Source organism: Pipistrellus kuhlii, unplaced genomic scaffold (genome assembly GCF_014108245.1).
Source record: "Pipistrellus kuhlii isolate mPipKuh1 unplaced genomic scaffold, mPipKuh1.p scaffold_m20_p_1, whole genome shotgun sequence".
NCBI classification, from domain to species: Eukaryota; Metazoa; Chordata; class Mammalia; order Chiroptera; family Vespertilionidae; genus Pipistrellus; species Pipistrellus kuhlii.
In genome coordinates, this window is record NW_023425404.1 from 45,079,599 (window position 1) to 45,323,479 (window position 243,881).

General features: G+C 38.9%; 3 protein-coding genes, 2 long non-coding RNA genes and 1 pseudogene across 22 annotated transcripts; 3 read left to right on the plus strand and 3 right to left on the minus strand.

Annotated features, from left to right (window-relative positions):
* Positions 1 to 6,332: 6,332 nt before the first annotated feature.
* On the minus strand, positions 6,333 to 52,335 carry LOC123652466. The gene is made up of 4 exons (XR_006741820.1): positions 52,246 to 52,335; positions 46,861 to 46,970; positions 7,348 to 7,444; positions 6,333 to 6,858 (listed from the first exon to the last, which is right to left on the minus strand). It is a non-coding gene; the product is annotated as an uncharacterized LOC123652466 (long non-coding RNA).
* On the plus strand, positions 37,340 to 90,466 carry SPPL2A (signal peptide peptidase like 2A). 3 transcript variants are annotated; one of them, XR_004988721.2, is made up of 16 exons: positions 37,340 to 38,107; positions 51,820 to 51,939; positions 52,273 to 52,455; positions 53,441 to 53,530; positions 53,979 to 54,112; positions 57,095 to 57,246; positions 63,665 to 63,761; positions 64,963 to 65,064; positions 66,530 to 66,611; positions 67,356 to 67,430; positions 70,878 to 70,934; positions 71,607 to 71,709; positions 72,498 to 72,578; positions 75,593 to 75,753; positions 79,945 to 80,133; positions 80,371 to 81,458. XR_004988721.2 is itself a non-coding variant. In XM_036442285.2 (16 exons), the coding sequence occupies exons 1-16, from the start codon at positions 37,355 to 37,357 to the stop codon at positions 87,500 to 87,502; spliced, it is 2,319 nt and encodes a 772-aa protein (XP_036298178.2). In that variant the 5' UTR covers positions 37,340 to 37,354; the 3' UTR covers positions 87,503 to 90,466. The 3 variants fall into 3 exon arrangements, 2 of the variants coding, with proteins under 2 accessions (XP_036298178.2, XP_036298191.2); XM_036442285.2 differs by lacking the exons at positions 79,945 to 80,133; positions 80,371 to 81,458 and adding exons at positions 71,128 to 71,181; positions 87,428 to 90,466; XM_036442298.2 differs by lacking the exons at positions 79,945 to 80,133; positions 80,371 to 81,458 and adding an exon at positions 87,428 to 90,466.
* A 14,229-nt stretch (positions 90,467 to 104,695) lies between these two features.
* Positions 104,696 to 225,204, plus strand: TRPM7 (transient receptor potential cation channel subfamily M member 7). Of its 16 annotated transcripts, none has more exons than XM_036442167.2 (40): positions 104,706 to 104,995; positions 131,587 to 131,666; positions 133,781 to 133,819; positions 139,087 to 139,285; positions 141,741 to 141,954; positions 146,515 to 146,639; positions 147,478 to 147,649; positions 149,947 to 150,121; positions 152,670 to 152,793; positions 153,700 to 153,772; positions 155,697 to 155,797; positions 161,984 to 162,118; positions 166,199 to 166,252; positions 168,432 to 168,572; positions 169,289 to 169,423; positions 170,334 to 170,614; positions 172,752 to 172,980; positions 174,023 to 174,178; positions 174,258 to 174,401; positions 176,359 to 176,487; positions 179,314 to 179,592; positions 185,339 to 185,513; positions 188,349 to 188,475; positions 190,063 to 190,247; positions 192,276 to 192,408; positions 192,938 to 193,647; positions 197,861 to 197,922; positions 199,192 to 199,251; positions 205,205 to 205,301; positions 207,530 to 207,597; positions 209,711 to 209,745; positions 211,940 to 211,965; positions 215,193 to 215,243; positions 215,323 to 215,388; positions 215,882 to 216,165; positions 216,279 to 216,361; positions 216,522 to 216,727; positions 218,504 to 218,555; positions 218,660 to 218,765; positions 223,749 to 225,204. In XM_036442167.2, the coding sequence occupies exons 1-40, from the start codon at positions 104,993 to 104,995 to the stop codon at positions 223,908 to 223,910; spliced, it is 5,676 nt and encodes a 1,891-aa protein (XP_036298060.1). In that variant the 5' UTR covers positions 104,706 to 104,992; the 3' UTR covers positions 223,911 to 225,204. The 16 variants fall into 16 exon arrangements, with proteins under 16 accessions (XP_036298166.1, XP_036298133.1, XP_036298084.1 ...); XM_036442175.2 differs by having other exon boundaries at positions 104,709 to 104,995; positions 218,660 to 218,766; positions 223,703 to 225,204; XM_036442191.2 differs by lacking the exon at positions 215,193 to 215,243 and having other exon boundaries at positions 104,704 to 104,995.
* On the minus strand, positions 114,880 to 115,357 carry LOC118721383 (annotated as a pseudogene).
* LOC123652471 lies at positions 142,703 to 146,460 on the plus strand. Its single transcript, XR_006741829.1, has 3 exons — positions 142,703 to 143,111; positions 145,773 to 145,836; positions 146,445 to 146,460. It is a non-coding gene; the product is annotated as an uncharacterized LOC123652471 (long non-coding RNA).
* An 11,214-nt stretch (positions 225,205 to 236,418) lies between the features above and the next one.
* On the minus strand, positions 236,419 to 237,429 carry LOC118702047 (beclin-2-like). The gene is given in 3 exon segments (XM_036411515.1): positions 236,419 to 237,133; positions 237,135 to 237,324; positions 237,327 to 237,429. Coding segments are annotated over 3 exon segments (1,008 nt in total).
* Positions 237,430 to 243,881: the final 6,452 nt, after the last annotated feature.

Here is a 243,881-nt window from a genome sequence, read left to right on the forward strand (position 1 = left end):
CAAGCAGAACACAGAGACTTTTAAGGCTACCAACTCAGGGAAGCTGCGAAAATGCTGAGACAAGAAAATAGTTCGCCGAAACCGGTTTGGCTCAATGGATAGAGCGTCAGCTTGGGAACTGAGGGGACCTGGGTTCGATTCCAGTCAAGGGCATGTACCTTGGTTGCGGGCATATCCCCAGTGGGGGGTGTGCAAGAGGCAGCTGATCAATGACTCTCTCTCATTGATGTTTCTAACTCTGTATCTCTCTCCCTTCCTCTCTGTACAAAATCAATAAAATATATTAAAAAAAAGAGATCACAAACGAAAGAAATAGAGGACAAAAAGTGACTGGATATAGAGTTCAAATTTACAATTATAAGGTTTTTCAAGAATTTCCTAGAAAAGGTTGATAAGACCTATGAGGATATGAAAACGGATCAACTAGAATGAATAAGGAATCAACAAGAAATAATAAGGGATCAACAAGAAATAATAAGGGATCAACAAGAAATAAAGAATACTTGTCTGAAATAAAAAATATTATACAGAGTCCTAAAAACAGAAAGGAAGATCGCAAGAATCAAGTCAAAGATTTGGAACATAAAGAGCCAGAAGACACTCCTTCACAGAAGCAAGAAGGCAAGAGAATCCAGAAACTTGAAGATAATATAAGAAACCTCTGGGACAACTTCAAGCGAACCAACATCAGAATTATGGGGGTCCCAGAAGAAGAGAGAGAGCAAGATACCAAAAACATACTGAAAGAAATAGTGACAGAAAACTTACCCCACCTGGCGAAAGAATTAGACCTACAAGTCCAGGAAGCGCACAGAACCCCAAACAAAAGGAATCCAAAGAAGACCACATCAAGACAAATCATAATTAAAATTCCAAGAGCAAAAGACAAAGAGAGAATATTAAAAGCAGCAAGAGCAAAGCAGGTAGTTACCTATAAAGGAGCACCTATAAGATTGTCAGCTGATTTCTCAACAGAAACCATGCAGGCCAGACAGGAATGGCAAGAAATATTCAAGGTGATGAATAGCAAGAACCTACAGCCAAAAATACTCTACCCAGCAAAGCTATCACTCAGAATTGAAGGTCAGATAAAGAACTTCACTAATTAAAAAAAAAAAGCTAAAGGAGTTCATCACCACCAAACCAGAATTATATGAATTGCTGAAGGGGGTTCTTTCGGAAGAGAAAGTAAATAAAGATAAAAACTATGAACAACAAATACGTAACTATCAACAAGTGAATCTAAAAACCAAGGAAATTAAAAAAAAATCTGATGAACAATATTAACTGTTGAATATAATAGAATCAGAGGTATGGAAGGGGAGTGAACTGATGATTCTTGGGGAAAAGGGGAGAGGGGGATGTGGGAAGAGACTGAACATAAACTGTGCACCTATGGATGAGGACAATGGGGGGTAGGAAAAGGGCAGATGGTGGGGTGGAAACCTGGTGGAGGAGAGCAACAGAGGGAGGGGGAGAGAGAGGAACATTTGTAATATTATGAACAATAAAGATTTATTAAAAAAAAAAAAAAAAAGAATCAGGGACCTGTGTTATATACTCCCACACAGTAGCTAGCTCAGGGCCTCTGATGATGATGGCAGACTCATCACTGTGCTGCATCTTAGGGGCAAGAAGGGTAGCCACTAGACTTCAAGGTCTCTAGTCTACGTCCCTGGCCCAAGCTTTGGTCAGAAGTAGAGCAATCACCCATCCACAAGAACAGTACCACTTGTAGACATGAGCCAGACAAGCTCCCACCCTCGGTTTCATACTTTAGAGGGTCTTCTACCTATTAAAAACTTTAGTCCCACCTGCTGGTGCGGCTCACCGACTGAGTGTCAACCTATGAACCAAGAGGTCCCAGTTCTATTCTCGGTCAGGGCACTTGCCTAGGGTTGCCCAGGTTGCGGGCTCACGGGGGCGTGCAGCAGGCAAATGACCAATGATTCTCTCTCATCATCGATGTTTTTGTATCTTTCTCCCTCTCCTTTCCTCTCTGAAGTCAATAAAAATATATATTTTTTTAAATCCAATCTCTTGGGCTCTGTACCTGAGGACAAATCTGTTTCAGAGATCACAGCCTTGGAGGTGTAGGTCCTTCTCCATCTAATGTGACTTCCTGCTTTTCACAATAGTTTTGTTTGTTGGTTGCGCCCACATTTAACATCATGTCTGCCATCCTAGATGAAATCCCCGAGTTATAAATCCCTCTTACCAGCAGCACCAGGTGTCTGCACAGCAGACGCACCCTTTGATCTCTGGGAGAGAATGTGGTACTCCTCACTGTCACCCTCCAGAACACTTCACTCAGGAAAGAGCTATAGAAAGAACAAGTCCATCTGAAAGCAACCTCGCCGGGACAGGTTTGGCTCAGTGGATAGAGCATCGGCCTGCGGACTGAAAGATCCCAGGTTCGATTCCGGTCAAGGGCATGTACCTTGGTTGTGGGCACATCCCCAGTAGGGGGTGTGCAGGAGGCAGCTGATCGATGATGCTCTCTCATCAATGTTTCTAACTCTCTATCCCTATCTCTTCCTCTCTGTGAAAAATCAATAAAATATATTTTAAAAATAAAATAAAAGCAACCTCCTTTCTTGGCAGCTGAGGATTGAAGGGTACTGTGTTAAAGCCTTCAGGTCTCCATGTACCTCTGTGTTTCTCAGCTCCTGCATCTCTAGAGAATACACCTGTTCTCAGAGGACTAAAACCATATAGTCTCCACCCTGTTATGCTGTCATCACAATTATGGCTAGACTTTTATTAGTCTGAGTTTGACCTTCTTCTTTGTGTTCACCAGCTTGAAGATTTAGCTACATAAAACTCTACTACAGCAGGTCCGCAAGTCCATGTCATTTTGTTATAACATAGCTGAGATGCCCTAGGAATTTAACTCCGGTTTATATGAATTAGCCTATAATAAAATTGATTTCAATATATGTCGTTCTGCCACAGTTCCAAGATCTTTTGCCACTGATAGGTGAGGACTTTACTACCAAACTAGTAAGCTCCTAACCTGTACACTGGCAGTTCCTCGTAGGTAAGAGCTGTGCCCTTGGGCTCTATGTACATACCTGGTATTTGGTATTGTTCAGTGAAATCTCTCCTGGAGACAGGCTCTGTCAAGAATTGTAATGGGCCAAAACCAGTTTGGCTCAGTGGTAGAGCATCGGTCTGTGGACTGAAAGGTCCCGGGTTTGATTCCGGTCAAGGGCATGTACCTTGGTTGCAGGCACATCCCCGGTAGGCGGTGTGCAAGAGGCAGCTGGTCGATGTTTCTCTCTCATCGATGTTTCTAACTATCTATCTCTCTCCCTTCCTTTCTATAAAAAAATCAATAAAATATATTTAAAAAAATGAAAAAAGAAAAAAGAATTGTAATGGGTCTGAGTTTTACCCTACATGCAAGTTAACAAGTTAGCCTATTACATCAGCGTCAGAAACAAAAACAGTTTACTAATCACAGCAACAGAAGTAGCTGAGGTATCTGCATTTAAAAAAAAAAAAAAGATAGTTCCCCAAGACCTACTTTTCACAGGGCAATGTGAAAAGGCCAGTTAACTCCTGTACAAGAAGGACTCTGAGCTTAAGGAATCTTTTCTTTTCTTTGCAAAATGTTATAGTTTTATTTAATGCAAATAAACTTTCTCATGAGCTGTCTACTTATTTTCTTCACTGAGGATTGGTGACTTATGGGATCTGGGCTGCTCTTTCCACAGAGGCTTTGGAGTAGTTGGAGGAAAGGCTGTGAAGAATCTCAACACTGTGGAGGGCCCTTTGGGAATGCACATGGATGACCTCTAATTATCATCAGCTGAACTCGAGGTTTAGGCACAGCACACATGCCCTGAGAACATTTTCCCCCAAAATGTGGGAGACCGTTATCAGTACCGATTTCTTATCTTTATCCGTGTGCTTGGAATGAGGAACGAATAGGACCTTAATTTACCCAGGTCTTGATATGCTAAATCACAGGAATGAGAGAATGAATAGGACCTGGGCACACCCAAAACTTCTTAAGGTGACCAGATTTTAACTTTGGCAAAGCGGGATACCATTGACCCAGGCGGGATGGGGGGTTTGAGGGGTGGGGGAGTGTCCTTGATTAAAAATTTGGTCTATATGGAGCAACAAAAATGTTCATAGAACGCAAAAATAGTATTCTAATATATTTTTTTTAATTTCAACATAAGTACAATTTACAAATATAGTAAATAAAATAAAAATTATGTATAGTCGTGTCACTTTCAAGGCCGGCGCTAGACTTTTTGCTGCCACTATAAAATATAAATAATACAAGTATTGTCTGCTAAATTTAAGAAAATGTATGTATTTATGAAATAAATAAATAAATTACCTAAATTATCTGAATAGCTGATTTGTAATGACATCACTTGTTTAACTAGCTTACTAGCATGCAGTACTATGTGTATCATCTGAGAAACAGTTACAAAATGTTTTTGTCGTTGCCAATCCCAAAAAATGCCATTGTTCATTAAGTCCAAACAATGGTGGTCGAATTCTAACAACTGATCAACCATGCAAACTTTGATAAGCAGTTCTCGATAATCAGTTCTCAACAATTATTTGATATTATTAAAGTTTAACATTATAAAATAAACAAAAATAATATAAAACTCATATCCTGGCTAAATAGCCACATGGCCGCCGAAAACCGTATATTCCCTTCCTGTTCTCCCTCTGTTCCCTAGCTTGTCGTGCATTCTTTCCAAAAATCGGGACTATTTTAAAACGGCGCAGGACGACGCGGGACAAATTGTTTGAAATCGGGACTGTCCAGCCAGAAGCGGGACGTCTGGTCACCTTACTTTAAGGACAAGCAGATCTCGCAGTGTCACACGGCATATGGCTCCTTCCAGCACCTCCTTGTCTGGTGGTCCCATGCCCCCTACCTTGAAAGCCCTCTCCCTACTTTTCCTTCCGGATCAGATTCAAATGTCAACGCCCCCATAGAGCATTCCCTGACCATCCCAACACACAGGGACTTCTCGTCCACCAGCATTAGAGTGGTTATGATCGATATCAGTCATATTGGCACTTAGAAAGTAACAATAATAGCCACATCAACCACATCTGACATTTGTGTATCATTTTACCTTTTACAAAGTGTTTCTACATAAACCGTTTCCTCTGACTATCGATCATAGCAATCTGTGAAACACGCAAAGGAAAATATGAGACAAAGCAGACAGACATTCACAAACTTTCCCAAGGTCCCCTGGTTAATAAATAGGTCTTCGAGTGTAGAATTAGCTCCCAGGACACAATGGCTGCATTATGCCACTTCTTGTTACTGTTTAAACTCCCATATGGACTTACGTCATGCGGTGTTAAGTCAGAGAGACTTGACTACTACTTTTTGATCAAAGATTAGGGGACAAAAGAGTTGCAGCAGATTCTAGTGCTTACGAGTTTAGCGTCAGACAAACCTGTGATGGAGAGACTTCTTAGGTTCACAGACTTATAGACTGTCTCTTCTCCTGGAACGTAAAGCTAAACTACATGTCCTAGGTTTCCCTGCATGTAGGTGGGACCACGAGACTGAGTGCTAGCCAATGGAATGTGGGCATAAGCTGTGTCACTGCTTTCAGGTCTGGCCATGAAACATCCCATTCAGTCTTCCATGCTCTATTTCCATCACTCAAGGAGAGGGTTGATGATGGGGAGATTTTTTTTTTTTTTTAGGTTTTTTCCCCATCTTTTTATTAAGGTATTATATGTGTACATATCTTACCAATTCCCCCCTCCCATGCATGCCCTCCCTCCCCAGAGTTTTGCATACATTGGTTATGCATGCATACAAGTCCTTCCATTGATCTCTTATCGCCCCAATGATGGGAAGATCTTGAAGCTACAACTTGTTCAAGCTACAAGAGAGAAGGGGCCTGTGCTCTGTCAGTGCTTAGAGCTGAGCTGCCCAAGAGAGCCACCCGATGAGGACGAGCCACCCGTCATTTTGTTCCAGCAAAAAACAAATTTCATGGTGTCACGTCGCTGTGATTTGGAGATTGATAAACCAGTTACCCTACTCTCCAACACTCGATGTTAAATCCCAGCTCTGCTTTCTACCAGTTTGGTGTGACCTTTACTCATTTGTTAGGTGAAATCATAATCATCCCTATCTCACAGGATGCTGGTGAGAATTCAATGAGATAACATGTGCAAAGGCTTTTCACAGTGTCTGGCACATAGTACAAATGCTATGTGACTAGTAAATATTAACTATTCATGTTATTATGTCTAACACATTTTCTGCTGGTTTCAAACTGAATTTCAAGTTTCTATTTTCCAACTTGTGTTGGAAGAGAAAATCTCCTTCTGATGACCTTATGACAACGAGTATGGGTCAGGGTTCGTCAGGGTTAGAGTCCGTCTGCACACAGGCCTAGTTTTCTGGCAGCCCTGCCAATCCATCCTTTCCCGCCCCAGTGGATTTTTAATTTTCAATGATAAATCAGGGGTGAAACAATCGAAAAATTATAAAGCCATTTCAGGAAAAAAAATTTACCAAAATCTTCTGAAACTCTTTGAATATCCTGGGATTATGTATTTCTAAGTAAAGATTACATTTCAGAATGCTTAGTCTGAATGTCCACAATGAATTTACCACTTGCATGGTTGGGACATTTTGAATCAGACAATTAGATCTTTCAAGTGAAAAAAAAATCTATATTGGAGTCAATAATAATATGTCAAAGTAGGTTCATCAATTGCAACAAATGTACCTCTATGATGCAGGATGTTGATTATGGGGAAAGCTATATATATGTGGCAAGACAGGGTGCATATAGGAACTCTCTGTACTTTCCGCTTACTTTTGCTATGAACCTAAAACTGCTCCAAAAAAAAATAGTCTATTAAAAATTCTATTCACCACTACTGCATTGCACTTCCTGTTGTAAAACTTAGTCTAATGAGATCATTATGTTATTAAAAAGAGATTAAGATGGCTTTGTCTTTAAATGATGGACACAGTGTGTTCCCAATACATTTTTCCCTCCAGTTGGTGGCAACATGAACTGGAAGTACAAATGGAGCCACCCCTCTGGCTCCTGGGAAGCTGATGCAGGACACTAAAGGCCTGTCATGGCTGACTGCATGTTATGACTTGTTAATATGTCCAGCCCACCCACCCTTGCAGTGCTTCAGGGAATTAAAAAAGGAAGCACAAGGTATGCAAGAACATTTCTCACATGAGCAGATTAGGAAAATAAAGAGCATTTCTTTGGAAACCTTACTTGATAGCCCAGATTTAAATACAAACCATAAGGATAAAGAATATTTTTCACTTCCCCTCGTGTCAGTTACCCTGCTGCCTGCACTCACTTTGTCTACTGAACAAGTAAACCCGTCAGCCTGGATTCGAATTCCAGCTTGATGCCTTGGCCAGGTTACTTAGCTTCTCAGCTATTTGCTTTCTTACCTGGAAAACGGGATTAACTGATGGTAAGCACCTAAGAATTGTTTTGTCCTTTTGCTGTTCTTAAAATAAGATTAAAAACCAAATTTTGATACAAATTTGGAATAAAGAAAGCACACCACTTAAAAAAAAAAACAAAAAAAACTCCTGAAGGATTAATCACGAATCTGGTAAGAGGAGGTTTTTAATACAAATAATCCAGTTATTAATTCCTCCAATCTCTTGCTAGCTCCTTTATCCTTCTAACAAAAAAATTGCACACAGCTTTGGAATATGGAATATTTTATCAAAATATAGTAGTGTACCATAGGAAGTATAATTTTAGAATTGCTTGAGTTTTTCCTAATTATTTACTATTAAATAACCTAATAAGAGATTCATAATCACATGAATTAAAAAATCATTTCCATTTTCATTTTAAAACTGATTAATCACAGTCAGTTTTAAGAAAAGCTTTCAGGAGAATCCAAGATGGCGGCATAGGTAACACCTAACTGCACAACAATATCAATAAAATACAACTAAAATAAAAAATTGACATTACCCAGAACTACAGGAAAGTCGACTGACTGGAAATTCTACAACGAGAAGCAAGGAGAAAACCAGAAGGAAAAGCAAAGGAGCTATAAAAGCCTAAGGTACAGAGACACGGTGCGCACGTGGAGAGGACAGAGCCGGAGAGGAAGGAGAGGCCGAGTGCCTGGCTGGCATTCCCTAGCGAGAAGGAGGTAAAAGCTCTGAACTATGCTGAACCACAGATCCGACAGTGCTGAACCCCAGTTCTAGACCCTGGGGACCCAGGCTCCTAAAGAGGGAGCCTGGGCTGTTAGGCGGAAACCCAGGGGAGCGGTGAAAGGAAGTCCCGGAGGCGTGCACATTGCGCACAGAGAACAGACCTTTGACTCTGCTGCTAGATTGCCCTAGAAGGAAGGAAACAGAAGCTCCAGACTGCTCTGAACCCCACTTCCAACTGAACTGAACCCCAGTTCCGGGCTCGTTAGGGGAGAGCCTAGACTGTTTGGTAGCGGGCGAAACTCGGGGGCACCTTACTCTCAGAGGTGCTTGCAGCGAGTACCAAAGGACACTGAGGAACACTGAGACTCAGGAGCATCAGAGGGTGGGGCTGACGGAAGCCAAGGCTGTAGGCTCCACCCTGAAACTCAGCCCTATCCAAGCTGAACACAGAGACTTTTAAGGCTACCAACTCAGGGAAGCTGCGAAAATGCCGAGACAAGGAAACAGATCACAAACAAAAGAAATGGAGGACAAAAAGCGACTGGATATGGAGTTCAAAACCATGCTTATAAGGTTTTTCAAGAATTTCCTAGAAAAGGCCAATAAAATAAACGAGACCTATGAGGATATGAAAAGGGATCAACTAGAAATAGTAAGGGATCAATAAGAAATAATAAGGAATCAACAAGAAATAAAGAATACATTGTCTGAAATAAAAATATTATACAGAGTCCTAAAAACAGAAGGGAAGATTGCAAGAATCAAGTCAAAGATTTGAAACACAAAGAGCCAGAGGACACTCCTCTACAGAAGCAAGAAGATAAGAGAATCTAAAAAGTTGAAGATAGTGTAAGAAACCTCTGGACAACTTCAAATGAACCAACATCAGAATTATGGGGGCCCCAGAAGAAGAGAGAGAGCAAGATACCAAAAACATACTGAAAGAAATAGTGACAGAAAACTTCCCCCACCTGGTGAAAGAATTAGACTTACAAGTCCAGGAAGTGCACAGAACCCCAAACAAAAGGAATCCAAAGAGGACCACACAAAGACACATCATAATTAAAATTCCAAGAGCAAGAGAAAAGTAGGTAGTTACTTATAAAGGAGCACCCATACAATTGTCAGCTGATTTCTCAACAGAAACCATGCAGGCCAGACGGGAATGGCAAGAAATATTCAAGGTGATGAATAGTAAGAACCTACAGCCAAAAATATTCTACCCAGCAAAGCTATCACTCAGAATCGAAGGCCAGATAAAGAGCTTCACTAATAAAATAAAAAAAAGCTAAAGGAGTTCATCACTGCCAAACAAGAATTATATGAATTGCTGAAGGGGGTTCTTTCGGAAGAGAAAGAAAATAAAGATAAAAATTATGAACAACAAATACATAACTATCAACAAGTGAATCTAAAAACCAAGGGAATTTAAAAAAATCTGATGAACAATATTAACTGTTGAATATAATAAAATCAGAGGTATGGAAGGGGAGTGAACTGACGATTTTCAGGGAAAAGGGGAGTCGGGGGTGTGGGAAGAGACTGAACATAAACTGTGCACCTATGGATGAGGACAATGGGGGGTGGGAAAGGGCAGAGGGTGGGATGGGAACCTGGTGGAGAGGAGCAATGGAGGGAGGAAAAATAAGGAACATTTGTAATAATATGAACAATAAAGGTTTATTAATTTAAAAAAAGAGGGGGGAGAACACACAAAGACAAAGACACACACGTGGCAAGCTCTTTCTCCAGGGAGCACACCCTTACCTTTTCTCTGCCCCTCCCCTTCTCCTTCCCCTGACAGGTAATTCCAAACTCTAGGCTCAGCAACGGTTCTCAACCTGTTGGTCACAACCCACAGGTTGAAAACAGGTAGCAGGGTCGCCTAAGACCATCAGAAAACACAGATATTTACATTACAATTCATAACAGTAGCAAAATTAATTATGAAGTAGCAATGAAAATAATTTTATGGTTGGGGATCACCACAACATGAGGAACTGTATTAAAGGGTCACAGCATTAGAAAGATTGAGAATCACTGCTTTAGAGGGAGTATGGACTGCTAATGCCTTGACTTCAATGTTCAGAACTGAGAGAGAATAAATTTCTTAAGAAAAAAAAAAAAAAAAAAAGAAAGAAAGAAAAGCTTTCAGTGAAATTATATAAAATACCCTGAATGTATCCTATCTAATAAAGAGAATATGCTAATTGACCATCACACCCTCCCAAAGACAGCAGCACCCACAACCAATAAGGAGGCAATATGCTAATTGACTGCCACGCCCTCAAATATGACAGTGCCCATAGCCATAAGATGGCAGTGCCCAGTCCCCTCAGCCCCGTCGGGGAGTGAGGAGCAGGCACACGGCACAGCTGGGCCCACCCCCAGGCAGGTCTGGCCGCTCCATGTTGCCTACCTCCAAAGTCCCCTAGTCCCCTCAGCCCCCAGCCACCCAGGGCCGGCCTGAGGCACAGGCATGCCTCAGATGATGGCTGCCGAGCTGCCCAGGGCCACTGAAGCTCAGGTAACAGGGCCTGCTGAGGTTTCCGCTGCCAGCAGTGGCAGCAGCAGAGGGGTGATGGGGGCATCACCTTTCCCTGATCACCGGCTCACCTCCCGCCCCTGAGGGCTCCCAGACTGTGAGAGGAGGCAGGCTGGGCTGAAGTACCCATACTCCAATGCATGAATTTTCATGCACCATGCTTCTCATAAATTATATAAATGCCCAAGAGGTGTGGCCTGCTCCAGGTTAATCTGTGTTCCATGGAGCACAGTGGGTCAGTTCTGGACCTAAGGAAGGTTTGTTCTGAAAAGTTGTTCCTCTCTACCAGCTCTGAAAGGTTTGAAACCGTGGTTTGGCCTAACACTAATCTACCAGTCCCTCCAAAAATCCTTCAATGAGAATTTACCTGAGACAAGTTAAAATCATGCCAGTCACCAAGGGCAGGAACCAGAATTTTTTATTTTGATGCATTCTACCTTCACTTTTAAAAAACAATAACAACCAAAAAAAAAAAAAAAAACTTGAAAAAAATTTAAAGTCAATGCAATATGCAGCAGACAGTAACACTCACGCTATACTTCATTACCACCCATACTCTGCCCAGCTTATTGCCGGTCATTGAAGCCATGTGACAGCTGGTCAGTGGGCTTGGAAGGGAACTGGTGTGTGAAACTTCCAAGCTGAGGCAGGGGGAAAAAAGCCCGTTCATGATTCTCTAGATTTTTTTCTTTTTTTCCTGAGTGGCCTCATGGGTCTTTGAGTGACAATATGGAATAAAACCCACTGCCTATCTGCTTGGACCAGTGTGTAAGTGGGAAACTGATTTTTGTGTGTTAAGTCACTGAGATTTGGGGATTGTCTGTCACAACTTAATTTAATTTGTCCTTGTTCACAACCGTTCCCTAAATGCAACCTGTTTGTTCCCTCCTCATGCTTTTGTACACACTGTTTATAAACCTAAAAGGTGTTTGCACCTTACCCTTCAGCCCACTCCTACTTATAGTTCAAGATCCAACCCAACACCTTCTTCTGTGTAGTGGAAGGCAGCATGGCACACTGAGGAAAGAGTATGGGTTTCAGAATTTGCCAGGCTCAGGTTCAAAAGTGGCTCCACCTCTTACAAGCTAAGCAACTCTGAGAAAACTAACCTTTCTCTGCTCTAATTTCCTCAATACAAAGTGAGGAAAATAACTGCGTAGAGCGGCTGTGAGATTAAATATCATAGGCTTTGCAAATGCTGAGCACAGCGTTTGGCACATAGCAAAAATACAGGCTTTGTTATGATTCCCAGGTCACCATCACCTCAGCTAAATTCAGATGCATTTTCCTCTGGGTTCCCATAGCACCTCTATTTTAACACTTACTGTCTTCCATTATATTTTTTTGTTTCCATGTCTATTTCCCCCATTGATCTAGGAGTAACTATAGAAGTCCGTGGCATTGCCTGATTTTACTTTTCAGTTCTGGCCCCAGCACCTAGAGCACTGTTTGGCAATAGTAATTGCTCCACAAATGTTTGTTAAGTAAATTCATCTGGATGTGCCCAGCACAATCAGTCTTCCATAAACTTTTTATTGATCGGATGAATAGAGCAACGAATAAATCAATTCATGAAAATAAATGATTATCTCTTTTCTTTCCCCATAAGTAAATGAGCTTTATAAAAGGGAAAACATTTTAACCTCCTTCTTACAGATCCCACCTCATTCCTGCTTCTGCTTCTGCTTTCTTCTCCCATGGTGGACTGGCTACCTATTTATCCATATTTGTGTTCTCTTCCTTATCATACCTCTGGAAAACATTTATCAATCCCCTTGCAACTAGGAAGGACTCTGTGACTAGTTCTCACCAATCAGAAGTAAGCAGAAACGATGTACCTGCCTCCAAACATAACCCATAAAATAGCTGCTTTGAGGTCCTCCCTCACCCTTTGTCCCTTCGATTGAATACAGAGGAACCAGTGGAAGATTCTAGGCCTAAGAAGATACTGGAGCCATCAGATGGAAAATGCTTGGAACATGAGTCCCTGAATGACTGCATGGAGTACACTTTCACTCACCTTACCCCAACCAATCAAATTGGACTATGATATTAATGAGAAGTAATTAATCCCATTAGGATTTGGGGGTGTTGGTTGCATTCAAAACCTTGTATATACCCATCAGGGCTGGGATAAAAAGCACTTAGACAGCTTGGAACATCCCAGTCATCTATCACACAATCTATAAGGGCTTAGAAGGGCCAGGTCCTCTTGATAGAGACCACTGGTTCCTGTGTTGCCCACCCCTTCCTGACATAGATCTAACCGGGACTCCAGTGCTGCCCACAGGAGAAATAAGGAGTTGCAGTTCCTTATGTCCATGAAATGCTCTTTCTGGTCATAAGCATTGCTCTCTGAGCCTGAGTTCCAATATTGTTTGTAAAGCTCAATCTTGCTTCTGAAGGTTTTAGCTTAATATCCCAGGAGCTCCTAGCAATGAGACTGCTTTGCTTTTGCTGGATCCCGCACCAGAGCCATACCTCCCCCTCCAAAGGCCATTCCACATTCATTAACCATGGTAACCATGGTAAGCCAGCTTTCTGCCTGTGCAGAGTCTGAGTCTTGCCTGCCTGCTTCCTATCCTGCCTCCCCCTGTCATCTTGGGAGACCTAGCTCTACCGTAATGCCCCAGTTGGCAGACCAGGCATTTGCTTCAGTTATTCCCATTTCACCTGCAGTTCACTGAGGCCCCTTTGCCCTGCTGAGCTGCCAGAGCCTTTACTTCCAGCTGGGCCCATGCCCTACCTTCCACCAACTTGGGATGGGTGAGTCTGGAGTGAAGTATCCTGACCTTCCTCTCCAGCCTACAGTAAGCAGTGGGGTCTCACAGAAGAGTTCTGAGATCGCAAAGTTCAGAAGTTATCAGGGTGTTTTTTCATTGGCATATAATAATGTAGTGATTGCATTTTATTGTGATACCTGTGTTGTAGAGTTTCATAAATATTAATGATTTTAGGGCCTTATGTTTTTTTTTATAATATATTTTATTGATTTTGTACAGAGAGGAAGGGAGAGAGATAGAAACATTGATGAGAGAAAGTCATCAATCAGCTGCCTCTTGCACACCCCCTACTGGGGATATGCCCACAACGAAGGTACATGCCCTTGACGGGAATCGAACCCGGGACCCTTCAGTCCCCAAGCCAACACTCTATTCATTGAGCCAAACCGGTTTCGGCAGATTTTAGGGCCTTAGGTTTTTATGAGATATGGATATGCTATACTTAGTATATGCTTGCATGCATGCGTTATTTTATACTAAATCAAGGCCAGCTGGGCTCTCAGCTTAGCATTTGATGATTAAATGCAAGGTTACAAAGTTCCAGCCAGCTGTCCTATTGCTCAGTCACCACGTATGCAAGCGTCTCGCAGGCGTCTTCAAACTACGGCCCGCGGGCCACATGCGGCCTGCAGAGGAGTCTGATCCGGCCCGCCAGGTTTTTTGGGCAGTGAGCGCAGCCGAGGTGTTACAGTAGGAATTAGTAGTTCATATAGTCTGGTCCTCCAGCTCTCTGAGGGACCATGATCTGGCCCCCACTTTAAAAAGTTTGAGGACCCCTGGAAGGTGTCTTCCTTCTTTAATCTCACTTTTGCCCTACAGTCCTTCTTACTGTGCCTTGTTTTCATTAGCTGGCCTGTACCTTTCCTGTCCAGCTAAATAGACCTAGCCATATCTAAATAATGAGTTCTATTATTGAGCTTAAGGAAGTTAAGAAATAAAATCAAGGACAAGGTGTAAATTGTCCGTCCTCAGGAAAGCAGCTGCCAGAAGCGGTCTGTCCTATACTCCTGGCAGCAGCAATGTCAATAAAAGCCTCACCCCACAGATGTCCTGGAAACACCCAGTTTCCATCCTGGAAGGGCAGAGCAGTGCATTTGCTCTCCAACTTCACTCACTGCACTAGGATGTTTGCAGAAGCCTGTAAAGAAGGTTGACATGGAAGGTTGGTATGTGTTGGACGCTGTGCCGCACATAGTATGTACTCGTTCACTCACTGCAGCATTTCTACAAGGTAGTACTAGCACATCAGAATCACTGGAACCTTGTTAAACTGCAGATTTAATTGAGCAGGTTGGCTTTGGGGTGAGACTGCATTTTAAAATATATATATTTTTAATTAATTTCAGAGATGAGAGAGAGGGAGAGAGAGAGAGAGAGAGGGAGAGATCCACGATGAGAGACAATCATTGATTGGCTGCCTCTTGCTCCCTTTCCATCCCCACTGGTGAAGGTGCCTGTAACGCAGGTATGTGCCCTTGACTGGAATTGAACTTGGGACCCTTCAATCTGCAGAGCCAAACCGGTTAGGGCAAGACTCTGTATTTTTAATAAGCAACCAAATGATGCCAATGCTGGTCTGCAGACAGTACTTTGAGTAGCAAGTGTTTAAATCACTATAACACCTACTGTTTACTCTGAAAAGATTGGAGGTAGGCGGTCCCAGGATTGATTCAGCAGCTCTACAATGCCCTTCAGGACATAGACATTCCATTTTTCTAATGTGCCATCATCAATAAGCTGACTATATATATATATATATATATATATATATATATATATATACACATTTGATTTTTTACAGAGAGGAAGAGAGAGGGATAGAGAGTTAGAAACATCAATGAGAGAGAATCATCGATCAGCTGCCTCTTACACACCCCCTACTGGGGATGTGCCCGCAACCAAGGTACGTGCCCTTGACCGGAATCAAACCTGGGACCCTTAGCTCTATCCACTGAGCCAAACCGATTTCGGCAAGCTGACTTTTTGATCTTAGGTTACTTCCTCACTGCCACAAAATGGCCATTGCTACTCAGATTGTCACATCTGCATATGGCTAGAAACACAATTCATTCCCTGAGACTGGGCACATTGCCAGTTCAGAAAATGTTAGCGAAGAAGACATGGGTGGGGGTGGACATGAGGAAAGTGGAGGGTAAAAATTGATGGATAGGCATTAAACAATGTTTTTCCATAGCTAAGAAGTAGCATACATAGCCAGGATTCAAAACCACCTATGTCCAAATCTATACTACTTTTTACCTGTTGAATTAACTGATGTGACCTAGAGTCATCTCAGAAGGTAAACCTAGAATGTGATTGTTCTAAACATGCTCAAGCCTGATGACTTGCACCATGGCAGCCTGAAGAATGAACGTGCTATAAAAATAGGTGGAAAAATATGAAGCCTGGAGGTGAAGAGCTAAATAAGCACTGTGTGGTTCAAAAAATCTGCTCAGCAGAGAATTGTTCTTCCATGGGCCAGATCATACACATAAAAAAATCCCTTAAAATGAGTTATCTTGATTCTATGCTCACAAGGAAAATTTCCAATTCTTCATTTGGCCTGCCAAGTAATCAGACACCAGGAAGGGTGGAGAGCTTCCCCTAGAGAATCTATGCAAGTTTACTGTTTCTTTGAGAGTGCGTAGTTCCCACTGGAAATAAATATTTGAACAGAGAGAAGAGCTCAGAGACATACCCATGTCAAATTGAAACCTTTTGTGCAATAAGATTGGAATGACAAATCACTGTAAAAGGAACCAACTGTTTAAAAGATGTGGGGAAAACTGGTTCCCCATCTGGGAGAAAATTTTATTTTTTATTTATTTATTTTTTAAAAAATTAATTTATTTTTTAAATAAGTTTTTATTGTTCATATTATTACAAATGTTCCTTTCCCCCACCACCACCATTGCTCTCCTCCACCAGGTTCCCACCCCACCCTCTGCCCTTTTCCCACTCCCCATTGTCCTTATCCATAGGTGCACAGTTTATGTTCAGTCTCTTCCCACATCCCCCTCTGGGAGAAAATTTTAAGTAAAACTTCAAAAAGAGAATGAGATAGCTTACATTAATTAGCCTAGTATCTCAGGGAACACATAAGAGGGTGTTCACTAGAACATTGTTTATGGTGCTGGAAAGTTAGAAGTAAACTGGATGGCTATTACTGAAAGAGCAAATAGGTTGGATGTAATGGGTTTTATATATCACACTAGAGGTCCAGTGCAGGAATTCATGCACCTTGAAAAGGAACTGTGGGCCTCAAGGCTGTGGTGAACCCAGTGGGAGGGGGAGGGTTCTGCCCATCCTCCATGCCCCTGCCTGGCCCCTCCCACTACAGCCCCAAGCCCCCTTTAAGCCAGCAACCCTGCTCCCACCACCACCGTTCCCACACGCTGACAGTGCCAGCCCTGCTCCCACCACTGAATGTATGGAGCGATTGGGGCCAGCAGTACAAGCAGCGACTCTGGCTCTGGCACTGGCAGCAGGTTCAAGCAGCAGCTGCTGCACCAATTGCCCCTTGGAAACAGGGGAGGTGGATAAGCCCTGAGACAGGCAGCTGCACTCACACCTGCTGACGGTGCCAAGCGATCAGGGCCAGCGCCAGACACCAGCAGTGGGTGCGAGTACTAGGCAGGGTGCGAGTGGCTTATGGGAGCAAAGAATTTTCAGTAACCACCAGAAGCTCACCCTGATGACAATGACCAGAACCCACCTTTGGTCTGACATCCCTGCTCACCTACTCCACCATCTTGCTGTGGCTGACGCCAGCCATGGTCCGCACACGCCCCCTGGTGGTCAGCAAACGTCATAGCAACCAGTTGTTCGGTTGTTCCGCCATTCAGTCTATTTGCATATTAGCCTTTTATTATGTAGGATAATGAGAATAGATCTTCCAAACATAGTGCTAATGACAAAAGATATAGAATGCAATAATATTCCTGTAAACTAAAACTATAAACCCACAAAATAATATACCATTTGCATAATGCATTCAAATAACAAGATGCACATTAAATATGTTAAAGTAACTATGAAGATATGGAATAGGATTAGAATATAATGAGCAAAAGGGATGGATGGAGGGAGGGAGGGATCTTGGTGGGACCAATAATGGTAACATGCCAGTAACTAAAGAATGTCATTAACTCAACTTTCTGCACCTAAGATCCAAACAAATAAATTAGCACATTCAGGCAAGCATATCTACAGATATTTTTATCTATCTATCTATCTATCTATCTATCTATATACATAGGTATAATTTTTTTTAAAGTTAAAAATGAATACACGGGGTGGCCCTGAGCCTTCGACCGCTGAGCGTGGGCAATGGAGCCAAGGCCGGGGGCTGCTTCCTGGGCGGCGCCGACCCTGGCGACAGGCTGAAGCAGCGCAGGAGCCCGCGGAGAACAAAGGGGTGCCACAGACCAACCTGCTGAGCTCCCAGGACAAGGAGGAAGAAACCAAAGAAGTTCTCAATGTGAGGAAATCAAGTGAGAGCAAAAGATAGTAAAATTACTTAAGAAAGAATACAAAGAAGATCTTGAAAAATCAAAGACTAAGTCAGAACTCAACTCACCAGCCAACATTGCAACATAAATGCGTTTTGTTTTGTTTTGTTTTTTAAAAAAGGACAGAATGTTGGAACAGCGGTGGCTAGGCCTAGAGTGGCCAGGCACAAGGCAGTGGCAGCTGGGCCCAGAGCAGCAACGGCCAGGCCCCAGAGCAGCAACAGCCAGAACCAGAGCATCAACAGCCAGCACTGGAGCAGCCAGACCTGGGGCAGTGGCAGCCAGGCCTGAGGCGGAGGCGGCCAAGCCCAGGGTGGCCAGTCCAGGAACACCCAGACCCAGAGTGGCCGGACCTGGAGAAGCCGGGCTCAGAGCAGCCAGGCCCAGAAGAACAGTAGCCAAGCCCGGAACATCCAGGCCGGGAGCGGCCAGGTTTGGAGCCGCCGGGCCTGGGGCAGCTGGGTCTGGTGCGGCCAGGCCCGGAGCAGCGGCTAGCAGGCTGGGAGCAGTCCAGCCCGGAGCAGCCGGGTCTGGTGCAGCCAGGCCCGGAGCAGCAGCAGCCAAGTCCAGACCAACTAGGTCGGGAGCAGCAGTGACAAGACCCGGAGCAGCTGGTTGTGGAACAAACCAGAGCAACAGAGGCAAGGCCCGGAGCAGCCAGGCCCGGAACAGCTCGCTCCTCACCTGCCCCTGCCCCACGGCTGCCTCTCAGACATGGCTGGAAACTTTTGCGGGAACTTGAGGGTCTGCTGAATCAAGTGATGAAGGCTTAGAACTGGATGTGTTGAGTTAGTATAGCGCTGGGGTGTTGATCTGTGAGTGCCTTGGGTGGGGCCTGGATGAGGCTGGTTAACCTATTTGGAAATGTCTTTTGTGTGAAGTGTATCATTGGGCATGTGGAGGTATTATTGATATGAGAAAATGCTAAATAACTGATTTACTATCTGAAAAGGGATTTACTATCAGGGAAAGGGAGGGAGGAAGAGATTGAACATAAACTGTGCACCTATGGATGAGGACAATGGGGGATGGGGAGGGGGCTGAGGGTGAGGTGGGAACCTGGTGGAGGGGGGAAGAAATGAGGAACCTTTGTAATAATATGAACAATAAAGATTGATTTAAAAAAATGAATACACGAAGATTCTTACTTGTTCATTAGTTTTCCTGTGATTTCTAGTAGAAGTCCTAACAAAAGTGAGTCTCAGGGCCGACTAAGCCGAGTCAGAGATCAGGCCTGAAGCCTCACCGAAGCCAGCTACCCCCAATAATCCACCTTCCTAGCCCACAACCAGTGTCTCTAACTACCACCATACATCTGTGAGATTTTAATTAAAGTTGAATATCATCTTTTGTCTAGTTAGATTGCATCCTCCCTTTCCTTCAGACAGAAAGTTGTACATGTTCATTTTTATTTCTTATTCAGTTACTATTTCTTTGTCTAATTAAGTTCTTCAGTTAATGGAAAGAGTTAATATCTTCTCAGAGGCACTAATAGTTTTCTTATCATCACTGCTAATACTACTGTAATTTTCTTGGTCAATGTAGTTTTTTTTTTTGGTATGAAGATAGCTATCCTTTTATATATATATATATATATATATATATATATATATATATATATATATATATATATATATATTTCAGGAATAATTCCTGATATTTCAGGGATGACATTTAAGGTGAAGACACTATAAATAGAAAGCTAGCTCACTGAATTGTAAACTGGCCTGAAATGGAAAGGGAGGCGTGTGGAATGGGCTGTACCCTTAAGTGGAAGAGAATGTTTGCACAGGAGGCCAACTGTTGTTTTCAATTAACCTTGATGCTAGGATTTAACCCTTTGTGCCCAAGGACATTAAATAGGTTAATTTGTAACCAATTGGAATCAAAGGGTTACAAGGGGAGGGGGAATTATGAAAATTCTTAAGTCACACTTGAATTTATAAATGCCATAATGTGCTAAGTAACATGTCAAGACAAATTCTTTTTGGCTGGGCTATTTATAATGGTAATTTGTAAGGTATATAACCAATATATTAAGGAAAAACAGCTGCACAAGTGAAGAGAACTGTTAAAATACCTCCCTGATATAAAAATCCAAATGAATGTGCATATACTTTCATAATAACCAATAGAGACCTAGGACATCTATAAATGTAAATGCCTGCATGCTGTATTTTTCATAGCTCCAGTCCAGCTCTAAAGTCACACTATGACTTTGTGGCCTTATGCGTTCTTCTTAAAATGCCATTTATATGCGTGCAGGTGTAGCTCCCTGCTAAATGAATGACTGGTGTTCCAGTTTGCCTCGAGGCTAGTCTGTCTGGGAATGAGCTTTGCAGATGCCAGATACTCCAGGCTCTTATTTCAGATAAAATGTAGAACCCAAAGGCAAGACCATAATAAATTGCAACTGCATGCCCTCTGGACAAAAATCTGTGAACAATGGCACTGCATTTCTAGGAATAAGAAGTGGACTCAATCCAGTCAAGACACCAATATAAGAAAGTATTCACTAAAGGAGTTCAGGGAGGAAACACACTTTATCCTAAACACACAAAAAGGGAAATATTTGGAATCAGGGTCACTCAGTTGCTAAGGAGTAGCTGGAATTTTATTCAAGGACCGAGATTTACGTTATGTACATTATATTATTTCGTCAAATGCTGAAAAATACAATACTCCACACACTGTCACTTGTCTCCTGGGGCTTTCCAATTTGAGGATGAAGTTTGAAAAAGGAGGGAAAGGCATAGAGATCACTGAGGGAAGCCAACTCTAGGAAGTAATTTTGAGAAGATTCTGCCTTGCGCCTGCTCTCCAGACTTTAGGCAGGAAAGAGACTATACATAAGGTGATTATTTAATTTCTCATCCAGATATTTTGAGAATGAAAGGGAACACTTAATGAATATGCAAATGCGATAGGTGCAGACCTGTACTGTCTCAGGCAAACTGGACATGTAGTTCCCCTAACTGTTAATATTAAATTAATTTAGAGGGATTAGAGAGACTCTTAACTGATATCTGAAATGCCACAATTAGAGCTTTTTCCCTCTGTCTTAAACCAATAAGGGGATTGGTTCAGATATTTTGGGGAGAAGTAATTTATATTTTAACATGAATAAACTTTTTGGAGGGAGAGGAAAACCCAATCCTGTAGAATTCTGGACTGTGTTTGGCTGAGGGAAGAGGAGAAAAAACTTTGCATAAGGGACGTGGCGTGGTCTGAGGAGGACTCTGGCCATAAGACCCAGCCTCGACCCAGAGAGTATCCACAAGGAGCCACGGGTGCCAGCCAGGCCTCCTTGCTCACCTATGTTCCTGTCCCCCTGAAGGTTTCATCTCTATCTAACAAAGTATAAAGAATGAGCTCCCAGTTACTCGTGAATCATCCTGCTCAACCAAGCCAGCTTAGCAGCTCACAGGATAACTGCCATTTTTTATGACTTTCAGAGACTGCTTTCCCTTCACCACACAGAAGTTTAGAGAAAAGTTCCCAGTCAGACCACCAAATTTTGAAAGTCCCCCAGCCCACACAGAGTGGTAGCGCTGGGTAAGTAGGGGGTAAAAGCCTGGAATTAACCCTGCAAAGAAAAGATTAAGGGATTGTTTTGCATGTCTTGACTCTGGGCAATTTATATCTCAGATTTAATCACTATTTAAATGTGAACTCTTGAGTATTAAAAACAACCACAAAATAAATAAATGAATAAATTAAAGTCTCTGGGTTGTAATTCGGACCGCTGTGACCAGTAATTTGGATCAACCCCATCCTTTCTTTTCACAACAACAGGTTATATAAGCAATGTAATAGCCAGTGACCACTCACTTTTTATGAATATATAAATGAACTGGAGGATGTTTCTGGAGATTATAGGTTTTATGTGAAGCTCCTTTCAGAAATAAGGCTCTGAAATAGAAACTTACAATCTGAGCAAATGGCATCCTGGTGTCCTTGTCAAAAGGTCCACTACGGCAAATATACCATCCACAAAAAAGCTAAGAACCAAGGCCTAGTCTATAGTTAAACCCAGCAAGGTTTGCTGCCTAGAGCAGCCTTATTCAATAAAATCTTCTATATTTGTGCTGTCCAACATAGTAGCTATTAGCATAGTAGCTATTAGCCATGACTTTTAAACACTTCACATGTGGCCATGTAAGACTTTTAAACACTTCACATGTGGCCAGAATTCTTAATTTTATTTTAATTCATTTAAACTAATACATTAAGTTTAAATTAATTAAAAAATAAATAACCGCCTGTGGCTAGAGGCTACCAATGTAAGTCTAGAGGTTAAACCAGCCTAAATAAAGCAATACAGAAGTCATCTCTGAATTCAGCAGGGAATCTGAGAGATTAACATTTGACACCTTATATTTTAACTCTGTTAAAAAAAACACAAAAAACAATTGCCTCTATTAAGGTCTCTCAAGCCCTTCATGATCTGACTATTCACTTCACCCATTACCTAGCAGTGTTTCCCAAACTTTTGACATATGTGTACCCCTTCTATAATTTTCATAACGCTGAGTACCCCTCGTACTCATGAGAAAGTAGAATTAGGCGCAGCTAAGCACGGTGCAGTGCATATCCCCACCAAACACCGGTGCAACTCCTACCCCCACCAAACTCTTCCCATACCCCTGGGGGTACGCATATCACACTTTGGGAAACACTGACCTATAGGCCGCTGCTCCGGGCCTGGCCGCACAAGACCCGGGTGCTCCGGGCCTGGCCGCTCCCAGCCTGGCAGCCACTGCTCCGGGCCTGGCCGCAACAGACCCAGCTGCTCCGGGCCTGGCCGCTCCCAGCCTGGATGCTCCGGGCTTGGCTACTGCTGTTCTGGGCCTGGCTGCTCCCAACCCGGCTGCTCTGGGCCCGGCTTCTTCGGGCCCGGCCACTCCAGGTCTGGGTGTTCCTGGACTGGCCAACCTGGGCTTGGCTGCCTCCGCCTCAGGCCTGGCTGTCACTGCCCCAGGTCTGGCTGCTCCAGTGCTGGCCGTTGATGCTCTGGTTCTGGCTGCTGCTGCTCTGGGGCCTGGCCGTTGCTGCTCCGTGCCCGGTTGTCATTGCTTTGTGCCTGGGCACTCTAGGCCTGGCCACCGCTGTTCCAACATTCTGTCCTTTTTTTTTTTTAAACGCATTTATGTTGCAATGTTGGCTGGTGAGTTGAGTTTTGACTTAGTCTTTGTATTCTTTCTTAAGTAATTTTACTATCTTTTGCTCTCACTTGATTTCTTCACATTGAGAACTTTGGTTTCTTCCTCCTTGTCCTGGGAGCTCAGCAGGTTGGCCTGTGGCACCCCTTTGTTCTCCGCGGGCTCCCGCGCTGCTCCAGCCTGTTGCCGGGGTCGGCGCCACCCAGGAAGCAGCCCCCGGCCTTGGCTCCATTGCCCGCGCTCAGCAGTCGAAGGCTCAGGGGCACCCCCCCCCCCACGGGGGCCCCGTCACCCGGCTCCCTGCCAGCGCCCGGCTGGCTGGTGTCCGGCAGGGGCTCCTGCTCCTTGTCGCGTTCCTCCAGTCTGGAGCTTTTTTTTTTTTTCTCCTTCCCGCTAGGGGAGTCTAGGATCAGAGTCAACAGACTGTCCTCTGGGGGCTCCGTTTTTCGCCACTCCCCTGGGATTCCGCCTCACAGCCCCGTCTCCCCCTGCCCGAGCCTGGGTCCCCAGGGTCTGGTCCAGGACTGGGGTTCAGAGCAGTCCGGACTGAGGCTGAGCGCCACCGGAGGCTTTGTTTCTTCACGTTAGGGTAATCCAGAATCAGAGTCAACATTCAGTCCTCTGCGCACAATGTGCGCGTGACTCCGGGGGCCCCGCCTTTCGCTGCTCCCCCGGGATTCCGCCTCACAGCCCCGTCTCCCCCGCCGGAGCCTGGGTCCCCAGGGTCTGGCCCATAACTGGAGCTCAGCGCTGCCAGTTCGGGGGTTCAGCCCAGGCTGGGGGTTCTATTTCCTTCCTGCTAGGGAACGCCAGGCAGCACCCAGCCCTCTCCTCCTCTCTGCCTGCGACCTCTCTGCATGTGTGTACGTGTGAGCGCGCAGCATGTCTCCGTACCTTAGGCTTTTTTTCAGCTCCTCTGATTTTCCTGCTGGTTTTCTCTTTGCTTCTTGTAGAATTTTCAGTTAGTCGACTACCTGTAGCTCTGGGCGATGTCCACTCTACATTTTAGTTGTATTCCATTGAAATTGTTGTGTGCTGCTGCGGTTAGATGTCTACCCGAGCAGCCATCTTGGATCCTCCTCCCTTCTGGGGATATTTTAAGCAAATGCATAATGCAGAAGGATAACCAATATTAATAATTTAAGGAGAGGGGGTTGCTTTCTGGAGGGAGGTTGTCCAACCTGAGGCTCAAAGGTGGAATTACTATTATACAAGTTAAGACATAGTGGTAAGACACAGGTGTTCTAGGAAGAGATAACAGAATGTTCAAAAGCCAGGAAGAGTGTAAGAGACGAGTGGCTGGATTCTACAACAGAAAGTTCAGTATGACTGGAACATTCAGTGAAATGAGGAAATGACGAGACTAGAGGAACAAGTTTGGTCCAGGGCATCATGTTGTGGGGTTGAACCCTGGGTTCAAAATAAGACCACCAGAGGCTGATGATTGATTAAAAAAAGTAGGCAAAAATTTATTGAACTGGCTAGGACAGCTGCGAGAGCACCACACACAAGTGGAGTCTGCACCATTCCACATTTAAAGATCTAAACCACAAAAATTTCCTTTGTTCTGAATTCTAAATTCTAAATGCTGAGAACAGCCACATCCTGCTGTACGTTGGAATGTGGCCCTATCTTACGAAAGCAGATAGTATAGAAGCAGAACTCAGTGGTTAATCTCTAAAGGTTATCTACAGTTCCTACTCCTGAAGCTACTGAGTCAGTGGGAATCAATATCCTGTGGTCCTGGTCCACAGGCACAGGAAAATTGCCTTAGCCTCCAGGTCTCAATCTGGAAGCTGAGGCAACTACCCTATTGTTTATGTAAGTGCCGAAGCCAGAATAGCAGGGTTAAAATTCAAACAGCAGTTTTTACCTAAGTATGGTTACTACCATACTTCACATGAAGACCTTGTAAAATCAGGTTTTTTACTATTTCAAATATGTGCCCTTCCTTTTTGTATTAACCAAAAGTATAAAACTGCTCAAAATGCCCAGAAGCAAAGGATAGGCAATTGTAATACACTCACAATGTGGAATATTATACAGCAACGAAAATAACTGACCTACAACAGTATGCAACAATATGGCTGAATTACACAAGCATGATGTTGAGAGAAAAGCAAGACACAAAAGGATGAAAATTGTATGAATCCTATTGTTTGGAGTTTAAGAAGAGACAACACTAAATATGTGGTAATAGAAGTCAGAAAGCAGTTCCAGTCTTATATAATAAAAGCAAAGTATGCAAATTGTCCTCTTTACTGGGAGTTCTTCAGGGGCCAGGTGGGGAAAGGGAGGGAGTATCCAGCCAGCAGCTGGCAGCTGCTACGGACCCTACCAGTGCATGAATTTCATGCACTGTGCCTCTAATAGGTACACAAAAAGGGGTATAATATCACTTACCATTGGGGAAATGCAAATCAAAAACACAGTGAGATATCACTTCATACCTATTAGAATAACCATTACCAAAAAAAATCAAAATAGAACTTAACAAGTGCTGGTGAGGATGTGGAAAAAGAAAACCCTTGTACATTATTGGTGGGAATATAAATTGGTACAGCCATCGTGGAATATAGTATAAAAGTTCCTAAGAAAATAAAAAAAATAGAATTACAGCCGAAACCGGTTTGGCTCAGTGGATAGAGCGTGGGTCTGCGGACTCAAGGGTCCGAGGTTCAATTCCGGTCAAGGGCATGTACATTGGTTGCGGGCACATCTCCAGTGTGGGGGGTATAGGAGGCAGCTGGTCGATGTATCTCTCTCATCGATGTTTCTAGCTCTCTATCCCTCTCCTTTCTTCTCTGTAAAATATCAATAAAATATATTTTAAAAAAATAGAATTACATCTATCTAGCATCCCACTTCTTGGTATGTATCTGAAGGAAGTAAAATCAGGATCTTGAAGAAATACCTTCATGCCCATGTTCATTGCAGCATTATTTACAATAGCCAAGACATGGAAACAACCTATGTGTCCATGGACAGAGAAATAAATAAAGAAAATATGGGCTCTAGCTGGTTTGGTTCAGTGAATAGAGCATTGGCCTGCCAACTGAAGGGTCCTGGGTTCAATTCTGGTCAAGGGCTCTTGCCTGGGTTGCAGGCTCAATCCCCAGTAGAGGGTGTGCAGGAGGCAGCCAATCAATGATTCTCTCTCATCATCAATGTTTCTATCTCTCTCTCCCTTCCTCTCTGAAATCAATAAAAACTATTTTTTAAAAATAAATAAAATTTATTTATGTGTATATATACACAATGGAATATTATTCAACCATAAAAAATAAGAAATCCTACTATCTGTGACAGTAAGGATGAAATCTTGTGGGTATTATGGTAAGTAAAATAAGTCAGTCAGAAAAAGATAAATACTGGATGATATCACTTATATGCGGAATCTAAAAAAAAAATAATAATAATAGAAACAAAGAATAGACTAATGGTTGCCAGAGGCTAGAGGGTGGGGGGTGGAGAAAATGAGATGTCAATCAAAAGGTACAAATTTACAGTTATAAGATAAATAAGCTCTGGCAATCTAATATGCAGCATGGAGACCATAGTTTCTTAACCATCGTATTTCTACTCAAAACTTAATAACATCTTAAATGTTCTCACTACGAAAAACCCCAAAGGTAACTGAGGTAGCATATGTGTTAACCTAACCTTATTTGATACTCATATCAAAACTCATTTGATACTCATGTATATCAAGTCATCACATAGAATGCCTTAAACACACACAATGTTATATGCCAATTGTTTCTCACTAACACTGGAGGAAAAAAATCAGAAAGTAGTTACTAGCCAATACTAGCTAGAAGAAAACACAAGAGGGGCTTCCAAGGGGCTAGTGCTGCTCAGTTTCTTGATTAGGTGCTGAATACACAGATGTGTGGGATCGAGGTACATACTTACAATAGGTACACTTTTCTGTCTGTATATTACATTTCAGAAAAAGGTCAATTTAAAGATATATAGTGCTCTTTTACTCTCATAAACTGTCAAATATTTCTCTCATTTCTTGTGTTCACCCTTTCATTACTGAATTTTAAACTCATGGCCTTAAATCTGTATCTCGTGACAGTGGGTCACCACTCTAAATCCATGTTCCCTTAAATTGTCGTTTTCATCTCAACTGATCCAAGTGGCTGGAAATGACCAGCTACATTGGGTCATACATGAATGCCTAGACTTGGCTGGTGATACCATGTGGTTCTATCACCACGATCTCTGGTATGTTCACCTGACGCAGAATGCCCGGTGTAAGTTAATGAAAAACAAGGAGGGTGAGGGGAGCTAGGTCCTGTCAAGGCTCGTTAATGAGAAAAGGTTAATTATATGCTTTGTATTTTCAGCGAAGAACTCATGCTTGCGAATGTAACATTCCTGACAAATCAGACAGTTGATAAAATATTGACTATACATGTTAAATTCTTTTTGTGAATTGGTATCCTCGTTGATCTGGGGGGGAGAAAAGGTGATGATTATCATAAAAAAAAAAAAAATACCCCTTATTCATTGTGCACATAAGAGGGGCTCAATATAGTTTTTTGACTTGCATTCTTAGTCAAAAGTCCCGAGTCTGTTTTCCCCTAAGCAGTTCATAGTTCTTAGAATCAGAGAAACAGAGCCAGAAAGGTCACGTAGAATACACTCTGCTATATCACGAATGGCATCTCAACAACTTGAAACTGTCTTGTGCATTTAAAAGCATCTGATGGCATTTGCTTGCTGTGGGTGATAGTTTCTTAATCTGGAGGCTCCCATAAATAAGCAACTTCAGTGATCCAAAGCCCAGAGCGACCTTGAGAATATCATGCTAAAGTAAGTACGTCAGACAGAAAAAGTGAAGAGCCCACAGCATAGTCTCAACATGTCCGTACGTAATAGTACAGTGCTCAAGCAAGAAAACTGTCAGCTAATGAACTCATCTGGATCCAGAGGGGGATTTTAGGAAAATTCGAGTCAATCTGCTATGCTTGGGAAGCTTGGCGATGTGCTAGATGTTGCCTTTCCTAGCTACATCCAAATCAACCACTGCTCCTCACACTCACACTGACATACCACTGCTTGTTAGGCCTCAACAAGAACAGTATTACTCTAGCTTACAATAGGCTACGTCTTTTAGAAATGTTATTATAAAAATCATTCATTCATACAAAAGAGATGGATAGATAGATAGATAGATAGATATATAGATCGATCCTATCTGATTAGGTTTAAATTCCTGCTCCATATCTTGCTGGGAGATTTTAGAGGCATAATTGGACCTTTAAATTTTCTCATCTGCAAATGGGATTAGTAATTTATTTCATAAAATTGCTTCAAATGAATAGCATTAGCTAATGTATACAAAGTACTTACTACAGGCATAAATGTGAGCTTTACAATAATAATAATAATAACAATAATAGTTTATAAGACATTAGTATTAAAACTTGCATGGCTTTGTATTTAAGAAATTGTCTTGCTGAGAGCTGACAAAGAATTCCTAAGAGAAAGTGAGCAGAGCCTGAATCTTGGCTTATCACCTCTGGTCACATGTTACCCCACAACTCTGAGCTTCATGAACTTCTTTCTCCCAGTATTTCCATCTACTGAATAATTCATTTCTGCACACCGAGATCCAAGTTAATATTTAAGTTCTCCTCTCACGTAGGAATTATATTTATTATTATGTCTGCTGTGTTTCATTGATTTACAAAATTTCAAGGGGGAGGCAGGTCTGTCAAGCACAGTAATAAATGTGTATGTTAACAGGTACAAAGAAGATCCAGTGGAGAAATCATAGCTGACAGCTCACCTCTGTTCTAGTCACCTCTTGTGAAGCAGGAGGCATTCAAGTCACATGTTCTGCTCAAGGAGAAATGCCTCATAAACAGGTAGTAGAAGAGGAAAGCATTTAACCAAAGCCAGGTAGTCTCTACCGAAAAACAAAACTAGAAAATTCTAACCAGCTTTTATTTATTTTTATTTATTTTATTTTGTTAAATATATATATTTTATTGATTTTTTACAGAGAGGAAGGGAGAGGGATAGAGAGTTAGAAACATCAATGAGAGAGAGACATTGATCAGCTGCCTCCTGCATACCCCCCACTGGGGACATGCCCACAACCAAGGTACATGCCCTTGACAAGAATCGAACCTGGGACCTTTCAGTCTGCAGGCCGACGCTCTATCCACTGAGCCAAACCGGTTTCGGCTCTAACCAGCTTTTAAATCTGTGGATGAGATAGTTGCTTAGATAGAGGTACTCACATTGATTACTACCAGTACAAAATTGATAAGCTCAGTGCTCTCCCTCTGGGGAGCACCCTGCACCTCCCCCTCCCCCCTCTCCTTCCCTCAGGACCCTTACCTTGCCCCTCTGCTGAGCTTAAGGGCCCTCCTTCCCCTGTAACTGGTTTCCTGAGCCTACACAGCCAGGCTGGCTCACTTCTTCTACCTCTGTAACTTTCTAAACTTTCTCCTATATTTAAATTTTTATTTTTTTAAAATATATTTTATTGACTTTTTACAGAGAGGAAGAGAGAGAGATAGAGAGCTAGAAACTTCGATGAGAGAGAAACATCGACCAGCTGCCTCTTGCACACCCCCTACCGGGGATGTGCCCGCAACCAAGGTACATGCCCTTGACCGGAATCGAACCTGGGACCTTTCAGTCCGCAGGCCGAAGCTCTATCCACTGACCAAACCGGTTTTGGTCTATATTTAAATTTTTAAAAGTGATAAGCACAAAAATACTCAAAATGCATTAACTATAAAACTTTTAGAAGAAAACAAGGGACAAGCTTTATGACATTAACCTTGATAATGATTTCACAAAGAAGACTCCAAAAGCACAGGCAACAAAACAAACCAGGAGACTACATCAAACTACGTAACAAGCTTCTGCACAGCAAAGGAGACAGCTACCAAGGTGGAAAGCAGCCTATGGATGGAAGAGAATATTTGCAAACCATATATCTGATGAGTTAATTTCAAAAATATATAAGGAAATTCTACAACTCAGTAGTAAACTGTTGTGGGGTCGAACCCTGGGTTGAAAATAAGACCACCAGAAGCTGATGATTGATTTAAAAAAAGCAGGCAACGATTTATTGAACTGGCCAGGATGGCCACAAGAGCACCACACGCAGGTGGCTACACTCACAACCACACCCGACCACACCTTAGCAGGTGTAGTCAGTCCTTTTAAAGGTCTAAACCACAAGAATTTTCCTTTGTTCTAAATCCTAAATTCTAAAGGCTGGGAACAGCCCACAGGACCATTCCCAGTCACATCCTGCTGGACATTGGAATGTGGCCCTAGCTTGAGAAAGCAGATAGTTCAGAAGAAGAGCTGAGTGGTTAATCTCTAAAGGTTAGCTACAGTTTCTACTCCTGAAGCTACTGAGTCAGTGGGAATCAGTGTCCTGTGGTCCCGGTCCACAGGCACAGGAAAATTGCCTTAGCCTCCAGGTCTCAGTCTGGAAGCTGAGGCAACTACCCTATTGTTTGAGCAAGTAAGTGAGTGCCAAAGCCAGAATAGGAGAGTTAAAATTCAAACGGCAGTTTTTACCTAAGTATGGTTGCCACCATACTTCAAAACAAATAACAACCCAATTTTTAAAATAAGCAAAGAACTTGAACAAACATTTCCCTAAAGAAGACATATAAATGGCTAATGGGTATACAAAAAAGATACTCAATATCATTAATCATCATAGAAATAAATGCAAGTCAAAACCCCAATGAATTCTAACTATCTCTCTCCCTTTCTCTCTGTATAAAAATCAATAAAATATATTAAAAAAAAAAAAAATGCCGGGACCGGTTTGGCTCAATGGATAGAGCGTCGGCTTGGGGACTGAAGGGTCCCGGGTTCGATTCCGGTCAAGGGCACAAGGGCATGTACCTTGGTTGCGGGCATATCCCCAGTAGGGGGTGTGCAAGAGGCAGCTGATGGATGACTCTCTCTCATCGATGTTTCTAACTCTATCTCTCTCCCTTTCTCTCTGTATAAAAATCAATAAAATATATTTAAAAAAAAACCCAATGAAATATTACCTCACATCTGTTAGGATGACCATTATAAAAACAAAAAATGAGAGAAAGGAAAAAAAAGATAACAAGTGTTAGCAAGTGTGTAGAGAAACTGTTAGTAAAATGATGCAACCCCTATAGAAAACAGCATGGAATTTCCTTAAAAAATTAAAAATAGAACCACCGTATGATCTAGCAATCCCACTTCAAGATATATATCCAAAAGAATTGAAAATAAGCCCTAACTGGTTTGGCTCAGTGGATAGAGCATTGGCCTGCGGACTGAAAAGTCCCGGGTTCGATTTTGGTCAAGGGCATGTACCTTGGTTGCAGGCACTTCCCCAGTGGGGGGTGTGCAGGAGGCAGCTGATCAATGTTTCTAACTCTTTATCTCTCTCCCTTCCTCTCTGTAAAAAAAAAATATATTTATATATATTTTTATATATATTATTTTATATATATATATATATATATATATATGTATAAATTTTCTTTGTTCAAAGATAAAATTCCTGGTTTCACCCATTATTTTTTTTAAAGAGAATACATTAACAGCTGATAACTCTTAATTTTCACTCTTTTTCAGGTTTAACTGATTTGAATAATGGGTGAAACCAGGAATTTTATCTTTGAACAAAGAAAATTTATCCTAAGGTACCATTAGACTTTTTTTTTAAGAGGATAAAGTTTACGGTACAAAACTGGCAAGAATCGATGAACTGAAGGAGCACAAATATGAAAAAAATGATTCTTGATCTTTGCGATTCCATTGCTTTCCATTATCAGCATTGCCTGATAGTCATCAGTTTGAAAACAGGCATTGAGCCGAGACCAGTTTTGCTCAATGGATAGAGCGTCGGCTTGGGGACTGAAGGGAACCGGGTTCGATTCTGGTCGGGGGCATGTACCTTGGTTGCGGGCATATCCCCAGTAGGGGGTGTGCAGGAGGCAGCTGATCGATGACTCGATGTTTCTGGCTCTCTATCTCTCTCCCTTCCTCTCTGTACAATATCAATAAAATATATTTAAAAAAAAAAGAAAAGAAAACAGGCATTGACAAAAAATTATTCATTTCTGTAGATTCTTTGAAAATGAATTAATGTGTTAATAAACACTGAGTTTATAAACTTTCAAAGTGCGTATTCATTTTTGGACACCCTGTATATAGATATTTAGTGGACTATTATTTAATCTTAAAAAGGAAGAAAATCTTGCCACTTGCAAAAACATGGATGAACCTGGAGGACATTATGTGAAGTGAAAAAAATCAGACTCAGAAAGACAAATATTGCCTGATCTGAGCTTTCTGTAATTCCAAATAGTCAAACTCACAGAAGCAGAGTAAAGTGGTGATTGCCAAGGGCTGAAGGGACAGGGAGAAATGTGATGATGTTTGTACCCTAAAAGGGTACAAAATTTCACTTATGCAAAATGAATACGTTCTTGTATTTTCATGTATAGCTTGGGGACTATAGTTAACAGTACTGTACTGTACACTTGAAATGTGTTCAAATTAAGTCTTCTCACCACACATACACAAAAGAAAATGGTAGCTATGTGAAGATGATGAATATATTCATTAGTTTGATTATGGTGAGCACTTCAAAATGCATATGCATCAAAGTAGCAATTTGTACTTTAAACACATACAGTGCTTGCATGTCAATTTTATCCCAATAGAGCTGTTTAGAAAAAGAATAAGCACATTGCCCTCTAAATGTTGTGTTCAGAGATAGATACCAACACATGAACGCAACCCCAACAAACACAACCACTAAAACGAAACTGCTGAGATACTCCCCCCCCCCCACTTTTAAAGAGAAGAAAGAAGGAATAAGTTCTGGCCCACAGCATCCTTGACTGGAAATTCCTAGAAATTCTTTGCATTTAATAGTAATAAGGAGTTGATTTACTTACATTAGTAATTTCAACCCTAGCTACACAGTAGAATCACCAAGGGAACTTTCAAAATATACTGATGTTTGGGGCTACACCAGACCAAATAAATCAGAATTTCTTGGTGATGAGGTTGGGCATAAAATCCTGCTGTTATTTTTTTAAATATATTTTTATTTATTTCAGAAAGGAGGGAAAAAGAAGAGAGAGAGCAATATAAATATCAATGATGAGAGAGAATCACTGATTGGCTGCATCGAGCCCATAACCCGGGCATGTGCCCTGACCAGAAATTGAACCATGATCTCCTGGTTCATAGGTTGATGCTCAACCACTGAGCTACACTTACTGGGCATTTATCGTTATTTTAATGTCTTGAGGACCGTTAGTAATATTCCCTCTCTTTTTCCTGACATTGGTAATTTGTATTTTCTCTCATTTTCCTTTAATCAATTTTGTCTAGAGTTTCCAAAATCTATCAATCTTCTCAAAAAGCCAGGATTTAGACTTCACAAACTTTCTCTATTGCTTTTTTGTTTTCTTTCTTTTTTTAATTTTATTTCTACTCAGATATTTTCGTTTCCTTTCTTTTGCTGACTTTTGGGTTTAATTAGCTCTTTTCTGTTTTTTTAAGGTAGAGTTTTAGGTCATTGATTGTGTTTATACTTTTCTATAATAAATGCTACAGGTGCTCTGGCTGGTTTGGCTCAGTGGATAGAGCGTCAGCCTGTGGACTCGGAGGTCCCGGGTTCGATTCTGGTCAAGGGCATGTACCTTGGTTGCGGGCACATCCCCAGTGAAGGGTGTGCAGGAGGCAGCTGGTCGATGATTCCCTGTCATCGATGTTTCGAACTTTCTATCCCTCTCCCTTCCTCTCTGTGAAAAAAATCAATAAAATATATTTAAAATAAATGCTACAGGTATCTTTGTAAGCACTTTTTTTTTAAAGCCTTAGCTGCATCCCACATTTGATTTGTCACATTTGCATTTTCATTCAATTCAAAATATATTCTTAATTCCCTGTGACTCCTTCTTCAGTCCATGGGTTTTAGAAATGTGTTTATTTTCTAATTATTTGAGGCTCTTCATGCTACCTTTCAGTTATTGGTTTCTAATTTAATTCTGCTGTAGTCAAAGAACATACTGTGTATGATTTGAAAACTTAAAATTTAATGAGGCTTGTTTTATGCCAAATGGTTTGTTTTGGCAAAGCTCCTGCATACATGTGAAGATCCTGTGTGCTACACAATTGTTGGGTGAAGTGTCCTACGAATGCCAGTTAGGTGAAATTGGTTGATGGTGTGATCAAGTCTTCTATATCCTTACTAACTTTTTAACTACTTGTTTTTTCAATTATTGAGAGAGAAGTGCTGAAATCTTTAACTCAGATGATTTTAATATGCAACCACAGTTAAGCAATGTTGCTCTAAACCAGTAATTCTCAAACTTTAACATGCTTCAGAATTTCTTAGAAGGGCTATTAAAACCCAGATCAGTAGGCCCTGTTCCCAGAGTTTCTAATTTAGTAAGTCTGTTGGAATTTGCATTTCTCAGAGGTCCCAGGTACTATTGATACTGCTTGGTCCAGAAACCACACTCTAGGATCACCGACTAGAAAGACAAATACCATGTGATTTCACTTAATGTGGAATCTAAAAAACAAAATAAATGAACAAACAAAACAGAAACAAATGAATAGGTTCAGAGAATAAATTGGTGTTGCCAGATGGGATGAGGGTGGGAGGAAATGGATGAAAAGTTGGAAGCGATTAAGATGTACAAATTGCCAGTTATAAAAACAGCCATGAGCCAAAGCCGGTTTGGCTCAGTGGATAGAGCATCAGCCTGCGGACTGAAAGGTCCCAGGTTCGATTCCGGTCAGGGGCATGTACCTTGGTTGCGGGCACATCCCCAGTGGAGGGTGTGCAAGAGGCAGCTGATCGATGATTCTCTCTCATCGATGTTTCTAACTCTCTATCCCTCTCTCTTCCTCTCTATAAAAAATCAATAAAATATATATTTAAAAACAACAACAAACAGCCATGAGGATGTAACGTACAGCACAGGGAATACAGTCAATAATATTGTAATAACTATGCATGGTGTTACATGGGTACTAGACTTATTAGAGTTATCAGTTCATAAATTATATAAATATCTAATCACCTGTTACATACCTGAAAATAATTAATTGAAAAATAAAAAATAATTTATGAAGAATCACAGACTAAGCCAATATTTCTCAACCTTGCTTGCATATTAGAATTACCTGAGGGGCTTTTAAAAATATAATACACAAGCTACAATCAGACCAGTTAAATTTAGCATCTGCATGGGGAAAGGAGAACCCAGGTATTACTATAGCAATCATTATCCTTTTAAGCTCTTCTATATGAGTCTCATAAACAATCACAATTGAAAATTGCTACTCTATACGAAAATAATTCTCTGGAGTGTCCAAGGAAGTCTTTGGGGCTCATGACCAACATTTCATCAGTGTCCCCAGAGTAAAAAACACCGTGCCGTATGAATGATGTAGCGTGCCGGAGCAGGGGGTTGGGTTTTAGCTCCCCCTCTTCTACTGCCAACCTAGCAGTTTGCTCTTGTGTAAAATGGAGCCAATATTTCCTGACCTCTTCCTACAACATACATTGACTTAAATTATCCAGGTCTGCGGTGGGCGCTTCTCCTTCATCAGCGCCCCACACAGAAGGGGAGAAGGACAGATTCCTGAACGGAGGAGCTAGGGATTGAGAAAAAAGAAAGAAAGAGACAGAAATAGGTTCCAGCTGGGTGCTGGGTGGAGGATGTCACTCTGATGAAGGGACAGCCACCCCCACCAAAGCCAACACAGCACATTGATTTCCAGAGGGGGGCTTAAGGTCCAAAGAAGTTTTGGGTGTGCCCAGGTCCTATTCATTCATTCCCTCATTCCTGGGATTTAGCATATCAAGACCTGGGTAAGACAAGATCCTATTCATTCCTCATTCCAAGCACATGAATAAAGAAATCAGTCCTGATAACAGTCTCCCACATTTTGGGGAAACATGTTCCCAGGGCGTGGCTCTGCCAAAGCCTCGAGTTCAGCTGATGATAATTAAAGGTCATCCATCTGCATTCCCAAGGGGGCCCTTTACACAGGTCATCTTTATCCTACCTAATACTTGTAGACAGCCTCAGAGCCAACTTGGAGATTCACTAGGTTAAGGGCCACCATGGTTAGAAGGGAATATTTAGAAATAAAGTCATTCAGCCATTTTACAAAAGGAAAACATGGAAGCAAACAGAGACTAGGATTGACAGAGAGGAGAACTGAGTTCTGACCAGATCCCACAAGCATTTCAAACTCACATCCAAAAGCATTTCCCCTCCCTCACCCATTCCACTGCCACCCTCACCTCCTGTGGTGATCATCTCAATAAATGGCCTAGGGCAGGATCCTCCTCCATCTCTAAGTCCTCCCAGTTACAAAATTCTGCTACAAATCTTTTAGATCCATCTCTTCCTCCCCATTTCTTTTGCCACTGTTTCAGTTCAGGCCCTCACAATGCCTGGCCTGGGTTAGGTTACTACCGTGTTTCCCCGAAAATAAGACATCCTCCGAAAATAAGACCTGCTTACAGGTTTCCTTCTGAGTAAAACGTAAGGCATCCCACTGAAAATACCCCCCACCCCAGGCTAAACATGAGAGATTTGGTCCACTGATTCTGAAAGAAATGGAGTCACAAGAAATTCAGGAATTGGATTGTTATGATGATGTTCCAGAAGATGATGACATGATTGTCATTGAATAAATGAGTAAATTCTTGATACTGTAGGATTCACAGTTTGTCTGGTTTGTGTTGCCAACTACCGTACTACCGTACCGTATACAGGTAATAAATTTCCTTTATTTTCATTTAACAATAAATATGTACCGTATTCTTCTTCATGGAAAAATAAGACATCCCCTGAAAATAAGACCTAGCGCATCTTTGGGAGCAAAAATTAATGTAAGACATTGTCTTATTTTCGGGGAAACAGGGTATTACAATACTATTTTTGCGTTCTATGAAAATTTTTGTTGCTCCATATAGACCAAATTTTTAACCAAAAACCCCTCCATCCCTCTACCCGCGTCAATGGTGTCCCGCTTTACCAATGTTAAAATCTGGTCACCTTATGACCAAGGGTGATAGGGGTGTGACATGTGCTGACATACTTTTAAAGAGACCTCTTTAAAAGGGCTGCTCTTTAGATAACGGGCTCTGGGGGATGGAAACAGAGGCCAGTTTGGAGGGGACAGGGAGGTGTCCTGGAGAGGGTGGCCGCAGCGGTTCTGCAGTGTCCGGACCTAGGACCTGTGTGTGCGGCGGCCAGCACCCGCCGGGGAGTCCGGACTGGGCTAAGGGCACCAGGAAAGGGACTGCACGGCGGCGCTGGGCGGCTGCTGCGAGGAGGAGGGTCTGGGAAAGCCCTGCATTCAGGACGCCGCGGGGAGAATTCCGGCCCCGCATCTGTTCTCCCCCGGCATCTGGACCTTCCCAGCCCCGCGGGGAGCATTCAGTCCGGCATCTGGACCTTCCCAGCCCCGCGGGGGGCATTCAGTCCGGCATCTGGACCTTCCCAGCCCGCGGGGGGCATTCAGTCCGGCATCTGGACCTTCCCAGCCCGCGGGGAGCATTCAGTCCGGCATCTGGACAGAGAACGCCCGGCCCGCGGCGGAGGAGCGCCGGGCAGGCGGCGACGCAGACTCGGCTCCTCGTGCTCCGCGCGGGGGTTTCCGCGTCCTCCGGGCGTGGCCGGAAAAGGAAGTCGGCGCCGCAGTGGCCTCCCCAGCGACATCGGCGACCCGGGCCAAGCCCCGCCACCCTCCGGTCCGGCTCGGCTTCGGAGGCAGCGCCGGGACCCCGCGCCCGCCCCGCCGACCAGCGCCCGCCGCGCCTCCGGGCGCCCAGCTCAGCGATGGGGCCGCCGCGGCCGCTCCGCGCCGGGGCCGCCCTGCTCTGGGGCGTCCTCCTCCGGCTGGTAAGGGGGCGGCGGGCGGCGGGCGGCGGGCGGCGGGCGGGCTTCCCTCCCGGCCTCCCGGCCTCCCGGGGCCAGACTGGGCCCGGCTCCTTCCCTCCCTGCACCGGCCGACCTCTCCGCCCGCGGCCTGCCCTGGTTCTCCCCTGTCTCCCCCCTCCTTTCCCTCCTCTCCCCTCCTTCTCCCTCCTCTCCCCTCCTTTTCCCTCCTTCCCCTGCCTTCCCCCTTCTTTCCCTGCCTTCCCCCTCCTCTCCCTTCCCCTCCTCTCTCTCTCTTCTCCCTCCTCTCCCTGCCTTCTCCCTCCTCTCCCTGCCTTCCCCCTCCTCTCCCTCTCTTCCCCCTCCTCTCCCTGCCTTCTCCCTCCTCTCCCCTCCTTCTCCCTTCTCTCTCTTCCCCTCCTCTCCTTCCCTTCTCCCTCTCTCTCCCTCCCTTCCCCAGACCTCTCTGTCCTTCCAGCCACTTGCTCACCTTTTCCCCTCCACCCTCCCACCCCCACTCCTGTCCTCGGAAGCCCTCGAAGTATCAGTCCCCAAGGAAGCCCCTTAAGCCACAGTGACCTTGGTGCCTCTGTATAGTTTTCTGGGCGTTTTTAATCGGCCTCTGAGATTGATCCTCGCCTCTCTTTCTGCTGCCGCTTAGCCTTTTTCCTCCTCGGGAAGAAGGAAAAATAAAATGTACACGGTCCCAGGAAGGTCAGCCGCTGGTCAAGGACTGTGTTTCGGTTTCATTGCTCCCATAGGTGTTTTTGTTTTGTTTTTCCTTCCGCTGTAGTTCCTTCCTCGCCTTGGGGTTCCTTTGATTGCATTCTGGGAGGTTTGGGCAATAGCAATGATTTAAAGTAACTTTAAAAAGAGCATACGAACGTGGTTCCTAGTTCTCTGCCTACTTGAAAGGGGAGAGGAGTAACACATATGGGCTCACAAGTTTGTTTTCATAATTACAGGGAAGGGGTCATGTTTTAAAATTCAGTATCAAACAACGGGAGCTTCTGTGCGTGGTCAGGAGCCCGTGTTCAGTGGCTCCGTGTTTGTTTGCTTCTTGTAGATTTCACTTAGAGAGTTTCAGGTTGGAAACTTTTAGGAGCTTTATTTACACAGGATTTGTAGGATGTATGCCTGTCTAGTTCTTCCCATTTGAATGTGCAGCTTCTTTGGAAGAGTGTATTATGCATATTCTCCACTTTAAAGGATTACTGCTAGTGAATATATTCAATATGCAAGTGTCTTTAACATTTCTTTTTTAGTGTCTTTAACATTTATTAAGAAACCAAAAGCAAAACCTAACGTGAACACGCGCCTTTGGTTGGTGTATTCATAATTTGCTAGGCAACATTAGGAGCATGAAGAGGTAATGAATCCAAATATTGTTTGTGGGGGGTGTACAATGTAAGCAAAACAACAAAGTAACAGTGTTAGACTGAACCTTTCAGCTGTTATATAATCAGATATGTCCAAAAGATAACTGCACATAAAACCATAATCTAGATGTAAAGCTTGTCTGAATGGCTTTGTACTCACTGTCATTTGAACTTCTTAAGCTAATTGTAGGAATGTATCTTCTATATCACATTCTCACTAATCCTTTCTCAACACAAATTAATAACTAACCTAATAATACATCAGTTGCTCATAAAAACTCACATTGAAATTCTTTTTTTTATATTTATTTTATAGTATGATGTTCAGTAAATGAAATGCTTATAAAAGCTCTGAGCCCTGGCCTGTCATTTAGTGGTTCGAGCACCCGCCCACCCACTGAAAGGTCTTGGGTTCATTCCCTGTCAAGGCAGGTACCTGGGTTCAGGTTGGATCCTGGCCCTGTGTGGGTGTGTGTGGGAGGCAACCAATTCACGTGTCTCTTTCACATTGATGCCTCTCTCTCTCTCTCTCTCTCTCTTGTTCCCTTCCTCCCTCTTTCTTTTCTCAACCCCCCCCCCCCTTCCCTTCCACTCTCTAAAATCATTGGGAAAAATAACCTTGGTTGAGGAGGAGTCACACACAAAACAAAACAAAACAAAACAAAAGCTCAGAACCCTCTCAATAGAAAAATTCAATCAGACTTTTGATATAATTTTAAGGGCTTACCAAATTTAAAGGTTGTCCTTGCTCTAAATTGTAGCTAGCCTATCACTTCCACATCCTAGTTTTTATTCTTTTTATGTTGTGTGTTACATTTTGTTATAGCTTACCGTATTAATCTTGGGTTCCGTAGTCCTCGGTTCCAGGGTTGTGTGGACTGTGGGAGGAACGACCTTCCTTTTTTCTCCAAGGTTCTTTAGTTTAATAATCAAATATGCATGAGGCAGATTAGCAAGAAAAAAATAACCCAACTTTAATGCATACATTCGCATGGAAATTCCACGTGCACAGTTAAATTCAGAGACAGAAAAGGAAAATGTGTGACTCAGAGGTTAGAACGTGAACTGAAGAGTTTGCTTTCCTCTTGTCTCTTCCTTTAATCTCCTGAAATGATCTAAATTCTCATTTCTTTCCTTTCCTTTTTTTTAAAAAATATATTTTATTGATTTTTCACAGAGAGGAAGAGAGAAGGGATAGAGAGCTAGAAACATCAATGAGAGAGAATCATCGATCAGCTGCCTCTTGCACACCCCCCACTGGGGATGTGCCTGCAACCAAGGTACATGCCCTTGACCGGAATCGAACCAGGGACCTTTCAGTCCTCAGACTGACGCTCTATCCACTGAGCCAAACCGGTCCCGGCTCATTTCTTTCCTTTTCGAGAAACTCAAGTAAATCTAGTACCCTTCTTTTTAGCCGGAGCCCTCTCCCTTTGGCTTACTTACTGGATACCTAGTACCTTCTCTCAGCACTCTCTAGTACTGGTTGTTTGGTTTCTTATTATTTTCTCCCTAAAGCCCTTGCTTATCCATCTTCCCCCCAAATCCAGCCTTAGGTGGCTTCTCTGAGTTCTTTTGGATTAATGACACCAGCGTAATCATTTCATTTCTCCTTTCTGGGCTCTTGCTGCTGGCACTGCGGAGCATCTTTCCCCTTAGTCATGTAAGAGCATCCTTATCTGGAGGCAGCACTCCAGAAACTGCCGCCGCATTCCTGTAGAAGAGGCAGAGAGTAAGGGCTTACCAAATTTTCAGGTTGTCCTTTCTCTAAACTGCAGCTAGCCTATTACTTCCACATTCTAGTTTTTATTCTTTTTTTTTTTTTAATATATTTTATTGATTTTTTACAGAGAGGAAGGGAGAGAGCTAGAAACGTAGATGAGAGAGAAACATTGCCCAACTGCCTCTTGCACACCCCTAACCGGGGATGTGCACGCAACCAATGTACATGCCCTTGACCAGAATCAAACCTGGGACCTTTCAGTCCGCAGACCTACACTCTTACCACTGAGCCAAACCGGTTTTGGCCTAGTTTTTATTCTTTTTTATTGCACATGTATATTTTGTTATATCTGACTATATTAATCTTGGGTTCTGAACTCCTCAGTCCCAGGGTTGTGTAGACTGTGGGAGGAACAAAGTTCCCTTTATCTCCAAGGTTTCTTGGTCTAATAATCAAATAGGCATGAGGTTAATTAGCAGGAGAAAATAACCAACTTTAATGCATATACATGTAGGGGAATCCCACATACACAGTATGTTCAGAGACGGAAAAGGAAAATTCTATATAATAAAAGCCTAATATGCTAAGTGTCAGACCATTCGTTTGACTGTTCAACCAGTTGCTGCTATGACATGCATTGACCACGGGGGGGGGGTTTGAGGGGGGGAGAGAAGGGGGGGGTTGAACGACGCTTCAACCAGTAGATTAGCTTGCTACTGGGGTCCAGCCAATATGGACTGGGCTAGATGGGCCAGACACGCCCTAGAACCCTCCTGCGGTCTCTCCCTTACCCGATCATGTGATCATGTGCGGGGGGGAGGGGGAGGCCCCTCAGCCTGGCCTGCAGGGATCTGATGGAAACCAGAGGATAGTGGGTATGTAAAGCATTCTGCTTTGATTTGTAGAATTTAGTATTGGAAGGGCCCTTCACATCACGTAGCCTCCTCGTCTTGTCTTCTTCAAAACAGTGGCCTCACTGTGTATATTGAAATCAAGCTACTGCACGTCCGGCTATTTTAACGGATTCTAAGCCCATTAACCTTAAGGCTAGAGTTAAAAAGAGTGCCTTGTAGGTAGTTGATTCTCTCTTGGCCTTGTCATTTTCCATTTCACACTCATCTTTCTCCAGTGCAATCCAACTCCCAGCCCCAATGTTTTGACCTTTCATGGTGTTATTTGGACACAGTCACAAAATTCTGTTTCAGAGAGAAATCCTGAACCTTCTTCATAATTTTTTTTTTTTTTTTTTTTTGTACAGAGAGGAAGGGAGAGAGAGAGAGAGAGAGAGAGAGAGAGTTAGAAACATCAATGAGAGTCATCGATCGGCTGCCTCTTGCACACCCCCTACTGGGGATATGCCCGCAACCAAGGTACATGCCCTTGACCGGAATCGAACCCGGGGCCTTTGAGTCCCCAAGCCGACGCTCTATCCACTGAGCCAAACCGGTCCCGGCCATAATTTTTTTTTTTTTTTTTTTTTTACAAAAGTTCTATCATTTATTCATATCTTCAAAGATTTTAAAGTGTCATATAGTCACATCTTGAAATGAAGTGTGATAATCAGGATCCTGGTAGAAAAATCTCTTGTCAAAATTTGCATTTCTTTGGTATATTATACCAATTCAAAGAATCTTCTTTAATTCCTTCTCCTCTGCCCTCCTCTCTCAACCTTCTGGGGAAACTAGGTGTGTTCGCTACCCAGGCCATCTGAGCTGCTGTGCTGTGGTCTGAACTGTGCCCCCCTTCAGGTTAAAGCCCTAACCCCCAAGGTGATGTTATTTGGAGATCATAGATTTCTATGAGGTCAGAGGGTAGGTCCCTTGTGACCTTATTAAAAAAAAAAGACACCAGAGAGCTTGTTGTTCCTCCCCCCCTGTCCCTTCAACTCCTCTCCTCGCCACCACCACGTGAATGCACAGTGAGCAGATGGCAGTCTGTACAGGCCGGAAGGAAAGCTCTCAATGGAAGCCAACCATGCTGGCACCTTTATCTCGGTCTCTAGAACTGTGAGAAAATACCGTATTTTTCGGACCATAAGACGCTCCGGACCATAAGACGCACCAGTTTTTAGAGAAGGGAAATGAAGAAAAAAAGATTCTGAAACAAATAGTGTCCTAAAATATTTTATGTGCATTAAAACCCAACATCACAGTCATAAACACATGTAATCAACCCTGTAAAGTAAACAGCAGCATTTAGAACCATTTTAGAGCCGGGCAAGCACACAGAGACCACACAGAGCCGGGCAAGTAAAAAAACTTTTTTTTTAAAGTATATGTGTAGGCTATATTTGGACCATAAGACTCAGGGACTTTTTCCCCCCACTTCTGGGGGGGGAAAAAGTGCGTCTCATGGTCCGAAAAATACGGTAAATTGCTGTGTAAGCAACCCACTCTGATATTTTGTTATGGCAACCCAAGCTAAGACAGGTTTTAGCATCAGGACTGGGGTACTGTTGTAACAAATGCCTAACCATGTGGAAGCAGCTTTATATCTGGTAATGGGAGGATAGAAGAGACTTGGGGTGCATGATTGAAATGTAGACCTTCAGGGCGATTCTGGTGAGATGTGTGACAGACACGAGGAACAAAAGTGTCATTGGAAACTGGAGGAAAGGAAATCCTTGTTAAAATGGCAAAGAACTTGGCCGAATTGTGTTATAGGGTTTTGTGGACGGAAGAACTGTGAAGAGTGAGATTAGATATTAGCTGAGGAGATTTCTAAGCAAAGTGCTCACGGAGCAGCTTGGTTCCTCTCGACTGCAAAAGGAGAGAGAGGAATTGAAGGAATTGTTAAGAAAAAGGAACCAGTGTAAAACTTCAGACAGTAAAAAAAAAAATAAAAGGTAAATGATTCAGGAAAAAAAGAAAAAGGAACTGCCGAAAGCAGTCTGGCTCAGTAGATAGAGCTTCGGCCTGCAGATTAAAGGATCCCAGGTTCGAATCTGGTCAAGGGCGCATTCCCAGTTGGGGCTGTGCAGGGGGCAGCTGATTGACGTTTCTCTCTCATCAATGTTTCTAACTCTATCCCTCTCCCTCCCTCTCTGTAAAAAATCAATAAAATATATAAATAAATAAACAAGCATATCCTCAGGTGAGGATTTTTTTTAAAAATCAATAAAATAAAATATATTAAAAAAAAAAAAGAAAAGAAAAAGGAACCAGGATTTGAAGATTTGAAAATTCTCAGCCTATCAGCATTGCAAAAGATAAGAAAACTTCTCTGAGAAGAGCAAAGGGTGTAGCTGAACAACCATTTGATAACAAATGAATGGGGTTATATGAGCAGAAACACTGCCACTTTGACTTAAAGGAGCTAGCGATGGTGCCAGATGAAGAAAGGTGGTTGGACTTACTGGATTTGACAGGATGGGATGATGGAGCTATGTGGCTGTGAACTTGCATTATTCTTCAGGAAGGGGGAGAAATGGTCCCAAAGACGAGTCAGGGTCATCATGCTGATTGATACTGCCACCGCATTGCGCCTGAAAGATGGGGATGTTGAGCCAAAAGGGACTATTTTTGAGCCTTAACACGTTAAGCGCCATGTCAGTGACTGAAACGGAAAGGACAAAATAGGCTTGGCGCTTAACGTGTTAAGATCTAAAGGAATTTGTATTGCTAGGCTTTAGACTTCCTTGTGTCCCATCGCCCTATTCTTTCCAGTTTCTCCCTTTTGTAATGGGAATGTCTATCCAAACGCCTGTCCACCATTATATTTTGAAATCACAGGGATTTTGCCTCAGGATGAACTGTAGCTTGAGTCTTACCATATCTGGTGTAGATGATATTTAGATGAGACTTCAGACATTAGAATTGATACTGGATGGAATGAGTTAGGACTGTAGGGGCTGTTAGAGTAGAATGAAATGTATTTTGCATGTGAGAAGGTCATGACTTTTGGGGGCTAGAGGCAGATGCTGTGGACTGCTTTGTGTGCTCCCAAATTCTTGAGTTGAAGTCCTAACACCTAGTGTAGTGGTATTTGGAGATTGGGCCATTCAAATGAGATCATCTGGGCAGGGCTCTAATGATGATTGCTGCCTTGCTCTCCTCCCTCTCCTCCACCCACCTCAACACCAAGTGAGGACATAGTGATAAGGCAACCATCTACAAGCTAGAAAGAGAGCCCTTACCAAAGTCAACCACGCTAGTACCTTGCTCTTGGATTTTTAGGTTCTGGACTATGAGGAAATAAATTTGTGTTGATAAAGCTGCCCAGTTTATAGTATTTAGTTATGGCACCCTGAGCTTAGACATGCTGGTTTTGTCACATTCCTCCTTTAACTTTGAGATTTTCCGCAGTTTTCCTTTTACCTTCTCTATTCTGAGCTATCTCTGAATTCTGCATCTCATTCATTGTCTGCTTTCTAAGTCACTGATAACTGTGTACCTTCTTCCCAAAATGCAACTCTTCCATATACATCTCCTTTTAAACTCAAACCTTGAAGATTCAGGAAGGTTATGATGTCCTAGATTACATAGAAAGTTAAGAAAAAGACGACTAGATCCAAGGAATTGTAGGCATTTCTTGATATCTTTTTCACTAAATTCTGTAATAATTATTTTTTTGTGAATACAAAATAAATCAATTCAAATGAGATAAATTTGTGAAGTTATTCATAAATTTGTGAAGTTATTCATAAGAAAAGGTTTAAAGATATGAGGAGTCATGTTTATTATATATTTGATTTTTTTTTTTTTTACACTTCACACAAAAGACATTTCCAAATAGGTCAACCAGCCTGATTTTTCTTGTTATTAAAAATCACCTGAAATTGGTTCTTTTAAAAAAAAAAAAATCTAGACCATAAAGTCTCCTGGTTTAGGACTTTACCCCAAGATATTGTACTATATATTAAGGAGAAAAAAAATTTTTTTTTTTTTTTTTATTGTGTTAGGCCAGAATTTGCCAAACTTAACCATGCCTTATGGTCTTAAATCAACTCTGATTTGTGCATTTATATTGCCTGCTTAGCCTTTTAACCATTTGAGTTTGTGAATTCTGGTATAATTCATGAATTCTCTAACACCTGAGATTCATCATTAAGTAATAAGATTACTTAGGAAAAATCAGGAAGAAGTCTGGCTCTACATAGCAAGAGAATATAAGCCCCATGAAGGAGAAATCCTGACTCATTCATATACTGCAGAGTGTTGAATGAATGCATGGGCTCCTCTCCCAAACCTAGTACCTCTTAGCCTGTATATTACATGTCCCAGATTCTCCAAGTGCAAGGAATGAGTCTGGCTCTATTTTTTCCCTGGCCCATAGACTCCTTGGATTCCCTTCAGTCCCTATTTGATGCCCTCGCGTGGATACAGAGTCAGGAGTAGTATGTTAGGTCTGTGGTCGACAAACTGGCTCGTGAGCCACATACGGCTCTTTGGCCCCTTGAGTGTGGCTCTTCCACAAAATACCACGGCCTGGGATAGTCTGTTTTGAAGAAGTGGTGTTAGAAGAAGTTTAAGTTTAAAAATTTGGCTCTTAAAAGAAATTTCAATCGTTGTACTGTTGATATTTGGCTCTGTTGACTAATGAGTTTGCCGACCACTGTGTTAAGTAAACTTTTAGCTAGAGAATTGTTATTTTTGAAAGGAATATAGAAAATAGATCCAGTGCTGGAAGATACCTTTTAAAGAGAAAGAAGGGTAGAAGACAAAAAAAAATCAAACCTGTTAACCAAGGTCAAAGAAGACTCTTCGAACTGTGTTGTTATTGTGGACAGTAGAACAGGCCTGTTCCCAGTAAGTTAATATGGGACTGGTGAGTCAGCATCAAGAGTCTGTTGGAACAGAGGCCAGGAATTCAAATGCCTGTGGTTGGAACTACCAAGTGACAGGAGTGCAAAGCATGAACACAGCCCCAAGAGGCAGAGATTTGAAGGTTAGAGCAAAATTGACTCAGTGTAAGTACGCTTATAAAATAAAAGTCCTTAGACATGTCCCTCTTTAAGGTCTGATTGGTCCCGGAAAACGAGGAGATAGTACCCCTGCAAGCATGTGAACATGGCATCCACCACTACAGTCTTTTTTTAGATTTTGGTAAACGTTTGCCACTTGTCATACCAAAAGCTATTTGGAGAAAGATGGTCAAAGGAATAGGCAGCTATAATGTTAAGATAGACTTAAACATCAATACTCTTTGATTTGAAAAGAAGATGATGGAGTATGAAGTCAAGTCATCTGAATAAGTAAATTAGGAATTGTTCACAAATAACAGGCATCCCATGAAGTTTTATGAGGTGAATTTGAGTCAAAAAAGGAAGGACTACTTGATACTTATGGGCTAGTTTACTTCCCTTGCAAGTGAGGGCCAAGTAAAATGCAAAAATAAAGGCACTGTGTGAGGTTGATGGTTTGATGGCCCTAGAGAACATTTGATTCCATGACCAGTGGTTGTAGAAAATGGTGTGAGAGGGAGGATTTGGGGCCAGCAGTAAGGAGCAGATAAGCTGGGGAGAGACTTTATACCTTTCTGTTCTATTTGAATGCTTTTTTTCTTTCTTTCTTTTTTAAGTTTCTCTTTCCAGTCTTTACACCCTTAATTTTGCTTTTGTTTTCCTCTCACTCTGTTTTGTTTGTTTGTTTGTATTTCAAATAGTCTGGTGTGTCTCTCTCTCAACATCCTTCTTCAAGCTCACATCTATACATATAAAAAAGCCTAAGCGATCTTTTGACTGGTAGCTGTGACCACACTGACTGCCAGGGTCAGATGCTCAATGCTCAGGCATGGAAACATGGAACAGACTGATGAATTTCGAAGGGAAGGGGGGACGGGGAGCAGGAAGAGATTAATCAAAGATCTTTTTTTTAAAAAAGACCGTGGTTTCTTTTATTTTTCATTTTTTCAATATATTTTGTTGATTTCAGAGAGGAAGAGAGAAGAAAGAGAGAGAAACATCAATGATGAGAAAGAACCACTGATAGGCTGCCTCCTACACACACCCTATTGGAGGTTGAGCCCACAACCCCGGGCATGTGCCCTTGACTGGAATTGAACCTGGGACCTTTCAATCCACAGGCCGATGCTCTATCCACTGAGCCAAACCAGCTAGGGCTAACCAAAGATCTTACTGCATACTAGAGGCCCTGGCCTATAGAGATCAGGCCAAAACTAGTCTGGTGCATGGATTTGTGCACCAGTGGGGTCCCTCGGCCTGGCCTGTGGGGATAGGGCCAAAACTGGCTCTCCAAGATCCCCTGAGGGATCCCAGATTGCGAGAGGGTTTAGACCAGGCCGAGGGACTCCACTGGTGCATGAATGCAGGTACCGGGTCTCTAGTAAATATTTATAAGGAGCTTGGGAAGAGGGATGGGTCAATACTTTTATAAAAATAGGATTAGACTATAAGTATCTCCCTGGAATTTGCTTTTCTCACTATGGACATCTGTTTCTACAGATAGATCTAGTTGTTTCTTTTTAATAGCTGTGTACTATGATGGGCTCCTTATTGGTGGAAGTTGCTGATTTTTTTTTTTTCTATAACAAATAATACTGCAGTGAATATCCTTATACATTTATCTTTGTGCATTTGCATAACACACCTGTAGGATATGAATCAGAGGATTCTATGTATTAACATTTTTTATTGATACTACCAGTTGTCTATTATAAAGGCTATACCACTTTAACAGCCATGTGCACAGTAACTGAAGTCCTGATCTAAATATTGTCCCTCTCCTAAAGGAGCTTAGTAGAATAGCTGGTTACAGATTTGAGGCAGGTAAAGGATAAGCTCGTCTAGGATATCTTGTGCAAAAAAAAAATGGAAGTCCTCCAAGACTAATGAAATCCCGTCAAAAGGATACAAAGAACCAGCTGGAAGAGTTTCTGTTGGCCAAATTTGGGACAATTTGGTCAGCAAAATGCTTAATTGTAATTACACCACATTGGATTTTTTAAAAAATTAATGAGTCTTGCCTGACTGGCGTGGCTCAGTGGTTTAGTATTGACCTATGAACCAGGAGGCCATGGTTCCATTCCCCTTCCAGGCACATGCTAAGAGTAAGACTGTGGGCTTACTCTCCAGTGGGGGGGTGTGCACAAGGTAGCCAATCAGTGATCTCTCTCATCCTTGATGTTTCTCTCCTCTCTTCCTCTCTGAAATCAATTAAAAAAAATACTTTTTAAAAATAAATTGAGTATGATACTAAAAAAAAAAAAAAAAAAAAAAAAAAAAGGTAATAGAGGGAGAGAGTAAAACATTTTTAAAGAATAAATGTAGCTGAAACCGGTTTGGCTCAGTGGATAGAGTGTCGGTCTGCGGACTGAAAGGTTCCAGGTTCGATTCCAGTCAAGGGCATATACATTGGTTGCGAGCACATCCCCAGTAGGGGGTGTGTAGGAGGCAGCTGGTCGATGATTCTCTCTCATCGATGTTTCTAACTCTCTATCCCTTTCTCTTCCTCTCTGTGAAAAATCATATTTTAAATATATTTAAAAAAAATAAATGTAGAAGGAATGATAGTATTAAAAAACATTTACTGCCTGGCTAGTGTGGCTCAGTAGTTGAGAGATCATCTGTTTGATTTCTGGTCAGGGCACATGCCTGGGTTTTAGGCATCATTCCCAGAAAGGAGCATGCAGGAGGCAGCCGTTCAGGGTTGATATTTCTCTCTCATCAATGTTTCTATCTCTCTCCCTCCTTCCCCTCTCTCTAAAAATCAATATAAAACATTTTTTAAATATACTGTTCTGCAATACCCAACTTAATATGTAAAATAAATTTCAGGCATGGAAGTTCATGGGAGCTAAAACAGTAGGTGAAAGGTTATTGGACTGTTCACATGGTGCAACAAATTACTTACCAATCACAAAAGGGAAATATATAACTTTACCCTAGAGAAATCCTGCAGTTGCTAGTAATCAAATAATTAAACTTGGCAGCACTGGTGAGGGATATCCTGACATCATGTGCCATTCTACATATATATATGTTGATTTCAGAGAGGAAAATAGAGGGAGAGGGAGATTGTTGATCGGCTGCCTCCTGCACATCTCACACTGAGGATCCAGCCCGCAACACAGGCATGTATTCTGGGTGGGAATTGAACCATGATCTCCTGGTTCATGGTTCAAAGCTCAATCACTGAACCATGCCAGCTGGGCTCATGTGCCATTTTATTGGATGCCATAAGTACCCAGTTCACTTATGGAGTATTCTTTTTAAAAATGTGTAATCTAAACCTAATTCACTCTCATAATTATCAACAGGATTACCTTCTCTAGAATTGGGGATGATTCTACCGTATGACCTTAGGTAGACTATGTTAATAACTTCTCTGAGTCTCAAAGCCCTCATTTGTAAAACAGTGATACAGAATCAGACAGATGCATGAAAATAACCTAAATATACTTTGTTTCATTTGTACAGTTTGTAACAAAAATAATTTGGTGTATAGTAAGAGTCTAATATGTTGATTCATCTTCCGCTGTCAGAATCCACTCATGGCCACCATATATATAGCCAAATGAAAACTACATTTTCCCCCCCACAAATAATATCTTTAATTATTCTCTGTAATTTGATGACGTTTTAAAGGAATCCCCTATACTGGCTTAGATCCTTAAGCTAACAAAGTCCCTATGCCAGAAAGCTTTCTAATCCCAAATGTTCTGGGGGAAATTTTAGGTAGGAGAGCATGGGTTAGAGCATTTTGTACTCATTAAAAATTTAGATGGTCGTACACGAAATTGCCAATTTTATAGAACAAAATGTTCAATTATCAGCAATTTGATGTGGCTCAACCTAATGCATGCATCCCCTTGGGGAAGGTCTTTAGTAGAGGCTTCGTCTATCATCTTCATTTACCAACCAATCACCAATCTTTTTTCTCCCTTATGTTTTAGAGAAAGATTTGTTCAAAGGAGGAGAAAAGTGGGATTTGAGATTTGAATTGATTTAAGTGTGAAGGGAATCGTGATGTGGAGTGGTATTCTAATTATTGTGGGATGTTTCATCATTTCATACTCTCTACTTTCACACTCATGTATAATACTTACTCTTTTCAATCACTTCTTACCCCTCCCCCCCTTCCAGACAGAGGGAAATGAGGCAAAAGGAAAAAAACACTTTTCTAGCTCTTTGCCTTCACTTAAAGTGATTGCTCTTTTTTAATAGGCAGTTGGGGAATCTTGAAAACTTGAGAATTCTTTGGTTCTTTTCTAAAAATAGCACTTTGAAATGATAATATTCTTTTAAAAAAGATCTTAGTTATTCATACTATGGAAGGTACAAGTGGGTTATGGGATTTCACATGGATTTTCTGTTATAGAACATAAATAATGAAGAAACAAGTCCCAATGGGGTTTGGGAGGAAAGTTTCAGGCAGTTTCTGAAGGGAATTCCGAAATGATCACAGCACAGCAAGAATCCTCCCTGGGATATGGCTCTCACAGCAAGGGCCATAACAACACCCCATAAGAAAGTGGCTTCCTCAAAGAACGTGTTCTAGGCAAATGTATATATTGTAGTTTCAGTGTTTTCTCAAATAAGAAAAGGTAAATTCACTGGAAGACTTTCCCTCTTAAGGAAATGTGGTCCAACCTAGATATAAGTAGGTTTAATAAAATCCTTAGTTGTTGGCAAAGCCAAATCATTGCTAGTGTGACAATTATTGTTCATGTCCCAGACAGCTGCTCAGGAAGCAATCCTGCACGCATCTGGAATTGGCACACCTTCACCATCTAAGGACTACTGCATGGTCTACAACCCTCACTGGACAGCTCTGCCAACGACCCTAGAAAATGCAGTAAGTACATTGCAGTTACTATTTCTTTGTAAACAAAAATATTGAAAGGTGAAAATGAGTGATTGTTATTTTCAGTGTATGAACTATTTGTAATATGTGATTAATAAATAATAACTTATTTTTATTAATTTTTTGCTTTAGCTTAAATATTTTTCTCTCTGAGGGAAAACTAAGCTAGGGAATTTTAAAATACTTCAAAGCCTGATCATCATGAAATCTTTTTGATTTACCTAAAGGGACATTGTATTAAATCAATAGATACTTTGTCACTAAATGCATTTAGGGTGAAATACGGTACGTATTTACTATACTAAAGACATTTCTTCTTTTCAGACTTCCTTTAGTTTGAAGAATCTGACTTCCACACCACTGTGTGATATTTCTGATATTCCTCCTGATGGCATAAAGAACAAAGCAGTTGTGGTTCAGTGGGGAACCTGCCATTTTCTTGAAAAGGCCAGAATTGCAGAAACCGGAGGTGCTGAAGCATTGTTGGTTGCCAATAACAGTATTGTAGTAAGTTATAAAACTACTAGAGGCCAAGGGCGGGAGGGGGCTCAGCCCAGCCTGCACACAATTGAAATCTGGGATCTCTTGGGGGATTTTCGATTTCGAACCTAAACCACTGTTGGACATCCCTCTCAAAATCTGGGACCGCTGGCTCCTAACTGCTGGCCTGCCTGCCTGCCTGATTGCCCCTCACCACTCTGCCTGCCTGCTTCATCACCTCTAACCACTCGCCTGCCTGCCTGATTGCCCCTAACTGCCTCTGCCTCGGCCCCTGCCACCATGGCTTTGTCTGGAAGGACATCCAGAAGGATGTCTGGAAGGACATCCAGTTGTCCAATCTAATTAGTATATTACGCTTTTATTATTATAGATCACATGTGTCAAACACAAGGCCCACGGGCCAAATCCGTCCCGCCAGGCCTTGCAGTGTGGCCCGCACCGCGCTGTCATCACTGCACTCCGCTGCGTTTCCATCACAATGACAGTTTATGACTGTTCAGTAAACCATTCGGCCTGCGATTTAGGCTGGATTTTAGATTTTGGCCCCTTCTCTGATTGAGTTCGACACCCCTATTATAGATAATTATTTCTTTTGAGCTCGTGATATCAAATTTCACAGGTTGAACTACCTACCCTTCTGTGTGCAGAGTTTTGAATAACCTGATAGGATTATCTTAAAATAAACCTTCTGGTTATGATAGGCATTTAATTGGAATATTTTGTAGTTTCTTTTCTATTTCTAAAGTAGACAAGACTTTGTTAGGAACAAGTATGTATAGTTTTGTGTGTGAGAGTTACATATTGTATATATGATACAACTGTATATATCAGTTTGAGAACTCTTGCTGTAATATTAAAAACACTTGAAACTTTGTTTTATAACTTGATAAAGATGTTATAGTCTAATTAATGGAATAATTTGGATTTTATTCTGTATATGTATTAGTAGTTCATACATTTTCATGATATGTGTTGTTGTTTTTTCTTTTAGTTTGCTCCCTCAGGGAACAGATCTGCATTTGGTGATGTGAAAATACTGATTGCATTTATAAACAACAAAGACTTAAAAGATATGAAGCAGGTAAATTAGTAATTACATGCTAGACAATGTTCATACCTAGTACAACTCTTTACTTTTAACCATTGATATTTAACATAAATGATTATACAAGCTGCACTTGCTAACAAGAAGCTGTAAAGGCCTACCACGTCTTTACTTGGGAAGTATTCACCTCCCTTTTAGCACAACGTGTTTCCAAGCCCTCACTCCAGAAAGGATATTGATTTGTTTTGACTCCTTTAAAACCTCTGATTGTATGGAATACTGCAGTTTCAAGATTTAATAAACCAAAATATAGCCGCCTAATTTTGACAAGAGAATATATCATATTGTCAAAACTAGTTCTAGTATTCTTGACTGCCTGATGCAGTGTCCATCCCAGAGTCAAATTGGAGTGTTGCTGCCATGCTCTGTAGTGGGAAGAAAACCAATGCTGGTGTTTTAACTCATTTTTTTTTTTGCCTTTCAGGCTCTTGGAGATAACATTACTGTGAAAATGTATTCACCGTCAAGGTCTAACTTTGACTATACGATGGTGGTTATTTTTGTAATTTCTGTGTTCACTGTGGCATTAGGAGGATACTGGAGTGGACTACTTGAATTGTAAGTTTAATTAAACTTCAGTGTTTTTTGTGATAATTTTTCTTCATTAATATTAATCTTTAGAAAACATAGTATGTAACTAGATCTCCAATTATTTTCTAGATTATTTGTTGAAACTTTATAATTTCCCAAAAGCTACTATTTCATTAAAAATCTTTTTCCATTAATATAAATTCATCCTGCACTTCATTATTTGTACATTGTTTCTTTAGAGTAGTGCTTCTCAAACTGTAATGTGCATACAAATTGTCTTGAGATCTCATTAAAACAGAGGCTCAGGGTGGGGACTGAGATTCTGCACTGCTAACAAGCTCCCAGGTGATTTTGCTGGCCATGGACCACCCTTTGAGTCAGTAAGGCAGGCTTCACGTATATATCGGGGCAGTTTCCTCAAGAAAACTGGAGATGAGAGAGGAGTACATATAAGCTTTTATTTATTTATTTATTTATTTATTTATTTATTTATTTATATAATATCATGATAGGCAGAAGCAGAATTTGTTGTCTTCAATAGCCAGATTGGGAAGTGGATGTCCTTTACCTATAAGATTATGGATTTTAATATTGAGGTAGCTGAGTCAAGAGTAAGATAAAGATAGAAGTAAGTGTATGTATGTTTGAGGTAGGGAGGGTGACAACATATTCTAGCTAATAAAGAGAGAATATGCTAATTGACCATCTCACCCTCACAGAGATGGCGGCACTCACAGCCAATAAGGAGGGAATATGCTAATGGACAGCCTCACTCTCAAAGATGGTGGTGCCCAGTCTTCTTAGCCCTGCCGAGGCGGCAGGCGTGTGGCACGGCCGGGCCCTCCCCCAGATGGGTTCGAATGCTCCAAGTGCCTGCCTCCGGGGGCCCCCAGCAAGCCTCGGATAGTGACTGTCCAGGGCTGCCTGAGGCTCTGTGAAGCAGGGCCAGCCGAAGCTTGCGCTGCCAGCAATGGCAGCAGCAGAGGTGTGATAGGGGCATTGCCTTCACCTCGTTGCCAGGTCGCCTCCTGCCCCTGAGGGCTCCTGGAATGTGAGGGGGCAGGCCAGGCTGAGGGACCCCCTTCCAGTGCATGAATTTTCATGCACCAGTTCTCTAGTAAAAAAGGAATATGAATTGGTGATAAAAAGAAAGCATTTCCATGAAAAGTAGAATTATTAAGAACATAAGGATTATCATTTAGCAAATAAAGAGTAAGACTGAAAGAGAACGGAAAGAGAATAAGGCTTAGGGCAGGGAATAAGGCTTAGGGCCTCATAAGCCAGAATTACCTTGCCAAGTGCAAGGTACACCTTATGCAAACGGGAAGGATGTCTTGGTTCCATATAAAGACTTTTCAGTAGAAATTTGAAGTCTTACTATAACGAGATCACTGGTCCTCAAGCTTTCTAAACTCAGGATGGCATGGAGAAGAGCTTAGCATGTGGCTCTTGAGAAGTTTAAGAGAATATTTTTTTAAAAAGACGAATTCCATTATTTTCTGATATCAGTCTAGTATATGTTTTCCTTCAAGAAATTGCCTCATGCTTTCTATTACACCAAATACGAACATATAAATCTTCATTATTATAGTTTACATGTGTACTCTGATTAAAAAAATGTCCTTAAGCCCTGACCAGTTTGGCTCAGTGGATAGAGCATCGGCCTTTGTATTGAGAGGCCCTGGGTTCGATTCCTGTCAAGGGAATGCACCTTGGTTGCAGGCACTTGCCAGTAGGGGGTGTGCAGGAGGCAGCTGATCAATGTTTCTCCTTCATCAATGTTTCTAACTCTCTATTCCTCTCCCTTCCTCTCTATAAAAAAAATCAATAAAATATATTTTTTTAAATGTCTTAATTTGTTTATTTAGCTTTCCGAATTGGCAGTATCATAGCCAAAGAGGTTTATCTGAGGCACAATTACTGCTAATTGAAAAAAAATAAGTCAGTAAATATATTTGTTTATAATGATAGATACCGTAGATGGCACGTTTTCCGACTTGGGCATCACTTTTATTGAAACTTACGTTAATGACACTTTAGCTCTACAGTTTCAGGGAGGGGCTGTTGAGTCTGTCCTCAGACTCTCCCTTCTCTTATCCCAGGTAGCATGCCTAAAGTCACAGATGCTTAATGTGGTGGCCATCCCAGTTCACAAGGGTCTAATAAGATAGTGGCATGTTAGTAAATAAGCAGTTTGGCAAGTGTGCAATTTGATAGAAGTAAACTGTTTTTTAACTAACATTTGTACTGAGCCGAGATGATGAAAAGGTCTGGTAGTGCACACAGGTAGACCGGAGTTGATGGGATTGGAGCTGGAAAAGGATGCAGTGGCTTCCACACAGCTGGGAGGAGACAGTAGGTGACAGAACAGAGACTGTTCAACAAGGGGCACCTGACGCTCTTTTTCTTTTCAACTTCAATCTCTCCCTTTTATTAACTGTGTGACCTAGAAAGCAAGGGTTGTTGGAAGAATTAAAAATGTTTTGCTCTCTTAAATCAAGGTCGGACAAAGCTTTGTCTTGAACTCCTATCAGTCCTTCAGAATGTATTGATGAGCATATAGTAAATACTGAGTTGATAGAAGAACTACTACTGTTTCCATTTAAAAGAAGCTAATTTTAGAAATACTTGATTATGTGTAAATTGATAATATTAAGTGTATAAGAATTGGTTATCATCTGAAATTTATTTCATAAATATAGTTTCCAAATCAGATAATATGAACACCCACAAAATTTAAGTTGTTTATATATGTCATCTGTTTCATCAATTTTGCATCAGGAAAAAATGCTGTTTCAAAAGTCAAAACATTGGTTAAAAATATTATCTCTGGAGGTTAAAATAATAGAGAGTTTTTACTTTCTTGATTAAACATTTCTTGTTGGTATTTGGGTGGGGTTTTTTTAATGTATTATTTTGTAATAAAAATTTAAGTTGGTGTTAAAGATGGATTTTACAAATGATTTTACTTGGAAGAGATTGCTAAAGTTCTCGTGTATGTTTACTCAGGGAAAGCATGAAGGCAATGGCAGACACTGAAGACAGAGAAACAAGGAGAAAGAAGGACGAATATTTAACTTTCAGTCCTCTAACAGTTGTAATATTTGTGGCCATCTGCTGTGTTATGATGGTCTTACTTTATTTCTTCTACAAATGGTTGGGTAAGAAGTCATGTTTTATATTTCATATTTTCAGCAAACAATCTTCTCACTTATTTGGCAGATTTATCTTTCCCTTCTACATGAAAAACTTAAGTGAATAAATAAAAAGTGATATTAACTTTTTAAATTGTTAGAAATGTTAGGTGTTCATTACTGTGGGGTAAAAAAAATATTCAGATTAAAAATATACTGTCTTGAGGTAAGAACACTTCTTCATGGATGACTTGAAAGAATTGTTATGGTCCCAAATTTCCCTCCCTGTAGATAAAGCATGAAATCCTAATATCTAAAGAACAGATTAGCATGGCCAGTATTGCTCATAGGTTGAGAATTGACCTATGAATGAGGAGGTTACAATTCAATTCTTGGTCAGGGCTTATACCTGGGTTGTGGTCTCTATCTCCAGTAGTGGGGCAGGATGCAGGCGGCAGCAGATCAATGATTCTCTGTCATTAATGTTTATCTCTCCTCCCTTCCTCCCTGAAATAAATAAAAGTAGATTTTAAAAATAAAGAGCAAGCTAAGGACTTCTTGGTAGCTATATTGAATTACATGAAATAGAAGGCTACTCAAATTACTGATTTATTGCCTTTGCTAACCCCCAAAGTATAGTTTATTCTTTTGTCAGTTTATAAATCAAGATGTTATATTACTTGAATTTTGTTTTACTTGTATAAACAGTCAGCGTCATATTACATCTAAAGACACACAGGTATCGGTCTGTGGTCTATAGTAAGTGATACTTTTTTAAGTAGGTAGCAATAGGAACATAATGGTTTGTTTATCCCCTGGACAATCATAATTGTCTGATAGGATGGAAAATGCCATCCCTGGTCAACATACAGTACAAAGAGGAGGTAATGAGACCAGGGAAAGGGGGAGTATGTCTGATGAGAACTTGTAAAAGCCATCAAAGGCTACAATGCTTATTTGGAGAACATTAAAATACTTTCCAGGACTAGCAAATTGAGACCTTAAGGTTAGTTTCAGCTTATTCAGTTTCTCCTGTCCTGTGGCAGCAATTTTGAAAATGTGATCTATTGACATATAGTTCCAATTAGAAAATAATCATTCTTTTTTTTCTTTTTTTAAAATATATTTTATTGATTTTCCACAGAGAGGAAGGGAGAAGGATAGAGAGCTAGAAACGTCAATGAGAGAGAAACATTGACCAGCTGCCTCCTGCACACTCCCTACCGGGGATGTGCCCACAACCAATGTACATGCCCTTGACCGGAATTGAACCCGGGACCTTTCAGTCCACAGACCGACGCTCTATCCACTGAGCCAAACCGGTTTTGGCTAGAAAATAATCATTCTTTGAATATCATTCATATTCCGATCTATTGTTGGGAGAGTAGGTTCTAGGGTGTTGTTTGTATTATGTTGTCATTGGGTTGCTAATTTTTCTATTTTAATGATCTTCAGTTGTTTGTGTCTGACGCTTAGTCAATATATTAGTCGTCTTTGATAGAAAAAAAGAAATTTCTGTACTCTATCGTAAAACATGTTATAATTTTTGGTAAGATATTTTCTTAAACTAATTGCTATTTTATTTATTTATTTTTTTAAATATATTTTATTGATTTTGTGCAGAGTGGAAGGGAGAGAGATAGAGAGCTAAAAACATCGATGAGAGAGAGTCACCAATCAGCTGCCTCCTGCACACCCCCCACTGGGGATATGCCCACAACCAAGGTACATGCCCCTGACTGGAATTGAATCCAGGACCCTTCAGTCCCCAAGCCTACGCTCTATCCATTGAGCTAAACCGGTCTCGGCCTAATTGCTATTTTAAAAGTTGACCCTGACCTTGCTGGTGTGGCTCAGTTGGTTGGGTGTTGTCCTGTGAACCAAAAGGCTGCCAGTTCAGTTCTGGTTGGGGCACATGCTGGTTGGGCTCAATACCCAGCAGGAGGTATGCAAGAGGCAACTGATCAATTGATCGATGTTTCACTCTTATATTGATGTTTCTCTCTCTCCCTCTCTCTCTCTTATTTCTAAAAGTCAGTTTTAAAAATCTTTAAAGTAAGCATAAAAGCATACACTGAAAAAAATGAAATGAGCCTAGCTGGTGTTTCACGGTACTTAGGCATTGACCCATGAACCAGGAGGTCACCTGTGTAATTCCTGGTCAGGGCACATGCCCGAGTTGCAGACTTGATCCTCAGTAGAAGGTGTGTAGGAGGCAGCTGAATGATGTTTCTATCTCTCTATCCTTCTCATTCTTCTCTCCCTAAAATAAATAAAAATATTTTTTTTTAAATAAAATAAACTATATACTGTATATAAAAGCCTAAGGGACCGGTCGACTGGTCGCTGTGACCTGCACTGACCACCAGGGGACAGATGCTCAACACAGGAGCTTCCTCCTGATGGTCTGTGCAATTCCACAGCCAACCTCCCGTGACACTGATTGGCCCTGATTGCTGGCCAGGCTAGGGACTTCACCCATGCATGAATTCATGTACCTGGCACCTAGTATTATATAAAATCAAATCAAAGTTTACCCTGTTTATAAATGTAATTTTTGATGTAGGAGAAAAATCATTAAACCTCAAGGTTATTCCAGAACATGGGATTTAATTATAACTCTGAGAATATCTTATATGATTATTATAAGATTTAATTCACCTTTAAGTGGTGAATTAAATCTTACAAATATCACATAAGGCTCAATATGCTGCCTTTTCTTAATATATTAAATAGCTAGAAGCCCCGTGCATGAAAATCATGCACAGGAGGTTCCCTCAGCCCAACCTGCACCCTCTCCAATCAGACATTCCTCTTGCAATCTGAGACTGCTGGCTCTTAACCACTCACCTGTCAGTCTGGTTGCCCATAACCCTCTGCCTGCCTGATCACTCCTAACTTCTCTGCCTGCCTGCCTGATCACCCCTAACTTGCCTCTGCCTGCCTGCTTGATTGCCCCTAACCACCGCTGCCTGCCTGCCTGATCACCCCCAACTGCTCCCCTGCTGGCCTGATTGCCCCCAACTACTCTCCCCTGCTGCCCTGATTTCCCTGTCAGCCTGGTTGCCCTTAACTGCCCTTCCCCGCCCCTCCTTACTGACCTGGTTGCCCCCAACGGCCCTCCCCTGCCAGCCTGGTCTCATTCCCAACTATCCTCTCTGCCTCAGCCCCTACCACCATGATTTTGTCTAGAAGGAAGTCGGACGTCTGAAAGATGGCCAGTTGACCTGTCTAATTAGCATATTACCCTTTTAGTAGTATAGATAGATTATATAGGATAGGATTGCTTAAATGAAGGAGAGAGCCTTTTTCAGCAAGAGGAGATGCTCTTGGCAGACAAAAACACATAATCCTTATATCTGGACTGATAGCCAGCCATATACACTATACTGCCAAACCAGACATTGAAAAATTGAACTGCTTTCTTACACTTTACACCATAAACATCTGTTGCCTTTAAAACCCCTCCTTAGCCCCCATCTTAGGTTCTGCCTTCACAGCTCACCCAGACTAGGATCTGATTGGTCAGTTTCTATGCCAATCAGCATTAAAAGCTCCCCTTCCTAGGCAGTCATTGGCTCTTCTGGGAAATCCAGAAGGCCCCACTGACAGCTGTTTCTCTCTCTGGGCCTATCTCTGGGCCTGATACACAGCCTTCGCAGGGCTTCTCTCTGTGCCTGATCTTCAGCCATTATGGCAGCGGTGAGGTCATTAGGCTAACAACCTCACCGCTCCCCTTGCCCCGCCCATCCACACACACACACACACACACACACACACACACACACACACCGCCTCCCACCTGCCCGCCTTCCAGCAGCCTTGCTGTGATAGGAGCCTGTGAGCTGTGGGGGATGGACTGAGAGGTGTTCCATGCACTTCCTGGTGACTGGTCATACACCTGGTAGTTTAAGTCGTGATGACCCTAGGCTATTATTAGTATAGATGGGACTGTACTAAAATGGTAGGGTTTCCCTTACCATTTTATGATTGTCATGCTCAAGGAAGTAACTAAAGGCAGTTACAATAACCAAATTCCTTTCCACGCCCAATTGTTTTCTTAAGTCTAATATGGCGCTGAATGAGGCACCTAAGATCTGTTAGGGCCCAAGAGCCTCATTTCCACCAGTGTTGTAAAACTTGGGCTGGAGACCTTGATGGATGACTTACCAAACTTAATTTGACAATCTTGACTCTCTCTTACTATTCATATTACAATAGATAACCAAGAGGCTTGATGCACGAAATTCAAACAAGGGGCTTAGCCCTCAACAGCCCTGGCTTAGTCTAGAATAGGGGTGTCGAACTCAATCAGAGAAGGGGCCAAAATCTAAAATCCAGCCTAAATCGCGGGCCGAATGGTTTACTGAACAGTCATAAACTGTCATTGTGATGGAAATGCAGCGGAGTGCAGTGATGACAGCGCAGTGCGGGCCACATTGCAAGGCCTGGCGGGACGGATTTGGCCCGCGGGCCTTGTGTTTGACACATGTGGTCTAGAAGGTCGTTTGGACAGTTGTTCTTCTGTTTCAGTCTAATTAGCATATTAGCTATTTATTATATAGGATAATTTAAATAACAAATAACAGTTACCATATATAAAGCTAATTATGTGCCAGATACTTTTCTAAGCATTTTTATATATTAACTTATCTAAATCCTCACAGTAACCCTGACATGGGTATTATTATATTTCACATTTTAAAGATGAGAATCAGGGACTAAAGTAATTAGTCTAAGATCACCAATCAGAAAGTGGCTATTCCTTACTTACTCTCTCTACATTACTTTCTCTTTCTCACCTGCAAAAAAGTTATAGTTTTTTGCAATTTAGTGGAATTTGAAAAATTCAGGTAAAATTTGTGTTTTTATTGAGAAATTTTGATGAAGCTCAGAAAATGAATTATTTTTATTTTGTTTTAGAGTACAATAACCCCCCCCCCCAACCCCCTATTTTAACAACAAGGAGACCAAATGTTTTTTATTTTAAAGAATTCTCAAATAAGTATAGTTTCTATAGAAAAACACTTGTCGCCCTAGCTAGTTTGGCTCAGTGGATGGAGCATTGGACTGCGGACTGAGGGGGTCCCAGATTAAATACCAGACAAGGCATATGTCTGGGTTGCAAGCTCGATCCCCAGTTATGACATCCAGGAAGTAGCTGATCCATGATTCTGTCTCATCATTGATGTTTCTGTCTTTCTCCCTCTCCCTTTCTCTCTGCTATAAATGGAAATATATTTTTTAAAATACTTAAAAAGGAAAAGAAAAAAACACTTGTCAATTTTAACTGCCTTAATATTCTCTTATTATAATAAAGAGGTAATATTAAAATTGATTGTCACTCCAGCACACAAGATGGCCTCTCCCATGTGAGGCCATCTTGTGTGTTGGCCTCACAAGATGGCTGACCCCTTGTAGACACAAGATGGCTGGCAAGGGAGGACTGTGGGGGCGACCATGCTGGTAGGGAACATCCCTCAAGGGGTCCCACATTGGAGAGGGTGCAGGCTAGGCTGAGGGACACACACACACACACACACACCATGCATGAATTTCATGCACCGGACCTCTAGTTGTTTCATAACAAAGATGTTTGCTTAAATGGATTTGGTTTTACTGCAGGCCAAGTTATAGATAAATTTGACCTTAGAAAAACATAGATAGCATGGAATACTATGCCACTATAAAAAAAGAAGGAACTTTTTACCATTTGCAGCAGCAGGGATGGAACTGGAGAGCATTATGCTAAGCAAAATAAGCCAGTCAGAGAAAGATAAATACCACATGATCTCACTCATGTGGGATATAATGATCAACATAATTTGATGAACAAAAATAGATCCAGAGACTAATGGCAGGGGAGATGGTGGGACAGAGAACAACCAAAGGACATATATGCATGTATATTAGCATAACCAGTGGACACAGACACTGAGTTGGTGGGGGCTTGCCGGGGTTGGGAATGGTTGCGGGGGTGGGGGTGTCAATCAGAAAAAAGAAGACATATATAAAACTTGAGACAATTTAAAATTTTTTAATTTAATTTTTAAAAAGTGTTTATAATGGCTTATTCATGCTCCTATTTCTTACATTAAAATTAAATACTCATAAATGTCTACAACTCCCTTGATAGAAATCTTTAACAAACATGTCAGTTTGAATGATAATAAATGTAGAGCCAGCTTCACCTCCTTAAGCAATCATCCTTCCAGTGATTAAAAGACTTAAAACAACACAAATTACTCTTAAAAACCAAAGATCCAAATATTTTCAGTTTAGTAACCAATTCTGATCATAATATATGGTCAGTGCGTTGAAAGTATTGTGATCCAAAGAGAAAGCTAAAGAATTAATGTTGCTTTGTAAATATTTTCTTGTTACATTTTTTTCTGTTCTCATATAATTTAGTGTCTTGTGTTTTTTTTTTCTTCTTTTTTTCTAGTTTATGTTATGATAGCAATTTTCTGCATAGCATCAGCAATGAGTCTATACAACTGTCTTGCTGCACTAATTCATAAGATTCCATATGGACAATGCACGTATGTATTTCTTATGAGGCATCCTGTAATGTTGGTTTTTGTAATATAAAACAACTAGAAGCCCAATGTACGAAGATTTCTGCTAGAATGAGCTTTCCTTTCCCTGGCTGCTGGCACCGCCTTTCCCCTCAGTCCCAACCCCTTTCTGCTCAGGCCCTACCTTCCCACTGCCCAGAGGCTCTGAGAGACCAGGGGTGGGGCAGAATGCTGCAAGTGTCCCCCTTCATCTCTCAGCACCTGAGTATGCAAAAAAAAAAAAAAAAAAAAACCACAAAAAACTCGCCATCTTTGTTGGGTTAATTTGCATATCACTCCTGATTGGCTGGTGGCATAGCGAAGGTACAGTCAATTTACATATTTGCTTGTTGGGTAAAATACAAGAAAAATTGAGTCTTATTTTAAATCGGTGCAGTTAAGTATACATGTGGTTATTTAAATTTAAAATAGTTAAAATTAAATAAAGCCAAAACTGGTTTGGCTCAGTGGGTAGAGTGTAGGCCTGCTGACTGAAAGGTCCCAGGTTCGATTCCAGTTAAGGGGATGTACCTTGGCTGCAGGCACATCCCCAATAGGGGGTTTGCAAGAGGCAGCTGATCGATGTTTCTCTCTCGTCAATGTTTCTAACTCTATCCTTCTTCTCTCTTCCTCTCTGTAAAAAAATCAGTAAAATATATATTTTTAAAATAAATTTAATTTAATTTAAAGTTTAGTTCCTCAGTTTCATTAGCCTCCTTCCAAGTGCTAAATTGCCACATGACCAGGCCGTTGTGGCTCAGTGATTGAGTATCAACCTATAAACCAAGAGGTTACAGTTTGATTCCCGGTTAGGGCACATGCCCAGATTGTGGCCTCAATCCCCAGTGGATAGCATCCAGGAGGCAGCGAATCAATGATTCTCTCTCTTTATTAATGTTTCTATCTCTCTCTCCCTCTCCTTAAAGTCAATAAAAAATATTTTTAAAGAAATTGCCACAGGGAGCCCCAATATGGAATATTTCTATTATCATAAGGTTCTACTGAACTTATGCATATTTTATTATTTTATTATGTTTTATTTAAAATCAAGACTTTTAGATTGGTATTGTAATAGCTTTCTTGTGACTATGTTAATATTTGTCATTTCTCACAGTAAATAAACATTTTATTTCATCTGCAAGGTAAATTAACCTATTACCACCTGTTTCTTTTGTTGTCATTTTAGGATTGGGTGTCGTGGCAAAAGCATTGAAGTGAGGCTTATTTTTCTCGCTGGACTGTGCATAGCAATAGCTGCTGTTTGGGCTGTGTATAGAAATGAAGATAGGTATAACCACTTAGTTTATTTGCTGTTAAGTTATGGATGGATTATTTTATGTCTTGTCCTGATAATTACAGACAGTCCTCGGGTTACGTCAGACTCGACATACTGCATGTCGTTTCGTGGTTACATCGCCATCTTCCATTTATTTATTAAAAAAAAAAAAGTTCTGTCATTTTGACGTGTGCACATATGTGCTTTATATTTTTATCATTTGTTTACCACAAGTAAATGTCAGTAATTGTTATCTTTTATTTTATTTTATTTTTTTTTTTACTGTTTCACTTCATTACCGCTGTGCATGTGCTCCCTGTGAGTGACAGGTGCTCATGTAGGTGGGTTCCTACTTATGGCGAAAATCGCCTTACATTGCTCCATAGGAACGGATCTGAAACATAACCTGAGGACCTACTGTATTCATTATTATTAATTATTATTATTATTATTATTACTATTATTATTATTATGGAAGTTTTGCTTTCATCCCAGAACATTATAGTTTTGAAAAAAGTTACTTGTTAAATAAGTAGATTTTGTGTTCATGGTTTTGAGGTCATATAGAAAAGGAAATGTGAATCATAATTTAAACAACTAAGCTAAAAGACTTAATTACATATAGACTTAATTATGATGTAGCCATAATTAAGTACACAGTGGAATACAGTGCAGCTATAAAGAATGAAGATCTCTGTGAATTGATATGCAGTCATTTCCAGAATATATTTTTAAGTGAAAAAAGTGCAAAAGAATATAAATATATCAATACTAGAGTAGGCTACCTTTTATTTAATAAAGAAGGAGATATAAGAAAAACATACTGGTTTTCATCCATTTACAGGAAAGATAACCAGAAAAAAAATTATATTTAAGTTTATTTAATGTTTTATTAATGAAATTAGTAAAATCCAAAGGATTTAATACCCTAAAATTTGGGAGCAAAGTTCATATATTTTAGGCAACTTCAGGTAAGATAAATCAATTGGGAATTATGCATATCGTTTTTTGATAGAGTATGTTGTATAGCTCCTGTTTCCTTTATGTTCTAGCTACCTATCCTTTGTTATACGTGACCTTTCTAGAAAGAGACATGTATAAATTCAAAGATTAAAGATAAATATCCATTTGTGTCTGATACACATTCTTCTGAGGTAGTCTTTCAACTTTTCCTTATTATAGTAGTATTAATTATTCTATTAAGGCAGTAAATTACTAAATATGGAAAATAGAGGTTTTTTATTCTTTTGAAAAGTTCCATCTGAGGAATAGACTGACATATCTCAGAGGGGATGGGAAAAGATTAACCAAAGAACTTAATGCATATTTGCACAGCCCATGGACACAGATAATAGTGGGGTGAAGGCTGGGGTAGGGTGGAGAGAAAAGGGGGGGGAAATACTGTCAACAAAAAATAAAGAATAGTTCCATCTGAAAGTAACTGGATAAAATAATAGAGTAACTTCTTTTATTTTAGGTGGGCTTGGATTTTACAGGATATCTTGGGGATTGCTTTCTGCCTGAATTTAATTAAAACAATGAAGTTACCCAACTTCAAGGTAAGGTATACTGCTCTGACAGCTAAAATAATTGTTTCTCTTTATGTTTTTTAAATTATTACTAATTTGAGAGAGAGAGAAAGAGAAAAATCGATGTGAGAGAAACATCAATCAGTTGCCTCCCATATGTACCCAGACTAGGAATCAAACCTGCCCTGACCAGGAATTGAACCTGCAGCCTTTTGGTATATGGGACAATGCTCCAACCAACTGAGCCACTTGGCCAGGGCGATAATATTTTCTTTTTAAAACAACTTTACTGAGATATAACTTACATATAATAAAATGCACCCTTCTTAACTATGAAGTTTATTGAAATTTTACAAATGTATTACTTTGTAACCACAGTCACAATCAAATTAAACATTTCTCATCTCTTCAAAAGCTCTATTGTGCCCTTTTGTAACCAATCCTAAACCACAGTCCAAGGTAACCACTGATTTGCTATCTAAAATATTCTAAATCATTTACATAATATGCCTAATTTAGAAAATTCTTACAGGACTAAATATCAGGGAAGAACATTTCTTTGGTCATTGATTCTTTTTTTTATGTGAAAAGAATAGGATAAAGAACATAGAAGTTTTAATGGGGTTTGTAGACTAAAACTATAAATAGTAATAACCATTAATACTTTTAAAAATAGTGTTCAAATGTATGTTCACATGTTTATTTATAACTTGAAAAACAATCTCTTAATTTAGATATGGGAAATTTGACCTTTAAATTTGTTTCTTTCAACAGTCATGTGTGATACTTCTAGGCCTTCTCCTCTTCTATGATGTGTTTTTTGTTTTCATAACACCATTCATCACAAAGGTATGATATTTTGAAACCCATGAGAAACATGCTAAAAGACGAGAATCTTAAACTTGCTCTTAGGTTATTGGTTTTGCAGATGTTTACCCTGAGTGAGTTCTAATTCTCTTAAGAAAATTGTCATTGAAATTAGGATTTCTTTTTTCAAGCCTTTAAGCCATTCTACTAAATAAAAAATGTCTGCTGACTGATGTGAATGTGAGAATATCTATAAATTTGCTTCCTACCCTTTTTAAAGTTATCTTTTCTTATTGTGAAACAGTAAATGTTTGCTGTAGATAAAATAGACAACAATAAGGATGAAATGTGGCATTGTTACTCCCATTTCTGTAGCTGTCATCTGAGAGCACCAAACTAGAAATCTGAAGGCCTAATGTGTGCCCTCCTAACCCTGGATAAATCACAGCTCTTGGTGCTTCAGTTTCCTAATCCATTGTGTGAAGGCATGTTGCTAGCATTTCAGCCTCCCTCTTCCATCAGTAAAATTCTTTTGGTTGCAACTAACAGAACCCAACTTACCCTTTCTGTACCAAAAAGGTCCCATCTACCCAAGCTGTGTACAGAGGCCAGGATGGGGCTGGCCTCAGCAGAAACGAGACACTGGGCTACATCTGGTCCTTTCTGCTTCTGTCCATGTATTCACAGTCTCAGACTGGCTTTTTCCATGATGTTAGAATCCTAACAGCTGGTGTCTCCTAGGTCATCTGTTTGCAGCTCTGCCACTAGCTCCTCAGTAAAATGAAGGTGCTGTTCTCAGTATAAGGGAGAGGTGTTGGGTGAATGTTGTAGTCTTACTTGCCCAATTTTTCTATTTTATCCTTATTCCTACCTCATGAATATATTTTAAATTATTGTTTAATTCGCCCACTTCCCCTATTTTATTTTGCTTTCTATCATCTCTTTATTCTTTATTACTTTCACATATTTAATATTTGATATTATAATCACTTTCCCCCCCATTAGTTCTTTATTCATTCTTTAGCCCCTGCCATCTGTAAAACTCTGCACTTCCAGTAGGTACTTGCTATAATGGCATGAGCCAAGCATGTGCCCCATTGGGGAGCTAAAATTGCCCTAAGTCACAGCTACCCCAACTGTCTTACTAGCATCTTTCTGTGCCTTGATGATGAGCCATTTGACTAATTGATTTTATTTGCAATAGTACCATACAAAAGCATAGAACTATTATTACAGATTATAACAAAAATTGTTAATTTATTAAAGCATATTTTAAAGTTTGATCTAAAGTTGTCCTAGCTTGTATCATTGTATTTGGCTTAATAAAATGTTCCTATAAGGCACTTCATCAGAGATCTTATATTGAAAGTAAACCATTCTCTCTAGAAAGCCATTGTCATAGGCCAACAGATTGTCATAGTGTATGACATAAATTTTACAGTGGCTATAGCTATATAGATTCTTGTTTTAAAATAATTTTTCCATTCTGTTTTAACGTTAGCATTACTTTTTAAATGTCAAACATGTCTGCCAGCAAATCATTTCCAATCTCTATGCATAGAAAGCTTTTGAATTTTAAGAGTATAGGGTAAAAATAAAGATGTCTTTGAGCTCTCTTTCTTCCTTCTGTGCTTAGGGAATTCTTTATCTCCTTTTTTTCCATCTTAGTTCCCACCAACTAGGAATTCCTAGTAGTCTGATCAGGTGGAAAGATTGAAGTGCTCTTAGCTCTGTTCATTGTTACAGACTTACTTTAACACTGACTTCTCAGTCTGGTTTGTTTTTATTGAAGTAATAGACCTTTTAGTAGGTAATTCAAAATGAAAGTCAGATATGCAATTTCTTACTTTTGTTGTTCTCACTGAAAATTTCAAGGATTAAATATTGGACAGTCTAAACATGTCTCAGCCCTGGAATTAGTAAACTTTTAAAGAGTTAGCAGGGCCAGTGTCTATTAGTACTGACAATAAGAGCCTGTGTTCATTTTTGTTGTTAATCCTCTCTCGAGGATATTTTGCCATTGGTTTTTAGAGAGGGAGGAAGGGAGGAGGAGAGACAGGGAGAGAGAAATGTCAATTGGTTGCTTCCCCACATGCAACCTGAGGAGGACCGGGGATTGATCCTACAACCAAGGCGCGTGCCCTTGACCAGAATCGAACCTGGCACGCTCAGTCTGCGGGCAAATGCTCTATCCACTGAGCCAAACTAGCTAGGGCATCATTTTTTATTTCATACACTATGGTTTTTGTTATAGTATTTTGCAGATAGTAGTTACTCAAATATCTTGGACTGTTTGAGAGGATATTGATGATGTTCTTCAGTTAAATGTTTTAAATAACAATTAGAAAACAAGCCAAATTCTTTTAATTGAAAGTTGAATCACACAATGGGAGATTGCTGTAAGGAACTGTATTCAATATTAGTTTATTTTTCTAAATTCTGTAACTTAACCCTCCAGTAACCTGAGGAAAAGATTCCTCTAGCTCGGGACTTTATCCTTCTTTCTCTTAGCTCGGGTATCAGCAAAGTACTCCTAAGAACACTCCACTGATTTCTCCTTTGCATCCACCCACATGTAAAATACTATTGTTTGTAAATCAATTTTCCTAAACTTCAGCATTAATTTACCTTCCCACTACCTGTTTTGGTGGCATATTTATCCTAATAGAAAGCTCGCTACCTCAGAATGTTTCCCCTCTCCACAGCAAACTTGGCAGGCAGGAAATAACTTCTTAATGAGCTCGTCACAGAGCCCACATAACAAGCCTGAGCCAGACACAAGGGAGAGAACTCAGCTAAGGTTAATGTTTTGGTTGGGACATAAAAGCAGGCAGGGCTGACATTGGACAGGAGTTAGGCTTGAGAAGCATCTCAAGTTCTTTAGGGCTGGGTCTCTTCAAGTTTGGCTTCGTTGTTTTGTTACTGTGGGGAGTAGCCAGAGATCAAATATATATTTATTCAAATAAAGTTAACAGTATTGAATACAAATCTAAATATTAAAAAATGAATATTATCTGTCAGATTCTGAAAATTATTGAGTTCTGATAAAGTGGGACGGTGTTGCTAGGTGGATTTTGTTTCAGATTACTCCAATTTTTGTTATCTACAGAGACTGTTTTAGGAAAAAAAGTTGTATTGATATTTTATTTAGTTAGTTTTAAAATGTTTTTTAATTGATTTCAGGGAGGAAGGAAGAGGGAAAGAGAGAGATACATCGATGATAAGAAAGAATCATTGATTGGCTGCCTCCTGCATGCCCCTTACTGGGGATGGAGCCCACAATCTGGGCATATGTCCTGACCTGGCATAGAACTGTGGCCTCTTAGTTCATACGTTGGCACTAACCATGTACACAGCAGCTGGGCTTGGGGTGCATTTAAAAAATTAATTTATGGTAGGCCATAATCCACAGGGCCAAATCATTCTTGAATACTGTTAGATTATTCTCTTTAAATGATTGGACAATTTCTTTCATCTTCTCGATTTTAGAACGGCGAGAGTATCATGGTTGAACTTGCAGCTGGACCTTTTGGAAATAACGAAAAGGTAGCGAAGGCAGCTAAACAGAACTGGCTGCCAGTGTATGTCTGTGTGTCCAGTTAATATTTGCCTCCCTGTGTAATTAATTTGTCATGTAGTGCATGTCCAGGTATTGTAAAACTTTATTTCTCACAAGATATAGCCCTTTTCTTAGTTATTCTAAATTATTAAATACCTATTGACTTGGGTTTCATCCTAGAATGATGGAAACTTGGTGGAAGCCACTGCTCAGCCCTCAGCTCCCCATGAGAAAGTAAGGATTGTATTTCAGATATGTTCATTGGACTTTAAATTATAGCCTCTGAGACAAGACTCTTCTTTGGGGGGAAAAAATCCAGATTAAAAAAAAAATTTTTTTTTTTCAAAGCCTGAGTCATATTTTTGCTAAAAATTGAAAAGAAGTTAGATGTGGGGATACTAGAATTAATACTGTTAACCCTACACAGGTTTCATTTTTCCAAAACCACATGTCTCTTTCTTTCACGCTTCCTACACATTCAGAATATATGTGTCTAGTTTATGTTTTCCAATTTCAAGTTCTTCTAAATGTCAGTTTTAAAATGTTAAAACAGTCATTCTAATATTAATTCTTCCTTTCCTAAAAGGTTTGCGTAAAGATTCCCAAGAGGGTTTATTGGTGACTCTTTTTTATCTTTTTTCTTTTTTAAATAATTATAGTTACCAGTAGTCATCAAAGTACCAAAGCTGGCATATTTCTCAGTAATGAGTGTATGCCCCATGCCAGTTTCCATATTGGGTTTTGGAGACATTATTGTACCAGGTAAGCAATTGTTTGTAACAGTTTCAGTAAAAAATACAGATCATTTCAATTTGTCAAATGTATTGTATTTGTTAAAAGTTACCTACTCTGTATTAAGTATTTCTTGGCTATAGCCAGAGCTGGGATCAATAATAAAGAAAGTAAAAACATTTTGAGTGGTAGAAGACAAGCCCAGTTGGTAACAACCAAAGTATATCTTCCATGGCTCAAAATGTCTCTTAGAGGAAGCAACTAGAATCAGTTTGACCTTCTTCCTTAAGGAAGTATAATATATTCAAAACTCTTTAAAAGTTTAATAATACTAAGTATATTATAATTTCCGTTACTTATGTTTTTAAATAATAGTTATGTTTTAGGAAAAGTTATTTAGAAACATAGTAAACATTGCCCTATAGGGTACTGTAATTCAAAACAATATAGCATATGCCATATGGAGTTGATCAGCTTTTAACATGTCTTCTCTGACAGTTTTCGCAGCTCTGCATTATTTTCTTCATTGGGCTACCTATAGAATAAAATTCACCCTAGCCTACTAAAAATATAGTTTAGAAATTAATATTTCTCAATTAGCTGACATTTTGTCCTTCCTCATCTTTCTTTTTGTTTCCCTGAGTCCTAAGTGCCTGTGGATGAGTAAAAAGTACTAGCTCTTATGAAAAATACACACACACACACCAAAAAAACATTTTATTTACATAGTAAAGCCAAGTAGAGAGAAAATATAACAGCATTGTGTTATGAGTTGTGGTGGTTTTAAGAAAATAACATGGAGTGTTTTTTCTTTTAAGGCCTGTTGATTGCATTCTGTAGAAGATTTGATCAGCAGACTAATTCTTCTTCTTCAATATACTATGTCTCCTCCACAATTGGTAATTATTATTATTATTATTATTATTATTATTATTTTGAATTGTGTTATATGTAGGAAAAGGTAGAGGTCTAAAAATAAGGAGCTCTAAATTCTAATTCATCATCACTAACTAATAAATAAGACATATTTTTTCCCATCAAAAAGGAATAATTATACTTTACTATCTACTTCACAAGGTTTTTGAGACTTAACATGGAAATTATATGTGAAAGAAAAGCATTACATTTTATATGTAAGATGCTTATTAGAGCACCTGGCACACAAGTAGTCAAATTATATAATACTAAATTTTTAAAAGTACAGATAACTACATATTTATATAAATGAATTTATGGCACAATAACATCTCACCTACAACAGCAAGTAGTTGTTACTTACCTCTGTGTTTCTATTGTTGAGAACAGAAAGGAGCAGGAAGGAAGCCAAAAATACTACTTTGGAGATATCAAATAGATATATCAAAGTCCATACACCAGAGTTGGGTTTTTTTTTTTAATATATTTTATTGATTTTTTACAGACAGGAAAGGAGAGGGATAGAGAGCTAGAAACATCGATGAGAAACATCAATCAGCTGCCTCCTGCACACCATCTACCGGGAATGTGCCCACAACCAATGTACATGCCCTTGACCGAATCGAACCTGGGACCCTTCAGTCTGTAGGCCGACACTCTATCCACTGAGCCAAACCAGTTTTGGCCACCAGAGTTCTTTAGGTAAATGGCCTGCACCAGAGCCATTTACTAGTAGGTACCATTCTGGCAAGGTTTTCAATTCCACAGTCGAATTAAATCTAGAAAATTAAAATTGTAGGTTAGCAATAGAAAATGGTGTTGCTAGAAATAGGTACCTGATAACTAGAAACAATAAGTGAATGAAGAGATAAAAAATGAAAAAAGAAGACCATTCAGGTCATTAAGTGTGTACTCTCTAAGGGCGTTAACAAATTAAGAAGCTAATGCCAGTTACTGTGATACAGTAAAAGAACACTCCGTGAAAGGTGAATGATAGGGACTGTCAGTTCTGCTGTGTTACTTTGGCCAGCTCACTTCACTCCCCTGGTCCTCCATTGCCTCATCTGTAAAATGAGGTAAACTCAGTTGTCTATAAAGGCCCTTCCAGCTCCAATATTCTTAGATTCCATCTTCAAAATGAGACCCTGGGTCATTAAGAAAAGATGAAATGATATTTGGTATTCTCTTGTTGCACAAGACCAGGAAATACATAATTAATGTGAAGAATTTTTTTCAAAGCAATCATTAGTACCTACAGGTCCCAATTTTAGTTACCTAAAATGTGAGACAACTCAAAATCCTTAATGGTGACAGGTATATGAGACATTTTTTGAATAATTATATTTATCTACTAGAGGCTTGTTGCACAATATTCATGCAAGAATAGGCTTTCCTGCTGAAACCCATTTGGCTCAGTGGATAGAGCGTTGGCCTGTGGACTGAAGGGTCCCGGGTTCAATTCCGGTCAAGGGCATGTACCTTGGTTGCGGGCACATCCCCAGTAAGGGGTGTGCAAGAAGCAGCTGGTCGGTGTTTCTTTCTCATCGATGTTTCTAACTCTATCCCTCTCTCTTTATCTCTGTAAAAAATCAATAAAATATATATTTTTTTAAAAAGAGCTGAGACCAGTTTAGCTGAATGGGTAGAGTGTCGGCTTGGGGACTGAAGGGTCCCGGGTTCGATTCCGGTCAAGGGCATGTACTTTGGTTGTGGGCATATCCCCAGTAGGGGGTGTGCAAGAGGCAGCTGATCAATGACTCTCTCTCATTGATGTTTCTAACTCTCTATCTCTCTCCCTTCCTCTCTGTACAAAATCAATAAAATATATTTTAAAAAAAAAAAAAAAAAAAAAAGAATACCGTATTTCCCGGAGTATAAGATGACTTTTGAAATGAAAAAAAGTCAACCGAAAATTGGGGGCAAAAGACCAAAATTGCACAAAAATTACCTGCAGATCTTGACGGCAAAGTAAGTCTTTTCTTTAAGTGGGGGGTAGTCTTAAACAGCGAATATAGGCCTAAACCTATGCTTTAACTGTAAAATTAGGGGGTCGTCTTATACGCCGGAAAATGCGCTAAGCTTTCCTTTCCCTGACTTCATTCCCAGCCACCCGGGAGCTGGCAAGTCCCCCCCTCTGACTAGAGCACTGCTCATTTAACTCCCTCTGCTGCCCCCCAATAGAGGCATCCTGCCCCTCTGAGTCTGCATATGCAAATCAACCCACCATCTTTGTTGAGTTAATTTGCATACTCATTCTGATTGGCTGTGGGTGTGATGGAGGTATGGTCAATTTACATGTTTGTCTATTATTAGGTAAGATGATTGATGGTTAGAATTTATACTAACCAGTTTCCATATTTTTCAAAAGCCCTATCGAATGTCTCTCCTAATTACTGTCTAGGAAAATAATGAAATTATGAAAAGAAGACATAGGAAAAATCATCCTCAAATACTTGAAAACCAGTACTTCAACTAGGGATTTTAAAAATCCACCTTTGGCCCGCCTGGCATCACTCAGTGGTTGAGCATTGATCTGTGAGCCAGGAGGTCACGGTTCAGTTCTCGGACTGGGCACATGCCTGGGCTGCAGGCTCAATCCCCAGTAGGTGGTGTGCAGCAGGCAGCTGATACATGATTCTCTCTCATCGTTGATGTTTCTTTCTCTCTCCCTCTTCCTTCCTCTCTGAAATGAATAGCAATAAAAAACAAAAAATAATTTAAAAGAAGCTCTAGCTGATTTGGCTCAAATGGACAGAGAGTCACCCTGCAGACTGTAGGGTTCCAGGTTCGTTTCCAGTTAAAGGCTTGGGTTATGGCCTTGATCCTCAGTAGGGAGCATGCAGAAGGCAGCCGATCAATGATTCTCTTTCATGATTGATATTTCTGTCTCTTCTCCCTTCCTCTTTCTGAAACCAATAGAAAAATATATTTTTAAATATTTTAAAATTCACCTTTGGAAGCATTCAGAAATGACTGATATTTGGTATTCTTTTTGCAGCCTATGCTGTTGGCATGATAATTACCTTTGTTGTTCTGGTGCTTATGAAAAAGGGGCAGCCTGCTCTCCTCTATTTAGTACCATGCACACTTATTACTGCCTCAATTGTTGCTTGGAGACGTAAAGAAATGAAAAAGTTCTGGAAAGGAAACAGCTATCAGGTATGTGCTTGTATCTTAGATGCCAAGTTATCTTATGAACTAATTCAGTGACTAACTTTGGCTGGAACTGCCTATATATATATCTAAGCTCTGATGTGCCAAATATTTATCTTGGATCTCTTAGGATGTCCTTTAAGTTTTTTCCACTACTGCCCCTTCCTGTCCACCTGCTGCATCATCAGTTTTCATCACCACTGCAATCTGATGCCAAAATCCTGGTGACTCAGGAAGGAGTGGGAGGGCATCAGGCAAAAGCAAAACACATTTCGACATGTTTTCAGAATGCACACTAAAGTAGACTTCATGGAATATAAAACTATGTTTAACTACTGGATTTGGAGACTGACATTACCTATTTAGAGTGAGGGTTCTAAGGTTTTGCAGTTAAAAAGTATACCCTGGTCCTGCCCAGTGTGGCTCGGTTGGAGCATCATCCCATATAACAAAAGGTTGCAAGTTTGATCCCAGGTTGGTCATGTACAGAAGGCAAGTGATTGATGTTTCTCTCTCTGTTTCCTCCCCCCCACCCCCAAAAAAAAGTCATTAAAAAAACACACATATTCTCGGGTGAGGATTAAAAAAAAAGTATGCCCTCTTCAACATCTAAATGGGCCTAAATAAATTAAATAGGACACTCATTTCAGATTGACCTTTTTGTAAAATTCTAGGACACAAAAATTCTTAATACCAGACTACTGTGTTTGACTTGTACCTTCATTGAAGTTAAACTCCTTTCTCCTTTTTCTGGATGTCTTGGTATTCCACTAAAATCTGTTTGCATTGAAATGTAAGAGGGTTGGGAAACCCTAGCCATGGAGGTCAGGGTCATGGCATTGATCCCTTCACGAGTCAGTTAGTGCTGCTTTGCCCTATTACCACAAACTGCACTCCTCCACCCCTCCCCCCATGCATGTGTGTCAGTGGTCACATGAACAAAACAGAGGTACTTTGGGTGGATGACGCAATTCTATTAGTAGATAAACAGTCCAAAGTTCATATTCATCTTGTAGTTGGTCTGTAGTATCACCTTTATTTAACAAGAGGTGATTAACATATTAAGTTAGACCAATTGGAAAAGCACTGGTCTGGAATACTTTTTTGATAATTTTGTAATTTCTCTGAAATTTAGATAAAAGTAACAACACCTGCCTTAGCTACCTCACAATGCCATTGTCTCAAAATGTAGTATTTATACACATAGAAGAATTAATTTATAGTCGCAAGATCTGTGACTAAACTAGTAAGATAGCTTGCAACTTTTCCATTAAGAGGACACAGAATTTTTACTTTTTTACAGATTAAAAAAAAATAAAGTATATCCTACAACACAGATTCTACTGCTAGACTAGCCTTTGAAAGCCACAACCCAATAAATGCTGTTCATCCTCATTTTTGAAAAATAAATTTTTATTGATTTCAGAGAGGAAGGGAGAGGAGAAGAGGAGAGAGGGAGAAATATTGATAAGTGGGAATCATTGATTGGTTGCCTCCTACAAATCCCTTACTGGGAATCGAGCCTGTGACCCAGGGTTGTACCTTGACTGGGAATCAAACCATGACCTCATTGTTCATATGTCAGTGCTCAACCACTGAGTCACACCAGCCAGGCTCTTCATCATCATTTAAAAAAAATAATTTTATATTTTTTCATTTAGTAAATATTCATTGAGCAGTTCTGTGACTCAGGTACTATTTTAGCTGGTGATAAAATATGAACAAGTTAGAAACAGGTCTAGTCTCATGGCCTCTTAGAAGTGAGAGTGCTGTGGGGGATACAGATGGAGTCACTAATGATACAGGGTGATAATTGTACTACTTATGGTAGGTGCCATGAAAGCTAGCAAGGGATACCCAGTGCTTATAAGTTCATGAGCGAGTCAAAGGTGATTTAGGGAAGGCTTTAAAGAATGTTAAATTTGCCCGGGCAGTGTTGTTCAGTGGTTGGGTGTTGACCTATGAACCAAGAGGTCACTGTTCGATTCCCAGTCAGGGCACATGCCCATGTTGGGGATTGAACCCTCAGTAGGGGGCATGCAGGAGGCATCTGATGAATGATTCTCTCCCATCATTGATATTTCTGATTCTTCCCTTTCTCTTCCTCTTTCTGAAATGAATAAAAATATATTTATTTATTTATTTATTTATTTATTTATTTATTTATTATTTTTTTTTTTTAATTTTTAACTCTATGTTGAGACTTTAACTGAGCCAGGTATTCCATGTTGAGGAAGCCATGTCTTTCTTCAAAGACTTGAGGGAAGCGAGTATGGCACATTCTAGGAACCAAATGTGGTTTAGGATGACTGTAATGTTGAGTAAGCATAGGGGAGCTGTAGGAAATGATAACTGGGGAAGGAGCCCTAACCCGTTTGGCTCAGTGGATAGAGCATCGATTTGCGGACTCAAGGGTCCCAGGTTCAATTCTTGGTTGTGGGCCCATACCCAGTGGGGAGTGTGCAGGAGGCAGATGATGGATGTTTCTCTCATATCTATGTTTCTACTCTTTATCCCTCTCCTTTCCGCTCTGTAAAAAATCAATAAAACATATTTTTTAAAAACACACAAAAAACGGGAAGGAAACAAGGGTAGGAACCTGTAGGATCTTATAGACCATATTAAAGCATTTGAATACTATGCTAAGAACATTGGGAACCATTTAAGGGTTTTAAGAAATTTAGAATGTTGCTCAGTAGTTAGTGTCAGCCTGCGCACCAAAGGGGCTTGAGTTCAATTCCTAGTGCCAGCTATTACAATGAGAATCACTAGTAGCCAGAATTAGGAAGGCAGAGCGATTGAGAGAGATGAACAAAGTCAAGAGAAATTAAGCGGCAAGATTAAAGGGGTGTAATGCAATTTATAGAAGTGAGCAAAGTCAAGAGAAATAAAGTCATAATTAATGAGGTGTGGTAATAGATTCAATGGAGGGGGAGGAGAAGGAAGTAAAGTCCAAAGTTTCTAGCTTAAGTAACTGAGTGGGTGGATGGTGATATCATTCACTGAGATAAAGAACTGGCAGCAAATTTGAGGAACAAGATGATAAATTCAGTGTTAGACAAGTTAAATGTTGAATATGAATTCAATTTTGAACATTTCAAAATATCTTTAGGACCAGGAAGAAATACTAGGCAGTTGAATAAATGTCCCTTGATGTGCAAAAGACAGGTCAAAGTAGAGATAGAAATTTGGGAGTGTCATCAACATACTTAAGTGAGTGAGAGCATAAAGGGAGAGAAAAGACTCAGGAAGAATTGTGAGCAAGAGGTTTCTAACTCTTAGGGCACCTATCTGATTAACTGATTGTGATAGACAACATGGGGAATTTTGTTTAGGGTTAGCATTAAAACTTAGGTTAGACATTAAATTTGGGATTGTTGGTGAGAGCACATATGATATCTTACAGAAGTAAATGTATTTCTTGTTATTTGCATTCTATTCTTATTTCTAAAATTGTCCCTTCTCTTTGATACAGATGGGGCAAAAATAGTTTTATAGTTGTTGGTATATGAAACAGTTTATTCTTGTATTATTATTAATTGCTAGTATTGTATTTTCTAGATGAACAACTGTAAACCTAATTTTGCCCCACCCTGTACAGATTTTGAAGTAGTTTATTATAAAAATAGTGCTTATTACAGAAAAGTTTGAAAATGTAGGAAAAGACAAGAAAATGAAGTCCACCAATAATCCCACCAACCTAGAGATAGCCACTCCTAAGATGTAGGTGTGTGTTTTTTACGCCTTCCTAGATAAATGGATAGGTGAATGGATGATCCCATATTCTAAATAGTTTTCTATCTTATTTCTCCACTGCATGTTAGTTATTTCATTTTAAATTTCTTGCAAAAATCATTTTAATGGCTATGTTGTGTTATCTCATAAGCATGTACTGTACATTATTTTACCATTTCCTTTGACCCAGTAACTTCTCTTCAGCACATTGTCAAGAAAATAAAAACTCAGGTAAAATTGATATGAAAAGATGTTCATTAGAGTACTCCTGGTCATCTTTGTTCTATTATAATAAAGTCTAGGTTAATGTTATTGGCAGGTAATGAACTAATATTTTTATATAGATTCCAGCCCTGTTTTTACTTTTGATTATTTTTTGTGTGTTTTAGTTACAAAGTAATGCATGTTTGCATTTTTAAATTCCACTTTATTTTTAAATGTTTTTGTTTTTATTGATTTTAGAGAGAGGAAGGGGTAGGGGGAGAGAGAGAAACATCAAACATCGGCGGGTTTTCTCCTGTATCCTGTATGCACACACCTTGACCAGAGACTGAACCTGCAACCTGGGCAAGTACCTTGACCAGGAATCGAACTGGCAACAATTTGGTACACAGGATGACGCTCCACCCACAGCCACACCAGCCGGGCGATGTTTGATTTTTTTTTTTTTTAATATATTTTATTTATTTTTTTACAGAGAGGAAGAGAGAGGGATAGAGAGTTAGAAACATCAATGGGAGAGAATCATCGATCAGCTGCCTCTTGCACACCCTCCACTGGGGATGTGCCCGCAACCAAGGTACATGCCCTTGACCGGAATCGAACCTGGGACCTTTCAGTCCGCAGGTCGAAGCTCTATTCACTGAGCCAAACCGGTTTCGGCCCTATGTTTGCATTTTTTAAAGGCAATACGATCGTGTCTGAAGTAAACATAGAAGGCCCTTTTCTAGCTCTTTTATCTCCACACCCACCCTCTGGGGGCAGATACTTTGAACAGATTATGTGGAGCTTCCAGATCTTTTTATGCCAACACATAGTATAAAGAGTTGAATGTTTAGAGATGTGATATACATATATGTAATAACATTGTGTCCCTTTGGAAATATTCTACAGCTTACTTTTTCTCAGGTTTATTGTAGTACCTCTCCTCCCTTCTCCATGATATTTATTGAAGGGAAAGGGGATGATGGTAGGTAAGGAAGGAATTCAACCAACAAATGCATTATATTTCCTTTAAACAGATGCTCTGCCATGGACCATCTGAGTTTCACTCTTAAAAATTATGATCTTGAAAAAAATTATGCTTCTGCTTCACAGCAGCTACATATAAAGGGAAAGAGAGATCATGCAGCTGGACACAAAGCAATAGTAAACGGCCCCAAAGGGCAGACTCCAGGGCTTTGACCATATTTAGTAGCTAAATAAGACAATTAATTGTAGGAAAATCCATTTGAAAGTGTCTGAAAAGATAGAACAACTTTGGTTATAACACTTCTCACTTTTATAGTGTGGTGTCATGATTTTATTAGGTAAAGACATTCAGAATATAAAATAATGTAATAAAAAAGTGTGGAGTCTGCTGCCAGACTGACTGCATTGTAACTCTGATTTTGTTCATTATCAGCCATGTGACCTTAGGCCAGTTACTTAGCTTCTTAGTGCCTCATTTTCCTCTAGTGTAAAATGGAATAATCGTCATCCTATTTAAGAGGATTATTGTAATATATTATATGTAAAATGCTTAGTGTAATGCCTGGCACAGCATAAGCATGACAAATGTATTTGCTATTATTATTTGAGAGAATTGATTTTTTTGTGGTTGTTTTGGTTCATTTGTTGGTTTGGCTGTAATTTTTTAGTTCAGTTACTAGATTTACATTTTCCTGGTTTGGGTATTAAAACGTTGGGTCTTTGTTAAATCTGGTTCCTTTAACTTATTTGTAAAAGAATTTGATAGCCATCACAGTCTCAGAGGGGGGGGAAAAACACCTGTCAAATGCTGTCATTTTCCTATTGTGCACAGATTTTTTAAAATATGAAGAATGAAATTTGCTGAAATTTTAATCAAGCAAGCTGGTTGTAGGATATTATAAATTGCTGCCAGGAGAAAATCTTGTTTTTCTAGAAAACTAGCATTTTTGAAACTTATAAAATGTAATGCCTTCACAAAATTATTCCCTGGTTAAGGTTTTTGAAAAAAGAAAATCTCTCATAGTTTTTGTCTAACCTTTAAAGTTAAAATTAATTAAGCTTGAATGTTGTCATTTGTGGTATAGTATAGGTTACATACAGACAGTATATTACAGGCTTTGGCATCAGTTCTGGCAAATTACTCAATCTCTTAAAACTGTCTCCTCATCTGAAAAATGAGGTTGGATCTATAGGCAGGCAAGAGAATGTGTGATCCATGGTGGTGAGTTGGCCCAAGATTTGGTGAGACAGCTGGTTGTTGAAATCAGGTAAGATTAGGCTGGTTGCTGAAATCAGTTGAAGTAGGCAGGGAAACTCGATAAGCCTGATAAAATAGGGACAGGACTAGTATGGACCCAGTGTAAGACAGGCCTGAGGGCCAGTGCTAAAGACCATCCTCAGGCAGTTTCTGACTCATCTCTTAGGCTAACAGTATCATAATACTCCCTTCCCTCCTCTTCTCCTACTTTCATTGTTATTATAGCATTGCCAGTCTGTTTCCAGAATATTCCTGTGTAACTCCCAAATCAAAATCTCCTTTCTCCAACCATATAGCTAAGGGTTCCCCAATTGAAATTAAGTCACTTTTCCTCGTATTTTTTTAATTGTTCTTTAAATACTTACAACATCAGGCCTTGTAGTGTCGATAGTTTTGTTTGCCTCCCTCATTACATATTAGCTCCTAGGTGTTAAGAGCCCACTATGCTGACAACAGTGTTTTATACACTGTACGTTTTCAGTTAGTGTTATTGAAAGTCTTCATGCAAACAGCTGTAATGATCAGTCTTTAATTCAATGACCTTTACTCATTTCTGTGTGTGTGTGTGTGTGTGTACAAGCTTCCTGATTGTATGTTAGCAGACCTCATAAAATTACCAAAATTGTTATAAGGTATTATAATAGTGAATCACTTTTAAAAACATTAAACTAGACTTAAATGCCTACAATCTTTATATATAATCATTTTTTTGCAAGTGAAGTTTACTTTTATTGAATTTATTGGGGTGACACTGGTTAACAAAATTATACAGGTTTCAGGTTCACAATTCTATAACACATCATCTGTACACTGTATTGTGTGTTCACCAGCCTAAGTTAAGTCTCATCCACCATTTTTATGTCCTCTATCAACTCTTCCAGCACCCTCCGCAAATGCCAAAAGTTTTTGCTACTGTTTTGAAATAATCAAATATAAAACATGTAATATAAAATAAAGTCGGATTCAAAAGTGATGGCATGTTAGTTTATGCTGTTAATCATTTGGTTCATTCTAATGCCTGATGTTAGAGTGTAGTACAAGTGGGGAAAGCAGGACTTTCCACTGGAGACTTCCAATGTCATGGGTATCCTGGTAGCCTTTTATGTTGTTTTCAAAGGGCAAAGCATGCCTCATTGTTGCTGAAACTTAAGAGATTTCATTGAAATAATTTAGTATTTATTTTGGAGTCTCTCAGCCCTTTCCATGAGTTTTTCTGATCAAAAGAAGTAATACTTCTGCCCTGGACAGTGTGGCTCAGTTGATTTGGTGTGTCATTCTGTACACCAAAGGGTCACCAGTTCAGTTCCCCATCAGGGCACATGTCCAGGTTGTAGACTTGATGCTGGGTAGGGGTTTATGCAGGAGTCAGCCAATTCTTGAGATGTTTCTCACATCAATGCTTCTCTCTCTCTCTCTCTCTCTCTCTCTCTCTCTCTCTCTCTCTCTCTCCCCCTCTCTCTTCCTCTCCTCCTCTCCCCCTCTCTTCCTCCCTCCCTCCTTGTCCCTTCCTTGCTCTCTAAGATCAATTTAAAAAGTAACATTTCTATAGGATATCACTAAAATAATACTAATTTGGAAATCGTAATTGTATTCTCTGTAGCTCAAAAATATTTATCACTATTTTCTATCAACTTTTTTTCTAGAATACATCAAGAGTACAGTATTTGGTTTCATATATTTAGTTTTACTCAAAGTCCAAGATCTAACTAGTGTAAATAAAGGTTCCTTTCTCTTGAGTGGCATTCTTTGGCACATAAAACAATTAAGAGAAATCATTTTAGGGGATTTTTGTTTATTTCTATTCTTAGATCATTGCAGTTAGATATTTTTCTTTTTGTGTTAATCCTCACCTGAGGATATGTTTTCTGTTGATCTTTAGAGAGAGTGGGAAGGAGGGATGGAGGGGGAAAGAAACATCAATATGAAAGAGACACTTCGATTGGTTGCCTCCCACATGAGCCATGACTGCCAGGGATGGAAACTGTAACCCAGCTGACTGGAAATCCCACCCTGAGACCCTTCGGTGTATGGGCCAACACTCTTAACTGCTGACCACACGGGGCAGGGCTGGAGTTTAGAATTCTGCAGCCACCTCCACTGGGCAATTTTACTCTGGGTGGGAAGTAAGTTTTCTGTATGCTGATAATCAGTAAACAGTGGGATTGTCTCTGTTAAATATTACTAGTGCTTCTAATTCTTTTTAGAAGCAACAAGCTGTGACTGACAAGTGAGAGTAGAGATAGTAGAACAACTTCGCTTTAGTGTCAACAACTCTCCGGTTACCCCGCTTTAATGAGTGTTTTATTAGACTGTTTCTGGAGCCTGGATCAACTATAAATAAGCTGAGCTAGCCCGGCCAGCGTGGCTCAGTGGTTGAGCATTGGCTTACAAATCAGGAGGTGACGGTTCAATTGGTTCAATTCCCAGTCGGCTTGTGCCCGAGCTGCTGGCTGTATCCCCAGTAGAGGTGGGCGTGCAGGAGGCAGCTGATCGATGATTCTCTCATCACTGATGTTTCTGTCTCTCCCTCCTCTCTGAAATCAATAAAAATGCATTTTTTAATTAATAAGCAGGGCTATTAGTAAATGATGTTTCTATATTATTTGTTTTATATATGTATATAGAGAGTTTTAAAAAAATTTATCTTTATTGTTGAACGTATTACAGGTGTCTCCCTTTTTCCCCCAGTGACCCCCTCCACCTGGCACCCACCCCTCCCAAGTGTTCATTACACCATTGTCTGTGTCCATGCATTTAAATTTCCCCGTTAATCTCTCCCCACTCTCCTATCCCCACCCTCTGCCTTCCCTCAGATTCATCAGTCTGTTCCATGCTTCTGTCTCTGGATCTGTTTTGTCGGACGGTTTAATTTTTTCATTAGATTCTACATATAAGTGAGATCATGTGATATTTATATGACTCTGGTTGGTGTATTTAGCTTAGCATAATATTTTTCTTATTGATAAGTCATTAAAGAAAAGTAAATACAGAATAGAGATATTTATTTCCGAATAAATTGATTTTTGAAAGTGTTTTTTAAAAAGTAATGTATTTCTATACTTAGAGATTAAAGTGCCAATTAGGAAAAAAGAAGCATGTTATAACTTAGGTATGTAGGCTATTATTTCATTAGGTTACATTTGCCAGAGTAAATAGGTCTTGGGGTTTCAGCCCATCCTACTGAGGCCGCTTCCTTTCTCTTTCCCCACCACAGCCCCAGTGTCTTCCACCCAGAGCTTCCACATTTTTAGAAAGAAGAGGGGCTAAATATATCTTTCATGCCTCTCCTTCCTCTCCTTCATTTAAATTATTACTAAAATCAACTTTTCTACAACTTCATCTTATGTTTCATGTAGTGAAATGCTTTTAATAAATATGCTACCTGTTTTGATTTGGCTTTCCCCCCCCCCCCCTCGAAGAGCTGCAAACATGTAACCACTTTCATCTGGGCGTTATGTTTGGCAAATAGGGGACCTCAAAACTGATAGTTTGAGGACTTGAGAAGGCTCCGAGAGTATCAGCAGGTGTGGGCTGTATAAGCTATCTCCTTTACTTGAGATAGTTGTCAGTTAAATGCCTTAGGTCCGGCTTATTCTTGCCTGGCAAGTCCTGAGACCCCATTTGGGAATGATTCCTCTCTCTACCTCCTCTTGCAAAAAACACTAAAACTTTTGGGATCAGTTTACAAAAACAGGAACACTATCTTGCTGGTATTTTCTTCTATTTCTTGATAAAAGAGAAAGCAAAAAAGTATATCCCAATACTGAAATGTAATCATTTACCTAAAAATCTTTGACAATATTTACAAAGACAATTTTCCATATTAAAGTAATTTTATCTGAAGAGCAGAGTAAAAACACACACACAAAAATTTAAACAATTTAAACACTTTGTTCCTTTTTTAAATATATATTTTATTGATTTTTTTACAGAGAGGAAGAGAGAGGGATAGAGAGTTGGAGACATTGGTGAGAGAGAACCATCGACCAGCTGCCTCCTGCACTCCCCCTACTGAGGATATGCCCACAACCAAGGTATGTGCCCTTGACCGTAATCAAACCTGGGACCCTTCAGTCCACAGGCTGACACTATCCACTGAGCCAGACCAGTCTCAGCCAACACTTTGTTTCTTCATTCCCAAATATAGAAAGATTTCCATGGGAATATAGGCAGAGCTGAAGTGATCATTTGAGAAAGTTTAACTGATAATTCCTCTAAAATCAGTCTATAGCAAATGTATTCTTGATTTTGTTTTCTAGTATCATTTGGCCTTTTAGTACCTTCAAGTTATTTATTAGTAGAAACTTTTGTCATACAAAATTTCACATATCATTTTTAAGAATACTATAAATATATTTGTTTTTAGAGAGAAAGAGAGATAAACATTGTTGTGAGAGTGGAACTTTGATCATTGACCGATTACCTCCTGCTCAGCCCCTCTGGGGATCAAGTCCACAACCTGGGCATGTGCCCAGACCTATCCTACTGGCACCCTTTTGGTGCATGGGTCCAACCAACTGAGCCACATTGGCCAGGGCTCACATATCATTTTTAAATTATCTTAAGGTCAATTCAAGGTGTCATCCAGGTTACATTGTCCCAAACCAGCAGGTAGTCTCACAGTGAGTTGTGGGGTCACTTGTAGTTTTTGTTTGTTTGTTTGTTTGTTTGTTTGTTTTTAATATAATTAATTGATTTTTTACAGAGAGAAAGAGAGAGGGACAGAGAGTTAGAAACATCGATGAGAGAGAACCATCAACCAGCTGCCTCTTGAACACCTCCCACTGGGGATATGCCCGCAACCAAGGTACATGCCTTTGACTGGAATTGAACCTGAGACCTTTCAGTCCACAGGCTGACACTTTATCCACTGAGCCAAACCGGTTTCGGCGGCCACTTGTAGTTTTGCCAGTTCTAGGAGTGGGCACCGCCTGCACTAGTGTCCTGGAACAGCATCAGGAATATCTTCCTTTTGTAGTGGAGCTCCTACTGCCATGTAGAGCATTATCCACATAAGGAAATGGAAATAGTGGAAGATCCCGCAAAAGCATTTATCACATTGGCCCTGAGTCCAATGGTTAGGCTTTTGGAAGGAGGGTTCATTGTCACTTTGATCATATCTTAGGAGCCTGGATGTTGAACCAGTACATTGCTCCAAGAGGAGTACTCAGTTCCATAGAGCATTCTGAGTCATTTTTAAAAATTGGGAATCCACCCTGCCGGCGTGGCTCAGTTGGCTAGAGTGTCATCCTGTACACCAGAAGGTGTCAGTTTCCATACTCAGTCAGGACACACACCCAGGTTTTGGGTTCGGTGGCAATCGCACGATATTTCTCTCTCTAGCACTATCTGTAGCTCTCCTTCTTCTAAAAGAAATCAATTAAAAATAAAGAGGAAAATCTTTCTTTAAAAAAAAAAATTGAGAATCCTTTTGCCAAATTGGTCAATATTGAGTACAAGTTGAAAATTTGTATTTTCTCACATCTTTATGCCTAGATGATGGACCAGCCGGACTATGCAACAAGTGAAGAAACCCCTGTGGCTGCTGGTGAACAGATTATCCAACAGTAATATCCTGTGGACCTGCTGTAATGTTTCAACTGATTTTCTGCAAAAAGAGTTTTGCTTTTAGAATTGACAATCTAAAAGAATCTTCAATGACATGCTCGCAAATATACATTTTTAAGAGCTAGTACTGTCAACTATGTCATACGTGATTAAAATACATTTGCTTTTAACTATATTAAAGTTGTGCCTTCACATTAAATATAAGGATATGGTCTGTATAACTTTCAAAATGTAATATATACAGTATATTTTTCTAAAAAAAAAAAAAAAAAAAGGTCTTTATCCATCCCTGTATTTTCCTTACTGAAACCTATTTCTTTTCAACTCTAGTTAAAAGTATTTCTGCCCAAGTGAATTTCTGAACAGATTTTACAGAAAAAAATTATGAAAAATTTGTGCTCTGTAGAAATTTGATTAAGATCATGCAAGAAGGAAGTTCCATAATGAAATTCCAGAAACTGCAGAAGTTAAAAAAAATATAATCTTGGAGTATGTTTATAGCATACATTTTTGTTTTATTTAAATTCATTCCTTTTTTAATCTTGAGAACCTGAATTGCTTCAAATTGCTGTTTTATGTTAGAATATTTTTCTCACTATAGGGAAACCTAATATATAGAACTAGACATTAAAATGATACAAAAATGGCATCCACAGTTTTCAGTGGTTTGCTATTTCCTTGAAGGTAAAGCTTAAATTTCTATAGTAATTCAGTTTCACTGTGGTATTTCTGATCTCTGAAGTTTGGGCCTGTTGATGTTCAGGCTTAGTGTAAAATCCCTAACAATCCCCTCTCCCACCCCTGCTCCCACCCCCCACTATCTTAATTCCTTCTCCTTTCTCCAAAGGAAACCACCGCTAACCTTTTATATTTTGGTGGAGGATGGTATACTAATTTACCAGGTGTGCTTCCGAAGAAAGAGAGACAAAAGAGAGGAGACTGGGTGTCAGGGTCATTTTAATTTTACATGACAGAAGTGTGAGTAAATTGTCTTGGTGCCAGACATTGATGTCTCAGTTTTCTCATCTGCAAAATGAGTAGGTTAAACTAGCGATTTTCAACTTTTTCATCTCATGGCAAACATAAACTAATAACTAAAATTCTGCAGCACACCAAAAATATAATTTGCCATTCTGACAAAAAAAAAATAGGTATAATTTTGATTCATCCACGCCGGACAGCTGTTGTGTCGGCTGTTTTCACTTATCTATTTGACAATCTAAGGGGAGAGAGGTCTGTGCCCCTGACTAAATAGTCAATATCTGTTGTGACGATTCTTGCAGCACACCGGGTGCAGCACACTGGTTGAAAATTGCTGGGTTAGACCAATGAACCACTCCAGAACCTTATAACTTTGGGGTGGGGGGGGGGGTGCGGGTAATGCAAAAAACCTCTCATTCTTTGCTTGTGACCTTGAACATTCTCCTGGAAGTCAGAGGTCAAATTGTCTTTCCTTTTTTTTCTTTTTCCTAAGAAATTTCCAAATAAGTAATTCCAAAGGCAGTGGAATTTTACATTCTCTAGAAATAATATACAAGATATGTTAGCCACTCTATGCTCTTTCATTCTAAAGCCAGTTCAGCTGGTTAAAATTTAAATCTAATGCCTTTTTAAATGAATGAGAGCTTTGGTATTAGACCTAAATTTAGCATTTGAGGGAATTAGATGCTTTTGTTTGTTCCTTTTGCTTAGTAAGTAGCAGATAGAGAAGCTCCCTTGACAGCCCTCTGTCCACCTAATACAATTACAGATTCTTCGGTAAATGACAAGTATCTGACCAGTAAGGGTTATTCTTCATTCTGTCTCCATAATATCAAGTTTGAATTTTTTCCAAAGAATCTAATTTATTTGGCAAATACTGATAGAACACATGAAATGTCATAAGATCCAACTATATTTTCATTTTTAATATCAATAAAATGTTTGCCGAAATACATCTTTTTTAGTAAAATTATCTGCATTCTCATCCCAGCTTTTTGATATTCAAAAGCCTCAACCTCAGCCACATTTTATGAAGAATGTTAAGGAAAATTTAAATCTGTAAATATGAAATTTTAGTTCTTTGATACACATTCTATTGTATCCAACCATTAACTACCAAGGAGGTAAAATTTCCTTTCTAGTTTGCTATTAAAAAAGAAATAGAGAAATTCCTTAAGTTTCTCCATCTTCAGTGTCATCTTTACATTATATTTAAATAATTCTTCTAACAACCCCACTGAATATATTTAGAGAAATTGCAACCAAGTACAAAAATATTTTATGAGTCAAAGTAAACAAAGAGTAGGGGAGATGACAATTTGTCTTTAAAGGCTCTATTACTTCTTCCTCTCTTGCCTTCCCATCACCAGTAACTTTAAGGAGAAGATAAATTGGTTTTTTAACTAAATATGTCTTAAAAAACAGTACTATATCCTATATTATTACTGAAAAAATTGTTACTTCTTAGATATTTTCTATGAACATTTTTGCAACTTATCAAACATAAATCACTAAATATCTCAAATTGTAGAGTTTTCACTTCAGTTTACTTCAGCAAAGATAATTCGGTTTGTGAGGAAAACCTTGCTATTCTAATACATTATATTTCATCTTGTATTTTCTTTTTAGATGAGCAATACTTTATTAGTAAAATCCACAATTTCTTTTTTAGAAAGAAGAAAATATTAACCCATCTGAAGTTGGCATTCATAGATTTTAGTTAAATGTCCATAGAGATTTTGTCAAAATGATACATTTATGTTCAATACAAATGAGCTTTCTAGTTTTCTTTTGCTCTTTCAATTTTTTTCCTTAGATATAAGCAGACATTTTTCCATTTGACTAAAAAAGTATTTAATTTATTTAAGCTTGATCTCTAAAATTTTAGCCTGATCTCAACCAATGAGATTTCAAAAATATAGGAATTGCATTTCAAACTGGTGCAATGTACTAGTTTGAAAGGCTTTATATTTTTCTATTAACAAGGAAAAGAGTTGAATTTACTCAAGAAGATGTCAAATAATAAATTCTGCAGTTTAAAATTTTTAATTTCAGTGATCGTTTTACCTCAGAGGCTAATTCTAAACAGATTGGGGCAAGAAGTGTAAATAAAGTCAAAATACTGAATATAAATGACTTTATGCTTTCTGGAAGAAAGATACTCTGTAAATTCAAAAGATCTGAATCAAATTACTCAGCTTTTTGGAATTTGAAAGAAATTGTGTAATACTCATGATTTGGATTACTGAATTTTCAGAGTAAACAAAATGAGATTGATAGAATAATATTCAGGCCATATTATAGTGAAGGCCACATATGTGAACTTGTTTAATGTTTCTATACTTAGGAACAGCCTTTGTATCTATGAAAATGATCATGGGGGAAAATGATTTCTTAAAACTAAAATTTTAGAATAGTCCTGTAATAATGGCAAATAAGTAGCAACTGAAAGAAAAAAATGTAGAATGCTTAATGTTATGTGTTTCTTTAATTGGGCGTAAAGTATTGTAAACGTTTTTTGGAATATGGATTTTTTAAAAATATCCAAAGTTTATCTGGTAAGTTTGCAGAACTTTCCAGTAGAACAACTCAATGTAAATTTTGTAGTTGTTGCCTATTTTATACCTTCTGTTGTATTTTGTTTAAATGAGAACCTTTTTAAAAATACATGATTGAAGTTTTACTTCTTAGATTATTGGTTTTAGTGTGGAATCCTTTTTTTTAAACACTTTGATATGGAGGTTAGTGTAAATTAATACTTTATAACACTATTAGGCTTTATTTTTTTATGGAACATGATTTAAAATTTTTGAAGTGTTAATTTAGCAATGTTTTAAAATTCTTCATTATGTGCCAATACTGACAAGGAAACTTTTTTTATTGTATTGAATTCACTATGCCATACAATAAATTCTATTTTAAAATAAAATTTGAATTTGTTTATTTTGAATGGTGAAAAATAATTGAAAAATGAACTAGATCACGTTCACATAATATACAAATGGTAATAATCACATATAAAATTGTGTGGTTATTTAAGTCTGACAAATTATCCATAAAACCTTGATTTCATAAGTGTCATACTGGAAATTTATTTTGATACATAATAGCCATTAATAAATATTTACTGAATTCATTATAGACTTTTTTTAACTGAGGAATGATCGTACTTGTGATAAATATTCATGACATTTTTAGCTTTGCTAAAATTGTTCCCACAAATTACTAAGATCCTACTGCCATCCTAATATTTTGACTCAGATGTGATTAGCCCAGATAAGTTTCTGTAAAGTTTGGCTTGATCACATATTGTGGAAGCCCTGCTTCAGAGAAACCTTGTTTCACCCCACAGCTCCACATATCTGGAAAGATGCATACAAAACTGGGAAGAGCTGAAACTGGTTTGGCTCAGTGGATAGAGTGTCGACTTGCAGACTAAAAGGTCCCAGGTTCGAGTGGCCAGGCCCGGAGCAGCCGGGTCTGGTGCGGCCAGGCCCAGAGCAGCGGTTGCCAGGCTGGGAGCGGCCAGGCCCGGAGCAGCTGGGTCTGGTACGGCCAGGCCCGGAGCAGCAGCTGCCAGGCTGGGAGCGGCCAGGCCCGGAGCAGCCGGGTCGGGTGCGGCTAGGCCCGGAGCAGCAGCAGCCAAGTCCAGACCAACTAGGTCGGGAGCTGCAGTGACCAGACCTGGAGCATCTGGTTGTGGAACGAACCAGAGCAACAGAGGCCAGCCAAACCCAGAGCAGCCAAGCCCGGAACAGCTCACTCCTTGCCTGCCCCTGCCCCACGGCTGCCTCTCAGACATGGCTGGAAACTTTTGCGGGAACTTGAGGGTCTGCTGAATCAAGTGATGAAGGCTTAGATCTGGATGTGTTGAGTTAGTATAGCGCTGGGGTGTTGATCTGTGAGTGCCTTGGGTGGGGCCTGGATGAGGCTGGTTGACCTATTTGGAAATGTCTTTTGTGTGAAGTGTATCTTTGGGCATGTGGAGGTATTATTGATATGAGAAAATGCTAAGTAACTGATTTACTATCTGAAAAGGGATTTACTATCGGGGAAAGGGAGGGAGGAAGAGACTGAACAAAAACTGTGCACCTATGGATGAGGACAATGGGGGATGGGGAAGGGGCGGAGGGTGGGGTGGGAACCTGGTGGAGGGGGGAAGAAATGAGGAACCTTTGTAATAATATGAACAATAAAGATTGATTTAAAAGAAAAAAATGCCGGGACCGGTTTGGCTCAATGGATAGAGCCTCGGCTTGGGGACTGAAGGGTCCCGGGTTTGATTCCGGCCAAGGGCATGTACCTTGGTTGCGGGCATATCCCCAGTAGGGGGTGTGCAAGTGGCAGCTGATCGATGACTCTCTCTCATCAATGTTTCTATCTCTTTCCCTTCCTCTCTGTATAAAATCAATAAAAAATATGTTTAAAAAAAAAAGGTCCCAGGTTCGATTCCTATGAAGGGCATGTACCTTGATTGTGGGCTCATCCCCAGTAAGGGGTGTCCAGGAGGCAGCTGATTGATGTTTCTCTCATCGATGTTTCTAACTATCCTCTCTTCTTCTCCGTAAAAAATCAATAAAATATATTTAAAAAATAAATAAACTGGGAAGAGTGGCTGTGTCTAAAAAGAGAAGGTGCACAAAGGCCAGGGCACAGGGATAAGAGGGAACCAATTTTTCACTATATACTCGTACAGTTTACACTTTCTATAATATGCTTCAATTAAGACCCAAAATTTAAATTATAAAAATCTATTGAATTATTTACCTTATTATAGGTAATCGTACTAACAGGTACTTAAATATTAAGTTATTTCTATCATTTACTCTTCCAGTCTCCTTGAGTCATGTGGTTGGGAAAGTGTGGAGAGTCTCGGCATTCTATATACACTCCATCGAACGTCATTTTCACTGCATAACCCATGCGTGCCCTCCATTTTAACTGGTGTCCTCCAGGCCACTATTTTACTCTCCAGAGAACACACCTCCAGTTTTCTGGCACCGTCAGGGAGGGACATTTGCCCATTTACATAAAGGAGGAGATCTGTGGCTCTTCATGAATGATAGAATTAGAAATTAACCATCTTATAATCCCAAATGGAATAATTGGCTTAGGCAATGATCATCAGTATATGAAACCATTAGATGAAAGAACTGTGAGTACCTGAAATATTGATAAATCTTAGGGTTACTAAGACTGAGACAACAGTCATTGGAGGCCTTTCAACATATTGCAGTTGAAGCACAAAGCACCGTGAGGTGTTTTTTTCCAAACCAACAACAGAAAACCCTGAATCTAATCAAATCTATATAGAACACAAACTTCTAACTATGAGAAATAGGGAAAATGAAAGAACAAGTTAAATGACACTCAAAGAAGAAAACTTGCAATACAGAATATGTGACATTCTGAACCTGAATTGGTTCTTATGATAAATCAATAGCATGGAGGGTAGTGAGGAAGGAGCGCTGCTCAAACTTCTGTGACGTGACATCCAAGTCCCCGGTGTGGACATTGTTTGGAACCCAGTTCAACAAACCAACTGAACAAGACATTCGTGAACCAACTGTTGAAAAATTTGCTTACGAACCATATATAATACCAAGTAATTATTGTTTGGGTATTTTTTTTTTTTTTAATATATTTTATTGATTTTTTTTTTTTGTACAGAGAGGAAGGGAGAGAGACAGAGAGTTAGAAACATCGATGAGAGAGAGTCATCGATCAGTTGCCTCTTGCACACCCCCTACCGGGGATATGCCAGCAACCAAGGTACATGCCCTTGACCGGAATCGAACCCGGGTCCCTTCAGTCCCCAAGCCGACGCTCTATCCATTGAGCTAAACCGGTCCCGGCTGTTTGGGTATTTTTTAGATGTGATAATGGCATCATGTCCATTTTAAAAATAAGCAATGTACACTCATGTACAGCTTACCAATAAGGTATATTCTAGTAAGTTTGTTGTTAAGCCAAACGTTTTTGTAGAAATGTGAATATCATAGAGTGCACTTACACAAACTTAGATGGTACAGCAAACTACACACCTAGGCTATCTGGTATATATATCCTATTGCTCTAGACTACAAGTCTGCACAGCATGTCACTGTACAAAACAACATCAGGTTAAATCAAACACATGAGAAAATGATACAATCAAGAGACACAGTAAACATGAGAAGTGTGTTTACTTCTTACTTCTTAATGCCAGCCTAACCCAGCGTGCTGTATCACAATAAACTATTTTTTTAGAAGTAGAAAGAGTACAGTCTAAAAAAATGATAAAAAGTAGTATAGTATAGTATGATATAGTATAGTATAGTATGTACATAAATTAGCAACATAGTAGATTATTACCAGGTATTGCGTGCTGTACATAATTGTGTGTGCTATACTTTTATAGAACAGTAGATGTATTATAGGTGTAGGTGTAGGTTTGTTTACACCAGCATGACCACAAACACAATATCTTGCCCTACCACACTCTTCTGATGGCTACAATGTAATAAACTGATGGGAAATTTTCAGCTCCATTATACATATCCTAGAGGCCTCAGCCCAGACTGCACCCTCTTGCAGTCCAGGAGCCATCAATTGGACATTAGCACTGCTGCGAAGGCAGGAGAGGCTCCCGCCCCTGCCACTGTACTCGCCAGCCATGAGCCTGGCTTCTGGCACACTGTCCACCAAGAGGAAGCTCCTGCATTGAGCATCTACACCCTGGTGGTCAGTACAACCAGTCGTTCCTTCAGTTGATTTGCTTATTAGCCTTTTATTATATAGGATGCTGAAATATAGAAGAGCAAAATAACATGGTGTCTAAGATTTACTTTAAAATAATCAACTTCTGCCGAAACTGGTTTGGCTCAGGGGTGGAGCGTCGGTCTGCGGACTGAGGGGTCCCGGGTTCGATTCCAGTCAAGGGCATGTACCTTGGTTGCGGGCATATCCCCAGTGGGGGGTGTGTAGGAGGCAGCTGGTCAATGTTTCTCTCTCATTGATGTTTCTAGCTCTCTATCCCTCTCACTTCCTCTCTGTAAAAAATCAATAAAATATATTTTTTAAAAATAAAAAATAAAAATAAAAATAAAATAACTTCTGCTAAGAAAATAAAAAAGGAAAAAACAGGTAAAGTAAATGCAGTAAAATACTGATAATCATTAAATACAGGTGACAGGTATTTGTTTTTACTCTTGTATATGTATGAAATTTTTCATGAAATATCTTTGAAAACTGTTGTTTCATGGTATTTCACAAGGGTGCAAAATCATCATCAAAGTGTGTTCAAATCATCATCTTTCATCGGCATCGTTCCTTTTGTTTTTACTCTTATCTTCAACTATGCATTTGTAATTGTTCAGTATTTTTAAAAAATATATATTTTATTGATTTTTTTTTTTTTACAGAGAAGAAAGGAGAAGGATAGAGTTAGAAAGATCAATGAGAGAGACATCAATCAGCTGCCTCCTGCACACCCCCCACTGGGTATGTGCCTGCAACCAAGGCACATGCCTTTGACCAGAATCGAACCTGGGACCTTCCAATCAGCAGGCCGACATACTATCCACTGAGCTAAACCGGTTCCAGCATAATCGTTTAGTATTAAGCACCTATATTATATTTAAACTAGAGGCCTGGTACACAAAATTCATGCATGGGGCCCAGCCTGCACCCTCTCCAATCTGGGACCCCTCGAGGGCTGTCTGCTGCCCTCTCACAATCCAGGACTGCTGGCTCTCAACTACTTGCCTGCCTGCCTTCCTGATTGCCCCTAACCACTTCTGCCTGCCAACCTGATCACCCCCTAACCACTCCTATGCCAGCCAGATTGATGTCTAACTGCTCCCCTGACAGCCTGTTTGCCCCCAACTTCCCTTCTCTGCAGGCCTGGTCACCCCTAACTGGCCTTCCTTGCTTGCCTAATCACCCATAACTGCCCTCCCTTGCAGGCCTGGTGCCTCCCAACTGCCCTCCCCTACTGGCCATCTTGTGGTGGCCATCTTGTGTCCACATGGGGGCAGGATTTTTGACCACATAGGGGCAGCCATTTGGTGTTGGAATGATGGTCAATCTGCATATTACTTTTTTATTAGATAGGATAGAGACCTGGTGCACAGGTGGGGGCCAGCTGGTTTGCCACTGAAGGTGTCCTGGATCAGGGTGGAGGTTTCCTTGGAGTGTAGGGTTATAATTATTTTTTTATCAAGCGGAGGTCCTGATATCTAGGATTTATTTACCTTCTACAATTGAAACTTTGTAGACTGGAGTGGAGCCAAGCCTCCTACTTGATCTGTGGCTGCCGCCATTTCTGTTTGAATTTGTTTACCTTCTATAATTGAAATTTTGCAGCCTTGAGTGGAGGTTTAGGCAGGCAAGGGCAGGTGGAAAGCTTGGCTTCCTTCATTGCCTGGGAAACCCAAACCTCCCTCCTGCTCTCTGTGGCTGCAGCCATCTTGGTTGAGGTTAATTTGCTTGCCCACTCTGATTGGCTGGTGGGCATGGCTGGTGGGCATAGTGGAGGAATGGTCAATTTGCATATTACTTTTTTAATTTTTTTTCCTCATTTTTTTTTTATTAAGGTATTATATGTGTACATACCTTACCAATCCCCACCCCACCCCATGCATATTACTCTTTTATTAGATAAGACCGGTTTGGCTCAGTGGATAGAGCATCGACCTGCAGACTGAAAGGTCCCAGGTTCGATTCCGGTCAAGGGCATGTACCTTGGATGCAGGCACATCCCCAGTAAGGGGTGTGCAAGAGGCAGCTGATCAATGTTTCTCTCTCATCGAAGTTTCTAACTCTCTATCCCTCTCTCTTCCTCTCTGTAAAAAATCAATAAAATATATTTTTAAAAAAAATATAAGATGTTATTCAAAGCACATAGCCAATTAATAGCTGGTTGCTTGGTTATTTTATGTTTACATGTTTAGTTTTACTTAAAGTGTTACAATTTATACTTAATTGGCTCTTATGATCTTGAAGTTTATTAGGTTAAGATTAGCTACCTAAATATTATCCCTTTGAGATCCTCATGAAACAAGATGAAAATTTCTTAAGAATAGTGAGGTAAGTCTACACATATTCATACCTATAAACACATACATATAGTAACTTGATTTTAATACCATGTAACTTATACTTTAGGACCTTCATATATAACCTTAAAATGTTAAAATCTTAGTAAATTGCTATTAACTTAGGAAATATATGTTAGTCATGTTGCTATATAGTAGAAATAATAATTTCCAGTATCAGAAAATCACATTTTCTGAGATTGTTGGTTCTCAATTATTTACCTATTTAAAGAACATCTTTTTTCTTTTCTTTTAAGCAGTCTAGAATAATTATCAAAGCAAACACTTGAGTCAAACTTGATAATCAAGTTTAAACAGTCTTACTTTTTTACATATCTTACTCCTTGGGTTTGCTTAAACACATTGATGTGTCAGTGCAAATGAATAACAATTCACAACTAGAATAACCAATTAACAATTTTAAAAGTGTAAAAATTAAAATCTATATCAGTTTCATGATCCCTAAATCCAAATTCACTGATGTGTACAATCTGACAATTAATTCCTCAATTTTATGTGATTAAATCCCTGCCTCAATGGAAATGTTGGGATTGGTGTTTTACATAAGCTGCATCATTTTCCCCTTCATCACCCCCACCTTCACTTTTTCAGGAAGTAGTTGAGTCAAATGATTTAAGAATAGTTACACCATCAAAATTCATTTTAGGAAATGATCATTGTTTATCATAGTCTTATGCATTTAGTCCTAGACCTTTCTAAAGTCTCTGTCCAGTCAAAGTAATCCATTCATTACACCCTTACATATGCCTCAGAGAAGTTCGTGTAGTCCCAGCAATAATATTCTTCATCAACACCAGGGCTTTGTTACATTCAAAGGGGAATTTCTCTCTATGGTTACTACTAATTTGTTCTAACTTTTGCCTAAATCTACTCACTTGGGGCAGAGTTTGAAAAGTTGAAAAAGATTTTTCTCCTTTAAAAGTAAACTAAGGCCAAAGAGACAGAATAAAAAAATGTCTAATAGTTGTATATTGTGTAACTAATTAGCATATTCACATATAATAAAAGAAGGCTGATTTTCGTACTCTCAATTATTCAAGTGCTATTTTTGGAATACTAATGATATGCCAGGATGTGTATTAAACTACTGGGGTTAAAGATTAACATTGTGAAACATTCCATGTATATTGGGTTGCCATTTTATAAGCTTTCTTCTTGCAAGCCAGGTTAATTCTTTTGAAAGAACGCCTAAGAAAGAAAATCCAATAATCCTCTATCCAAAGTACAGCAAAATTTGTTGGAACTGGTTTAATCGCTACCTGCTTATATAAACAAAGGATTAGCTGAACATTTATAAGTGTCTAATTTTAAGTGCCAGAGAAAATTATATTTTAAAATGTCATATATTGGCTCTATTTTATTATTTTGATGCTTTAATTTATTTAAATTGTTTTAATATCTACAGCATTCTTTTTTAAAAATATTTATTTTTGAGAGTATTACAGATGTTCCCCTTTTCCCCCCTATATCCCCCCTCCACCCAGTTCCCACCATGCCAGGTCTTCATGATACTATAGTCTATGTCCATAGGTAAGATCTTTGGTTTATCTCTTCCCGTCCCTCCCACCCCCAACCCACTTCCCTCTGGGATTTGTTAATCTGTTCCATGTTTCCATGCCTCTCTGATTCTATTTTATTCACCAGTTTACTTTGTTCATTAGATTTCTTATTTGTTTATTTTAATTCTTAGATTCTATTATTGTTAATATTGCCTTTATATTGTTCTTCTTCTTTTTTTTTTTTAATCTCTCCTCAACCTCTTCTTAAAGAATAACCTTCAACATTTCATGTAATGCTGGTTTGGTGGTAATGAACTCATTTAGCTTTTTCTTGTTCGTGAAACTCTTAGCTGACCCTCAATTCTAAATGATAGCTTTGCTGAGTAGAGTATTCTTGGTTGTAGAACCTTGCTATTGATCACTTTGAATATTTCTTGCCACTCCCTTCTGGCCTGCAAAGTTTCTGTTGAGAAATCAGCTGATAGTCATATGGGGGCTCCCTTGCTTTTCTTTTGCTGCTTTTTTTTTTTTTTTTACACAGAGAGGAATTGAGAGGGACAGAGAGTTAGAAACGTTGATGAGAGAGAAACATCGACCAGCTGCCTCCTGCAAACCCCCCACTGGGGATGGGCCCGCAACCAAGGTACATGCCCCTGACCGGAATCGAACCAGGGACCTTTCAGTCCGCAGGCCGACGCTCTATCCACTGGGCCAAACCGGTCCCGGCTCTTTTGCTGCTTTTAAGATTCTGTGTTTGTCTTTAACCTTTCGCATTTTATTTTTTTTTTTTTAACATATTTTATTGATTTTGTACAGAGAAGAAGGGAGAGAGATAGTTAGAAACATCGATGAGAGAGAGTCATCGATCAGCTGCCTCTTGCACACCCCCTACTGGGGATATGCCCGCAACCAAGGTACATGCTCTTTACCGGAATCGAACCCGGGACCTTTCAGTCCCCAAGCCGAGGCTTTATCCATTGAGCCAAACCGATTTCGGCAACCTTTGGCATTTTAATTATGGTGTGTCTTGGTGTGGTCCTCTTTGGGCTCCTCTTGTTTGGGACTTTGCCCTTCCTGGACTTTTAAGTCTATGTCTTTCACCAGGTGGGAGAAGTTTTCTGTCATTATTTCTTCAAATAGGTTTTCAATACCTTGCTTTCTCTCTTCTCCTTTTTAAAAAAATATGTATTTTATTGATTTTTTACAGAGAGGAAGGGAGAGGGATAGAGTTAGAAACATCGATGAGAGAGCAACATCAATTAGCCACCTCCTGCACACCTCCCACTGGGGATGTGCCTGAAACCAAGGTACATGCCCCTGACCATAATCGAACCTGGGACCTTTCAGTCCGCAGGCCGACACTCTATCCACTGAGCCAAATTGGTTAGGGCTCTCTTCTCCTTCTGCTACACCAATAATGCGAATGTTGGTACACTTGAAGTTGTCCCAGATGCTCCTTATACTATCTTCATATTTTTGTATTATTTTTTTTCTGTTTTGTCCCTCTGCTTGGGTGTTTTTTACTTCCTCATATTCCAAATTGTTGATTTGATTCTCAGAATCTTCTACTTTACTATTGAATCACTGTAAATTATTCTTTATTTCACTTAATGTATGCTTAATTTCTGACAGGTCTTTTTTTCATGTCTTTTACATTCTCACTAAGATCCTTGAAATCTCATGAAGATTCTTGAGGAACCTTATAACCATGGTTTTGAACTCTGTATCCAGTAGTTTGCTTTCTTCCATTTTTTCATTTATGACATGTTTCTTTGTCTCCACATTTTGGCTGCTTCCTGGGTTTGTTTCTATGTATTATATTAGTTAGAGCTGCTATGTCTCCTGGAATTGGCAAAGTGGCCTTGTGTAGCAGATGTCCTAGAGGTCCCAGTGGCTCAGTCTCCTTAGTCACCTGAGTTGAGCACTCTAAGTCTGTCACTGTGTGGGCTGTGCGCCCTGTCTTTGTTTTGTTAATCCTCACTTGAGGATATTTTTCCATTGATTTTTTAGGAAGAATGGAAGAGAGATGGGAAGACAGAGAGGAACATTGATGTGTGCACATCGATTGGTTGCCTCCTACATGAGCCCTGGGCCGGGAAGAAGCCTGCAACCAAAGTACGTGCTCTTGACCAGAATTGAACCCAGGATCCTTTGGTCTACAGGCCAATGCTCTATCCATGAGCCAAACTGTCTAGTGCTGAACTGTCTTATTGTAGTTGAGCCTTTCTTGTTGTTGACATCACTGGGATGAATTGACCTCCAGGCTAATTGGCTATAAAAACTAGCTGCAACCATGGTGGAAGAACTGCTGTGCAGGAGAGCTCCTATGGTACAGGACTTGCTTTAGTGGGACTTTGGTGCTCACCAAGTCTGCTCCTCGAGTGTGTTACTTGTGGATGTGTAGAATTGTAATCTGGCATTCATTTTGATACAGAATTCAAAACCATGTTTATATGTTTTTGGTCTGATGCTGTCCTACAGGTGCTTTGGGGTCTCCCAGGAGGTGCAAAGTCAGCCACTGCTTGTTCCCTGCCTGGGGCCAACCAGCACAAGTTACAGAGTGATTTGCAGACAGCTGCCTCTGTGTTGGGCTTGGAGGTGTCTAGGATAGGCCAAACTGTGAACCCAGGCAGGCTGCTGCTCGGGGCAGGCCTGGGGCTGCTTATCAAGAGGTATAGAGCATGCTGAATCCAACTGCTACTTGTTTGAGAGATTTTAAGAAAATCTGAAGCCTAAGGCAAGATAGGCCATTCATAAGGAAAAGCTGCTGCAAGCAGCTTGGGTGGGGCTGCAAATTGGGTGGAGTAAAGTCTCAAGGAATCACCAGGTCAGGAAATCACCAGTTGATGGAGACTCAGATATAGAACCTGCCAGTCAGCTCTGCAGCTGAGGAGATTTCATCCAGGAACAATGACCTCTGGGAACACTTTTGTCTGGGAGATAACTATCCCCAAGTTCTTGACCTGATGCCAGACAATTTAATTCCTCCCTGTATGTCCCTGGATCCTTTCAAGCTGCTGCTCTACTGCTGAGCCAAACTGGTTTCGGCTTTAGTTGTAATTGTGATGTGGTTATAGGAGGATGCAAGTACTACATTTACCTACATCACCATCTTCGCATTTCTACTTTTTTTTATAGGACATCTCATAGTTTTTCCTACATTCCACATGCAGCAGGGAACCAGACACTTAAAAGCTTAGGCCAGCCGAAACTGGTTTGGCTCAGTGGTAGAGTGTCGGTCTGTGGTCTGAAAGTTCCCAGGTTCGATAGGAGGTGTACCTGGAGGTAGAGTAAAACAAAATAACTTTTTTGTGGAAGAAGATATTTTCTTTTTAGTGTTTTATAAATTTTTTTTTGTTTTTTTTAATATTGTTATTCAAGATAGTTGATATAAAATATATTAGTTTCCGATATGCAATATAGTAATATTTATATACCTTACAATGTGACCAACTCACTAAGTCTAGTACTCACCTGTCACCATGAAAAATTTTCACATTACTGACTATATTCTCCTTTACCTTTTTTACCCATCCTAGTTTCCTTCCCTTCCCTCTGGCAACCATCAGTTTGATCTGTTTCTGTGAACAAATTCGTGCACTGGTGGGGTCTAGTTGGCCTGCACCAATGGGAGCCTTTGGGGACGGGCAGGCCAGAGTGAGGGGCCACAGGAGTCCCACCGTTCATTCAATTTGCATACAGTATTACTCTTTTATTAAATAGGCTATCTCACATCTTTTTTTTTTTTTATCCATTCACCTATCTATGGGCACCTAGGTTGCTCCCATATCTTGGCTATCTATAATAATAAAAGAAAAATATGCTAAATAGATTGGACATCTTTCTGGACAACTGGGGCTGTGAGGGAGGCCTGGGTTCTGGGTGCCAGAGGGAAGCCGGTGCTGGCAGCCAGGGGAAGGAATAGCTACTCTTGCATGAATTTCGTGCATCAGGCCTCTAGTTATAAATAATTCTGTGACAAAAAATTTATTGAATGAAGGTGCCTTTGAGTTTAGTCAAGATAGATATTTGAAGGGGGTAGAAAGGAGAATAGGAGAAGTGACTAGAGATAAGACTGAAAAAAATAAAATGGGGTCAGATATTAAGTATTTGGATTTGTCTTAAGAACAGGAGATGGCCGGGACTGGTTTGGCTCAATGGATAGAGCATCAGCTTGGGGACTGAAGGGCCCCGGGTTCAATTCTGGTCAAGGGCATGTACCTTGGTTGTGGGCATATCCCCGGTGGGGGGTGTGCAAGAGGCAGCTGATCGATGACTCTCTCTCATTGATGTTTCGGACTCTCTATCTCTCTCCCTTCCACACTGTACAAAAATCAATAAAATATATTAAAAAAAAAAAGATGGCTCATTTAAAAAAAAAAAAAGAACAGGAGATGCTGAAGGGTTTTAAGTACAGAAAAAGGGTTTTAAGTACAGGATCATTCTCAAATTATGCCTTGGGAAGAGGCAGTTTGGGTTTATTACTGGAGACCAAGTAATACACTTAGAAAGGTTGATATGATGGGGTTATGCCTCCCCCGCCCTTGTGTACGTGTTCTCCTTATCTGGAACATCCTTCTTCTCTACATACCTTTCCAATTCTTCCTCAAGGCTTAGTTCATATTTTATGGCTTCTATGCTTTCTAAATATCCCCAATAAAGTTATGAGTCAGGTTGCAGAGGAACTTTTTTTTTTTTTTTTTTTAATTCATTGATTTTTTTAGAGAGAGGCAGGGAGAGGGAGAAACATTGATGGGAGTGCAAAACCTTTGGCTGCTTATGCCCCCTACAGGGGGATCCATTCCCCACCCCAGGCATGTGCCCTGACTGGGAATCCAAACAGTAACCTTTCAGTGCACAGGGCCAGCTCAACCAATCGAGTCTTCAGGGGGCAAGAGCAGAGTGTGGGGGGTGGGGGGGACTCTTGAAGTGGAGGAACTGGAAGTTTTTTTTTGGGAGCAGAAATGTGATGTGTGAAAAGCATCATTTGGTGAACTATCACCAACAGTCAAACCTGGACTGGTGTGATAACAAAGGGAAAGACAGAGAGGCATGTATTGGACCCGGGAACCACGCGCAGTCTCTGGTGAAGGTGTGTGGGGGGCATGGGTGTCTGTGGGCGGTATCTTTGGAGGGAAAGGATGGTATCCAAAGTTAGAGACGAGAGAATAATTTTTGTCAGAAACCACTGGAAGAACAAGTCTGGGGGTAAAGGTGATTTTGCATTTTGGACGAGGAGAGTGCCATTGAAGGCCTCTGTCCTCGCTGAGGCACAAAGCGCTGAGAGAAGCCGCGGGAGAGCTTCCTTAGCCAGAGGCCAGGCCCAGGTCAATGCAGATGAGAGCACGTGGCAACTCCAGACTGGATCCCGGGGGGCCTGGGACCTTTACCTCCAGCGAATGCTTCCTCCGGGGTCATTCCCGGAGCAGAGCCACAAGTTCCTGCCGCTCCTGCCTCGGGATCCAGAGGCGACCTGGGGAGAACACCCCACCCGTCTCGGGACTCCCGGGGGGCGGAGGGGCTGAGACACCCGCGGCCAGCGGCGTGCGCGCGCGGTGCGCTGGGAGGCCGCCGGGAAGGAGGGAGCGCGCGCCCTTCACGTGACCCGGGCGGCGGGCGGCGACGACGCACACGACGCGCCTCTCACGTGGTCCGTCTGCGGCCCCGTCGCCTGCGGAGGCGGGCGCGGGCGCGTCCCTGTGGCGGGTCACCCGGCGGAGTTGGTCGCACAATTATGAAAGACTCGGCTTCTGCTGCTAGCGCCCGAGCTGAGTCCGTGCTGAGCTTTCCCTGGGCTGTCCCTGCCCGGCGGCCTCAGCTGCCGACTCCGGAGACGCTTCCCGATAGATGGCTACAGGCCGCGGAGGAGGAGGAGGAGGAGTTGCTGCCCTTCCGGAGTCCGCCCCGTGAGGAGAATGGTACTGCTGCTCCCTCGCAGTCCGTCCCCGGCGGCGGGGACGTGGCCTCGGGGGCTGTGGGCAGGGAGCGGGGAGCATTTCCCCGGCCAGGGTCCGGGGGTGCGCGGAGCCGCGCTGGCTGGGGTGAAGGACCCCCCGAATTGCCTGGAGACTTCCGGACTTGCCCTGGCCGCTCGGGAGTGCGGTTCACTCCGGGGTGCGGGGCAGGACGCCGGGCGCAAACCTGGTGCCACAGCCCGTCGCGGGATCGCGGAGCCGGAGCTCCGGCGGCGAGGAACCCGCGCGGCGGCGGGGAGGCGCGCGCTGGGGGGGACCTGGCGCCGCCGCGCTCAGCCTCCGAGCTCGGCATCTCCCGGGAGTGCGGTCCTCCTGGCGCCGGGAGCCGGCAGATAAGGGAGCCAAGCGCTCTGCTCAAGTTCTGCCCGGGGAGGGAGGGAGGGCTGCGAAGGAACACAAAAGGGAGAGAGAGGACACGAGGTTGGAGCTGTGCCTTGTTTGCTGCGCAGCGGGCACTCCACAGGTACATTTCCCTCTGGGAGCCAGCAGGGAGGGATTGGACGATACTGACGGTAGCTCTGGCTTGGGATTTTCTTGAGCAAGAGCTAAGGACTCTGTTGGGGCACTCCTGTAGGTCCCGAGGCGATGTGTTTGTCTGGATTTATGTCGAACTACCGCATCCGGTGCCTTAGAGAAGGTTTGGTCGCGTTTTAAACCGAAGGTGCAGAATGGAGAGAGGGATGCGGTGCAATGCAGGTTTTTTTTTTTTGGTTTTTTTTTTTTGTTAAGGTCAGGAATCAAATTCCTCTACAGAAAGTCATTTGGATCAGGGGTTTCAAGAGGGAGGTATGGATTTCTGGTCAGCACTTGAACTTGATAGGTTTCAGGCAAACGACACTCTCTGCCGGAGCCCGGCAGGTTTACTGTAGAAGCCAATTCAAGTGCCATACTTGGAGTAAAAAGCGCACCTTCCACTATTTTCCACCTTCTCTGGAAACGTAGTCAATAAAAACGCCATTTTACCTTCTTCCTAGTTTTAAAAAGAAGGGTATTTTAAGTTCCTTTACCGTCGCTAATTTTTTTTTTTTTTCTTAAATGGATTTTAAGGGAACCTATTTTGGGGGGGAAAGTTGAATCAAAGTGCTTTTTGTTTAAGGGGGAAAAAAGCAAACCATTAATACTGACTCTTAAGTGATGTGTTTAGGTTTCTCGTTTTAGATGGTAAATAGCATATACTTGAACATACCCATTCAGTATTTTGAAGATTTTTTTTAGATACATTAGAAAATGGAAATAAGATGATTCATCCTCTTCAAAGTCGTTGCTTCCTAATGTGTGTGTGTGTGTGTGTGTGTGTGTGTGTGTGTGTTTAAAGCAACCACACCTCTTTGTTTCTAGTGACTTTCTACTAAAAGTCTATAATTCCTTAGTCTTACTTAGCTCAGGTGTTCTTAACAAAGCCAGCCTCATAATGTCATGCTATCTACATATTTGGAAACCTAGCCTGCAAACATCAAACATTAAAGTGTGGTCTGAGTTTCTTCGGTTCCTATTTGCTTATGTCCAATGTTCTTAAAAATAATAGATGTGATCCCCAAACATACATTGAGCACTGTACGTGGCACTAAGAACTCAGTATTTAGTTGTATACGCTGTTAGCAATCCTGTTGATTCTACAGGGATAAATTCTTAACTTTAAAATTTAAAATTGGGTCTGATTTTGTTTACATTGTTTGAGTCCTGACTGCTATTGAGTTATGATTTTCTTTATTTCAATTAAATTATAGTGAAACCTAAAACTGAGGAGGATCTCCAATAATGATAAAATGTTGAGTCACCTCAACTTTTAGGTCAACACTGTGTAATTCATATTGTAAACGCTTATGTAAGGCATTTCCTCTGGTAATTAGTTTCTTTTTGGAACTAAAAGAAAGCATACAAAAATATTCTCCATTTTTAAAAAGCTGTAAAATGAATCAGTCAACTACCCCCCCCCCCCAAACAAAAACAAAAACAAAAACAAACCAATACAAAACAGCCCGACTGGTGTGGTTCAGTGGTTGAGAGTCCACCTATGCATGAATTAGGAAGTCATGATTCGATTCTTAGGGCATATGCCTGGGTTTGGGCTCGATCCCCGGAAAGGGAGGATGGATGCATTAGGCAACTGATGGATGATTTTCATCACTGATGTTTCTCTCTCCCCTTTCCCCTCTCCCTTCCTCTCTGAAATTGATAAAAATTCATTAAAAAAAACACAAACCAATGTAAAACAAATTATCAGTAAATACAAGTTTAAAACTAGAAGAAGATCAAACTTAAAATTATGTGCCAAATTATCTACTATGTCTGCTGGAAATATTTGTGTAATTCATCTGGCAATCACTTAGTTTTTAATATATTCCAAGCACTGTGATAGGCCCTGGAATGGCAAAGATGTTTTAGACAAGTCCTCACTTTAAAACAGCTTACATTCTAGTTATTTATAAAAGATCTACTTGTCATCAATGGAAGATGCATATATTACTTCATAAAACAAACATTTAGTGTCTACTATGTTGCAGGCACTGTGATACTTAATAGTCATCATAAATATACCCCCAAAACAAGAATTCTATTGCATAGATTCTGTGAAAGTATAGGGTAATCATGGAAGGGAAAAAGGGAGGTCAGTAGGTTTGAAAAGATGCTGATAGTAGAGATGAATCTTCTAGAGTTAGTAGGAGTTGGAATTAACCTAGAGTTAGAAGGGGCATTAAATTGGTGACTTTACTCTAAGGCACTGTTTCCCAAACTTGACATATGTGTACCCCTTCTATAATTTTCGTAAAGCCGAGTACCCTTCGTACTCATGAGAACATAGAATTAGGCGCAGCTAAGCACGGTGCAGTGCATATCCCCACCAAACTCTTCCTGTACCCCTGGGGGTACGCGTACCACACTTTGGGAAACACTGCTCTAAGGGAACTGAGCCTTAGAAGAGAAGAGCATCCTTAGTTTATTCTGGAAACGACTATCTAGGTACTGTACAGGCATACTTTGGAGATATTTTGGGTTCTGTTCCAGACCACCGTAATAGTATTGCAATACAGCAAGTAACACAAATATTTTGGTTTCCCAGTGCATATAGAAGTTATGTTTATACTGTACTGTAGTCTATTGAGTGTGTGATGATAGCATTACATACTTTAATTTAAAAATACTTGATTGCTAAAAATGCAAAAATCATCTTACAGTCTTGCTAGTGAAGGGTCTTACCTTCAATTTGTCAAACAAATAAACAATCAAAGCAGTGTTTGCTAAGTGTAGTAAGGCAAGTATAATGAATTAGCTAAGCCTGTACATATTTTAAAATGAGTGGAATATGGGATGATATAGGGTACTGATGAGAGTGCTATTAAAATAGGCAAGGACCAGATAGATTTTTGAGGGCAATGTATGTAATGCAAAGGAGTTTGGATTTTATTCTGAAGATACTGGGGGGCCACTTAAGAAAACAATACATAGGATGAATTGGCATGCTAAAACTGAAGAGAGAGACCCATAAATAGGCTATAGCAAAACTGACCAAAATATTGAGAGCTTGAAATGAAGAAAAAAAAAAAACACAAAACAGGTTGAAATGTTTAGGAGTTAGAATATTCAGAATTTGGTTACTTTTTTTTTTTTTTAATCTTTATTGTTCAGATTATTACAAATGTGATCCTCTTCCCCCCCTCAATTGCTCCCCTTCACCAGGTTCCCACCCCACCCTCTGTCCTTTCCCCATCCCCCATTGTCCTCATCCATAGGTGCACAGTTTTTGTTCAGTCTCTTCCCGCACCCCTACTCCCCTTTTCCCTGAGAATCGTCAGTCCACTCCCCTTCCATACCTCTGATTCTATTATATTCACCAGTTAATATTGTTCATCAGATTTTTAAATTCCCTTGGTTTTTAGATTCACTTGTTGATAGCTACGTATTTGTTGATCATAATTTTTATCTTTATCTTCTTCCTCTTCCTAAATAACCTCCTTCAGCAATTCATATAATTCTGGTTGGTGGTGATGAACTCTTTTAGCTTTTTTTTATTTGTGAAGCTCTTTATCTGTCCTTTGATTCTGAGTGATAGCTTTGCTGGGTAGATTATTTTTGGCTGTAGGTTCTTGTTATTCATCACCTTGAATATTTCTTGCCATTCCCGTCTGGCCTGCATGGTTTCTGTTGAGAAATCAGCTGACAATCTTATGGGTGCTCCTTTATAGGTCACTACCTGCTTTTCTCTTGCTGCTTTTAATATTCTCTCTTTGTCTTTTGCTCTTGAAATTTTAATTATGATATGTCTTGGTGTGGTCCTCCTTGGATTCCTTTTGTTTGGGGTTCTGCGGGCTTCCTGGACTTGTAAGTCTATTTCTTTCCCGAGGTGGGGGAAGTTTTCTGTCAGTATTTCTTCTAGTACTCTTTTGGTATCTTGCTCTCTCTCTTCTGGAATCCCCATAATTCTGATGTTGGTTCGCTTGAAATTGTCCCAGAGGTTTCTTACATTATCTTCAACTTTCTGGATTCTGTTATCTTCTCCCTTCTGCAGAGGAGTGTCCTCTGGCTCTTTGTGTTCTAAATGTTTGTCTTGATTCTTGCGATCTTCCAGTCTGTTTTTAGGACTTTGTATAATATTTTTTATTTCAGACAATGTTTTCTTCATTTCTTGTTGATCCCTTATTATTTCTAGTTGTTCCCTTTTCATATCCTCATAGGTCTCATTTATTTTATCGGCCTTTTTTAGGATATTGTTGAATAACCTTATAACTGTAGTTTTGAACTCAATGTCCAATCTTTTCTTTTCCTCCATCTCCTTCCTTTGTGTCCTTCTTCTTGTCTGCATTTTAGTTGTTTCCCTGATTTGATGGAATAGCTTTGTGTGCTAGGTGTTCTGGTAGAGCCCAGTAGCACAGCCTTCCCAGTTACCTGCAGTGGACAGTCTTGGTGTAGCCCTTTGTGGGCTGCGTGTGCAGTCTTGTTGTTAAGCCTTGCTTATTGTTGGTATCACTGGGAACCATTGATCTCCAAGCCAATTGGCTGTGAGGATCAGCAGTGTCTCAGCTAGGAGGGTTTCCGTACTCTGCTTGAATAGGGCGGGGTCTTGGGGTGGCGCAGACAATCTTTGGTTCCCTGTCAGTCTCGCCTTAGAAAAGTCCTGTTCATGGAGAGTTTTGGAAGATTGGTTGCAGGTGTGCGCGCGTGTGTGCGCACACGCACCTCTTTGGTAAAGGTGTGACAAGCTTTGGATTCCTGCAAGTCCCTCCTTAGAGAAAGCCAGCCTCTGGGAGAGCTTGTGTGCTCAGCCACAGGTAGGGCGGAGTCTCGGGTTGGTGCAGACAAACTTCGTTTTCCCTTCGGCTCCTCCCCAAGTCCCGCAGTAATGGCCTCTGGCTTCACACACCTTCAAGAGATCTCTGCCCACTGCCTGACAGTCTGGCCTCTCCCTGTCTGGGGCCGTCTATCAGATCAATAGGCTGATTCTGTTTTCCTCTCGGACAAGAAAGCCAGCCGCGTTAGCTGTTCGCCCTCTCCACGCCAGGAGTAAGCCAGTAGCAAACTCAGCCCGGCCCGCCCTCTCTGTGTGCAGGGAGTAAGCCAGCAGCAATCTCGGTCCGGCCCTTCCTCTCCGCACTGGGATTAAGCCAGCGCCTTTTTGCGCACACAGTTCTCCGTACCTTCACAGTTCCTGAGGTTCAGCGTGCCTTCTCTCTCCTTCCCAGATGGCAGAGCCTCCTCTCAGCCAGCCGTCTGGCGCTTCAGGGCAATGCCTCCCCTGTTTTTCAGTTCTAAATTCAAATTTGTTGTGGTAGGCTGCATTCGGGTGTCTACCCTATGCCGCCGTCTTGGTTTCTCCAGAATTTGGTTACTTTTGTGGAGTAATGTGTGTGCCTGTGTGTGTTGGCAAGTGTCAATAATGACCAGACAGAAAATGAAAACATGTAATAGTTGAAGTCATAATTTAATATGTGCAAATGTAAAACTAAGGCAATATTTAAAATGTGCATTTTTGCCCTACCTGGTTTGGCTCAGTGGATAGAGCATTGGCCTGCAGACTGAAAGTCCCAGGTTCAATTCCAGTCAAGGACATGTACCTTGGTTGCGGGCACATCCCCAGTGGGGGGTGTCCAAGAGGCAGCTGATGGATGATTCTCTCTCATCGATGTTTCTAACTCTCTATCCCTCTACCTTCCTCTCTGTAAAAAAATCAATAAAATATATATTTTTAAAATGTGCATTTTATTATTCTATTTATTTTTAAAAATATATTCTTATTGATTTCAGAGAGGAAGGGAGAAAGTGAGAGAGACAGAAACATCAATGATGAAAGAGAATCATTGATTGGCTGCCTTCTGTATGCACCTTACTAGAGAATTGAGCCTGCAACCTGAGTATGTGCTCTTGACCAGAATCGAACCTGGAACCCCTCAGTCCACAGGCTGATGCTCTATCCACTGAGCCAAACGAGCTAGGGCTAAAATGTGCATTTTAGCCTCTCTCTCTCTCTCTCTCTATATATATATTTTTAATTGATTTTTACAGAAAGGAAGGTAGAGGGATAGAGAGTTAGAAACATTGACAAGAGAGAAACATCGATCAGCTGCCTCCTGCACATCCTCTACTGGGGATGTGTCCGCAACAGAGGTAAATGCCCTTGACCGGAATCGATCCTGGGACCTTTCAGTCCACAGACCGACGCTCTATCCACTGAGCCAAACTGATTTCGGCTAATGATAGATATTTTTGATCTAGTGCTATGATATTCTTTTTCTGTAACATTCTAATATAGGAGATTTCAAATATACAAATATAAAATAGTAAAGTTAATCACCATATACCCATGATCAGTTTCAACAGTTGGAAACATGAATTTTGTTTTTTCTATTATCCTTCCCACTTCTCCTTAACTGGATACAGTAATCCCCTCTTATTCTCCAGGCATATGTTTAAGACTCCCACTTGATGTCTAATACTGTGAATAGTAATGAACACTATGCTATGTTTTTTCCTATGATAAAGTTTAATTTATAAATTAGGCACAGTAAGAGATTAACAACAATAATACAATAGAACATTATAACAGTATAGTTATAAAACTTATGTGAATATGGTCCCCCTTCGTCTCCGCCCCCCCCCTTTCACACACACACACACACACACACACACACACACACACACACACACACACAGTCTGATAACCGAGAAGGCTACTGAGTAACGGGCAGGTGGCATATACAGTATAGATATGGACAAAGGGATGATTCACATCCCGGGAAGGCTGGAGAACACTGAGAAATTTCAGCATGCTATTGAGAATGGCATTCAATTTAAAACTTATGAATTATTTTTTGAATTCTCTATTTAATATTTTTTTTTATCACGATTGACCTTGGATATCTGAAATGAAAGCAAAACTGCAGATAAGGGAATCAACTCTAATTCAAAAGCAAATCCTAGATATATTTCATCTATAAATAGTTCATTGCATGTGTCACTAAAAAGATAAGGACTCTTAACACATCTGAAATATTAACACATCTAAAAATTAATAATTCTTTAATATAATTAAATATTCAGCATATTTCTCTGTCTCATGTTTTTTCAGTAAGCTTTTTGAATCAGGATCTAAAGAATTCCACACATTTGTTGACAAATACCTCTTTTTTTGTCTTGTCATTTACCATTTATTTAATGAACAAAATCTAGATCATTTGCCCTGTAGAACCCACAGTTTGAATTTTATTGACTGCGTCCATGTAACATGTTCTTTTCTCTTCTGAATTTCCTATCACCTAGTGGTAATTCTAAAGACTCAGATTCTAGTTTGATATTTTGGCAAGAATACTTCACAGGTAGTGCTGTGTACTTTGTAATGCATCCATTAGAGGCACATGTCTGGTTATTTTCCCTTTTTTAATCCTCAGCCGAGGATATTTTTCCATTGAGGAGAAACACATCGATTGGTTGCCTTTGCCCAAGACCCGACCAGGGCCTGGGCCAGGGAGGAATTTGTAACTGAGGTATGTGCCCTTGACTAGAATGGAATCTGGGGACCCTTTGGCTTACAGGCCGATGTTCTATCCACTGAGCCAAACTGGCTAGGGCTGTTTTTCTTTTCTTTTTCTTTTCTTTTCTTTTCTTTTTTTTTTTTTTAAATATATTTTATTGATTTTGTACAGAGAGGAAAGGAGAGAGTTAGAGAGTTAGAAACATTGATCAGAGAGAGTCATCGATCAGCTACCTCTTGCACACTCCCTACTGGGGATATGCCGCAACCAAGGTACATGCCCTTGACTGGAATCGAACTCAGGACCCTTCAGTCCCCAAGCCGACGCTCTATCCATTGAGCCAAACCGATCTCGGCTGTTTTTCTTTCTTTGATGTAAGTTTGACCAATAGGTTCATGTTGTCAGCCACCTGATCTTTCAGTTGTGAAGTTCACTATCATACATTCACATAATAGTTTTAGTAGCTATTGATGATTGTTGATATAACTATATTTGTTACAATTTTTTAAAATTGATTTTTGAGAGGAGAAGGGAGAAAGAGAAACATCCATGTGAGAGAGAAGAGAAACTCTCCCACATGTGCCCTGACCAGGGTTCAAACCTGCAACCTCAGAATGTGCCTTGTCTAGGAATCAAACCTGCCATTTTTTATTTTTTATTTTTTTTTTTGTATATGGGATGACGCTCCAACTGAGCCACACTGGCCAGGGTGTTACAATTTTTTTAGTTTAAGTGACTTCTCTTTAAATGCCTGTTTTAAGTTTGGCAACTGGAGGCAAAATTCAGAGAAGTTAAAATTAGTTTAGGATATGGGCATCTATGGCTGTCTATGGGATTTGAACTGAGTCATTTATGTGAATTTATATAAAAGAACTTATGAGTGTCACTGTTGCAATTAGATTAGTTGAATATGAGTGAAATGTTTGACTTGGAGAATTAGACATATTCTAGTTTATCTTATAAAAAATGACTGATTCTAACTTGAATTAAATTAGTAATTTAAAAAAATATATATTTTATTGCTTTTTTACAGAGAGGAAGGGAGAGGGATAGAGTTAGAAACATTGATGAGAGAGAAACATCAGCTGCCTCCTTTACACCTCCTACTGGGGATGTGCCTGCAATCAAGGTACATGCCATTGACTGGAATCGAACCTGGGACCTTTCAGGCCACAGGTCAGTGCTCTATCCACTGAGCAAAACAAGTGAGGGCTCAGTTTGTACTTTTAATATTTTGTTGACTTTTGGGTCAGTTCATCTTGAATATAGAGAATTGGTCTGATGTTTTTTGGGAATGAGTGATTAGCTTCATGACCATTGAAGTGTTTTAGAACCTTGTTGAAGCAAGTTCTGTATATGGAGGTAAATAATTCTTTGAAGTTGGTAGACTTGGCTCTTCACCTAAGCATCTTTTCCAAGTCAGACTCCTTTGTGAGCATCACTTTTAAACTCTCTGACTATAGAAGGCTGCTGATAATTTTTCCTCTGCTTAACCTGAGGAGCAATGCTAGAATTAAAGTCTGTGAAACACAATTTGCCCAGCTTTGCATCATATTAGGTCTAGTAATAATTAATGTCATTTTCTAATACTTTTTAAAATCGAATTTATTTATTTATTTATTTATTTATTTATTTTTTAACTAAAGAACATTTATTTGTTTTTCACTAAGACTATCTTAGCACATAATTAAACTGTGTCACTACCCCCACCCCAACTTGAAGAAGGGTTAGTACAGTGAATGTTATAAAACAGATATGAAGGATTGGAGTCAACATTAACTGACAAAGAAAAACTTCCTTCTAGATCATCATAACAATGTTTAAGTAAAAAAACAGAGAAAGAGGGTGTGTGATGGGAGTTCAGATTGAACAAGATTCTCGCATATCATTTAACACATTCAATCCTGGCCAGAGTGTACCAAAATGGAAACAGGATTACTATAATACAAAACTTCACTACAGATTGCTGTACACACCTGTGTTCCAAGCCCACCCCCAACCCCCAAATGCTGCCAACACAACTATTTCCCGGCCTGTTGGGCCTGTCGACGAAGGAGCACGTAGATCTTCTCTTTAATCCAATCTTTGTTATAAGGCTGGTATGTCTGGGTATCAGCTCGGTAAACAAGACAGCTGAGGTCCGCCAGATCATCAATAAAATCAAACAACTGGCTGATATCATATGTGATAGAGGGGCTGTTGGGATTCATTCTCTTCAGATGTTCTTCATACATTTTACAAACACCTTCCATGCACTCATTCACTGATTCATAATCAGCATAAGTTCTGCCTTGGTAGGCTGTACCAGCAAAATGGTGTGAGACATCGCGCCAAACTCTTTCGCTGCAGCCGCCGCCGCCACACACGAGCTGAACCACAACGCCGCCAACAGCCAACCCCGCAAGAGGAGCTGCCGCTAAATGGAATTTATTTAAACAATACAACAATACAACAAAATTTAATCAACAATATAGTTGCCGTTGTTTTCTACTACTTGTACCCAACGCTCAGGAAGCATTTTAATCCCTCTGTTGTAAAATTCTTGTGATTTTGATGCAAAAAATTCGGTCAATGCATTTTTGAGGCATTCTTCATTACTAAATTTTTTTCCAAGAAGAAAGTTTTGCAAAGAACGAAACAAATGGTAATCGGAAGGGGCAATATCAGGAGAATATGCAGGTTGAGGGAGAACTTCCCATTCCAACTGGCGCAGTTTTTCAGCAGTGATTCTTGCAGTATGCGGTCATGCGTTATCGTGGTGAAGAATTATGCCCTTCCGATTAATCAGCGCGGGTTCTTTTTCTCTTAAAGCTTGGGCTAACCTTTCCAATTGGGCACTATACACTGCACTTGTAATGGTTTGGTTAGCTGGTAAAAGTTCATAATGAAGAATTCCTTTAAAATTCCACCAAACACACAACATCACTTTTTTTGCACGCAAGTCAGGTTTTGGCGTGGGCTGCGGAGCCTCATTTTTGTCCAACCATTGAGGCCGCCTTTTCAAATTAACATACAGCACCCATTCTTCATCTCCGGTAACGATTTGCTCTAAAAACGGCAAACGGTTTTGACGAGAGAGGAGCGAACTGCAAATTGTGACTCTTTGATTACGGTTGTTGTCGGTCAACTCATGAGGAACCCATTTTCCAAACTTTTGGACTTTGCCAAGTGCACGCAATTGATTGGAAATTGTTTTTTGTGAACAATTTAAAGTTGTTGCAAGCTCTTGTTGGGTAATTTGAGGATTTTGCACCAAAAGAGCTTGAAGAGCTTCTTGATCAAAATTGGACACACGGCCTCGACCACTCTTGTCATCTAACGAAAAATTTCCCTCGCGAAATTTCTCAAACCAACGCTGGCATTTTCTGGCGCTAACTGCATCTTGACCAAGAGCACTACAGATGTTTTTTGCAGCCTCACTTGCTTTTCTTCCTAATTGGAACTCGTAAAGCATGCAGTGCCGAATATGCTCTTCATCCGCCATCTTCTTAGCCCTAGTTTTGCAACAAAAACCAAACCAAACACAAACTTTTTCAAGCAAACTTGTTAATTGCACTTCACACGTTCTGTAGATACCACGTGTTTGAAGGTTATGTCAATACAAGTCAACGCCAAGCAAGATTTTAAACAAATGTTTAAAAACGACATTAATTATTACTAGACCTGATAAAAACATGTTAATAGCGTAATCCAGCTGCCAGACTTCAACCTTTGGAAACCCAGCTCCTTGTGGAAAGAAGAAAAGATTTTGAGCTAAGATGTTATCAGGAGTAGAACAACCTTGAGCCCAGAGTTCATTGATTGAAAAATTTATACAAAGTGAGATTTAATAAGCTTGCTTACCTACTTTCCTTTGATAATTGGGAATGGGAATGATAGAAGGAAAGTTATCTTGAGAAACAGATTGTTGCTATGAAGAGACTGGAGAAGCATTAACCAGTCTAGAAATATTGGACTATAAATTACACTTTAGTATGACACAGTGATCTTCTTTGTCTTGAGTATAATTTACCTTACCCATTACCCAGAATGTACTTTTGACTAAGAAGAGTTTAATAGGCTTTAGACAAATTTTCATAATATTAGGTAACATTAGCATTTAGTTGTGGCCATTGCTCTAAATTCTTTACATATGACAATTGCATATAGTACTCTTAAGAAATCTGTGAGTTACTTTACTGTTTTCCCCTTTATCCTCCTATATAATAAAGAAGTAATATGCAAATTGACTGTCATGCCCGCACAAAGATGGCTGCCTATGACCAGGCTGGCAGAAGGGTTAGTGAGGGATGACCAAATGACTGAACAGCAGGCTATGTGGGGCAACCAGGCGGACAGGGGGCGTTAGTGAAGGATGACCAAACAACTTTACAGCGGGCTATTAATACATTGGGTAACCAGGCCCAATCCCCGGGATCGGGCCTAAACCAGCAGTTGGACATCCCCAATGGGTCCCAGATTTGAGAGGGTGCAGTCTGGGCTGAGGGGACTCCCCTCTTCCCCCACCTGCATGAATTTTGTGCACCAGGCTGCTAGTTATTTATATAAGGAACAGAGAACCAAGGTCATAAGGCTAATAAGTGGTAGTGTAAGTGTTGACTTGCCAAATTTCAGAATTGGGAGAAGGGTCTTTGGTATTCTGGGACATGTATATGTATATTTGTAAGATCTCAGATGATAGGTATTAAGGTCACTGGAAAATGTGTTACCTTTAAAAAATTGTACTTTCCTCAAATGCTGTAAAACCTAGAAGAATTTTATTTATTCCCAAATGTGTAATAACCTTAGGATAGGTTATTCACAAATCAATTGTATACATTGTATTTTGACAAAGTGCAGAGACATTAGTCTGAATAGATCTTTAGTATTATAGATTGGAAAAGTCACTAAATGAAACTAAATTTTTGTGATGGGTACTCCTTTTTTTTTTTTTTTTTTTTTTTTTTTAATCCTCTCTTGAGGATACTTTCCCATTGATTTTTTTTAGAGAGAGTGGAAGGGATTTGGGGAGAGAATTGTTGATGTGAGAGAGACACATTGATTGATTGTCTCTTGCACGTGCTCCGTGTTGGGGCCAGAGATCAAACCTACAACCAAGGTAGATGCCCTTGACCGGAATCCAACCCAGGACCCTTCAGTCTGCCTGCTGATGCTCTATCCATAAACCGGCTAGGGCTGTGATGGGTACTTTTCAATAAAAACCTTAGAAACCTATGATGAATGTATCAACAAGATTGATCATCACACTAAGGCACATGTGTCAAACACAAGGCCCGCGGGCCAAATCCATCCTGCCAGGCCTTGCAGTGTGGCCCGCACCGCGCTGTCATCACTGCACTCCGCTGCTTTTCCATCACAATGACAGTTTATGACTGTTCAGTAAACCATTCGGCCCGCAATTTTGGCTGGATTTTAGATTTTGTCCCCTTCTCTGATTGAGTTCGACACCCCTACACTAAGGGATAGAGAGTAGGTTGATATGTTTTACTCACAATATGAATGCTCAAATTTTGTAATAGAGAATGTCCTAATAATATTTTCTTTAGATTTCTTTCTCAGATTAATTTTTTTGTGGCATCATCTGAAAACTTCAACAGTTGTATTAGGTTTTAATTGATTCAAAACAACAGTTGTATTGAATTAGCTATGTGTGATGGATTCAATTAATTTAACAGATTCTGTTGCTTTGGGGAAAATATTTTAACAAAGATGGGAATAAAAGTGAAGAATTTAAGTTGTACTATTTGCAAGTACATAACATTTTGAAATAAATTTATGTAATTGGAGTTCTTTGGTAATTGTATTTTTTGTTATGGATTTCAGATATCTCTAAAAGTTGATAGATCATAATATAGCAGACATACATGTACCTACTACCCAGTAGGGGCCATGCAAGAGGCAGATGATCAGTGGTTCTCTCTCATCATTAATGTTTCTGTCTCTCTTGCTTCTCTGAAATCAGTCTATATATATAAAAGGCAAGTGACTGGAACAACGGGACAACTGGTTGCTATGAAGCGCACCGGCCCAGTTGACACCGTCACCCCCTCTTCTCTCCCCCCATCTGGCCCTGCCCCCCGATTGGTCCCCCCCATAACAATTGGGGGCAGGTTGGCTGACCTCCCGCGACACACACACACACACACACACACACACACACACACCCCGGGCTGGCCCAGTCTGGTTGGTGCTGGGGCTATGAATGAATTCGTGCACTAGACCTCTAAATTAAAAATTAGCCTAAACTGGTTTGGCTCAGTGGATAGAGTGTCAGCCTGTGGACTGAAAGGTCTTAGGTTTGATTCCAGTCAAGGGCACGTACCTTGGTTGTGGGCACATACCCAGTAGCGGGTGTGCAAGAGGCAGCTGATGGATGTTTCTCTCTCATCAATGTTTCTAACTCTCTAGCCTTCTCTTCCTCTCTGTGAAAAAAAATTAATAAAATATATTTTTAATTTTTATTTTTTTAATAAATCTTAATTATTCATATTATTACAAATGTCCCCCCCCCCCCATTGCTCTCCTCCACCAGGTTCCCACCCCACCCTCTGCCCTTTCCCCACTCCCCATTGTCTTCATCCATAGGTGCACAGTTTTTGTTCAGTCTCTTCCCACATCCTCCTCTCCCCTTTTCCCCAAGAATCATCAATTCACTTCCCTTCCATACCTCTGATTCTATTATATTCAACAGTTAATATTGTTTATCAGATTTTTTTTTAAATTTCCTTGGTTTTTAGATTCACTTGTTGATAGTTATGTATTTGTTGTTCATAGTTTTTATCTTTATTTACTTTCTCTTCCAAAAGAACCCCCTTCAGCAATTCATATAATTCTGGTTTGGTGGTGATGAACTCCTTTAGCTTATTTTTTTTTTTATTAGTGAAGCTCTTTATCTGGCCTTCGATTCTGAGTGATAGCTTTGCTGGGTAGAGTATTTTTGGCTGTAGGTTCTTACTATTCATCACCTTGAATATTTCTTGCCATTCCCATCTGGCCTGCATGGTTTCTGTTGAGAAATCAGCTGATAATCTTATAGGTGCTCCTTTATAGGTAACTACCTGCTTTTCTCTTACTGCTTTTAATATTCTCTCTTTGTCTTTTGCTCTTGGAATTTTAATTATGATTTGTCTTGGTGTGGTCTTCTTTGGATTCCTTTTGTTTGGAGTTCTGTGTGCTTCCTGGACTTGTAAGTCTAATTCTTTCACCAGGTGGGGGAAGTTTTCTGTCACTATTTCTTTCAGTATGTTTTCGATATCTTGCTCTCTCTCATCTTCTGGGACCCCCATAATTCTGATGTCGGTTTGCTTGAAGTTGTCCCAGAGGTTTCTTACATTATCTTCAATTTTCTGGATTCTCTTGCCTTCTTGCTTCTGTGGAGGAGTGTCTTCTGGCTCTTTATATTCTAAATCTTTGACTTGATTCTTGTGATCCATTCTGTTTTTACTACTCTGTATAATATTTTTTATTTCAGACAATGTATTCTTTATTTCTTGTTGATCCCTTATTATTTCTTGTTGATTCCTTATTAATCTAGTTGATCCCTTTTCATATCCTCATAGGCCTTATCGACCTTTTCTAGGAAATTCTTTAAAAACCTTATAAGCGTAGATTTGAACTCTATATCCATTCGCTTTTTGTCCTCCATTTCTTTTGTTTGTGATCTATTTTGTTGTCTCGGCATTTTCGCAGCTTCCACGATGAGGCTGGGTTTCAGGGTGGAGCCTACAGCCTTGGCTTCCGTCAGCCCTGTCCTATGCGGCTCCTGAGTCTCAGTATTCCCCAGGGTCCTTTAATACTGGCTGCAAGCACCTTTCTGAGAGAAAGGTGCCCTCGATTTTCGCCTGCTACCAAACAGTCTAGGCTCTCCCCCAGTGAACCCGGAACTGGGGTTCAGTTCAGTTGGAAGTGGAGTTGGAGGTGGCGTTCAGAGCAGTCTGGAGCCCGTCTGCTTCCCGCCAGGGCAATCCCGCGGCACAGCCAACTGTGCCTTCTCTGTGCGCAATGTGTGCACCTCCGGGGTGCCTGTTTTGGCCATATGTCCCCCCTGTTTTGGCCATATGTCTTCCCCCCCTTCAATTTGGCCATATGTCCCCCCTTTTTTGGCCATATGCCCCCTCCCCAATTGACCTTTCCCCAGCCTTCCCTACTCCGCTCCCCCCTCCCCCACCAGTGTCTTGGTGTCCATTGGTTATGTTTATGTGTATGCATACAAGTCCTTCGGTTGATCTCTTACCCCCCCCCCCCCCCCAAGCCTTCCCACTATAATTGACTGTCTGATGTTTCTCTTTCTCTGTATCTTTTTGTTCATCAGGTTATAATGTTCTTTATTATCCATAAATGAGTGAGATCATATGGTACTTTCCTTTCACTGACTGGCTTATTTCCACTTAGCATTAATGCTCTCCAGTTCCATCCATGCTGATGCAAATGGTAAGAATTCCTTCTTTTTTATAGCAGCATATTATTCCATTGTGTAGATATACCATAGTTCTCTAATCCACTCATCTGCCGATAGTTGTTTCCAGATTTTAGCTATTGTAAATTGTGCTGCTATGAACATAGGGGTGCATATATTCTTTCTGATTGGGGCTTCTGTTTTCTTAGGATCTATTCCTAGGAGTGGGATTATTGGGTCAAATGGCAGTTCCATTTTTTAATTTTTGAGGAAACACCATACTGTTTTCCACAGTGGCTGCACCAGTCTGCATTCCCAACAGCAGTGAAGGAGGGTTCCTTTTTCTCCACAACCTCTCCAGCACTTTCATTTGTTGATTTGTTGATAGCCATTCTGACAGGTGTGAGATGGTATCGCATTCCTGTTTTGATTTGCATCTCTTGGATGTTTAGTGACTTTGAGCATGTTTTCATGTCTCTTGGCCTTCTGAAAAGTGTCTATTTAGATCTATTGCCCCCCCTCCCTTTTTTTTTATTGGATTGTTTATCTTTCTTTTGTGAAGTTGTATGAGTTCCTTGTAAATGTTGGAGATTAAACCCTTATCGCTGATAACACTGGCAAATATGTTCTCCCATGCAGTGTGCTTTCTTCTTGTTTTATTGATGGTTTCTTTTGCTGTGCAGGAACTTTTTATTTTGAGGTAGTCCCATTTGTTTATTTTCTCCTTAGGCTCTCTTGCCCTAGGATCTGTGTCTGTAAAGATATTGCTATGGCACTAACTGGTTTGGCTCAGTGGATAGAGTGTCGTCCTGTGGACTGAAAGGTCCGGGTTTGATTCTGGTTCAAGGGCATGTACCTTGGTTGTGGGCACATCCCCAGTAGGAGGCATGCAAGAGGCAGCTGATCGATGTTTCTCTCTCATTGATGTTTATAACTTTCTATCCCTCTCCCTTCCTCTCTGTAAAATATCAATAAAATGTATATATTTTTAAAAAGATATTGCTACGACATATGTCTGCAATTTTGCTGCCTTTGGAGTCTTGTAGGATTTTAGTGGTTTCCAGTCTTATGTTCAAGTCGTTTAGCCATTTTGAGTTTGTTTTTGTGTATGGTATAAGTTGTGATCTAGTTTCATTTCTTTGCATGTATCTGACCAAACTTCCCAGCACCATTAAAGAGATTGTTTTGACTCCATTGTGTGCTCTGCCTTTGTCAAATATTGAGTATAATGGCTTGGGTCAGTTTCTGGGCGCTCTATTCTGTTTCATTGGTCTATATGTCTGTTCTTGTGCCAGTACCAGGCAGTTTTGAGAACTGTGGCTTGTAATATAGCTTGATGATCCTTCCAACTTTGTTCTTCTTTCTCAGGATAGCTGTGCCTATATGGGGTATTTTTTAAAATTTTTTTATTTCAGATGAATATTTGTAAAGTTAGAGCCAGAGTATGTGTGTGAACTCGCAACTTTTTTGCCCTGACACTGTGCTCGACTCTGCTCACGTCTCTGTGCACATCTTATTCCTCTGGCACAGCGAAGCTGGTTTACTGGTAAAGTTTAAGGCTCCCTTTTTGTGCCCAGCCAAGCTATGAGTTAATTTCTAGATTTCCCTTCTGTCAGCAGCCCTGTGGACCCACTTCCACATTTGCAGATTATTCTGGCCCCAATGTCGGTGGATTTTGCGGGGCACAGACTTCCTCTGAACCTTTAGATTCTGGTGCGTGCGTTTTCTCCCTTCAGCCTGAATGGCAGACCTCACCTTTCTCTGGGCGAAATCTGACCTTTCTATGAGAAGGTGCAGAGCTCATCCAAGTCCGCATATTTGCGCAGCTGGTCCCGGGGTGTTGTGGTTGTAGGGTCCAGGCAGGTATCCAGTTCTTCCTGGTGAAGGTAAGGTTAGGCTTCTGATCACAGCCACTCTCCCCTTCAAGATGCCGCGGTCTCTGAAACAGAACCGGTTCCGGGAGAGATTTCAGCAGCAGCAGTAGAGGCTGCCTGGTCAGGGGAGCCCAGTCCGGCAGTCCCCTAACAGTCCCTTGTAATATTCCGGCGTATAAGACGACTTTTGAAACGGAAAAAAGTCAACCAAAAATCGGGGATGGTTTTATATGCCTAGTATATCCTGAAAAACGTCTGGATATGCCGCTAAACGAATTTTCCAACTCGATCCTGCACCAATCATTGCAAGGCTGCTCGGACCGCCTCTAGCTCAGCCAATCCAAGCAGGCTTTTTATGCATGCAAATTATACATGTTCTGTCCCCGAAGCTACACTGTGTTCTAGTAAAAAGCCTGCTCAGATTGGCCAGAGTCAGAGAGGCTATCTATTATAACCTTTGAACCTTTGCTTGTTGTGATTGGCTCACCGTGGTATATACAGTTGCAGTACAGGAACATTCTGTGTAGCCAAAGCTGCTGTATCAGGACACATACAGTGAGTTAGAAAGTACCGTAATAGAACATTCTGTGTGTAGCTGAAGCTACAGTACTATATAACCCCGGCCTAAAAGATTAGTGGGTGTACAACAAATGGCTGGTAGAAAAGAACCCATCATGGCTCCAGCAAGAAGAAGGAAATTTGAAGCCAGTTTCAAACTGAAAGTTGTAAACTTTGCCAAGGAACACAATAACTGTGCTGCGGCAAGACAATATGGAGTAACAGAAAAGATGGTCCGAGACTGGAAAGCAAATGAAGATGCATTAAAGAGTATGCCAAGGAGTAAGTGTGCATTAAGAAGAGGCACCCCTTATTGGCCAGAACTCGAAAAGCATGTAGCAGACATGGTTCTTGAACATCGTCAAAATGGTTATGTAGTGACACGAAACAAAATACGTATGTTTGCACTTCAGTGGGCCAAATCTAACCCAGATAACAGCAAAGGATTTAAGGCCACTGTATCCTGGAGTACTAGGTTCTTGGAAAGGCACAATCTGGTACTGAGGCAAAAGACCAAAATTGCACAAAAATTACCTGCAGATCTTGACGGCAAAGTAAGTCTTTTCCATCAATATGTAATACAACAGCACAAGAAATATGGCTATGCATTAAGTCAGATCGGAAATATGGATGAAACTCCTATGAATTTTGATATGGTTGGAAATAAAACTGTTAATCCAAAAGGTGCAAAAACAGTGTTAATTAAAACAACAGGACATGAGAAGTCCAGTTTTACAGTGGTACTAGCATGTACTGCTGATGGTGCCAAACTAAGACCAATGATTATTTTTAAAAGAAAAACAATGCCGAAAATCAAGTTTCCTGTTGGAGATTTTGTACAAGTGAATGAAAAAGGATGGATGGATGAAGAAGGGGTAAAGCTATATGGCTTGATAATGTATGGAGTAGGCGACCAGGTGGACTTGGCAAGAACGTAGCCTACTGGTGTGGGATATGTTCAGGGCTCACTTAACTACCAGCACAAAGAACAGACTGGCAAGAATAAACACAGATGTGGCAGTTATTCCTGGAGGATTGACATCATTAGTACAGCCACTGGATTTGTGCCTAAACAAGCCATTTAAAAATCGCATTAGAGAAGAGTGGAATGAGTGGATGGTTAGCGGCGAAAAGTTATTCACAAAAGGAGGAAACATGCGTGCGCCACAATTGGATGTTTTGTGTAACTTTGTCATAAAAGCCTGGAATGATATTACTGAAGAAACAGTAATCAGGTCTTTCAAGAAGTGTGGCATATCAAATTCTTTGGGCGATATGGAGGATGACTTCTTATGGCAAGATGAAGGGGAAGCTGAAGCCACACCATCTGATTTGGAATTTGATCCATATGATGACTGTCTTACAAATGTACCACAAGAGGTCATTGAACTTATGATGTCAGAAGAAGAACATGATGAGAATTTTGAAGGATTTTAAGCTCACAATGCTCCTCTGCCTAGAAAAACCTCTTATCATCCCAGTCAGTCACAAACGCGTTTTTTGCAAGTTCTTCATCTAATTTTCTTTCCAGATGATGCCATCATTGTTAATGTTCTCTTTTGGATTTCTTATTTTTCGGTCAAGTTCATGGCATTGCCATTTGTGAAGAGACCTTCCATTTATCATATCAATGTACGGTATATTACGGTATGTTTGAAAAATGTCATTCATTAAAAATTTAATTAAAAAAAGAACTGGTGTTGCCTTGAAAGTGGGGGGGTAATCTTATACAGCGAATATAGGCCTAAACCTATGTTTTAACTGTAAAATTAGGGGGTTGTCTTATACACCGGAAAATACGGTAGCTGTCCCTCACTGTACACTCCCTGTACGTCCACACACTCCTTTCATTCTCTCATTCGCACACTGTCTTGCAGCCTGTCTTCCTGTCGGCAGCCATCTTCGATCTCCCTGTTTTATTCTTAATTGGGTTGCTTGGAGTCTGCCTCATATATATATATATATATATGTACTTTATGGGTCAGCCTGAGATTTGAGCAGTTAATATGAAGCATTTAGGGTTCCCTTTCAGTGACTCTATTTTGCAGGATTATTTTTCCCACTATATTCCAGCTACTGTCATCTTGAGTTTGGTATTCTGGTTCTTCAAGCCAGTAAAACTGAGATTTCTATTGGAGTGTTAGCTGCTCAGTAGATGTAAGTGGGTCCTGTCTTCATGCAGAAAAACTTAAAAAAATGGGAGACTCACTTTGTGCTGTTCCCTTTTTCACATATGGACCCACCCAATTGCTGCCTTCTTTTGGTTGCTTTCAGTGCCGCTAAGTAGTCATTTAAAAAATTTTATGTTGTCCAGAATTTATGGTTGTTAGTGGGAAGTTTAGTAGTCCCATGGAACCTTCATATGTGGGTGCACTTTTCTAATGTTAATACAGAGTCATAGAGTGTATTTAGTTGTAAAAATATATTTATTTCCACATGTTACTTTGAAGTAGAATTTTAATCCCCCTCCCCAGTTTTTTCCATCAACATTTAAGCACGAAGGGTGTGCTGGTATTGATTTGGTTAGAGAGTTATTTATAACGTATGTGTGTCTATTCCTAGTAGACAGGAAGAATTTATAATTTATAAAATTTTGAGGCATTGTTGGGAATTTAACTATGTGCTGCCAGGTGCTGTGCTAAAACACCTTGCATGGATTATTTTGTTTAATCTTCAGAGCAATATTTGTAGATAGGTACTATTCTAATTTCAGATGAACACCTTTCAGAAATTTGCTTAAGGTTGCATAGATACTGAACAACAGAGCTAGAATTCTAACTTGGGTTAATCTGACACCAGCATCTCTTTAGCCACTTAAGTTGACTAAGTTTTCTCTCTTGTGTTAACATTTTGTGATTATAATTCGTTTTTACTTTACTAGAACATTTAAGTTTAGAAATTTTCAGATTTATGTTTGTAGTGTGCCATCTGTTGGTAAGATTCAATAATGCAGCCTGGCCAAAGGAGGAGTATAAATTTAGGAATTTATATGTATGTGTACTAGTATTTATAATCCAGGGCACATTTAATTGGGTAATGATAGTAGAGCACATTTTTAAAAAAATACATTTTATTGATATTTTACAGAGAGGAAGGGAGAGAGAGAGAGAGAGCTAGAAATGTTGATGAGAAACATGGACCAGCTGCCTCTTGCACAATCCCCACCGGGGATGTGCCCGCAACCAAGGTACATGCCCTTGACCGGAATCGAACCCGGGACCCTTCAGTCTGCAAGCCGACGCTCTACCACTGAGCCAAACCGGTTTCGGCAGTAGAGCACATTTAATTGGGTAATGATAATAGATCCCTTGACTGGAATCCAAACTGGGATCCCTTGGTCTGCCGGCAATGCTCTATCCACTGTGCCAAACCAGCTAGGGCTTAGCTGTATTTCTTAATCGTTACCTGAGAATATGTTCATATTGATTTTAGAGGGAGAGAAAAAAGAGAGGAGAGGGGAGTTGGGGGGAGGGAGAGAGATCGCTGAGAGGGAGAAATACTGATCAGTTGCCTCCAGTATGTGCTCTGGTTGGGATCGAACCCACAATCTTTTGGTGTATGGGATGATGCTCCAACCAGCTGAGCCACCTGGCAGGACTCAACTATATTTTTAGGCAACATTTTTATAATGTGGGTAAATTATATGTGGGTTGTGAAACTAAATATCTAGCAATAGGGAAGTCATAGCTTTGAATTTTCCTGTGTATGTGGTGACTCCTGTAATTGGGCATATCCCTTGTGGGGGCCTTGGAAGCTATGTCTATGAGGTTGTATTGAGAAATATTGGCTTTTGAGGGGCATGAGGTCAGGCAATCCTGTATCTTCTCAATGTGTATCTTGTCATCTTGTACTTGAGCTCTCAGCTGCATGGTTGATCTTAGGATTCCTTTGTTAGCAACCTGTGACCCTGATCTGTTTTTCTAAGATGCTGGTGCAAGTGTGGTCTATGGTATTATGGGATTCTTTTATTTTTTATTTATTTTATTAATTTCAGATAGGAGAGAGTGAGAAAAAGAGAGAGAAGTATCAGTGATGAGAGAGAATCATCCATCAGCTGCCTCCTACACCCTTTCCTAGGGATCGAGCCTGCAACCTGGGCATGTGCCCTGATCAGGAATCAAACCATGCATAACCTCCTGGTTCATGGGTGAGTGCTCAAGAAGTGTGCCACACTGGCTAGGTGGTATGATATGATTCTTTATCTCCAGTTGAGCCAAATAATAACCCCTTGGTGAGCTTTGTATTCCTGTGTCCTTCAATTATTGTACAAAGCAATTTATTATATAAATATCCACTATCTTTAGGAAATTTACATTTGAAAATACATGCCTCAAGGTATTTTATAAGTATAAACTTACAGTATAATAGAAGGCCATTTCTGAAATTTTCTACCTCAGATCTAGCCTAATTAACTATATTAAGTTTTCTTGTCTTTATCTTGTGAAATTTTACTAATAATATTTAGATGTGGATTTTTCTTTTTGGTAATTGGGTTTCCAGGATCTATAGATTAGAATTTTTCATCAGTTCTCTGAAATTCTCATCATCTATTTAAACATCTCCTCTGCCCATTTTCTCCTTTTGGAACTCTGAGTAATCATACATTTGAGCCTTGGCCATTGTTTCCCAGTGGTTAGAGCATCACCTTGTGTACCGAAGGGTCTCAGATTCGAGTACCTGAGTCTCAGGTTCAATCCCCAGCCCCATTGGGGCGAGTGTGGGAGGCAACCAATGTGTGTCTCTCACATCGATTTCTCTCTCTCTCTCTTTCTCCCCTCCCTCCCACCTCTTATTCCTCTCCCTTTCTCCCCTTTCCTCCCCTTTTCTCCACACCCCCCCTTCCATTCTCTGGAAAAAATGTCCTAGGGTGAAGATTAACAAAAAATAAAAACCCATATATTTGACCTTATTCTGTTTTACATGCCTGTCAATCCTCCCCTTCCTTTTAAACATATTTATTGTAAAATCATGCATATACTGTAAAATTTGCCCTTTGTTTGTAAGTATACAAATTTGATGGCTTTTATAAATTTATTTAGTTTTATAATGATGAGTCCAGTTTTATTTATTTTTAAAAATAATACTTATTGATTTTTAGAGAGTGAGGAAGGGAGAGGGAGAAAGAAACAATTATGTGCGAGGGAAACGGTGGTTGACTGCCTTCTTGCACATCCCCTACAGGGAATGGAGCCCACAACCTAGGCATTTGCCCTGACCAGGAATGGAACCAACTACAATACTTCTCCGAATAAGGGGTGATGCCCAACCAATTGAGCCACACTGGCCAGGGCACCAAGTTAGACAGATGATGATGGCTTGGATCAGAATGGTAGCAGTGGAGGATGAAAAAGTGTTGATTCTAAGTATGGTTTGAAGCTCACAGGTTTTGCTCATGGGAAAATATATGAAGAAAATATCAAGGATGTCACTAAGATTTTTATAAATATAAAAATAGAACTGTCCATTCATTGAGGTGTGGAAGACTGAATGAGAAATGAGGGTGAAAGAGGAGTTTAGTTTTGGCCATGTTAACTTTGAGATGCCTATTGGACTCAAAATAAAGCTGTTGAGTTGACAGTGGATATATGAGTATGGAGTTGAGGAAAGGATCTGGCATGGAAGTATAAATTGTAAGTCAACCAATATATTGATGGTAAACTAGATGTGAGTAATAAAAGAGTGAATATAATTGGAAAAAAGAAATCCAAATATTGGGGAGAAGAGGAATAAGCAAGGAGAAACAAAGGAATGGCCAGTGAAAGGAATAAAATAAAACTATCTGATGAAGATGTCTTAGAAAGATGAGAATGATCAACCTCTGTTAAATGCTGTTGATATATCAATAAAGATGAGTCCTGAAAGTGGACTCCTGGGTTTAGAGGAAGTCATTGGCTTGAAAACTTGACTGGAATGGGTTTTAGAAAATGTGGGAGAAGAAAAGAGGGAAAATCTTTTCCTAATGAAATTTGCTATAGATGGAGGCAGAAACATGGAGTATTAACTTGAGAGGGAAGTATAGTCAAGCAAAAGTTTGTGTTTTGTTTTTTAAATGTGGAGAACAGTATATTTCATGTTGATGGGAATGAATTAATAAAGAAGGAGAAAAATAAAGGAAGAATTGGTAGAGTGTGTCCTTTAGTTAGTGAGTGGTAGGGGATCAAGAGCACATACGGATCTGTTGTAGTTAAATAGGAGCACAGTTATAGGAAAAAAGGCAGAGTATGGGGTATAGATACTCATTGGTGGGTAGATGTGATAGAAGTTTGTAGGCATTTTTTTCTTAGTAAATGTGAAGTGATTCTATTTAAAGGGGAACCATTGACTTAGGAAATTGACATTTTTAAGTGACAGGTGGAAGTTTGGAGCTAGAATTGGAGAATTTGGGAGATAAACTATTGTTTATCATTACATTACCTGAATGATTTTGAAGGAGCTCACAAAACTTTACCCATAATAATTTTGTCCAGAATATCTCTTCTAGATGTTTCCTTTTGGCTTTTCTTTTTTGTACTGTTCTGGTGAGATATAATACTGTATATGTCTACATCTGAATATATATAGGATGGAACCCAAGATCTTTATCCTAATTTATGGAGTTTTGCCTATCTCAGTACATGTCTCATTCCTTTTTAATCATTTACCCATAGCAAGATACACAGTGTAAGGATTCAGGCAAAAGTCTTAAGTAGTGGTATAAAACATTAAATTTTAATTGTCCTTTAAGTATGAAAGAAGTTTGTATTTACAACTAGAGGCTTGGTGTATGAAATTTGTGCACAGGGTGTGTGTGTCTCTCAGCCCGATCTGCACCCTCTCCAATCTGGGAGATCTCTCTCACAATCCAGGACTGTTGGCTCCCAGCTGCCTGCCAGCCTGGTCACCCCTAACTGTCCTCGCTTGCCAACCTGGTTGCCCCTAACTGCCCTCCCCTGCTGGCCTTCCTGTGGTGGCCATCTTTGAACACATGGGGGTGGCCATCTTGTGTGTCAGAGTGATGGTCAATTTGCATATTACTCTTATTATAGAGGATTATGTAGGATTTTTTTATTTGGGAGTATGTTTATTAAAGCTGGGACAGTGAAACAAAAGGAGAGCTTAAGATACAAGAAGCATCAGGAGAGAACCTAGGCATGCTCTGCTTTGGCTCCCTATAACTTTTAAAGAAGTAAGTCATGGTGGGGCTGCTGTTAGCACACTTAAAAGTCAGAGCGAATGGAACCTTGGGGACAGGTTTTAGGGTAAGTCCAGGATGAGTTACTACTGCCCAATGCTCCCCTAGTTGCAAGCCTTCTGAGGACTCTTAGAATTTAGGAGAAAAAAAGTAAAGATGCATGACTAAGAGGAAAGAAAGGGTGGGAATCCTCTAGAAAGAGCCACCGAAAGGTTCTATTTTTTTTAATTAATCTGATAATCACTGTTACTGCCTTTTCAATGGTTACAACAGCCCCTCTTGAAGTTTTTGGCTCATAGTAGGAATCTAAAACTTAATTTTCCTCCTTTGTAACAGTATCTGCATACACTGTAGATATAATAATGTAAATCACACTGGACTTAAATGGGATGATTCTAATATTTTAGGTGTGCTGTCATCAGGAAGCATGTAGTTTGTAATAAATATTTAGCAAACTGAAAAATAATTAAATAGTATAGAACTATTTCTTTTCATGTATTTGTAATTAAATTATTTTCTTATAATATTAGTGGGTTAATGTATAAAGCATATTTTAAAACTTTTTGTTTCAGTCCCAGAAATCCTGGATAGAAAGTACTTTGACCAAGAGAGAATGTGTATACATTATACCAAGTTCCAAAGACCCTCACAGGTAAAAATACCTTTGTTTCCTCTAGACTCTTCTAGGAATTTAGATGTAAATTGTATTGCTAATTTGCATATTAAAAGCCATAACAATTCATAGAGATGGGGTTTAGAATTAAGATATCCATAGTTCAGTATGCCAGTTCTAAAATAAAACACTATTGTTCTTTCATTGAGATAAAGTTAATATTGCTTTATTTAAAAAATAGATTGTATTATCCTTAATGAATTTATTTTCTATAATGTTGTTAATTTCATTTTGCAATCAGAATAATAAAAGTACTCATTCAATGTTAAAGGAATCTCAAGCTAATATTAAGTAAGTATCCTGAGCTGTAGCTGTTGACAAGAGACATAATTTGTAAACACAACTGGTTATTTCTTTTTATACTAATTGATTTTAAAATTGAATTTTAAAATATTGATTTTTTTTTTATAGAGGAAGGGAGAGGGATACAGAGTTAGAAACATCAATGAGAGAGAAACATCCATCAGCTGCCTCCTGCACACTCCCTACTGGGAATGTGCCTGCAACCACTGTACATGCCCTTGACCGGAATCGAACCTGGGACCCTTTAGTCTGCAAGCCGATGCTCTATCCACTGAGCCAAACTGGTTTCAGCTAAAATTAAAATTTTTAATATATATTTTTGTTGATTTCAGACAGGAAAGGAGAGGGAGGGAGAGAAACATCAGTGATGAGAGAGAATCATTGATAGGCTGCCTCCTGCACGCCCCACACTGGGGATGGAGCTCACAACCTGGGCATGTATAATACACTGACTGGGAATTGGACCGTGACCTCCTCATTCATAGGTCGATGCTCAACTCCTGAGCCATGCTGGTCAGGCTTAAAATTAATTTTATATGAATATGTTAACAAATGGATTTACAAAGTACCAAAAGTTATTAGTGAAAGCCTCCTTTTAAATTCCCCTTCCTTAAGGAAACTATCATTGTCTATTTCTTGGAATAACTTCCAGAAATAGATACCATATTTGCATGTCCACATAGATGTCTCTCTACTCCTCCCTCTCTACTCTAAATACATACTGTTTAGTTCATTGTTTTTATCTTGATGATAACCACTTTGTTCTTAATGGTTCCATCTTTTTAAATTATATGTCTGTATCATAATTTGTTTTAGTAGTCCTAAATTGATGGACACTAGCTGCTCTGTTTTTCTTTTTGCTGTGAGGTGAAAAAAGCTGTGGTGAATAAACCTTGTCCATTAATCATTTTACTTTTTAGCCTATACTTTTAGTACTGGAATTAGATTTTGAGAATGAGTCTACATTTTTATTTTATTTATTTATTTATTTATTTATTTATTAAATATATATTTTATTGATTTTTTTTTACAGAGAGGAAGGGAGAGGGATAAAGAGTTAGAAACATCGATGAGAGAGAAACATCGATCAGCTGCCTCCTGCACACCCCCTACTGGGGATGTGCCTGCAACCAACCAACACGTCCTTGACCAGAATCGAACCCGGGACCCTTCAGTCCACAGGCCGATACTCTATCCACTGAGCCAAATCAGTTAGGGCTAGATTTTTTATTTTGATCAGTACTGCCAACTTGCCTTTCAATAGAGATTATATCAATTTATACACCCTTACCCAAGAGATATGTCTACTATAAAGGTTTTTAAAAATACTTTTTCTAATCAAATATCTTTTCATATATATGTTTTTAGTGTGAATTATATGTTCATATATGTTCCTTTTTAAAATGATTTGATGAAGCTCTGTGTATTAGGGAAACCAACCTTTTGTTCTGCAAATATTTTTCTCAGTTTGTTTTCAAACTATTAGTGGCACATTTTTATCAGGTAGAAATGTTGTATTTTTACATAATTAAATCTATCAGTTTTTTCTCCTATAGTTTCTGGATTTTATGTTATACCTACTTGTATTTAAAAATATAAAAACATGTGAGTTTAAAAAAGTAGTTACTTGAATGTGTAAATAAAGTGTAAAAATGACCTATGATATCAACTGAAACAGAAACTGTATAATAATTTTCCTTCATTTTATACTTTTATATAGATTTTATATAGGTTAGTTTAAACTATAAAAAACTTTTCCCCTTTAAGTAATAAATTTACCTTCTTTATAGATGCCTTCCAGGATGTCAAATTTGTCAGCAACTTGTCAGGTAAGTTTCATAACATAACTCTTGCACACATTTTAAAAAATAAAACCAATCTATTAGAAACTTCAGAATACAGTGGGATAAAACTTATAGGCTATATATTTGAGAGTTCCTTTACTCAGACCTGGGAGGTGAAGGACAAGGTAAGGTTGCTTGAAACTCAAGTGAAGCTACCTGAGCAGAGTCCTAAAGTTAAATGTGAATTAGTTGTGTAAAGACAGATGGAAAGTGATTTTGACAGAACAGGATGTGGGCAAACTTGACAGTGGAAGAGATTATGGTTCTGTCATAAAACTCGAGAATGTAAGTTGAATGTTGGAGAGATCTGAGACTGGAAAAATGAGTAGGGGCCAAATCATTTAAGCTCTTTGTGTATATGCCACATGATTTTGATTTCATGTTAACAGCATATTGTATGGGGAAATAACAGGCTTATTTTTCTCTTTCTTTTTTTTTTTCTTTCAATGCAATGGAGATTGAGTTGGGAGAAAAAAATAGTATGGAAAGCTTTGGAGTAATTCTGGCAACTCTGAAATAAAGGCTGAATTAAGGTAGTAGCTATGATGATGAAGAGAAATAGACATTTGAAAGGATAAATGAGACAAACTCAATATGATTTAGTGATGTGTGGAGAAAGGAGGATTTGAGATGGTTCGTAAATTTCTTACTTTGGCAACTAAGTAAATAGTATGCTCATTAAGATCTGATAAAAGAATAGAAGAGGAAGACAAATAGGTTTGTGGTTGGTATGTTAGGAACAAATGTGTATAGAATGAGTTCATTTTAGATATACTGAGATTTACCATCTATGGTCTTGATATTCATTTGTTCCTCTGGATTGGAAATTCCATCTGGTGTTTTTCCATTCAAGCTAAAGAACTTCCTTTAGCCTTTGGTATAAAGCAGATATACTGGAGATGAATTTTCTCAGCTTGGTTTATCAGAAAATGTTTATTTACTCTCAGACTTAAAGGATATTTTCACTAGATATTGAATTCTGAGTTGGTAGTTCTCTTATTCTGGCATTTTAAAGGTATTTTACTGTATTCTGGCTCTTGTTAGTGGTGAAAAGTTAGCCATCATTAATATAGCTGTTTTTCTGTATGTAATGGGTCTTTTTTTCCCGTCAGCTGCTTTAAAGTGTTGTGTGTGTTTTTCTTCTGTATTTTTGGTTTTCAGAGTCAGGTCTCTAATGTGCCTGAGAGTGGTTTTTTGTACTTACTTTGCCTGTGTCAATATTTGCAAGTTATTTTCCACCAAATTGACAAGTTTTCAACTGTTGTTTCTTAATTTATTTTCCTGCCTCAATCTGTTTTCTCTTTTCCTTATGGGACTATAGTAATATCTATGTTAGATTGCTTAATGTTTTCCACAGGTCACTGGTGCCATATTTTAAAATAAAAAATTTTTACATTTATTAAATTTACAGAGTGGCCAGATTATTATTATCTCTGAACACATAGTAATCTTGCCACTCAGTGTATATTCTATATAATAAAAGGCTAATATGCAAATTATTCCCTTGACCAGGAGTTCAACTAGCATGGATCTCACCATGTATGAATTAAGTACCAGACCTCATACACACACACACACACACACACACACACACACACACACACACACACAGAGTGGCCAGATTATTATGTGTTCAGAGATCATAATATTCTGGCCACTCAGTGTATACTGATCTGTATTTAGGTTCACTAAATCTCATATCTGCAATTTTCAAAATGTTGTTTTGCCCATCCAGTGAACTTTTTATTTCATGGATTATTTTTTTTAAAATTTAATATATTTTATTGATTTTTCTTACAGAGAGGAAGGGAGAGAGAGAGCTAGAAACGTCAATCAGAGAGAAACATCGACCAGCTGCCTCTTGCACACCCCCTACTGGGGATGTGCCTGCAACCAATGTACATGCCCTTGACCGGAATCCGCAGACTGACGCTCCACCGCTGAGTCAAACCGGTTTCAGCATGCATTATATTTTTTAATTCTAGAATTTTCACTTGATTCTTTGCATGTATCTTTCCAATTTTCCTAACACCACTTATTTATTTTTTTAGGTAATAATAGTTTGGTAATATCACAATTTTAATAAGCCATTATTATATTAAGCCACTTGTAGAGAGGGTAATTTTTATATTTCTCTGTTACATTTTGATCTTTATTTATTTGTAAGTAATTGAATATCAAATGCATAGTAAATACCTTTCATTGTGTGCACACAATAATTTAAGAAAACTAACAATATTAAATTTTTTGAGAAAGAAAATATGTACAGATATTTCCTTTGAAAATGTTAACCTGGGAATTTTTGTATAATTTATCATAGATATAAAAATAGAGTTATGTAGATGGTGGCATGTTTTTAATATTTAATAATAATAATAACTGATTTATTTTTTCTGCTAATTTGATGTTGATTTTATAATTTCAGAATTTTAAGCAAAAAGTTCCACCTACCACAAATACCCATTTCCCAGAAGGATGGCATTTAAACTACCTAACCAATACCATTTATTTGCAAGGACTGTCTTTACCCCATTGTATGTTCTTTCCTTCTTTGTCAAATATTAATTGACCAAATAGGTGTGGGTTTATTTCTGGGCTTCCTATGCTGTCCTATTAATTTATGTCTTCTTATGCCAGTATCATGCTGTTTTGAATACTAAGCCTTATAGTATAGTTTAATATCAGGTGGCCTGATAATTCCAACTTTGTTTTTCCCCTCAAGATTGCTGTGGCTTTTGAGGGTCTTTTTATGGTTCCCTGTACATTTTTGGATTATTTGTTCTACTTCTGTGAATCATGTTATTGGTATTTTCATAGAAATTGCATTGAAACTATAGATTGCTTTGGTTTGTGAGGACATTTTAATGATATTAGTTTTTCTTACCTGTGATTATGCTATATTCTTTTAGTAGTATCTTCTTTGATTACTTTCCTCAGTATCTTATTTTCTGAGTACAGGTCTTTTATCTCCTTGGTTAAATTTATTCCTAGGATTCTAATTTGATAGTAGTTTTGTAATAAGATACCTACTGTCATTCTTTGTTTTTCTGTACATAATGTGACACTTGTAGTCTGGCTGCTTTTAAGCTTTTATTATTGGTTTTTAGCAGTGTTGTATTGTGATTTCCTCAAGCTCATTTTGCTTATTCCCTATTGAACTGCTCAGATTTTCTCAGTCAAATAGTTTTCAAATTTTATTTCTATTCCCTCAATTCTGGTGATTTATGTGTGTGTTGAGCTACTTGAAATTATTCCACAAGTCACTAATGTTCTTACTCCTTTTTTCTTTCTAAGTGTTTCATTTTGGGTAGATTTGATTGCTGTCTTCAAGTTTACTGTTGTTTTTTGTAGTGTCTAATATGTTATAAATCTAACCCTAGGACATTTTTATTTCAGATATTTCTTTAGCTATCCTAATTGGGATAGCCTCTATAATATTGTAAAAGCCTAATATTCTAAGTATCCGGTTGTCTGGTTGTTTGTTCAACCAATCAAAGTGTAATATGCTAATGATATGCTAAGGCTGCTCAACCTCTCTCAATGATGTGCACTGAGCACCAGGGGACAGTCGACCAGTCACTGTAATGTGTATGACCACCAGAGGGCAGATGCTCTGACGGATAGGTTAGCTTGCTGCTGGGGTCCAGTCGATAGGGACTGAGCAAGATGGGCCAGACACACCCTGGAGGCCTCCTGCGGTCTCTCCCTGGCTGGCCAACCTCCTGAGTCCCTCTCCGACCCTGATAATGCACAGGTGGGGTCCCTCCGCCTGGTCTGCACCCCTTCACAATTCAAGATCCCTTGAAGGGTGTTGGAGAGCTGGTTTCTACCCAATCCCTCAGGCCAGGCCAAGGAACCCCACTGGTGCATTAATTCGTGCACTGGACCTCTAGTTTTAAAAATAAAACCTTTCCAATTCCTCCCTCATCCTGTTAATGTTTTCCTCTAATTTTTCCAAACATATTCTTAATATTGAACTTATTTATAATGGCTGTTTAGTGTCCTTTTCTGCTAATTTCATTACCTCTGTACAATTTCTAGGTCTTCATTACTGATATTTTTTCACTTATATTTTCCTGCTTTTTTGATTGCCTTGTAATTTCTGATGGTTGCTGCACACTGTGAATTTTATGTTTTGGTACTGGGTTTTGCTGTATTCCACTAGCTTTGGACTTACTTTAGCATGCAGTTAAGTAATTTTGGGTTAGTTTGGTTCTTTCAAGTCTTGCTCTTAAACTCTGTCAGGGCATATGCAGTCTATACTCTCCTGAGGACTCTATTACATTATAGACCTCCTATATTATGAGATCTCTTGATTCTTTCTGACAGGAACACTAAACTATTGCCTGTCTTTTGTGTACTTTAGAAATTATGTATCCTACTGCTGTCTAGCAGTTGTTAACATATCCTTGGGTATATACCGTATTTTTCGGACCATAAGACGCACTTTTTCCCCCCCAGAAGTGGGGGGAAAATGTCCCTGCGTCTTATGGTCCAAATATAGCCTACACATATACTTTAAAAAAAAAGTTTTTTTACTTGCCCGGCTCTGTGTGGTCTCTGTGTGCTTTCCCGGCTCTAAAATGGTTCTAAATGCTGCTGTTTACTTTACAGGGTTGATTACATGTGTTTATGACTGTGATGTTGGGTTTTAATGCACATAAAATATTTTAGGACACTATTTGTTTCAGAATCTTTTTTTCTTTATTTCCCTTCTCTAAAAACTGGTGTGTCTTATGGTCCGGAGCGTCTTATGGTCTGAAAAATACGGTAAATTAATTTGTATTTTCTTGAATTCTGTATACATGGTATCCTTTTGGTGGCATCCAGTTTTTTTTCACTCAGCATGATGATTTTGAGATACATCATATTATTGTGTCTATTAGTGGTTCATTTCTTTCTGTGTTTAAATACTGTTTCTATTATATAACTACTAGAAGCCCAGTACGCGAAATCGCATGGCTCACTGTGCTTACAGCCCCGCCCACCTGCGCCAGTTTTTGGTCATTACAGTGTTGGGGCAACAGGCTTTTTGTGTATATAGATACTATTTTGTAGAAGCTCACACTAAATTTAGATGAATATATCATTATATACTAATATATTTGTACTATTTATTGCTGTAGTAAAGATATTATTTTAGCTATATTAAAATCAAAAGCTCAAATTATTTTTATATTCTTTGATTCATTTAATTCAGTTTTTCATTGACTAATTTTTTTAAAGTTTTTAATTTTATTGTTTTTCTTTAGGTGTTTTTGTGGTCGCTTGGTCAAGCAACATGCTTGTTTTACTGCAAGTCTTGCCATGAAATACTCAGATGTGAAATTGGGTGACCATTTTAATCAGGCATTGGAAGAATGGTCTGTGGAAAAGCATACAGAACAGAGCCCAACAGATGCTTATGGAGTCATAAATTTTCAAGGGGGTTCTCATTCCTACAGAGCTAAAGTATGTCACATATTTGATTTCTTTACTTCATTTATGTTGTTATTTAAATAATATATGCTTGTTATCTGACAGTTTATATAATCTATGTCAGGAAACCAGTCCCAGTAATTCTTTTACATATTTTTAAGTTCTTTGTAGAAGTGCATAAAATATATAATTGTTATACCTTGAACCTTTTATCATTATAAAATATCTTTTATTTTTTGTTTGTTGACTAAGCCTGCTTTTTCAGTAATCAGTATAGCTAATTTTTTCTTTTCTTTTACTGTTAACCTTTCCTTACGTTTAAGGTTTTCTTTTAAAAACTAGTTCTTATTAGCATGTTATTTACATATTTTTAATTTTTATATTCTCTTTTAAAAATATATTTTTAAATTGATTTCAGAGAGGAAGGGAGAAGGGGGAGAGATATAGATACATCGGTGATGAGAAATGATCACTGACCGGCTGCTTCCTGCACGTCCCCACTGGGGATGGAGCCCACAACCTGGACATGTGCCCAGCCGGAGAATCAACCATGACCTCCTGGTTAATAGGTTTACATTTAACCACTGAGCCATGCCAGCCAGGCTTACAGTATTCTTAGAAACAGTTTGAATACATTTTTAACTTGTTACTATTATAAATTAGTACTTTTACTACTTTCTGACAATGCAATATCCTTTAGAACTTTAGTAAGTGCATTTACTTTCCTTATGGCTTACCTGCTTTTTGTTGGCATGAGTTTTATTTGTGTATTTAAAACCCGAAGACATAATTGTCTTTCATTTAGATTTACCAACGTTTTATTCTTTCCATTGTTTTGCCTGTCTCCTTCTCTTGATGGGAAAATAGTGCCAATTGGTGGTCCCATCTCTAAAAGTTTTTCTATTCTCGTGGATCCTTAATCCACAAGTTCTCATTGCTTGGTAGCCCTCTGATGCCTCAAAATAGATGTTACTTACCTACTTTTAGTTTTTCTAGTTTCCAGAGGCAGAGATGGTCCAAAGCAATCTAGTTCATTGCCAGAAGTAGAATTCCTCATTTATTCTTAACATAATCTGTTTTTTAAAAATTAGCTTTCGACTGTTTTCCAAACACTACTGTATATACTGTCTTAATTATAATAATTAAGTTTTCCAAACATTACTGTATATACTGTCTTATTATAATAAGACTAATGCAGAAATACTTAGTATAGAACAAATCTTTTTCAAAGCATTCTCAAGGGACTCTGAAATCTTTTTTTTTTTTTTTTTTTTTTTTTTTTTTTTTTTTTGTGCCAGGACTCTGGAATCTTAATCAGTGTTGAAGAATTCTGATATTTTGGGATATTTTTTCATTGGTATTTGATATTTGTAATGGATGGGCAATATATTGTTTTGCAAATAACCTTTCTTAAAGATATTTAAAAGTGTTTTTTCTTCCAACATCTGAATATTTCAGATTTTTTATGAACTGAATCATATAGGTGCAGTAGATAAAGAGAATGAAGTAGAGTAGTAATAGCAAGTAAATTTTGTGATGTATAATTAAGAGAAATATAATTTTAAAACTACTAATAATCAGAGGATATGGTGGTTTATTTTCTATAGAATTATTTTTTTTAAAAACTAAACTGGTAAACTCATCTGAACATATTAGAATATTGAGTAAAATTTATTATTTTCAGTAATTTGTGGATTAAATCTAGAATTACTTCCACAAGGGAAACAATAATTTATATTAGAAATATTTTTCGCCCTAACTGGTTTGGCTCAGTGAATAGAGCACTGGTCTGTGGACTGAAGGGTCTCAGGTTTGATTTCCGTCAAGAGCATGTACCTTGGTTGTGGGCACATCCCCAGTAGGGAGTGTGAAGGAGGCAGCTGATCGATGTCTCTAACTCTCTATTCCTCTCCCTTCCTCTCGGTAAAATAAAGATCAATAAAATATATATTTTTTAAAAAGAGTGAAAAAATATTTTTATTACTTTACTGCATTATCACAGTTCTTTAAATGAATTCTATCACTGACAAAAACTTTCAGATAGATAATTTAGTATTTGCTTTTCTTAATAGCAAGAGTTGTAGAAGTGTCCATTTTTCATCATTTTCCCCCCACCCCCCATCATTGTAGTTAACCTTAATACATCTCATTTACTGTATACTCATAGTTAAACAAGCTAAAAAATACTGTGGATAAATTTGTAAATTGGATGAACAGTAATTGAATTTATATAAACAGGAAGTGTAACACACTTAAATTGTAAAAATTAAAATGCCACTACTTCTATAGCTTGTACAAAATAAAATGGCTTTCCAACTTTAAAATCATTTGCTCTTGCTTTTTCAAAGTGTAACTATATTAAAAGCAGTCTATGAAATCTACTTTATACTAATCTGATTAAAATAAAAGTTTTCTAAAGTTGTGTAACGTATTATGAAACCTGTGAACATAGTCAATTATTTTGTTTTTTTTTTAAATTTTTTTTTAGTATGTCAGGCTATCATATGACACCAAAACTGAAGTCATTCTGCAACTTCTGCTTAAAGAATGGCAAATAGAATTACCCAAACTTGTTATCTCTGTACATGGGGGCATGCAGAAATTTGAGCTTCACCCACGAGTCAAGCAGTTGCTTGGAAAAGGTCTTATTAAAGCTGCAGTTACAACTGGAGCCTGGATTTTAACTGGAGGAGTAAATACAGGTACTGCGATGATTATACTAATTTTATTTAGTGTGTAATTTTTTCAGAATAACAATTAGATATTTGAAACAATAGTCAACATTGAATATAAATATATTCAGTTTTTCTGTTAAATAATCTACAGTTTCTAGATATAAATGGCAACTGTAAGAATATTTGATTTTTATTTAGTTTTTTTTTAAAAAAATAATACATTTTAGAACAGGGGTTGGCTAATTATGGTCTATCTACCAAATCCAGTTCACTCCTTGTTTTTATAAATAAAGGTTTATTGGAACATAGCTGCACTCATTTGGTTTTGTGTTATTTATGGCTACTTTGTGCTAGTTTAGCTGTGACAGAGACTGTATATTTTACAAAGCCTAAAACATTTACTATTTGGCCCTTTACAAAAAAAGGTTACTAACCCCTACTATAGAGCAAAGTATTGTTATTCCTGCCAATATCTGGCTATTGGTAAATTGGCATAAGAATTTGAGCCCTAACTGGTTTGGATAGGGTGTCGGCCTGTGAACTGAAGGGTCCCAGGTTCGATTCCTCTACCTTAGTTGTAGGCATATCCCCAGAAGGGGGTGTGCAGGAGGCAGCTGATCAATGTTCCTCTCTCATCGATGTTTCTAACTCTCTATCCCTTCCTCTTTGTAAAAAATCAATAATAATAAAAAATTGGAATTTATTGCCTGACCAGTAGTAAGAAGCAGCTTTCAAAATTAATTTTTAATATACTATAATTTTTCATTTCCTATTACATCTAAGGGTTAGATATAATAAAGACCAATTTATTTTAATGTCTAAAGTAAAACAATTATTAACTTAAATTAGCTTGGTAAAAGCTAATTCATTACCAACAACGGTTTTTAAAGACTTATTTTGTATTAAGTATTCTTCTGGCTGCTGAAAATATAGCATTCCACAAAACAAATAAAATATTTACCTTCATGCAGATTACATTCTGGTAGAGAGATGCAGATAACTAAATGTATGATATTTTAGTTTTTCTGAATATTATTTTTTCTCAGGCAAGGGAAACAAAAAATAAATAAATGGGATTACATCAAATTATAAGTTTTTTGCTGGGCAAAGGAACCCATCAACAAAATGAAAAGAAAAACTGCTGAACAGGAAAAGCTACTCACCACTGATACATCCAATAAGAGGTTAATATCCAAAGTATATTTATTTATTTAAAAATATATACTTATATTGATTTTAGAAATGAAGGGAGAGGTTGAGAAAGAGAAACATCAATAATTAGAATCATTGATTGGTTGCCTCCTGCACGCCTCCCACTGGAAACTGAGCCTGCAATCCAGGTCAGAAATCAAACCATGACCGCCTGGTTCATAGGTCGATGCTCAACTACTGATCTATGCTGGTTGGGCAATACCCAAAATTTATAAAGAACTCAGAACAACTCAAAACTTAAAGAACAAATAATTCATTTAAAAGTAGGCAAAGGACCTGAATAGACATTTCTCCAAAGAGGACATATAGATGGCTAATAGTCATGAAAAGATGGTTTTAATCATCAGAAAAATTCAAATTAAAACTACAATGAGATATCACCTCACACCCGTCAGAATGGCTGTCATCAATACATCAACAAACAAGTGTTGATGAGGATATGGAGGAAAGGGAACCATGCATTGTTGGTGGAAATGCAGATTAATACAGCCACTATGAAAACAGTATGGAGTTACCTCAAAAAAGTAAAAATGGAACTGCCTTATGTTCCAGAAATTTTGTTTCTGAGTTTATATCCGAAGAAACCCAAAACACTTATTCGAAAGAATATGTTCATTCCTATGTTCATTGCAGTGATATTTTCAATAGCCACGATATGGAAGCAACCCAAGTGCCTATCAGTATGTTAGTGGATAAAGTAGATATGGTACATATATACAGTGGAATATTACTCAGCCATAAAAAATGAAATGTTAACCATTTGCATGTATGGACATGTATGGAGGGTAAAGTCAAATAGACCAGTCAGAGAAAGACAATAATATATGATTTCACTTATATGTGGAAATCTAAAGAACAATATAAACGAAGGAACAAAACAGATACAGGGAATAGACTGATGATTGCCAGAGGGGAGGTGGGTTTATGAGACTGGGTGAAAAGGTGAAGTGAGAAGTACAGTTTGACAGTTATAAAATAGTTATGGGGATGTCTAGTACAGCATAGGAAATACAGTCATTAATATTGTAACTATGTATGGTGCCAGGTAGGTACTGGAAATATCAGGTGGAACACTTTGTAAAGTATATGTTAATCATTATGCTGTACACTTGAAACTAACAACATAATATGATGTAAACTGTTATTAGAAAAATACAAATTAAAACTGTAGGGAAATAAAAGAATAAAACCTATGTTGAACTCATACAAATGTATAATAAGTTAGATTGTAAGTGCTATGCAGACACATGAAATATAATGTAGAGATGATGGGGACAGTGGAGAGGGCTTCACTAATAAAGTGACATTTGAGTAGAGATGGAAGAAAATGAAGGAGTAAGATAAGACTAATGTGGGGCCTAGCATTCCTATCTAATAAAGAATAATATGCAAATTACTATGTTCATTGCAGTGATATTTTCTTTTTTTCCTTTTTTTAAATATATTTTATTGATTTTACACAGAGAGGAATTGAGAGGGACAGAGAGTTAGAAATGTCGATGAGAGAGAAACATCGACCAGCTGCCTCTTGCATACCACACCCCCCCCCCCCCCCCACTGGGGATGTGCCCGCAACCAAGGTACATGCCCTTGACCAGAATCGAACCCGGGGCCTTTTAGTCCGCAGGCCGACGCTCTATCCACTGAGCCAAACTGGTCCTGGCTGCAGTGATATTTCTTTTTTTCTGTTTTAAATTTTTATTTTTTAAGGCCTAGTAATATTTTCTTTAAAAAAAAAAAATCTATTTTATTGATTTTGTACAGAGAGGAAGGGAGAGAGAGAGTTAGAAACATCAATGAGAGAGAGTCATCGATCAGCTGCCTCTTGCACACCCCCTACTGGGGATATGCCCGCAACCAAGGTACATGCCCTTGACCGGAATTGAACCAGGGACCTTTCAGTCCCCAAGCCGACGCTCTATCCATTGAGCCAAACCGGTTTCGGCTGCAGTGATAATTTCAGTAGCCAAGGAGGGCAGTTAGGGGTGACCAGGCCAGCAGAGGAGGGAAGTTGGGGGTGACTGGGCCTATAGAAAAGGGCAGTTTTGGGGGATCCAGACCTGCAGGGGAGAGCAGTTGGAGGGGACCAGGCCTGCAGGGGAGGGCAGTTAGGGGTGAACAGGCTATTGAAAATATCACTGCAATGATATTAGTTATTTGGCTATCCCTATCTGGATCCTGCCTAAACGGGCAGCTGGACATCCCTCGAGGGATCCCAGATTGGAGAGGGTGCAGGCTGGGCTGAGGGACAGCTGTCTCCCCCCCCCCCCCCCCCCCAATGCACGAATTTTTTGCACCAGGCCTCTAGTAAAGAATAAACAGCTAGTGTGTTTTTTATAGTCCTAAGCCATACTTTTAGTTTTTTGATAAAAAAGATTTGGGAGTGTGATGGTGGTGAGGATTGGGTAGCGTGGTGAATATCAGGGACAATAGGAAGATCTTTATAGAAGGCCTTATAGTCCATTTTAATCTTCTCTAAATGAGAAGGGATGGTTTTAAGCAGAGTTGATAAGACCAAAAATCACTTGTATGATATTTTGAAAGTAAATACCAAATTGCCAAATGCCATAACAAAATACCACAAGATTAGGGTAGCTTGAACAAAAGAAATTTATTTTCTCATATTTCTCTAGGTCCAAGATCAAGATGTTAGCAGGTTTTGTTCCTTCCGAGGCCTTTCTTCTTGGCATTCAGATGGTGACCTTTTCATTGTGTCCTCTCGTAGCCTTTCCTCTGTGCATGTGCGTCCATGGTGCCTCCTTTTGTGTCTCTTTTTTCCTGTAAGGACACCTGTCAGGTTGGATTTGGACCCACCCTAACCACCTCATTTTGATGTAATAACCTCTCTAAGGGACCTATTTCCAAATACAGTAATATTTTTAGTACGGGGATTAGGATTTCAACATAGGAATTTTGGGGAGGATACAATTAAGCTCATAACAAATCATAATGAGGACTTAATGTGGTCTTTTGAATTGTCTTTTCTACTATTCTCCCAGGTTTTCCCATTAGGAAGCTTTTGTAATTATTTGGGGTGTGTGTTTTTTATAGTCCTAAGCCATACTTTTAGTTTTTTGAGATGGTGTGTAGAGCAGTAACAAAAAATGATAGTTACTTACATTGAAGAATCTAAGAGAGAAACTAAGCCTAAGAACATGGTATGTGTTTTAGGCAGTTGTACTGTTTTGAAATTGTAGTTTTTTTTCTCTTTGATCCTGAGTTTTCTTTGTAAGTTTGTTTTTTTGACCTTGTTGCCTTTTGTCTTGTATATGTTAAGGAAAGTATCACCAATTGTAATGTTACAGATGGAGCACATGATTGTTCTGAACACAATGAAGACTTTGAGATAAAGTGAATTCTATTTTGTATAAACAGGTGTGGCCAAACATGTTGGTGATGCCCTCAAAGAACATGCTTCCAGATCATCTCGGAAGATTTGCACTATCGGAATAGCTCCATGGGGAGTGATTGAAAACAGAAATGATCTTGTTGGGAGAGATGTAAGAATGATTTTTAAATTTCTTGTATTCACACTTACTTATAAGCAAAATTAAAACAAGGATCTTTTAGTCAACTTAAAATATTCTTGAGTATACAATACTTTTCAAATTACCTTTTTAAAAATATTTCTCTAACGTTTCCTTCTGATCATTTTGAATATACAGTCATAGATACAAGTAGTAGTAATTGTCATTATAGTGTGAGTAGATTTTGGTTTCTGCCTTTTTAAAATAATTATTTCACACTTATCCCATTTTATGCCAGTATTTATAATTAAATTTTTAATGATTACATAATATTAAGAGTTAATTTTACTTTACTGAGTAGTAATTAAATGCCTTGAATAGGTTAAAAATATAAATTGGTTACGTATATGAAGAGACTATCAAAAAGAAATGACTAATTTATAATGATCACTTTTAAATGTTATTAAATTTCTAATATCAATTTTAAAGATCCTATTTATGACCAGAAAAATAGCAATATGACTTTTGGTTGCTTTTTTTTATTATTTATCGTGTTTTTTTCCACATTATTTACTTATATGCTCCTGCTTCCTTTGCATGTGACAATGAAATATATTCTGCAATAACAGTAAAAATTTACTTGTATCATTCAGTCAATTACTGATTAATCTTTGGCTGCTTAAAAGCTAGTGCTTTTTTTTTTTTTTTTTTTTTTTTAAAGCTAGTGCTTTTTGATGTATTTTTTGACGCTTTCTATTTGTTGCCATAGGTAAATGGAATTTTATCTTCCCTCTATTGCTTACTTCAATTTATTTTTATATTATGTTATATTTAATCTTTCCCACTAACTCTTACATTTGATATTGTTTAGGTGGTTGCTCCTTATCAAACCTTATTGAACCCTCTGAGCAAATTGAATGTTTTGAATAATCTACATTCCCATTTCATATTGGTGGATGATGGCACTGTTGGAAAGTATGGGGCAGAAGTCAGGCTGAGAAGAGAACTTGAAAAAACTGTTAATCAGCAAAGAATTCATGCTAGTAAGGGAATTTATAAATTTGTTACTGAAATTATAAATTTGTTGTTGAAATTATTCTGGGCTATATTAATTGCCAGCAACATTCTTTTTTTTTTTTTGCACTTTATTTTTCATTTATTTATTTCTTTATTAAATTATTACCTGTGTTCATATTTTAACATTGCCCCCCCTCCCATACATACCCCCCTTCCTCAGAGTTTTGTGTCCATTGGTTGTACTTATATGCATGTATACAAGTCCTTCAGTTGATCTATTATCTCCCCCAGATCTCCCTACCCGACCTGCTGTAATTTGACAGTCTACTTGTTGCTTTACTGTCTCTATATCTACCTTTTGGTTCATCAATTTATAATGTTCTTTATTATCCATAAATGAATGAGGTCATGTGGTGTTTCTCTTTCATTGACTGGCTTATTTCACTCAGCATGATGTTCTCCAGTTCCATCCAGGTTGCTGCAAATGATGAGAATTCCTTCTTTTTTATGGCAGCATAGTATTCCATTGTGTAGATGTACCATGGTTTTTGGATCCAATCATCTGCTGACTGGCACCTAGGCTGTTTCTAGATTCTAGCTATTGTAGATTGTGCTGCTATGAACATAGGGGTGCATATATCCTTTCTAATTGATGTTTCTAGTTTCTTGGGATATATTCCTAGGAATGGGATTACTGGGTCAAATGGGAGTTCCATTTTCAGTTTTTTGAGGAAACTCCACACTGTTCTCCACAGTGGTTGCACCAGTCTGCATTCCCACCAGCAGTGCACGAGGGTTCCTTTTCCTCTGCAACCTCGCCAACACTTGTCATTTGTTGATTAGTTGATGTTGGCCATTCTGACAGGTGTGAGATGGTACCGCATTGTTGTTTTGATTTGCATCTCTCGGATAATTAGTGACTTTGAACATGTTTTCATGTGCCTTTTGGCCTTCCTTCTGTCTTCTTTTGAAAATATTCTATTTAGGTCCATTGCCCATTTTTAATTGGATCATTCATCTTCCTTTTATTTTGTTGTAAATATAAGCTGTCTGTAGATATTGGAGATTAAATCTTTATCAGTGATATCATTTGCAAATATGTTCTCCCATACAGTGGGCTTTCTTGTTGTTTTGTTGATGCTAGCAACATTCTTAAAATAATGTTTATTTAAGTGTTGGTTTTATTACATAGCAAGATAGCATGTGAAATAACAAAGAATGACTGACCTTAGATTAATAAGGTGACCTAGGAAAAGAAGCCTAAGGCCAATATCTGAGAGTACTCAGATATTAAAGTCAAAGCCACAAAGGCCCATTGGAAGTTTGGTTGCTGTTGTAATCCTATTGCAGCCCAAAGAATTCAGAAATAATCTTAATGGGTGATATAGTCTAATACATGACTTTGAAATTCAAGATGAAGAGTAAAAGAAGAAAAAATGCTTTATTGCAAAGTAAGAATAACCTTGCTTAAAGTTTTTAACGCGAGTAGTGTCACTTTTTGGTAGGCGTTTCTTAAAAGTTGGTATTCTTAATACTGATCTTTTTCAACCATGATCAAACTTTTTGATTTCCCCAACATCCAGATTTTTGTTTCAAAGAGGAGAAATTGTGTAATTTTAGGAAACCAAGAAGGTGAGCTCTATGGCAAAGGGAAATTCAAAATTACAGAACATTGTATTCAAATTATGATGGAGTCTTAGCATTTCTTTTTAAGATTACAGATGTTTTAGTCGTGGTATTACGTATATTTTGAATTATCTTGCTGCATTGCAGGTTATTAAAAACAAAAATTGATATTCTTTACTAAATTTATTTGTTACTCTTGTAGAGGTCTTGTATTTTATTAATCAGTTCCCTTTATGTAATCCTAATTCTGTCATTAATGTGTGTATTAATGTCTTAATTATTTGGAATCAGAAATATACATTTTTATAATAAAAACAGACATATTAGAAATTCAACTAGAAGCAAACTCTAAAACAAATTAATGTTACACATTTCTTACCAAGAGTTAGTGAAATATACAAAATATTTTTACTTTTCAAAAAATACATAAATTCTAGGATATGTCTAATTGTACATTGGATTTTCTAATTTTGTCTATTAAAACAGTTTAATAGACAAAATTAGAAGTGAAAAAGTAACTTATTCAGTATTTAATTTATGCCAAACTAGTATCGTGTTGAATACTTAAAATGAAGTCAACACTGTATTGAAAGAAATATATTGGCCTTTTATTTTTATTTTGTTTTTGATTGAATAAAAAATAAGATTAAATTACTAAATTTGCCTAATATCTTAACGAATCTTTTTCTTTTTTTAGGAATTGGTCAAGGTGTCCCTGTGGTGGCACTTATATTTGAAGGTGGGCCAAATGTTATCCTTACAGTTTTGGAATACCTTCAAGAAAGTCCTCCTGTTCCAGTTGTCATATGTGAGGGAACAGGCAGAGCTGCAGATCTACTAGCGTATATTCATAAACAAACAGAAGAGGGAGGGTAAGTGTATGATTACAACAAGTTTTTAATAACTATATAAAGAGGCTTGTGTTTTAGAATATTAGATTTATTTCAATATGTTATGAACATGAAAATTTGAAGTTTAATATATATAAACATATATATTTAATGTGTGTGTGTGTGTGTGTGTATTTTTAAAATTTCTTTATTGGTTAAGGTTTTACAAATGTGTCCTTATTCCCCCATTACTTCCCTACCCTCCCACTCATGCTAAAAATATATTTTATTGATTTTTTTTCAGAGAGGAAGGGAGAGGGAGAGTTAGAAACATTGGTGAGAGAAATATCAATCAGCTGCCTTCCTGTGCACCCCCCACTGGGAACATGCACGCAACCAAGGGACATGCTTTGACAGAATCGAACCTGGGACCCTTGAATCCGCAGGCTGAAGATCTATCCACTGAGCAAAACTGGTTAGGGCTAGGCTTTTATGTATATACATTTTTGAACCATGTAAATATAATACCAATTGAGAAAAAGAAATAAAAATGTGCATGAGCTTGTGTTTAAGACATTTTGGTGAAATACTGCTTTACATACCACATTATTTTAAAATTATCCTACCTAATAAAAGAGTAATACGCAAATTAGCCATCACTCTGCTACACCCACTAGCCACGCCCACCAGCCAATCAGCAATTATGCAAATAAACCAAACCAAGATGGCTATGGCCACAGAGAGCAGGAGGGAGGCTTGGGTTTCCCAGGCAACAGAGGAAGCCAAGCTTTTCGCCTGCCCTTGCCGGTCTAAGCCTCCACTCAAGGCTACAAAGTTTCAATTATAAAAGGTAAACAAATCCAAACAGAGTTGGTGGCAGCCAGGGAGCTGGAAAGAGTGGGAGGCTAAGGTTGCCCTGGCAATGGAAGAAGCAAACCTTTCCCCCCACCGCTTAAAGCTACAAAGTTTCAATTATAGAAGGATAATAAACTCCAACAGAAATGACTGCTGGCCACAGAGCGAGCAGGAGGCTTGGCTCTACTCCAGGCTACAAAGTTTCAATTGTAGAAGGTAAATAAATTCCAGATACCAGGGCCTCCGCTTGGATTGCCAGGGGACATGGCTGGCCTGCAAACCACCACAGGCCTCTCTCTCAGGCCACCCCATGCCCCAAGGGAATCACACCCTGATCCGGAACACCCTTCAGGGCAAACCAGATGTCCCCCACCTGTGTACAGGCATCTATCCTATTTCATAAAAAAGTAATATGCAGATTGACCATCATTGCAATATATAAGATGGCTGCCCCCATGTGGACACAAGATGGCCACTACAAGATGGCCAGCAGGGGAGGGCAGTTGGGTGGCACCAGGCCTGCAAGGGAGGACAGTTGTGAGGGACCAGGCCTGCAAGGGAAGGCAGTTAGGGTGACCAGGCCGGCAGAGGAGGGAAGTTGGAGCAAACAGGCTGGCAGGGGAGCAGTTAGACATCAATCAGGCTGGCATGGGAGTGATTAGGGGGTGATGAGGCTGGCAAGTAGAAGTGGTTAGGGGCAATCAGGAAGGCAGGCAGGTGAGCAGTTGGGAGCCAGCAGTCCTGGATTGTGAGAGGGATGTCCAACTGCCCTCGAGGGGTCCCAGATTGGAGAGGGTGTAAGCTGGGCTGAGGGACACCCATCCTTCCGTGCATGAATTTCTTGCACCGGGCCTCTAATCTTTATATAATATCTTATAGAAAATTAGTACTAATATTGAAATACCGTATTATTCGGACCATAAGACGCACTTTTTTTCGCCCAGAAGTCGGGGGGAAAAGTCCCTGCGTCTTATGGTCCAAATATAGCCTACACATATACTTTAAAAAAAAAGTTTTTTTACTTGCCCGGCTCTGTGTGGTCTCTGTGTGCTTGCCCGGCTCTAAAATGGTTCTAAATGCTGCTGTTTACTTTACAGGGTTGATTACATGTGTTTATGACTGTGATGTTGGGTTTTAATGCACATAAAATATTTTAGGACACTATTTGTTTCAGAATCTTTTTTTCTTCATTTCCCTTCTCTAAAAACTGGTGCATCTTATGGTCCGGAGCGTCTTATGGTCCGAAAAATACGGTACATACCTTGGCCAAAACCAGTTTCGCTCAGTGGATAGAGCATCAGCCAGCTGACTGAAGGGTCCCAGGTTCGATTCCGGTCAAGGGCATGTACCTTGGTTGCGGGCACATCCCCAGTAGGAGGTGTGCAGGAGGCAGCTGATCGTTGTTTCTCTCTCATTGATGTTTCTAACTCTCTATCCCTCTCCCTTCTTTTCTGTAAAAAAAAAAAAATCAATAAAATGTATTTTTTTTAAAAAAAGAAATACATAGTACCTTGTAAAAAACTTTGAAATATTTTAAAGAGAAAAATCATTCCATTCCATTTCCCCTTTATGACTTATAGTGGGAGTCTCATGAAGGAGAAAATTTCACCGAGGGTCAAGTACTTAATAAAGTAGCTTTAAAAATCTTGAATAGATCCATCTGTATTTCATATTAGGTTCTAGAAATAATGAGAATGTAAATTTGTGAATTAAGTTATGCTTCCCCTTACTCTAGGAATCTTCCTGATGCAGCAGAACCTGATATTATTTCAACCATCAAAAAAACATTTAACTTTGGCCAGAGTGAAGCAGTTCATTTATTTCAGACATTGATGGAGTGCATGAAAAGAAAGGAGCTTGTAAGTAGGTTTTAGCCTTTTAATTCAAAGAACAATGCAAATTGGTGAGAAAGTTGTTTCATTTAGATTTTAAGATTTTAAATCTTTTTTTAACCATGTGAAGTTGTTTAAGCTGAAAAATACAGAAGAACGATTACAGCTTTTATATGGTATTGAGGCATGTATTTGCACTTTATTTCAGGAAAAATTTCATAACTAGGCCTCCACAGATTTTTATTTAGAGATAAAGCAGCGCATACTAAAGAATTGTTATTGGCCTATCTAAAATATATTTAGAAACAAAAAAACTTAAACTATTTTACTCTGAGTGCTCAAATTAAATTAAAGAGTAGTGCTGCTTACTTTTAGTAATCTAAACATGTGCTTCTGTTTATAAAGAAAATTTTTTATTAACTCTGAGTAGTAGATGATTTGCAGTTTTCTTCCATGTATTCTTTTCTCTATACTTGGAAATGAAGTTAGTTGAAAATTTTGTACAATAGTGTTTTTCTTTATGAAAAATGTTATTACATAAAAATCTCTCCAATTGTCTTACATTGCAATTTATTTTAAGAAACTTACAGTTAAAAAAAACATTTCTCATCAATGACACATAGTTGTTTGGATTAAGTAAGTGTTCACTCTGCAGAAGGAACAGCAGGGTTTTCCCATTTAAGTTTGTTGCTTACTTCAGTAAAGGACATAAGACAGGTGAAAAACTGAATGTAATATGAAATCAAACATTTTTAATGTACTTGCCATTTTACTTGGTAAATGATACAAAGTCTTAATTTCATGTTCTAGGGTTTCTTATTTTCGACCAAAAAATAACACACATTCCAAAACTATCTCCTGTGCAGTTGGAAATAACTTTATGTCTTATGCCTTAGTTTTTAAAACTAATATTATTAATTAATCCTTATATAGATCACTGTTTTTCACATTGGATCAGATGAACATCAAGATATAGATGTAGCAATACTTACTGCACTGCTTAAAGGTAAGATTAAATATTTTTATTTATTTATAAGATCTTTCATAATATATCTCTTTTGTATAAGAAACATTTTTTAATTTAGCAAAGTGTTTGGGCACTGAATTTTTTCAGTAATTTTTATTTGTAAAAGACATGTTAGCTTTCTTTGACAATAAGTGTTTATTTTGTAGAATTATTTTAAGGTTATAGCAGGATTTATGCCATCAGACCCATTTAATTAACCTGTTAAGAATGTGTCACGTTTTTAATTGGCTAAAAAATAAAGGTAATAAAGTATTAGTTGATAGAATTTCAGATAGTCTTCTTAAACATGTTTTTTTCATTCTGAAGATAAATTTGAAAACTAAGGGAACTTCTGTGATTAAGAAGTTAATGCATATACAAATTGAACTGTTTTCCAGTCATTATCTGGCCAAAAATATCCAACTGATATAGCAAATGGTATTACAATGAAAAATCTTTATAAAATTAGAAACTAAAATGATGTCCCACATGCTGCCTAAAATTTCAAGTATGTAAGTGAGTGGGCAGGAGCAGAGCAAGAAAGGACTATTGTTTCATCATTCACAAGAATTTACCAAATACTAGGCAACAATAATTGCCAATAAATGAAACATTTTAAAAATACTATAATAAAATGTAAGATAACATATACATCACCTTGGGTAGAAGAGACCATAGTAATAGGAAAGCCAGAAATGATTAAAAAAAGGGATCAATAAAAGGGATTGTATAAATATAAAAATATATTTGCCATATACTTCTGTGTGCTAGCCACTGTTCTTTAGTGTTTGGGAGGATTTATCTCAGTTTTAACTTTACAATAACGTAAAGGGAAAGATTTTCTATTACTTTGCTCATTTTATAGATGAGGAAATTAATGAATAGGAATGTGGAGGGATAACAATGAGCTGGTGTAAATTAATAATAAAAAGATGATTACCTCATGGAAAAATGAGCCATAATTTATATTCTGTTCATCAGAATAACAGAATAATACAAATGCTTGAGAAAAATGTGGAAAGATGTTCAGTATTTATAATTTTTTACAAAGTAAAATTTTGTCCTAGTTGTTTTGGCTCAGTGGATAGAGAGTTGGCCTGTGTACAAAAGGGCACATGCGTAGGTTGCAGGCTTGATCCCTAGTAGGGGCTGTGCAGGAGGCAGCCAATCAATGATTCTCCCTTATCACTGATCTTTTTATCTCTCTCCCTCTCCCTTCCTCTCTGAAATCAGTAAAAGTATATATTTTTAAAAAGTAAATTTTAAAAGTAAGTTTTTTGTCCTTTCACTAGATATTTTTATACCTCTGATAGATCTTATAACTTTTCTGGAATACATTTTGGCAGTGAAAAGCTATAAAATATCCTTCCAAATTGGCATCTACAAAATCATACTATGTAAATATAGTCCACAAAAACATCAAATATACTTATCAAAAAAACAAAAACAAAAACACACACACAAAAAAAAATCCTGATTATCCACTAGTCATAGAAAATTAAGGTATGGTAATAAGGCACCCAAAGCATGCTGCTGAATACATTATACAGTGCTATCCACTTTTTGCATAAATAATTGAAAGTGTAAATATGTATTTATATATGCACAGAAAAGCACATGTAAGGATGTTTTTCATAATCTTAACAGTCAGTACTATCTCTGATAGAAATGTGTCATCTTTATATTCTTTTTGTTCTACATTCTGAATTGTTTGTGGTGAATAAGGTAGTATTTTTTCTATAGTTGGAAAATAAAAGTCCTCAACCCTGTGGTTAATCTTACCTCTCTGAGGCAGCCTACCTCTGAACAGTGATTGATACCAGCTGTGTAAGTTAGTTAAAAGGGAGTAGGAAGAATTTATAAATGTTTATATTTTAATGAAGATAAATTAATTGAACCTGTCAACTTTTCTCTATTTGATTAGGCACTAATGCATCTGCATTTGACCAGCTCATCCTTACATTGGCATGGGATAGAGTTGACATTGCCAAAAATCATGTATTTGTTTATGGACAACAGTGGCTGGTATGTAAAAAATCTTATGTGTATTTAATTTATGTGTATTAATTTAATATAATTAAATTAAATAAGTAATAACAAAGTGTTTGTTGGAACTGTGACCTAACGATGTTTTACTTGTCAAATAAAAAATATATTAAAGTGCAAAATTACCTAGATACCTCTCTAACATTTCAATCTAATTAGGATTTAATAAGTTCTATTTACTTCTTTGGTAAAACCTTTTTTAAATTTTTATTTATTTTTTTATAGCATAGAGATCTCTAAAAATCCTACCCTGTTTCCCTGAAAATAAGACAATGTCTTATATTAATTTTTTCTCCCAAAGTTGAGCTAGGTCTTATTTTCAGGGGATGTCTTATCTTTCCACACGCTAGCTCTTATTTTCGGAGGATGTCTTGTTTTCGGGGAAACATGGCAGTACTGAAAAAAGTCATAAAAGTAGTATTGTATGCATCCATGTTCATCAGGGCAATCAACCTGTAATTTTCTTTTTCTGTGGCCTTCCTTTCTGGTTTTGGTATAAAATTAGTTTGGAAGAGTTTCCTCCTCTCTATATTTTGAAAGAGTTTTAGAAGGATTGGTATTCTTTGAATATTTGATAGAATGCATCAGTGAATCCATTTGTTCCTAGACTTTTGTTTGTTGGGAGGTTTTTGATTGATTACTGTTCTAATATATAAAAACCCTGGGTTTGTCACATCCACAATGTTGACCAACTGAATGTCAGTCAACCCAGCACTGACTACTGTGGCTGCAGGCGTGGTGACCCATCACTGATTGCTGAGGGGGTTGTGAATCAGGCCCAGAGAGAGGCCTGAAGAGAGAAGCAGGGTCTGAACTGTAGCCTTTATGGCAGCTGTTGATCAGCACTTGCCTCTCTCTTTCTATCCTGGCCTGGCCAGTAGCCTTGCCTTCATTTCTCTGCAGTCCTCTGCCAGGGCTACTGAGCAGCCCTGCCTTTCTGATTAGGTCCTGTTGATAGGCCCAGAGGCTGACTGGCATAAAAACTGACCAATCCAGAACCAAATCTGGGTGAACTGTGAGAAGCCAATGACTGCCTACTTTTGATGCTGACTGGCATAGAAACTGACCAATGAGAACCAAATTGGCTGGCAGGGAAGGGCAGTGGGATCCGGCCTAAACCAGCAGTCAGACAACCCCCTGAGGAGTCCCAGATTGGAGAGGGTGCAGGCTGGGCTGAGGGACACTCTCCCCTTACTTTCACCCATGCAGGAATTTTGTGCACCAGGCCTCTAGTTAATAGTAAGTCTTTTCAGATTTTCTATTCATCATGATTCAGTCTTGATAAGTTGTATGTTTCTAGGAATTTATCCATTTCTTTTGGTTGTCTGCTTTGTTGGTGTATAATTGTTCATAGTAGTCTCATGTGATCCTTTTTATTTCTGTGTATCAGTTGTACTATTTCCTCTTTCATTTTCTTCGAATACTGTCTTTTTTTTTGGTGAGTTTATTTTATTTTTCTTTGTCAACTTTATCTTTTCAGAGAACCAGTTCTTATTTCATTGATCTTCTCTATTGTCGTTTTGGTGTTAGTTTTATTTATTCTGCTCTTATATTTGTTCCCTTTTTTATACTCACTTTGGGCTTTTTTTTGTCTCCTTTTTCTAATTCCTTGAGGTGGAAAGTTAGGTTAAGAATTCACATGTTTCTTGAAGTAGGCTTTTATTACATTCATCTTTTCTCTTAAAACTGCTTTTGCTATAATCTACAAATTTTGTATTTCCATTAGTTTTCATATTTTCTGACTTTATTTTATTTCTCTTTGACCCATTGGTTATTCAGTAACATATTATTTAATCTTCATATATTTGTGAAGTTTCCATTTTTCTTTGTGTAATTAATTTCTAATTTCATATTATGGTTGGAAAAGATGCTTGATATTATTTCAGTCCTCTTCAAATTATTAAAACTTATGTAGTGGCCTGAAAATGCCTTATGTGCACTTGAGAAGAATGTGTATTCTGTTGCTTTTGGATGGAATGTTTTGTCTCTTTCTGTTTAGTCAGCCTGTCTAATGTGTCACTTAAGGCCTATATTCCTTATTGATTTTTTTTGTCTGGAGGACCTCCCTATTGACGAAAATGGATTGAGTGCTATCCCATGCACCAAGAGGTCACTCGTTCATTTCCTGATCAGAGCACATGCTTGGGTGCATGAGTGCACACCCCCAATCAATGTTATGCTGTAATTTATAAAGTTCCCTACTCTTACTGTATTATTGAATTTCCCTTTGGGCTTATTAATATTTGCTTTATATATTTAATTGCTTCTAGTATGTAGGGTGCATCAATTTACATATGTGATATACTCTAGTTGGAGGGACTGATTTATAATCATGTAATAATTTTCTTTGTCTCTTATTACAGTCTTGTTTTAAAGTCTATTTTGTCTACTGTAAATGTAGGTACTCTAGCTTTTTTTTTGGGGGGGGGGAGTGGTCTCTATTTGTATGGAGTATCTTTTTCCATCCCTTCACTTTTAGTCTGAATCTGTCTTTACATCTAAAGTAGGTCTCCTGTAGCCAGAGAGAGAAAGATAAATATCACATGATCTCACTCATTTGTGGAATATAATGAACAACATAAACTGATGAACAAAAATAGAGCCAGAGACAGAGAAGCATCAATCAGAACGTCAAACCTCAGGGAAGGAAGGGGAAGGAGTGGGTAGGGGGGAGAGATCAACCAAAGGACTTATATGCATGCATATAAGCCTAATCAATGGGCACAGACAACAGGGGGGTGGGGGCATAAATGGGAGGTAGGAGTAATGGGGGAATAAGGATACATATGTAATACCTTAAGAAAGAAAAATAAATAAAGTAGGTCTCCTGTATGCAGCACATACAATGGGTTGTTTTTTATACATTCAGCCACTCGATTTTTTTTTAGAGCATTTAGTCCATTTATATTTAAAATAATTATTGATAGATAGATATGTACATATTATCATTTTGCTAGTTGTTTTCTAGATGGTTTTTATAATTCCCAACTTTCTTCTCTTGCTCTCTTTGTGGTTTGCTAACTTACTTTAATGGTAAATTCCTTTCTCTTTTATCTATTTACTTTTTGTCTATTTACAAAAGAAGGACTTTTTTCTCTATAGTTACCACAAGGCTTACATATAATAGCTTATATCTCTATTTTTTATATATATATATATTTTATTGATTTTGTACAGAGGGGAGAGAGATAGAGAGTTAGAAACATCAATGAGAGTCATAAATCAGCTGCCTCTTGCACACCCCCTTCTGGAGATATGCCCGCAACCAAGGTACATACCCTTGACCGGAATCGAACCCAGGACCCTTCAGTCCTCACGGCGACGCTCTATCCATTGAGCCAAACCAGTCCCAGCTATAGCTTAGATCTCTAATGGTCTATTTTAAGTTGATATTAACTTAAGTTTGATCCCATTCTAAAGTTCAACATTTTTACTCCCCTATGATGTCATTTTTAAGGTATATATCTCTTACATGTGGTTATAAATCCAGTAAGATCAAACACTGCTTTTTTTTAATAAAAAAATTATTATGCCCCCTTTTTATTACTTTCTTAAAAATTAAATTTTATAAATACACAATTAGAAAAAAGCCAATATAATATCTTAATTGTAATAAAGACAGAGAAATAAAAGTGATGTATAATAAAAATAGTATTTCAAATGCAGATGCTCAAGAATGGCAACCTTACCGGGACCGATTTGGATCAGTGGATAGAGCGTTGGCCTGCGGACTGAAAGGTCCCGGGTTTGATTCCGATTGAGAGCATGTACCTTGGTTCCGGGCACATTACCAGTAGGGGGTGTGCAAGAGGCAGCTGATTGATGATTCTCTCTCATCGATGTTTCTAACTCTATCCCTCTCTCTTCCTCTCTGTGAAAAATCAATAAAATATATTTTTAAAAAATGGCAACCTATAAAAGATTTACTAAGTAGTCAGATGCCTGCACCTATTGATAGAATCAGTGAAAGTCTGCAGTTGTGAGTGCCGACTAATTCAGAATGTTGTTAACTTAAATTCCATGGACAGCAGAACATTATTCCTTACAAATACAGGACAAGGAAAGATCAGTGAAAAGACCAAGTGGGCAATAGAAGAAAAGTTGTTAATGTTAGAATAAGTAATAAGAAATAGAATTTGTTATGTGACAAGAGAAATAAGGAAATAATATTAACTAAAATAAGAATAACATGCCATAATAAGTTTCGGGCTGTTGATATGAGAAAAGGAATGTTACATTTTTTTTTTTTAATATATATTTTATTGATTTTTGTACAGAGAAGAAGGGAAAGGGATAGAGAGTTAGAAACATCGATGAGAGAGAGTCATCGATCAGCTGCCTCTTGCACACCCCCTACTGGGGATATGCCCGCAACCGAGGTACATGCCCTTGACCGGAATCGAACCCGGGACCTTTTAGTCCCCAAGCCGACACTCTATCCATTGAGCCAAACCGGTTTCGGCATGTTACATTCTTATATATTAGTTGTATTTTATTTTTAAGTGCAATGTCAACATGTTTTCTTGTTATAACATGAACTGAGTGTTGAAAAGTAACACGGAAAACATCTTTCATCTTGAAATACTATTATGTATAAGGCATGCATTTGGTCTGTATATTAAAAAGGTCTTGGAGATCATATCCTTTGCTAAGTGATTGTAAGTAGAGAATAGACTTGAAAAATAAATGGCAATAGAGGTTGCTGTAGATAAATTGTATAGTTACTTATATGGCAAACTTCTGAAGAAAAAAATCAGAATAAGCTTGAATAACAGCAGGTATAAAAAACACACACATTGTTTTTGGTATTGATTTTTCACCACAAAGTTTTAAAATCATATGGTACCTGATATACAAAAGGGCCCTTCCAGTGTGACTCGGTGGATTGAGTGTTGTACCATGCACCAAGAGGTCATTGATTCGATTCCCAGTCAGGGCCCATGTTGCAGGCTGGATCCCCAATAGGGGCTGTGCAGGAGGCAGCTGATCGATATGTCTCTCTCATCAATGTTTCTATCTCTTCCTCTCTCTAAAAATTAATAATATTTTAAAAAATATTCAAAATATACAGAAACAATAATATGAGCTATTAAAGTAATATATTAACATGTTAATGGTATTTTATTAATAACATAACCTTTATTAATGATACTCAGTGAATCCCTAAAGTTGTAGCTCCACTCATTTTTTTTAGCTTATATTTTTATTGATTTTTAGAGAGGAAGAGAGAAGGAGAGAGAGATAGAAACATCAATGATGAGAGAGATTCATTGATCGATTGCCTTCTGCACTCCCCATACTGAGAATCAAGCTCGCAGAGCCCACAACCTGGACATATGTCCTGACCTGGAATCATGACCTCCTGGATCATAGGTCGACACTCAACCATTGAGCTACACCACCTGGGCTCCACTAATTTAATAGTATTTTGTGAAAGTCTATAAAAGTCTCTCTAAAAACATATGAAACAGCTATAAATGCTGACTGATAAACATGTATTATATTCAACTCAAATCACAAGTTGTATTGCTGTTAAAAGATTTTTCTCTAACGGTGAATGATTTCTGTTAAAGTTCTAAAGAAAACTAAGTATAATCTTGTCTAACTTATATGGTAATTGTATTTTTAGAAAGTTCGTTGTAGAATAAACCATAAAGGTGCTTTTTGTTTATATGTAAAGCAGTATTACTGAGTTTTCACTCAGAAGCATCTAGCATGATAATAGAAAGTTATATGGAATGTGAGTGAGATTGGCTGGCAAATTGTGTGGTTTGTAGTCCTTTGAGACTACCCATTAAATGTTAGTAATGGCCCTCAATTATTGAAATGATCTCTCTAAAAACCTTTCCTAAATATTGAGAATCATTGCTTTAAGTTATTTTTTCTCAATTTTAGTTAATAATGGATTCTTTTCTCCCTCTACCCTCCACATGCCACAATTGCTCTCCTACAAAGTAATCTTTATGGACTATTCTTTCAGGAATGCTACTCTAGAGATGTCTTTCATCTATTTTCTTTATACCCTAAGCCAGCCTTTTACTGTTTTCCATTTTTAAATTTTATTCTAAAACTGCTCAGAACCAAAGAGGTATAAATCCTAAACACTTGCATTTAGAACTCTATAATTAGAATGTGTGAAACATTTATTAATTTTTATACTCTCAGGTTGGATCCCTGGAACAAGCTATGCTTGATGCTCTAGTAATGGATAGAGTTGCATTTGTAAAACTTCTTATTGAGAATGGAGTAAGCATGCATAAATTTCTTACCATTCCCAGACTGGAAGAACTTTACAACACTGTAAGTATATGTTAAAATTCTTTGTTAGCGAAGTTTTATCATCTTTGGGAAATGTTGTTTTACCTAAACATAATCGATCCTTTTGATAAAATCTTTAATGTCTTGCTTGATTTCATGGAAAAATTACAGGTAGTCAGTGTGGATTGGTTATATGAAAGTGGCAAACTTTCCTTGTTTCTGGGGACCTATTTTTCCTGGTGGTCATTTGTTGCAGCAGATTTCTTTAGATTACTTTGCCTAATGGAGAAGTTACACACTTTTTTTTTTTCCTTTCTCCTTTGTATTTACATTCATGATTTGACCTTGTGGTATTGCCCTTTTAGCTTACATACTATTTTTTAATATTCTGCAGAGCTTCAGAAAAGTAATTATTTTCTTCACAAAGCCTTTCTCATTTCATTTCAGATTTCATGTTACTAGCATTGGAGAAGGAAAATACTGCCCTTCTTATTGGTTGCCATTTATTACCAATATAAATTTAATTAGTTGTACTTTGAGAACTAAAACCAAATCTTAGCTTACTAACTTTGACTTCTCGGCAAAGCTATTTGTTTATTCATCAATTTCTGTTTATCACCTCCCTTTCATTTTTAATGTCTTTTGGAATTTACAGACTATACCACTTTTGTGAAATAATGTCCTTTTCTAGTCTTTGTTTACATTAATATTTTACATTAATTATTCTTATAAGCACAGATTTTTACCATATCTTTTTCCAGTTTAAAAACCTTTGATGCTCTTCTATCCATCTATTTAATAAAGGCATAATATGCTAATTAGACCGGATGTCCTTCCAGACAACCTTCCGGACTAAGCCATGGTGGCGAGGGCCAAGGCAGAGGTGGCTGCCGCAGTGGCAGGGGCCAAGGTCCTTGCACGAATTTGTGCATTGGGCCTCTAGTCTATATAATAAAAGCCCAAGTGACCATTAAGGTAGAATGACCAGTCGCTACAATGCACACTGACCACCAGGGGACAGACACTCAATGTAGGAGCTGCCCCCTGCTGGTCAGTGTGCTCCCATGGGAAGCCCTGCTTTGCTAGAAGCCGGGCTCAAGGCTGGCGAGCAAAGCAATAGTGGCAAGTGCTAAGGAACAGCGAGATGAGCAGTAAGGAGCTAGCAGGCGGGTAGTAAGGAGCGAGGGGTCCCAGACTGTGAGATGGCGCAGGCCAGGCTAAAGGGGACCTGAGCCTTTCCCCACCCCCACCAGTGCATGTATTTCATGCACCAGGCCTCTAATATATATATATAAAAGCCCAAGCAACCAATATGACTAGTCGACCAAACAACTGGTCACTGTGATGTGCACTGACCACCACGGGGCATATGCTCAGTGCAGGAACTACCCGCTGGTGGCCAGTGTGCTCCCACAGTCAACTTTCCACAGTCCCTCCCCCTGGCCGTGAAACAGCTCCTATTGGCCCGGATCATTGGCCAGACTGAGAAACACCACCTGTTCACTAATTCATGCACTGGGCCTCTAGTATACAGAATAATACCCAAACCCTTAGCTTGATTTTCAAAGCTCTCTAATTTTTGAACATTTGCTCTAGGTATCTCTCATTTGACCTTTATATTCTAGCCCCATTCCCTTATATTGGGTATTTCAACTACGTGGTTCACTTTCAATTCCTCTTTTCCCCCCCACCCCCCTATTATAATAAAAAAAATTTTTTTTTTTCTCTTTACACAGTGCTGGTGGGTTTTTTTCAACTACTCCCCACCTGCTGGAATTTTATTTATTGTTTAGAAAGTGGAGTAAATGCCATTCCATTGCCTTCATGAAGCTCGATGGCATAGTCAGTTAAATACAATTATATCTTCCCCATGTATTATAAATTGCCTTTGGATAGGGATTATATCTTTATTTTTCCTCATTTTTTTCTTTTAATAGTGTCTAGCACAGTTACATTGAATTTTGTTGGCGTTCTACTGTCTCTAGTGAACAGACGTAAAAATTAAAAGGATTATTCATTGTGCTGAATAAAGTAAGGTTTATCCTTGAACTATAAAGCAAATATAAAACAATAAAAATAAAAATTGGTCCCATTAGCAAGGCAAGTAATTTTTTAAATTGTATAACTCAGTTATTAAAATCATAGTTACTTTCAGCATCAATTATGAAATTTTTAAAGTTTAAGGGATTAGTTATGACGAAACAGTGGTTTTCAAACTTCTTGGTATTGGAGTCCTATAGCATAAAAATTATTGAGTAACTCAAAGAGCTGTTTTTAAATAGGTTTTATTTATATGTGTTGATATTGACCACATTAGAATATAAAACCAAGAAATGTTTATTACATTGTATTTAATAATAATAAATCCATTACATGTTAACATTAAAGCAAATTTTTCAAGAAAACAAAAAATTAATGAAGAGAGTAGAATATTTCTATGGTTTCACAAATCTCTTTAATGTCTGGCTTCATGGATGGCACCTGGATTCTTATATTTGCTTTTGAGTTTAATTTTATGAAATCACCCATCAAGAGGCTTCTGGAAAATTTTACTGAACACTGAGAGGAAGAGAATGAGAAATGCATGTGATATCTTATAACATGATTCTGAAAATACTTTTGATTTCATGTACCTTCTAAAAAGGGCACTCAGGAGTTCCTGGACCACACTCAGAACTGCTGTGTTAAAGTATATTTATTTTTTACTAAGCATTTATATTTAATGAATAAACAATAATGGGTTAAGATAAGATAGAATTTCAAAAATTGCATTTTTATGTGATTATAAACTGAGAAAATAGAGTGAAACTTTCTAATAACTAAAAAATACAAAATACCTCATATTAACTTAGAAGACATTTTTTTTTTAACTCAGTTAAATATAATTTAGACACTTTCTCTTTCTCCTCAAAGTTAACACATTGGGGAGAATGGGCAGGGAAAACTTAGCTCTTAAGTGGATAGACTAAATATTGTAATAACACAACAAAGATAAAATATAGTTTATATTCAATATATGTTTAGTCATCTTTAGATATATTGAATTTGAAAGTCAAGAATAGCAAAGAAAATAATGTTGGTTTAAAAAAAAATAATAGGTTTATCCAGAAATGTATTACCAAGTATATGTGATCAAAATGGAAAAGTAGATTGCATTAATTGCTATGATAACCTCATAAAAAATTAATAACACAATAATAGGAGAAAAATCCCATTTGCTATTCCTTTTAAACAATAGATTTACAGTATTGAAAATATATTTGCTTGTGCCGTATAGAATTTAATGCAATAAATTTCAGATGGGTCAAAGCCCTGTTTAAAAAGTTTAGAAGAATACTGTTTTTGGCCCATTTTCTTCTCAGTCTTGATGGAGGAGATAAACTTCTGAGTATTTTTTTCAAAATAGGATACCATCAAAATAAGATTACTGTAAAAATGAAAAGTTTTTAATCTACTATACATCAATGGAATTAAGATAATAGGGAAAAGATGACATATTTAAATGTTAAAAGTTTGTTACCCAAAATACTTGAAGTATTGATTCAACTTGATGGTTAATGGCAGAAATAAGTACAGAAATTTTAATAAAGAATATGTATATCTCCATTATCAATGAAAGAAATGTAACAATATAATTGTGAAGCTTGCAATGCTTACATGACTTCTAGAAAAAAAAAATTGCATATTGTTATATAAATAAAAACATAAGAAAATATATATTTTGTTTAAGGCAACTATGGTAATGTGAAATGGGTATATCCTTTTTTTAAAATACATTTTATTGATTTTTTTACAGAGAGGGAGAGTTAGAAACATCGATGAGAGAGAAACATTGATCAGCTGCCTCCTGCACACCTACTGGGGATGTGCCTCCAACCAAGGTACATGCCCTTGACTGGAATTGAACTTGGGACACTTGAGTCCTAAGGCTGGCGCTCTATCTACTGAGCCAAACTGGTTAGGGCAGGTATATTATTTTTTGATCCATTTTATGAGCAGAAGTTAACTAAAAATATATATGTAATTTGTACAAGTGGGTTCATAAAAGTTTTATATGTAATAAAAAGAGTTGTTTACATTATTTTAGAAGAAAAATAATAGTTTAATTTTTTCTCCTTCAAGAAACAAGGTCCAACTAATCCAATGCTATTTCATCTTGTTCGAGATGTCAAGCAGGTAAGAGACCTTTTTCCCCCAAAAAAATTTATTTAAAGAAGTTACACTTTGTTTCCAAAAGTCATTAAAATATACCTTAAAAGTAGCAATAAAATGACATTTTTTAGAACAAAATAAAATAAGTATTAAATATGTAATGACAGAAGTAAAGATATTGCATGATGCATCAGAAATCAAGAGGAAGAAAATTTATTAAATTGTGACCAAGTTTCTTTAAAAAAAAAATATTTTTATTGATTTTTTTACAGAGAGGAAGAGAGAGGATAGAGAGTTAGAAACATCGATGAGAGAGAATCATCGATCAGCTACCTCTGGCACATCCCCTACTGGGGATGTGCCTGCAACCAAGGAACATGCCCTTGACCGGAATCGAACCTGGGACCTTTAAGTCCGCAGGCTGACGCTCTATCCACTGAGCCAAACCGGTTTCAGCATGACCAAGTTTCTTGAGCTTCTAACCATCCTAAAGTGTGGTGAACTTCATAATGCTCATTGGTTTGTAAAGGAAGATCAGTGATAGGATGAGTGTATCTTTTTCTCTGTGTTCAGAAGAAATTTGTTCCTAGGGCATGTAAAGGACATTGAACAAGGAGCAGTCACTGGGTTATGATCATTAATGGCAGATTTTGTCAATAAAAATGCTGAAAAACATGCTCCTTTGTAAGTGCACTCACTCCCTTTCTTTCATGTACACCAAAAGGCGGTGGGTTCGATTCATGGTCAGGGCACATACCTCCGTTGTAGGTTTGATCTCTGATCAGAGCCCGTACAGGAGACAACTGACCAATGTCCCCTCCCCTTCCCTCTCCTTTTCTCCCATTCCCTTCCCTCCCATCAAAAAAAATATTCTTGGTGAGGATTTTAAAAAAGAATAATAAAAGTTTTGAATATTGAAAAATAAAAGCTGTTTAAATTATTGGTATCCAATAGTTTTTAATCTTTCTTGGTGTAAAAATATTCATTTAACTCAAATATTTTTTCTTTTCCCAGAAAGCTTGAGTCATGGGAGAGACTTTTAGTCTAGGGGGTGGGAGGGTCTAGAACACACCTGCATTCTGATTGACTTACATGGGCTAGCAGAAAGAACTGCAGTTGTTAATTCTTTTTTTTTTATATCAGTGGCCCAATTTTTTTTTTTTTATCCTAACGTTAAGGCAGTAATTGAGTATTTGACTCAAATTATAAGTTGTTTTATATGTTATTTATATATAGTTTCATTTTACCTAATATAAATATTTCCCATTCAAGTGGACTCATACCATAATGGTATTTGTTATATTTTTAAAAACTAAACTTCTTAACAAAACATTCTTAATTATAAAGTATATTTTGAGGTTTTAGATATAAAAATAAAATATTTAAAATGAACATTTTAAAAATTAATTTTTAAATAGGTTTTAAAAATATAGATATCTAGAATTAAAAACTTCACAGATGAAACCAAGATGTAAAAAAAGTATAAGCATTTTTAACAGTACTAAATTCATGAAATTATAATTAGGGAAATGAAAAGAATGATGATGGTAGGAGGGTAGAATTGGTTAATATATGTTAAGTCATCTGATGATTAAACCTTTTTAAGATTATTTAATGGAATTAACCAAATGATTGATTGTGAAACAATCTTTCCAAACTCACAAGTGAATTATGTTCCAAAAGTTCATTTATAAATTGAAGCCCTGGGAAAATGAAGTTTCCGCTCTAAACAAGATTAAAAGTAGTAGTAAGTCTTAGGCAAGGCTATAAAATCTTGTGTAATCTGTAAAATAGCAATAAGATTTTGTTTAAACAGTACTTACAAGTAAGTATGGACTCACTAAGAAACATAGCATTATTTTTACTGGAAAATGATATTTATGATATGTATTGTTACAGTGAAAATGGAATAGTTGGTTCTTAGAAGTTGCTTTGCCTCCATCTGTGAATTATTAAGGTGGTGGAGACCAAACTATCTCTGGTAAACCGTATTTCTGTTCTGAACCACACCTTTTGAAACTTCAACTTTATAATCCTCTTTCCTTTTATAAAAGGAAGAAGAGAAACAAGCTGCTTCCTTCTCTTAAGTTAGCTGCTGGAAATCCCAGCTTTCTGTAAAAAGTAAATATTTGTCATTTTAGAGCATCACATGGAATTATTGAGAAATACTATCCTGTCTTTAAAACTAATGTTTTGTTTTCAGGGAAATCTTCCTCCAGGATATAAGATCACCCTAATTGATATAGGACTTGTTATTGAATATCTTATGGGAGGAACTTATAGATGCACCTATACTCGGAAACGTTTTCGATTAATATATAATAGTCTTGGTGGAAATAATCGGGTATGTAATATTTGGGGGGAAGTATATATTTGCTTTAAACTTAAATCATACACTTCATTAAAATTTTTTAAATTTTATTGATTTTTCACAGAGAGGAAGGGAGAGGGATAGAGATCTAGAAACATTGATGAGAGAGAAACATCGACCAGCTGCTTCCTGCCCTCCCCCCTCCCCCACTGGGGATGTGCTCGCAACCAATGTACATGCCCTTGACCCTCTCAGTCCGCAGACCGATGCTGTATCCACTGAACCAAACTGGTTTTGGCTTAAATCATACACTTTAAAAGTTAAAAATTACTTATATTAGAATGGTTAAAGTAGCATTGTCTTAAAAATATGAGATTGTGTCCAGGGGTTGAGCTTTGACCTAGATGACCCAGGAGGTCATAGTTTGATTCCTAGATCACATGCCCGGATTGCAGGTGCGATCCCTAGTAGGCGGTCTGCAGGAGGCAGCCAATTGGTGATTCTCTTTCATTGTTGATGTTTCTATCTTCCTCCCTCTCCCTTCCTCTCGCTGAAATCAATAAAAACATATTTTTTAAAGAGAGTTTTCAACTAGGTATTTTGAAATTTTTTATAATTTATATCCTAACCAAATCATATTTTTCGTGTGTGTATGAACACATTTATACATAATATAAACTGTTTCTTGAATTTTTAAAAGCATATCAGCATATTTAAATCTATAAAAACTAACAAGCTTTCATTTTCAGAGGTCTGGCCGAAATACCTCAAGTGGCACTCCTCAGTTGCGAAAGAGTCATGAATCTTTTGGCAATAGGGCAGACAAAAAAGAAAAAACAAGACATAATCATTTCATTAAAACAGCACAGCCCTACCGACCAAAGGTATTTTTGTTTAAATATCTTTCTGAATATTTGTTATTTCTAAATTATTATTATGAAATAAAGAACTACTTGTTTTAGTAAGAGTTGTCCTTTGTTTTTAGATATATCTTTGATTCTTCATTTTCCCATATAAAGATACCCATTGTGAATTGATTATATAATAATACAATTTTTTAAACAATGTTTTGATAAACACTTAACTGCCTCTTTTTATTCCATTTTTACTTAACAACATGAAGGACAAGGGTGTTACTGGAGTTTCTTTAAAAAAAAATTATTGATTGATTTGTGAGAGAGAAGAAAGGAGAGAGAGAGAGGAGAAATATGCATTCATTATTGGTTCTTGTATTTGTTCTTACCAGGGATCCAACTTGCAACCTTGGCATATTGGGACCATGATCTAAACAGCTATGCTACCCAGCCAGGACTGAAACTTCTTTTTCATTAAAATTGTGTTTTATGAACCTGGCCAGTGGCTCAGTTGGTTGGAGCATCATCCTGTACAGCAAAAGGTTGCAGGTTTGATTCCCTGTTGAGTATGGGTGAGTATGGGAGGAAACTGATTGATGTTTCTTTCTCTTTCTCTCAAATCAATAAAACCATATCCTCAGGTGAGGATTAAAGAAAACATTTTAAAATAAAATAAAATTGTGTTTTATCAAGTATTAGTTGAAATATGTAGTCCCTTTAATTTTGAGAAACTGTTATAAAAGTATTTTTTTGGAAATGCCGTTTCTATAAAATGAATTTTGAGCTGTAACAAAAATCAAGTATATAAAATTGATACTGTTTAAATTGATATAGTTATATAAAGTTGAAGAATACTATAAAAAAGATTTTATAAAAATTTCCACATGAATGTCATGGCATTTTTATAATGAGCTTTATAACATTTACTTTTTCCTTGAAGATTGATACAGCTTTGGAAGAAGGAAAGAAAAAAAGAACCAAAGATGAAATTGTAGATATTGATGATCCAGAAACCAAGCGCTTTCCTTATCCGCTTAATGAACTGTTAATTTGGGCTTGCCTTATGAAGAGGCAGGTCATGGCCCGATTTTTGTGGCAGCATGGTGAGGAATCAATGGCTAAAGCATTAGTTGCCTGTAAAATCTATCGTTCAATGGCCTATGAAGCAAAGCAGAGTGACCTGGTTGATGATACGTCAGAAGAATTGAAACAGTATTCCAAGTAAGTTATATTTTATGACTTGGAACATTTAAAAAATACAATATAGACTATGTTTAAGTGAAGATTATATCATGAACTAAGTGGGGATATAGATGTATAATTTTATTTGTATATTTAAGAGAAACCCGTTTTAAAAATTTAGAAAGAAACTTGGCTACCTATGCATATGCTAAAGAAGTTACTACTTTGTTTGCATTTCAAGTTAAATAATTCAAGAAAGAAGAAATACCAGAAGTTAGTTTAATAATTGGACATACTAATAATTAGGTTAGGAAAAGTTTCACTTGGAATGGTGAGAAAAGGAAAGAAGAAAGCAAGGTTATGCATATAAGTACAACCAATGGACACAAAACTCTGGGGAGGGAGGGGATGTGTGGGAGGGAAGGGGGGGCAAAAAAATCAATAAAATATATTAAAATAAATAAATAAATAAACTATGCGGAAGACACACACAAAAAATAAATAAATAAAAAGATTCCTGCCGGGGGAAAAAAAAAAAAAAAAAAAAAAAAAGAAGAAGAAAGCAAGGTTTATGTTGTGAACTAAGGAAATGAGTTCAACTGGAAGGGCATTCCAGATGGTGGAACTACATTTATAGGAGAATGCAACATTTCATAGAAGTTTTCATTTACTTAGTGCACTAATGGAATTGTAAGCTGGAAAGGTAGTTTCTAAGAAGCTTTAATATAGAGAATAAGACCTCTCTCCCCCCAAATAGGTTGACTTTAGAAAAGGGTAACAGTTATTACTGAAAGTAACTCAAACAGGGATCTGATGATTACTTACTGGAGATTGAGCTTTGGTGTTTTTAGGTGTTTTTCATGATTAGGTTAGTCTGTATTCACATTCCTTTCTACTAGGTATTAACCCTTTTCTATATTTGAAATAACTATATAGAAAAAAAATTAAAAAATATATATTTTATTGATTTTTTACAGAGAGGAAGAGAGGGATAGAGAGTTAGAAACATTGATGAGAGAGAATCATCGGTCAGCTGCCTTTTGCACACCCCCTATTGGGGACGTGCCCACAACCAAGGTACATGCCCTTGACTGGAATCGAACCCGGGACCTTTCAGTCCACAGGCCGACGCTCTATCCACTGAGCCAAACTGGTTTCGGCCGATATATAGAAAAAATTTTAACTGAACATTGTTAGATTGGGTTTCCTAAAGGACCAGGGGAAAGGTCCTGCTCTGTAGTCACTTTTTTTTTTTTAATCCTCACCAGAGAATATGTTTTTTTATTAATTTTAGAGATGAAGGGAGAGTGAGAGAAACATTTATCAATTGCCTCCTAAATGCACTCCAAACAGGCATGGAACCCACAACCTGGGTATGTGTCCTGACTAGGAATCAAACCCACAACCGTTTAGTGTAGGGGTGTCGAACTCAATCAGAGAAGGGGCCAAAATCTAAAATCCAGCCTAAATCGCGGGCCGAATGGTTTACTGAACAGTCATAAACTGTCATTGTGATGGAAACGCAGCGGAGTGCAGTGATGACAGCGCGGTGCGGGCCACATTGCAAGGCCTGGCGGGACGGATTTGGCCTGCGGGCCTTGTGTTTGACACATGTGGTTTAGTGCATAGGACATATTCCAACCAACTGAGCTATACCAGCCAGGGTTGGAGTCACCTTTTCAGTCTTTTTAAAAATTATTTATTTATTTATTTACTTACTTATTTATTTTTATTGATTTCAGAGAGGAAGGGAGAGGGAAAGAGAGATAGAAACATCAATGATGAGAGAGAATCATTGATTGGCTACTTTCTACATACCCCACACTGGGGATTGAACCCTCAACCCAGCCATGTGCCCTTGATCGGAATCGAACCTGGGACCCTTCAATCCGCAGACTGACGCTCTATCCACCGAGCCAAACCAGCTAGGGCTTCAGTCTTATTTTAATTTGACATATTTTAAATACTTTGTGATTTCCACATAGTAGTAGGTATCTGAAAATATAAAGCTACCATCATTCTATTGCCTCACAATTCCCTAATTTTTTTATTGTTTGTATTGTATGTTTGTGAAAATATTAAAAATATTAGAACATGTTATGAATGAATGTAAGAATAGTGGTTTAAAACTACAATTTGGTAAAATGAGTATGTTTTTGCTTTTATCTTTTGATAGTGATTTTGGTCAACTAGCAGTTGAATTACTAGAACAATCCTTCAGACAAGATGAAACCATGGCTATGAAATTACTCACTTATGAACTGAAAAACTGGAGTAATTCCACCTGCCTTAAGTTAGCAGTTTCTTCAAGACTCAGGCCTTTTGTAGCCCACACCTGTACACAAATGTTGTTATCTGATATGTGGATGGGAAGGCTGAATATGAGGAAAAATTCCTGGTATAAGGTATGCCTTAAAAAAAATTGATAAAAGGTGTGATTAGATTAAAAGAGCGGGCGGGGGGGGGGGGGTTAGCCCAGTTGTATAGTAAAATGCTTTTATTTTTTATTTGGGGGTGGGATGGTGGTGGCATTGTATACAGGGTGACATGTAGTGTCCTTTTTCCTCCTATTGTTCATTCTAAATCCTATTCAGATGTGATTGTTGCCCCTATCTGAGCCAGAATAATGAGGCCAACAAATGAAAGTATGGCATTTATAGCCCTGAGCAGTCATGGACAACGGTTCCTAAATTCTAAAATTCAGTACCTATCTACTAACTTAATAATGTGTTACGTTTAATTTATTTGATGTATATTGGATATGCCTGTTTTTTATGGTAAAAAATGTGGGCTGGTACTTTCAGTTTAATCATAATGAGAGATATTACTTTAAACTCCCTTTTTATTATCTTATATCTTAAATAAGGTACAGAAATCTAGAAGGCAGAAATCAGGCAAGTAGTTCAATCATTAACTATTATAAGTAGATAACAAATACTAATCATCTACTAAAAAGATGGTGAAAGATTAACCAGTAGAAAACCTGATACACAATTCTAATTTCTTTGTGCTTCATAACAAAATTTTATAAATTAAGCTTTTTTTATGGAGGCACAAGCTGAGTAATCATGTAACATGGCACACTTGCAAAGAAAGAGATTTAGGATAAAATGAAACACATAGTAACTTCATAAGGCTTGAATTTTGTTTAAACAAATGTATTTTCTAAACAGGTTGTAATTTGATTTTTTTAAAGGACAAGTCTTTATTAAATATTTCTATACCCTCATATCATAATACTTAAATGTTTTGTTACTCCTTAAAACCATTCAACCTGGGCCTCTTTAAAAATAGTTGTAAGTAGAAATGAAGTTTAAGGTTTATTCCCTATACTACCAAGGACAAAATGGCTAATAGTAAGGATATTTAATATTTTTTTATTGCTTGTATTATTTTCTTAAAAGTTATTAATGCTAAAATATGAATTTATGTTTTTGAAATTTTTAGGTTATATTAAGCATCTTAGTTCCACCTACCATATTAATGCTAGAATATAAAACTAAGGCTGAAATGTCTCATATTCCACAATCTCAAGATGCCCATCAAATGACAATGGAAGATAGTGAAAACAACTTTCAAAACATCACAGAAGATATTCCTATGGTGAGGGGGAAAAATTTTTTAAGTGACTATACAAATTTATGCATAAATGTGTATATTTATAAGTGTTATTTTATTTTAGGAAGTATTTAAAGAAGTAAGAATATTGGACAGCAATGAAGGAAAGAATGAAATGGAAATACAAATAAAATCAAAAAAGCTTCCAATCACACGAAAGTTTTATGCCTTTTATCATGCACCAATTGTGAAATTCTGGTTTAACACGGTATGTTTTTAAATTGTATGAATATAATGATTTTAAAAGATAGACTTAGTGGTCTAGAGTCCATACTGATCTTGATGTAAATTAATAACTGAAAAGCCATTTTCCATTTAAAAGAGCAATAAGTTCAAAGTAGTTTTATCCAAACAGCTCTCAAATAGAATGATAAAAAGTTAACACATCTTAGTTATAATTGGATCTAGTTCTGACTGGAAACAGAAACTTACTAAACAAATATGTGGTAACTATATGCCTTTGTAAGTGGGTAACAAGTACTAATCATCTACTGAAAAAATTGGTCAAGATTAATCAAAAGGAACACTTAATACACAATTATAACGCTTCGTGTTTTAGGATTTTTGCAGATAATGTTAAAATTTTGGAAATAAGCCTTTCTTGCAGTATTGATGTTGAAAAGTAATCTAGATAATTCATATAGTTTTATTCATAATCAACTTGTTTCTTGATTTATGAAGGAATGGATTTTACTGATGAACATGTATGTTCATAGAGGGATAGTCAGTCTCATCTGAAGAAACACTAACCAGGGATGAGCAAATGAGTTTTTACTTTCCTTCCCAGAAAAACTCAAGCTTTTTTTTTTTTTTTTTGTTTTGCTTTGCTTTGTTTTTAAATGAAATATTTTTCTATTGACTTTTTTCCTTCTTTCTTTCTTTCTTTTTTTTTTTTTTTTTTTTTAGGGAGAGAGAGAGAGAAAAAGAAACATTGATGTGAGAGTGGAAAATTGATCAGCTGCCTCTCCTGCATACCTTCTACCTGGGATGAAGCCTGAAATATGGGCATGTGCCCTGACTGGAAATCAAACCAGCATGCTTTTGGTATAGGGGACAACCACCAAACAGCTGAGCCACACTGGCTATGGCTTAAGTTGTTTTATTTTATTGTTATTTTCCTTGTTTTTCATTTTTATCGTCAGACTTTAAGACTAGCGAAAGTATACAAATAGCTTTGTGCTAAGATGAACATTTGAGAATGTGTTCCTTCAAGTATTGCTTTCCAACACACACATGCTCATTAACATCAGACGAATTGATCACGTTTCCATTTCAATATGGAAATTTTCTCGCTTCATCTTGATCAGGTGTTGAAATTGCACATTTGAATTACCTAACATAATCCCCAAATTCTGTCCCCACTAATGGAAATAATGTAGGTATCTTAGTTTGCATTCATGTGAAAGGACTGTTTAAAATGAACAACCCAGGTGGCTGCAGGAATTTTTCTTTTCTTTATTTATTGCAGTTTACTGCCATAGCTTAAAATCATGATGTGGCTTGTTTTAAGACTGGTAGAGACAAAGATGATTCTTAGTTACAATCGTACAAGGATTGATAAATCTGGGTTTTCCTATGAATGATTGTTTAGCTGTGTTATACATAGACCATATCACCTTCCTATAAATTTTTTTTTTAAGAATATCAAAAGTGGAATTTTCCCTTTCCTAGAGAAAATGCTTTTCATATTAGTTTCCATTTCTTGGGATTTCATCCTCACTGATGAGGAGCTAGTTGTCGTTCCTAGGAATACTATGTTGTTCGCAGAGGGAAGAAACAGGCAGTATGTGTTTCTTGATGATGACAGTGAAGTTCTTTAGTAAACCATATATTATGATGCTTTAGGTAAATTATAAGTTAATTAGAATTATGTAGGCTAAGCTGAGAACATAAACCTTGATATTATAAAATTCTTCCTATGGGAAGTACTAAAAAGCTTACAAAATTTTAGAACAACACATTTATACTCAGGAGATCACTTATATTTTGATTAATAAATGCAATGTCTGAACTGAAGAAGAATTACTTCTAAAACTATTTTAATGATAAAAGCTGGGCGTACTTCACAAGAGTTCCTTCAGTTTCTTTTTTTGTGTATGTTTAAAATTTTTCAAAGTAAAATATTTTATTAATTTTATTCATATCTTGTGTGGTTTTTTTTTTAGTTGGCTTACTTAGGATTTCTGATGCTTTATACATTTGTGGTTCTTGTACAAATGGAACAATTACCTTCAGTTCAAGAATGGATTGTTATTGCTTATATTTTTACCTATGCTATTGAGAAAGTCCGTGCGGTATGTCTTTAGTTTTTCCTACCAGTAACTTACTGTATATATGGAAAATGTTTTGTTTTGGGAATGTATATGAGTATGGGTATGATAATTTAAGTGATTACTTTATGGGAGAGTGACTTTAGTGGACCGTGTTTATTTATTCTGTTATAAAAATCATGGCAGCCCTGGCCAGGTAGCTCAGTTGGTTAGAATATTGTCCCCATACACCAAGGTTGTGGGTTCAATCTTCCATCAAGGCAAGAATTAACCAATGAATGCATAAGTAAGTGGAAGAACAAATTCATGTTTCTCTCTCAAAATCAATAAATTTAAAAAACCTATATACGGTATATAAATGGCTAAGTGACCGGCCAGTGACACACACTGACCACTAGGGGGCAGACGCTCATTGCCCAAGCTGCTGAGCTGTGGTGACTTGACAGCAGTTGCACCCAAGAACCACCCTCGCAATCTGCAGCCCTTCAGGATATTGGAGAGCTGGTTTTGGCCCAATCCCTGTAGGCCAAGCCAAGGGACCCTCACTCCACAGACACCCTTTGAGCTATGGCACTGCCCTAGGTGCAGCCGGTCAGGAAGGGACCATTGGAGTTTGGTTCCAGGGCATATCTCACCCAGTCCCACCCCACCGGCTACTTTCTAATTAATTTCCTTTTGATGTGCATGAATCAATGCACCACGGCACTAGTTACTTATAAAAAAATAGAGATCAGTGTGTTTGTAACAAATTACAGACAATGATTTGTCTCAGGAACATAACCTAGATCTGTGTTTGCTTATATATTTTATGAACATAGATATTTACTCTCTCTGCCACTCTTCAAAAAGTATTAATTATACATACAGCCAGTCACTTATATATAGGTTATATATAGGTATGTAAGTTAGATATAGGTTCTTGTCTTGCATTGCCCTCTTAAGTATACTCTATTGCCCATTGAATTGTCAAAGATTTAGATCCTATGTCTATAGGAGTTTTAAATTTAAATTGTAATTTTAAAAAAATTTATATTTTATTGATTTTTTACAGAGAGGAAAGGAGAGGGATAGAGAGCTAGAAACATAGATGAGAAACACCGATCAGCTGCCTCCTGCACACCCCCTACTAGGGATGTGCCTGCAACCAAGGTATATGCCCTTGACCGGAATCGAACCTAGGACCTTTCTGTCCACAGGCTGATGTTCTATCCACTGAGTCAAATCGGTTTCGGCTAAATTGTAAATTTTTAATATCTTGATATGGAGGAGAAAATGCTTTTATACTTTGAATTCAAATTAGTAACTACATAAGTTGTTTTATAACACATATACTTAATAATATCTGAGTTATTTTATGTCACTGCTTACATTTAGAGAATATACTGAAATTGCAAAAATAAATAAAAGGCATTGTACTACCCTACCACTTGGATATCATTGGAATTTATCTTATTAACTAGCTTACTATACATTTTAAATTTCTCTTAAGTACGATGATTCATATGTTGATGAAATCTGTTGTTTTACCAACTTGTTTGAAGAAATTAGGTTGTTAAATGATAACAAGTTCCAAAGAATTCTTCTAAACATTCTATAAAATAAAAGCCTAATATGCTAAGTGTCCTGTCGGCCAGTTGGCCATTCAACCAATCAAAGCGTAATATGCTAATGATATGCTAAGGCCACTCAGCCACTCACTATGATATGCACTGACCATGAGAGTGCAGACAGTCAACCAGTCACTATGCTGTCACTGACCGCCAGGAGCAGATACTTCAACTGGTAGGTTAATTTGCTGCTGGGGTCCAGCCAATTGGGACTGAACTAGACAGGCCAAACATACCCTGGAGTCCTCTCACAGTCCCTCCCAGCTGTCCAACCTCCCATATCCCTCCCCAGTTTTGATTGTGGATTGACTGGTGGGGGTCCCTTGGCCTGGCCTGCACTCTCTCACAATCTGGGACCCTACGGGAGATGTTGGAAGAGCTGGTTTCTACCCAATCCCACAGGGTTGGCCAAGGGACCCCATTGGTACACAAATTTGTGAACTGGGCCTCTAGTATATTCATAAAACATTTCTATAAGGATTCATTAGATAGTATAGGCATACCTTGGAGATATGATTCCAGCCCACTCTAATAAAGCAAATCTGTCACTAAAACGTGTCATAATCTTTTTGCTGGTGAAGGGTATTGCCTTCAATTTGTGAAATAGGCAACACCTCTAAAGCCAGTAAAGCAAAGTACAATGAAATGACCTATGCGTGTAATAAAAGTAGTTGTCTCTAATGGAAAAAGAACTTTACTGGCTAAGGCAGAAAAGTGGAATGGAGACTTTCAGTATTTACTTTATGATACATTATGATTTTGAAGATGTGAATGTGTTACCATGTCACACAATTTTTTTTAATTTTCATATTCAGGAAAGAAATAAGTACAGCTACTTTAACCATAGAGTTGTTTACCTTCTGCAAATAAAGCACCTTTGGAACATCTATACTAGTGTTATTTCATTAAAGAAAAAGCAACTTTTCAAAAGCATCTTACATTCCAATATAGAGAACTGTGGTCTAATCCAAGATTTCAGCATCTTATTTAATAGATCAAGTCATTTGTAGTGGTAGTTTTATGTGTGCTTTTTCCTTTATACAAAATGAGGAGAAGAAGTATCTGTCTCTGATATCTTATTGAATTGTCTTGGGATCAAATGCATCATCAAATGCCAAGAAAATAAAAAAAATACTTTGAAATACCAAAAGATATGTAAAAATCTACTGTAATGTTATAAGTGAATGCTGTTATATGTTTTTATAGGAAGAAACTGATTAAACTTTTTTTTTCTCACCTTTAGATCTTTATGTCTGAAGCTGGAAAAATAAGCCAGAAGATTAAAGTGTGGTTTAGTGATTACTTCAATATCAGTGATACAATTGCCATATTTTCTTTCTTCATTGGATTTGGACTAAGATATGGAGCAAAGGGGAACTTTGAGGATGCATATGATAATCATGTTTTTGTGGCTGGAAGATTAATTTACTGTCTTAACATAATATTTTGGTATGTGCGCTTGCTAGATTTTCTAGCTGTAAATCAACAGGCAGGACCTTATGTAATGATGATTGGAAAAATGGTAAGTTGAGAGGTATCTGATCATATCAGTTTATCAATATTGTTTCTTAAAATTATAAAATTGTTAACATAGCTTTACTTGAATCAGAATATTGTTTCATGTGTATTTGCTTTGTACTCTAAATTAATCATTCCTAAAAGTATTAACTTTTGAAGATATTTTTTTTTAAAGATTTTTTAAAAATATATATTTTATTGATTTTTTTACAGAGAGGAAGAGAGAGGGACAGAGTTAGAAACATTGATGAGAGAGAATCATCGACCAGCGGCCTCCTGCACACCCCCTACCGGGGATGTGCTCACAACCAAGGCACATGCTCTTCACTAGAATCGAACCTGGGACCTTTCAGTCTGTAGGCCAAATGCTCTAGCCACTGAGCCAAACCGGTTTCGGCTGAAGATAATATTTTTATGTATATTGTTAGGGTGGGAACACATTTTATTTATTATGTCCCGGATTCCATTATATTCACAAGTCCATTCTGTTCTTCAGACATTTTATTCACTTGATTTTTAGATTCACTTGTTTGTAGGTATGTATTTGATGTCATTTGGTTGTTCATAATTTTTATCTTTACCTTTTTCTTCTTAAATAATATCCTTCAGCTTTTCATGTAATCCTGGTTTGGTGGTGGTGAACTCCTTTAACTTTTTCTTGTATGTGAAGCTCTTTGTCAATTCTGAATGATAGTTTTGCTGGGTAGAACAATCTTGGTTGTAGGTTCTTGCTGTTCATCACTTTGAATATTTCTTGCCACTCCCTTCTGGCTTGCATAGTTTCTGTTGAGAAATCAGCTGACATTCATATGGGTACTCTTTTGTAGGTAACTAACTGTTTTTCTCTTGCTGCTTTCAAGATTCTTTGTTTTTTTTTTGCCCATGGCATTTTAATTATGATGTGTCTTGGTGTGGTCCTCTTTGGATTCCTCTTGTTTGGGGTTCTGTGTGCTTCCTGAACTTGTAAGTCTATTTCTTTCACCAGGTGGGGAAAGTTTTTTCTCATTATTTCTTCTAATAGTTTTTCAATATTTTGCTCGCTCTCTTCTTCTAGCACCCCAAAATTCAGATGTTGGTACGCTTAAAGTTGTCCCAGAGGCTCCTTACATTATCTTCATATTTTTTAAGATAATTGGTTTTATCCTAATATTTAATATGTAAGGAGCTCCAGCTCTCATTGCCAGATTATTTAGTGACTTAATGCTATTGGGTTAGTTCATTGGTAATGTACAGTAAATGGGAAGTGTAGGAAGCACAGAAGTGGACAGCCATAATAAAAATGGAGTTGGGAAAAGCAGAGGAATCTAAAAGTTAAGTGGAGCTATCAGGATTTCTTTCCAAATCTTGCCTCTAATATACTCCAAATATTCCTGCCAATTTTTTCATCTCAGCTATAGGGAGCTTGAATATATGCTTTATTTTTTTCTTTATCCATGATCTTTAGATCCACCTTCCATTAGGATTATGTCTGTCTTCTATTCACCAGTACAGAAAGATATGCTAACCTGTTAATACTATAGAACTAGTAGCAAATTCTGTCATGAAGGCTTTCACAAAGACTGATATTTGAAAATAGTTTAGAAAACAGGTAGGAATGTTTCCTGATGAGGGAATTTGTTATCAGAGAAAATAGATTTGAAAAACTTGAAGATATAAGAGATTAAAATGGAAAAAAAAGTCTTCCCCACAGTAGCTATTTTTAGTAGAGTTCATACTAAAGACAATTATACGATAAACAGTAAATGTCACCCATTCTCTTCAACTAGAAATTCGCAATTTAGAATAGAATATTCAAATATTTTAGTTAATTAAATTTAGATAAAGTATATTGAAGATTATCAGATAGGCTTTATGTAAAAAGTTATGGTGGGGACTCTTTTCCCCTCCCCACGTGGGAGTCTGTGCTTGTTTTTCAGTAAATTTCTATCTTTTGCTAATAAAAAAAAGTTATAGCCCTTTAACCATGTGAGGAGACAGCATGTAGTCTGTGACCCAGAAGAGTGCCCTTACCTAATCAATGCTGGCACATTGATCTTGGACTTCCAGTCTCCAAAACAGAGAGATTCAAAAATGGCAGCAGAGTAAATGGAAACTGTACTGACACACTCCTAAGACCAAACTGGAATTACAAGTAAAATACAAAAACACCATCCTGAAAAGTCAGCTGGAGAGAACCTTGATAATCAAAGATGGGAAGTGGAGACCACAAATGGATTGCTGGGAGAAAGTGTGGAGGGGTAAAAGGGCTGGCTGGCTCCCACAGACAGCAGCTAAAGTTCAGGAGGGATATCTCAGCTGTGTGGAGTTCCCACTGAGAACTGAAGGTCTAAACCCCAAACTGAGCTCCCCAACCCAGTACACCAGAACTGAGAAAGGTGCCCACATAACATCTGGCTGTGAAAGGCAGCAGAGTTGCTATGCAGACACCCTCTTGAAGGGCCAACAAGCAAAATTTTATGTGCAGCCACTTACCTTGTGCTCCAGCAGAGGGAGGGAAGGGTGGATTGGAGCTGTGTGAGCTGAAACCAGGTTTGGGATCTCTGGAGTTAGAGCTCAGAAGGCAGACACCTGTTTCCTGTGCTGAGTCACTGTCTCACACTGCTCAGAGCATCTTTCTGCAGAAGACCGTTGTTATTCAGGTGGTCTTAGCCTGGGGAGAAGGCAGTTGCTCACCCTTTGGAGTTTCTGAGGTCCATAAAAGACTTAGAATGACAGTCACCTTGCAGGCAGAAGCCATTGCCCCACCCTATGAGAAAAACTCTCATCCCACCCTGTGGTTAATAACGAGGCAAATCAAGACATTATAATCAGACTGCAGGCAGAGGCAGGTCTCTGGAGGCTTTGAGTCTTTGCCTGATTTAATTCTGGGCCCAGGGCTAGGAAAAGCAGATCTTGATGCACATCTTGGTCCTTTCGAAAGGCACCGAGGAGCTACAGCCAAGGGAGCCACAAGCTGTGGATTGCTGATAGCTCCAAACAGGGTACTCAGGACCAGTCAGAAACAGAAAACAACTCGTTTTCCTTTGGGGCTTTTTTTTTGGGGGGGGTGGGGGGTTGTCTTTCTATTTTGTTTGCCTGTTTGTGTTAGATGTCTGCTAAGCCTCCCTATCTTTAGTGCCAGACAGTAGTGAAGGCCTGGGGTGGGGTGGGAATCAGGTGAAGGAATCAAGGGGGGTGGGAGAAGGATCTGTAATACAATAATAAAGATTATTTTTTTTAAAGTAAAAGTTATGAAATATAGATATCTCTGAAAAATCAGCTATAGACCTTGAATAATTTTATGGTAGTCAAGTACAGATTTGGGTGTTTTGAATTTTGACTTGGACTTTCAAAAAAATTACAGATGAATGTCTGGATCTCAAAAGTATATTAAATGCCATGAATAATGTTTTGATGAATTATTTGCCTTTTAAAATCTTTTTTATATATATATATATACATATATATATATATATATATTATTGATTTTTTACAGAGAGGAAGGGAGAGAGATAGAGAGCTAGAAACGTCGATGAGAGAGAAACACCGACCAGCTGCCTCTTGCACACCCCCTATCGGGGATGTGCCCACAACCAACGTACATGCCCCTGACCGGAATCGAACCTGGGACCTTTTACTCCGCAGACCGATGCTCAACCTCTGAGCCAAACCAAAATATCATAATATTTTGTTGATTGAGAACATACATTCTCTCAACTATACTCTTATTGTTTTACAAATAAGAAAACAGAATCTTGGAGGGTATTAGGACTCTTTGATTGCAAGTCACAGACTATCAAAAAGAGTTCTTATTAACCGATCTAACAGGATTTTAAAGATGATGGATTGAGTCTAAATTATTATATATAAGTAAATATTTTATAATTAGTTCTTCTAGTCTAGACTTATTGTCCTATTTATGTTTCATCTTTTTTTGGTTCCATTTTTACTTTTGCGGTGTATTTATTTTTTAAAATATAGGAAAATGTTATAATAATTTTTAGGTTGATTTATTACAATAATAGTTCCTTCACAGTAAAGTATAGATTTATTATAAATATAGTCTCTTGATCTGTATAGTGCTTCCCTCAGTAGATAATTATTTGTAGTAAATATTATGTATTGCTAGAATGAAACATTTACCTCTTTAGATGTAAATGCTAAGCATTGTGCATCTCAATATGTAGATAGAAAATTGAAGTTTTATTATAGTATTTAATTCTTTGAATCCTGAGTAATGATACCAAAATTCACATTGTGATTTCATAAGAATTATTTTTCAGTAACTTAATAGGTGATATAGTTCAATTTGTCTCTTTTTTAATTTGTTGAAATTACAAACTACCTAACTTGCAAGTGTAATTGTTAGTCAAAAATTGGTTTCATTTATTTTTCAATATCCATATTAATAATATAGTTTGTAGTTTTGCTTTAGTTCCCATGAGGTTTTTGTAGCCCAGGACCAGGCATCATGCTAGAGTTCAGTGTGAATGAGAATCCTTGCTTTTTTTCCCTCTTTTTCTTTTTCTTTTTTTTTTTAAATATATTTTATTGATTTTGTATAGAGAGGAAGGGAGAGAGATAGTTAGAAACATCGATGAGAGAGTCATCGATCAGCTGCCTCTTCACACCCCGTACTGGGGATATGCCCGCAAACAAGGCACATGCCCCTGACCGGAATCGAACCCAGGACCCTTTAGTCCCCAAGCCGACACTCTATCCATTGAGCCAAACCAGTTTTGGCTTTTCCTCTTTTTCTTTTGGTGAAGTGGGCAAAGGACAGTTAGCAGAAGGAGTAGAAAAGAGTCTGCACCTTCAGTATAGAAGTATTTGGAAAGAGCACTTATGGAATTGATTCCCTGAATCTGCCCATGTATCTAGACCAGTGGTCGGCAAACTCACTAGTCAACAGAACTAAATATCAACAGTACAATTATTGAAATTTCTTTTGAGAGCCGAAACCAACTTTTGCACATGGGCCACAAAGTTTCAATTGCAGTATATGTGCGCGCCCGCACATGGTATTTTGTGGAAGAGCCACACTCAAGGGGCCAAAGAGCTGCAGTTTGCCACTGGCAGCCACTAGGTACACTTTTACTCCAGATAGCCTTCAATTAGAATCAGAAATGCGATACAGTTCATTATATAAAACTAGTAGCCCTGTACAAAAATCCATGAGCTAATAGGTCTCTGTGGTGCCTGCTGCCCAGAGGCTCTCTGTGGCCCCAAGGCCCATTTGCACCCTGGCCTGGCCAGAGGCCCATCTGCCGCCGAGCACGGAATACTTGCCTCGTCGCTGGGATGATTACGCAAGTGTTCTGTGCCCTGGCCTGGCCAGAGGCCCTCTGCAGCCGAGGTGGAACGTTTGCCTTATTGCCACCGCGACGATGCAAGCATTCTACTAGGCCACTCAAGCTACCCCCTTGTCAGCTTCTGTCTACCCTCCACACCCCCGCCCCGCCTCTGGGAGTAGGGGACTCTGCCAGGACTGAGAGGATGGGCCCCACCATCTTTGTAATGGAGTGATGGTTAATTTGCATGTTACACTTTTATTAGATAGGATATGTCTGTGACTTGCCTAGCTTCACAGATCAATTTTTATATAATCTCCTTGGTTAAGGTTTATATAGTAATGAGATTTTTTTCAATGCTAATATTAGGGATAAAAAAGAAACTCAGATATTTTAGTTATCTATTAGAACACTAGAACTTTTAAGATGAATATTGTCATTGTGTTTAAATGTATTTTAACAATGTTCATTTTTCAACAGGTGGCCAATATGTTCTACATTGTAGTGATTATGGCTCTTGTATTACTTAGTTTTGGTGTTCCCAGAAAAGCAATACTTTATCCTCGTGAAGAACCATCTTGGACTCTTGCTAAAGATATAGTTTTTCATCCATACTGGATGATTTTTGGTGAAGTTTACGCATATGAAATAGATGGTAAGGGTTTATGTTTACAAATTCATCTTTTGTTTTTTTTATGTTTAAAATAGGAAATTGCATTACAATAATATTAGAGGCCCAGTGCACAAAATTTGTGCGGGTAGCGTACCTAGCAGCTACCAGCTACTGGCTGCCAGCCGGAGTCTCCCTTCCCTGGATGCCAATCAGGACCTTCCTTCATTTAGTGCCGTCCCTGGGTGGTCAATGCATGTGATAGTGAGTGATGGAACTCCTGGTCAGTAGAACTCCTGAGGTGACACTTTGTGTATTAAGCTTTTATGTTTGTAGATTACATATTTTCAAACTGTTACCAGCCTAACTCTTGACACAATACATTAGTTAATTCCAGAAGAAACAAAAAAATTAATGGGAAAAAAAGTATTTTAGAGGTGTTTGTTTAGTTGTAAGTTGTGAAAGTGTGGCCTAAACTAGCTTATACATAATAAAGACATTTACTAGTTCACATAACAAAGGTCAGAGGTAGAGTGGTCGTAAGGGGTTGTTAATTCATAGCTAAGGACATCTATTCTCTTTCCTCCCATGGCTCTGAAATCATAGTGTCTGATTCATACAAGTTTCTCTTATGATTATGAGACTATATGTAACAAGCAACAGGAAGATATACTGTTTTCCATTGTGCTCTTTAGGGGAAAAAATCCCTTTTCCAGAACCCCCTATTGTACCTGTACTCCTATCTCACTAGCTCAAATGTCCTTCAATTTCAATTGCTCTGAAACAGGGCAATGGTAATGGGGTTTTCTTGATTAGTTTAGACCCATGGTCTGCAAACTGAGGCTCACGATCCGCATGCGGCTCTTTGGCCCCTTAAGTGTGGCTCTTCCACAAAATACCATGGCCTGGGTGAGTCTATTTTAAAGAAGTGGCATTAGAAGAAGTTTTAAGTTTAAAAAATTTGGCTCTCAAAAGACATTTCAACCATTGTACTATTGATATTTGGCTCTGTTGACTAATGAGTTTGCTGACCACTGGTTTAGACTAATCATGATGAAATTAGGTGATAAATGGTGTGGGGTTGTTTGTGGGTTTTTTTGGATTGTTTTAGTTAATTGGGCTAAATAACTTGCTAACATTGGCAATACAGCCAATTTTCAGAGATGTTCTTTTATATATATGTACGTATGTATATATATTTCAGAGAGGAAGGGAGAGGTAGAGAGAGATAGAAACATTAATGATGAGAGAGAACCATTGACTGGATGCCTCTTGCATGTCCCCCACTGGGGGTCAAGCTTGCAACCCAGGCATGTTTCCTTGACTGAAATCGAACCTGGGACCCTTCAGTTCACAGGCTGATGCTCTGCGCACTAAGCTAGTCAGGAACAGAGATGTTCTTCTACTGACCTCCACATCTTGGTTGTGGAATCTTTATCTTGTTAACTCCCTCTTGATCTCTCTCTCACCCCATACCTGTGTTGCTCCATACCCACCTATTTATAGATTATAAGGTCAAGGAGGGCCAGATCGTGGTCATTGGTTGTTATCAGATGTTGAAACAATGAGGTTTTGCCAGCTTGGTCAAATTTTGTGTTTAATTGCTTCTTCGGTTTCTTTCCAGGTTTTCATTGGCTACACTCTTTGATGTGGCTCTAGTTTAGTTGTTATAAAGCATTGGATATTGTTAAATATTATTATTAACCTCTTACAGAGAGGAAGGGAGAGGGATAGAGAGCTAAAAACATCGAAGGGAGAGAAACATCGACCAGCTGCCTTCTGCACGTCCCCCCACTGGGGATGTGCCCGCAACCAAAGTACATGCCCTTGACTGGAATCGAACTCGGGACTCTTCAGTCTGCAGGCCAATGCTCTATCCACTGGACCACACCGGCCAGGGCTGGATATAGTTTTTTAGTCTCCAGCATTCTATTTCTTGGGTATGCTTCATCAAATTAATCTGAGCAAAATGGAAATAGATTTGTAAACTTTTTTTTTTTTTTAATATATTTTATTGATTTTGTACAGAGAGGAAGGGAGAGAGATAGAGAGCTAGAAACATCGATGAGAGTCATTAATTAGCTGCCTCTTGTTCACCCCCTACTGGGGATATGCCCGCAACCAAGGTACATGTCCTTGACCGGAATCGAACCCGGGTCCCTTAGTCCCCAAGCTGACGCTCTATCCATTGAGCCAAACCGGTTTCGACAGATTTGTAAACTTTTTTAGGAGTGATACAGAATTTGTCACTAATTAATGGTTATTCTAATCCTTGCTTTCTTAAATTGTTTTTACTTTACTCAAATAGGTTCATGCCTGGTATTAAAGCTCTTCGCATTTTTGTATTCAGCAATATTCTGACTTCAGAAACATTTCTGGTGGGAATAATGAAAGCTTAGAATTCAAACCTAATCACTATATATTTGAGAGGCATTTGAACCACTCTGTAGACCCTCTTTTGTGACATAATAATATAAACTCAGTAATCTTTATGTTTGTAAATGGACTGTGAGTTTACTGTACTCTTTTATGGTTCCATTACTTTTCTTATAGAAATGTTAGTGTGGCTGAATCTGGGAATTATATTCTCCTTAATGCTCCTCAGGCTAACCCCTACCTTGAAGATTAGACATAATGTAAAAATATATTTCTTTGTCTGGAATAGAGTGCTAGAACAGATATCTATATCCCTCACAAAATTCTTCTGTGTTGGGATATTTCTAAGTTAATGTTCTTATGGCTGCCTGCCCAGTACTTTTGCTAGAATCTATAAAACAGATTTATATATAATCAAAACTTCCTTTACCCAAACAAACATAAATACTCATTAGAAGCAATTACTAGTGAATTACTAAATATATATATTTTTTCTTTCTAAAGCCTGTGCAAATGATTCTGTTATCCCTGGAATCTGTGGTCCTGGGACGTGGTTGACTCCATTTCTTCAAGCAGTCTACCTCTTTGTACAGTATATCATTATGGTCAATCTTCTTATTGCATTTTTCAAGTAAGAATTTTATTCAGTTGCTTATTGTAATGAGATCATTTAGCATATATTTCTACTCAATTTGAAGGAAATAAAATTTTAATTCCAAAAATTTTATTGAGGCCTAAACTAAAATTATCTTTGAAATTTGCAAATAAGAACACATTCATTTTCATATTAAATGAGTTCTGAATTTGAAACTTTATTAAATATCTTTCAACATGCAGTTCTTTTGTAAATGTAAACCTTTATTTGGGATTTTTAATAAGTTGTCAAATACCCATTCAGTAATCAAATAGAACAGCAAATAAAAAATTAATCAGTAATTCCATTCTCAATATTTTGGTGTACATCTTATCATTTTTTATGAATACATAGGGACTTTTTTTCTTTTCAAAAATAATATTCATATAGCCCTACCCAGTTTTGCTCAGCAACCAATCAGTTATGTCTCTCTCACATTGATGTTTCTCTCCCTCCCTTTCTCGCTAAAAAAAATCAATGAGAAAAATACCCTTGGGTGAAGATTAACAAACAACAAAATAATAATGTTCATAAATATATATGTGTACACATACACACACACATATATTAATTGATACTTATAAGAGGAAGGAAGAGACAGAAACATCAATGTGAGAAACATCAATTGATGCTTCCCATATGCACCCCTGTGAGAGATTGAACCCACAACCTGGGTATATGCTCTGACCGGGAATTGAACTGGTAACTCTTTGGTGAATGGGGCAATACTAACCAACTGAGCCACACCAGCCAAGGACCTCTCATTTAGTTTTAATAGCTAACTGGTATACCATGATGTAGTCATAATTGTTCAAGCTAGTATGTTATATTGTTCAATTGTTTATAACTTTTTGTTCCCAAAATGACATTGTGGTTAACTTTCTTATCAGTCCTTAAGTATTTCCTTAGAATATTTTTTTAAAATATATTTTATTGATTTTTCATAGAGAGGAAGAGAGAGGGATAGAGAGTTAGAAACATCGATGAGAGAGAATCATCGATCAGCTGCCTCTTGCACACCCTTTACTGGGGATGCGCCCGCAACCAAGGTACATACCCTTGACCGGAATCGAACCCCGGACCCTTCAGTCCCCAGGCTGACGCTCTATCCACTGAGCCAAACCGGTCCCAGCTCCTTAGAATATTTTTCTAAAAGTAGAATCGCTCAATATATTTTTAGGGCTTTTTTCACTTAAGTCAAAATAGGCCATGTCCTCAAATCTGCCAAGACTAGGTATTTTTAATGGTTATTAATTTGATAGTACATTAAAGGATCTTATTTTTACTTGCACTTTGTTGCTATTAAGATAGAATATTTACTTGTGTTTTTATCAGTTATATATAATCTTAACATCTTAATGATTTTTGCCCATTTTGGGGAGAATTTGTAATTAAAATTCTCAATATTAAACCTTGAGCCTTATACTTCTTGCATGTACTTTTTCTGAATTCTCATTTGACTTTTTTGTCTTATTTATGGTAAGATACTCTTTTGAATTCTGTTTAAAACAGAATTACAATGAAGTCTTTAGCATTTAAAATGTGATTAGCTATTTGTTCTATTTTCATTCTTTTTTATTTAAGCAATGTGTATTTACAAGTGAAGGCAATTTCCAATATTGTATGGAAGTACCAACGTTATCATTTCATTATGACTTATCATGAGAAACCAGTTCTGCCTCCACCACTTATCATTCTCAGCCATATAGCTTCTCTGTTTTGCTGCATATGTAAAAGAAGAAAAAAAGATAAGAGTTCAGATGGACCAAGTAAGTAAAATATATTAAAATAATGTTTTTGTTTATTTGCTTTTTATTCCAGTGTTTACATTTTATCATTTATCAGTATTACACTAAAAGCTAACTAAGTATTAGGTTTTTTTCTTTAATCCTCACTAGAGGATATATTTGATTTTTAGAGCAAGAGAGAGAGAGAAACATCCATCTGAAAGAGAAACATTGAAGGTTGCCTCCTATAAGCACCTTGACAGGGAATCAAACCTGCAACATAAGTTATATGCCCTGACTGGAGATCAAACCCATATTCTTTTGGCATGCAGGACGATGCTCTAACCCAGCGTTTTTCAACTGCTGTTCCATGGCACATGTTGCCTGGTGTGCCGTAGGTGCAGACAAGACAAGAATTTTATAATTTTTCACTATTTTGTTTACTTAATATTTCATAATAAAGTAATTATAAAATACTTTCTTTGTGTTTATTTGATTCCTATTCAAGAGAATTACTTTATATATAGTCAATATAGGCACAGAGTTAAATTTTTTAACATTTTCTAATGGTGGTGTGCCTCGTGATTTTTTTCAAAGTGTGCCTTTGCCCAAAAAAGGTTGAAAAACACTGCTCTAACCAATTGAGCCACCCATTCAGGGCCTAAAGGCTAAGTATTAATTTTATTCAAAAGACTTAATTGGTTGTTACTGTAAAAATTTTTGTTGAATTTTTCAAAACAGAATTTTAAGCAAATTATGACATCTGTAAAATGAATTTAGTATTAAACTTCTTTTTGAAAATGGCATCTGTTTGTTTTTGTTTTTTTTTTTTAATGATAATCTTACCTAATAATAGACAACATGTATATTAACTGTACCTCCGCTAAGCTTTCAGCCAATCAGGAGTGATATGCAAATGAACCCAACAAAGATGGTGGTTAATTTGTGTACACAGGTGCTGAGTGATGGGGCCATGGCACATGTAAGCGTTCTGCCCCATCCCTGGTCTCTCAGGGCCTCTGGGCAGCGTGGGAAGGCGGGGCCTGAGCAGAAAGGGCTGGGTCAGAGTGGAAAGGTGGTGCTGGCAGCCAGGGAAAAGAAAGCCCATTCTGGCAGGAATCCTCGTGCATCGGGCTTCTAGCATATATAATGCTTTCTGTTCCACACATCATTTTTGCTGCTTTGGAAACAATACTTATAGTACATTTTGTATACTGCATGAGACTAATTACCATATCAAACTACCCTGTTTCCCTGAAAATAAGACAGTGTCTTATATTAATTTTTGCTCCCAAAGATGCGCTAGGTCCTATTTTCAGGGGATGTCTTATTTTTCCATGAAGAAGAATACGGTACACATTTATTGTTAAATGAAAATAAAGGAAATTTATTACCTGTATACGGTACGGTAGTACGGCAGTTGTCAACACAAATCAGACAAACTGTGAATCCTACAGTATCAAGAATTTACTCATTTATTCAATGACAATCATGTCATCATCTTCTGGAACATCATCATAACAATCCAATTCCTGAATTTCCTGGTGAATTTCTTGTGACTCCATTTCTTTCAGAATCAGTGGACCAAATCTCTCATGTTTAGCAATAGCATTCTGAGACAGATCCTAGAGGGGGCCTTATTTTCGGGGGGGATGCCTTTTATTTCACTCAGAAGGAAACCTGTAAGTAGGTCTTATTTTTGGAGATGTCTTATTTTCGGGGAAACACAGTGTTTAAAATTTTACAATCTCTTTCTGTTCTACCAGTTCAGTTCTTAAATTCATGTACCTGGATATGAGAGGGAGAGTTCTGAGAAATAGTTGGGGAAGAGTGTTTTATGGGAAAAGATCTTTAGGACAGAAGTACTTGAAACTGTTCTCCTAAGATCACACTATGAATAAAGAAAGAAACAGAAATACTTGTTAGTGCTTTAGACATACATACAGCTGTAAAAAAATAATACAGATTATGCTTATAGGCTTATGAACCCTGCATAATTCATGACTCATTAGTTAAAGATGGATATCTTGATAGCCTTTATTGATTTATTTTTTTCTTTTTCTTCCATAGAACTTTTTTTAACAGAAGAAGATCAAAAGAAACTTCATGATTTTGAAGAGCAGTGTGTTGAGATGTATTTTAATGAAAAAGATGACAAATTCAATTCTGGGAGTGAAGAGAGAATTCGTGTAACTTTTGAAAGGTTCAGAAGCTCTTTAATTATAATGGATTATATATCAGAATAGATCCTTATAGTTATGTCTCTTATACATGTGGTTATTGTTCAATTTATGTTTGTCAAACAAGTAAGTTTGGTAATAGTTTTACATTGTATTTTGGGAGACAGTTCAGTTCTAATATTTCATGTGTGTCAATAAGTCAGTCCTATGTTATTTTTTATCCTTATTAATGAGGGCAGAGAAGAATTAATGGTTTTTCTTACTAGTGGGAGAAAATTAAAACTATTATTATATTAGGTTATTTGTTTCTATCAGCTATGCTATATTAGGAAAGCATATGGTGTTGGTGTAGATATAATATTGGTAATGGAAGTTTTGTATTTAATTATGATGGGATTGGCATGGAAGCTTTCCTAAATATAAAGTGTACTTTCTATAAATAATCATACCTTATTTTATAACTTATTTTTTATCATAATTTATTGAAGTTATAAAAAATTTTCTAAAACATTAATTTTCAACATTTGTAAAATGCCTGTTTTTCCCCTATAGAGTGGAACAAATGTGCATTCAGATGAAAGAAGTTGGAGATCGAGTCAACTATATAAAAAGATCATTACAGTCATTAGATTCTCAAATTGGCCATTTGCAAGATCTTTCGGCCCTGACTGTGGATACATTAAAAACACTCACTGCTCAGAAAGCTTCGGAAGCTAGTAAAGTTCACAATGAAATTACACGAGAATTGAGCATTTCCAAACATTTGGCTCAAAACCTTATTGATGATGGTCCTGTAAGACCTTCTGGATGGAAAAAGCAGGGTGTTCTAAATACCCTTAGCTCCTCTCTTCCTCAAAATAGTCTTGAAAGTAGTAACCCTTTACTTTGTAATATTTTTGTGAAAGATGAAAAAGATCCCCAATGTAACATATTGGGTCATGATTTACCTCTAATTCCCCAGAGAACAGAATTCCATTTTCCAGAGGCTGGTTCCTCTTGTGGTGCCTTATTCCAAAGTGCTGTTTCTCCTCCAGAACTGCGACAGAGACTACAGGGGGTAGAAACCTTAAAAATATTTAGTAAAAATAAGTCAGGCAGGTCATCTAATAGTATACCACTATCATCCCCACCAACCAAACTTTTTGTTAGTACACCATCCCAACCAAGTTGCAAAAGCCACTTGGAAACTGTAACCAAAGATCAAGGAACTGTTTGTTCTAAAGCTGCAGAAGGTGATACTATAGAATTTGGAGCATTTGTGGGTAAGTTTGGCAACGTGATATTTTTATATTAATATTATTTATTTTGTAATTATTATTATTACCATAGAAATAAAAATTAGCAATAGCTAATTGAAACTATGTACTCACGTGACAAGTGGAGTATATGTAGATCTAATAATAGAGTGTGGTTCCAAAATTTTTGCAAGGAAACAGAAATGGGAGAAATATTTATACCTATGGTGCAGTTTCCTACGATAACAATTGTTTGGAAAACTTTTTGAACCTTGTCTTTTGAATTTGAGGATCTTCTATTGAATTTGATCAACGTGCATTGAAAGAACCTACATATTGGGGAATAATAGGAACGTACAGAGAAGGCTGGAAATAACTGGAAAAGAAAATTGACTTATAAGTAGGATGACCATATAATTTTTTATCTAAACCAGTACACTTAAAAGAGTGAAAGGGTACACTGCTAATAATTACATCAGGTCAAATAGTGAATGCCAGAATTCTACTTATAGTCAACCCATTTATAGTATCCAGAGAAGAGAGCATTTTAAAAAATAATAATTTGTTTATTTAAATTTTTAATTTTGAAATAAATTTAGACTAATAGTAGCAAGTTTGCAGAAATATTGTAAGGTGATCATTCTTTTTATTAATGGAATTCATTGGAGTGACATTTGTTACCGTTATATGGCTACTAGGAGCCTGGTGCACGAAATTCATGTATGGGTAGGGTCCTTAGGACTGGCCAGCAATGAGGGCCATTCAGGGCTTTCCTTCTCCTCACTGCCAGCTGCCACCCCCTGGTGGTCAGCGTATGTCACAGTGAGCGGTTGAATTCCCAAGGGGACAATTTGCATACTAGTCTTTTATAGGATAAAGTGTACGGTTCTATAATACATCATCTGTATATTGTACCAGTATGTTCACCATTCCAAGTAGAGTCTCCTTCCATCACCATTTATCTGCCCCTTATTTTCTTCTGATAGGGACCCTACCAATGCATGAATTTCGTGCACCAGGCTCCTAGTAGCTACTTTCCCCCACCAGGAATGATTAATTCTTTTCTTTTTTAATATTTTTTAATTGATTTCAGAGAGGAAGGGAAAAGAAGAGATAGAAACATCAATGAGGATTAGAGAGGATCATCGATCGACGGCCTCCTGCTCACCCCCTACTGGGGATTGAGCCCTGGACCTGGGCATGTGCCCTGACTAGAAATCAAACCATGATCTTCTGGTTCATAGGTCAATGTTCAACCACTGAGCAACACTGGCCAGGCCCCCCCCCCCTTTTTTTTTTTAATTAATCCTCACTGAAGGATATTTTGATGTTGTTTTTAATTGGTTTTAGCAGGGAGGGAGAGAGGCTTTGATGAACATATTAATGATCTTGGTGAAAACTGTTTCAATGGAGGAATTAGTGGAGGGTGAAACCAGATTAGTATAGTGAATCAAAGTATGAATAGGAGGAGGGAATGTAAAGAGAATGACTGGGGTGGGACAACTCCAAAAAGTTTGGCAGTGAATGTAAGAGAAAGAAATAACTACAATACTATTGTGGTTTATATGTTTACTAGACTCTCGGTGCACAAAAGTTGTGCACTCAGGAGGGTCCCTCAGCCTGGCCTGTGCCCTCTCGCAGTCCGGGAGCCCTTGGGGGATGTCCAACTGATGACAGGTCTAAGCCAGTAGTCAGACATCCTTAAGGCTGTTGCAGAGGTGGGAGAGTCTCCCACCGTTGCCACTGCGCTTGCCAGCCGTGACCCCAGCTTCTGGCTGAGCGGCGCTCCCCCTGTGGGAGCACACTGACCATTGAGGGTAGCTCCTGTGTTGAGCGTCTGCCCCCCTGGTAGTCAGTGTCTATCATAGCATTCCTTTGGTTGATTTGCATATTAGCCTTTTATTATATAGGACTAGTGGCCCAGTGCACGAAATTTGTGCATGGGAGGGTGTGTCCCTCAGCCCAGCATGCACCCTCTCTAATCTGGGATGCTTCAGAGGATGTCCAACAGTCGAACATCCCTCTTGCAATCTGGGACCACTGGCTCCTAACTGCTCACCTGCCTGCCTGCTTGAGTGCCCCTAACCACTGTCTTGCTGGCCTGATGGCCACCAACTGCACCCACCTTGCAGCCTAATCACCCCTAAATGCTCCCCATGCTGGCCTGATTGCCCCCAACAGCACCTCTCCACCCCGCCAGCTGCTCACCCCCAACTTTTCCCCCCTTGCTGTCTTATGGTCCCCAACTTTCCCCCTTTGCTGGCCTTATCGCCCCCAACTGACCCCCCCCTTGCCTGCCTACTCGACCCCAACTGACCCCCCCTTGCCGGCCTGCTCGACTCCTATTGACCGCCCCCTTCCAGCCTGTTCACCCCCACCTGGACCCCCTTTGCCGACCTGCTCACTCCCAGCCGCCCCTCCCTCCAGCCTGCTCGCCTCCACCTGTCCCCCCTTGCCAGCCTTCTCACCCCCACTGTTCTGGATTGCTGGCCTCATCATCCCCAATTGCCCCCCCCCCCCCACTGGCATGATCACCCCCAATTGACCTCCCCTTTTTACCTGATCCCTAATTGCCCCTGCCTCAGCCCCGCCACCATAGCTTTGTTCAGAAGTGTCCGGAGGTCTCCCAATATAATTAGCATAGTACCCTTTTTTAGTATATGCACAGAGGAGGGTATCCCTCAGCCCAGACTGCACCTTCTCCAACCTGAAACCCCTCGAGGGATGTCCGACTGCCTGTTTAGGCTATATCCTGGTGGATCAGTTGGACATCCCTCTTACAATCCAGTAGTGCTGGTTCCCAACTGCTCACCTGCCTGCCGCCCCTAACCGCTTCTGCCTGCCATCCTGATTACACCCTAACCACTCCCTTGCCAGCATGATTGACACCTAACTGCTCCCCTGCTGGCCTGATTGCCTCTAACTACCCTTCCCTGCAGGAGTGGGTCCCTCGCAACTGCCCTCCCTTGGTGGCCTGATCACAACTGCCCTCCCATGCCGGCCATCTTGTGGCAGCCATCTTGTGTCCACATGGGGCAGCCATACATGGGGATGGCCATCTTATATGTTGGAGTGATGGTCAATATGCATGCTACTCTTTTATTAGATAGGGTTTTAATGATGATGGAGACTTAAAGCATATTTAAATGTTGATAGTCTGACATATGGAGGAGAAAGGTGAGGAGGGCATGCATTATAGAGCTGGTTAAGTTCATAATGTTAGAGAAGAAGGGAAAGGGAGAGAGAGATAGAAATATCAATGATAGAATCATTGATTGGCTGCCTCCTGCACACCCTCTACTGGGTATTGAACCCGCAACCCCAGCATTTGCCCTTGGCCAGAATCAACCTGGGACCCTTCAGTCCGAAGGACGACACTCTATCCACTGAGCCAAACAGCCAGGGGAAGGCCAACTCTTAAGTTATCTACTGCTAGGCTACATGGAGTTCTCAGTGGATGTTCAGAAAAACATAAAATTCGCATAAAATTTATCCCAATTCATTTAAAAAAAACCCCACATTTTAGTCTTTTTTTTTTTTTTTAATATACTTTATTGATTTTTTACAGAGGAAGAGAGAGGGATAGAGAGTCAGAAACATCGATGAGAGAGAATCATTGATCAGCTGCCTCTTGCACAGTCCCCACTGGGGATGTGCCTGCAACCAACGTACATGCCCTTGACTGGAATCGAACCTGGGACCCCTCAGTCCGCAGGCTGACACTCTATCCACTGAGCCAAACTGGTTTCGGCCATTTTAGTCTTTTTTATTAATATTGTACTATATTGCTGCTAAGATGGAGATTTATATACCTATGTATACGATGTGTATTTATAATATGTATATGTAATATATATATTATATATATATATATGCATGTGATAGGCATTTAACATGTATATCTAATATATAATTCTTTTACATTTTATTAATAGTAAAAATGATCAAAAATAAAGTGTTTTTTCCCTTTTTCCTTTTATATTTCAAGCAGTTCACTTCCTGTCACGTGCTACATTTTTTTGTAGGAGACCTTTGGCTTTTGCTATTGAGCTACTCATCTTCTCTAGCTGCTTGATAGGTATTTTTAGTATTTATCAAAAGAGCTACAGCAAACTGCAAAGCCATCAAAACTACTTAAAAACAACACAAATCACTTGTTAATATAGACTTAAGTCAGTAACATCATTTGGATAAATAAGAAAAAACAAATTTTTGTTGTAATCTTTTTTCTCTCTTTAAGGACACAGAGAGAGCATGGATTTACAGAGACTTAAAGAAATCTCAAATAAGGAAGAAATATTCGTAAGTAAATCCTTTTAACAGCATAGCTCAATTTTATTTTGCTGTTTTGGGGTTTTGTTCAAAATAGAATTAGACATTTTTTAGTAAAAATATAGATTTAGCAGAGATCATCATCAACATGATGATTACAAATATTTGAAGCTAAACATAATTTGAAAAAAGAAACAACAAATACGCAAAAATGTACAATCAGCTTGCATTTTAAGACTAATGTAAAATAAACCACATATTTAGAATTAAAAAAAAAATGATTCTCCTATATGTTTCCATAGACTAAATATTTATCAAGTTCAACTCTTTCCCCCAGAAGTTTATAAGAACATAAATCTGGCTCTCAAGGAACCTGTAGCAATAAAATAGATATGCCAGTAACTATAATATAATGTGCAAGTGCATATTCAATAAGTGTTTTTTAAGTAAATTTTAAAATATAGAGAAAACTGGCAACAAAAGTTTTGTTTCCTGGCAGAAAATTAGTTTTTGTTCTTACCTGTTGCTTTCATATGATAAATTAGCCATAACTATTTAGAGCCTCAGAGGTTATAACGTAGTTACAGGAAGGAAATTAAGAAGACAAGAGGTCCAGCTGGTGTTGCTCATTGGTTGAGTGTCAAGCCATGCATCCCATTGAGATTCAATACCTAGTCGGGGCATATGCTCTGGTTGAGTGCTCAATCCCAGTAGGGGGTGTATAGGAGGCAACCAATAATACTATATTTCTCTATTTCTATCTCTCTATCCCTCTCTAAAGTCAATTAAAAACACACACACATTTTAACCATTTGAACACCATAAGCATTTGTAGACACACACAGTGGACCTTTTTTAATTATCGTGGCAGTTAACTGGTTAAAAAAAAAAGACTAGAGAAATATTAAGCTTCTCCTTTCTTTAAAGAACTGAAGTGAAAATAATCAGGTGACAAATGTAATGAAAAACAAAGCTATAGCCAGTTTTTAGGAGTGATTATTCTTAGATGTCCATAGTTAATTGTGTAATTACTGTCAGAACATGTCATTTATTGTCCTGCATATAAAAGAAAGATTCAGATGCATTTTAATGATACAAATACTAACATTTGTATATTTAATAACATATTCTGATTGAAGTATTTTACTAAAATAAATAATTTATGCTTAATGTCTGTTAACTAGATTTTGTTAACTTGAGATTTAATTAGTGATGATATGCAAATTGAGATAGAATAATTACATGGGTGCTTTTTGTTTTCATATTGGCCTTTAAGTTTGTATTTCTTATCTCAAATAGGTCCAGCAGAATGATATAAGAAATATGATTCTGGAGTATTCAGAGTTGTCTAAATATCAGGCAAATTCTCTTTAGTATTTGTGGGAGTCAAAGTCAATTAAAAATATACCTATGCCTTTAGATGGAAGGAGTAGGTATAAGTTCAATGGACTTACCATAAAATTATAATTTACATGTTGTTTTCTAACCATTTTAACTCTGGCATACTTCTAAAGATCTGGATTTTTTTCATTATATATAATGACCAAAAGAGAGAACTACATAAATGGGTTGAGTGCATTTAGGTAGGTAGCCTTAGCTGACATATGATGATGAAAATGAAAAGATTGGAATGAAGAAGAAAGGAATGAAAAATAATAATAAGTAAAAAGAAAAACAAATCTCTACCAAAGTTGATTTTAATAATTCTTAAAATGTAGACATGATATGTATACATTCCATATAAGGTTTTTCTTGAACATGTTTTAACTGTAGTGGATTTTTTAAGTAAATGAAGTGTTTATGGGCCTTTATAAATTTTAGTAGAGCTGTTTATAATTGGAATTATTTAAGCTTAAAATTTCATATATGTTTTTCTATATGCATATATCCTTTTATTAAAAATCCATACTCACTATATTATTTTGCTCAGTTATTCAGTTTATTTGTGCTAGTGTAAGAGAGTTCATTATCTCTTATTTTACTTCTTCCGAACAGTATATTTAGCTGTACAAGTGTGACATACATTATAATTTGGATGGTATATTTGTTCACTTTTTATTAGTGAAGGTAATTTTTTAAATGTCTTAATTTTGGCCGAAACCCGTTTGGCTCAATGGATAGAGCGTCGGCTTGGGGACTGAAGGGTCCTGGGTTCGATTGCAGTCAAGGGCATGTACCTTGGTTGCGGGCATATCCCCAGTAGGGGGTGTGCAAGAAGCAGCTGATCGATGACTCTCTCTCATCGACGTTTCTAACTCTACCTCTCTCCCTTCCTATCTGTACAAAATCAATGAAATATATATTTTAAATGTTTTAATTTTGTAGTTGGATACTTGGAGTACTAGAATTTGGGAAGTATTTGATACCTTTTAGCATTATTGATAAAACTTAAATAGATTATCAGTCTGTGCCTGAAATTGCCTTTGACCCTAGACCTATGCACTTATATGACTATAACCCAAGACTATAAATCTTGTAGTTACATATACTTATTTAGTGGAGGTAAATATTTCAAGATGAAGACATCAGAGAAGACTTCATAAAGGAGGCAAAATTTTGAAAGCCATGAAAAGATATGTAGGCAGTTCTTTAGATAAAAAGGTGTTTCAGGTAGAAGCAGCATAAATAGTAGTGAAGCAGAGACAGAAGATATGTAGAACATGGTAAAACAAATGTTAGTTTTGCTAGTGAATAGGTTCATCTGAGGAAGTTCTAGGAGATAGGGCAGTGCAGTGGTCCAGTCTGAAGGTAGTTGAGTAGAAGTATATTCCTTGCTCAGTGGGATGGTGGTTCTTCATCCAGTCATTCAGGAAAGCAGGCTAACACTAGCCTTTTCATTGTATGGCTCTGCTATCCACTAAGGTCATATAATATAATAGAACACAGAAAAGCACAGAACTTTTTATGAACCAGGCGTAGAAATAGCATACATCATTTATTCTGAAATTCAAAGGGAGAGAACTTAATCATGTGATTACACCTAACTGTAAAGGAAGTTTGGAAATGTATTTAGCTGCTTGAATAAAGTGGAGGAGATTGAATTTTGCTAGATCATTTGCAGTTTGTGCCACAGGGCCAGATATATAACTGCTTAAATATCAAGTGAAATATTTTGAAAAATTTGTTAGAATCAAGGGAAGAAGCCATTGAACATTTTTGGTTATCCTTATGGGAACCACTTATCCCGCAGCACTGTATAAGATGGATGGGAATAACCATAGACACAGGGGACTTACTAGGAAATTTAATCCATAATTCAGGAGAGATAATAATATCTGGAAACACATGGAAATGAAAAGGAGTTTCTAAGTTCAAATAATAGTAGAACTATTGTAGAACCATGTGTAGAAAAGCATATTCAAAAGAGTATGAGCCCTAGCTGGTTTGGGTCAGTGGATAGAGCGTCAGCCTGCGGACTGAAGGGTCCCAGGTTCGATTCCAGCCAAGGGCACATGCCTGGGTTGCGGGCTCCATCCCCGGTGAGGGGTATGCAGGAGGCAGCCAGTCAATGATTCTCTCATCATTGATGTTTCTATCTCTCTCTCCCTCTCCCTTCCTCTCTAAAATCAATAAAATATATTTTTTTAAAAAAGTATGAATTAGTATGGGAATAATTATGTTGTTTAAAATAATTAAATGTGAGAACAGCAAGCCAAGCAGGAGTTTCTGAATGGTAGGAAAAAATACAAGACTTACAGCTTATGAGAGAAATGAACGTCAATGATATATATTGATATAGGATGTCATCAAAAGGGAGGAGCTAAAGATGAGGAGTAAACTAAGATGCAAATGTTCCCTTTTCTTAAGAATTAAGAGAAGAAAAAGGTATAATGAAGTAATATTCACAAAGATGACAGTTATTATGATGTTGAAGCAGCCATCACAGAATCAATGCAGGGGGATTTCAAGAAAGGAGAATATGTAATGATTGCTGGTACTTTAGAGAAATCTAGAAGAATAAGATCCTAGACCACTGAATTAGGTGGCCTACAATAATGCAATTTCAGTATATTGGAGGTTCAAAATAAAAATTGTGAAGATTGTAAGGGATAGAGGAATTAATATCACTATATTCAACAGTAACAGGGTAGTTCAAGAGCTTGAATGAGTAGCAGAATTATTAAAGGCTTTTCTTCTTAATTTGCTTAGAAAACAGATTTATGAATGTTTTAATATGAAATGAAAAAATTAAAGTTTTAAATAATTGCATCTCTTGGTTAATCTTTTAGTTTCTTATAATGAGGGAGAGCTGATTGGAATTATTTCAAAAACAAGAAGACTCGGATAGGGTGAAATTGAGCACTTAAAATGATAATCTTAGGCATAAAAGTATAATTTCTTTTGTGATAGGAGGACTGATAGAAGGTTGTCCAATATTTTGAGTAGGAAAGAAATATTGCTAAATCTCTTCTCTAACTTATCACTTAAGATATGTGTGTTTTAGTGTATATTAGTTTTTTAAACTAAAAGGAATAAAATAATCTTGGGAGTTTATTGATTATTTGAATCAGCCGGTGTGGCTCAAAGTTTAAGTGTCAGCCTGAGAACCAGGAGGTCCCGTTCAATTCCTTGTCAGGGCACATGTATATAACAAGGTGTCACAACAGGATCATCTCCCATAGGTGCCATTTCTTTTTTTTATCCTCATCCAAGGATAGAATTATTGATTTGGGAGGGACAGACAGACAGTCTGCTTCCTCCTATATGAGCCCTGATTGGGGATCAAACCCACAGCCTAGGTAAGTGTCCTGACCAGGAATTGAACCTGCAACCTTTTCTTGCACCAGATGACACTTTAATCAGTGGAGCTACCCAGCCAGAGCTAGGTGGCATCATTTTGCTGTTGTGAAACACTTGCTATATACAGGAAATCCTTTAGGATAAAAGGACATTTCTTTTTTTTTAATTTTATTGATTTCAGAGAGGGAGAGAGAGAGAGAGAGAGAAACATCGATGATGAGAGAGAGTCAATGATTGGCTGCCTCCTGCATGCCCCCTACTGGGGATTGAGCCTGCAACCTGAGCATGTGCTCTTGACCGGAATCGAACCTGGGACATTCCAGTTCGATAAATAATTTTGAGTCCAACGCTCAATCCACTGAGCCAAACCAGCCAGGGCAAAATTGACATTTCCTTTTTTTCTTTTTTTCTTTTCTTTATTAATTAAGGTATTACATATGTGTCCTTATCCATCCCCTCATTTCTCTCCCACACCCCCTTCACTCATTTCCTCACCTCCCTGGTGTCTGTGTCCATTTGTTAGGCTTATATGCATGCATACAAGTCCTTTGGTTGAGCTCTTTCCCCTTACCCCCACCCTCCCCTACCTTCCCTCTGAGGTTTGAACATCTGATTGATGCTTCTCTGTCTCTGGATCTGTTCTGGTTCATCATTTTATGTTGTTCATTATAATCCACAAATGAATGAGATCATGTGATATTTATCTTTCTCTGACTGAATTATTTCGTTTATCATAATGCTCTCCAGCTTCACCCATGCTATTGCAAATGGTAGGAGTTCCTTCCTTTTTACAGCAGCATAGTATTCCAATGTGTAGATGTACCACAGTTGTTGTTTTTTTGTTTTATTTATTTATTTATTTATTTATTTATTTATTTATTTATTTTATAGGTATACATTTTAGGTATCACTTGTTGAGGTTTTTTTTTGTTTGTTTTTTTAATATATTTTATTGATTTTGTATAGAAAGGAAGGGAGAGAGATAGAGAGTTAGAAACATCGATGAGAGAGAATCATTGATCAGCTGCCTCTTGCACACCCTCTACTGGGGATATGCCCGCAACCAAGGTACATGCCCTTGACCAGAATCGAACCCGGGACCCTTCAGTCCCCACGCCGACGCTCTACCCATTGAGCCAAACCAGTTTCGGCTGTACCACAGTTTTTTAATCTACTCATCTACTGATAGACACTTGGGCTGTTTCTAAATCTTAGCTATTAAATGGACATTTCTTAATGGGAAAGGGTAAGCGTCAGGGTTTCCCCACACAGATTTCACCTTTTAACAGTAAACTTATTACTAAATGGACTTAATGTAGAAGTATGCTGAAAATTTTTAAATGAACAGATAACTTGGTAAAAACAAAAAGGAATTACAGGTTTCCGTGAATTGGCAGAAAACTGGTAGCTATGTTTTGAATTAAATAATTTTGAGTAATTTAATTAGTGGAAAAGAACACAGACTGTATTAGAATATTAAGCTCTAGCTCATGATGGTAAGAAACTGAGTTCTTGAACATTTGTGGGTTATATACAAATCTGAAAACTATAGATTCTCTTCACAGAAAAATGAACATATACAAAAATTTTTCTATTAAGGCATAGATTTTTACAAATAACTTGAAACACACTCATCAATCCCCCATTAGATTTTCTAACTAATGTGTCATTGCAGCATAGCGTGTATATATATATATATATATATATATATATATATATATATATATATATAAAAGTACTTTTAAAGTTTCATTATAGTGTGACCTCTTTATAGATGAAAAGAGGAAACAATGTGAAGCTATCAGATCTTCTCCATATTACTTTAATGCATTTCATTACTTTATCCGGAAAAATAAATTGGTAAAAGAAGAATAGTTAGCTATTGAATACTAAAATATACAGGTAGAACAGTTGAAACATGAATATTTTAGCAAAACAGTTTTGTGACTCCAAAATAATCCTTCTACAAATAAGAATTTAATAAGGAGGGTTGGTTTAGAAACTATTATTGTCAATGAATACAAATTGGACAATTGGGTAGAAATGTGTAGAAGTCTGTTTATCTTCTCATATCACTTTATAAGCTCAGATGAATTCCAAATTTAAATGTAAAAATTCAAATTACAAAAACTTAATTATATAAAACCAGTGCAGTTTCCTAAGCATATAAAGAATAGAAAATATTAAGGGAAGGATGTAAGGAGATTTGAGTACTTAAAAATGTAAAGCATAGAAAGTCAAAGTAATTTAGAAGAAAAAAAAAATTTGACAAGTAATGGTCAGATAGATCTTTGTTATATAAATAACTCATAGAAACTAATAAAATGTTACCAAAGCACCCCCAAAGAAATTGCCCTTCTCCCTCTTTACCCCCCCCCCAAATCACTTATCACTATGTTAGTATAAAATAGGAGCAACAATAGCATCAATATATTTTGATGCATTTTTTTTATATTAACATTGAAGAAAATAATTGTAATTTGTAATATACCCTTCTAAATAGATCTACTTAGGACAATGATTTTAAATTAATTTTAATTGTTTTTAAATTGTGTCTATGTACAATATACAGAATGATATTCCTTCTGAAAACACTTTGAAACACCTAAGTTCTCATGCTGGATTTACTGAGTGTTACCAAACTTCTATTCCTCTTCATTCAGAGCAAGGTGAGTGTTTTGACTCTGAATTGTGTTATCAACCATACACATTTAAGCTTTAACTGTATTTTATGTATATCACACATATGAGTAATGAATGTTTCTTGAGTCAAAAAGTGAAGATTCTGACACATCAGTGTTGCTGTAACCTTGAATAAAATACACAATCCTAACTTTTTAAAATGTTTTTATTGATTTTAGAGAGAGGGAAGGAGAGGAATAGAAATATAGAAACATTGATGAGAGAGAAACTTTTATCTGTACAGTAATTTAGTCAAACTGTTTTTCTAATTTAACTTTTAAAAATAGCTAATATGTCCCTGGCCAGTGTTGCTCAGTTAGTTGGGCTTCATTACCTTCAGGGCACATGCCCTAGTTGCTGGCTTGTTTCCAATAGGAGGTGGCATTTGATGAAAACCAACATTCATTCATGATTAAAACTCTTAGAAAAGTGAAAAATATGAGTTTTGTTAATCTGAATAAAGTATATCTCCAAAAAGTAGTTATCACAAATATTACACTTCATATTGAAGTATTAAAAGTCCTAAGTGGGGAACAAGACAAGAATTCTGGCTGATCTATTTAACATTCTAGCCAGAGCAATCAGTGAAGGAAAAGAAATGGTAGATGGATTAGGAGGAAAGAAATTAAACTCATTATTTTCAGATAACATGGATGTTATTTCTAAAGTTAATGTGCTTATAATTTTTATACTCTCATATTTCAGTTTTAGGCAATATTTATTAACCTTTCACTAAAAAAGGCAATGCTTGAACTCCCCCTCCCCTCCACCTACACACACCTCACTGTTCCCCGTATATACACCCTTGCCCTTTTCCAACAGTATAGTTATATCATAATTTTGATTAAATGAACACAAGATTCTCTGCTACTTGGCTAAATTTCTTCAAGGTATTCTGTCAATTTCATTATCTTGAAAAAGTTTTGCCCGTAGTCTTCTAATATATTTCAGTCTGGTCTTTTTGCCTTTGGAATACAATTTTTATTAGAAGATTTTCATTCACCATTTATTCAGTGGTTTTCATTTATTGTATTATTATTGGTAAATTCTCTCCAAGTTAATTTATAACTTAACAGCCTAATTTAAAAAAAAATAGGCTTATTTCTAGTTTGTTTAGAATCAACAAAATACGTATGACAAATGTAGCATCTTAAATCAGGATGAAAGATGAGGTGTTCTGTTTTTGCCATTACAATGAAATGATACATCAACAAAATTACTAATTACAACATGGTTTGTTTTAGGCAAGATAATGAAATCAGACCAAATGTCCACCTATAGGTGTTTGGTTAAATAAATTATTATGTATCCAGAGTATGAAGTTCAATATAGTATTAAAATAAAATAGAACTTTGTGTACTAATATAACACAGATCTCCATGGTTAAGCTTTAAAATCCAACAACCAAAGTTTCTTAAGATATCCTATCTAACAGAGGGAATATGCTAAATGGACCTCACACAATCGTAAATACGGCAGTGCCCACAGCCAATAAGGATAGAATATGCTAATTGACTGTCACACCCTCAAAGATGGCAGCCCCCACAGCCACAAGATGGTGACACCAAGTCCCCTCAGCCCCATCAAAGTCCCCCCAATCCTCTTTAGCCCTCCAGCCGCCCAGGGCTGGCCTGAGGCACAGGCAAGCCTCAAATGGCAGCTGCCCAGCCGCCCGAGGTTCAGGTAACCAGGCTGGCCAAGGCTTGTGCTGCTTAAAATGGCGGTAGCAGGGGTATGCTTTCTCACCTGCCCCTGATCGCCTGGTTGCCTCCCGCCCCTTAGGGATCCTGGACTGAGAGGATCCCTCCTCTCTAGTGCATGAATTTTCATTTACTGGGCCTCTACTATAATGAATATTATGTTATCATTTATGTAAAAAATGGAGGGAAGTGGGGGGTATATATACATAGACACAAACACCCAAAATATCCCTGAAAGGATACACAAGAAATGTGGGAAGAGAGGAAGAAAAGCAAGACTTTTTTTCTTCATACTCTTGTTTCCCTATTGCCTTTTCACAAAAATAAATTGAGTAATTTTGATGTCCTGCCAAGAAACCCATGGGCCTCGTGTAATTTTGATGTTCAGCAGAGCTTAGGAAAGGATAAATTGTCATATGAATGTTATACTATGCCTAGAAACATTTTGTGTTCAGTTAGTTGTTTTTTGTAAAAATATTAAGTTGTATAACTTTTGTTTTCCAATTTTCTCTAAGTGGAAAGCAGCAGTAGAAGGCCATCTACAGAAGAAACTCAAGTAGACTCCAAAGCAGCTCTACTACCGGTTTGTACATTTCAACTAAACAATGAGTCTCTTTAAATGCACATTTGTTAGAGAAGAGCTAAAAGATGGTGATATCTAAGATTATATCTGGCTTTCAAAATAATTTTTACCTGAGAAAACTGACATCTCTATGGTAGTTTTAGAAAAGAGTTTCTCCTGTAGTGAATAGCCAGGAATTCTTTAAAAAAAAAAAAAAGAATTATTCAGAAAAAGAAAGGTAGGAACCTGTTTGAATTAAAACTTATTATATGAAGTAATTTCCAGCCAATTGAGGTAATATTTGCTTTTATAAACCCTTTTTAAAAGCAGACTCTGGTAGAAAGCAGAAAAATTCTTTATAGTTAAGTACAGAAATCAGTGCTCTCAATTATGATCCTGGATAGTCAAGAATATTATTAACTTTCAACTATACAGAGATAGATTATATTATTAAAATTCATATTTTTTGAGAAGTTACTTGAATGGGGAAAGGGAGTTCATGAACAGTTTCACAGCCACAATTACTTTTTCTAGAAGGATCCATCTTGGACTTAAGCTGCACAATATTGCCCCAAGTACAATTCCATTGAAAATGACTTCACAGTGTCAAATTATAAAACTCATGGGAGTCAGCTCTGGCCAGTAACGCAATTGATTAGAGCATTGTCCTTGATATGTCAGGGTTGCAAGTTAGACCTCCGGTCAGAGCACATACAAGAAGCAACCAATGAATGCAATAAATAAGTGGAACAACGAAGTTCTTGGGAGTCAACTTTATACAGATAGTATTAGAACTCTAACAACTGAAGATAGCAGAATTATTGGTTACAGATTGTAAAGTATAAAGTAATTAAAGCCATAAAAGAGAGTATTACACATAATGAAAAAAAGAAAAAATACTACTCAAAAAGACTGGCAAATTTGGAAAAAAAAAATCTAGAAATAAAGAACTTATTGGAGGTGAAAATAATAGATTAGGCACAGCAGAACAGAGAATTGCCCAATTGGACCAGAATGTAATGTAAAATTATATATAGATGGAAAATATACTAAACAAAGAAATGGAAAATACCTCTAAATTGGTCATGAAAGGCTAGACAGAATTTGAATAGATTATAAATTGCTTAGAATTTTGCAAAATGCTGAAATATATATGTATATTTGAATTCAGGAAGTGTAGTCCAAACTGGGGTAGTAAAAATAAATCCACAGCTATAAAACTACCGAATGAAAACCATATACACACAGATAGACTTCAATGAAAAGTGCCTAAATGTTACTAGTAATTTTTTTAAAAATATATATTTTATTGATTTTATATAGAGAGGAAGGGAGAGAGACAGAGAGTTAGAAACATTGATGAGAGAGAGTCATCGATCAGCTGCCTCCTGCACACCCCCTACTGGGGATATGCCCGCAACCAAAGCACATGCCCTCGACCGGAATCAAACCCAGGACCCTTCAGTCCCCAAGCCGACGCTCTATCCATTGAGCCAAACCGATCCCAGCACTAGTAATTTCTTTATTCACAATTTGCAATATTTTAATTTCTCTTTTTTTATACTTAAAAAAATATATATGTGTGTGTGTGTGTGTGTGTGTGTGTGTGTGTGTGTATATATATATATATATATATATATATATATATATATAAAAAAATTGATTTCAGAGAGAGGGAGAGGGAGATAGAAACATCAGTAATGAGAATATATTGATCGGCTGCCTCCTGCATGTCCCAAGGGCGGGATCTAGCCCTGCAACCTGGACATGTGCTCTGACTGGGAATTGAACGTGACCTCCTAGTTCATAGGTTGATGCTCAACCACTGAGCCACACCAGTCAAGCTAATTTTTCTCTTAACACTTTGATGTGTTTTTCTTTTGGCAAGGGGCAAATCTTATCTTTGAAGTCATAGAAACAGATGCATATTTAAAGAAAATAGCTACCAAAAGCTAGGCTCTATGTTATAGGAGATAACACTCATGAAATTCTTTATTCCATTGTGTGAAATGGCATTATTTATTATTATATTTTTAGCCCTTCATTCTTAAAACAGGAAACAAAACAGCTAAACATTTCTGATTAATCTGGAGATTTTTTTTAACTTTTTGTTTGTGTTTGTTTTTGACTAAAGGATTGGTTACAAGATAGACCATCTGACAGAGAAATGTAAGTAAGCCTTTTCTTATCATTAGCCTGTCCAGTATAGTCTTTTTTTTCCCTTTTTGCATCATTCCTGTAACACTCCTTTATCAACCAGTAATGATTATTTTAGCATCTCCTGTCTTAACATAGAAGAGGTTGGGGAAACTTGTTCATTTTGAGTTAATTATTAATTTAAATTTATAATTTTATCTAGTTATACTATAATTATAGTCAGATTATAATTACAACTACTAAAATCATCTTTATAATGATACAATTATAAATTTATTATTTAGTTTTGTTTTCCACCTTATCTTAAATAAATTTGTTCAAAGACCTCGTTTGACACTTTAGTTCTGCATTTTCATAATTATTTTGCCCATCATTCTAAGCAACAAACCTTGCACTGGTTTTGGAAAGCACTTTGATAATTAGAGCAGTAATACACATAGAGCCTCTCTACAGGGGACCCACTAGAAGGCTGGAAACAAAAGACAATCAGATGGTAATCATCCCCAGAAAGTAATAATTTTTTAGTATAGATTAAAGATAAAGAAGAATAAAAGAGAATTTCTGTGTTTCCAGCTTGGGAATTAGTATGCTAGGATTCCAAAGAACATTTTAAAAAAGCCTTTGATATCCATCTGATACTAGAAGTAAAATAGAGTTACACTCTGATATGGACAACTTGGAAGGGAAGCCAATTTGATGAAGATTATTCCAGTCTTTCCCCCCATTTCCTTCTGTGCATCAAAAATAGATGTGAATATATTCAGAAGGAAATAAATCAAATGCCCCATGGATAATAAGCATTTGTTGAGATACTTTGGGTACCCTGGCCCTGAAAGGCATTTGGAAAAGTTTTCTATATCATACCTCCTCAGAGAATACTATCTTTTATAGCCAAAACCATAGAAGTAAAGTACATAATAGGTACTTAAAGTTTATTTTTAATCGTCAACTAAGGGTATGCTTATTGATTTTAGAAAAGGGGAGAGAGAGAGAAACATCAATGTGAGAGAGAACATTAGTTGCCTCCCATCTGTGCCCTGACTGGAAATTAAATCCACAACCGTTCAATAAATGGGACGATGCTCCCACCAACTGAGCCAAACTGGCTAGGACAAAATTGATTTAATTTAGCTAGTAAGGGATCATTGTCTTAAGATGTTGATCCTTAGGAGTACCCAGAAAGGTGGAGCTGGTCAGCATTCTTTGGGTGCTGAGAAAAGTGTGGCTTAGCAGTAAAGAATGATGCTAGGGTCAATATAGTTATAAAAATGTTTATGTTATTACAAATCAACAGGAAACATCAGGATCAGATAGAATGTAACAAGTAGAAAGAGACTACAAAGGTCCTCTACTTTCAGCCCTTAGCAAGGCACAGAGCTGTATAATGGGAGAGCTAAGCCTCTAATCCAGTTTTCCTTTTCCATTTCACTCTCCTTTATACCTATTTCTGTCATTTGTACTGAAATCATGGAATTAACAGAACTTCCACACTTAGTACTTCTATGCATTGATATGAATAATACATTCAGTATTGAAAAAATTTTGTTCAATATTGCAAAATGTCATCTATTTACTTTTTTCTCAGTTCTTTGCCCATCAATTCTATTGAACTATTTTTCAAATCCTATAGTCATTTTAAGGCATTGTTATATTGAGTCTCCATTAATTGAGATGTCACGGAATATTATATTATTAGTATTGAACTATCAGTTTGACACCAGACTACTGATATTTATATAGACATGAATTGGAGGTGCAGGTTGTTGATAAAGTATATGCATATGGATATTTACATATTCATGTATGCATTTAGCATTGGCTTAAGGGAAAGGGCAAATATTTAAACAAAAGTGAATCTGGCCCAGCCAGTGTGGCTCAGTGGTTGAGCATCAACCCAAGAACCAAGAGGTCATAGGTTTGATTCCTACTTGGAGCACATGCCCAGGTTTCAGGCTTGAACCTAAGTAGGGAGCATGCAGAAGGCAGCCCGATAGATGATTCTCTCTCATCAATGTTTTTATCTCTTTATCCCTCTCCCTCTCTCTAAAAATCAATAAAAATATATTAAAATTTTAAAAAGTGAATCTGAACCTCAGAATTCCTTAGTAACGTATTAAATCATAATTTCATGAAGTAAAAAATTATGGGAAGCTAAAACTAAAATTGTAAAATAACTTACAATATATTTTTTGGTATTTTTTTTTAGACCCTCTGAAGAAGGAACATTAAATGGTGAGTCCATGTGGTAGATTTATTATGAAAAAAGTGAGGATCATATATGATTTATTATAGCAAGTACTACATTATCCTAAAATTTTAGGCTTTGTGTTTTAAAAAGCCAATGCAATACAAAGTTCTTCACTCAACTAGCTTTTCTTCAATATAGATGTTTCACAAACACATGAAGTCACTGTGTGAATGATGACCTCTTTACTACCACCCACCCCCTTCATCCTTGCAGCTCGGCCTGTTTCTTTCCTTATATTCCATGTTAGTGAATGATGCCCTTTCAGTTAGGTAGTTGAAACCTGAGTGGTAGTTATTCTTCATCCCCTTGACCTTGTACTCACAAAGTCCTTTTGTAGTTACTTCCTAAATGTGTCTAGAATTTATCTTCCACTATACATCCTCCTTTCAGTTTATAACTTCATCATTTTTATCAGTAAACCTTTTATTGAAGTGTACTAGAGGCCCAGTGCATGAAATTCATGCATGCAGGGCAGGGAGCGGAGTGTCCCTCAGCCCAGCCTGCACCCTCTCCAATCTGGGACCCCTCAAGGGGTGTCCAACTGCCCATTTAGGCCCGGTTCCACTGGGCAGTCGTACATCTCTCTCTCAATCCAGAATGCTGCCTCTCAGCTACTCGCCTGCCTGCCTGCCTGATTGCCCCTAAACGCTTTTGCCTGCCAGCCTCAAACCACTCCCTTGCCAGCCTGACTGATACTTAAATGCTTGCTTGCTAGCCCCATTGCCTCTAATTGCCCTTCCTTGCTGGCCTGGTCACCTCCAACTGCCCTCCCCTGCAGGCCTGGTTGCTCATAACTCCTCCCCTGCGGGCCTGGACGCCCCCAACTGCCGTCCCCTGCTGCCCCCGTCACCATTAACTTCCCTCCCTTGCCACCCTTGTTGCCCCTAACTATCCTCTGCAGGCCTGGTTGCCACAAGTTGCCCTTCCCTGCAGGCCTGGTCCCCCCCAACTGCCCTGCCTTGCTGGCTGGGTCACCCCTAACAGTCCTCCCTTGCCAACCTAGTCGCTCTTAACTGCCCTTCCCTGCCAACTTGGTCGCCCCCCAACTGCCCTCCTCTGCTGGCCTGGTCACTCCTGGCTGCCCTCCACTGCTGTCCTGATTGCCCACAACTGCCCTCCCCTGCAGGCCATCTTGTGGCGAACATCTTGTGTCCACATGGGGGCAGCCATCTTGTGTGTTGGAGTGACAATCAATTTGTATATTACTCTTTTATTAGATAGGATAATATGTATACAGAAGAGTGCAGATAAGCCTCCATGTCAGTGAATTCTCACTAAGTGAGCATACCCATGTAATCAGCCCCCAGATCTCGAAACAGAATATTGCCAATATTCCAGTTCCTTGTGTCCTCTTGTTAGAAACCCTGTCCCCAAATAACACAATAGATTGGTCTATATGAGTCTGAGAGAGAGAAAGAAAGAGAGAGTGCATGCACACGTGTGTGTGTTGTGTGTGTGTGTATGTGTGTGTGTGTAGTATATAAATTGAATTATACAATATGTACTCTTATGTCTAGCTTCCTCCTAACATGTTTTATGAAATCCATCAGTATTGCTGTGTGTAGTGGTATTTAAGCATTCTCACTACTGTACACAATTTCCTTGTGGGGAAATATTGAATTTACTTTTATCCATACTATTATTTGAAGAGCGTTTCAGTAGCTTCCAGGGTGTGGCTATTATCAATAGTGTTGTTAGGAGCATTCTTGTTTATGTTGTTTGGTAAATATACCTAGGAATGGAATTGCTAGGTAGTAGCGTATGCGTATGTTCACATTTAGTAGTTACTGCCAAATAGGTTTCCAAAGTGGTTGTGCCAGTTTGTCCTCCCTTCTGGTCTACTATTCTGTCACCAAAATGATTCTTCTGAAAGATCTGATCTTGTCACTCCTCTGCTTTACATTTTCCTCACTGTCATTGCACAAAGCAATGACAGTATATTTGTTTTTGCAATGACAGTATATTCTTTCTTAGTACAGTATATTTGGTTCTTAACAATTTGGTATTCCTTGCTACTGTAGCTTTACCTCCTTTAGCTAAGCCTATCGTCTTGCTCATTAATTTGCAATCTTGGTTACATATTTGAATACTTGTAGAGAGTCATTTGTATGATGATATACACCTACAGAATTAGAATAGTTTGGAGTGAGCTTTGGGTAGGTATACATTGAAAAAACCCTACAGATGATTTTTTTTAAATATATTTTATTGATTTTTTACAGAGAGGACGGGAGAGAGATAGAGAGCCAGAAACGTTGATGAGAGAGAAACATCGACCAGCTGCCTCCTGCAACACCCCCTACTGGGGATGTGCCCGCAGCCAACGTACATGCCCTTGACCGGAATCGAACCCGGGACCTTTCAGTCCGCAGACCAACGTTCTATCCACTGAGCCAAACCGGTTTCGGCTACAGATGATTTTTATATCAGCCTTCAAACTCTCTTAAACTAGGAGGCGTTTGGTACCCCCTGCTCTATAGTTCTATTTTGTGTGTATGTACTTAAGTATATATTAGAGGCCCAGTGCATGAATTTGTGCATGAGTGGGGTCCAGAGTGTTGGGGGCCCATTGGGGCCTGGATTAGGCCAGTTGCTACCACAGTGCATATCATACCCATCAGTCATTCTGGTCGTTCTGCCGTTCTGGTTGCTGGGCTTTTACATATATAGATACTATATGCTTATCTCTCAACATTAAAACTTTTGACTAACCTCCTTCTGCAAGACAATAGGTTATTTTTCATTTACATTTTAGAAGCTTAACACATAGCATATTCCTCTTATTTTCCATCTTTCTCACTACAGTTAAAAAGTAAAGCCCTCAATTAGAGATGGAGGGGCTTTTTTTCATATTTCACATTACAGAAATTTATCTTTTTGTGATTATCACAGTAAAATAATTACATGGCCACAGGCCCCAGCCCCAAAGGTCCAAAACTGAAAGATATTTCTCTTTTTGAGCATGGGATATAGAAACATGCATTTAAGACAGGAGAGTGTGAAGTATGTGCTTTTTCTCCAGGTGTCTGAGGTCACACTTACTACTAAACTGACATAGTGAAATGGGGTAATATGGCACATGATGTACATGTTTCATTTTTTATGTTTTTGTGAAGAGAGAGATTACATGATTGTATGAGAATATCTGTCGGAGTAAAAATTTATACTGCATTAGTACCTTTAAAAGATTCTCATTTGTTTGATATTTTAGGTCTTGCTTCTCCATTTAAGGCAGTTATGGATACACATTACTATTACTCAGGTCAGTAACATTAAAAACAAAATTTAATAATATTTTTAGCTTTTAGGGATTTCATTTTCTCTCTCTCATTTTTATGCAGCTGTGGAAAGAAATAACCTGATGAGATTATCCCAGAGCATTCCATTTACACCTGTGCCTCCAAGAGGTAAATCCAAAAGTTAAAGAAATAAAGGGGAAAAAATCAATCCTCCATTAATATATGATTTATAGTTATAACATAGGACATGGGTGTTAATAGACTAATCACACTAAAAAGTGTTGATTTCATACAAATTTAATTAGCCTGACTACTAAAAGAGTCATGTATGTATCAGAAGTATTAAATTTCTGTTTTTGTATATCCAGAAGCAGTGGTGTACTCTAATTCAGATAATTCATTGTCTAGTAATGAAAGCAATAGATAAATTGACATCACGGGATTTGTGGAACAGAGACTTCTAACCTCTTGTCTAAAAGGTTAACTTAAAAGTGTATACTAGTCTGGGTCGCTTTCTAAAAGTTAGTTTCCCTTTATAAAACACAACTTAGCTCATTTCTTTTATTCCTTCATCTTAACCAGATACCTTTCCATTTTTATCCTACGTTGTCATTCTTAAAATGTCATAATTTGACCTCAAAATGTACTCATTCATTTGCAGGTGAGCCCGTCACCGTGTATCGCTTGGAAGAGAGTTCGCCCAGCATACTGAACAACAGCATGTCTTCTTGGTCACAGTTAGGCCTCTGTGCCAAAATAGAGTTTTTAAGTAAAGAAGAGATGGGAGGAGGTTTACGGAGAGCTGTCAAAGTACAGTGTACTTGGTCAGAACATGATATCCTCAAATCAGGGCATCTTTATATTATCAAATCTTTTCTTCCTGAGGTTATCAACACATGGTCAAGTATTTACAAAGAAGATACGGTTCTACATCTCTGTCTTAGAGTAAGTCCTGGTGAATGCATAATGGCAGAACATTATGTTTTCACTTCTAAAGTATAATAAACCAAATAAAATCTTAGTGGTGATATTGAACAAGGGTTTTTCCTGTTTTGTAGGAAATTCAGCAACAGAGAGCAGCACAGAAGCTCACATTTGCCTTCAACCAAATGAAACCCAAATCCATACCATATTCTCCGAGGTAAGTCTGTAAATTTTTCTGGGATATATAAATGTTATGTGGATAGCATTCTCTTTTGATCTTATTATTGATGTTGAATATATAATTATTTGCTTTATTTTAAAGATCAACTAGAACTTTTTAAACAAAACGAGTAATATCTGTAACTATTTTTCATAAGGTTCCTTGAAGTTTTCCTGCTGTATTGCCATTCAGCAGGACAGTGGTTTGCTGTGGAAGAATGTATGACTGGAGAATTTAGAAAATACAATAATAATAACGGTGATGAGATTATTCCAACTAATACACTGGAAGAGATCATGTTAGCCTTTAGCCACTGGACTTATGAATATACCAGAGGGGAGTTGCTGGTACTTGATTTACAAGGTAAATCGATTGAAATATCGATGAAATTATGCAGTACGTTCTCAACTATTCATATGTTATGAATAATGTACAGAAATCTGCTAATTTATAGGTAGATAAAATCTTAGGCCAGTAGAACCTGTTTTAAAAGCAAGTCAATAACAGCCGTAGCAAATAGCCATCAGAGCCCTGAATCGTGGTATATATCTATCTTAATTATTATTTATGTAATGGAGATATTTTGATAATCAAAAATACCCTATTCTGCTGTTTTATGTGTAGCCTTACTCTTTTAAAAAAAATAAAGACTATTTTTTTAAAACACAAGTATATCTATTGGTCCTGGTGTTAGGTTTTATCTCTCATTGTGAACTAAACTACCTAAATATTTAGTGGCTTAAAACAAAATATTTAGTGGCTTAAGACAATCATTTTATTTGCTTGTATTCTTTAGTTGGGGAATTTGGACGGGGCATAGTGGGGATTGTTTATCTCTGTTGTTCCCTCAGAATGACTGGATACTAGCTTGCCTAGCTTGATTGAAGTCAAATGCCGAGGTCTCTGTTTAGTGACAGATGGAATTTGTCAATTCTCCACCAAGTGACTAGCTCCTTTTGCTTTCTCATAGCATCAGAGTTTCAGGTAGCTAGACTTCTTTCATGGTAGCTAGTTTCTTTCAGAGAGAAAGCAGAGCCAGGCCAGAATTGGCCCAGATCCCTCTAACCACATTTTACTGCTCAGGGCAAGTAATGAGGACAGCCCAGATTTAAACCAGCACTTGATCAGTGGAGCAGCATGTTAAAAAAACAGTCGAAACCAGTTTCGCTCAGTTGATAGAGCATCAGCCTGTGGACTGAGGGGTCCCAGGTTCGTTTCTGGTCAAGGGCATGTACGTTGGGGTGGGCACATCCTCAGTGGGGGGAGTGCAGGAGGCAGCTGATCGATGTTTCTCTCTCATCGATGTTTGTGACTTTCTATGCCTCTCCCTTTCTCTGTAAAAAAAACCAATAAAATATTTCTTTAAAAAAAAAAAAATGTGGCTTGCAGAGAGCAGGTTTGCTCATTGTAATGTCAGTGCAACTTCATGGTAGGGCCAGAAGTAAATAAAACTGAGCAAGTTTCTAGCTCTGCCTGGATGATAGTTTTACATTATAGCTTTTTTTTTTTTTTTTTTTTTTTTTTTTTTTTTTAATATATTGATTTCAGAGAGGAAGGGAAAGAGAGATGAGAGAGAATCATTGGTTAGCTGCCTCCTGCATGCCCCCTACTGGGATCCCAGTGCCCTGACTGGGAATCAAACTGTTGCTCAACCACTGAGCAACCCCAGCTGGGTCATACTCCTATTCTTTATGTTACCTGAATCTTTTTTAGGAAGATTTATTTATACAGAGTGGGGCAAAAATAGGTTTACTGTTTTTTTAAGTGACCTATAGATTATGCCTCTGTGACCCTAGTTTTTCTTTGCTAAATGAAATGCAACAATGGCAGATTGTGTAGATCTTTCATATAAGCAGATATTTGTTTGCAACCTTGGCCATGTTGCATTAGAAGCTGATGCCATCAGGATCATACCTACCAACTCTGACACTTAACTCTGAGTCACAATTGCATGAGCTATGTTCTGAGAACAATGTTGGAAGTCAATACAAGCTATGAAATATCAAGAGAGGAAAACTACACTCTTTTGAATAATTTTAAAATTATGTAAATGCTGCTATAAAATCTCATTTTTATTACGCAAATGTCAATATTTCATCAATCCTAACATAAATTAACTTTTTACATATACATATAAAGGTGTGGGTGAAAATTTGACTGACCCATCTGTGATAAAAGCGGAAGAAAAGAGGTAATGAATTTTAATAAGTTTATTAAGACAATTTCATAATTTCAAGTTCTATATTTCTACTTGAATAAACTAATCTTTTTTAATTTAAACTATCAATGCCATAGATCCTGTGATATGGTTTTTGGCCCAGCAAATCTAGGAGAAGATGCAATAAAAAACTTTAGAGCCAAACATCACTGTAATTCTTGCTGTAGAAAACTTAAACTTCCAGGTAAACATTTTCTTAATCAGTATAATGTATAGTACATTTTAAGTAAAACTTGTTACTGCAATACTTTATAAGGTTAGAGGCACAAATATATGTTGTTGGCTATAAATTAATCTATGCTTTTTTTGTTTATAAAAACACAAAGTAAACTCATTTAATATATATTTATTATGTGTGTGCTACAGCCAGGAATTGTGCTAGATGTTGATAATACTATAATAGGGAACTAGTCAAGCATGGTCCCTGCCCTCACTGGAGTTTAGTCAGATCTTGAAAACTGACAAAGTTAACAGAGTTACAGGACTGTCATAAATGCCAAACAGAAAAAAGAGAACAGGTAAGCAGATCACCTAATACAAACCTAGAGGTCAGGGAATGCTACCAAGGGAACTGACAGTTTTGTCTAAAACTGAAGGAGGAATAGACTTTTAAGTTAGCCTGTTAAAGAGTTGGGAAAAGAGTATTCCATGAAGCAGGAATAGGAACTACACATATACTCTGTTGGGATAGTAACTTTATTTTTGTATTTCCAGAATTACAAACTTTAAAAAAAAAAAATAAATCTTTATTGTTTAGATTATTACAAATGTTCCTCTTTCCCTCCCCCCTCAATTGCTCCCCTCCCCCATGTTCCCACTCCACCCTCTGCCCTTTCCCCACCCCACATTGTCCTCATCCATAGGTTTTTGTTCAGGCTCTTCCCGCACCCCCCACTCCCCTTTTCCCCGAGAATCGTCAGTCCACTCCCCTTCCATACCTCTGATTCTATTATATTCACCAATTAATATTGTTCATCAGGTTTTTTAATTCCCTTGGCTTTTAGTTTCACTTGTTGATATAATAGTTACGTATTTGTTGATCATAATTTTTATCTTTATCTTCTTCCTCTTCCTAAAGAACCCCCTTCAGCAGTTCATATAATTCTGGTTTGGTGGTGATGAACTCCTTTAGCTTTTTTTTTATTTCTGAAGCTCTTTATCTGGCCTTCGATTCTGAGTGATAGCTTTGCTGGGTAGAGTATTTTTGGCAGTAGGTTCTTGCTATTCATCACCTTGAATATTTCTTGCCATTCCCGTCTGGCCTGCATGGCTTCTGTTGAGAAATCAGCTGACAAACATATGGGTGCTCCTTTATAGGTAACTACCTGCTTTTCTCTTGCTGCTTTTAATATTCTCTCTTTGTTTTTTGCTCTTGAAATTTTAATATATTTTATTGATTTTTTACAGAGAGGAAGGGGGAGAGAGAGAGAGAGAGAGAGCTAGAAACGTCAATGAGAGAGAAACATCAACCAGCTGCCTCTTGTACACCCCCTACCGGGGATGTGCCCACAACCAACGTACATGCCCTTGACCGAATCGAACCTGGGACCTTTCAGTCCTCAGACCGATGCTCTACCTCTGAGCCAAATCGGTTTTGGCTGCTCTTGGAATTTTAATTATGATGTGTCTTGATGTGTTCCTCTTTGGATTCCTTTTGTTTGGGGTTCTGTGCGCTTCCTGGACTTGTAAGTCTATTTCTTTCCCCAGGTGGGGAGCAGTTTTCTGTCACTATTTCTTCCAGTATTCTTTTGGTATCTTGCTCTTTCTCCTCTTCTGGGACCCTCATAATTCTAATATTGGTTCGTTTGAAATTGTACCAGAGGTTTCTTACACTATCTTCAACTTTCTGGATTCTCTTGTCTTCTTGCTTCTGTGGAGGAGTGTCCTTTGGCTCTTTATGTTCCAAATCTTTGACTTGATTCTTACGATCTTCCATTCTGTTTTTAGGACTCTGTATAATATTTTTTATTTCAGATAATGTATTCTTTATTTCTAGTTGATCCCTGTTCATATCCTCATAGGTCTCGTTTATTTTATCGGCCTTTTCTAGGAAATTCTTGAAAAACCTTATAAGCGTGGTTTTGAACTCTATATCCAGTCACTTCTTGTCCTCCATTTCTTTTGTTTGTGATCTGTTTCCTTGTCTCGGCATTTTCACAGCTTCCCTGAGTTGGTAGGGTGGCTTTGTGTACTAAGGTGTCCTATATGGTTGAGTTGGTCAGCCTCCCAGTTACCTGAGGTGGACAGTTACCTGAGGTGGACAGTCTTAGTGTAGCCCTTTGTGGCTGTGTGTGCAGTCTTGTTGTTAAGCCTTGTTTGTTGTTGGTATCACTGGGAAGCGTTGATCTCCAAGCCAATTGGCTATGAGGATCAGAAGTGTCTCAGCTAGGAGGGTTTCTGTATTCCGGTTGAATAGGGAAGAGTCTCGGGGTGGCACAGGCAAGCTTTGTTGAATCCGTAAGATCGGTTGCAGGCGCACGCACCTCTTTGGTATAGGCGCAGACAAGCTTTGGTTTCTGAGTCCCGCAGTAATGGCTGCTGGCTTCACACACCTCCAAAGATCTCTGCCCACTGTCTGACAGTCTGGTCTCTCCCTGCCTGGGGCCGTCTATCAGAGCAATAGGGTGGTTCTGTTTTCCTCCCAAACAAGAAAGCTAGCCGCACATTAGCTGTCTGCCCTCTCTGCGCCCAGGGAGCAAGCCAGCAGTGAAGTCAGGCAGCCACCTTTTCGCGCCCACAGTTCTCCACACCTTCACAGTTCCTGAGGTTCAGCGTGCCTTCTCTCTCCTTCTCAGATGGTAGAGCCTCCTCTCAGCCAGCCGTCCGGTGCTTCAAGGCGATTATTCCCGTTTTCCAGTTCTAAATTCAAATTTGTTGTGGTAGGCTGCATTCAGGTGTCTACCCTATGCCGCCATCTTGGTTTCTCCAGAATTACAAACTATTATTGAATTATAAGTTATAGTATAAACCAGTGTTTCTAACATTTTGGTGTGCATCAGGATTTCTTGTGGAACTTTTTAAAAAAATTACAAATTCCTAGGATTCACCCTTACGCTACATTTTTAAAAGTTCCTCTCATTATAAGCAGTAATGTAGTCGTGGAAAGGTTGGACTTAGGGGTCAGACTGTATAGTTCAAGAAAATACCTATATTTGCCAAAACTGGTTTGGCTTAGTGGATAGAGCGTCAGTCTGCGGACTGAAAGGTCCCAGGTTCGATTCCTGTCAAGGGCATGTACATTGGTTGCGGGCACATCCCTGGTGGGGGGTGTGCAGGAGGCAGCTGGTCAATGTTTCTCTCTCATCAGTGTTTCTAGCTCTCTGTCCCTCTCCCTTCCTCTCTGTAAAAAATCAATAAAATATATTTTAAAAAAACATTGTTGATTTCAGAGAGGAAGGGAGAGAGAGACAGAAACATTAATGATGAAAGGAATCATTGATCGGCTGCCTCCTGCACACCCCCTCCTGGGTATCGAGCACACAACCCAGGCATGTGCCCTTAACCATAATCAAACCTGGGACTTTTTATTCCACAGACCGATGCCACTGAGCAAAACCAGCTAGGGCAGAAAATACCTATATTATAGAGGCTTTCTTTTTTTTTTTTTTTTGTATACCTTATATCCTGCAATCCTGTATCCTTGCTAAACTAACTTAGTTCTAAATTTTTAGGAGGTTTTTGTTTATAAACTTGTTAGAATTTTCTATGTAAACAGTAAATAATAGGTTTTTGGGGGGAGGGGGTTAATTTTTTTTTTTTTTTTTTTTTTTTTTTTTTAAGAGAGAGGGGAAGGGAGATGGATGGAGAGATAGAAACATGGACGGATTGGCTGCCTCTTGGCATGCCCCCTACCAGGGATTGAGCCTCCAACTAGGGCATGTGCCCCGGCCTGGAATCGAACCAATGAACTCTGGTTCATGGGTTGATGCTTAGCCACCACGTCATACCAGCTGGGCAGTAGATACAGCTTTATTACCGCCTTTCCAACTAGTATGCCTTTTACTTTACTTAAATAGGAATAATGTGAGTAAACACCTTGCTTTTCTTCATAATCTTAATGGGAAAGCATTTAGTCTTTTTACCATTAAGATGATAACTAAGGATTTTGTAGATGCGCTTTATTGGGTTGAGGACATATTCTACTACTACTTGTTTCTTGAAAATGCTTCTCCTGAGTGGATATTGAATTTTGTTAGATGTTTTTTCTGCATCTATTTATGTGACCATTTGGTTTTTCTTCTTTAATTGGTAAATAATACATGGAATTACTTTAAATATTTGGTAGAATTGTCTAGTGAAATCATCTAAATCTGAAGTTTTCTTTGTTAAATGGTTTTTAGCTAAATTTTTTTAAAAATAAATGTATGACTTGCCATTCTTTGAACACTTCAAGTTCCTTTCCTTCTTACCGTCTGCAGTTAGCCTCCCTCTGCCTAGAACACTCCTCCTGAAGCTTTGATAGTCATTTCTCAGTATTCAGGCCTTTACTCAGATGTTGCCTCCTATGGCTTTTCTGACCTGCTCTAGAGGAATCACCTTATATCATCTCTAATGTGGCCTTCATCACATTGTTTTCTTTAAGCACTTGCTACTACTTATAATTCTGTCATTTTTCTATTTGTTTTATTTTATTTTATTTATTTATTTTTATTAAATTATTATCTGTGTATATATTTTAACATTGCCCCCCCCCCATACATACCCTCCCTCCCCAGAGTCTTGTGTCCATTGGTTGTACTTATATGCATGTATACAAGTCCTTCGGTTGATCTCTTATCTCCCCCAGATCTCCCTACTCTCCCCGCTGTAATCTATTTGTTTTTTTTTTATCTACTAAAAAATAAACTCCATGAGAACAGGGACCTGGTCTGCCTTGTTCATTGCTATGTTTCCACACTCCAGACGAGTTACTGACTCATGGTCAGAGCATAGCAATTATTTGATGAATGAATGATTTCATTTTTATGTTTATATATCTTGTGGCTTTTGAGTTTATAACAATCTGGTAGAAAATAAATCTGGCATATTTAGATGAAAATTGATATAAAAATGTTCTTAATTTTCCATTTCTAAGAAATACTGACTTTTTTCTCCTTTTTTTGTTGGGGTGGTGAATATAGACCTGAAGAGGAATGACTATACACCTGATAAAGTTATATTTCCTCCGGAGGAGCCTTCAGATTTGCCTCTTCAGCCTGGAGATTCCACCAAAGAATCAGAATCAACTCATTCTGTTCGTCTGATGTTATAACTGAATCATTGGTTTTGCCTACACCTCACAACAATGTTACTGTGTCACTTTTCATTCAGGAGGAAATTGTTTTGTAATACAGAAAAGTGTGTGCAAATTGAATATTATACTAGTTCTGGAATAGTTAAAAGGTCAAATCTTTTTTGTTTTTGTTTTTTTCACCAATTAAACTAGTCAATCAGAAACTCCCTATAGGGTACAGCTAGCTAGCAGCTGTTAAAATTTAAAGGTAAAAGAAAATTAGAATTTGTAACTTCTTAAAAGCAGAGGACTTTATTTGACTTTGTTCTGATGAGGGTGATCGCTCTCATCTGGTGCAATACCATTAACCAAAGTTAGGTGTCAGTGCAGATGTTACTTGCTGCTGCTTGACTGCCATTCAGCTAGCGAAATGAAGCAGTCGCCCAGCCTTTGGGTTAAATGGCACTCGGACATCTTCCTCAGTGTGTTTTAGGGTGTTCAGTCATGGTTCACTAGTTTGCAGCTAGATGCTTTTTGGCCACAGGAAAGGTAATGACTTGTTATAATTCTAGATCCACAGGGATGTATATGAATCCTCAGTTAAAAAAATAAAAATAAGCTCAAGCATTTTCTAAGAGAGACTTTATGAATCAGGGTTAGGTTCCATAATTAAAGATAGAGCCAATTTTTTGTCAAATAGAGCTGAATTGTGCAGAAGTATAAGTGGGGGTTTTTAAGCATTTTTTCATTAAGTTATTATAAGTAGAAGGAAGCCACGTAGACTTCTTTAACCTAAATATATCAAAGGAGAAACTTAACTCATTGCTCAAGGGAAGTTACCTTGTGAGAAAAGTTAAAGTACTTTTTTTCTATTTATAGTTCTAGTGGCAACCTGGAAGTTACATATTTCTCCAAAGATTATGTTGACCAGTATATCAAATCAGAATGTAAACATGAACTCTTGCATATATTTAAAATTGTGTAGAAATATCCAAACATGAATTTTTTTGTGGTACTTATTTAAGAAATTGAGTTAGATTATCATGTCGGGAGATTGCAATGCAACTTTGTGCTAATAAATGTAATTTAACTGCCCCAGATATTGTTGAATACTCAACAACGAGAAAAGCTTTTCATCTGACTAAAGTTTTATGCTTTGATATTTTTTTCATTTTGTTTTGTTTTCCTAGGTACTAATTTTAATTTTTATTGGGAGAGAGCAGTGTAAATCTTACTTGTATTCAGTAGTGTATCTCATAGATACAGACAAGGCAAGAAGAGAGATAAACTGTTTAAATAAGTGTTTCATATTGATGGGGGGAGAAAAATGTATTAAAGATATTATACTATATACATTTTGTATATCATTAAATCTTTAAAAGAAATTAAATAAATTTATTCTTGTTTACAGATGTTTAGTGAGTTCAATCATTCTGAAAAAGTATCTATTTTCAATGTATCGGTTTTTTTAAATGAACCATTGCACACCTATGCTTTTTGATCCCCTGTCCTATACAATGTTTAAGGTGATCTTGGTTTCCTGCTGTGTTGTTTTTCATCTGTTCATGTTTTGTCAGAAAACGAGGATATAGGTTATCTGATTAACTTTATGTTGATTATTTTTATAAGATGCTTCCATGGGTACCATCTGATGTCTTACCGCACTAGATTTTATACTTTGCAGAGGAAAGGACCCTTAGCATCCAACAGCTGGCAAAGCACACGGTTTGTGATAAAGCGTACCATTAAAAGAGTTATTTTTAAAATGTTTTTCCACAATACCAAACTTTCTTGAGGAAGGTAGATCACAATGATATAGTCTGTGTGTTTAAGTCTACAGTCAAGGCAAGAGTACCCAATAAGTAGCTTTTCATCACTTTTAAGAGAGAGGAAGTCTTTATTTTCAGGAAAGGATGCATCTGTGGACAGGGATTTTTGTGATCTTCCTTATTTACCACAAGAGGCCCGATGCAGGGGGCTCTGCCCTCACAGCCCCGGCTTTGTCCAGAAGGTCGTTTGGATGTTGGGTCCAATTAGCATATTAAGCTTTTATTAACTTTAGATATCTGTTCTGAGGAACCAAATCTCAGACCAGTCACAACTAGCACTTGGTTAAGTACTCAGTAATGATGTATTTGGGTGAAACCTCCCAACCACCGATGTCTGTCTCAAAACTACCAACTAAGTGCTGTCTTATTTACTTTAGTATTTCATTTAGTGCCTTGCTGGAGTTTGTAGCATAGAAAATAGGTGCTCAATAAAAAATGTGTTGTAAAAGTGCTTGCAGAATATTTTCAATATTAGATGATCTATGAGCTTTTTCTTAGAAAAATCCCAAGCTCAGGCTGGTCCTGTCAGGAATCTGTTTCCCTTTTAAGCATTTAAGGAATTTCTCAAAGCAGAGTATCTTCCTGGGGTTTAAGATTCCACCTTGGTGAGCATGGGTGGGCATAACCCTACCTACTCTGGCTCACAGTAAACAGCCCCAAACAGGTTGGGCTTTTTTGTGTATGTGTTTTTTTGTTTGTTTGTTTTTTTCATGCCCTTTCCCAGCCAGCATTTAGCTCTCTCCTTTGCAATCATGTGCTGCATAACAATGTTGTGGTTGATTACCTACTGCATATATGAGGGTGGTCCCATAGATGAAAATGGAGCCAAAAATTCCTATCACCATTTTATTTATTTATTTTGGCATTTTAATTTTTTTAAATCTTTATTGCTCAGATTATTACAATTGTTTCTCCTTTTTTCCCCTCATAGCTCCTTTCCACCCGATTCCCACCTCACCCTCTGCCCTTACATCCCCCCACCCCCTGCCATTGTCCTCATCCATAGGTATACGATTGTAATCCAGTCTCTTTTGTACCCCCACACCCCTTTCCCCTTGATAATTATCAATCCACTCCCTTTCTTTGCCCCAATACACCAGTTTATTCTGTTCCTCAGATTTTTAATTCAAATGATCTTCTTCCTCTTCTTAAATAATACCTTTCAGCATTTCATATAATACTGGTTTGTTGGTGATGAACTCCTTTAACTTTTTCTTATCTGTGAAGCTCTTTATCTGCCCTTCAATTCTGAATCATAACTTTGCTGGATACAGTAATCTTGGTTGTAGGTTCTCAATATTCATCGCTTTGAATATTTCTTGCCACTCCCTCCTGGCCTGCATAGTTTCTGTTGAGAAATCAGCTGATAGTCGTATGGGTACTCCCTTGTAGGTAACTGTTTTTCTCTTGCTGCTTGTAATATCCTCTTTTTGTCTTTTGCCCTTGGCATTTTAATTATGATGTGTCTTGGTGTGTTCCTCTTCGGATTCCTCTTGTTTGGGGTTCTGTAAGCTTCCTGTACTTGTAAGTCTATTTCTTTCACCAGGCGGCGGAAGTTTTCTGATATTATTTCTTCAAATATGTTTTCAGTATCTTGCACTCTCTCTTCTTCTGGCACTCCCATAATTCTGATGTTGGTACGCTTGAAGTTGTCCCAGAGGCACAACTACACTATCTTCAACTTTCTGGATTCTCTTTTCTTGCTTCTCCAGAGGAGTGTCCTTTCCTATTGCCATTTTAATAGCAAAATGCAGTACTCACATGTTTGTGGTGATTCTGGTATAACAAACCTGTACTGCTAATCATATAAGTGTGTAGCATGTACAGTTATGTACAATACACAATATTTGATGTTAATAAACAACTATCCTATTTATGCATTTATCATACTCTACCTTTATCATTATTTATCATTATACTCTTTCTGCTTAAAAAAAAAAAAGTTTGCTATAAAACTGTGCCTTGCTACACTGACTGGCAGCAGCCTCATACATCTTGTGTTCACTGCATCACTTTATTACATCATGTTCACTTGTGCTTGATTTAATCTCATGCTGTTTTGTGCAGTAACTTGCAGTACAGGCTTGTAGCCTAGGAGCAGTAGGCTATGCCATATTGTCTAGATGTGTAGTAGGCTATACCATCTAGGTTTGTGTGAGTGCACTCTGATCTTCCTACGATGATGAAATCACCTAATGATGCAAATCCCCATTGTTACGGGGCATGCTTGCTTGTTTTTGGAATTTCTATGCAATCCTGCATCATGGAACTTTACTTTCATTTTAATTATAAATGTCTTAGTATATGTTTCTAAAACACAAGAACTGCAATATCATTACACCTAAAAAATATTAAGTTTCTTAATGTCATCAGATAATGTAATCATTCTCAAACAAAAAAAAAAGTTCTGGGAGAAACCAAGATGGCGGCATAAGCAAACACGTAAACTGCTGCCTCACACAATTTCAAAATTACAACTAGCCCTAACTGGTTTGGCTCAGAGGATAGAGCATTGGCCAGTGGACTAAAAGGTCCCAGGTTTGGTTCCGATAAGGGCATGTACCTTGGTTGCAGGCACATCCATCCCCAGTAGGCGGTGTGCAGGAAGCAGCTGATGGATGTTTCTCATTGATGTTTCTAACTATCCCTCCCCCTTCCTCTCTAGAAAATCAGTAAAATACATTAAAAACAAAACTACAACTGGAAGACAAAACAGACATCATCTAGAACCACAGGAAAACTGGCTGAGTGGAAATTCTAGAAGGAAAGAGAAAAGTACATTGAGACTCAGAGGAGCTTTAAAAGGCTGAGGTAGGGACATGCAAGTGCAGAGAGGACTGGCGGCTGAGTGTGAGGCTGGCTTTCTCAAGTGGGAGGGAGACGGAAGCTGCTAACTGCACTGAACTCCAGTTCCGGGTGAGACTCTGGGCACCTGGACCCATTCAGGGAGAAACTGGATGGTTTGGCAGCAGGTGAAACTCTAGGGCAGCTTTCTCTCAGAGGTGCTTGCAGCAATTACCAAAGGACACAGACCCAGGGCCCTCATAGGGCACTCTGAAGGTCTGACAGGAAGCCAAGGCTGTCTGCTCTGCCCTGAGACTCTGCCCCATCCAAGCTGAGCAGGAGAGGCTTTTGCAATTAAAGTTGTCTCCAGCACAGAAGTTCTCCCAGCATAGACACAGCTGATCCTCACAGCCAATTGGCCTGCAAGTCAATTCCTCCCAGTGTACCAACAACTATTAAGACTTAACTACCGCCAAAATCGGTTTGGCTCATCGGCTTGCAGACTGAAAGGTCCTGGGTTTAATTCCGGTCAAGGGCATGTACCTTGGTTGTGGGCACATCCCCAGTGGGGGATGTGCAAGAGGCAGCTGATCGATGTTTCTAACTCTATCCCTCTCTCTTCATATATATATATATATATATATATATATATATATATATATATATATATATATATATTTTTTTTTTTAAGTCTTAACTACAACAAGGTTGTGCACACAGTCCACAAAGGGGAGCACCAAGAGTGTCTACCTCAGGTAACTGGGTGGCTGAGCCACTGGGCCCTATAGGACACCTAGCACACAAAACTACTCTACCAACTTAGGGAAACAGTGAAAATGCGGAGACAAAGAAACAGATTGTGAAAGAAATGGAGGAAAGCAAATGACTGGACATAGAGTTCAAAACCACGGCTATAGGGTTTTTCAAGAATTTCCTAGAAAAGGGCAATTTAGCGAGACCCTTGAGGATATGAAAAAAGACCAACTAGAAGTTAAACATACACTAACTGAAATTAAAATATTATACAGCGACTTAGCAGCAGACTAGAGGACCACAAGGATCAAGTCAAAAGATTTGAAATACAAAGAAGCAGAAAACAGTCATCCAGAAATGCAAAAAGAAAAAATCCAAAAATTCGAAGATAGCGTAAGGAGCCTCTGGGACAACCTCAAGCGTACCAACATCCAAATTATTGGATGCCAGAAGAAGAGAGAGAGCAAGATATTGAAAACCTATTTGAAGAAATAATGACCGAAAACTTCCCCCACAGAACCAGAAACAAAAGGAACCCAAAGAGGACCACACCAGGACACATAATAATTAAAATGTCAAGAGCAAAAGACAAGAATATTAAAAGCACCAAGAGAAAAAAATTACCGTATTTTTCGGACCATAAGACGCACTTTTTCCTCCCCAGAAGTGGGGGGAAAAAGTCCCTGCGTCTTATGGTCCAAATATAGCCTACACATATACTTTAAAAAAAAAGTTTTTTACTTGCCTGGCTCTGTGTGGTCTCTGTGTGCTTGCCCGGCTCTGTGTGGTCTCTGTGTGCTTGCCCGGCTCTGTGTGCTTGCTGCAGCCACTGTCCATTCCTCCGTGCCCAGAGTGTCTGCCCCGCTCTGTAAACCCCGAGTGGTAGAGGAGTTCCCATGTGTGGTAGTCAGCCTCCATGCCCTCGCTGCAGCCATATCTCCATGTCAGCCCAGGCGCAGTGTACGGTAACTGCGTAATCCAAACCATAATCATCACCTGTACCCCTTGCTGGCCCGTACTCCGTGCCCGGAAGAATGCCGCGTCTATTCCCCCAATCATTCCTCTCCGCCCTCCGCTGGATGCCCTGATTGATAACGCCGCTACGTCAGAATTTTTCTTCATACTATTATACCGGTAACTGTCAAAATGTTTGTACTGCAACAAACTTCATACCGGTATATTGTATGCAGAGACTTTCTGTGATACCAAACCAATAACATTTACCATAATGTAAAACACTCTCCAGCCTCTTCTCTCACCACTACAATGTGTAGATACCCATAAACTATGCAAAGAAAGCATAGAAAGTCTCTGCATGATTTATGGGTTTACACATTGTAGTGGTAACACTGAACTTTTTGTTTCAGAATCTTTTTTTCTTCATTTCCCTTCTCTAAAAACTGGTGCGTCTTATGGTCCGGTGCGTCGTATGGTCCGAAAAATACGGTACCTACAAGGGAGTACCCATATGATTGTCAGCTGATTTCTCAACAGAAGCTATGCACGCCTGATGGGAGTGGCAAGAAATATTTAAAGTGATGAATAGCAAGACCTTACAACCAAGATTACCCACTAAAGCTATCATTCAGAATTGAAGGGCAAATAAAGAGCTTCACAGACAAGAAAAAGCTAGAGTTATCACCACCAAACTATTATTATATGAAATACTGAAAGGTATTATTCTTTAAGAAGAGGAAGAAGAAAAAGGTAAAGATAAAAATGATGAACAACAAATACATCTATCTACCAAGTGAATCTAAAAATCAAGTGAATAAAACTGATGAACAGAATAAACTGGCGAATATAATAGGATCAGGGGCATAGAAAGGGAGTAGACTGACAATTCTTGGGAGGGGGAGGGGTGTGGTTAGAGACTGGACAAAAATTGTATACCTATGAAGGAGGACAGTGGGGAGGAGGTAAGGGCAGAGGGTGGGGTGGAACTATGGGGGAGAAAAGGGAACAATTGTAATCTGAACAATAAAGATTTATTAAATTATTTTTTTTTTCAATTTGCTTGAGTCAGGACCTAGGTAAGATTCATACATTGCAGTTGCTTGATTTGTCTTTAAAATCTCTTTTAATATAGAGGTTTCTCCTCCCATCTTTTCACCCAATTTATTTTTGAAGAACCAACTTATTTGTTAAAAACTTTCCTTGAGGTGTCTTTTTAGATGTTTCTGTTTCCTATCTATGCCATAAGCTAGTTAACAAGTGTACATGCTGCAGGGACCGGTTTGGCTCAATGGATAGAGCGTCGGCTTGGGGACTGAAGGGCCCCGTGTTCGATTCCGGTCAAGGGCATGTACCTTGTTTGCAGGCATATCCCCAGAAGGGGGTGTGCAAGAGGCAGCTGATCGATGACACTCTCTCATCGATGTTTCTAACTCTCTCTCTCTCACTTCCTCTCTGTACAAAAATCAATAAAATATATTAAAATAAAACACAAGTGTACATGCTTAATCAGATTCAAGATTATATTTTGACAAGAATGCTTCACTGGTGGTGGTGTATACTTCCAGTAAGAAATGTCTGCTTGTCTTTTTGATGGTCGCTGCCTAGATTTATTAGCTAGTCACTGGCTGGTGCACACGCTCTCCTTTCTCTCACACACATTCTCTCTCTGTCCCTCTCTCCCACTCTCTAAAAATCAATGGGGAAAATATCTGGTGCTGCTAGTGAGGATTAACTAAGTAAGTAGATGATAGATAGATAGATAGATAGATAGATAGATAGATAGATAGATAGATAAAATGATGCATGAGTGAAATGCCGAGTTGGGTAAGTTTATAGGTTTGCAGATTCTACACTACAGTTGATCTTTAGAAAACTATTATTGTCCAGTATTTGTGTTTTCACAAATAATATCTACAGTTATCTGAAAAGGCTATTAAAATACAAAGCAACTGTAATGAAGTGTTAAAGCATATAGATCAAGAAGATAGAATTAAAGAGTCCAGAAATTTATGTTTTTTTTCTTTTCTTTTTTTACAAAGGTGCCAAAACAACTCAGTGAGGGGAGAGGGGGAAGTAATCCTTTCAATAAATTGTGCTTTTTAAATATCCACATGCAAAAAGTGAAGTTGAACACCTGCTTTATACAATATACAAAAATTAACTCGAAAAGGACTTGAAAAATTGAGTATAAGAGCCAAAGCTATAAAACTCGTAGAGCCCTGGCCCGCTCAGTGGACAGAGAGTTGGCCTGCGGACTCAAAGGTCCCAGGTTCCATTCGGGTCAAGGGCATGTACCTTGGTTGTGGGCACATCCCCAGTGGGGGGGGGGGGGTTGTAGGAGGCAGTGGATCAATATTTCTCTCTCATCGATGTTTCTAACTCTATTCCTCTCCTCTCCTCTCTGTAAAAGAAATCAATAATATATATATATTTTTTAAAAAACTCTTAGAAAAATATGGGAGTATATCTTTGTGGTTTCTTCATCACCAACAAAAGCAGCCCGAGGGAAAATTGAACATCAAAATATTAAAATGTGCTTCACATTATATCAACAATGAAAAGACACCTTTTTCAATGGGAGGAAATTTTTGCAAGTAATATATCTGATAAAAGACTTGTATAAAGAACTTACATCAATAAAAAGACAACCCGCCAAAACCGGTTTGGTTCAGTGGATAGAGCGTCGGTCTGCGGACTGAAAGGTCCCAGGTTCGATTCTGGTCAGGGGCATGTACGTTGGATGCGGGCACATCCCCAGTAGCAGCTGGTCGGTGTTCCTCTCTGATCGACGTTTCTAGCTCTCTATCTCTCTCCCTTCCTCTGTAAAAAATCAATAAAAATATATTAAAAAAACAAAAAACAAAACAATAAAAACTACTACAATGTAATACCACTTCACACCCACTAGAATAACTAGAATCAAAACATTAAGTGTTGGCAAGGATGTGGAGAAATTGAAACTGTCATACATTGCTGGAGGGTATAGCCAAGCACAGTCTGGCAGTTCCTTGAAAGTTTCAACAGTTATCAGAGGACAGCAGTTTTACTCCTGGTTACATACCCTAGTGTCAGTCACCGACCTTCAGGACCTCAGGGACCACTAGTGGTCCACCAGTTGGCAACTGCAGTCCTGGTATTGAAAGTACAGGGGTAATGCACTGAATAATGTGCCTGCACCAAAAAGTGGGTTCAATTTCCAGTCAGGGCACTGATTGTGGGTTTGGTCCCTGGTGGAGGTAACCAATGGGTTCAATGATCCTCACATTGATGTTTATTGCTCTTTCATCTTCTATCTAAAAAAATAAAAAATTAAAAAATCGTAGAGGGCCACCTGGGAAGGCACATGGGCAATTTTCTTTAATTATTGTCAGCTGAATTCGGTGTAGGCAGATCCACGCCTTGGGAACATGTTTCCCCAAGATGGCAGACATGTTGTCAGCTTGGACTTTATATCAGCCCATGTGTCGGCAGGGGCGGGACTAGATATGTAAATCCAGGCATGCTAGGCCCTACTTATGAATGCAAATAAGTTGGTGTTACTTCCTGGTAGTGGGGGTATAAAATAAATGCACAGGGAGGGGTCACAGAATGGCGGCCCACCCAGCTCCCAGCTATTTCTGCCTCTTCTTTCTTTATTTCTATTATTTCTCAACCCCTGGCCACCTCCACTTAGAAAGTGTTCATTCACCTCTCTTTTCGTGCGGGATGCAGAAAAGGGACATCCCTGCCATGTCTGGCCCCCACAAAAATCAATGAAAATACTGGGGTGAGCAAAAGTAGTTTCACAGTTGTAATATAAGTAATGCAATAGTAAACAATAATGAACTCTATTTGTATACTCACAACTGTCAATCTACTTTTTGCCCAGCCCTGAATGTCTACACCCAGTCTTGTACACGAATGCTTATACCAGCATTATTGATAATAGCCAAAAAGAGAAAACAGGTGTCCAACAGATTAATGGGTACATGAAATATGGTGTATCCACACAATAGAATGTTATCTGGCAATAAGAAGCCAGTGGTGATGCTATCTATATTCTACAGTGTCTTATGTGCCTTTCAATTCTGTCATTATCGCAAACACACTGCAATGCAAAATAGAGCTGAGCAGAGTTGGACTGTTGCTCTGCCCCTTTTCCCATGAGTGACCAGCTAATTGAGCAAGTCTCTCTGACAATACTTCATATTGTTGTGACGGTGCTGTGCCTTAAGTATTAAGCACACAAAGGTATTCACATCACAGGCCTCCATGCTACCTTCTTTCCTTGGAAGTTACAATAAGCTGGTTAGTGGGTGTACAGGCTTAGAGCTATGAACCAGGTCATAGAGAACATTCTCAATGGTTTTTCTCTTGGCAAAGGAATTTATGATTGTGTAACTTCTCTCAATTTAGTCTAGTTAAAATATGAGCACAAGCTTAAGAGGTAGGTAGTTGAGTACAATGTGTGTCAAATTGTATAAGTCTGCTCCATATTTATCTCAACATTTGAAGGCACTTTTAAGAGTGAAATTCAGGTGGGGCGGGGGGAGTGTAAGAAGTAGTCATAAGCATAAATGTGGAACTAAAATATCAAGAGGATTCAAGTAAAGTCACCATACAAGAGCTCAGTCATACAAGTGCATGTGTAAGGAAGTCAAAATAATGGAAAATATGTGGGAATTGGAAGGACAATAAATCCAAGTAATTGATAGGGTGTAAGCTATATAAAAACTGTTACCCTGTTTCCCCGAAAATAAGACAGTGTCTTATATTAATTTGTTCTCCCAAAGTTGCGCTAGGTCTTATTTTCAGGGGATGTCTTATCTTTCCATGCGCCTAGCTCTTATTTTCGGAGGATGTCTTATTTTTGGGGAAACACGGTAGTTATTTATTTTTATTTTTATATATACGTTTATTTATTTCAGAGAGGGAGAGAGATAGAAACATCCATGATGAACCAAGTGTTGAGCTATGATCTAAGAGGTCTTGGTTCAATTCCCCATCAGGACATATGCCTGGGGTTGCAGGCTCCATCCCTCTAGGGAGGGCGTGCAGGAGGCAGCTGATCAATAATTCTCTCATCATTGATGTTTTTATCATTCTCCCTCTCTGAAATCAATAAAAGACAGAGAGAGAGAGAGAGAGAGAGAGAGAGAGAGAGAGAGAGAGAGAGAGAGAGAGAGAGACATCAATGGTGAGAGAGAATCATTGATTGACTGCCTTCTGCACGCCCCACACTGGGAATTGAGCCCACAACCCAGGCATGTGCCCTGACAAGGAATCCAACCGTGACCTCCTGGATCATAAGTCAATGCTCAATCACTGAGCCACACTGGCGGGGCTTTTTTCCCTTTATTTTATTTTATTTTGCATCACCATTTATACCCTCATACCCTCTTACCTCTCCACCTCCCCCACATGCAATCACCGCACTGTTATCTGTGTCCCTGAATTCTCTCTTTTTTTCTCAATGTGTTAAGGAAACCCTCGTTTGGGCTAGGGCAGCTGTCATTGTGTCCAGTAATGAAGGGTTGAATCATATAAGGCGTTTATTGAGAAGGCCAGCCAACCAAGAAGACAGGGCACTTTATACATTCACATCCTGTCTTCCCAGTAAGGTGTAGGGGGCAGGATTATAATGGGAAGGGGCTTAGGGTGAGGCAGCCCTGGAGGTCCGCAGGTGTCCGCTCTTGTCCTTAGTCATCGGGTGATGAGATGACATTTTGACTCCAGGTGGATCCGTCTGATCCTGCTCATCAGTTCTGCTTCCTGGATTCACAGCTGACGCACCTCCTTAATCGCTTCGCACAGGCCTTGAAGACTGTAACCCCTGTTCACATACATAAGAAACTCAGCCCCCAGGTCACATAAGTATATGTGTTCCAAGATTTAACATAGGATTATTTTTCACATTAATTCAGGTGCTCTATCAGATTACAACCCCCTCCATTCCCCATCAAATCCCTCCACCCCCAATCAGAGCTGTCTGCCTGTTCTATAGGGTGTTTGTTTGTTTTTTTAAATACATTTTTATTGATTTCTTTTTTTACAGAGAGGAAGAGAGAGAGGGATAGAAAGTTAGAAACATCGATGAGAGAGAATCATCGATCAGCTGCCTCCTTGCACCTCCCACCCCTGGGGATGTGCCCGCAACCAAGGTACATGCCCCTGACCGGCATCGAACCTGGGATCCTTCAGTCCGCAGACCGATGCTCTATCCACCGAGCCAAACCGCTTTCGACTGTATAGTGTGTTTTTATAGTCTGTTCTTTCTCTGACCGGCCCAGGTCACTTAGCATAAGGCTCAAACACTGTCACGTCATTTGTGACTGTGCCTTAAGGAGGAGTAGAACTCGCCGGCCCCCGCGTCCCCCACCAGGCCGGCCCCCGCGAGGACGGTGTAGGGCTCTGCCTTCGCCGCCGCCTCCAGGAACTGCTGCAGGCAGTGCAGGAAGGCCGCCGTGGCTCGTGGAACCTGTCCTCCCGCAGCGCGCCCTGCCCCGGGGGCGGCACAGGGGCAGCGCCGCGGGGCGGGCAGCGGCTGCGGGTGGGAGCGGTCCCCGCGGGGCCTGAGCCGGAACCTCTGGCCCCGCAGGCCCACCGCGAGGGCCAGGGCCTGGAGCAGCAGGGCCGTGTGCTCCCAGGCCGGGTTCATCTCCCTCCAGCGGGGAGGGAGGCAGCCCAGCCTGGAGCCGTTGATGGAGGCCACGGGGCCATCACAGCAGTTCACAAACGCGGCCCGGAAGGCGCTGGTGTTCTGCAGCCGGGCCAGCTGGGCCTGGGCGTGCAGCAGCCGGGCCTCCGCGCTGCGCAGCTCGTCCTGCAGCTCCAGCTGTTGCCGTCGCAGCTCACCGAGGTCCCTGTAGTACTGCCCTTCCTGCTGCTCCAGCGACTCCGTCTCTGCCCGGGCGGCCTCCAGAGCCACGCGGGTCCTTTCTCCGTTCTTCTCCACCTCCTCCAGCTCCTGGGCCAGCCTGGCTTCCTCCAGCTCCACGGCCTTCAGCTCCTGCTCCAGTGTCTCCCTCGCATCCTCCCCTGGTCTCCAAACAGCGTTTGTAGATCTGAATGTCAGAGTCTGAGGCCCTGAGCGGGGTGTCCGGCTGCTCCAGGAGGCTGTCAGTACAGTCCTCGCACAGGGGCTGGTCCAGCTCTCCGCCCGTTAGGAAGTCAAAAACACCCTTCGCGGCTCTCCGGATGCTACCGAGAGTCCCCTCAGAGCCCAGCTCCCGAGCAGGGTGAAGTTTCTGGGATCGGACCCGAAGATCTCGTCCTCACTAAGGAAGGTCCAGCCAGCGGCACTCTCCTGCAGCTCTTCACGGTCTGTCTCCATCCTGCAGGCAGAGTCTTCCTGCCGAGGTGCTCCTGGCTCCCCCTGAGCTGGGGGAATGTCGAAGCTGCAGGTTCCCTGCTGAGGTCAAGGCCCAAGGCCTCCGTGGAACTAGTCAGCTTCAGAGGCCCAGGGCAGAAATGGCACAGGAAGCGGGTGGAGGACATGGTGAAAGTGTTAACTTTCACCGTTGACTCTAAGTTTCCTCTGGCTCCCCTGTTGCTTCTCCATTTATCCTTTGTGAGGTCCTATAAGGGGAGTGAGTTTTAAAATGTAGATCTTGTCACTCACGCTCCACCTCAAACCTTACCCTCCCTTAGCAGTTTAGACACAGGAGTGTTTCTTGAGTGGAAAATCCAATCATCTCACATTCTTTAAAAGGTTTAAGGCACATCTTTTTAAAAATATATCTTTATTGATTTCAGAGAGGAAGGGGGAGGGAGTGACAGAAACATCAATGATGAGAGAGAATCATTGATCGGCTGCCTCCTGCACGGCCTTGACCAGAATCGAACCTGGGACCCTTCAGTCCACAGAGCCAGTGCTCTTTCTCACTGAGTCAAACCAGCTGGGGCTAAGGCATAGCTTCAGAGTAATCTTTTTACACTTGATCTTAGCCAAAAGGCAGAGAAGGATGAGAGTAATCTTCCTAAACCTAAAATCTGATCCTGGTACCTCCCTCCTTAAAACGCTTAATGCCCTTATCTCACCTTAAGATAAGGTCTTAGCATCTTAACCTGATACCGAGGCCTCCACCCATGTTTACAGCTTCTTTTCTCTTCTCTTCTCCTTTCTTTTATTTATTTATTTTTTAGCTTTTAGATTCCCTGGACATCTTCCACTTCAAAGAATGGGAAACCGAGGCATGGAGGTAGATTATGTGTGGCAAGGATCATGATATATAGCAGGTGGCAGAGGGGTCCCTGCGCTGGGGATTGTGGCTCAGTGGGGAGGGAGGGCTGAGCAGGGCAGGTGTGGCCTGGGTTAGGGAGCAGGGGTGGAGTTGGGGGCAGGGCCAGCGGGGTCAGGGTGGGCACAAAGAATGTGAGCTTCTCAGTCTGGAAGCAGGCAATGTCCTCGTGGTAGGTGGCCTTATTGATGAGAGTGGGGTACCCAGTGGACGCCCCCTCATAGAGCACATTCTACCGCTGAACATCTGGATGTATCGGGCGCAGCCGCTGCAAGTCTCGGTCTCTGGTTGAAGAGCCGGTGAAGTCCAGAGCTGTGGCCACTAAGGCTCTCAACCTGGTGAAAAGGTGGCTCGCAGCACTCCCTTCGGCAGGGCGCAGCCTTAGAGAGGCCCCAGCGAGACTCCATTTAAAATTTGTAAGCATGAGCTTGAGTGCCTTTGTCCTCTGCTCCTCTGTGTTCAGGCGGGTTCTGATGGGGAGTAGAACTCACCGGCTCCCAGGTCTCCATCAGGCCGTCCCCCATGTGGATGGTGTAGGGCATGCAGAGAGCTGGCTCGCCCTTCTCTGCTGCCTCCTTGAACTGCTGCACAGCCAGGAAGGCCGGCATCCCCATCAAACTTGTTACCCAGGAGAGCGCTCTGCCCCAGGTGCCAAGACTTGTGTCTTTTTTTTTTTTTTTTTTTTTTTTTAATATATTTTATTGAGTTTTTACAGAGAGGAAAGGAGAGGGATAGAGAGTTAGAAACATCGATGAGAGAGAATCATCGACCAGCTGCCTCTTGCACACCCCTACTGGGGATGTGCCTGCAACCCAGGGACATGCCCTTGACCGGAATCGAACTGGAGACCTTTCAGTCTGCAGGCCGACGCTCTATCCACTGAGCCAAACCGGTCTCAGCAAGACTTGTGTCTTAATCACTATTCAACACCTGGCACAGTGACTGATACAGAGTAGATGCACAGTATTTTCTGATTAATGAGTGAGAATATCTATAGAAGTTCCAAAATGAAAGAAAAAAGAAAGAAAGAATGAGAGAGAAAAAAGAGAGAAAGAAAGGAAGGAAAAAAAAAAAAAGGTCCTACTTTCTAGCATCTTTTGGTGACTGCAAATAAAGAAGAAGAAAACAGTTTACAAAGGAAAAAATCAGATTGACTTAAGAATTCCCACCTATCAAAGCAATTTTGTTAAGAAAAGAGGAGTTTAAGGAGATATCACTTCACCTGTCAGAATGGCTATCATAAATTGATCAACAAACAACTAGCACTGGTGAAATTGTGGAGAAAAGGGAATCCTTATGCACTGTTGGGAATGTAAATTAATGCAGCCACTGTGGAAAAGCGTATGAAGATTCCTCAGAACATTAAAAATAGAACTAACATATGACTCAGCAATTCCACTTCTGGGTATTTATCTGAAGAATTCCAAAATACTCCTTTGAAAAGACATATACACTCCTATATTCATTGCAGAATTATTTACAACTAGAGGCTCGGTGCATGGAATTCATGCATAGGGGGTGGGAAGTTCCCTTAGCCCAGCCTGCACCCTCTCCAATCCAGTATCCCTTGGGAGATGTCTGACTGCTGATTTAGGCCTGACCCCAGGGATCAGGCCTAAACCGGCAGTCAGACATCCCTCTCACAATTCTGGACTGCTGGCTTCTAATCACTCACCTGCCTGCCTGCCTGGTTGCCTCCAACTGCCCCCACTGCCAGCCTGGTTGCCCCTCAGAGCCCCCCACCAGTCTGGTCACCCCACGCAGCCTGCTTATTCAGTCATTTGATCATCCCTCACTAACCCTCCTCTCATCCTGGTCACAGGCAGCCATCTTGTGAGGGTGTGATGATCAATTTGCATATTACCTCTTTATTATATAGGATAACCTAAGTATCCTTCAATAGGTGAATGAAATATTACTCAGCCATAAAAAAGTGAAATCTTGCCATTTGTGACAACATAGACCAGAGGGTATTATGTTAAGTGAAATAATCATACAGAGAAACACAAATACCATATGGTTTTACTTACATGTGGAATCTAAAAAACAAACTCTGATACAGAGAAGAACTTGATGGTTGCTATTGTAGATGAGAGAGGGGTTGGGGTGTGTGTGTGAAAAAAGGCTAAGGGATTCAAATGTACAAATTGACGGTTATAAAAAAAATCACGGGGATGTAAAGTATAGCATAAGGAATATAGTCAATAAGTATGGAGCTGGATGGCTATTACACTTATTGGAGGATCAGGTTTTTAAGATAAATGTCTAACCACTATGCTGTACACCTAATACAATTTTATATAATAAAAAGCTAATATGCAAATCAACCAAATGGCAGAATGACCAGCCGAATGACCAGTCCCTATGATGTGCACTGATCACCAGGGGGCAGATGCTAAACACAGAAGCTGCCCCCAGCCCACAGGCCCCAAATGGTGGTGGGGGAGGCGGCGCATGGCTGGTGAGTGGGTGGTGCCAGGCCAGGCAAGGTGTTGCAAGCCGGGACCCCAATTGACCTGCTGTTCACTCTGCAGAGGGAGGCGACCAGTGGCAGCAGCAGGGGGTGGGGCCAGGGAGGGGGCAGCACCAGGCCAAGGCAGGTGTGAACAGGGACGCCGATCACCCCACCGGTTGCCCCACAGGTTGGTCCTGATCGCTAACCAGGCCTAGGAACCCTACCCATCCATGAATTTTGTGCACTAGGCTTCTAGTCCTATCTAATAATGTTAATCAGCTTAACAATAACCCACAACCTTCGGACCAACTTAGTCCTATCTAATAAAAGAGAAACATGAAAATTGACTGTACCTTCTCTATGCCCACAAGCCACGCCCACCAACCAATTGCTCCACTCAAGCCACGCCCACTAGCCATGCCCACCAGCCAATCAGAGCAAGTATGCAAATTAACCCCAACCAAGATGGCTATAGCCACAGAAAGCAGTTGAGAGGCTTGGGTTTCCCAGGCAAGGAAAGCCAAGCTTTCCACACACCCTGCCCGGCTTAGGCCTCCACTCAAGGATACAAAGTTTCAATTATAGAAGATAAATAAACCCAAACAGAAATGGCTGTGAGCAGGGGGCTTGGCTCTGCTCCAGGCTACAAAGTTTCAATTGTAGAAGGTAAATAAATTCCAGATACCAGGGTCTCTGCTTGCTTCGCCAGGGGGTGTGGCCAGCCTGCAAACCACCACAGAGCCTTCGCCCAGGCCTCCCCACACCCTGGGACACCATTCAGGACTAACCAGCTGATCCCCACCAGCTGGCCTCTATCCTATCTAATAAAAGAGTAATATGCAGATTGACCATCACTCCAACACACAAGATGGCTGCCCCCATGTGGATACAAGATGGCCAACACAAGATGGCCAGCAGGGGAGGGCAGTTGGAGGCGATCAACCCTGTAGGGGAGGGCAGTTAAGGGTGGCCAGGCTGGTAGAGAGGGAACTTGGGGGCAAACGGGCTGGCGAGGGAGCAGTTAGACATCAATCAGGCTGGATGGGAATGGTTAGGGAGTGATCAGGCTGGCAGGCAGAAGCAGTTAGGGGCAATAAGGAAGGCAGCCGAAACCGGTTTGGCTCAGTGGATAGAGCATCAGCCTGCGGATTGAAAGGTCCCAGGTTTGATTCTGGTCAGGGGTATGTACCTTGGATGCGGGCACATCCCCAGTAGGGGGTGTGCAAGAGGCAGCTGATCGATGATTCTCTCTCATCGATGTTTCTGACTGACTATCCCTCTCCCTTCCTCTCTGTAAAAAATCAATAAAATATATTTTTTTAAAAAATAAGGAAGGCAGGCGAGCAATTGGGAGCCAGCAGTCCTGGATTGTGAGAGGGATGTCCAATTGCCTGGTGGGATTGGGTTTAAATGGGCAGTTTAACATCCCTTGAGGGGTCCCAGATTGGAGACAGTGCAGGCTGGGATGAGGGACCCCCCACCCCAACCCATGCATGAATTTCGTGCACCAGGCCTCTAGTCCATATATAACCCATATGCAGATTTTATCAGTTGTACCAAAAATGTCCTCTTAGAGCAATTTTACTTTCCTGATCCAGGATCCCATCCAGGATTAGGTATATTTGTCTTGTTTTATTTAATCTGGCATAGTTATCAGCCTTCTTTATCTTTCCTGACATTGATATGTTTAAAGAGGTGTTTTTGCTACCTCCTTCATTTTACTCGATGAAGAGTTGGTAGAAGACAAATTGGGTTTCTCTACCTACTCCCTATATCAGCAATTTTCCACCGGTGTGCTGCGGCTGGCACAGTGGTGTGCCACAAGAATTTGTAAAACATGCAGTACCTGACTATTTAGTCAGGTGCACTGATCTCTTTTCTCTGACTGTCAAGTTTAAAAATAACAAGCCAACACTACAACAGCCATCTGGTGTGAATGAACCAAAATTATACCTATTTTGTCAGATGGGCAAAAAACTATATTTTTGGTGTGCTGCAGAATTTTAGTAATTTAGTTTATGTGTGCCATGAGATGAAAAAGGTGGAAAATCACTGCCCTCCAGATTCTGACTTGGCACAAAGGAAGAACCGAGTGGCAGCAGTTAGGGGGCTCTGGAGGGTCCTCATCCTAACAAGACCACTTTCTGGCCAGGTTGCTTTCCTGCTCCAAGGCTGCATATATTCTCTTACCCTTTTGACGGAGCACTGGATGGGGGAGGAGAGAAAGGTGGAATCCCTCTTTACTGAAGAACTTTTTATTTATTTATTTATTTATTTTTAAATATATTTTATTGATTTTGTACAGAGAGGAAGGGAGAGAGATAGAGAGCTAGAAACATCGATGAGAGAGAGTCATTGATAAGCTGCCTCTTGCACACCCCCTACTGGGGATATGCCCACAACCAAGGTACATGCCCTTGACCGGAATCGAACCCAGGACCCTTCAGTCCCCAAGCTGATGCTCTATCCATTGAGCCAAACCGGTTTTGGCGTGAAGAACTTTTTAAAAAATACCTATTTTTATTGATTTCAGAAGGAGGAAGGGACAGGGAGAGAGAGAGAAATATCCATGATGAGAATCATCGATCGCACGCCCCCTATTGGGGATCCAGCCCAGCATGTGCCCTTATGAGGAATCCAACTGTGACCTCCTGGTTCATGGGGAATGCTCACCTCAGCCACCCCAGCCGATGAAGACCCTTCCTAAGCACAGTCCCCATGAAGAACATGCGGCTCCAGAGATCACTGTGTGCTCTGCTTTTTCTAAGCTCACAAATAATTTTATAATAAACTCTTTATATCTGCCCTTTTAGGCACTAGTGGGATTATGTGTGTGTGTGGTGTGTGCACGCACATGTGCGTGCACCCCCTTTGCACTGCAATGAATGACCCAGTTCACCTCAGTGCTGAGCATTTTTGGAAGCAGCAACATCCAACTGCCTCCTCCCCGGGGTAGGAAACGGCCCCGGTCCTGGAATGTGAGTTCCTGGGAGGGAGGATGAGTGCGTTGCCAGGGTGTCCACTGACTCCGGTGGATAAATCTGTGTGTGTGTGTGTGTGTGTGTGTGCGCGCGCGCACGTGTGCAAGCG

Bases quoted from the DNA above. Each gene is read 5' to 3' on its own strand.
- TRPM7 (XM_036442167.2), top strand. The intron at 205,302-207,529 runs GTGAGTGTTTTG...ATTTTCTCTAAG, and splicing joins TCCTCTTCATTCAGAGCAAG to TGGAAAGCAGCAGTAGAAGG. The intron at 215,244-215,322 runs GTCAGTAACATT...ATTTTTATGCAG, and splicing joins TACACATTACTATTACTCAG to CTGTGGAAAGAAATAACCTG.
- SPPL2A (XM_036442285.2), top strand. From the start codon at position 37,355: ATGGAAACAGAGGCCAGTTTGGAGGGGACAGGGAGGTGTCCTGGAGAG. The intron at 52,456-53,440 runs GTAAGTTATAAA...TTTTTCTTTTAG, and splicing joins TTGCCAATAACAGTATTGTA to TTTGCTCCCTCAGGGAACAG. The intron at 75,754-87,427 runs GTATGTGCTTGT...CTTTATGCCTAG, and splicing joins GGAAAGGAAACAGCTATCAG to ATGATGGACCAGCCGGACTA.